Here is a 243,793-nt window from a genome sequence, read left to right as displayed (position 1 = left end):
CTGCGGGACATGTTCTGTGGATTCAATAAGGGCAGATAAATTATGCTGTTTCATCACTCTTATCATCAAGAGATAGGCCTTCATTTTCCTCCAGTGATGCTGTAGGAGTCTCTTAATCCTTTTCAGTATCCTCCATAAACCACAGTCCTCCATAAACCACAGGGAGAGTCAGAACAATGGTTCAAGAGAGGTCATGTGATCCAATCCAGACTCTTGGCTGCCCTTTGATTCCAGGTTACCAAGGTTTGTCAGGCCACTAAACTAAACTTTCAAGATGTATTCCAGTTCTCTCTGAAACCCAATCAGTTCCATCAGTCACTGGGGATGACCAAGCCTCCTTGCAGAGAGGATAACGTAAGATAAATTCACAGACACCGGTCCAGGGTGTGATCTGATCATGACAGGGATGATTATGTTAGAGCCTCCTACCAGAATATGTTGCGATTGTTCTATTGTTCCAACAAGAAAATCTTATCTGGTGAATGGCCACTGTTTCAAGTCAGGTCCAAGATTATTTAGGATAGGGTTATGGCTGCCGTGGAGGCCATGAACTCTGGGATTACTTCTGAGATCACACTTAGGGAGAGCAAGTTGAAGTCCCCCAAAACTATAAGTTTAGGGAACATTGCCGCCAGTCCCGAGATGGCGTCTAGCAGCTAAGGCAGAGAAACTGATGCAGTAGAAACATTCCCAATTAATCCCAGCTTCAGAAAGAAGATCTCATAACCAAATATTAAGTGAAAGATAATTTTATTTTACTAAAGAGTGACTGTGGCAATTTTTTTCATCTGCAATAGTTTACAAAACATTTCCTAGAAGACTCAAGCAAGATTTGATTCAGACTTGAAAAATATAAGGAGATTAAATGGAAACACACACGGTTTACTTTTTCCTTCAATTTGCTATCATAAAACATGAAAAATTCATGTTTTTAATCCAAAAAGATCAAATTATTTAAGATTTTTGCAACTCTTAAAAATATAGTGGTTTAGATATACAGTAATCCCTCACTACATCGCGGTTCATCTTTCGTGGATTCGCTACTTCACTTTTTTTTTCAAAGGAGGCTTAAACCCATAAAATTAAAAATTCATAAAATTCTTCTACAGTACTAAATTAAAGTATCTATTAAAGAAACTGGTAGGATATCCATGTAGTTCCAGCTGAGAAACATTATAGAATGACCATTAAATACATTAAAAAATATATTTCCTCTACTTCGGGAAATTTGTTTTTCACAGGTGGTCTTGGAACGCATCCCCCATGAAAAACGAGGGATCACTGTATACAAACATTCAACAAATTTAAGGAGGAAATGTGCTAAGCATAAAATACTAAAAATATTGACTGTATGAACACAGCTTTGAATGTCTGCTTAAGGATTTAAAACATTGAAAATTTACTAACAAAAAATTAATAATTCAATTACACATTTATTGATAGCTCTAAATGCACTAATTTTCATAGTTTTAGTAGTATATTGGACATTTTAAAATTGGAATAATAATGATAAAGGTGAATACTATTGTAAGGTTTTTCTGCAAACATTTAATCACAACACAACTATATTTTTGCAACAGATGAAAAAACCAAGTCGCAGAAAGATATACATAAAATTATTGAAAAACATCATTTTATTAAGAAATAAACTTTAATATGTTAGAAGTAGCAAGAGGAAAACTGTCATCCCACCACAAACTGAATTCTGGACGCAAGTCTGAAAATTTTCTATGTGTTTATGAATTGTTAGCCATGGAATAAATGTTGACAGATACAACATACTTGACTATATATTAGATTGAGGATTAGGCCAAAGATTTATTCTAATCAACTGCAATGCTGGTCATAATTTTCTAAGCTTACATCATTCATGAAGCATTCCATTGTCTGAGATACCTTAAACAACCTACACCTGTTATAATGCATAATGATACCTCAATCTAATCAAAATCTAAAACATTATGATCAAAGTGTGTTTGAACATGGTTTTCAAAGGTCTGCTGGTCATAATCAGGAGGAAATTGTTCACGGCACATTGGACACACCTTCCAGTGACTTTCAACATGCTCTTCAAATTTGCTTTGATCGTAGTTAGGAGGAAACATCACTTCACAGAGTGGACATTTCTTGATGTGCACAAAACTTGGAATAAAAAGAGAAACAAGTGAAGATAACAGTGAAATTGAGACTAGTATTTAATATCTAACGGCATTATTTTTGTCATTGCTATTATCTAGGGACCGCCTTCTGCAGCACGAATCCCAGCGGCCAGTTAGGTCCCACAGAGTGGGTCTTCTCCGGGTCCCGTCAACTAAACAATGCCGCTTGGCGGGACCCAGGAGAAGAGCCTTCTCTGTGGCGGCCCCGGCCCTCTGGAACCAACTCCCCCCAGAGATTAGAATTGCCCCCACCCTCCTTGCCTTTCGTAAGCTACTTAAAACCCACCTCTGCCGCCAGGCATGGGGGAATTAAGACTTTTTTCTCCCCCTAGACCGTTCAAATGTATACATGGTATGTTTGTATGTATGTTTGGTTTTTATATATTAAGGGGTTTTAATTTGCTTTTAGTATTGGATTTTATTGTATATTTTCATGATTGTTGTTAGCTGCCCCGAGTTTTCGGAGAGGGGCGGCATATAAATCCAATAAAACTAAACTAAACTAAACTAATCTAATACATAACCAGAAATAGCAACAGTTTAAGAATTATATACCACTCCATAGCAATTATTTACCACTAACTGCTGTAGAGTTACATACAGCAATCCCTGAGTAGTTTACAAATGTTAGCACATTGCCCTCAACAATCTGGGTCCTCATTTTACTGGCTGAGATAATCTTGAACCGATCAGGATTGAACTCCTGCTGTGGACAGAATCAGCCTGCAATACTGTATTGTTACCACTGCACTACCAAGATTAATTAATGTTTTTATGCCATTGGACACAAATGGGTTTTCCATTTAATTCCATAATACCTGTTCTTAATATTTATCCAGTGTGTAGCATAATCTTCCCTAACCTCAGGACCCTCCAATATAGACTTTAACCTCCATATTTCCTAAAAGAAGGACGGACATTACTAAGAATTTGGGAAATCATAGCTGGAAAACTACCCAAGTTGAAAAGCTAGTAAATCTTGTCATGCACCAATATCCTTTAAGTATTCTTATACACCAGCTATCCTAATCAACAAATATAAGGTATATGTGTTGTAATCTAAAAGTTTTTCAGGGTACCATGTTTCTACCTTGGTCTAATTTACTATTCCTTCATCTCCATGGAGAAAGTTTAGGGAGTCTAATTGAAGTATAATTCATTAATCATTTTAACTGATGAGAATTCTCTATCAAAATTTCACTCAGTGCATTCAGCATCTTTAAAGTATAGAGTTTTCAATCACTGATTAGAATGAAGTATATCTTATATAAGGTATACTTTAAATTATTGAAAACATTGGCATTATTCAGGCCACTTACATGTGTGAGCATGATAAAGAATGAGTGAACACAAGGACAAGGGGACACAATCTGAAGTTAGTTGGGGGAAAGATCAAAAGCAACATGAGAAAATATTATTTTACTGAAAGAGTAGTAGATCCTTGGAACAAACTTCCAGCAGACGTGGTAGATAAATCCACAGTAACTGAATTTAAACATGCCTGGAATAAACATATATCCATCCTAAGATAAAATACAGAAAATAGTATAAGGGCAGACTAGATGGACCATGAGGTCTTTTTCTGCCGTCAGACTTCTATGTTTCTATGTTTCTAAATAAAGTGATAGATGAAACATGAAATGACAACAATAGAGGGATACCAAAGTGAAATTTATTTTGTATAAAAAATTACAAAACAGATATTAAGAATAGGGAGATGCAGCAACATATATTCACAGGAAGGAAGTGATGGCTCAGCAGTTAAAGATGCTGAGCTTGCCAGCTGGAAAGCTTAGTCTAGTCCAGTCCAGATTCAAGATCCAAGCATTCCTCAATGGGGAGCAGATCCCATTATCTGCCACAGTTCCGACCAAATTAGTAATTTGAAAGATTGCAAATGTGAATAGATAAATAAGTACCACTTTTGTGGGAAGGTAAAAGTGTCCCAGCATATAGTCATGTCAAACAATTATGGAAAATGTCTTCAAACAAAAGTGGCTCTTCCAATTAAGAAAGGGAGATGAGCACCGCCCATAGAGCTGTAAACGACTGGAAACCTTTGTTTTTATATTCAAAGGACCCAATATTTTTATCATAATTCCAATTTGGGAACATGAATGGAAAATAATTTATTTTCCAATTGTGAAAATTGATATTCAATTCTTCTTAGAGTTCAAGACCTGAGACTTAAGTTACTCCAGTGAAATTTCACTAATTTTTGTCCACAGTAAATGATCACACAATCACATAAAGTATAACAGTGAAATCTTGTGTTAATTTGAAAACACACCTTTGGCATTAGTACCTTACCTGGAATCAAAACAAAAGCCTGTCCCACGTTCAGGTAAGTGCAGATCAGATGGCTCTGGAGCTGAAGGCGCACTTGCTTCCTCGACCTACAAAGGAAGTGTTTCATTTTATTGGATGTATTTTCATCACAGAATTTTTATTTTTACTATGACTTTTCCTAGTATAAGTATGACATTCACAAACCAACAAAATTCTAAATAATCCATAATATATTTGTGTGAAATGGTATTTATCTTAACAGATTCATATTGTTAAGAGTATGTCATTTTCTTTGTTGAAGCAAAGAGCAATAAAATACTGCGCTTAATCTTTTTCTTGCCTCATCACTGTTGACAGCAAATGCAGAAGAGCAAAAGTCTCTTAAAGGACCTTGCTGAGGAAGTTTTCTTACAATACCATTAAAACCTGACAACGGCTGCTGAGGAAGCTGTGATGGGAACCATTTACAAACCCATCCCTTCTCTTTTAGAAATGAAGAGAATACCCTGCATTGCAAAACACACCATTTCAATAGAAAGACTAATACTTTGATTAGCAACTTTAACACAAATGACTTGGGACTCCATTCCTGCATAGCCCCTCAAAATAAAATGCAGTTCATAATAATACAAAGCTGTTGTGATTCCGTCTGAGGCCCCTCAGGGAATGGCTGATCCTCTGCCGGCTTCCTGCTCAGAGGGGGAGGATGCGGAACAGGAGGTTCAGGCAGACGGGGAGGAGGAATCTCAGGCTGAGGGAGAGGGAGGACAGCCAGAGTCCCCCGAGAGGGAGCTCTCCCCAGCAAGCAGCCTGGATTCCTTAGATGAAAATGCACAAGCAATAATCGATCTCCGGCAGAGAAGAGCAACACAACGAAGGGGACAATTAGCCAGGTACTTTCAGCACTAAAGAGGCAACAGCTGGGTTTGGGTGTGGTGCTCTCTGGAAAGGCTGAAAAGGCAGACCCACCCTTCCTGGCTTGTGGAGTATTATCTTTGGGAGTCCTGGGACCTGGCTGTGATCTTTGGCGTCTTGGAATTCTGGTTTGTGACTTTGAATACTGAAACCTTGGGGGGGAAAGGTGTGGGTCTTATTCTCTACAGTGGTGTGTGTGCCAGCAAGAAGTCTGCTGTATTGTCTGGCCATCAGGACTCTGCTGTGAAGTCTCATAGCCTGCCTGTTGGGAAGAACAGGTTTTTCTCTGTGTTTATTTTTCAAACTATAAAATGCTTTTGCTTTTACCAGTGTGTCTGGCTGCTTTTTCCAGTTGGTGTTGAAGTCTGGGGGCACCCAGACAGAACTCAAAGCAAGCCTTCATTTTATGAACAACTATATTAAACAAGGAATACACTAGAGCAACATATGAAATAAATACAAAAGATATGGACAAGTTACTGATTATAAAGTTTCTTTACAAATTTGAGTGTTGTGAAACAGATGCAGTTTGCAATGATACAATTTACTATCATTCTGCAGTGAGAGATATTGCCCACACTACTTAATTTTAATAATTCCCCTTTTCATTTTTGTCACTGGTAATCATGCTAGCAGCATTAAAGACATCCAAGCAGTCAGATATAGAGTTGATTAGCATATTTAGCCCAATAGTGACTATTGGGAATTATAGTTTATTCCAAATAATTTTATACTGAATGTAAATGCATCCAGCAAAAGCAAAATGTGGGCACACATATCCAAACTGCCAACTGTTAGTGATTAGGCATTAGGCAGGTACCATTCTGAAATATTTTGTGATATGATTTTCAGACAATGAAAATGTGATATGATTTTCAGACAATGAAGATGATCGAAAGCATTCATGAATGAATAAATCAAAACTCCCTGCAGTTTCAAGTAGGATCACCAATGGTGATGAGTATTTGAAGTTACCATTCAATAACATCTGGAAAGATAATTTTTACAATCATTTATTTAACAAAATAATTTACTGAATTACAGTAGTAGCAAAAAGAATGAGAAAAATATACACCAAGAAAATTTGTATATGCTCTCAACTATTCATCTATTACAACAGGAACATGAATACAACATGTATTTATTAGTCCAAAGTTCCTTATGTTTTATTTAAAAGATTATAACTGTAGCCATGTTTCAGTCCATATAAGAAAGGTATATAGATGCACCTAATTTATTTTTTATCTCTAAAATAAATTCTGCTTGAAAATGCTCTTCAAATTTCTAAACAGCAACTATCATGGCCAAATTGTATGGATGTCATGTACGCATGTTGATGGGTTAGTTTATTATGGTTTTCAATTAAGGTTTTATAGTTTAGATTCTATATTTGATTTCTTTTAATTGTTTTTGTAATTTATACCGTTGTAAGCCACCTTGAATCTTTCCAGATTGGACGGCATAGAAGTTGAACTAATTAATTAATTAATCAATTGATCAATCAATAAACAAACAAACCGATTTATTGATATTTTAACCCTTCCACCAGGTGTCATACACATAAAAAGGTTTTTCTGCTTATTTTAAAGGAATATTACTTGATCAGTGGTTTTAGATTGATATTTGTCAGGTTCTATATGTTACTACAAAATAGTTACCGTATATACTCGAGTATAAGCCGAGTTTTTCAGCCCAAAAAATGGGCTGAAAAACACAGCCTCGGCTTATACTCGGGTCATTGACAAAGTCACCACACGAGGGCACCATTGCTTGAGCCAGAGCGAGGAGGCACCAGCTTTTGTCTCCTCTCGCACGCCGTAGTTCCTCTCCCTAGCTCAAGCAAAGGAGGCAGCCATTTGCTCCAACCGAGAGGGGAAAAAAGTAATGGTGAGTAACTATTCCTTGCTCTCTCTGCATTGCCTTTAGTCAGATTAAAAAGGCCCCCTGCTGTCAGACTCTCCTCCCCCTCCTTTGAAAGGATTTAAACTGTTTAAAAAATGGTATTTTGTGGTAGTTGCTGTCCTTGCTTGGATAGGATCTAATAATGTGTTATGAGGCAGAGCTAGACAGGAATTCTTTTTCTATCTGTCTATCTTTCTATCTATCTATCTATTTTTCTATCTATCTATTTTTCTATCTATCTATCTATCTATCTATCTATCTATCTGTATCTATTTCTTTCTATCTATCTATCTATCTATCTATCTATCTATTTTTCTATCTGTCTGTCTATCTTTATATCTATCTGTCTATCTATCTATCTATCATCTATCTATCTATCTATCTGTATCTATTTCTATCTATCTATCTATCTATCTATCTATCTATCTATTTTTCTATCTATCTGTCTGTCTGTCTATCTATCTTTCTATCTATATCTATCTATCTATCTATTTCTATCTATCTATCTATCTATCTATCTTTCTGTCTGTCTATCTTTCTATCTATCTATCTATCTATCTATCTATCTATCTATCTATCTATTTGGTTTTCTATGCTGATAACCTCACAGCAGCTAATGCTGAAGCTCTTCTTTGGATACACTTATTTGTTTGTTTGTTTGTTTGTTTATTTATTTAATTGGATTTGTATGCAATGCCTCTCCAAGGACTCAGGGTGGCTCACAGCATATATAAAAACAGAATAATGTAAATCCAATTAATGATGAGAAGGAATCCAGTTTTGAAGGATTTTAACTCTTAGGTTTTAGCTTTGTTCCTGATCGAGCTACTTTTTTTACTTTTTAATTTATTGTTAATATTGTTAATTTGTTTACCCTCTTTTAAATTTACAGAGCTAGTTTACTGGTTTTCTTTAAAATAAATATTCTAAAACATGTCTCAATTAATGTAATTTTATTGTTTTCCATTTTTATAAGTTACCAGTAGCCACTGCATTTTCTAACCTCGGCTTATACTCGGGTCAATACGTTTTCCCAGTTTTTGTGGCAAAAATTGGTGCCTCGGCTTATACTCGGGTCGGCTTATACTCGAGTATATACGGTAGCTTTTTTTTTTTTGCTAAATATTTTTGCCTAGCCAGTTAATTCCTTTTTCTGACAAGTTGAAAAGCCATATTATAATATGTTAAAACTTCCATTTGATGTAGGACAAGAACCATTTTTGAGAACAGATATACACTTGCTCAAAGTTAGCTCTCATTTGAGCACATTAGGATTCTTCTGCCTTGTTATAGAAACTAAGCTATGTCAGCAAATGAGCACAAGACTTAAGCTGTGTTCCTCTTGGGTTTGCAAAAGGGTAAAGCACATAGATTAGAAAGAACACTCTCCTAATTAAACTGCAGCAGATATCTAGAGAGAAGAAAAATCTGTCACAGTAAGTGCAATAGTATCTATGCCAAGAATAGTCACATTAAATATGCAAAATGTGAAATAAAGGTAGGCAGGCACACTATGCTTACATTCAAGGTGTTAAATAGGCCAAAAAAAGTTCTGAGAGCTTCCATAATTATTCCCAGTAATGGTCTCAGAGGGCAAAAGGCAAGAGGAGAGATAAGGTCTATTTCATTAATAATACTAAGCTTCAAGGCTAAAATTGTGCTGCGTGAACACTGATCAGTTTCTCAAAAGGTTAATAGCAATTAAATGTGGCAAACTGAGCGAACAGGTCATGATATCACAATATTTGCCACAGTAAAGGACTTTTTTTTTAAAAAAAAATCTTATTCAACGGATTCTAAAAGATCACAAAATAATAGTTAGCTATTAAGGCTTTATTCATTTTATTTGAACTAGCAACTGTCTTCATGTAAAATAGGCATTTTATGTTACTGGCAATTTATGTTACTGGCAATTTTCTTTGTTCAGAAATAATGAAATAAAATCCTGATCTGAATTTTGTTCATTTGTGGTGAATATTTGTTAAATATTACTCCATCAGAAACCTTTTCTTGATATATAAACTCCATTACATTATTTTGAATTCAAAATATAGATTTCTGTATAGTATTCCAATTAAGGAAATCCTTAACATAACCCCGCAGGCCAGCTAGAGTTTAAAAATTTCTAATTTTGAAACTGCATGTGGAAATTAGTACTTTGGCCATGTTTTTGATCATTTTAATCATTAAAACAACATAGTGATTAACAGCACTGGCTAGCAAAGATAAAACTAATTTTGATATCTTTGAATAAATGCTATAACTGACTTGTATAATAATAAATACCATAGATGCTACTGACTTTAATGAACCTTCTAAAGTGTGATATTTTCACTTCATTTAAACTGGAAACTTTAAGAGAAATATTCAGATATGCTTGAGCGGGAGATGGAGACATAACTTAAATATAAGAAACATAAATGTTGTTTTTACTTCGAACTTACATTATTATCCTCAATATCTTCTAAACCCTCAGGGCGACTGAGATTACGAGCAGGCTGACTGCATACCACATTATCTTCAAGGTCCCAAGGGGCTGTTTTCATAGGTGGCCTTTGGATGTCATCAGGATAAAAAGCATCGTCTGCTCCACCTGAAATCATAATTAAGGGATGAACACCTGTTTATATATAATGAAGCCTTTTCTGAAAGGTCATATTCCAAAATATCTTTATCTTTAGTTAAAATTATTGAAAGTAATAGCCATGTTTATGAATGACTACAAATTAATTAAGTTGCTTTGAGAACCTGTGATATGCTTCCAAAGGAATTTTTCCTAGTACAACTAATTGACAAAAACTGAATCCTCAAACCTCTAGTTTCCTGGCTTGTGTAGGGATTTCCATAGTGCAGAAGTGGTACACTAGGTAATATAGCAGGATTCTGCCCATTATCTTCAGAATTAAGATCTGGATTGAGAAAATGTAGTGCCTGCTGAGAAATCTGTCCTTCCTTGATCCTTTCTGTTTGATTTTCTGGTCTCCTTCCAGGTTTCTAAAGAATGGTTGAAAAATAATGCTGATACAAGGAACAAAACAGTCTTTTAAGGCTGCTTTATTTAGCTTTCTCTTTTTCCATTATCTATAAAGATATTTCTTTAAAAATCTTCATATTTGCAGTACTATAAATGTCTACCTTGATATTGTCGCTCGTTTCTTCTTCTTTACGTAATCTGAATTATGTTATTCTCTTTGGTATAACATAACTAAAAAGTAATAAAACTTAAATTTATGCAAAATTTGTTAGTTTAATATTGAATGTTTTAATTCTTAAAACTTTCTGAACTAAAACTTAAACTAATACCTTTTTTTCTAAATTTGATAAAATAAAATCTTTTCTAAAACTAACATGGCTAGTTAGGGTTATATTATAATACAATATAACTTCTATCTTAATTCCAGGGCGACTGAAGTATTTAGCTTTCAAATATATTTCCAAAGATGATATACCTGTACTTACATGTCTTGAGGCTGGGGGAAAGAGCTGTTTAATGACTGGTATGATAATGACATGGCAGGAAACTGTGCAAATTTTATTTTATTTTTTTGGTATTTGCTACCCTAAAATCATCATCATCACTGTCATCATGGCTGAATTTCTTTTGTTATCGCAATAGCAATAGTACTTCAACTATATACCACTTTACAGCCCTTTCCAAGCAGTTTACAGAGTCAGCCCCAACAATCCTCATTTTACAGACCTCAGAAGAATACGTCAATCTTGACTCTGGTGAGATTTGATCTACCAAACTGCTGGCAGTCGGTCATCAACAGTAGCCTACAGTATTGAACTCTAAGCAGTGCTCCATCACAGCTCACTGCAGTTATCACACAAATCTACTGCCTTATGTTCTTGTAAGCTTTACAAACAAGGTACCTAACAGTTTAAAGCTTCCATAATAGTGGTTCACCGGTACTTGTTAATTGGTTCCAGAAGGTGCAATGAATATTAAAAGCGATGAGTTCCACATTGACTTATCACATGGCTCTTTTTCCAGCCAGGGAGGACTTCATGTCTCTCCCTTTCCTAAGTCAGAGACCTTCCCAACATGGCTGACTTCCTGTCCTTCTTCCTTCCTGTCCTTTCCCCATGGTCAATACTCTTTTCTATTGCACTGTGTCAAGTCACATAAGTACTAGGACATTTTCACATCAAATTCATTATAAAATTTTATGTGTTCTGAAGCTGAGTGCCAAAGTTCCTTTTCACTATGTTACAAACTCACATTTAATTATATACCAAAATATTTTTTCTTCTTCTCACTACTACAGTATTCATATTCCGGTTTTTACACAACTTTTTGTACTAAAATAGTTCCAAGTGCCACATGACAGATATATATTATCAGTAGTTCACTGATACTAAATTCAGTACCTTCTCATTGCCGAGAGCTCCCATATGAAATGTCAATTCATCTATCTGTCTGTCTTTTTCAGCCAACTGCATCTATTTAAAACACAAATTAAAATATTAGTGACTAAAAGACAGTTCTCCATATATGTGTTCAGAGTCAGATACTTAACATAAGGAGCTTGTATTATTGTCATAATTTATAAGATATACTCTCATATAGGTGTGGGAAATATTACATAATTATTTGTTCAACCCAGTTCCTTATATTGATTGTACTTGGTTTTTGTATTTATGTTTTGATATGCATGTGGTATTACGTTAAGATGTAATACTAGTCTTTGAAGTACCATGTTGGGGTGAGGACATGAAGAACATGAAACAATGGGAGAAGGCAAAACCAAAAATTCCCAGTCAATTAAAAAATTTAATTTACTGAATTAAGTTGATAATATTAACTGTTTCCCATTTATGCATTTTTAATATAACAAAAACATAAACTAAGAATTTTAGGGTTGTAAATATTGTAGGAGACTGTTCTCTCCTACAATATTTACTTTTCTTTCATTACAAAACAAGAGTTTCTGCAGTCACTTAAGATGTGGAACACAATTAGTACTTTTCAAATCAGGCTACAAAAACAATGGTCATCCTTGTGTAATAAATGACATGCTTCCTTGTGTAATAAATGTCATGTTCACAAGAGCCAACTCTGTCATAATAGTCCCAAAGCCAGACAAATCATTCTGTATCACCGAAGACAGTAGAGAAACAAAGAGGTGACACATTCAGTGATAATAGTTCTATTGCAAAAATTTGACTTCAATGCTTGAATAAAGTAAGTATAGGTAGCCTTTGATTTTCAACCACAATAGGAACTGGAACTTCCATTACCAAGCAACATAGTTGTTGTGAATCATGTCTGATTCTTGTTGTGAATCTGGCTCTTCCCAATGACTTTGCTTGCTGGAAGTCCCCTGGGCAAATTGCAAATGGCAATCATATGACCTCAGGATCCTACAAATGTCATAAATACACTACCCCAAATTTGATCACATGATTGTGGAATGTTCATAAGTTCAACACATAAATCACTTTTTCCCAGCTGTAACTTAGTCATTAAATAAATGGTTATACTGTGTTTCCTTGAAAATAAGACCCTGTCTTCTATTTTTTTTTCCTATTTTTATGTACTCAAAAATCCGACTGGAGTTATTATCAGGGGAAACTGGGTACCTGTTAACACTTCCGTTAATCACCAACTCTAATTTCCCTTGCAAAGTGATTAATTATAAAATTGTGTAACCATATTAAATAATTGTTCAAATAAGGGTTAGGGCTTACTAAATACTGGTCTTTCACAACAGCTAGTTGTTGCTTCACACTCTCACTAATTTTCACTTGATCCTTCCATTTCAGTTCCAATTTGGCCAGTTCATCAGCATACATCGTACACTTCAATTTCTCATCCTAAGGAATAATCATAAATCATCAAGGTTTGAGAAACCCACAGATTATTTTGGTCAAGGTTTTTTTTAACTGAGCATCCAAAAATTGAGTTGTTTATTAATTGCCTCTAATCATACATAATTTGACATTTTAGCTAAAGAATAAAATAATGAACACTTCAAAGTGTTTAGTAGTCTTCTGCACAAACGCACAATTCTTTTTCTGCCAAATAGTTTCATTTTGAGTTTTGGATCACTGCAAACACACTCCACAAAGTTTTGCAACTATCAAGTGCACCCTATATCCAGAAACAAAAATCAATTGCCATTCATCTCAATAAACAGTGTAATCAGTTATGAAATATTATTAAGTGTTAGTAAAATCAAAGAAGACTATCATCTTCAGAATATTATTTGATATTAGCCATGTTCATTGAACTTGCAAAGAAATATAAACCTATTTCTTTGCAAATTATTTTTCATCCCTTTTGATATTGGCAAACTAATACATGGGAAAAAAGGTACACATTCAGAGCTTCCACAATTGTTTTAAAATTATTTTGATACAACTGAATAAAAGTAGCCTTAGGCAGGGCAATACTATGTAGTACTATCATATAAATGACCTAGAGAATGCAAATTTATGAATATTTAACAACATGCAAATAAAGCAGGACCTTTTTCAGAGTAACCGTAAATATGAAAGTACAGGCTTTCTTCAACAAAAGAATAAATGTCATAAATATGTCATAAATATATATTTTCTATCTGTAGCCTAGGTTTCAGATCTGACTGACTTTTAAATTAATTATAAAGAGACATTAACCTACAAGAATTTTTCAAATACATCAAGCCAAATGTGGACATAAACATATTAAAAAGACTGAGGTTTCCTATGATGACTCCCTATTTTCTTCTATTTTACTTACTGACATCGGCTTGCATTTCATAAATTTCACTGTTCTGTTAGAAATTTCCTTATTTTTTTCATGAACTTGTTCCTTTTCTGAAAACTCCAAAACTGTATCAGATGAAATGATGCTAACTGCACATATTGAGGAAAAATACAATTTTGAATGGATAGTTCTAATGAAAATGCAGTTTGTTTACACTCTAGTGACAACATATTCAAGGGTGCCAGATATTTATATTTACTGACTTTTTGTAAAGGCAGCAAAAGAATGCTTAAAGCTGAAGGCAAATCAACATTTTCTGGAAGACTGACCCCTTCCCTCTCCTCAGCCTCATGATTAGAAAATTATTAAAGCAGATTGAGCCAGATGGTGGTAATAGAATAATCCCCCCTTTCCCACCAAAAGGAACAGGGAATAAGGACACTTGATCTAAAAGGGAATTACAAAGCAGCTTGATTCTGCAAACATGATAAATCCCCAATCCACTCCCCATCCTTCCCTGGAAAGATAACTGAAATGGAAAACCTCCCCAGATAAGACTGGCAAAGGAGACCTGTAAGATTAAAAACAATAGGCAGTGTTTTCACTTGCCTTCTTGGTAACAATGAGTATTTTCAGTCATTAACAACAACAACAACAAAAAACACCCTCTAAAAAAAAGAGCAGTATAGCTCTGAAAAATAAAATGGTGATTCTTGCCAATTTTTGTTTTAAAAAATGTATGAGCAGAGATACAGTTTGTCACCATTCTCCAGGCTCATTGGCGGCAGTCAGGAACAGAATGATGTGGAAGATCCAATACTGAGCTCTGAATTGACTGCTTATATATTAATTGCAATCAATGAAGGAAAAATTCCCCTAATCTTGCTAGATTCTGTCCAGTCTGATGCCCAAAAGAGCAAGGAGGAATTCAATCATGGCTTAAAGAAAATGCCTGGCATTCTACCAGGTATAACTGGAGCCAGAGTCCCTAAAAAGACAGAAATAGTCCACCACAAATTATTCCACCTCATGATCCTCCAAAACTCCTTAGATCTGATTTTGTAGCAGCAGAGATAAAAAGATCTGAGCTCTCGTCATTTCCCAATTATAGCAAATGACTAGTAATCTTCTAAAAAAAGGAACCAGGGGAGCTTAGACTTCACTTGCAAATAGCTAAGTGCAATTTGAAACTGGGAAGTAATTGCCTCCTTGCAAGTGAAGATAAATTCTGATCCTGCCTATCAGAAAAGGGAAGCGGAGCATTCCATTACAATTTTCACCATTAATAGAAAATTATTGCTTTCTGTTATAAAAACGCTAAGAAATGCTAGTTTTAAACAGTATAAGGTTGATCGTGCATGCATGTATATATATGTGTATATGTCTGCATATACATATATATTTTCACGCTTAACTAAATCAAAGATCAGGAATAAGTATTTCCTTATCCTCTGGAATCTAATAGAGAGATGCTACACAGGTGAAATCTTTGCATTAAAAAAAATAACCTCTGGCTAAAACAAAACATGAAATTCCTAGGGCTGTTTCATGATGAAGACAGCCCTACGTGCATTTGACAAAGTTATTTCCATGCTTTAAAAAAGGCCTGTAATTAATTCATTTAGATTTGCATCCTATGCCAATATTAGCCCCAAGAACACTTTGATTTTAAGTTTTACAACAGCTACCAGTGGTAGAGAAATTCATGCTATATATGATTTGGGGGATTTTTAGATTTCAGCTTAATTTTTCTAAGGGAGCACAGAAGGAGCTGATACCTGGAGATGCGGGCAATGTTTTATCACCTGCTTCGACTGTAGAAGTTTCATTTTTTGAGCCATCTGTCATATTCAGCTGATCCCCTGAAGTTTTCTTTATATAAAAGATTTTATTTAAAATATTTCTTTCATTAAAATGATTCTATGGCAAATTCTTCAAACAAATATAATAAATATAATCCTTCAGATACAATACCAATTAAAATCAAAACTTTGTCCTAAGAATCTTTATCTAAATACCTCAGCAAGAAGGGAACTCTAAATACAATGCTATATAACTTGATATATTCTAGACATCTAACAATATCTGTGAGTCCACTTTTTTCTCTAACACATGTTTGTGATATTTATTTTATTTATTTATTTTATTTTATTTATTTTATTTTAATGCCGCCCTTCTTAGACTCAGATATAAAAGATTGTAGTGAATTCTTTGTAGAAGATCAAGGAATATGGATGCTAATAGGGAGAAGGATGCACCTTTAAATACTTTATTTTAAAAAATGGACTATAGATGATCCTTGACCTACCCTGTTTCCCCGATAGTAAGACACCCCCGATTGTAAGACGTATCGGGGGTTTCAGGGGGGTCGGCTAATATAAGCCGTACCCCGAAAGTAAGACATATGTCTTACTTTCGGGGAAACACGGGGGTATTGCCGCCTCCCTCTCATCTAGCTGCGCGCCGCCTCCTGCCCACGCCTGTGCCGTCCCCCTCTCCATACGTCGCTGCGTCTGACACCTCCCTCTGATCTTAATGAGCGCCGCCTCCTGCCCACGCCTGCGCCGTCCCCCTCTCCATACGTCGCCGCGTCTGCCACCTCCCTCTGATCTTAATGAGCGCCGCCTCCTGCCCACTTCCGCGCCGCCCCCCCTCCATACGTCACCGCGTCTGCCGCCTCCGTCTGTTCAGGTTGTTAATAAATGTTAATTTTATGGTTAAAACAAAAAATTCGACAATTTTTTTCCAATATAAGACATACCCCGAAAGTAAGACATAGTGGGGCTTTTGGGGATAAAAAGAAAGTAAGACACTGTCTTACTTTCGGGGAAACACGGTATGACTGTAATTGAGTTCTCAAGTGGTAATAATTATAAAATGGGTCACATATGACTGGAGCTGATTTTATGACTTTTTGTATAGTAGTTGTTAAGCAAATTTATTTGCTTTGAAGCAGTTTTTTCCAGAAAGCAAAAGAAAGGCAGATTCCAGCAAAAATATCCTAGTAAATTGTGATAATGTGAACACATGATACTGCAGGTGGTTCCAATCTTCGGACTATGATTGTAATATTCCAACACCTGTATAACCCACCATTTTATCACAACTCACCTCTCATTTTAGGCAAAATAATCTAAATGTGATACTTGTGTGTGGTAAGCATAACGATCTTAAATATTTTCTATCTATTATTTAAAAGTATTTGCCTACATCCTCCAAACACATACTTATTTGAAAATCAAAGCCAGATAGAAACGTATTTTGAAGTACTAAATGTTAACATCACAGAAAATAATACAGGTAGTCCTCAACCTAACAGTTCATTTAGTAACCATCCAAAGTTACAATGGCACTGAAAAATGTGGCTTATGACCATTTGCACAGTTATGACCTTTGCAGCCTCCCCATGATCATATGATCAAAATTCAGATGCTTGACAATTGATTCATATTATGACCACTGCGGTGTGTCAGGATCATGTGATCAATTTTTTCAACCCTTTGACAAGCAAAATCAATGGGATAGCCAGAGTCACTTAATGGTCGAGTTAGTAACTTATCAACTGCAGTGGTTCATTTCACAACTGAGGCAAGAAAAGTTGTAACAGAAACTTTGAGCTGAGTTGTGGTCGTAAGTTGAGAACTATCTATATTCACTCTGCATTGTATTGCTTTTTAATGATGGAAAGCGCACCACAAAGCGGATGCTTTATTTATCTGTAATATTTAATAATTAAATTTGAAGAAAAAAGATAAATTAAAAATTAAAATGTAATAGGACATTGCAGATTTGGAACAGATAAGTATTAAAATTCAGCAGCAGAGGTGTGATTTTCTTCCTATCAGTAAAACGAAATGGAAACACAAAGTCTAATTTCTTTCCCAAAATTCTTTTGTCCAAACCTAATCCTTCATCTTCCGTATATACTCGAGTATAAATTGACCAGATTATAAACTGGGGTACCTATTTTTGCCACAAAAATTGGGAAAACTTATTGACTCGAGTATAGGTCTAGGGTGGAAAATGTAGTGGCTATTGGTAACTTGTAAAAATGGAAACCAATAAAATTATATTAATTGAGGCATCGGTAGATTAGATAGATAGATAGATAGATAGATAGATAGATAGATAGATAGATAGATAGATAGATAGATAGATAGATAGATAGATAGATAGATAGATAGATAGATATAGATAGATAGATAGATAGATGACAGACAGAGCTAAAAATAAAATAAAATAAAATAAACTGGCCAGATCCCTTTCTTCCCATCGTGCCCAGCCAAAAAGAAGCCGCTGCAATCCCTGGCCAGGGATTGGGCAAAGTGGGAGAGAGATAGAGAAGCCAGGCTGCTGTTGCCGATTCTGCCGCTTAGCATTCCCCCCACCTGAGAGGCTCCAGGCAAAGCTGTGGGCTGAGTCCTTGAAGTCGCTCCGGGAGAACCTCTGCAGTTCTTTGGCCGGTTTCTCTTGTGGCTCCTACGCCACCTTTCTCGGGCACTTTGCCTGCCACTCGCCTGCTGCTCTCACGTTCCCTTCATTCCCTCCCGGGCTTTAAGCCTCCCCCTCCTCCCCCTTCTCCTCCTCCTCCACTGCTCTCCTTCACCCACATGCAACATGCAACCACAACACCGCACCCACAATATCCCACTCATGCCTTAGTCTTAAGAATACGGGATTCCCAGATAGACAGACACACACACGCATGCACATACAAAACCAGGAGGGAGGCTTGTATCTCTCTCCCTCACAGGAAGGGTCCTCAAAAACCACCCCCTTGCCAGCCCCCTGCAGGGAACCCCCAGAAATGCCACCAGCAGCTTCTTTCCTGGAGGGAAATCCTGGGTTGGAGGGAGGGGAGACAGTGGCCACCCACCCTTTGCTTGGCAATGCTAGGGGGGAATGCTAAGCAGCAGAATCAGCAACAGCAGCCGGGCTTCTCTATCTCTCTCCCCCTTTGCCCAGTCCCCAGCCAGGGATTGTCGCGGCTTGCTTTTTGGCTGGGCGCAATGGCAAAAAAGGGGTCTGTCTATCATCTGCAGTGAAGGGGGCTCCCTCTCCTCTTTGCCTCCCTCTTCCCACACTTGCTTTGGCGGGGAGAGGGGGGGGAAATGTCCCTTCAGTGAGAAATAATTTGTGTGCTTGCAAGATGCCAGAGGGGAGCGTCTGAAGAGTCACTGCCGGCGCTTGGGCCATTGCAGTGCCCAAGCGCCATCAGTGACTCAAGTATAAGTCGAGGTCAGATTTTTCAGCACCTTTTTGGTGCTGAAAAACTTGACTTATACTCGAGTAAATACTGTAATTTATATTTATCAGTCAGGTGCTTAAAATGATGTTTCCTCCTATTTTGCAGAAATTCTAAATCTATTTCTCAGAAGATTACCTTGGTAAATGACTAAAGGGAACGTTAAAGGAAACCAGGAGAAATAATATGCATTAAATTACAAATAACTGTTGAAATATTCAATAAAATATGCCATCTTAATGCATCATAAAAATTTAGCCTAGCAAGTTCAATTTGTTATTCTTAAGAACCATCTGTCATGTTACATTTATTATAAATTGATCAATTTGTTCTTTCAGATACATAGAATCAGATGAAATTATGATCAATAAAAGCTAGTGTAACAGTAAAAAAAAGCAGAAATACTACAGTTTTACTGCAGATTTCAGAGTTACACTATTTACCTTGGAGAATTAGGATCAGGAATTTAGCCTATATAAAAAGAAGTCACAAAAAGAGGAAATTCCTGTTGTAATGGAGAATATATGTGCTGTTTTCCCCTAATAATTGAGCCTTTCATTCTGCTATTGTATGATAGAGATCCTCTATCATAATTACTTTTGCTCAGTTGATGAGAATTTATTCTGACAAATCATAATGAACTGATTACAAAAATTATCCATTATTACCTTTCCTAATGCATAAATATTAATACACTTACTATTAATATACTAATGCATATTTTTCTTCTTCCTTTGTAAATAGCATTAGCATTTAGACTTATATACCACTTTACAGCCATCTCTATGCGGTTCACAGAGACTAAGCATATTGCCCCCAACAATCTGGGTCCTCGTTTTACTGACCTTGGAAGGATGGAAGGCTGAGTCAACCTTGAGCCTACTGAGATTCAATCTGCCAAAGTGCTGGCAGCCGGTGATCAGCAGAAGTAGCTTGCAGAACTGCACTCTAACCACTGCACCACCAAGGCTCTTATTTAATATATATATAAATATATATATATAAATATAAATTATATTATATAAATAATATATTGCACTTTAAGGCAATTACATTTTTTCAGGCATTATCAAACACTGCAGTAAGAATGTGAAACATTCAGATAAATTATAAACTATAATAGACAACTGTTAGCATTCTGGATAAGGATTAACAAGAAGTTGCAAATAAAAATGGAGTAGGTTACTACATTTTTGCATGTACAGTGGTACCTCTACTTAAGAACTTAATTCGTTCCATGACCAGGTTCTTAAGTAGAAGAAATCTGTCCCATAGGAATCAATGTAAAATCAAATAATGCGTGCAAACCCATTAAGAAAGAAATAAAAGCTCAGAATTTGGGTGGGAGGAGGAGGAGGAAGAAGAAGAGGAGGAGGAGGACAGCTGCTGCCGAAGGAAGAAGGTGAGGTGAGGGGAATCAAAAAAATCCAAAACTTTAAGTCTTTAAAAAAAAAAGGGACTCTGAGGCAGCGAGGATGAGCACTCGCCTCCAATACACCCGACGGCGAGGTTGCCTCCCATAGACTGTTGCTGTTGCTGCTGTTACCTGCTGCCTCTTCCTTCCCATGCTGAAGAGCTCCCCTCTCCTCTCGCTCGCTCGCTTTGTAGCCGGCGCCTTTCCTTCACTGTGGTGACTCCTCGGCTGCCCAGAGCGAAGGGAGCATTTCTTTTCTCTGGATACTGGCAGAGGTTTATTCCCTGTCCAAGCACCCAGAGAAAGGAAAATGCTTCATTTGCTCTGGACTGCCAAAACCTCCTTAAACGCCACCAAAAGGCTCCCCCGGCAGCCCAGATGGCTAGGATTAAAGGGGGAATGGCAGAAAACTGGCCAGGTCTTCGTGCCGCTCTCAAATTTCCTGGGGAATTTTTCCGGGTTCAGTTTCTTAAGTAGAAAATGGTTGTTAAGTAGAGACAAAAAATATCTTGAACACCCGGTTCTTATCTAGAAAAGTTCTTAAGTAGAGGCGTTCTCATGTCAAGGTACCACTGTATTATATATAGGTATGACACTCTGTCTACTGTACCTTAGTTCCAAATTGTCTGCCTTACTTCCAATAAATTTTAGAGGCTTGTTGTAAAACATTCATGAAACTTAGGTTACCCAACTTTGAATTACTTTGAATTTACGCTTTTCCAAAGATACACATTCTATTGTCTGCTTCATCCAAAAAAAAATATTAATTGTATAAAAATATAACTTACATTCTGGTTAATACATTTATTGACTTGTTTTTGCAGCTTCTGGCATTCTTTAAACTTTTCCTTGTAATGCTCAGCAGCCATCTGTAGACGAAGCTTTAAATCTTCAACTTCTCTGCGTAGTTCTCTCTCTGTAACATTTGATGTTCCCTTTCCCCAAACAAGAACATAAGTATTCTTTAAAAAGTGATTTTTCCACACTTAAGCTTTTAAGTCAACACATTGGATCCAGATTCAAAAAACAGACTAAAGATTCACCAAGATTCTTTCAAATTGCTAAAAAATTAAAAAGTGATTTCAAGAAAGCAGGATCTTGAGAAAAGTGACAGAGTTTGAAACAATTATAGAAAACAAAGGATGAGTTAAGAAAAATACATAAATATTGAAAGACATATTGAAATATGAGATAGAGTTGGAACAAATCAAAGATTGTATGATGATATATACGCAAATCTTTAAAGAATTAATATATAACGATAGGAAAAGCTTTGGGGGGGAAATCAAAGTTATTCCACAAGTAATCTATCATCTCAAGATGATAAAAAATCTACTCAAGATCTTGTCTAATAAAATTTCCTTATATACTACATATTTTATAAAAAAGCAAAAAAGGCAAATTTAGGTAGCAATAGCAATAGAACTTACCACTTCATAGTGCTTTACAGCCTTCTCTAAGTGGTTTACAGTGTCAACATATTGCCCTCAACAACCTGGGCCCTCATTTTACCCACCTCAAAATGATGGAAGGCTGAGTCAACCTTGAGCCTGGTAAGATTCGATCTGCCAAAATGCTGACACTGATGATCAGCAGAAATAACCTGCAGTACTGTACTGCTTTCTAACCATTGTGACATCACGGCTCATATATATTTGCAATATGGTTTTTACAGAGAAAAATGTGCTTAGTATTTTTTGTTTTATTACACTTATTTAATGTTTTTCTTTGTTTTAACTATAAAAAATATATAACAAAAACAGTTCATTTCCTATTGGCGCAATGTCTATAATTGACAAAACGTAAGAAAGAAAAATGTGTTATTGGCTTCAGCTAAATGATTTTATTATGATACAATACTTTTTATTTTGATGCAAAATAAGATAATTACCCTGATGTAAGTACGATAATTGATATGGAGTAATATAATTATCCTGATGTTTGTTTTAGAAATGTAAGTCAATTTCCAAAGAAATTCTCCCCCATCAAGACAAATGTTAGGTTACAATAAATTAGCTTTAATTATGCGGAAACATAAAATGAATTAATCCAGTTTAAAATAATGCAATGGAAGCTGTACCACTAATACTCTATTCAACATTTTGGCTATATCCTATTATAATTTCAGAGTGGAAATTTTAAAATACAGTATATGAATATATGAAAAGCATTTAAAGCTCCAAATTCAATCTAAACATACTTTACTATACTGTAAATGATGTCCATTATTAAGGTAAATATTAAATAGAATAGAAATCTAATCTCTAATAGAATCAAAAAGAACATGGCAAAAATGGCATGAATGGGTTCAAAAGAGAACATAAAACCAACATAATATGAAACAACAGTACAATTGAAATGACCTACAGTTACCGTGTAAAAATAATGAACGTAATAGATTTTATAATTTAAAAATATGAAATACAATGTATATAATGAAATGAAACCGGTCAAAACTTACTGTCAGAATGTTAACTGAGAACATGTATAATCTGTAATTCAAAATAATATGTGATGGGAATGATATAAGAAAAATTAATAGATTTTTTTAAAAAAAGAAATCTAATCTCTGAGGAAAGTTATCTAATTAATTTCATATGAACTGACACTACAGTGTTATAATGAAAATGTAAGAACAGAACATTCCTTTTTACCTGTTCATTGTTTTCTGAAGAGGTTTTTTTAAGTTCAGCTACTGCATCATTCAGTTGTTTCTTCAATTTTTCATTTTCAAGTCGAGCACTATGAAGATCTGCCATTGTTTTATCACGCACATTTACTGCATCACTTAGTTCTTTTGACATGAAAAGAACTTCCTGCCTGCTTGCCTGAATTTGATCCTCAGCTTTCCGAAGCTGTTCTTTTAAACCTGACTCTTCCTATAAAAAATAAAACATCACTTTTATATATTATTCTTAATTTATTGTCTGTTATCCTTAAGCAAAACAGAAAAACAAATTTCCAAGGAATAAATATTAGTAATGTATCAAATTCTTCAATTGTTGGAGATTATAGCCATCTGCTGTTGCCCACGGTTCCAAGCAGTCTGTTATGTATACAGTGATCCCCCGCTCGTTGCAAGGGTTCCATTCCAGGAGCCCCCGCAACGAGCGGGTTTTCGCGAAGTAGCGATGCGGAAGTAAAAACACCGTCTGCGCATGTGCAGACGGTGTTTTTACTCCCACAGCGCTAGCGAGGAGCCGAAGATTGGGGGCGGCGCGGCTGTTTGCCGCCGGCATGGGGGGCTTCCTAGCAGCCCCCCAAACCCGGGTTGGGGGTCCGGGGGGCGCTGTCTCTCGGGGCTTTCGTGCTGAGTCCGGGAGCGAACTCGCTCCCCGACTCAGCTGGAAAGCGCCGAGAGACAGCGTGGACAGGCCCGTTCCTTGGCGCTGTCTCTCGGCGCTTTCGAGCCGAGTCCGGGAGCGAACTCGCTCACGGACTCGGCTCGAAAGCGCCGAGAGAGAGCGTGGACAGGCCCGTTCCTTGGCGCTGTCTCTCGCCGCCTTCGAGCCGAGTCCGGGAGCGAACTCGCTCACGGACTCGGCTCGAAAGCGCCGAGAGAGAGCGTGGACATCGCCCGTATCTAGAAGAAGTTGCCACCCGAGCGCTCTTGCCCGGCGGGAGGCGAAGCATATGGGTGGGGGGGCTGTCAGGACACCCTCCCACCCCAGCACTTTGCATCCCGCCGGCAAAGAGCAATAAGGCAGCAGCTTCTGCCGGACACGGGCAATGGGCGGGACAGAGAAGCGGGAAGAATCAGGAGGTTCCTTTGGCGGCTGGAGACTGCCTGGCACCCGCTGCAGCCAAAACAACAAAGCCAGGCAGCCCCCAGCTGCCAAAGGAGCCTCCTGATTCTCCCCGCTTCTCTGTCCCGCCCATTGCCCATGTCCGGCAGAAGCTGCCTCCCGTGCCGATGTTCCCCGCCAAGCCCAGTTCGGCTTCCCTGGCTGCTTGGCCGGAGGGGGGGGGGCTCGGCCAAAAGGGGCTGGAGACGCAGCGATTTGCCTCCCGCCCCTCGCCCCTGTGCCACCGGCACGTCATCTTCCCTCCCAGACAAAAAGGCCGGCCTTTGGGGATGAAGGGGTGTGTTCAGCTCTGCGTCTCCAGCTCCTTTCGGCCGAGCCCCCCCCCCCCCGGCCAAGCAGCCAGGGAATCCGAGCCAGGCTTGGCAGGGAACATCGGCACGGGAGGCAGGAGACGATCGGGCGACCGGAGCAGCAGCCAGGGAAGCCGAGCCGCGGGCGGGACCAGGTGGGGGCTGGAATTTCTCCGCCAGGGCGAAGGGCGGGCGAGCGGGTGCTGGGGAGGGCTTCTCGCCCTCCCGACAGCAAGAGGGGGGAGCGAACGGCGTGGGCAGGCGAAGGGCGGGCGAGCGGCAGCGAGGAGTTTGCGTGGGCGGTGGGGAAACTCCTCGGCACGCATGCGTAGATGGTATTTTTGACTTCCGGGTTGAAAAATAGCGAAGTACCCTGTTCGCAATGGTTGGGGACGCAATAAACGGGGGATCACTGTATACTCAAACAAACAGCAGGGAACTGTTTTTAATTGGCAGCAGTATTCTGAGAATAAAATAGACAATAAATATTTCTTTTTAAATATATATATATATATAGACATGCATAGACATGCAAAACATTACACAGGGCAAAACCCGAACTCAGAACAATCTACATACATATACCCGTGAAAATTTACGAAAACAAATATATATATATATATATATATATATATATATATATATATATATATATATATATTATTTTTCAAAAACAAACATGACAAACACAACATATAACATTTAATGGCGCTAAAATAGAAGCTCCTCTTAAAATAGAAGTCTTCATTGTATAAAAAGAAGAAAGATCTTATTGTCGTTTAACACCATGTATAAAATATATAACAATATCTATTATAACACACTACATAAAAACACATATAAAATTATAAAATAATATATAAGAATTCTTAATTTGTAGAATAGATCAAACAAAAATAAAGAAGATAAGAGTAAAAAAGATTGCATTTATATTATAGATAATCACAATCTAATAATTTTTTTCTATTAAGTTCAGGGTTTTGAAGTAATATAACAACAAACTTATATCTTTTTTCTTTTTATCCCACCAAGTATATACCTTCTGCCAAATATCATAAAATTATGAATCTCCTTGATTGTTTAACTGCCTCGTCATCATATCGAGCTCAGCACATTCTAAAATTTTCTTAAGTATTTCTTCTTCTTTTGGAATCTCCATTTCTTTCCATTTTTTGAGCACAAACTATCCTAGCGGCTACTAATATATGAACTATTAAGTAATATATATTTTTATATATTTATTATTGGATATACCTACTAAGAAAAATTCTGGTGTTTTCTTAATTTCTTGCTGTGTTATTTCTCTTAACCATTTTTCTATTAAATTCCAGTACAGTGATACCTCGTCTTATGAACCCCTCTTCATACGAACCTTTCATCATACGAACCCAGTGTTTAAGATTTTTTTGCCTCTTATTCCGAACTATTTTCACCTTACGAAACCGAGCAGCCGTCGGGATTTTTTGCCAGCGATGCTTTGAATCCCAGCGACAAACTCCCCCCTTCCAAACTGCATGGGGAAAAGACTCATGGAGCTCAAGAGAGGAGAAAGGTGTGGGAGAAATGAGCAGAATGGGGTGGGCAAAAACGGGAGGGACCCATGGAGCTCAAGAGAGGAGAAAGGTGGGAAAATGAGCAGGACAGGGTGGGCAAAAACGGGAGGGACTCATGGAGCTCAAGAGGAGAAAAGTGTGGGGGAAATGAGCAGGACAGGGTGGGCAAAAACGGGAGGGACTCATGGAGCTCAAGAGGAGAGAGGTGTGGGGAAAATGAGCAGGACAGGGTGGGCAAAAACGGGAGGGACCCATGGAGCTCAAGAGGAGAAAGGTGTGGGGAAAATGAGCAGAACGGGGTGGGCAAAAACAGGAGGGACTCATGGAGCTCAAGAGGAGAAAGGTGTGGGGAAAATGAGCAGGACAGGGTGGGCAAAAATGGGAAGGACTCATGGAGCTCAAGAGGAGAAAGGTGTGGGGAAAATGAGCAGAACGGGGTGGGCAAAAACAGGAGGGAAAGACCCATGGAGCTCAAGAGAGGCTCTTTTCGCCTTGCTTCGTTGGGACTGCCACCTCTTGCTGTCCCTCCCCTCACTCCGTTGGCCTCAGCTTAGTCTGCCCCCCCCCCCACTTTTTTTTAAAAGCCTTAATGTTTTGGATTTTCCTAATGGGCTTACACGCATTATTGGCTTTTCCATTGATTCCTATGGGAAACATTGTTTCATCTTACAAACTTTTCACCTTACGAACCTCCTCCCGGAACCAATTAAGTTCATAAGATGAGGTATTACTGTATTCTTTTGCTTTTGAACATGTCCACCAAGTATGGTAATAAGTACCTATTTCTATTTTGCATTTCCAACAATTAGGTGACTTAGTTTGAAACATTTTTGAGATTCTATTTGGTGACAAGTGCCATAAAACATCTTAATTTGATTTTCTTTAAAAGAGGTTGACTTTGTTATTTTCCAGTTATATGTCCATACCCTTTCCCAAGTATTTAAATCTATCTCTTTGTTTAAGTTCGTGCACCAACTAATCATATTATCTTTTAATATCCATTCTATATTTTTACAGTTGATTAAAAATTTATAGATTTTCCCAATCAATTTTTCTTGGTTTGTTATTAATAGTTTACCTAAAATATTATTATCTTTTCTAAGTATATATGGGGTTTTTTTCTTTGTGGAACCTAGACTTAATCTGTGCGTATTGCCACCAGTCTATAACGATACCTATCTCTTCATTTTTAAGTTCCACTAGTTGTCTACTAGATCCCTATATTTCCATATTTTAGCTTCTTGTATTAAGTTTGGGGAACTTATAGCTTCAATTGGAGATATCCATTCTGGCATGACTAAAAAAATGATCTTTTTTTATGTCATTCCAGACTTCTATAAGTGCCTTTCTAATTGTGTGTCTCTTAAAATAGGAATGTGTTTTGCATTTTTCATACCATATAAAAGCGTGCCACCCTAACATTAAGTCGTGTCCTTCTAAATCTAATAATCTTCTATTTTGTAAAGTAAGCCACTCCTTAATCCAAGTTAAAGTTGCTGCTTGGTAGTACAACTTCCAATTTGGGAGGGCAAAACCTCCTCTTTCCTTTACATCTTCTAGTGCGTACAGTTTTATTCTGGATTTTTTATCTTGCCATATAATTTTTTTTGTTATCCTCGTTAATTCTTTAAAAAAGTCTCTTCCTGGGTTTATAGGAATTACTTGAAATAAAAACAAAACTTTAGGTAAGATGTTCATCTTAATCGTGGAGATCCTACCTAGTAATGATAGTTGCAAGTTATTCCAAATTGCTAAATCTTTTTAAATTTGCTTTAAAAGTTTCGTACAATTATCTTCTTTTAATAACATGGATTTTGCTGATATCCAAATACCTAGGTATTTTACTTTCTTAGTTATCTTCATATTTTATTCTAGTCGTTTGTCTGAAGATCTGTCATATTTTAGTTAATATTTGTGTCTTATTTTTGTTAATTTTCAGACCAGCTACTCTTCCATATTCTTCTATTGAGTCTATTAACTTTGATATTGAAATTAATGGATCGTCTAATATAAAGACAACATCATCTGCAAAGGCCTGTAATTTGGCAGCCAAGACTTCCAGATGGTAGCCGAGACGCGCTGGCAGGCTGGGGACAAAACTCCATCCCCAGTCCTCCGTTTTGCCCTAGCGGTCGCGCCTGCAGCGATCCAATTGGACCCAGAGAGTCCGATCCAGAAAAGAGGACTTCTGAGCATCTGGAGGGTATCTGCTGATGCCCCGAAGGTGTAAGATTGCCCTGCAGCGCCAGGGACAAAGGTCCGGGCTCCAAATGCCCGGCGCCTGGCCATAGTGGCATCTCCGTCAAAAGAGGAAGCAAAAAAAAAGACAAAGAAGTCCGACAGAGTGCTCAGACCGATAAAGAAGAAAAAGGTAAAGAGACCATTATATACACAATTAATTAAAAACAGAACAATTTATATGATTAATTAAGGCGGAGAAGCTAAAATAATTTGCCGGTTTGAATAGAAGAAGGGGGGGGAAACGGAACAGCTTTCGCTTTTATAATTACCGCGACTACACTAGAGCGTTTTAAAAACTTTTTCCCTTGTCTTTATTCCTGGAAAGTTCAATTAAATTTAGTAGAACTGAGGGGATAAAGACTGGATAGAAATTGAAGATTAAAACTGTAGCTCTCCTCCCTTCTGTGTGGATTTTTGAGTGGATTCATGTATCAACAGTAGCTACAGTAACAGGAAAATTGCTACACAAGATGGAGACTTAACATTCTAAGAAGACAAAGGACTAAAGGATTAAGGGCAGACAAAGGACTAGATACATTTCAACATAATTGGATCTTTACCTGGATTTATTTGGATTTACCTTGATTCAGTATAAGATTTTTCTCTCTTTTTCCCTATTTTCCTTTTCTGTTTTTGGATTTAGATTTATTGGATTTATATGCCGCCCTTCTCCGCAGACTCAGGGCGGCATATAAACTATAGGGAATAAAAAAAAATTGAGTTTATTTTAAGCCATTTGTAGTCTGAACTGAAGAAACTCTCCCTTACTTTCTACTAGCCTGATATTTTTGATATATAATTTGGATTACAACTAGACCATAACTGACTATAATTGGATTATATATGAACAGTAAGGACTGCTAATCCTAACAGAATTGGTTTTTGTTTTCTTTTTTAAGAAATCATCTAGATTTTGGACACTGGCACTGACTTGAGCTTGAACTATTAGCATAAAACTGAAGATTGCACTTAAGTTTTTCTCTTTTTTACAATTTTACTGGTGAAAATTTTTCTTGTATAAAAATATACATGGTTAAAATGAACTGTTAACTTGTTTTCTCTCCCCTCTTCCCTGGTAAACCCCTGCCCTCTCCTACCAGACCCAGTTTGATATTAACTATTTTCTTTTTTTCCTTACAGTATAAATAAGTGGTTGGTTAAAACAGATTTATAAACAATTGTATGGATTTAATTAATTTCTTTTTTTCTTATTTTTAAATGAGTCGAGTAAATGTTTAAGCATTGAATCTTTTTACTAATTTCTATTTTTATATTGTTCAATTAATTGATATATTTGGAAACTCCCTGTTTTTTTAAATTATTAATAATGATTACATTAACTGATCTAATGTTCTGATACTATATCTTTACATTTCTGTATTGAAAATTAAGTTGCACATTTTTGGAAAAATCTTTTTACTTATACAAGTTATTTTAAGCATTGATATATTTCCTTTTTTCCTTTAATTCCTTAACTACTTTCTTTCTTCCCTTCAGATATATAATACAATATATAATATAAAATTTTATTAGATCTTTTCTTAACTTTGAAAAATTGAAAAATTGATACCTTTTAATTTAACTCTTTCTCTTTAATTATAATTTGGAACTATATCTATTTTTTATTTCTATCCTAATTGTTGATACATATATTAAGTTATAAAGTTAAAATTAGAAATAATTGATTGTATATTATAAAATATTAACAATTTAGAAATAGAATTTGTCTTTCTTTCTCTTTTTCTCTTTATTTCTTTTCCTTTTTCTCTTTTCTCTCTTTTTGATTGATATATTCTACCCAAACAGCCAAAATTATTCTCAATAATGACCAAACCAAACAGAAAAGTTTAAAATACAAAGAGGTGTTAGACAAGGTTGCCCCATTTCACCACTATTATTTATTTTAACATTAGAAACTTTATTGACAAAAGTAAGAACAGATAAAAACATTAAAGGTTTAGACAATAAATATTTCTGATAGGCATTGTGTTTGTTGCAATCACAATGACTTCAAAATGAAAAGATCTCTAATAAAAAAAGAAAAGGGCAATAGAGACCTAAAGATTGGCAATTAAGATAGATCTAGATAGTGGTGGCGACTGGAAATACTTTTTTGATTTAAAAAAACCAAGGACAAACGTGAGAAAGACTGAGGAGTTTTAAGTTCCCAAAGCAGGACTGATCTAAGGTAGGTTGAAGTGTTCTAGGAGGAGACACCATGGAACATTTCCACTTGTAAAAAGTGGTCTTATCAGAAACTGAAGATTGAAATAGGAAAATCACATTTTACAAGCCAGGAAAAAACTGGCCACCTTAAGAGGGGGGAAAAAGCTAGCATAATTACTTTACACTTATACCTAGTTAGGTAGCAGGGATAAAAACAGCAGCACTAATATAGTAATTTAAACCAGACTGAGATCTAAATTATTAATTTTTACCCAGTTGTTGTTGTGTCATGGGGAATCGAGGACAGAAAGAATCTTGGCATTTTACCATTCAGGGGCCGAGACAAATCGAAGAGAAATGGGACGAGACTCGGCACTGGAAAAAGGGCCAAATACTGAGGGCAGGACACTGAGGATGCGGAGTCCAGCAAGAGCAACTAAAGAGCCAAGCTTCTCATTGTCTTGTCTGAATTGAGACTGGAAAACCAACTACCATCAGTTAATTTATGAGAGGTGTGGCAGCTGAGATGACGATTAGAGAGCCTGACCAAATGCCTGGAGGATGATCTAGAGCTGAAAAGGTTGGTAATGAAAATGTTTGGTTGCCAGGACCAACATGGAAACTAACCGTTTAAACTGCCAGCTCGCATGGAATGAAGATGTCTCCCTGGAAAAATATCTAGGCCAGAGAGTGCCGACCACCAGAAAAGAACTATTTATAACACCAGACTTAACATTCAAAAACTGAGATTATTTGAAACTATTAATACACTGATGGTCCTTTTCTTGGACCTGGAATCCCCACTTTTCACACTTCATCATGAGCAGACATCAAAGGGTTTAGTGGAAGGGGGTCAGATCTACTTCCTGGGACTATACAAGATCAAACTCCCCCCCCCCCTTGATGATATGGCTGGACCCCCTCTGAGAAGAAATTGTTCAGATCTTGAAAAAACTCTTCTTCCCCACAGTCGATATTTATTTCAAGGATACCAAAACAAATACCATCTGCTTTATAAAATCTTTATTTTTTTAAAAGTCAGTCCTGGGGAGGGAAGTGGTTACCCTTTAATTATTATATGCCTGACATTAACCAATTTTAACTGTCTTATTTATTTATTTATTAATTCTGCTATATTGGTGGGTTCTGAGATTGGTGGGGGGTGTACATACATAAGTATGTATGTGTGTATGTGTGCATGTATATATGTGTGTGTGCAGGGCCGCCATCAGGAATTTTGGGGCCCCATACAGCCTAAGTGTCTGGGGGGCCCCCTCCCCGCCATTTTAAAACTACTTTATTTTGCGACATACCAATTATGTATTAAATTTACCTTTCACACAAAAAAAATTAAACCCTGCCACTACAAAAAGGTACACTTGATTGACAGGTTAATAATATGAGTCATTTTGTTAAATCTTTTGGTCAAGTATGTTTATTACTATAGTGCAAATATGACATCATAAAGGAAAGCACCGTGAACTGTAAACATATACAAATATTCACTAGACAACACAACATATAACAAATGATACTCTTGCAAAGTAAAAGGTAGTAATGGCAGGTGCTTTTTGTTCTCCATACATATTTAAGCATGACGCCAGCAACTTCATGAGAGTTTAGGGATAACCCACTGTATTTTAATTCATTTATTAATTATTATTTAGCATATAGCAATAGCTTTGGGGGTGGTGTGATTATCCACTGACTGAGCTACTTTGTTAGGCAGGTATATGTATACACATTTATCACATGAATACAAATGCAAAACTTGACTACTTCCCAATTAGATCATTTTGGTTGAACAAATAAAGTCATCAACTTTTAATTAAAATCAATATGCCTCTGTCTTCTATTTTACACAAAGATTTCCACAAGCACATTGCAAAAAACCAGTAACAAGGCAACAAAACACCCAATCAGTAAGAGAAACATTCTTGGAAGTATTTAAAACTGGGTCACATATTCCAGCTATATATGATACATTTTTAAAAAATCCTTTTATAAAATACTGCAACCACATTATCAGAGTTGCCAGCCAGAGGGTATGGAATCTACGGAGAGGGGCGGCATACAAAATAAATAAATAAATAAATTTCCTTTAAATAGCTTGTTCCTTTCATCAGTTACACCTTGCTACAATATTTCAGCAACGAACAGTCTAGCATCATAATTTACTAGCAATACTTTACATTGCCATATTACATGACATAATGCACTACGCACCAGAACCAACTACGTCTAGTATTTTACATTGATTATTTATACCACTTTCAGTACTATTAAATAACAGCATAAACCCTATGTTGACGACTCAGCTACCTGACCAAATTCATTGTAATTGGCATGCAAAAAAAGAGGAGAGAAAACCCCTCAAGTTTAATCACCCATGTCTAGGTAAGACTTGAAAGCCTGAAACACTCGTGAAAGCTACAACCGGGCAGGCATCATGGAGCAGCCTTTTGACACCCGCTAGTTGATGCTCTCCCCCTATAATATGGCATTGCAAAGGGCGCCCGCTTCAACTTTTAAGGAGCTCAAGGAAGGAACAAAGAAAGGAAGGGAGGGAAGGAGGGAGGGAGAGAGGGAAAGAAGGAAGGAAGGGAAGGAGGGAGGGAGAGAGAAGGAAGGAAGAAGGGAGGGAGGGAGGGAAAGAAGGAAGGGAGGGAGGAGGGAGGGAAGGAGAGGGGGAAAAAGGAAGGAGGGAAGGAGGGAGGGAGAGAGAAGTAAGGAGGGAGGGAGGGAAAGAAGGAAGGAGGGAGGGAGAGGGAAAAAAGGAAGGAGGGAGGGAGGGAGGGAGAGAGAAGGAGGGAAAGAAGGAAGGGAGGGAGGGAGGGAGGGAAGGAGGGAGGGAGAGGAAAAGGAAGAAGGAAAGAAGGAAGGAAGGAAGGAGGGAAGGAAGGAAGGAAGGAGCCTCCCTTTCTTTCTTTCTTTCTCTCTCCCTCCCTTCCTCTCTTTTTTCCTCTCTCTGCAACTTTTCCACTACTTCCCCTTCTAGCTACTGCGAGGTTGGCGGCCCTGAAACTGCTACCTTTCAGCTTCGGCCTCCTTGCAAAAGAAACGTCCCGCACCGCCCGCCCATCCCCGCGCATGTCTTCAGCCTCGTCCTCCCACTGCCCCTCCCCCCCGCCATTTCCTTCCCTCACTGAAAATGAAATCTGGGGGAAGGGGGGGGGGGGGAGAGGCAAGCTACGAGAGACCGACCGTTGTAGAAAGTTCCCTCGAGCCACCCAAACGGCAAGCGCAGGGCAGGCGGGGGCGGGGGGAAGAGAGGCTCGAGGCAATGAAGGGGGACGGCTTCAAGACTTTCGAGAACAGCCGAGGCTGAGGTGGGAGGGGGGCGAGGTTGAGCAAAGGCCAAAGAGGAGCCAGATTTCCTCAGACTGGCCATCCATCCCCTTCCCTCCCCCGCCTTGAGAGGGTGGGAGGAAACGCAGGCAGACCAAAAGCCAAAGGAGAAAAACAATTGCCCTTTCCTGGTTACCTCAGGAAAACATACCGGTACCGGTCTTCTTCAATCGCCGGGCCCCTATCGGCGGCCCTGTGTGTGTGTATTTGTTGTGTAAAGTACACCAAAATCTACAGGTGCAGATTATTTTATGTTTGACACTAGTACAACTGAAAATAAAGTAGATGCATTTAAATCAAGTCCTGCTTTCATAATTTCTCTGGTACCTGTCTGCAGGTAATTTGATTTGAAATATTCTGAAAGTAAATGATCAAAAATTTAAAAATAAAGATGCTTTTTAATTGATATCAGTACCTTATTTGATGAAGTAAGCAGGGCAGCTTTCTTCAGTTTTTCTTTTTCAGTCACACACAGTTGTAATCTGCCAATCTCTTCTTTATAATATGCTATAAGGTTTTCTTTGTTTCCATCCAAATTCTTAAGTGTCTGGATTTCAGATGTTAATTTAGAGTTTTCAACTTCAGTGTTCTTCAAGTGTATCTGTAATGATATAATTAATTAATATTTCTAATCCTGGTATTTATTCTAAACAGGCTCATCCCAAGTAGCTGGAATGAGATAGAAGGCTAAAGCAAAAAAATAAAAATAAAAATATTTAGGTGCAGATTTGATAAGGAACAAATTTGAATGGCCCTAAGCATGCAAAGTGGGATTGGCATGAAGATATATTTTTGCTGGATATTGTTGTGTTTGGCTTCAGGCCATCTCTTTTGGCTGCTGATTTTGACGCAGAGGAGTGGGAATCGTCTGTTCACAGAAGACCCATCTGGCTGGAGAAGGAATCAGACAGTGAACCAGAAGGAGAGGCAGGGAGGGAAATGGAGCTGGAAGGGACTGGAGAGACAGAGAGAGTAATGGAGTCAGTCAGATCTCCAGCCAGAGTTTTATCTGACTCAGAAGGGGAAGAGTTAATGAACAATCCTGTTCTGAATGTTTGGGTCAGGAGAATGCTGGGAAGACAAGAGCAGCTGAGCAAATGCAGAAACAGATTATAGGTCATAGGTGATAAGAAATAATGAGGCTGCTGCAACCTTGAAAAAGAGGAGAGTTGCAGACGCCTGTGTGGGAGTCTAATGTTCAGTTTTGAAGAAAGTTTGTTGAATTGTGGTTTCGTGTTTGCTGTGGATTTCTGGACATTCTGACATTTAAGCTGTGAGTTATTTCTGGCTGACATAAGCCTGAAAGACTTCTGCATTGACTGGAATAATTAACTCTGACCTATTGAATTCTTAAACTAACACTGCTCTGAAACTCCGTGGTTTGCAGTTTTCTGAATATAAAGAACAACCCTCGTTTTATTTGTACAAGCCTGCGTGTGTGTGTTTGATTAATTACTTCGTTCCTGGCCTGTGTCCAGGCAGAACAGATATTAGTGTGTCTGGGCAGAAAAGGCGTAATATCTGACAAGGTTTCAATGCAATTTTTCAGGGAATCTAGCTTTGGACAGTATATTTGGCAATCTCTATCTTGGTACAGTGGAGGAATAGTGTTTTCCAAACTCTTGTTGTTGTTATTGCAAAGCTCTACTCATTATTTTCTTTTTGCTACATAGGTTTATATTTGATGACTGAATTCAGAGAAATTGCTTTTTTTTTTAATTTAGCGCTAAACCAGAGGTAAATCACTATTTTAGGTTAGGAGGTGCTCATATTGATTTATTATGGAGATAGATAATGAACACTGAAAATTTGAGTAAGCTACCTTCAGTAATGGAATTATCTCTACAGTTGAACAGCTACAAATATTTAATAGCTTGGAATTTACCTTGTAAAGTTCCTTTTCATCCTTTTCTGTTTTTAACAGGCATTCAAATTGTTCCTTTTCCAAGACTACTTTCTTGAGTTTATCTTTCAAACTACATGGGAGGGGGAAACAATTTTGATTATTTATTTATTTATTAAATTTATATGCCACCTGTCTTCTTCCTCAAAGCAACTCTGGGCTTACAATTAAATTTTATTTAGTTATCAGAAAATAATTTGCATTTGCATACCTATCTAATTCTGTTTCCTTTGTAATAGCTTTCTGAGTGACAATCATGAGATCTTCTTCAAGCTGAATAACTTTAGAAGTAGCTTCCTCATATTTTTTCTTGAATTTTTCATTTTCAGCTTTAAGGGTTTCTTCAGCTTTAAAACCATCCTTTAAAAAAATATAGAACAGATTTTAAAGGTGTACATGTTTGCATACATTTAATTCACTTCACTAAATCTACATTAACAACTTAACAACTACCTTCTCTTTAGAAAATGAAATCTCTATTGGATAAATGTATGATATTTAAGAGATTTTTATCCGGTGAAGTTAAACCATCAATACAGATACAAAGTTATCTCATATCACCAAATTGCCATTTATCACACTCAGGGGAAAGCAGGATGCAAGTGTTTTACTATGACACATTAATATGCAGATTCCATTTTCTTGTTTTCCTCCCCAAAAGCTAAGTGGGTCTTATAATCCAGAGCGTCCAATAGGCCGAAAAACACAGTATATCTCAAACAGTATAATTTGTCTACTACATAACTCTAGTTTTTAACAATAACCATAGGACTTTCATTAGGAAAATTTGATGAAAACTGTTTCAGTAGACTGTATTTTTCAGACTATAAGACGCTCGGGACTTTTAGATGCACCTAGCATTTTGAGAGGAAAATAATGGGAGGGGGGCCCTCTGCCTCTGCTCCAGCTTCCATCTGGTATTCATCTGGCTTCTTTAACACAGCCCATTTGCTGCCGTCCGAGCCTGTCTGTCACAGCCGTTTGTCACAACCCGTTTGCCGCCATGGCCCATTAATCGCCACAGCTTGTTCACCATGGCCTGTTTATCACTGCTGCTGTGGCCCCCAATAAACCTGCTGAGGGGTGAGTACAAACTTGGAAAATAAACTGATACTTATAGGAATCTTATAATTACAACGCACATGTTAGTTAAATGTAAAACATGTAAAGTTAGATGTTGGGAGACAAGGAACATATATTTTATTTTAATTAGCAATGTATAAAAAGTATATTGACAGAGTCAATACACTTTCCACAAAACATGTATGGTTATTAAAGGAAAATTACAAATAACACACACACACAAACACACATATATAATTATAAAACAAACCTTTTGCTCTGCTTCAAGCTTATCATATCTTTCTTTCTCATACATAAGTTCTTTTTCTAGTCTTTCAACTTGATCTCTGAGTTGCAGAGTTTCTTTTTCAAGCGATGCAGTTACTTTTAGTAATTCTTCTTTTTCTTTCAGAATTTTTTCAATTTTAAACTAAAAACAAAAAGTATTTGCTTCAAAAATGTACAGATGTTGCAAATTCATGTCTACAATTTTTTCCCCAGCCAATAGGTAAAGTGGACTAAAACAAGGAACTACAGTGATACCTCATCTTATGAATCCCTTGACATACGAACTTTCTGAGATACGAACCCGGGGTTTAAGATTTTTTTGCCTCTTCTTCCGAACTATTTTCACCTTATGAACCCGCTGCCGCTGCTGGGATACCCCACCTTCAGACTTCTATTGCCAGCCGAAGCTGGTGGGATTCCCCTGGGGCTTCCCTCCATGGAAAACCCCACCTCTGGATTTTGCGATACTGCAGGGGAATCCCACCAGTGCGAAGAGGAGCGCTTCGGCTGGCAACGGAAGTCTGGAGGTGGGGTTTCCCAGCGAGGGAACCCTCAGCGAAATCACAGCATTGCAAAAACACTGAAGTCCTTGAAACCCCACCTCCGAACTTTGGTGTTTCTGTGATGCTGCGATTTCGCTGAGGCTTCCCTCGCTGGGAAACCCTACCTCCGGGGACTTGGGTTGCCAGCTGAAGCGCCCATTTTCGCGCTGCTGGGATTCCCCTGCTGGGATTCCCCTGCAGCATCGCAAAAATGCGGAAGTCCGGAGGTGGGGTTTCTCATGGAGGGGAGCCTCAGGGAAATCCCACCAGCATGAAAACGGGCGCGTCGGCTGGCAAAAGGAGTGAATTTTGGGCTTGCATGCATTAAGTTCGTAAGACAAGGTATCACTGTATTTCATAACCCATCATATTCAAAGCCCCAGATGCTTATGAACTAAATGTTATAGTTGATAGCTGCACTTCATTATTTTTTAAAAACCATGTGAAATGTAAGATACAGATATTGCAATTCTCCATGGCATCTATCACGCACACATTTTGCTGATTAATTTTTAATTACATCTTACAAATTCTTTTTCACTAAAGATAGCCCAAATCTAATACAAATCATTCTGCTTGAAACCAGTCTGGGTTCAATTATATTTGATATAATTCCTACTTTCTTCATACCTCTGAGATATTAGTATAATATAGTAAACTATATTCTAAAAATTGTTTATTAATTCATACCTCAAGAAGTCCAGCTTTTGTAGTCACTACCAACATATCAGAATTGCCTTCATCTTCCATGGTTAACAATTCTTCAACTGGAGATGATGTTCGAAATTGGAAAGGGGTGCTCGCACCACGTATTTCTCCTTTATGTGTCACATAACAGAACTGGTAAAATTCTCCATCATCATTTGGAAGGTAGTACCCTGATAAAAAGAAAATTTGAAAGCACACACTTGTTCTTACCTAAATATAAAATCAATTTGGTGTAGAGCAGAGTTCTTCAAACTTGGCAACTTTAAGACTTGTAGATTTCAATTCCCAGAATTCTCCAGCCAGCTATGCTATGCTGGCTGGAGAATTCTGGGAGTTAAAATCCACAAGTCTTAAAGTTGCCATGTTTGGGGACCCCTGATCAAGAGGTTAAGGCACCAGATTAGAAACCAGGAATCTATTGAATTCTAGTTCTACCTTAAGTCAGGAAAGACAAACATGCTCTCTTAATCTAATTCCCCTCACAGGATTGTTGTGAGGAAAATAGCAGGAGGAAGGAGTAGTAGGTATGTTCCCATCTTGAGTTCTTTGAGAAAATAATAAAGGTGGAATATATTCACACCTAAAAGCACGTGTTATAAATAAAAGCAGCTATTTTAATTATACAATAAAAATGATGTGTGAATAGCATCACAGGATTTTCTACTTGCTATTTATTGCAATGTGCATCATTTTTATTTGAATTCCAAATGTTATATAGACAGTTAAATCTAATAAATGATAAATAATAAAAGTCTTCTAGCTCCCACCAATTTTTGATAATATATGCCTCCTAATACTGTTCCATCACATCTTGTAATAATCATTTTCTCGTTGATTTTCCCATCTTCTTATCCATTTTATTAATAAAGGATTACATTTCAAAGATGAGAGAGAAATAAGAGTACAAATACTACTACTACAAAAAGAAGATTGCTACCAGGCTTTTTTTTGTTCTCTCCGAGTGTGAATGACAAATTATCTGACAAGAAATCCAGTCAGACAGCAGACAACCACTGTTGTTCGAAATAGTTAAAGTTAAATTTAGTGTGGTTTAAACTGATTAAACTAGGTCAAGGTACATAGGATAGACACCAGCTCATTTAAAAAAGGATTTTAAAATATGGTTTAAAACCATCTGAATGTATTCAAATTTTACTTTAATTATAACATTTTCCATTTACCTTACTTATGCAGCCTTTGAAAAATTCTGTAATTGACCTTACATGTCATATGAAACCACCATCACCACCACCACCACCCCCAAAGGCTGAAAGCTTATGAACACATCTTCTATTTTCTGCAATGAAAGTCCTGGGAATACAGATTTTATAACTTAGGAGATTTCAAACTTTTTCAGCCCATGGTTTTGTTTTTTTAAAATCATAGTAGATCAGAAGGCCAAACTCTAACAATAAAAAAATGAATAAAATGAAACTTGTGCTTGTTCTAATGTATTCATCTACATTTATATAAAGTTATTTTACTATATAAAAGAGTCCAATTAATCCATAACATTCTTCCAGTGACTTTAAGTGCAAAAAATAAAGTCTATGATAAATCTATTGATAGATTGATTGATTGAATTTACATGCCACTCCTCTCGGAGGACTCGGGGCGGCTTACAACATATAAAAATGACAAATACAATAGCAAATCCAATTAAACTATACAAACAATCTAAAATCCCCAGTTGTGTTAAAAATCAGTCATACCCATTCAAACAACAGCCATACAAACATTTTGTCAACCAGGGGGCTGAGACCTAATCACCCCAAGACTGGTGGAATAAATGAATCTTAAGACTCTTGCGAAAGGCAAGGAGGGTGGGGGCAGTGTGAATCTCCAGGGGGAACTGATTCCAGAGGGCCAGGGCTCCCACAGAGGAGGCTCTTCTAGGCCCCGCCAAGCAACATTGTCTAGACCCTAACAGCCTCCAAACACTGGCACATTACTTCCACTGCTTCAAGATGCAAAATTAACCCTTCCAATCTATAAAAATTAAAACTTGAATTTGACAATTGCCTGGAAGGCTAATATTATAATCAATGCCTGTCACAGAACCTATTAATTTGGAACAGATATACATGTGTTATAGTGGCATTTACAAATCAAAATGCCATTCCAGAAGATTCATGCAAAATATGAATAGATTCTATCAGTGGAAATTAATTTAACAAACTTTGCCTATTTATCCTAATCCTTTGGGAAGGGGGGAGATTTTCTATTTAAAAGCAGTCCTTTTTAAACTGCTTCAATTAGTGGCAGAAAATAATTCATGTGCTTATATTTAGCCCTGGTTTGAATATGATCAAATTATAGTTGTGCAATTCCAATTTTATATTTTCAATCAGTTATTCAAAGCACCTAATTAAAACTATTATATAATTTTAGTTTTAGCCTAACAAGCATTGTATGCTTCAATTATTTATAAGAAAAATATCAGGTTTTTTTAATATTAAATAAGATACTTTGCATGTTTGCTCCTAAATATTTACCTTGGAAAGATAATACACAATTAACTGTTGAACCTTCCACATAACTTTCAGGCATAGGTGACCAAAGAAATGTGTAATAATCTCTTGCAGTACTCCAGCCAACCTAAAGAAAAAATTAAGGAAATAATACATTGTTACAAAACCATGGTTTAATAGGCAGCTATAACTTTCCATATAGATATCTATGCATCAAATAAACATACTATGTTTCTCCTATAAGAAGACATGTCTTGATAATAAACCCAACAGGTTTTGAAATAAGCCCCCCCTCCCCAAATAAGTCCGCTTCTCCAATATGTACACGCATCCCCTGCTCCATCTGCCATCCAAATTGTGCCTGAACATCTTAACAGAGTTTGGCACCTCACCACTTCTCACAATTGCAAACAATTAACAACTTTTTCTTTACATTTCAAGGAATTTCCCTGCAAAGACTAGCCAAGAAAGAGAAGCGCTGAAGCTGCCAGACACTGATGTTTGGGCACAATTTGGCGGTGGCAGGTGAGGCAGGGTATAGGGAGGGGCAGGCTGCGAGACACAAATCTTACTAGTACAGTATCTGGCTTCTCTCTGCCACTACTCTCCCTCAGCCAGTGTTTGCAGGGAAACTCCAATGTAAAGTAAAACTTCTGAATGAGCTGCCGCATCCTGGGAAAATAACATAAGTAAACAATTGGCTCTCTTGCAGCAGTGCCTCTTCTCACTCTTCTTCTCCCAAGTGGCGGCTGTGTCGAGATCAGCAGTCCAGTTTTGGTGAGATGCACCACTGCCACTCAGGAGAAGAAGAGAGAGAGGAGGCACTGCGAGAGAGCCTATTCCTCATGTTATTCTCTTCCTCAGCATTGGCAAGGTGTTCAGCTCCCCAAATCTGGCCTGCCGATCTCAGCCAACGAGAGGGGGAGGGCCACTCCCTCTTCTTATCCTGAGCCTCCCTGAGCTTCTTTTCTCTTCTTTTTTTTGGGGGGGGGGGGATAATTTTTTTCTTGTTTTTCACACCTTAGAGATTCCAATTGACATATCTCAAATTAAAATAAAATACAATATAATATCAGATGCCAATTTCTTAGTCAAATTAATCAAATTTTTCTATTTATCCAATTTATTCTGGTATATATCATTCATCCTGTGCTAGCTTCTTTCCATATACTATCATCCCGATTTTGGGTATTGTTCTTTGCCTACATTTGCATTTAAAGTGCTATAGCAATCTAGGTTTCTCTTGGCTATTTGCTGTTTTTCATAACTATGCCATCGTACTTCAGTCCATTTTTAGCCTTCTTACTAAACTCATCCTGCTTTTATTTTTTTAAAAACCCTCATTTTATCATAGCTGCCCTTAACAAAAGAAATATCCAAATTTCCTTCTCTTTAAAACCCAGGAAGGAAAGAAAAAGGGAAAAAAAGAAACACTATTCATATCGTATCTTAATCTAATTACAGTATAACAATGTCAATATACATTATACATAGGAGGATGGGTTGTTAGAAATTTTAAAATATATTTCCTACTCAATTCATTTCTTTCGTTATCAAAATCAATATAAATCATATTGTTCCATTATTTTTGCGAAAAGTATCTTCCATTAGAAAAGCCGGTGTATTAATATTCTTCCCTAATCTAGATATCTTCCACTGCCGTTCTTAGTGTGATAGTCTTCCCTAATCTATAAATTCCACTACCAATCCCAGTGTAATTATCTTCCCTAATCTATGTGTCACTGTCATATCAGTGCAAGTCTTCCCTATTCTAATTACTTTCACTGTTAAATACAGTGCAATAATCTTCCCTAATCTATATATTTCCCTAAACTATATATTTTCCCTAATTCTATATATCTTCCACTATTGAACTCAATGATAATCTTCCCTAATCTATTCAATTTAGCTCTTCCTTGTTTCATCTGCCTTTCCCTATGATACCTAACATAACATAATACTAATTATTATCCCATATTGATCATACTCATGATATTGTATCTCTCTTCCCCTTTCTTTTCCCCCTTCCTCCTATTTTAATTATCACCATAACTCAGATAATCAATTTATAATTCAATCAGAAGAAAAAGAAAAAATAACAAAAGAAAAAAAAATCCAAAATAATAATCATTCAGAAATAATCATAACCATTTTCAATTATCTCATCCATATTAAACACAATAATTATAACTATTTTCAATTTTCTCATTCGTAAACCATTAAATTTTCTCCCCTTGTAAAGTTCTTCCATTTTAACATTTATATCTCTTGCTTATATATTTGAATATTTGTATAAAATATATATATATTCCAATAATAAACTCCAATGAGATTAAAATATTAATAATTCCAATTCATTATGTATACTCATTTCTTTTTATAATTTGTAACTTTATAAACAAAAATTAAAAAGAAGGGAAAAAACTCTATCCTCTTCCTCTTCTTTAGGGTACTGGTAACTTTTAGTATCTTCTGGATTTTCTTAAAATTAATTTTGAATTATATTGTCCAATGTATTTTCAATCAAATCAAGCAGCCCAATCAAAGCAAATCAAGTCAAATCAATTCAGTTCAGTCATTTTCATCTTAAATATTTTCTTCCTTCTATGCAATAGCTGATCTACCTTCTCATAGCCAGTCAATGTGGAAGACAAATGCCAAAATCTTTAAAAAAATAGCAAGCTGCTATGTTTCCTCTGGCCACATGATGGCGCCGGATAACATATTTTCCAGCTCTTTACTAACTATTTCCGGTTTTGGTGTCTTCATCTTCCAGTATTTTACCCTCTTTGTTTACATAAAAAAATAAAAATATAGCTTCCACAACAAGAATTCAAGGTTCCAGATTCCAAAAGGCAAGTTTAAAATAAAACCAATTACATAGCTAATAAAAAATTCAATGATGAGCAATTCGCTACTTTTCAAAGCTTTCACTGAAATGCCACCTTGCACAGATAGCTACTTTCTTCAATCTCCAGCTGTTTTAGCTCCGTCCAGCAACCAATCCCTTTCAGACACTCTCAGCTTACCACCAGCGACAGGAAATCCCTCCATTTCTCTGTAAGCAACTCCTCCAGCTCTTTCCAGATGTAACCATTCGGCTTCCATCCTGGCGTCGCGTTGCCTCTGCAGCTGTGTCGGCTCAGGCATGGCTGCCTGTCCAGCTTCACCACAGCTGGACATCGCTGCTACGGCCATCAGACCCCGCCCCTTCCTCTCTTCTTCTCTTGAGTGGCAGCTCTGCGTTCCCACTCGCCAAGCTTGAAAGGGGCTCCCAGAATCTGCCCTGCCAGGGAGTGCCAGATTCGGGGGAAGGGGCGTCAGCGGAGAAATGAGACGCAAAAAACGTTTCTCTTCCAAACTCCACCAGAAATGAATCTTCATGAGACTCATTGCGCCTGCTCAGCTTCTTGGAGTGAAAAATTTCTTGCATGCAGCATGCAGCCAAAAGCTTCCTTGTCCTGATGCTGCTTCTTAGGTGCACTCCTCTCCTCCACCATCTGAAAACTTTGTGTGCTGGCTGCTTCTGCTGCTACACCCGGCTAGAAGTTTGGCTATCAGCTCGAGTTTGGTCACCGGCAACTTCTGCTTGGCAGAGATGGCTGAGGTGCTGTGGGTGCTGCTGTTGCCCTCACTGCCTCTGCCTCCAGAGATCCAGTCAGCCTCTTGCAAGGCAAGTTCAGCTGCGTGCAAGAAGCATTGGCCATGGCTGAACTAGCTGAGCTGTGTCTGTCAGGACTGCCCAATGTCTCGCTGCCGGGCGCCTGGGAAGAGTAAGTGAGATCTGCGGGAGGAAGGTAGTGCAGGAAAGGGTCCTGTGAGGCTCCCTCACCCAGGAAGAGTCAGGCTCAATCACCATTCCGTCTGATGATTCCCAAGGCGGAAGACTTTCCAGACATGCCAGCAGGTGCTCTGGTCAATCAGCATTCAGGTGGGGGGGCTGCAAGGAGACTGGAGTAGAGAGGAGCAGGGGGAGAAGGGGAGGCCTCACCATGACCATCACCATAGAGTGGGAAGCATACTCGCAAAGCAGCTGCTGCCTTGGATGACATTTGGACGCCGCAGAACCGGAGTTTGGGGGACAGAAAAACTTCTGTGCAGCAAAAAGCAGAAGCAGCAGAAGTCTTTCTTTCTCTCCCCCAAATGGCTTACATACCCCAGCCACGGCAGCGGCCACTCTGTGAGTCTGCTTCCTGCTCTATGGTGACAGCTGGAGATGGAACTAAACAGACCAGTCGAGAGATGCCATAGAGCTGCAGGACTCTAGTAAGATGCATGTCTCGTGGCCTGATTCGCCTTCTGCACTCCGAAAATAATAAGACAACCTGATAATAAGGTCAAAAAAATATAAGATTATATTTTGGGTCTTATTCTGGAGGAAATACGGTATAAGGGTGAAAAGAAAATAGAAACCTATGTTCTAGACATAAAGTAATTAATTTCAGCATGCATTCAGCTGCTACCAAGAAAAGCCTAAACTGCAAAGACAACGAAAGTTAATAGCTGCAGTCATACTTGATTGCTTAAAACAACTTAGGGTATATAAGCAAAACTTTAATGTAGTGTGTATCACTGAAAATAATTTATGAAATTAATAATATGTAATCATTGTATCTTATTCTAGTTCACCACAAACTGGAATTCCATTAAGGTATCATGTGTTCAATATTTACTAAAACCTAAAAAGGTTTTGTTTTGTTTTATTTAAAAAATCCAACAATTCTAAAAGGGGTTTTCAAAATAATTTGGGACAATATTACTATCATATGGAACTTCATTCTAATATGACTTTAAGACAAAAGACCTTAAGGTTTATTACTTTTGAAAAAAATATTCCTAGAAATGTTTCAGCTATAAAGATGATACTTGATGAGGCAATAAAATATTATAATAGTTTATATTATAATAAAGTAAAGCATTTGTGATGTAGGCAAATAAAATCATTTTCGTTAATGAACAATTTAAACAATTAATCTCCCACTAATAATAATAATAATAATAATAATAATAATAATAATAATAATAATAGTAATAGTAATAGTAATAATAAAAATGTGTATTTATAGTGCCCTTTTAACAAAGGGCATAACAGCATGTTAGCAAAAGCACTTTTTAACAGAGCCAGCATATTGCCCCCAAAATCTGGGTCCTCATTTTATCCACCTCGGAAGGATGGAAGGCTGAGTCATCCTTGAGCCAGTGATGAGATCTGAACCACTGACCTACAGATCTACAGTCAGCTTTAGTGGCATGCAGTACTGCACTCTACCCACTATGCCACCCTGGCTCTTGTCTAATGCACCAAGAAACATTGTATATACATGCTTATTAACAAGGAGAGAAAGAGAGTGGTCCATTTTATAAAATCATCTCTTTTAGGATCATATAACAGGAGTTGATTAAATTGATTGGATAATTAACTTCCAAGGAGTTATAATTGGATAACTCCTTGGAAGCCGCCCAGAGTCCTCTGGGAGTTGGGCAGCATACAAAAACAATAAATCAATCAATAAGTAGATAATCAAGTAATAAATGAAACGTAATGAAACATGGCCTCAAAAAGATATAATCAATAAAATTACTCTCTAAGAATCAATAGTTTAAGATAAAAGACATTTTACATTTTCACTTGACCATTACTCAGTCATTCCTTTAAAAAAAAAAGTATTATATACTAAAATATTTCAGAGACTGCTTACCTTGAAAATACCAACCCAATCTTTTTGGTGAGGACGTATATAGGGTGTCAGAGTGTAATGGCATTCAAGGTACACATTAGGAAGATAACTTTTTGCTACATTTTGAAAGATAACATGTGCAAAATTTGAAGTCTGGAGGGTACTGTTTGAAGATGGAGCCTCTTGAAAAGATGACATAATTGCTCTGTAAAAAAAATGAAACTCTTTAATTGATGCAACAACATTTGAATGACAACATATAGATTAAAATATTTACAGTAGTCTACCTGCTTCCATTTTAAGATCCAGGCAGGAGGGTCAAATAGGTATCTCATTTTATATATTTGCTAATTTGTTGGCATTACATGCATAGCATGCTGACACGTTGAATATGTTGTCAGATATTTATCCTACCTATCTATTATAAACACTACTTCTGAACTTGCCCTTCAGTTTTATTTGTCCTGAATTAAAGTTTTACGCATGTTGTACATGAAAGAGATTATAAGATCATGATGGCAAACCTATGGCAGATGGAGCCATATCTGCCGACACGTGAGCAGTTCCGCTAACTCAGCTCATGCATATGTGTGGCAGCCAATTGACTTTTGGTTCACGCAGAGGCTCTGGGAGAGTGTTTTGGGCCTCGATGGGAGCAGGGAGGTAGTTTTTGCCTTCTTCAGGCTATAGCAGTGATGGCGAACCTATGGCACAGGTGCCACAGGTGGCACATGGAGCCATATCTGCTGACACACGAGCCGTTGCCCTAGCTCAACTCCAACGTGCATATGTGTGCCGGCCGGCTGATTTTTGGTTCGTACAAGGCTCTGGGAGGGCATTTTTGACTTCCAGAGAGCCTCTGGGGGGGGAGGTGTTTTTACTCTCCCGCGGATCCAGGGAAGCCTTTGGAGCCTGGGGAGGGCAAAATATGAGCCTACTGGGAAATAGGCCATTTCCGGCCTCTAGAGGGTCTCTGGGGGCAGCTGATTCGCCCTCCCCAGGCATTGAATTGTGGGTGTGAGCACTCACGCATGCACAATAGCGTGCATCCATGCTCTTTCGGCACCCAAGGGAAAAAAGATTCGCCATCACTTGGGCTAAAGGGAAGCTTCTGGAGCCTGGGAAAGGCAAAAAACAGGCCTATCAGGCCCACTAAAAGTCAGGAAACAGGCAGTTTCTGGTATCCGTAGGGGCAGGGAAGGCTGTTTTTGCCCTCTCCAGGCTCCAATAAAGCCTCTGGGCCTACTGGAAGTTGGGAAATGGGGGGGCAGACAAGGTCATAAGCACATACACGGAGCCAGGGCACCATGTGAGGGTCCTGCAGGTATGTGCAGAGTGCATGAAGTATATTGAATTATGGGTGTGGGCACATGCACGTACGCTTTTGGCACTTGAGGAAAAAAGGGTCAGCATGATATTGGGGGGGGGGTTTTCCAGTTGCACTGTATCACATTTTAAATCCCCCTACCCAGGTGCCATCGCTTCCTCCAGGCCTTTCTTTCTTCGTTTACTCTTACTTGATTTCCAACTTCATCATGTTTCTCACTTTTGTGTACAGGAAAACAACTTTACTGTAAAAAAAGTTCAATAAATTCCAACTTTTTGCAATAAGTTTTTTTTAACAGTAGTCCCACAAACCTGTCTCCCTGTGCACAACAGCGAGAAACACAACAGAGCTGGAAATCAAGTACTGGTAGGCAAAGGCTTGAAGGAAGCAAGGGCACCTCGGTAGTGGTAGTTGGGGCAAGCTTTTCTGCCCAAAAAATCTTCATTTCTGATGGCCGATGCTGAAGGCTTCTTCCTAGAGCTGCTGGGAAGAAGCCAGTCAGTGGAGAAGCTGGGAATACCATTTCTCCCACACACTACTCCTCCACACCTGCCATCTCCCTCAATAAAGGGTACAGGTGGCTAAGCCAGAGGCAAGAAGATCTGCCATTCCTCAGAAAGGGAGGTGAAGATATGGCAAGAGGAACCTTACCTAGGTCCACGAGACTCGCTTCTCTCCCGCTACCCGCTACCCCTTGATAAAGGGGACGGATAGTTAAGTGAGGGGCGAATGCCAGCTGTGCCAGTAAGACAAAGCATACAGTGGTACTGACGTTCACTTGTGCAATGTCATAATAAACCTTGCAGAGTCCAGCTTCAAGCGGCGGTGACATAACAAGTCTCAGAAAGACTCATTTTTGACAAAGTCTAGAGGAGAGAGAAAAAGACTTGTTTGCCCGCACACAACAAAAGTAGCAGAAGCAGTAGAAATCCTTCTTTCTCGCCTTCAAACTCCACCAGAAATGAGTCTTTTTGAGACTTGTCTCACCGCTGCAGCCTCTTGGAGCAGGACTCTGCAAGGTGTGGTATGGCGGTGGCAGCAGCAGATGCTTTTCACAAAGACTCATTTCCGGCAGAGTTTGCGGGAGAGAAAGAAAGACGTGCAGCTAAAAGCAGAAACAGAGTCTTGCTCCAAGAGACGGTGGGACACATCAGGACAGGGCCGTCAGGACAGCGCCAGCCCACTGTTTGTCAGTATACCACTTTCCTGGCCAGGTCTGGGCATAAGTGGCAACATTAACAACACATCCAGTAGCAGTTGCATAGCTGCAGAGCCTGGGAAGCATGGCTGGAAGCACATGCACAGCTGCAGGAACGAACAACTGACAAGTGACTATGTTGTCCTGCTGCAGGAAGTCCCATCACCGCTGTCGCCTCTCTGTTCTTTGTGCCAGCCACACACCTCATTACCTGCCGATGCTGCTTGTGAGGGGGTTGTAGGAGGGCAACAACCTAGCAGCAAGACCATTACCTCCGCCTTTGTGCAAGGAGGAACAGGAGCACTGCCAGAGCCCTGCAAAATGACCTCTAGCAGGCCACAAATGTGCATGTGTCTGCACAAACAGTATGAAGGCCCGACATCCACAGGTGGGGGTTGTGCTCACAGCCCAACACCATGCAGGACTCTTGGCATTTGTCACAGAACACCAGGATTGGCAAATTCGCCACTGGCACCCTGTGTGCTTCACAGATGTTCACACTGAGTTCACACTGAGCACATGTGACAGACATGACAGAGTGTCAGAGTGTTTAACTTTATTAAAATTAAATAAAATAAAATTATAGTCCTCTATGATTGAGTTCTCCAACAATTAAAATATTAGCACAAAACCTGTAATTTTAATACAGGGGAGATGCCTTCGTAAATATTAATAGTTTCATAATGCATTTTTCAATTATTCAAAAATTATATAAGAGCTGGTTTCAGACTCCATTTTTCATTTTCAATCTCATTTTTTGCCTTTTAATTTCCTTTGCACGGAATTCATGCCCAATATTTGTGATCCCTTCTAATATTTCATGCCTTTGAGGAAATAAATTCCATAAAACATTTTGAAAGAAAGTGTTTGTTACATATTTGCATAAAATAATATTTGTAGGTTAGGATTGGAATAAGAGGTCCTTAATATCTTCTGAGCTCGGTTGTTTTCTTGAAAACATTTCAAAACTCAAACAAGGTAACATCATGAGTGCTAGCAGGGACTGGCGTCTGCTCTTATTTTATATTCTAGTAGCTTGCTTTTGTTAAATACTTGTTAAAAGAAAATACAGCACAGGATGTTACATGTATGGCTTGTGAGCATTATTTTTCTGATTATTAGAAGTTTAGCCACCCCAAATTTCAGGATGGAAAATCTTAGCCATTATTTTGCATTTGGGACTGAGTGAAATTTTTAATAATAAAATATTGCTACATTTCTACGGTTTAGCAACAATTTGAAACATGATAATATACTATTACATTTATTTAAAGCAACTAGAAAGTTATAATTTTGTCCCTGAGTCATTCTTTAGGAGAACACTATAAAGCAGGGGTGTCAAACTCAAAGCCCAGGGGCTACATCCAGCCCACAGGGTGCTTAGATCTGACCCACAAGACTGTCCTGGAAACAGCAAAGGACCAGCCATGGTGCCTCTGCAGCAAAAACAGAGTTCCAAAGGGCTATGTGCAGCACTCCCAGGCCCTGTTTTCAGCTGCAACGGCTTCTAGCAGCCCTCTGCCAGCAGGAGGGCTGCAAGAGGCCATTGTAGCTGAAAATGGAGGCCAGGGGGCAGGTGCAGCCCACAAAGTTGCTTTTGAATGGCAGAGGGCTGTAGGAGGCCATCTTGGCCAAAAATGGAGCTCAGGAGCCCATTTTCACTGGCAAAGTGCTTGGGTCACCACAGTGACCCCTGACAAAAGTGATTGCAAGCTGCCCATGTCCACTCTGGCTACATCCACGCCAGCATCCAAAGTCAAACACAACCCCGATGCAATGAAATCAAGTTTGACACCCCTACTATAAAGCAAAAGCATTTAGACTTACAGTATACAGTGATCCCTCGAGTTTCGCGATCTCGATCTTCGCGAAACGCTATATCGCGATTTTTAAAAAAATATTAATTAAAAAAAAAACCACTTCCGGGTTTGGCTTCGGGAGTCAGCTGGGAAGCGGCGCGGCTGTTTTAAAAGGTCGCAGCCGGCCTGGGGGGCTTCCCAGCACCCCCCCGAACCCCCAACCAGGGTTCGGGGGGTGCTGGGAAGCCCCCCAGGCTGGCTGCGACCTTTTAAAACAGCCACGCCGCTTCCCAGCTGAGTCCTGAAGCCAAACCCGGAAGTTCGGCGGCCGGACAAGCGGCGGGCGGACAAGCGGCGGGCGCGGCAGCAGCGAGGAGCCGAAGATCGGGGTTTCCCCTTTGTGGCGCTGCCGAGCAGATCAGCTGCTGGGCGGCGGAAGGAACCTTCCCTGGGCCAGTTGCGGAAGTAAAAACACCATCTGCGCATGCACGGCCATGGAAAAAAGGGCGCGCATGCGCAGATGGTGTTTTTACTTCCGCACCACTATATTGCGAAAAATCGAGTATCGCGAGGGGTCTTGGAACGTAACCCTCGCAATACTCGAGGGATCACTGTATACCACTTCACAGGGCTGTACAGCACTCTGTAAGCGGTCTACAGAGTCAGCATATTGCTCCCAACAATCTGGGTCCTTATTTTACGATCCTAGAAGGATGAAAGGCTGAGTCAGCCTTGAGCCTGGTGAGATTCGATCTGCCAAATTGCAGGCAGTCGGCAGTCAACAGAAATAGCTTGCAGTACTGCATTTTAACCACAGCACCACTGCAGCTCATAGAGGGTTAAATTATTAAAATTTTAAAATGTACAGAGAAAGGATCAATGTGTAGTTTAAGCAACATATCATTCTTTAAAAGTGCTAGTAAACATGACAGAATGATCAATACATATATGTGATTATGTTTTTGCACTCATTCCCAAACAAATAAAGTTAGCATTTACAGAATGACATTGAACATTATCACAAGACATTTGTTAAACAATAATTCAAAGCAAACAATGAAATAAAGCCAAGAATCTCAGTTGCTGTTACTGAGCTTTGCAGTGGGTTTGTTACAATTATATGAGTCCTTTTTAACCCTGCTGTTCTGTTCGAAAAAAGTTCCTAATGTTATGTTCCCGGGTCACCCTGACCCGGACCGAAAACTCTTCATTTGCAGTGCTTATGTTTGGTCTTTTTGAAAGCTTTTTTCACCTGGAAACATGTTTGAACATTTCTGCACACAATGGAATGAAAATTGAACTGAAAAAATTAATCCTTATTGGTTTATTTTGCACATAAATGTGCCTCCCCCCCCGTTTTTGTGAAAGTTTTTTCAATTTATGGATAGTTTTGCTTGCAAAATCCATTCTATTTTACTAAAGTTGGTGTGGGATTGGTAGCTTGAACATTTCTGCACACAATGATATGAAAATTGAACTGAGAAAATTAATCCTTATTGGTTTATTTTGCTCATAAATGGGCCCCCATGCTTATACTCAAATAGGCTTATACTCGAGTAGGCTTATACTCGAGTATAAAATGATATGGTCTTATATTCAAAAATAAACCAATAAGAATCATTTTTTTTCAGTTCATTTCTATTTTTCTTATGTTTAGGATTGTTCAATTTAGTATATCAAAACTTTTGAGTTTATTGATAATTTTGCCTGCAAAATGCATTCTATTTTACTATTCTATTTTGGTGTGGGATTGGTAGCTTGAACCTTTCTGAACATAATGATATGAAAATTAAACTGAAAAAATGATCCTTATTGGTTTATTTTGCTCATAAATGGGCCCCCATGCTTATACTCAAATAGGCTTATACTCGAGTAGGCTTATACTCGAGTATAAAACAATAAACCAATAAGAGTCATTTTTTTCAGTTCATTTATATTTTTCTTATGTTCAGGATTGTTCAATTTAGTATATCAAACCTTTTGGGGGAAAATTCCTTAGGGATTTGTAGCCTTAAAAAATATAAATTGACACGAAATTCAAAAAGGATGGGGGGAGGGGCTTTTTGATCAAAATAAAAATATAAGTCTCAATTTTTCCAGTTCAATTTTCATATCATTATGTTCATAAATGTTCAAACTAGTTTTCCAGTGGAAAAAGTTTTCAAAAAGACCAAATTCAAGTACCTAAAAAAAATCATTTTGATCCGGGTCTATATGACCCGAACAGAGTAAATGTGACTTTTTTTTTGCCAAGAAAAAATTTTTTCCCCCACCCCCACAAATATTTTTTTGATGATCAGCATTGTTAAATTGAGTAAATGAATGCGTAAGATTTTAAAGAATATTTCGGATTTGGAGCATAAAAAAATAAAAAGTGAAAATTGTTGCAAGCAGCCAGGGGGGGGGGGGGGAGGCCTTATTTCTGATGTTAAAAAAACAGTAAGAATCATTTTTTTCAGTTCCTTTATATTTTTCTTATATTCAGAAATGTTCAAGGTACCATTCCCACACCAACTCCAGTAAAATAGACTGCATTTTGCAAGCAAAACTATCCATAAATTGAAAAAACTTTCACAAAAATGGGGGGGGAGGCACATTTATGGGCAAAATAAACCAATAAGGATTAATTTTTTCAGTTCAATTTTCATTCCATTGTGTGAAGAAATGTTCAGACTACTTTCCAAGTGAAAAAAGCTTTCAAAAAGACCAAACATAAGCACTGCAAATGAAGAGTTTTCGGTCCGGGTCAGGGTGACCCGGGAACATAACATTAGGGAGGTTTTTTTTTTCAGCAAGAAAGAAACCTCCCACCCCCCAAAAAAAATTCTCATAGAGAGAACCCCTGAAATGATGAAAAGTCATGAAATTTCAAGTTTCAGATATGCAGGGAAAATTTTTTACAGGGTCTCAAACCTTGATTTCGGGTCTCACAGACCCGAACAGAACAGCAGGGTTAATCAAGATAGTAAACATTCAAATAAATTCTGAAGTGTTCAAAAGAACCAACTAAATAATTGATATAACTGGCTAACAGAATATGTGCTTGGGTAAATTAAATAGGCTTAAGAGGAAATTAAAAATTTATGGAATCTAGATTTATCAATAGATATAGTAGTTATGAATATTATGAGAACTCTGTTCAGAGACATGTTCTAAATACCAGTGATAGGGAGAAAGTACAACAGTGGAAGATAAGAATGTTATGAAATTGATATGAAATTGGTTTTTGGGACACAGTTTTAATATTTTTATAATTTTATATTATGTTACATATCATTCTCAGAGTCTTTTGACAAGAACATAAATCTCATGAGATAATGAACATTACATATAGCTTCAGCTGTGCAGAATATATATTCAGTTGTGCAGAATACATATACTGTATACTCTGCAAGTTAAAATCCCAGTGAGGGTATGGCTAGCTGATGAGAGCATAAGCTCGAAATAGATCTATACTAATCCCCCTTCCTTTTAATTATCATTATCATTAGGGAGTTTCCAATTTCGGGTGATGCCATTTGGCCTGACAATAAATATGACACAACCCACCCACACACATATATGTTTTCTGTCGAATTCTGTGTGATTTGGATGCAAGCCTGCAGCCTAGAAATTAATATTCTGCCCTGCCGGCAGAAGCCTACTGGTTCAAATCCCAGCAAGGGTATGTCTAGCTGAAGAAAGCAAAAGAGCTCTAAATAGATCTATACTAATCTCCCTACCTTTTCACATGAATAAAAATATGTTACACACACACATACACAAACACTCTCTAAAGTAATTATTAGTTAATAAATTAAAGACTTTTACTTCACCAAGTATATAAAAGACCTTGACAGAAAACCCTCTACCTCATTTTTAATGTGACACCTAACTATCAAAAACAGTTACAATTTTTTTCTGGAAATTTTGGATATACCATAGCAATCTCTTCTATTGATAAGATATGGAAAACTCAGACAAAATAGCTTCAATTATACTGTGTTCTGCACCAAAACTTTCATGGTAAGAATATCATTGCCTGCATTTTTGAAATATTGGCGTTACTAGTATCTCAGCTATTTAAGGGACATTAATAACTTCCAATAAAATTGTATGCACATTATTTTCAGATATACATTTTGGGAAATTCTGTAATGTTCTGTAATGTTTTTCTTCAGATCACACTAAGCCATTCTAAGGTACAGTGCACACCTTAGAAACCACAGGAGAGTTGCAGGGATCAACTTTCCACATTATCAACAACACATTAACACATTGCATAATATTTACTATTTTGTTCTCATCTGCAACTGTTCAACTCTGCCAACAGTTTGTACTTTTAAACTGTTGGCACTGAAACACATATCCACCAACCTATTCATAACTTACAATAATGTTTTTTCAGCTTCCAGCTTAAGGCCTTTCTTGTACCCAAGACATGTTCACCAATACAGAGAATGTACCAACAAGCAGGTCTTATAGACAATTATATAAATTTACAATAAATTATCCGATTGCTGCCATTTTTCTTCTAAATACTTTCTTATTCATTTTATGCATGACCTTTAAACATTTCTTTGCACCATAACATTTCCTCTGGAAACAAAAATAAAAAGTACTGTATTGTAATTGGTCTCAAGCCCGTTTTTTAAAACTATGCAATAGCCACATTAAACATACTTTACATGTAAAAGAAATCCTAACAAACTAGTACTATTGAATATTAGGTCTGTGCCACAAAAGGGACAAAGTGCACATGGGCATGACATAGCGTATGCCAGTCATTCCTTAAACAAGCTGTGCTTTCTCCATGGACTGAGAACCAAAATCCAGATTTTTACATATTTACAATACACACAATTGCTAAAAATGCCAAAATATGAGCAGAAATGCACATTTCTATTGACACAGATCTAATTTATCCATAACCACCACTTAAATATATGCTTCCATGAAAATATATCATTTCTGTTTCTCCTCCATACTTTGCATTCTATAAATGCAGCTTCTCGATAAATCACTCTTTTGTCTTTCAGATCATTTAATATTATGATGCCTCGTTTTCTAAATTTATCCAGCAGCAAGAGTTTTGTTGCACTGAAAAGCACTCAAAGTCTGGTCTTAATCTACTTATTCCTGGTATTATAGATCCTAGGATTAGACCAATGCAGCACATCAAGTCCCAATGTTCCTGAAAGAAGATTCGGCTAAGTTGAAAACTTGCTTGGCAGTATATTACAAGCCACCATCTATATAATGACAGTCCCCTTTTTATGCATATTAAATAAGCCAGTGTTTCAATAAAATAAGAAATTGGTCTCTCCATTGATATTGATACATTGAATTTAGTTGAAATATATTGTTGCTAATCTTTTAACTTTGTTTTCTACTCACCTTTATTATTTTTGCAATTAACTCATGGCATTGAACATACCCTAGAAATTCTAAGGACATACGGTAATATAAAAATTAAAATATCAAAATAAGTCACTAATGTTCTCTTTAACAATTATTGCTATTATGGTATTATGGCCTCTTAGATTATATTTCTGCATATTAACCTTAGCATTAAACCACTTACTTTGCATTCCGGTCCATTAATTACAATTGTCTTGTTTCTCTTGCATATCAAGTGAAAAAATAATTCGCATATTCTAAAGGAGGTTATGATGAAATCTTACATTCAAATTGTTTAATAAAGAGTTCCAAAATACCCATTAGAGTTTAATGGAAGGAAAAACAAACTAGATAAGTTTCTTACTTTCCTTTTATCAAGAGACTCTTTTATTATAAAGTGCATTATAACACTTCAAAGTATTTAACACAAAACCAATATCTATTTTTGTTTCTCTGTTCATATGCTTCAATTGCTTTCTTCTCATATAGCTCTCTAAAGTAAGTGCATAATAGAAGTAATTCTGCAATGTAATTAATTTTGCAAGGTCTTCTATTACCTTTAGACTGGAGGCTAACAATAGGCTTCAGCAAGAATCATACTTTATTTTTATTCTCTAGAGTGCTAACTTGGCATTCTGTCTCAAGATGATTTTGGCAATCATGCAAAAGTTGCAAATTAAATTAGAAACTATAATGGATTGAAATATTATTCAGATAAGGGCTATGTTTCTATTTCAAGATTTAATATGCAATGCTGGTTTAGAGGTTTAGCAATGTAATCTTATAATTCATTAAAAATACATTAAGATGTTATTTCCAGATAAGATTCAGAATTGCAATATAAATTATAAATGGTTTGAGTTCATAATATCTGAACATTGGATATTGAGAAATATTATTTCTAAAACTATATATATTCTGTATTGCTGTGATTGTTTCCTTAGTTTAATTTTTTTCCCCAAATATCTTTATCTTTCCTTTTAAACTCTATGATTAGCTGTCTTGCATTTATTCATCAATACTTTGCATTATTCTATCTTCCTTTAATCAGGCAAATAAAAGACATAATTAAGCAGCTCTTTTATCTAATGTTATAGATTTGGGGGGGTTTCATATTAAAATCACCATCATAAATTTGATTATGAGGTAATTTTTTAACACTATGTGTTTGGTTTATTGTTCAGTTACAAAATTTGTAATTCTATTCATCCATATTCAGAAAATCCATTACAATATGCTTAGTAAAACTGAGTTGATCATCTGTGGAGAACTCTGATATTTCACCAAACTCTGTCTTATGAAAGTTCTAATCTTATGTTCTTTGCTCATAATAAATTAAGTGGAAATAGCCTTTAATATTTTCATATAAAAGAACACTTTTGGTATTCAGAAATTTCAAAATAACTTGAGAAAATATTAAAGAATTGCATTCAACATTTTGCTGGAAACTATATCAAGGAAAAAAAGAATAAAACTAATAAACTAAAAATAATAGAGGTCATAGCTAGTAAAGATGAATTCAAGAGTATATATATATATATATGTATGTATGTATGTATGTATGTATGTATGTATGTATGTGAGAAATATTTTTAATAGGTGATACTCACCAAGAGTTGGTGATTAGTAAGTCCTTGTCTATATAACTGTTGGACATAAGTTACAATTCTACCTGTCTATTAAGAATTATGGTTTATTACAGCCATGGCCTTCAAAAAAGCAGCATGACCAGCAATAGAAACTACTTTTTATACATTCTATATCCAGAAACCATCATTCCATTAACTACAACTTTGAACTGTTTATGAAATGTATATATACACATGCTCAATCTTATATTTACATAAGAAAAAAAGAAAATTTTACACATGCTCAATCTAACTTTCTTTTTTATTATACACATGCTCAATCTTATTTTCTTTTTTCTTATGTAACTATAAGATTGAGCAAGATTGAGCATGAAATGTACAGTATACATTTCATACTAATATAACACCAAGTTTTGTTTTCCATTGAAAACTGCAATATTGAGCAGAAAATTTTCAGTCCCCTTGAAAATTAACAAGCTTTATATATTTTTACATTTATTAGTTAATAACTATATGAGAACTATAAAAGTGATTTAAATGAGAAATAATATATTTCCATGCAATAATCATTTACAAACCACGTGATTCTTGTTTGTGTGATTACCTTTTATCTGTTGTTTACAACTGAAGGCTTATGTTGATGTTGCCACCAGCTGCTTGCCAAAACAAGCTGCGGTGAAGAATAAAACCTATGTCTTTAGGGTATTATATACAATTAGCAGGTTTGAAAGGCGAAGCTGAACTTATCACTTTGCACTAGTTTTGTCATTGGTTGCTACAAACAAGTGGAAAGAATCACTTAATAAATCTACTTTGCCCTTTCTCCCACTCCCAAGTAAACTCAGCTGTGGTCACAATGCCACAATGCCCAAACAAATAAACAGGCTATGATTAAACAAGACGGAATGGCGATCGGGTTTGGCCGATTCTTCCCTCAACGCAACCGAAATACAAACCGTCTCGCTGTCAGGAACAGAATCTGGCGCGATTCCAAGCCAGGGGAAGAGTTGCCGAGTCCTTTCGCCACTCCACACAGCCTAAACTCCCATGTCGCTTAATCCGCAAATCGTTGCTTTCTACTGTACGTGACCTTTCTCCAATTTAACCTCTCCGAGCCAGCGCTCCGCTTCAAAACTCCCAAGTTACGCAGTTTACGTAATTCCTCACAAATCCAGATTAGCTTGATCACCCGCTTCCCTTTCGCCAGGTTTAGTTCGGGATCCGGTTTCCCTCCAACCTCGCGACCTTCTCCGCCCCCCTCAAGGCTACATACACGCGTACTGTCTGTTCCCTTCTCAGTTACCTAAGTTTCGCATCTAAAACCCCTCCGCGGGCCGAGTGTTTACGTTCACGCCCCCCCCTGCTTCTCTACACTGTGGTGGGGACCACTAGCGTATCACACGCGATCAAAATAGCACGCATAGCACCATTGAAAACCTCTACAACTTACCTTCCGATCAACACAGGTTTAAGAAAGAACCTCTCACCAAGGAGGATATCGGAGATTCTAGTACCCGTACAAGCCCTCAACCGCCATTACGCCTCACAGACCGACCTACACGAGTCACTTCCGCCCCCTCAGCCCGCCTCTTCTCCGCAGATTCAATGCGCGTAAAAGGCCTGCAGTGACTCCGCCTATCTGGGCATTCCGACTTTGACGTTTCTGGTGTGTGGAATCGAAATAGAATCTGCTCGTTGTGTATTTCTCGGAATTGAGCCTTCGGATCCCTTAGGCAAGATCTGTAGTTCCTGCTATGACGAACCCACTCAGAGATCACGAAACCCCGAACGAGCTTTGGAATATTTATTTTATTTATTTATTTATTCTTTGTCCAATATACAATACATATGGAAGAGAATAGACATTAAGTAATATATATGACGATAGAAAGTAAAAAGAAGAGAAGTAGATGAGACGGAGAGAGTATATATGATATAAGAGATAAGGAGAGAATAGATATAGATATAGATATAGATAAATAGATATAGATAAGGAGAGAATATATATGACATATGAGATAAGGACCGTATAAATAATAAAGTAAAACACCAAATAGACATACTCCGTTTAAGGGGGGTATTCCTTAAACGCTCATTCCTATCAAGGAAGCCCAATTCTTATTCAGTATTTTTTAAATTATTATTTGTGGACAAGAAAGCCCAGAGTTGCGTGAAAGGGGTTAATTAAGGATCTTATATTTTGAAACAAAGTAACGAAGTTTATTTGTTTCAAAACTATAATAGCCTTTTTAATAATTGAAGGTTGACTTAAACTGAGGGGGGAAATAGCTTACTTGCATTTTTTTCCAGTGCCTAGTGGATATTTGAAATATTTTATATTTTAGCGATGCAAACCTACATGTGTTCCATTATACAGTTTGGATAGAAACTGGGTGGCCATTATCTACCTTTTAATACAATTGAAACATTTTAGAGGCATATTTAATATGGCCCGGTTTTAAGGGTTATTATAGCTTCCAGGCTTATCTTGAAAAAAGAGAAAAGGTGTTTCTCAATTTCTCCCTTTGAGAAATGTAATAGTCTGTCTTTTTAAATATTTCTCACAATATTTTCATTCTTCTAGGAGAGGGGTGGGTGCTAATTTTCTACCGTACCTCACATAAGTTAGTTCCAAGCCATACAAGTGACAACCAATACCCAGAATTGCACCTAGAAATATTCTGGCAACAGTGGTGGGTCACTCCAGATCGCACTAGTTCCTCAAACTAGTAGCAGCGGCAATGGGAGGCTCCGTCCACCCACCTGGACGTAATCAAAAATGCTTTGCATGTGCACTCCCATTCCCAAACTGGTAGCAAAGGTAAGTGAAACCCACTAATGGCTCACAACCGATGCAGCTCACACAGTAGGGATGTTACATGTGCCCTATATCTACGGAAGAACTATTTATTATCCATGCATTCTGCATCAGTTGAAGTTTCAAAATACAGTACTCTTTAGAGGTAGTGCTGTGTAGCCACGTTGCAATAGTCTATTACAAGGCCATGACTCACTTTTAATAAAGCTTTATATTCCAGGAATGACCACAACTAGAGGTGTGCAAAAGCTCTCGCCATGGCTGCCACCTGCTCTTCAAGCAGGAACCATGAGTCTACGAAGACAGATTCTGCTGTGGCCTGTCTGGGGTAATGCAATTCCATGCAGAACTAAAGAAAGATATTGGATGACGTCTGCATATTGATGATATCTCAGCGCAAACTGATAGATCATCTCACCCAAGAGTCTCATTTAAAATGTTATATAGAAAGGGTGGAGGGACAAGGGAGGGGCGAGGGAAGTTGTTCACCCTCCCACTGTTTTTTTTAACCCACTGATGTATTCTGTTCTGTTTAGAAAAGGAAATCAAATCACCTTTCAAACAACTTAATTGGGCACAGGTTGTTTAGTATGAAAGCAAAAATAATTGATAACATGTTTCAGGAAATCATATAGGAATCTTAAACACTAGGTAGAGTAAATGTGTTTAATCTACAATACACATAAGAAATTACATTTTCTGAAAATAAAATATTCTTGTTTTTGGAACTGCTTTTTATTTTTCTGGGAATTCATATTTTAAGTTCTGCATTGCTACATTTTCTATAACAAATTATACCTTAGCAACTCTGTATTTGCATGAAAGCACTCATAAAGACGGGCTACAAGAATGGTGGAAGGTCTTAAGCATAAAACTTATCAGGAAAGACTTAATGAACTCAATCTGTATAGTCTGGAGGAGAGAAGGAAAAGGGGGGACATGATCGAAACATTTAAATATGTTAAAGGGTTAAATAAGGTTCAGGAGGGAAGTGTTTTTAATAGGAAAGTGAACACAAGAACAAGGGGACACAATCTGAAGTTAGTTGGGGGAAAGATCAAAAGCAATGTGAGAAAATATTATTTCACTGAAAGAGTAGTAGATCCTTGGAACAAACTTCCAGCAGACGTGGTTGGTAAATCCACAGTAACTGAATTTAAACATGCCTGGGATAAACATATATCCATCCTAAGATAAAACACAGGAAATAGTATAAGGGCAGACTAGATGGACCATGAGGTCTTTTTCTGCTGTCAGTCTTCTATGTTTCTATGTTTCTATAAATTGCTGCCCTGAGTTGGTTGAGAAGGGTGGCATAGAAGTCTAATTAATAAATAAATAAATACTCAAAAGAAAAAAATGCTGATTTTAGGTACATTTAATAACAACAGAGTTGGAAGGGACCTTGGAAGTCTTCTAGTCCAACTCTCTGCTTAGGCAAGAAACCCTACACTACGTCAGACAGATGGTTATCCAACATCTTTAAAACTTCCAGTGTTGGAGCATTCACAACTTCTGGAGGCAAGCTATTCCACTGATTAATTGTTCCATCAAGAAATTTCTCCTTTGTTCTGAATTACTTCTCTCCTTGTTTAGTTTCCACCAGCAGAGGGCAATGAGCCGGAATGCTAAATTGTGCTCGCCGCCGCGGCTCATAACTTCTTGCGGGGCCAGGGTGATTTTGCCGCTGCATCTGTGGAGGTAGCAAAATCGTGCACGGAGCCCCAGGTGCACCTGTGTTTCAGCAAGGTTTTACCTGCGGCTCTGTACATGATTTTGCTACCTCCACAGGTGCAGCAGCAAAATCGGCCTGGCCCCACAAGAACTTATGAGCTGTGGCAGCGAGCGCAATTTAGCGTTCCGGCTCGTAGCCCACTGCTGGTTTTCACCCATTGCTTCTTGTTCTACCTTCAGATGCTTTAGGGAATAGGTTAACTCCTCCTTCTTTGTGGCAACCCCTGAGTTATTGGAACACTGCTATCATGTCTCCCCTAGTCCTTCTTTTCAGCCATTTCCAGTTCCTGCAACCGTTCTTCATATGTTTTAGCCTCCAGTCCCCTAATCATCTTTGTTGCTCTTCTTTGTACACTTTCTAGAGTCTCAATATCCTTTTTGCATCGTGGCAACCAAAACTGAATGCAATATTCCAAGTGTGGCCTTACCAAGGCCTTATAAAGTGGTATTAATTCTTCATGTGATCTTGATTCTATCCTTTTGTTAATGCAGCCTAGAACTGTGTGGGTTTTTTGGCAGCTGTTGCACACTGCTGGCTCATATTTAAATGGTTGTCCACTAGGACTCCCAAGGTCCCGTTCACAGATGCTACTGTTGGGCAATGTACCTCATATATTTTACCTGTGCATTTTGTTTTTCTTGCCTAAATGTAGAACCTTACTTTTTTACCATTAAATTTCATTTTGTTAAGTAGCGCCCATTGGTCAAGTTTGTCAAGATCCTTCTTTATTTTGTGCCTATCTTCTAGAATGTTGGCTATTCCTGCTAGTTTGGTGTCATCTTCAAATTTGATGAGTTCCCCATCTATCCCCTCATCCAAGTCATTGATGAAGATGTTGATGAGTACTGGGCCTAAAACAGAGCCTTGGGGTACTCCACTGCATATATCCATCCATGCAGATGCAGTTACATTGAGCACTACAGGTTGAGTATGGTTGGTTAGCCAGTTTTGAATCCATTTGACGGTGTTGCTATCCATCCCACATTTTTCTACTTTATTCAGTAGTAGGTTATGGTATTTGATGGCTCATTTTTACAAACATGCACTTGCAATTTTATACACATCGATACTGAAGTAAGGCCTAGCAATTCTGAAGATTCATATACAGTATCTGAAAAATCATAACCTCAGCAATCAGGTTTTTAAGCCCTTGTTCTAGTGCATTTTGCAATAGCTCAAATGCAAACAATGCTTAGCATACTTTCATTTCTTAGTACACTTTCATTCCTTTCAAAGGAATGTTGTTAAGCAAGTTAGTAAATGCTTAGAGGAAGTATGTAAAGTCATACTACCCTAGGAGCAAATCTTATTAACCCTGAAAAAATATTGCAATTTATGTAATACAGGAAAAGTAGCACTATAATGTTATTATTTATTCATTATTATTATTAGATTTGTATGCTGCCCCTTTCCGAAGACCCGGAGTGGCTCACAACAACAAACAGTACAAATCCAATAGTTAAAAGCAATTTAAAATCTCTTAATATAAAAAACAGTCATACATCTCAGACAAACCATACATAAAACGGAAACAGCCCAGGGGAATTAACTTCCCCATGCCTGGTGGCAGAAGTGGGTTTTAAGGAGTTTGCGAAAGGCAAGGAGGGTGGAGGCAATCCTAATCTCTGGGGGGAGTTGATTCCAGAGGGTTGGGGCCGCCACAGAGAAGGCTCTTCCCCTGGGTCCCGCCAGACGACATTGTTTCGTCAACGGGACCCGGAGAAGGCCAACTCTGTGGGGCCTAATCGGTCGCTGGGATTCGTGTGGCAGAAGGCGGTCCCGGAGATAGTGTTCATCACTGTTTTCCATAAGAGGCTCATTATTTATACACAAAGATGCAGCTTTATAAATTGCAGTCTATACCAGGGGGGGATTCCTCCCGGTTTGGACCAGTTCGCCCGAACTGGTAGCGATCCACTGGTGACATTATGGACCCAGGTTGGTGCCTGTCCGTGAGCGCTGCCATCGTTGTTTTTTTTAATTAAAAACAATTTGAATTTTTTTAAAAAAAAAATTCTGAGCATGCACAGTTTCTGGTACTGTGCATGTGGTTGTCATCTTGTTTTCTCCTTTTCCCCCTGGATTTTTTTGTACTGAGTGTACACACCCAAGAGGCACAAGAGGAAGCGAATCAGCTTAGAACCCATTCGTGGTCTATGCTGATAAACAATAGGGATCATTCCATTAACTGGAAACTTCTGTTCATACTGTTGACAATGATCATGACTGGCCCCTCCTTGTCTTCGGGATTGGCCCTTCCTTCTTTTCATCTCTCAAAAGGTATTCCAGTTCCAAAAAGCAGTTATTGGAGCAGAGTGTAGAGTAACTGAAAACTGCCCTTCTCACCTTTTTTTCATATTTCATTTCACCAGAATGGAGGAGATAATGACTTCACTGCTTATCTACCTTGTTCTCCAGGGATTAGTGTGTTTAACAATGGGTGGACATAACCAATTTTTGGTATAGTCAATAAATCATAGTTTGTTATTGAGTCTTAGTATAGTAGACTAATCAGCCATAGTTTCAGATAAGAGTTATCTAAGACTTCATAATATCACTTACAAAACAGCTTAATACAGTGTTCCCTTGATTTTCGCGGGTTCAAACTTCACGAAAAGTCTATACCACGTTTTTTCAAAAATATTAATTAAAAAATACTTCACGGTTTTCCCCCCTATACCACGGTTTTTCCCACCCAATGACGCCATATGTCATTGCCAAACTTTCATCCGCCTTTAATAAATATTTTTTAAAATAAACTTTAATAAAAAAACATGGTGAGTATATAATCTAAATGGTTGCTAAGGGAATGGGAAATTGTAATTTAAGGGTTTAAAGTGTTAAGGGAAGGCTTGAGATACTGTTCATAGCCAAAAATAGTGTATTTACTTCCGCATCTCTACTTCGCGGAAATTCGACTTTCGAGGGAGGTCTCGGAACGCATCCCCCGCGAAAGTCGAGGGAACACTGTATTTGGATTGGGAAGCAAGTACGTATTGTACAATGCTTATGTCCTACCTAGTCCAATCCTCTTAAACAGTTCAGCTGTGAGGACATAACATGAGATTTTCCAATTGTTGTTAGATTATGGTTCCCTCCTTTTTTTTTCAACACAGGCCATGCTGACTAGATGATCTAATTTGGAGTTTAACATTTTCCAGACTATTTGAGATTTATATGTATACAAATGTATCCCCCCCAAAAAAATTTAATCAATATGTTTGAATATTAAATATTATTATTGAAGCAATGAGTAGTTATTCTTTTTCAAATCTAAATTGATGGTGCAGATTTAATACCTATTAATGGAAACATCCAATCTAGCAAAAGACAGAACTTGTGAATGAACTTCAGCCTTCCTTAACTCTACATATTGAGAGTAAAGTTTATATTTAAAACAAATAAACCTATCAGATAAAAGTGATCCCTTTACTTTTGATCCAAGACTTTCCTTCTCTAATGGATATAAAGTACAGATGTTTGAGCCAGGGGTGGATTGTGGCTTACCTTGCTGCCGGTGGTTCGAGCAACCCAAACTGCCAAGTTACTACTGGTTCCATGGAACCGGTCTGAACCGGGAGGAACCTGCCTCTGGTTAGAGCTCATGCTTCCTAGGACACTGTTCACTTCTTCAGGAGTAGCAGGGTCAAACTATTCCAGATAACTGGATAAGAATCTGCCCTGGGTGCCTCCATCAAACTAGCAACTATACTGGTATCTAACTGGGAATGAAGCTGAATGATTTTGTCTAAGGAAATCAGCAAATTCTTTGGCAAGCCCCTCTGTATCCTCCTTCCCTAGAAGAAAATGGCTCACATTGAACTAGGTCACTGGCTGATTATCTGCGGATACAATTAGTGCACAGAAATACTTGTACTCACCACGTGATTGCCACAAGGTCTTAATAACAGGTCTTGTCTATTGTCTTTCTCCAACAGTGTTCTATAAGTCTTTTTATTTATTTCAACCCTCTCAATTCCTCTGTTTACGAAAGGGGACAAAAAGATATACAGGTTATGTTGGGTGCAAGTCAATTAAGAGTCTCGGTTCTCTTCCTATTCCAAGCAGTTTAAACCCCAGTTCCTTCTGAATTTCATCTGGATCCAAGCTAACAAGCCTCCTTGGAGGGTGCTCTAAATAAACTACCATAGTTTTCAACTGTGATCTGATCATGATAGGGATATCAAATAATGTACATGTCTATAGAAATAACAAGTTAGAAGAGTTCTTGGAGGTCTTCTAGTCCAAACCCTTGTTTAGGCAAGAAAACCTACACCACTTCAGAAAAATGGTTATCCAACATCTTCTTAAAAACATTCAGTGTTGGAGCACCCACAACTTCTGGTTTTTTTTAAAATTATTTTATTAATTTTTAACAAATTTATATTACACACAACATAAAACAGTGCATAGTGAAATGTACCCATCACCCAGAAGCACACACATTCCCCACCACCAAATCGGGGGTGTTTCTTGTATAGTCCACTTGATCCAAGAGCAACATATCTATTTACATATTGTAGAGTGATTCCAATTTATTTCTTGTAGCTTGGTCTCGGATTCTGCTCGTCATTGCTTACCTTGTCCCACCGTCCCATCAATTGTCCCAACTCAGTTTCATTATCCGAATTTATCCTTTTATCCATAATTTCAAATTGAATATGGGACCACCCACAACTTCTGGAGGCAAGCTGTTCCATAGATTAATTGTTCTAACTGTCAGGAAATTTCTCCTTAGTTCTAAGCTGCTTCTCTCCTTGATTACCTTCCATCCATTGCTTCTTGTCTTACCCTCAGGAGCTTTGGAGAATAGCTTGACTCCCTCTTCTTTGTGGCAACCCTTGAGATATTGGAGCACTGCTATTCCTTCTTTTCATTAAACTAGATGTACCCAGTTCCTTCAATCTTCATGTTTTAGCCTCCATTCCTCTAACCATATTTGTTACAATATGGAAAAAAGTGTGAAGTTAATAGTTACTTCTTTTATTCTAATTTTAATATCCTACAATTTATGGAAAAAGATATGAACAAGTTTGTTAGAAAATTTATATTACAATACAAACTTACCAATATAGTACAATGATTCTCTTTACACTTTTTGGTTTTTTATTCATATTTTTAACATCAGCTTTAATCAGATACAGTGTTCTTAAAACAAAAGGCCAGAAAATATCCATGAATGAAAAAGTCAATGGATAATAAATGTTTTGACCCAATTTCCCACATAGCTTATTATATGTGAAGGCCAAATCTGTGACAATGCATATATGAAATCAAATTAAATCAATAACCTGGAAATAACAAGTCAGAAACCATAATTTTCAAGTTAGGAAACTCAAGTTCCAAAGATCAAATTCATAAGTCTCACTGAGAATAAAATTGAAACTTAAAAAGTAAAAAATGATAAATTTTGAGAGTTTATGCTGTAAGCTTTACTTCTGAGTCACTGGGTTGGCTATTAACTCAAATAAAACAAAACAAGGCAGCCAATATGAAAATGAACTGCTATTTATAACTTATAAGTTATGTTTTCAACATAACAAGTTTTTATTTCCTAGGAACAAAAGGGATATATCCAGGATTTTTAGTTTTTCATTCAGATTCAGTTTGGAAGGGAAAGTCCCAATCATTTAATTTTGCTAGAAAGTGTTAAACAATAGCATATGCCTCATAATCTCCTTGGACAATGATACGAAATATCATGGTATCATGTATGGCCTATTTTGCTCTTGTGTCCCCCCCTCCCCGCCTCTCACCCACCCAAACTTCCAAACATGGAGATATCTGCAAAAATATTGAGTGTTGTCTGATATTCAAATCTGCAAATGAGCTCTCAATAATATCAACAAAAAGCCATTATGTAAGAAAAACATCCTATAAACTTATCATATCTATAGGATGCTTTTTGATATCAAATCACAACACTTCCTTTTGCTCAAGTGTAGGCTTGATCTCAACAAAATGGAAATATTATGATTATGTAATTCCTGTGTGAATTAAGCAGACATCCTGTTTAGCCTGTAGAAGTGTTTCTAAGAAGTTTTAACTTTCTATTAAAGTAAAATGTTATCTAGCAAGATTTTTTTTCCTTGTTCCTGGATAGCATTAGCATGGCTTTAGTAAAAAAAATTACTGGCAATTTTAAGAATGGAAGCGGAACCGATTAGGCGGTTCTGCCCCAGATGCCTGATGGATCCAGTAGGTTTTCAAAGAGTGCTTGGGGTTTTGCCGGATTCACTTGTACACAGTTTGGCAGAGTCTCTTGCTGCAGACTGGAATACAGCTGCGACGGAGGCTCTAGACTGAATTGCGCCTTTGTGACCTCTCTCTGGCAACAGACCCTGGAGATCTCTTTGGTTTACCGAGGAGCTCCGGGGAATGAAACGCCAGAAGAGAAGTCTGGAGAAGCGTTGGAGAAAGACCAGATCCGAATCTGACTGAACACTTGTAAAAGCTCATATTAAGATTTACAAAGTGGTGATCAGGTCGACAAGACACGCTTACAATGTTGGCCTGATTGTGTCTGCTGAATCCCACCCAGCTGCCCTGTTTAGGGTGACTCGCTCCCTTCTTAATCAGGGGGAAGTTGAAGAACCCTTGCAGGGTAGTGCTGAAGCATTTAACAAGTTTTTTGCAGATAAAATCACTCAGATCTAGACTGATCTTGACTCCAATTGGAGTGCAGTCGGCCGACAACGAGTCAGTCAAGGTGACAGGGGCCCGTCTTAGTCTACCTCTTTGGAGTGAGTTTGACCTGGTGACACCTGATGAAGTGGACAAGACTATTAGAGCTGTGAGTTCCACCACCTGTTTGTTGGACCCGTGTCCCTCCTGGCTGGTTTCAGCCAGCAGGGAGGTGACATGGAACTGGGTCCAGGAGATTACAAACGCTTCTTTGAGGGAGGGGTCCTCCCCAGCTCCCTATAAGGAGGCACTTGTGTGCCCCCTCCTCAAGAAGCCTTCCCTGGACCCGGCCATATTTAACAACTATTGTCCTGTCTCCAACCTTCCCTTTTAAATTGTTTTTAATATTAGATTTGGACATTGTGTATTGTTGTTGTGAGCCGCTCTGAGTCCTCGGAGAGGGGCGGCATACAAATCTAATAAATAATAATAATAATAATAATAATAATAATTATTATTATTATTATTATTATTTATGGGGAAGGTTGTTGAGAAGGTGGTGTCGCTCCAGCTCCAGCAGTCCTTGGAAGAAGCCAATTATCTAGGCCCTCGGCAGTTAGGATTCATGAGTGAAAATGCGTCTGGAGGCTGCCAAGGTTCTGAATGGGTGCCAACAGGCTCAGACTCAATCCAGACAAGACGGAGTGGCTCTGGGTACTGTCTCCCAAGGACATGTCCATCTGTCCGTCCATCACACTGGGGGGGATTATTGATCCCCTCAGAGAGGGTTCGCAACTTCAGCATCCTCTTCAATCCACAGCTGACTTTAGAACACCATCTGTCAGCTGTGGCAAGGAGGGCGCTTGCCCAGGTCTGCCTGGTGCACCAGTTGTGGCCCTATTTGGACAGGGTGTCTTTGCTTACGGTCACTCATGCCCTTCTCACCTCGAAGTTCGACTACTGCAATGCTCTCTACATGGGGCTACCTCTGAACAGTGTTCGGAAATTTTAGAACGTCCAAAATGCAGCCGCGCAAGTGGTTTTGGGCCTGGCAAGGCATGCCCATATCTCATCATCACTCCGTGGATTGCATTGACTGCCAATCTGTTTCCGGACATAATTCAAAGTGTTGATTATCACCTATAAAGCCCTACATGGCATAGGACAAGACTATCTCTGAGACCGCCTTCTGCCACACAAATCCCAGGGAACGGTGAAGTCCCACAGAGTGGGTCTACTCAGGGTCCTGTCAACCAATGTTGGCTGGTGGGACGTAGGGGAAAAGCCTTCTCTGTGGGGGCCCCAGCCCTCTGAAATCAGCTCCCCCTGGAGATTCACACTGCCCCCACCCTCCTTGCCTTCCAAAAGAGCCTAAAAACACATCTTTGTCACCAGGCCTGTGGTCACCGTTCCCTGTAAGCTGCGCCCGTGAGCAGGCGCGCACCCCCAATTACCCCCCTGCGCCCTTTTCCATGGGCGCGCGCTCCCCATCCCCCTGCCAGCCCGCGGTGGGAGCGGGGAGGTGCGGCCGCCCCTGCCTCCCCACCGTGCCTCCAGCCCTTCGCGCCGCTGGCTTCTCGGCCCTGCCCCACGCTCGCCCGATCCGCCCCCTCTCCTCCTCCTCTGCCTCCTGCCTTGGCGTGCGACTTCTCCCGTGGTGGCGATGGCTGCGAGACGAAAGCGCTGCCAGCCAGGGGGCTGCGAGAGAGGGCTTTCTCCACGGGCTTCGGGAATGCCCGCCCCACCCCTCTCGCAGCCCCTTCGCTGGGAGCACTTTCATCCCAGACTTCCAGCAAGGGGGCTGCAGTAGAGGCAGGGCAGGCGTTCCCGAAGGGCAGGATGATCAGCTATGGGGTGGAGCTCCGGAACTGAGGCACCGATGGCGAGGGGGCTGGGAGAAAGCGCTCTCGTAGCCCCCTCGCCATCGGTGCCTCAGTTCCGGAGCTCCGCCTCACAGCTGATCACCCTGCCCTTCGGGAACGCCTGCCCTGCCTCTACTTATGCCGCTGCTAAGAGAGAGAGAGAAAGGGGGGGAGAGAGAGATAGCAAGAGAGAGAAGAGAAAGAAAGCAAGAGAGATAGGAAGAAAGAGTGTGAGAGAAAGAGAGAGATGAAAGGGGGGAGAGAGAGCTAGCAAGAGAGAGAAGAGAAAGAAAGCAAGAGAGATAGAAAGAAAGAAAGAGTGAGAGAGAAAGAAAGCAATAGAGAGAGAGAGAGAGAGAGAGAGAGAGACCAAGAGGAGGAGAGAGAAAGAGAGAGAAATGACTCTTGATTTAAAGCATATGGTAAAAAGCACCCAAAAAATAACAGAGAAAAAAACCCCCAGCCGTTTGTGTGTGTGTGTGTGTGTGTGAACTCTTGAACCATTTCCAATAGCTCACCTCTAATTTGAAATGGTTCAAGAGTTCACACACACACACACACACACAAGGGGGGAGGAGACAGGGATGGAAAAAGAGAAGATAATAATAGTAATAGATTTTGGTTTTGTTTTATTATTAATTTGTTTTAATAAAAAAAGGGAATTTTTTTCGTATGTATGTATGTATGTATGTATGTATGTATGTATGTATGTATTTATTTATTTATTTTTCTATGCCGCCCAGTCCCAAAGGGACTGTCGCTCAGACACTATACTTTTCTGCCCACACCGAAAAAAAATTAGAGGGAACATTGCCTGTGGTTATTAGATCTTCCCCGACCAACGAATGTTTTTAGCACGATTCTTGAATGACTGGTAATGGAAGTTTTTAAAGTAGATTTTTATGGATTGTTTTTATGTATTAATTGGATTGGTTTTATCATTGTCTCTTATATATGTTGTGAACTGCCCCGAGTCCTTGGAGAGGGGCAGCATACAAATCCAATTAAATAAATTACATAAATGGATTACAGCTATTAAATTGGAATACCTTCCTTATTCAGTTATGGATTTTGTTGTCCTTGGAACTTGTTTAAGACATTCTATTCACCTGGAATTTTGAATAAAGTATTGCTGGGGCACCTTGTATCCTTTTTCCTTCTGATCTATTACCATATGTTCACGGTTGAATTGGTTTGTATCGTTCTGTGATTTGGGGGTTGCTTTTTTACAATGAAGTCGATGATAAATTGTAAAAATAAGACATATTTCACCCTGTCAGTTTCACAGTTACATTTATTGGAGTTTTTATATAATATAATTAGTTACATTAATAGTTTATTATAACTGCATGTAAAATGGTCGTTTATACAAAAATATTTAATTCACTTTTTTCCCTTGCAGTGCCTTAGCTGCAGGAGATGAGTTTTTTTTAAAAAAATGGGGATGACAGAGAAATAGTTTAACCATTAAAAAAACCTCTTTCCTTGTTTTCTTGCCATTTAATTTAGCTATCCCCGAATAGCTACAATGAACTGTTTCTCCTATAATTCCTGCGGCTAGGACTGATAGGAATTGTAATACAAGCCTAGTTGCTGCGGGAAGTTTGCATTCCATCGACACAAATTTCGTAGCAAGGATTTTATGTTTTAGTTTCATATTTCTGGAGAAAACGACGCCTACCATGGGATAGGGAGGAGCCGCGGCAGGTCACCGTCTGGAGAACGTCTGGTTTGATTGGGCGATTTGCTGCCAATCAAAAACAGCGATTGGTGGTTTTGGATGTCACTCTTTTTCTCCGCCTCCTTCCGTGCTCCGCCACAGCCAGTGGAGCTCAAGCGAAGGGAGCGAAGAAGGTGGTGGCGTCTTACTAGAGGTCGCGGAACTGAGGCGGGCAAGCAGCATGGCAGCAACGTTAATGCTCCGAGCCTCCGTTAGTTTGCTGCACAGGCATGGGAAAGTCTGTGCAGACTGGCTCGCTCGGGGTAAGGCAATTTGAGGGCGCACCGCTGGGCGAGAGGATGTAAATTGGCTCGCGGCGTCTTGTAGGAAAATCCAAAAGGTGTTCGGCCCTCTAGAAAGGCAAACATGTTGCAGCTGTTAACCCTTTTCCTTGGGGTTCCTATCCCGTGGCCAAACTTACTAGCTACTCCTTCAATATGTAGTTGCACGTCTGGGCAGGAATTGAATGGCAGTAAGGCAAGAGGCATTCAGGAAATAAGAGGGCGAGGGGATGTTCTTTCTCCAAATCAGTCTGCTTTTAAATCTTTTCAAGTATGCCTTGGCACGGGAGGTAACGTTGAGTAATGCCTTCAGAGAAGTCTAGTTTTGCACTCTTAAAAGACTTCGCACAACTATTTAAGCCATGCCAATTGTAACAAGTTGAATCATACCTGAACTTTCTGAGTGCTAAATGGTGATTTATCTAAAACAACATAGGGAAGACTACAAAAGTTTGTGTAACATTTGTATCCTAAAGTATCAGCTTAACTTTAGCTGTTGTTTCTGTTCACATTTGCTTTTTTCCATAATATTTTTTTCTTTTCTGAAAAGAAAATGAAATTCTGCTTAATTGACACGAGTTGAAATATTTTGCCTATGTAAAAACCATTGTATGGGTTGAACTTATGCATGTTCATTGGGATAAATTATCAGTTTATAGATTTTTGCAATATAAATTAGTTTGAAGTAGAATCTTACATATATTCACAAAATAGTTACTACTACCGTAAGTTTAATGGATATTGCTCCCAGACAGTGAATTTAGAAGCAATGCTCTGGACTATATTTCTATATTTGTTCATTCAAAATGTGTGTGTCTCTTTGTATTTAATAGAATATATTTCTAATGAATACAACCTTATCGTAGAATGCTATACTTGACCATTCAAAATCCCATTTGAAGCATATTCTCAAAGGGAGATAAAAATTTCAGCTTTTGTCTTTCATTATTAAAGGAAGAATTATAATTCATCGTCCTATCTATGGCAGTCTTAAGTGGGTGATTATTGCAGCAGCAGCAGTATAAAACACTAAACAATACTGTCCATTCCTACATTGTTCTTACTGGACAATATAGTAACCAAATATTCTCTTGCTATTTAGAGATTTTAAAGTAAATAGATATATAAACTCTCTTCATGACAAGAATTCTAACTGTTATTTGATCATCAAAGACGCTATTAACATCTTTAATAGTGAGGATGCTATTATTTTTTCAAAACTTGATGACTATTAGTACTGTAGTCCAAATAATCTTATGTCTTTAAAACTAAAACAATTGATTTTATTTGGTTACAATAAAGTAAATTTGTTTTCCATAAAACTTTTTTAGATTGAAAAATATGATCTTTATTCAAATGCCATCTGTGATATAAATCACATGCTGTTTTGGGCGTCATACATAGTCTTTATCAAAATGAAGAATGTAAATAATAATTACATATTTTTGTAAGGGTTATCTGAAAATTTACAGGAAACATTGCAAAACTGATATATAAGTAAGTTTTCTATTTATTTACTTTTTGCTTTAAGTGTCCAAATGCATCAATGTATTTTTCTAGGTACTATATAGCATAGTTTAAGTGCTGAGGAAAAAGAATACTACATAATTATTAACTACTTAAGGTAAATTATAATATCTTATCTGCTTTAAGCCACTCATATCTTTTATAGAAATGGGATTACAGTACATCTACACCGGTTGACATAGTGTTTAGAATGTAGTATTGCAGCTAACTATGCCTACTGTCAGGAGTTTGGTTCTGATTGGCTCAACGTTGACTCAGACTTCCATTCTTCTGAGGATAGTGAAATGAGAACCTAGATAGATAATGGCAATATTCTGACTCTGTAAACTGCTTGGAGAGGGCTGTGAAGCACTATAGCACTCTTTTCATAAATAATAAGTTAATAAATAAATAAAAGATGAATAAAATTATTATGGCTCTATATATTGCAACCCCAAATACAGTGGTACCTCTACTTAAGAACACCTCTACTTACCATAAGAACTTTTCAAGATAACTGGGTGTTCAATATTTTTTTGCCTCTACTTAAGAACCATTTTCTACTTAAGAACCGGAGCCTAGAAAAATTTCCCAGGAAATTTGAGAGCGGCACGAAGGGCTGGCCAGTTTCCTGCCATTCCCCCTTTAATCCTGGCCATCTCTGGATTTTCTGGACTACCAGAGGAGCCTTTTGGTGGCGCTTAAGGAGGCTTTGGCAGTCCAGAGCGAACGAAGCATTTTCCTTTCTCTGGGCGCTTGGAGAGGGAATAAACCTCTGCCAGCGCCCAGAGAAAAGAAACACTCCCTTCGCTCTGGGCCACCTCAGAGTCCCTCTTTTTTTTAAAAAACCCTTAAAGTTTTGGATTTTTTAAATTCCCTCACTTCACTTTCTTCCTTTGGCAGTGACTGTCCTCTTCCTCCTCCCACCCAAATTCCGAGCTTTTATTTCTTTTCTAATGGGTTTGCACGCATTATTTGCTTTTACATTGATTCCTATGAGAAAAATTGATTCTACTTACCAACTTTTCTACTTAAGAACCTGGTCATGGAATGAATTAAGTTCTTAAGTAGAGGTACCATTTTATAATTGTTCCCAATAAGCAATCAGACTTTCCTCTGAGTAGTAAAAGAAAAAGAAAAAAAAGAATAGTGTGCTAAGATTCTGCAAATATTGCTCTTCATTGCAACATTTTGTTTCAGAATTCATTGGTCGGTAAATTCAGCTCTTTGCTGGATACTTTTACTTTTTTCTATTGTTAAATAATCCTGTAGTCATCAGTGAGGACACTGATTGTGGGGGCAATATGCTGGCTCTGTTAAAAAGTGCTATTGCTAACATGTTGTAAGCCGCCCTGATTCTAAGAAGAAGGGCGGCATAAAAATTGAATGAATGAATGAATGCCTTAAAAACAATCTAAAACAATTTAAAACTAACAGAAAAGCCAGGTCTTTACAGCTTTCTGGAAGGGCAGTAGGCTGGGGGTAATCTAGATCTCAGAAGGCAGCTGTTTCCACAGAGAAAGCCTTCCCCCACAGGCCCGCCAGCTGACACTGTTTAGTTGACGGGACCCGGAGAAGTCCGACTCTTTGGGCCCTTATCGGTCACTGGGAGCTATGTGGTAGATATTGCACAGTACAGCTGCTTTTTAATAACTCAAACCATCTACTGGGTAAATTATTACAAGTGTACCCACTCATGCAGACTGGTTTTTATTCATATTATATGAGGGTCGCCCAGAAAGGAATGCATCATATATTTTTTCTTCAACAATTATTTATTGAACACAATGAAACTTACACACAAGAAATAATGATGTTTCTTCTATACTCCCTATTTTTCCATGTAATCTCCATCCCGTTCTATGGTTTTTCTCCAGCAAGATACAAGGGTGGGTGTATGCCCTGTTGGTACCACTCCTTGTTCTGGTCTTGAAGCCATTTCTGCACTGTGCGAAATACCTCAAAATGTCTTCTGCGAATGGCATCCTTTAATGGCCAAACAAGTGGAAGTCTGGGAGCTAGGTCAGGGCTGTAGAGTGGATGGAATAACACTATCCAATCCTGTTTAGTGATGTGTTTGAAATCCTCAAACTTGTGTGAGGCCGAGTGTTATCATGTTGAAGTCACCTGGGTTGTTATGGTGCCGAAGTCGCTGGAAGCACTTCTTGAGTTTGGTTAATATTTTCACATAAGCTTTAGAATTAATGGTGCTGCCTCTTGGCATCGCATCAATGAGTATGACACCCTCGCAGTCCCAAGACACAGTGATCATGACCTTATCGGCCGAAACAGTTGCTTTGAATTTTTTTCTTCTGTGGAGATTGAGGATGACATTATTCCATCGACTGTCATTTTGTTTTGGGCTCAAAATGGTGATGACAGATTTCATCACCTGTCACAATCCTGGACAAGAACGCTTCCCCTTCAGCTTCAAAACATTGCAACTCAGAAGAAATGCTTTTTTCTGAGAGATTTGTGGTGCACCATAAGACAGCGTGGAACCCATTGTGCACACACTTTTGAGTAATTAAGAGCATGGATGATTGCATCCACACGTCCTTTGCTGATTGACAGCTTCAGTCCCAACTGCTGAGTTGTTATGTGTCGGTCCTCACGAATGAGCACGTCAGCAAGCTGCGTCTTGTCAGGTGTGACAGCCATGGCTGGCTGCCCCGAACGCTGCAAATCTTGGATCTCCCAAACCATCTTCTAATGACTTTAGCCTCTGTGCCCAGCGAGTAACCGTATTTCTATCGACTGCAGATTCTCCATAAGCTGTACACAAACATTTGTGAATGTTCCCAACAGTTTCTTTCTCCGCAGTGAGAAACTCAATGACGACAATTTGCTTGTAACGTACATCACTTACAGATGCCATTTTGAAACTGCTGCAGCTATGCTATCTGTCTGAAGAAATGCAAAATTCACACACGCACACATGACAATTCAAATAATGTACAGTATATATAAAGCTTCACATTTGTACTATTACTATAGGCTGAGAAAAAAATATGGTGCATTACTTTCTGGGCAACCCTCATATATATGTTTCTGGATTGGGACCTGACTGCAGACTTAAAGAATGTATTCAATTTTTTCACGCTGCCAACCACTGTAACATCATTTGGAACCATTAAAAATAGTATCTTAGATACCAAACTTAGAAATAGCAAATGAACAGGGTGGTACCTCTGAGCATGGCTTCACTCATAGTATTTATTTTAATGTCAGAACTTAACGGATAATCTTTTATCTTCAAAGGACTCTGAGTTTACATAAAGAATTTTTCATTTCAGTGGCGTAATTTATCACGATGATTTTTTTTTATTTGCATTACTTATGGCATTAACAATCCTATGTGAAAAGCAGATATATCTATGTTGACAAAAAGCGTAAAATCTTAGTTTCTATAAAAACATCAGATGCAACCAATTTGTTGAGGAATATTTCCTAAATGCTCTGTTGCTGCCATGTCTACAGTATTTTTATTTAGATTAGCTGCTGAATGTGAATAGCACAGTTAATACCTTTTCAGCGAACTTTATTGATTCTGGTTCCTAGTATTCATGTTTTAAACATATTTCTTACATTTGCCAGAAAACATTGCAGTGAAAACTGTCCAAACTCTTTGGTATCCATATAAAAAAAGCATATTATTGTTGCACAATGGTTCCAAATTTACTCAGTATTGATACAAGTAGTATTAGGATAGATGTTTTTTACAGGTAGTTCTTCATTTATGCATTGCTAAGCAGGGTAGTTTTTAAATGAAACCTACCCGATGTTTACTACCTTTTTTGCCATGGTTATGAAGTGATCACTAAGAGAACCTAGCTTCCACCATTGGCTTTGATTGTTGGAAACTGTCTGGGAAGTTCACAAATGGTAATCACATGACTTTTGGATACTAAAACTAATAAACCCACCTTTGCCATCAGGCATGGGGGAATTGAGACATCTCCCCCAGGCCTATATAGTTTATGCATGGTATGTTTGTGTGTATGTCTTGTTTTTTAAATAAGGGTTTTTTAGATATTTTTAAATATTAGATTTGTTGTACATTGTTTTTATTATTGTTGTGAGCTGCCCCGAGTCTACGGAGAGGGACGGCATACAAATCTAATTATTATTATTATTATTATTATTATTATTAATAATAATAATAATAATAATAATAATAATAATAATAATAATAATAAATACAATCGTACTTTTGCTGAAGAACTTAATTTGTTCCATGACCAGGTTCTTAAGTAGAAAAGTTTGTAAGTAGAAACAATTTTCCCCATAGGAATCAATGTAAAAGCAAATAATGCGTGCAAACCTATTAGGAAAGAAATAAAAGCTTGGAATTTGGGTGGGAGGAGGAAGAAGAAGAGGAGGACAGTTGCTGCTGAAGGAAGAAGGTGAGGTGAGGGGAATCAAAAAAGTCCAAAACTTTAAGGCTTAGGGAACAAAAAGAGGGACTCTGAGGTGTTGAGGAGGAGTACCTGCCTCCTATACATCCGACGCCAGGCTGCCTTCCATACACTGCAGCAGAGAGAGAAACCCAGGAGGAATGGCAGGAAACTGGCTGGGCCTTTGTGCCGCTCTCAAATTTCCTGGGAAATTTTTCCAGGCTCAGGTTCTTAAGTATAAAATGGTTCTTAAGAAGAGGCAAAAAAATCTTGAACACCCAGTTCTTATCTAGAAAAGTTCTTAATTAAGTAGAGGCGTTCTTAGGTAGAGGTACCACTGTACTTATTTATCTGAATCACAATCATGTGACCATAGGGATGCTGCTGTGGCCATAAGTGTGAGACTGGTTGCAAATTATTTTTTTCAGCCATTTTATACAGCATGAATGAATGAATAAAAGAAAAAGAAATAGATACATTGGCGTGAGACATGGCAAGGCCTATAAATCAGATGTATATAGGTAACCCTTGACTTTCAACTATTGGTATAGAAAATATTTTAAATTACAGCAGCACAAAAAAAAAATGACTTACAACCAATCTTTGCATTTAATAACCATTATGCACTCTTATGGTAACATGATCAAAATGTTGGCATTCGGCAATTGGGCATGTATTTATGGATGGTTGCGGTATCCTGGGGTCAAACGTTCACCATTTTTTCCTTTTCATTGTGTTCCCATCAAGCCAAATCAACAAAGAAAGCTGCATTTGCTCAACGACTGCATGATTAATTTTGCAACTACAGTGATTTTCTGAGGTGCTGCAACTGTAATAATTACATATTAGTTGCCAATATATACTTATTGTATTAATAGCCATGGCAAATGAGGTCCTAAAATTGCGAGTGACATACTGAATAGCTTAGCAATCAAATTTCTAGTTCCAATTGGGCAAAAGTTCATTAATGGTGAAAAACTAGAGCAAATTTAATATGAATTTGTTTATCTTGTAGAATGTTCACTAAAAAATGAAAGATTGGATAGAGAAATTTTAAGAGGGGCAAATGTGGACTGATGGGAGAAATGAACGGTTGTTAAAGAAGCAAGAATGCCTAATGTTACAAACTTTTTATTACAGTATCTCATATCTTTAATCTGTTTCATACTATTTTATATTCCTTTCCTGAGTTTCCTATAATGTTTCTAAAGGAACAGTTGATTATTGAAGCAGGACATGTGACAATGAAAACTTTTTCCCTCCTCCATGTCTTGTCTTTTCCCAAAGAAGGCAAGAGTTGGATTCCAAAATGCTATATGCTTCTCAACTCATAGGACAGCCATTCTTTCCCACACACAGATGGGATTATGTTAGTTTTGCTTCTCATGGATGTCTGCTTAAATAGGTAAATACCATAGGACAATTTTCAGACTAGGGATCAAAGGGATCAAATCACACTATGGTGAGGGTTTTCCATTATGTTCCCTAAATATCATCTTTAGATCCAGGAAATTTACCATGTGATAAGAGTTTGCAGTCATCCCAATTTCTGGTAGACAGCTGTTACTGCTTTGAATTACAGCTGTTGGCAGTTGGCTGATTCTACAGACAGGAAAAGAAGGAATCTGAATCTTTATTAACTTTCCTTTTTAGGAAAGTTAATTTTATAAATTTCCTTTGAGTAATATGCTCCTTGCTTTTGTAAGCAAAAACAATACGGTATATAAATGAGTACCGGTAAATCTGAAATTTTGTGAAACCAAGTCTCCTAAATTATCCCACCTTTATTATTTTTATAAACAACTCAAGATTGCTAACTTATATAACTTTCCTCCTATTTTCCCCAAAACAACAACAACAACAACAACAACTTTGTGAGGTGACATAGGCTGACAAACTGATTGGTGTATCATTACCCAAGTGGCTTTCATGTCTAAGTTTGGACTTGAACACATGATCTCTCGGTTTCTAGCCTGGTCTTAACTGCAAGATCAAACTGGTTCTCCTTAAAATGAAGAGGCAATAGCTTAATCATTCCATTTGTGATTATTATTATTATTATTATTATTATTATTATTATTAAAATCAAAATTTAAAAGAAATGCTACATTTTAAGCTGATTTTGAATTCATAAAGGTAAGGCACCTCAAAAAAGAGCGTAGAATTTTCACTAATTGATTTTTGTGGCTTTGTAAGTTGCAGTGAGAAAATGATGGGTTTTGGTAGTGCAGTTTTTGATAATTAAAAAAAAAGCAAAGAAAGTGTGTAAAAGCTTAGCACTTATTTTGCCCTAACTATTTCAAGTACAGAATAGGGAAATTTTTCACTGATAAAATTTTTACATTGTAGTATCCCATTCAAACTTGCAAATCCTTTCCATAATCTGTTATAGCCATGAAATTCTTTGTATTCAATTAAAACTGGTATATTGATATCGTAGGGGTTGAATGTTCCAATACTAGAAAGATGTTGGATAAGGGGCAGCATACACATCCAATTAATAATAAATAATCATTTGTCTGAAGTAGTAGACTTTAGAGTGCAGGGTTTCCTGCCCAAGCAGGGGATTGGACTAGAATGTCCCTTCCAACCTTCCAATTCTATGATGATGAAGATGCTGTGGGGCTTTGGAGTTCTGAGTAACCCTAAAAAATTATACAACTGCTTTAGAACATGGAGATTTATTATTTATTTATTTATTTAATTTCATTTTTATGCCGCCTTTCTCTGACTCAGAGCGGCTTACAACATCTTAGCAATAGCACTTTTTAACAGAGCCAGCATATTTCCCCCACAATCTGCATCCTCATTTTACCCACCTCGGAAGGATGGAAGGCTGAGTCAACCTTGAGCCAGTGATGAAATTTGAACCGCTGACCTACAGATCTACAGTCAGCTTCAGTGGCTTGCAGTACTGCACTCTACCTGCTGCGCCACTCCGGCTGTTGATATATGTTAGATTGGTTCCCCATGATTGTCCGAAGCATTTTTAAGGAAGTCTTAAATCATTGTGTAGTTGTATTATTTTTAATGTGGGAATCAGCAGGTAGAGTGCTCTACTGCAGGCTATTGAAGCTGACTGTAGATCTGTAGGTCAGGGGTTTAAATCTCATCACCGGCTAAAGGTTGACTCAGCCTTCCATCCGAGGTGGGTAAAATGAGGACCTGGATTGTGGAGGCAATATGCTGGCTCTGTTAAAAAGTAAGAAGGGCGGCATTAAAAAAATTGAATTAATTAAAAAAAATCTGTACATGGATTGTACATGGGAATCTTCATGCAGATGGATTACAGATACCAAGCAGTTATTTGAGCAGCGCACTGAAATTTAGTATTGGTGAATTCAATGTTGATGCCTCATTTTTACTATACATAATAAAACGAATAGTGAATGTTTCTGTTCTTATCTGTCTTAAAGTATAAGATGTTTTTAGCATAACTAAGATATGCAATTAGCAGAAAAGAAAATTAAGTTTGCATTCTGGTTGATGTAAGATTAGAAATCTTCTTTTACTGAAACATTTGCATTTCAATTAGTATCTTCCAGGGCATTGGCTTCCAAGACTCCAGTTGGATTCATTGGTTTGGGAAACATGGGAAATCCAATGGCAAAAAACCTTGTGAAACATGGTTACCCCATTATCGCGTGTGACGTATTTCCAGAAGCATGTAAGGAATTTCAAGAGCTGGGTACCCAGGTATAATAACATTTCATTGCTATTTTAGTTTTTAAAAGTGACTGAAATTGGAAAGAAATATGAAATGTGAAATTTCTTAATTCCCTGATCACGATCAGCAATATTGTTTTTTAAAAATCATCCTTTATTTAGAACATCAGATACAAGAAAAATCATACAGAGGCCACCAAAAAAAATCCATTAATGCTTTTGTCCAATTTCTTAAACAGCATATTGATAAAAGTGAAATGAAACACTTTTGTGTGCCTTGGTGATCCTCAGTTTGTTCTTTTGCTATAGACAATTTGATCTGATCCCTTCTCAGGCACAATTTCTTTCTGTAGCCATTGAGCCGGCCACCAGATGAATATCTATTAACAGTAGAATGCTATGAAAGTTACAGCTACAGTACTGGTTCAAATAATAGTAGGAAACATTGGTGTATGGTGTCTGTGCAGGGGAAATATTTATTTCTTAAATTGTTTAACTTTTATTTTAGGGTTTATATGACAGTTTCTGTGAGCTCTCCATTTCAAAATAATCTGGAAGCCAGAGATTCCCCATCCTTAAGATGATAAACTATAAATATTTAATCCACATGAAAGTCTTATTTGAAATTGTTTCGGATATGTACTGGGATGAAAATATGGAATGAAAAACTATAAACATAAAAATACAATAATGTAAAGTATGATGATATAGGTAGCCCTTTACTTACTACCACAATTGCCACAACAGTTTCTGTCACTAAATGATAATATTAAGTAGGTTGTCATGTGACCTGATCCAATTTTACGACCATTTTGCCATGTGGTTGTTTACTGAAGCTTGTTGTTAAGTGAATGACATGTTTAAGAAAAGTCATTTCCCAATTGGCTTTGTCATGTGATCACAAGATGTGCAACCATCACAAATGTAAGCTGGTGCCAGCTGTCCAGATTGTTATCACTTCACCATCATGAGATGCTATAAGACAGTGATAGCGAACATTTTTCTGGTTGTGTGCCAAAAGTGTGTGCACGCACAATAGAGTGCTTGCGTGCCAACAACCACAGTGCAGTATACCCCCATGTGCATGCACGCACACTCCCCCATGCTCCCCGTGCATGCACCCTGCATTGCCATGCGCACGTCCCTGTGCATGCGCCATCTACATATGCTCCCCTGGCCCATTTTGGGCCTGAAAAGCCTCCTACAGTGGCAGGAAATGGCAGGATTCGCTCTCTGCCCTGAGAAAGAGAGAGTTGCCAGGGATAAGTGGGGCAGGGAATGGGCTCCAGGAGGTGAGCAGACTCAGTCTCCCTATTGTAAAGCGTGCCTTCACTGAAGGCCATGGAGGGGGTATTTGGGGTCTTCCCATACCCCATAATAATAATAATAATAATAATAATAATAATAATAATAATAATAATTTATTAGATTTGTATGCCGCCCCTCTCCGAAGATTTCAGGCGGCTCGCAACAGTAATAAAAACAGTATAGCAATGGGACAAATCTAATAATAAAAAATATATATAAAAACCCCCAACAATTAAAAACCATACAGCACATACATACCAAACATAAAATATAAAAAAACCTGGGGAGAGGTCTTAGTTCCCCCACGCCTGGCGATATAGGTGGGTCTTGAGTAACTTGCGAAAGGAAAACCAGCTGGGCTTCCCCTTTCCTTCTCTCTTCCCCCTGCTCCCTGCTCAGTCCTATCTCAGGACATGGGGTTACCTTTAAAAAGTGTTTGGAAACTTCAGATCGTGCAGAATGCGGCAGCGAGAGCCATTGTGGGGCTTCCTAGATTCGCCCACGTTTCTACAACACTCCGTGGCCTGCACTGGCTGCCGATCAGTTTCCAATCACAATTCAAAGTGTTGGTTATGACCTTTAAAGCCCTACATGGCAATGGGCCAGAGTACCTCCAGAACTGCCTGCTACCACACGAATCCCAGCGACAGATAAGGTCCCACAGAGTTGGCCTTCTCCGGGTCCCGTCAACTAAACAATGTCATTTGGCAGGCCCCAGGGGAAGAGCCTTCTCTGTGGTGGCCCCGGCCCTCTGGAATCAACTCCCCCCGGAGATTAGAACAGCCCCCACCCTCCTTGTCTTTCGCAAATTACTGCTATGACAGGATGATAGGGATCCACGGCCCACCTGTCCTTGCAGCCCCCACCCCCTCACCCCTGGCGACAGCACTTCCTTGACAGTGGCAGGAGCGGTTGGTGGGGCAGAGAGGGGAACGGCAGCTGTGGAAGCATGTTGTGGGGTGGCCAGAATGTGGTCGGATGTCTTCGTGACGTCAAAGCTCCGCCCATGAAATTCCCTATTTGGATTCCCCACCTCCTTTCCAGCCTCCAGATCGGCCAAAAACGCTGCCGTCGATCGCAAAAACGGCGCTCCACCGCTCGGCGCCGCTCGGCGATAACCTTCTGAAACAGCCGGGCACTTCTCGGCAGCCTCCGGAACCTGAACCTAAACCCGAACTTTCAGAAGGTGACAGCGGGGCGGCGGCGCATCTCGGCGGCCTCCCGAACCCGAAAAGTTTGGGTTCAGGTTCGGGTTCGGGAGAACGCCGAGAAGCCCCCAGGCTGTTTTAAAAGGTGACAGCCAGGCAGCGGCGCCCAGCGGAGCGTCATTTTGTGATTTTTTTTCTTTTTGCACATATTAATCGCTTTTACATTGTTTCCTATGGGAAACAATGTTTCATCTTACGAACTTTTTGCCTTACGAACCTACTTCTGGGACCAATTAAGTTCATAAGACGAGGTACAGTATTACTGTATTCATAATACTTCATCCCATGGTATTGGATGATCTTATCCAGCAACTTCATGTAAATGCTGAAAATGAGCGGACAGAGAACAGAGCCATATAGCACATCATAAAAGAGTAGCCATTGACTTGGTCTCTCCCTTCTACAAATCCCAGTAGGAACCAGTGCAAAACTGCATCACTTAGTCCCAAATTATGTAGTTAACCCAATAAGGATACCATGGTATCCTATAAAAAAGGATAGCATAGTATGTGAAAGCTGAGAGGACAAGGACAGCAAAGATGGATGCATTAGTCCCATCCTATTCTTGCCAGAGATTATTAATAGGTGCAACCAATGTTGTTTTATCCAATAATCAAACCTGAAACCTTACTGGAAGGAGTCCAGTTAGTATTATAATTAAAAATTAAGTATAATCTTGGTGACAAATTACTTATCATAATTTTATCTTGTCAACTTTAATAGTCCTAAAACATATTTTTTGAGTACAGCTCTTTTTTTTAAATAAGATTTCAAATAAATTTATTCTTATTGGAAAACTTTTCATTGAAATCTATGTCAGTATTACTTTACCATGTAACTTGTGTGAAACTTAAATCCACTTGTATTTTAGGTGTCTTCTTTTTTACCTTTTCAGAGCTTTTGGTTGTGAATTGCTCATTTTTCTTTTCAAATCTCTCTTAAAAAATATCATTTCCTTGTATTTTTTTTAAAGGTGGGTGATTCTCCAGCAGACGTAGCAGATAAAGCAGATAGGATTATTACAATGCTTCCATCTAATCCTAATGCAATAGAAGTTTACATAGGCACCAATGGAATTCTCAAGTAAGAGTCCTCTTTTCTCTCTATATTAATGTTCTGCTTATATTTTTATTGAATGTTATCAAATGCATGTAGCAGTTCAGTGATTTCTTTTAAACAGTAATTTCTCTAACTACGTTGTTGTGTTTGTACCCAGCTATCATGGAGAAATGTGCATGTTTCATTGCACGTAGTTAATTATCGTTACAATTTTCTAGAGCAGTGGTTCTCAACCTGGAGGTCGGGACCCTGGGAAAAGACAAATTTCTCATGGTATTAGGAACTAAAGCTTCTATTCTGGCATCTTGGAACATATTTTTACAATCCGACCAATCCAGCGTTTACAGTGGGGGTGTCTCTCTGCCCTTCCTGCCAATCAGCTCAAAGCTCTGTTGGGAGAATTGGCGCTAGACTTATGGATGGGGGTCACCACAACACGAGGAACTGTATTAAGGGGTCGTGGCCTTAGAAAGGTTGAGAACCACTGTTCTAGAGCAACTTGATGTCTTACAAGTGCCAGCATACCTTATTAATGACTATGCTGGTTGGGACTCTTGGGGTTGTAGCTAACATTATCTACAGGTGTTATATTGCTTCCTATTGCATTTATATCCTACTTTTCATCTGTAGGAGTCATGCTTAATTTTACAGATAGTCCTCAACTTACAACCATTTATTTTGTGATTGTTTGAAGTTACAGTGGCACTGAAAAAAAGTGATTTGTGACCATTTTTCACACTTAATAACTATTGCAATATTCCCATGGTCACTTGATCAGAATTTTGATGCCTGGCAGCTGATTCATATTTAGGATGGTTGCAATGTCCTGGTCACCTTTTCCAACCTTCTCACAAGCAGAGTAAATGAGGAAACCAGATTCACTTAACAACCATGTTACTAATTCAACCACTGCAGTGATTCTCTTAACACCTGTGGCAAGAGCAACAGAAACATTGGACTCAATTGTGATAATTTGAGGACTACCTGTATCTGCAGTATAACAATTTTGTGAAAAAATTGGAGCTGAGAAATTGGCTGAAAATGGTTGCCTGGAATCTCTCATCAGAGAGATGAATGACATATTTAATTAATTAATCAATCAATTAATTCTATGAATCTGCAGCATTTTCATCCCTGGAAATATAGTCCTCAAAGCATCTTTTCTGCTCAAAGAAAGAAGTCTTAATAATTGTGAAAATAACTAAAGTACCGTATATGTTTTTGCAAGCCACAGATAATTCATTATGAATTTATGAAATCAGTATCAAAAATCTTACTCATTAAAAAGTTTTACAAGTTGGCTTGAATGTTGTGATTTCTGGAGTTATTGCAAATTGTAGCAGCATTTAAAGAGGTAATGTTAATTCTCTGCATTTTACCTACTTGTTTCTATACCTCAGGGTTTTGTGTTTTTTTGTCTTCATTTGCTTCAGGAAAGTGAAGAAAGGTTCTCTATTAATAGATTCCAGTACCATTGATCCTGAAGTTTCAAAAGAACTAGCTAAAGAAGCTGAAAAAATGGGAGCTGTTTTTATGGATGCCCCTGTTTCTGGTGGTAAGTCTTTCTAATTTTTTTCATAGTTGATTCCTTTGGCTATTTGAACACTATTCTGGACAAAAACGTTCTTTGTAAAGAGGTGTCCAGCTTGCCGAGTATGAAAACAAAAATCTTTCTAGTCTTAAAATCTTTTTTTCAACTCCATCTACAAATTCATATTCATATGAATTCACAAGGCAGTCCTTGTGTCACAACCATTTGTGTTCAGTATTTAAAAGTTGTAATGGTAGAAACATAGAAGACTGACGGCAGAAAAAGACCTCATGGTCCATCTAGTCTGCCCTTATACTATTTCCTGTATTTTATCTTAGGATGGATATATGTTTATCCCAGGCATGTTTAAATTCAGTTACTGTGGATTTACCAACCACATCTGCTGGAAATTTGTTCCAAGCATCTACTACTCTTTCAGTAAAATAATATTTTCTCACGTTTCTTCTAATCTTTCCCCCAACTAACCTCAGATTGTGCCCCCCTTGTTCTTGTGTTCACTTTCCTATTAAAAACACTTCCCTCCTGAACCTTATTTAACTCTTTAACATATTTAAATGTTTCGATCACGTCTCCACTTTCCCTTCTGTCCTCCAGACTATACAGATTGAGTTCATTAAGTCTTTCCTGATACGTTTTATGCTTAAGACCTTCCACCATTTTTGTAGCCCGTCTTTGGACCCGTTCAATTTTATCAATATCTTTTTGTAGGTGAGGTCTCCAGAACTGAACACAGTATCCCAAATGTGGTCTCACCAACACTCTATACAGCGGGATCACAATCTCCCTCTTCCTGCTTGTTATACCTCTAGCTATGCAACCAAGCATTCTACTCGCTTTCCCTACCCATTGACTGCACTGTTCACCCATTTTGAGACTGTCAGAAATCACTGACAGTGGTGCTAAATGAATCAATTATATGAACCCTACTTCTAATTTTTTAAATAGATACTTCTTGTATGTTGTTGCTTTACTAAAATACTTTACCCATCGACCAGACTTAGTAACTACTCAAAGTTATGATAGACAATCTCATAAACTAAGACACAGTTATGGTTTAAGAAGAGTCATTATGACTTTTGTTTCATTTTTAATCCACATCCTGTACTTAATCTCTTTTGATGGAGGCAGTGTTTCTCAACCTTGTCAAGTTCAAGATGTGTGGATCTCAATTCCCAGAATTTCCCCAACCAGCCATAAAGTCCACACAAGATTGCCATGATTGAAAAACATTGAATAAAAATTAAATTATCAGTACCTTCCAATAGGTATTTTTGAGTAAGCAGAAAATATATGCCTGTCTAGGTAATTTGAATTCCTTCACCTTGCCTGGATTCATTTGCCTTCTTATTACAATTCTGTGAAAAGAGAATCTGGCATGTATTGTATTCTAAGGGTAGACTTAAGGGGAGGAAAGCCATCTTTGAGCACCTGTATTGCTTTGTACGAACTTTGTTACTCAAGTGGCATTTGCAACACTAAAACATTCCTTTTGAAATACAGAGGGATTGTGAGTGGATTTGTATGTAATTTTTTCCCACAATGGAGAAACTAATGGGCTGAATGGACCCATTTTTACTAACCTACTTAAACGATTCTTAGAAGATTTGAAACAGACACTATAACTTGTAAAGGATGCTTATTTTTATAAGCTTAAAAATTCATGACTTGCCTATAGTACAGTAGTTTTTAAAAAGAACTCAAACCTGTTTACAGACTTTATTTCAGACTCACCATCAAGTCAGTGCCTGTCTTCTAAAAATGCAAACAAATGTGCTCCTGGTCTTTTTATTTACTGAATCAGCACTCTACTGTTTCTACTTGTGCTGAATCTAATTTATGATGTGACTATAAAAGCTAAAATTATTTATATGTTGGCATAAAAAGGCACCACTGTAGTAAGAGTCTGTTGCCATTTCCATTATAAACCTTTCCTTGGAGAAATTTATAAGTTGGCATGTTTTTTTCTTTGCTTCAACTTCTAGGCGTGCTGTTTCCAAGTATAGCTGTGGGTTTTGTTTTGTTTCAAAATTTAATTTCAGTAAGATTGGGTCACTTCTATGTTTGTCACAAATCTTGCTGGTTTAATTTGTACTGGTTGTAAGCATTTGATTAACTCTTGAAGTTAACTAAAGTAATTGGAACTTTTGCCCTTCCTTGAGTTTCAAAATGGCATTTTGTAGGAAAAAATTTTAATTTAACATTTTGGATTTTAAGCTAGGAAATCATATTTAATAAATATTCACAGATGAAAGTGAATACATGCATCCCGGGATAATGTTGTAGCATCTAATCTGGGTAGGTAATCAGAACCAGAGAATTTTGTCTTCTTTTTTGGATGGTGCTAGGGCCCATCTTGAAGGAACTTCTCTCTAATAGCGTGTGTATTGTTCTCTGTGTGGTATTTATAGTGCCTTTGCAAGTGGCTTTTTAGATGTTGTTTTGGGTGTGTTGTTGCATTAAGTTATCGTTGGCTTCTGTTGTCCAGTCCTTGCTTTCTAGGTATTTGATAGGCTGGTAGTAAATGAGCACTCTTGTAGTTTGATGAGGGTCCTGTTTCCCAGACTTCAATCACTTCACTGGCTGTTTTTGTGCCTGCCCATCCATTAATCTTAGTAACTGCGAAATTGAATGTGTGTGCTTGTTCATTGCAGTTTGAGGATATCAATGAGTCTGGGTCTCCTCATCTGACCACTCGTGTTCTTGCAATTTGGTGGTTAGCTTCCTCCCCAACTATTCTCTTTAGTAACAGGGGAAGTCCAGCCCGTGAATTCGGTAGATTACATTGGAAGTGTAGTGAAAGTATCTCTCACCTCCAAGCGATCTTTACACTGTGTTGTGGTTAGCTCTGGCCCAGCTCCTGCCCCAAGGAATGTGGAGGTGGATGCGGGGGAGACATCCATATGCCGCAGGCCTGTTTTGCTCCCAGCAGAATCTGCCGACGAAGTCTCCTCTGACCAAGGAAGCGTGAGTGACAGGGAAGAGGGGAGTTTGGCAGACAGCCCAGGAGGAGATCAGTCATCTGTATCATCCCTGGATTCTGAACAAGAATTAATGACATATCCATGCACGCGTAGAGTGATGCATAGGAGACAACAACTGAAGGATTATTACAAGAGAAAATGAGGCCACCTGTGGTTGGGTGGGGCTGCTGTAATTAGCGGTACAGATAAAAGTGCAGCCTGGTGTTTTAGCCTCATGGCAGTTTATCTGATTCATTGTTTCATCAAGATCGTGGTTTTTGCTGTTTAGGATTGTGTGTGTGGACTCTCTGGACTTTAGAATTGGACTCAACTTCCCAGTTATTGGGTGAGCAATTGGACTGCATTTAACCTGTGCCTTGTGTGTACTAGAAAATCCCTTTGACATTTAAAAAGAGAGCTGTTTCTGTTTTTCTGTTTATAAAAACTTTTGGGTTTTCCTTTTATGGTGTGGTGTGTGTCTTCCTGGACTAATTACCCTATAATTACAGGCGGTTGAGTCATGCCGGCAGAACACACTGCATAATTTTTCCTCATATGGTAGCCTCTGGGTGGTTTGTGATGTTCAGTTGCAGATCTCAGAAGCTGGATTCTACAGCTGCTGAAATGTTTTTGATGTATGGCATGTGTGCCATGTGGTTTGCCTTGTACTTTAATAAATATTAAATTTAAAATTAATTGATTTTTTAAAAATATATCAGATATACCCATGGGTCCAGATAAATTTATTGGTTAGACAGTATTGCTTATCAGTGGTTTTCAAAGTGTGGCCTAAGGAAAAGTTTGCAAAGTTAAATAAACAAGTATTTTAGAATTCCTCAGTTTTAATTTCTAATACTGAACAATAAATATTGTAAGATGTGATCCAAATGAACCAAATCTCTTTGGAATCATCAGTCATTTTTAAGAATGTAAAAGGGAGGTTAGAATTTATTAGAATTACAGTTTACTTGTCCCTAGTTTAATAACCTACTAATGTTTTTGAATATAATTTGTGTCCACCCTTTTCTGTAAAGACTTGGCAGCAAGTATAGAATTCTTCAACCATCGGTTAACAAAGTAAGGCTCTATATCTTTAGAGAAAAAAGAGCTTCTAGGCCTCTTTTCCAAATTCCTTCAGATGCATTTTGCCTATTTCAGTAAGTTGACTTTTTAACTAATTATCATTTTTCATATAATGTAGTAGAAGTTAACACACTCACATTCATTCATTCACTCTTTAATTAAAGACCTGGCTGAATTACTTAATTGACTATATATCTGCTTAACCAAGGAAAGTATAGAGTGTTGGCTCATGTTAGGACATGGAAACATCAGTAGCCAAATGTCCTAATTTTGATCATGTGGCCATGGGATTTCTGCAGGGGTTGTAAGTGTGGAAAATGGTCATAACTTAACACACATAACATACAGAAGTGTTGTAACTTCAAATAGTCGCTAAATGAACTGTTGTAAGTTGAGGACTACTGGTAAACATACTATACATACTATACATACCGCGGTGTAAGGGAATGCAGTGATAGCCTTCATAAAAGTATGCAAGAATGGTTAGATAAACTGCTGAGGATGAGAAAATGACCAGTCAGTTTTGCAAAAAGAAGGGGCATGAGAAACAGACACAACATGCTCTCCCCTTCCCTTGATCCTGTTTGGTATAAGAGGTTTGATGGAAGCCCTGACAGACTTCAAGATTCTGTTGTTATACCCATCGTAATAGTCATTCCCGTAGTCCTTACGCAGCCTGCCTCTTGATCTTCTAATTCGAAGGGTTGACAAGTGGTGATTGTGCTTTTAAACAATGGCTTAAATCTTTTCCATACAAAGATTTGTTGACAGAGGGCCAATTCAAAAGCTGAAAGCAACTGCAAACCTTCAGTCTAGAATTGTAAATCAGGACTATTTTCCCCCAAGAAAATAAAACCATCTGTTTGGCTATATTTCAAGTATCCGTTCTTCCCTGATACATTCCCAAGTTTTCAGTATGCTTTTCAATACTGTATATTTTATCTTTAAATTGTGTTCTCTTTGCACATTCATATTAACAATGGTTTAGATATCATCCAAAATAATATTTTAATGTCCCATTGGAATTTGCTAAAATGAATATTTTATTCTACACTTTGCATTTTGCAAAGTTAAAAACATATTTTACCTTTTTCCTGCAAAGTCCTTTCAGATATCTTAATGAATTCAAGTAAGGAATAAGGCCTTCACTTTTTCTTCACAGGACTTATTTTCAAAATTCTTGTCATCTTAGCCATCTGCTTAAGCCATTCCAGTTTATATGAACTCTCTTTAAATTATTGGTTTTCAGAACTGGACACGAATTACAAATTGGAATCTGATTAGTGCAGAGTTTTCTTTGTCTTGAAATCTGTTATTCTCTCTCTCTCTCTTTTTTTTAGCCAAATGCCACTGATTCATAATGCAGTTTGAACTATTACTTTAAGATTTTTTAAATACCAATTACAAACTATTTCTTATAATTGTGCATTTGATGTCCTACAGCAGAGTTCCCCAACCTTTCCACCTTTGTGGACTAGAGAGGGGGCAGAAGGGATGGTTCTGTTCTAGCAGTGGGCAAGCATGTGTGAGTGCACACTGCTCCATTGTATGAGTGGCTGGCATGAGCCGTCCCGGGTCTCCGGAGTGGGGCAGCATACAAGTCAAATAACAAACAAACAAACAAACAAACAAACAAATAGATTTGTATGCCGCCCCTCTCCGGAAACTCGGGGTGGCTCACAACAATAATAATAACAATGTGACATTGTAAACAAATCTAATATTAAAAAGTATCTAAAAACCCATGATTTAAAACCATGCAACACAAGCATACCATACATAAAACTATATAAGCCTGGGGGAGATGTCTCAATTCCCCCTGCCTGGCGATACAGGTGGGTCTTAAGTAATTTGCGAAACACAAGGAGGGTGGGGGCAGTTCTAATCTCTGGGGGAAGTTCATTCCAGAGGGCTGGAATCGCCACAGAGAAGGCTTTTTCCCTGGGGCCCACCAGACGACATTGTTTAGTTGACGAGACCTGGAGAAGGCCAACTCTGTGGGACCTTATCGGCCGCGGCAGAAGACGGTTTTGGAGGTATTCTGGTCCAATGCCATGTAGGGCTTTAAAGGTCATTACCAATACTTTGAACTGCAACCGGAAATTGATCGGCAGCCAGTGCAAGCCACGGAGTATTGGAGAGACGTGGGCGAATCTAGGTAACCCCACGATAGTTCTCGTGGCCGCATTCTGCACGATCTGAAGTTTCCGAACACTTTTCAAAGGTAGCCCCATGTAGAGTGCGTTGCAGTAGTCGCACCTCGAGGTGGTGAGGACATGAGCGACTGTGAGCAATGACTACCTGTCCAAATAGGGCCGCAACTGGTGCACCAGGCGAACCTGGGCAAATGCCCTCCTCGCCACAGCCGAAAGATGATGTTCCAATGTTAGCTGTGGATCAAGGAGGTTGCCCAAGTAATAACAATAACAATAATATACACCCACCATTTGCTCAAATTGAGTACATGCTTGTCTACTGCTCGCACAAGAGGGGATGTATTCACACATGCACTCACTCACCGCTTCCCCAGCCCGGTTCTGATTGGCTCAAGCCCCTGAAATAGGCCACAGTCGGGGGTTGGGGATCCTGTCTTACAATAAAACTTATTTTTAAACCTCGGTAGATTGCATTCCATTATTATCAGTCCCTTTGTCTAATCTGTTAATATTATTTCCAATTTTATTATTATCTTCTGGAGATCGTCATGTTGCAAATGGTGATAAATTCGAGCCTGTTACCAAGTGCCAAAATGCAGTCATATGGGTTCAAGGGGGCGGTCATGGGAATTTAGAAACTGGCTCATAAGTACCTTTTGGGAGTACCTCTGTCATAATTTCAAATGATCGTTGTAAATTGAGCACTATTTGTAGTTCAGTTCCTCAAATTCATCAACAAGGACATATCTCAGCATTCTGAAATTCAAATCTGCCCTTCTGGATTTCTCAGGTCAAAGTAAGATGATTTGTATAACTCTTGCTTTCTTCCTGTCCTGCCTTTTTTCATGACCTTACTTACACCAATGTTTCCCACCCTTGGCCACTTGAAGATATTTGGACTTCAACTCCCAGAATTCCCCAGCTAGCAAATGCTGGCTAAGGAATTCTGGGAGTTGAAGTCCAGATATCTTCAAGTGGCCAAGGTTGGGAAACACTGCCTTACACAATCTATTCACCCTGAAAATCAATGCTATATCTTTGTCTTCATATTTAGAAAGTAGAGATACTACCAACTCATAAACTTGGGCCTGGATTTTACATAATATTTTAGAACAAGATGATTCAAAATATTCAAAATATGGTGTTAGGGTTGAATGTTAAGTCCAATAACTATTTCTAATATTCCCAGTTATAAGTGAAGGGGAAAATTGAACCTTTTCCCTATAGGAACAAATGAGCTGAAACCAATAGTAATATTTTTAAACGTGTTTGTCACCTAGCTATAATGGCAATAAGATGTTATTTGTATCTTCCATCCATGCTCCAAAGAGTTTTGCTTTTAGATACCAAGTACAAAGATATGTTCAGAGAATTTTTTTTCTACTATATGTTCTATTTGTAAACTGACATAACAGCTGTTAAATTGGTTTAGATTTACAGCATCCAATGAGAGGATACATTTCCTAGGGTGGTCTCAGATGTCACTCTTTAATTTACCTAATTGCCCAGTGTAGTTAATTTTTTAAAGTAACAATTATGAAATGTGTGTGTTTGGGGGGGGGGGTATTTGAAGATACTTTTTAGTGGACTATTTATTCCACCCATTTTTTACACTTAAGGTATTTCTACTGTTTCATGTGGTATATAGTATGCATTGTTGCCATCTTAAACTTAAAAAAAATGAAGTAATATCATTATTTTACACTTTCTTCACAAAAGAGAAAATATAATTTATGATTATCATTTTATTGTCTTTCAAATATCTAGCATAGCCATAGCAGTAAAATTGTGGTTGAGTTGATACAATTTATATTTGTACAAGAAGATCCAATCTATAATCAGATTTGGTTTTTTTAAAAATATTTTATTTACAAATATACAATGCATAAATATAGCTGCAATTGACAATAAAAACATTCCAAGTTACAAAAGATAATAATCATGTCAAATTATAGTCTGAAATACAGTAAAATTTTACTACCAGCTCTAAGCTCGTAGCCTTTCTCCATCGTGGGGAGGTATTAATCAGGATAGGGTGTGTTCATCTGCTCAGAATAAGAACCAAATCTGTTACTTTTTGCTGGATCCGCCCTCCTAGGACCCAGCTTCAACTTGGTCCTCAGGCTGGACAGACGTGGCTACCATTCCTCCCTTCCTGAACTTACATTCTTGGACTTCTAGCAGAATTACTGTTGTGAGTGATCTTTTTCCCACTTGGTTGTTTGAACTTCTAAGAGAAACCTGTTTTCATTATAGCGTTTTGCTGTCAAGCCTTGTCTCCTGCTGCGGCGTGTCTTCATGCTTGGGGCAACAGGCATTGACCATCAGGGCTTGCCCTGGTCTGCCTTTGGGATGATTCACTCTCTCCACTGCTGGAATCATCAGGCATTGACTGTCTGGCCTTGCCCTGTTCTACTTTAGCGGATGTTTATTCCCTGAGCTCCAGATGGTCTTAATCATTTAGGGAGGCCAGATGACTACATAGGATATCTGAACACTAAGGAAGCCCTTTAGGAGCACACTTCTCATTATTGCCCCAAGTACGCCACTCCGCATTAGCTCTTTTGGCAGTACCGATTCTATTGCCCCTCCCTGCCACTTTCCTTATTAACAATCATTGGCAGTGACTACCATCTGGAAAGCTTTTCAGGCCTTGGAGTGGTGTTTGATCGAAGCTGGAGATTAGATTCTCGTCTTCCGCCCAATATTTCTATGCTTCCCCCCCCCCCCCCCCAGTCAATCCATAAAACAGCCTGAGCTTGAAACTACTTGTGCAGAGCCTGGACCTTTAAGGATTTGCCCTCATCAGCACTTGCAGCTCCATAATCTCTTGCCAGCCGCCATTTTCTCTGCACTCCTTTCCGGTGGCCATTTTTAAAGGAACCTCCAGGCCACAAAATGGCAGATGGAGCTGGGCCTAGGGAGAAACTGTAGGGTAAGCGGCATCACAAATCACCTCAAGGGCTTCATTGGCTCCTTGGGGATCCAAGACCTCTGAGAAGGCTGAGCATCGGAGAGACATGTGCCTCCAGAAAAATAGTGACCAGGTGTCTCAAGGAGTTCTCCATCAGCCTAGCGTGCCAGCAGAGACTAACAATACTGCAGAGATTTCTTCCAACCTACCTCCATCAGAACAGTTGGCATTAGATAATCTTGCTCTTGTTACAGGCACTGCAGATGTCTTGGTCCATCTGAGTTTACTCAGCCTCCCCCCATGCCAGTTCAAGAGTCTGCTCAACAGATTGGGATTCTACAAGACCCGCCCCTTTGGCTTCTGCATCATCTGGGGCTCTTATTACATTAAATCAAGTTACACTGCAGATGTTGGCTGTCCTTTGCAGTTCAACAGGGGTCTCTCAGCATGCCTACAATCCCTGGCAGGCCCTTTACAGCACATCCTGAATGGCCTCTTCCCCACTTCTAACTCACATTCCAGGCTTCGCAGCAATGACTACTATTTTGAGGTCTCTGATTAGGAAATGGCAGAACCTCTGTTAGACTTGGAACATGATGACTACAGCTGTCAGAAGATGAGGGGAATTCCCATGACCAACATGTTTCCAATGCTCTTTTTCCTCTGGGACCATTCAGGCCCCTACTTTATAAGGCTCACACAGTAGTGGGGTTGGAGCCTACTCCTGCTCCCAGGCCTTTGGGCTCTCAATCTCTGGACAATATAAATTTGCAGAATTTATATTGGAGGTGGACATGGTCCCGGTTCCACAGATATTCCTCAACAACGTCCAATGCCAATGTCTCTGGCCTCAGGACCAATGCCATCCTCCCTGGATCACAAACACTTCAATGTGGGGCTGGAATTATCCTCCCTCCTCTCTGTTCCTACAATGAATGCTCCAATAGCGGCGCTGTACTCTCCAACCACTATGCTGAGTAACTCAGAAGAGCTGTTGTGTCCCTGTCTGACTCTTGGTGGCTCTTGTTAGCACTCTCCAGGGGCTGCCTTTACCAGGACCTTCCCAGGGTAGTCATCACGACAGCTACAAGCCTGTTCAGCTGGGACGCTCATTCACAGGATCAGTTAACATGGGTCAGTGGTCGCAGCAGGAATTCACAGCCTTGATCAACTGGCTGGAACTTTGGACAGTGTTTTTGGCCTTCAAATACTTTGAGAGAGTCTTAAGTGGCTGCCATGCCCTAGTCCTTATGGACAATATCACCACCAAGGCCCATGTCAATTGCCAGGTGGCACCCACTCATGGACCCTAATGCAGAAGGCGCTGAAACTGGGACTGGGCAGAGAGTCATTTTCTCTCCCTTACAGTGGACCGTATCTTTTCGGGATTTCCAATACCCAAGCAGACTTACTCACTCGGACAGAGGTGGACTGGCAGAGTAGCACCTGCACCTGTCCCTCTTCCGTGACATTTTAGACACATAGAAACATAGAAGACTGACGGCAGAAAAAGACCTCATGGTCAATCTAGTCTGCCCTTATACTATTTCCTGTGTTTTATCTTAGGATGGATATATGTTTATCCCAGGCATGTTTAAATTCAGTTACTGTGGATTTACCAACCATGTCTGCTGGACGTTTGTTCCAAGGATCTACTACTCTTTCAGTGAAATAATATTTTCTCACGTTGCTTTTGATCTTTCCCCCAACTAACTTCAGATTGTGTCCCCTTGTTCTTGTGTTCATTTTCCTATTAAAAACACTTCCCTCCTGAACCTTATTTAACCCTTTAACATATTTAAATGTTTCGTTCATGTCCCCCCTTTTCCTTCTGTCCTCCAGACTATACAGATTGAGTTCATGAAGTCTTTCCTGATACGTTTTATGCTTAAGACCTTCCCCCATTCTTGTAGCCCGTCTTTGGACCCGTTCAATTTTGTCAATATCTTTTTGTAGGTGAGGTCTCCAGAACTGAACACAGTACAGTAGAACCCCGACTTACGAGACTAATTGGTTCCGGAAGGAGGCTCGTAAGTCGGAACGCTCGTATGACGAAACATTGTTTCCCATAGGAAACAATGTAAAGTCAATTAATCCGTGCAACAACAAAAAAAACCGCTGCCGCGAACACCGGAAGTTAGCGTTCGGCTTCAGGAGACAGCTGCCAAGCGGCGCGGGTGTTTTAAAACGTCGCAGCTGGCCTGGGGGGCTCGGGGGCTTCCCCCGAGCCCCCCAGGCCGGCTGCGACATTTTAAAACACGCGCGCCGCTTCGCAGCTGTCTCCTGAAGCCGAAAGCTAACTTCCGCGTTCGGCTTCAGGAGACAGCTGCGAAGCGGCGCGGGTGTTTTAAAATGTCACAGCCGGCCTGGGGGGTTCGGGGGTGTCCCCCCGAGCCCCCCAGGCCGGCTGCCACGTTTTTAAAACACGCGCGCCGCTTCGCAGCTGTCTCCTGAAGCCGAACGCGGAAGTTAGCGTTCGGCTTCAGGAGACAGCTCCTTGGCACTCGTATCCCGAATGTGAGCTCGGGAGGCGAACAAAAATGTCGCTCCCCTCCCAGCTCTTATCTCGAGTAGCTCGTAAGTAGAGCTGCTCGTATGTCGAGGTTCCACTGTATTCCAAATGTGGTCTCACCAGCGCTCTATATAAGGGGATCACAATCTCCCTCTTCCTGCTTGTTATACCTCTAGCTATGCAGCCAAGCATCCTACTTGCTTTTCCACTTCTGCTTCCTGCAGGTGGACTTATTTGCAACCTCAGAAAACTCCCAGCTCCTGATATTTTTCTCTTGATTTCCATCCCAGGGAGCAGAGGGGACGAATGCTTTCCAAGAGCAGTGGAGGCCGGGTCTACCCTATACCTTCCCTCCCTTGCTGATCCTATCCCAGATCATCCATAAAGTGTTGGAATAGAAGGCAGAAGTAATCCTGTGGGTGCCTCATTGGCATTGGAGGGAAGAGTTCACAGGCCTGAAGGCCCTTGTTGGTGTCTCCACCATTGTGGATGCCAGTTCACAAGTCATCACTCAGCCAGTGGCAGGAGACAAGGGTTACTTTGGTGCCCCCAGCTGGCGCAAATATACCACAACGAAAGTGGAATGCTGATGCCACGCAAATGCAAGTAGCGATTCATTCCCACACCTTCCGCCACTTCAGCCCCTCTCACCCCCGGACAAACACCATTACCTTGTTCCGGCTGGCAAGGGGTTGCACTTCTTTTTGCATGTTGCTCTACCTGCAAAGTTGCACATTGCATGTGCCAACCCTTACGATGGACATTTCTAGTCCCACATGGGCTGTTCCCATATTCCAGATCTGTAGTAGTCACAGGACAGTCCCTTTCATCTTATGGGACTGACTTTCCCACCAGCATCAGTAAACCACCATCAGTCTGTCCATCTTTGTTTTTCTTCATTTAGATTGACCAAGATTCTTGAGAGAAGGAACACAAAAAAGGTTTTCAAGATGTGTGCCTGAACCAGGCACTTTCTCTCTGGCCTCTCACCCAGAGATCTTGCAGAAGCAAACTGGTAGGCCTGAAAGGCAGATGAGCCACCTCCCCCAGTGGTCCACGGGATTTATAATTACGAATTTGGTGGTCCCTGAGGTGCAAACGTTTGGGGACCCCTGGCTTTAAATCATCAGACTTTTTTCCTAAAGCAACATTCATCATATTTATTGAAAGAATTTCCTACTTGTAGAACTTGGTACACAACTGCAGTTGCAACTTCTTTTTTGCCTAGACTTGTCAAGCTCAGAAGACTGTTTTAATCTGAAAGCTAATGCCAAAACTCATTGCCTAACATGGGTCTCCTAAAATATTGTGTCATTTGTATATTGATTTATTGTGAAACTTGCAGCTCCAAATAAAGGGAATGTGGAATCTACATGGCAGTGCCACCCTTACTAAGTAACTGAGCTTTATGTATGGCTCTTCAACTTATAATGCCGTTGCATAGAAGAAAATTAAGTTGCCACAGGATTGAAGTATTGCAAACATAAAGAGTTTTAGAAAGATCAAACTGAAAGAGAAAAATCTTGAAGGTAGATTCTTTTTTAAAAAAAACCTAAAAGGATAGGGTGCATTTTAAATATTGAATGAGGAGATTTTTGAATATGTAGATATTACGGTAATTTAATTTTAACTTGGAAGGCACTTCCAGAAAGCATACAATGCCATTACTTAGTGGCTCTGGGAAGGAAAAATGCTAAATCTTACTTCTTTTTTGGAGTACCCAATTGGAGTTCAGTTTCTTTAAAAAGATTTGACCTTCCGCTTGTGGTCAAAGGACGGCTTTTGGCAGACTTAATTGGCAATGATAGAGACTGGATGAGGGGGTATTGCCACTGTAATTTTCCATAATGCCTCAGAGTAGTATTATATTACTCACATGGTGCACAAGTAAAATGAAAGTCAACTGATACCTTAAATATTTCTTGGATGTTAGGTTGGGGAAATTATCAATAGATGTCTATGCAAATTCATCCTTATTTGCTTATTTCCATCACTGTCAAGCCATTGGATAAGAAGAAAATTGCATGTAATAGTTTTATCTGACAAATTTAAAATATTCAGATGGAATCATATTTCCTATTATCACTAAGTCAGATTAATATTCTGGAAGATATTTAGGGGGGGGGTTGTAAGAAATGCAATATTGTAGTCTAAAGAAACTTACTGTATATTTGCATGTCTCTCTGTGTGTATGCATAGATATATAAATATATATTTCTATTAGAATAAATGATATGTTTAGAGATATTACTACATGAAAGATCAATTGGATTAATCTAAAATCAGTTCTGCTTTTTCCAGGAAAACTGAAAATGATATTTGTGTATGCAACTATTTTTCCCATAATATATAAAATCATTGTTTTTGTATGTTTTGCCACAATTAAAAGTGTAAAGTATTATTTTGCCAATGGTGAGCATCTTTAATTGAAATTCAGGTCCTAAGTTTTAAATTAGTTTCTTAAGTTATTGTCACTCAAGTGGATCGATCTTCAGGTTGCAACCCATTTAGAATTAGTTTCCAAACTACATGTCACAAGGCCTTTCAGCAAACTCACAGAGGCACTGCATAATATTTTATTTATACTTACATGAAACTGTTAGTAGGTTATCTATGGTGCCCAAGGATATCACCAAACCTTGTTTGCAGAGCATTGGAGTCCTGTGACAAAAGTTATTGACATGCTAAGGGTGTTATGAACTGAGAAGGTTTGGGCACCTCTGCCTCAGAGCAAAGTCTGTTGAACTCTATGGACTCTAATTTTGAGTTTGTGTGCATAATTGTGTTGTAAATAGTGGAAACTTCTGAGAAAAGAAGTGAAGCTGCTTAGTATTGAAAACACTATATTGCTGAAAAATCTGTATGATATTTATAAACCCTGTAATGGTTGCTTGGACAAATAAAAAACAGGTTATCAAGGCTTGAATGTGAGAGTAATTTAAAATGGATAATTTATTTCATTATGAAAAAGTACTGGTACATGTAACGTACTGCAATAATAGTTGTCAAATATAGAAAAATATTAAACTTGAATTGCGTGATTCCTCAATTTGATAAATAATATTACATGAATTATCTACTTACTGCCTGAATTCAAAATCTTTTATATCATAGCAGGGCCTCCACAATATTTGTTATTTTAAATGGTCTGTTTTTAGAATTTTTATTCTGTTCACCAGGCAGAATTCCTTCAGGTAGAAGGCAGTTATATTTTTGATGAATGGATGGATGGATATTCAGAACGTTGTAATAATTACAAAAAACTTCAAAATAATTACAAAAGTATTGGTAAAGGACAGCACAATCTACATGCAATCCTTGAGCTCACTGATTCCACAACTATTTCAAATAACAAGGAACCTGAATGAAGGGGTTCATAATCTTGCCTGAAATTACAGCCATTCTATGCAATCAAAATGCACTTCATGCAAGGATTCTAAATGGCTGATTGACTTCGGTACTTTATCTATCTATCTATCTATCTATCTATCTATCTATCTATCTATCTATCTATCTATCTATCTATCTATCTATATCTCTATCTATCTATCTATCTATCTATCTATCTATCTATCTATCTATCTATCTATCTATCTTTTATGCCACTGCTCTCTGGGGACTTGGGGTGGCTCACAACATATAATAAAACAATGCATAATATCCCAAATCCAATTAATTAAATATGAAATCTAAAAAGTCTAAAAAAAACCCAAAACCATAAAAAAAAAATCCCAATCATTCCCATTTGATCAACTTTCTCTCACACATTCCTTGGCCAGGGGGCAAGGATCTAATGGCCTCAAACTGGTGGCATAAATGAATCTTAAGACTCTTGCAGAAGGCGAGGATGGTGGGGGCAGTATGAATCTCCAGGGGAGTTGATTCCAGAGGGCTGGCCCCCCCACAGAGAAGGCTCTACCCCTAGGACCCGCCAACCAACATTGTCTAGTTCAGCGTTTCCCAACCGGTGTGCCGCGGCACAGTAGTGTGCCGCGAGACATGGCCAGGTGTGCCGCGAGAAGTTCCAGCTGGGCGGGGCGCTGCTGGCGCCCCTGCCTGAGTGTCGTCCTGTGGATGGTCTTGGGCTTCACAGTCGCTTCCTGGTTCCCTCTCCTCCCACCGCCTGTGTCTCCCGCCGTCGCCTCCCACCAAGCCGTCTCCCGTTGCCGTGGGTTCCTCGAGTGGGAGCTGCCGCTTCCCTCCGTCCAGCTCAGCCACGCTGCCGTAGAAAGCACAGAGGTTATTGCCACCGCTTCTGCCTCCACTCAGGGAGCCACCGTGGTCACCGCGCCTTTTCCTCTCGCTCAGCTCAACCACGGTGGCTCCCTGAGTGGAGGCAGAGGTGGCGGCAATAACCTCTGCACTTTCTACGGCAGCGTGGCTGGGCTGCCTGGAAGGAAGCGGCAGCTCCGAGGAATGAGGCGCTGGCGGTAGACACAGGCGGAGGGAGGAGAGGGAACCAGAAAGCAACCGTAAAGCCAAAGACCAGCCACAGGACGACCTTCAGCCAGGGGCACCGGAACCGCACGCAGCCATGGTGGGAGCAGCATGAGGTAGCAACGAGGCGTGAGGACAAGCAGGCAGCTTGGCGGAGGGGAAGCGCTGAGGGGGCTCTCCTCCTTCCCCACCCCCGCGCTTCTCTCCCGCCCTGGCTTTCGCTTCGCCCCATGATTTCCCCGCAATTTCATCCAGGCCACCTCTTGCCTCCTTTTGAACTGCGGGGAAATCTGCGGGCGAAGCAAAAGCCAGGGCGGGAGAGAAGCGCGGGGGTGGGGAAGGAGGAGAGCCCGTCAGCGCTTCCCCTCCGCCAAGCTGCCTGCTTGTCCTCGCGCCTCGTTGCTACCTCCTGCCTTTTTCCAGGGGCCTTTGGAAGGCACCCAGGGAAGGGGGGGATTGGGGGTGGCTTCTCGTCCTCCTCATCCGGCTGCTAACGCCCGCCCGGTCCCTCTTGCAGTTCCTTCACCGAGCGCTTTTGTCCCAGGCTGTCAGCGAAAGGGCTGCAGGACAGGCGGGGCAGGCGTTCTTCTCACAGCTGAGGCAGGATTTGGAATGTCGGGTGTGTGTGTGTGCCCCTGCCACCCGGAACATTTAAAATAAGAAAAACCTTTGCCGGCCTCCGCAGAGAAGAAAGGAAGAGAGAGAAAGAGAGAGAGAGCAAGAGAGGCACAGAGAGAGAGAGAGCAAGAGAGACATAGCAAGAGAGGCAGAGAGAGAGAGACAGAGAAAGAGAAAGAAAGAGAGCTAGCAAGAGAGAGAGAGAGACAGAGAAAGAGAGACAGAGAGAGAGAGAAAGAGATAGCAAGAGAGAGAGAAAGAGAGAGAATGAAAGAGATAGCAAGAGAGGCAGAGAGCAAGGGAGAGAGAAAGACATAGGGAGGGAAGGAGGGAGAGAGAAAGAGAGCAAAAAAGAGAGGAAGAAAGAAAGAGGGATGGAGAGAGAGAAAGAATGGAAGGAAGGAAGAGAGAGAAAGAGTGAGGGAGAAATAGAGCGAAATGGAGGAAGATTTTTTTTTGTCAAAACTTTTCTTTAGCCGCCACCCCACACCCCCCCGTTCAGTGTTCCCCAGGATTTTGAAAATATGAATAATGTGCCGCGGCTCAAAAAAGGTTGGGAAACACTGGTCTAGTTGACGGGATCTGGAGAAGGCCAACTCTGTGGGACCTGACCAGTCACTGGGATTCATGCAGCAGAAGGTGGTCCCGTAGATATTCTGGCCCGATGCCATAAAGGGATTCATAGGTCATAACCAACACTTTGAATTGCATCTGGAAATCAATTGGCAGCCAATGCAGTCGGCAGAGTGTTGGAGAAATATGTGCATGTCTGGGCAAGTCTGTGACTGCTCGTGTGACTGCATTCTGCACAATTTGCAGCTTCCGAATGCTCTTCAAAGGTAGCCCCATGTAGAGAGCATTGCAGTAGTCGAACCTCGAGGTGGTAAGAGCATGACTGATTATGAGTAAAGACTCCCTGTCCAAATAGGGCCGCAACTGGTGCACCAGGTGAACCTTGGCAAATAACCCCTCACCACAGCCTAAAGATGGGGTTCTAAAGTCAGCTGTGGATGGAGGAGGACACCCAAGTTGCAGACCCTCTCTGAGGGGGTCAAAAGTTCCTCCCCAGGGGAATGGATGGACAGATGGAAGTGTCCTTGCGAGGTAGCACCCATAGCCGCTCAGTCTTGTTGGGATTGAGATTGAACCTGTTAGCACCCATCCCGATCCTAACAGCCTCCAGACACCGGCATATCACTTCCATTGCTTTACTGAGTGGACACAGGATGGAGATGTATAGCTGAGTATCATCAGCATACTAATGGTAACTCACCCCGTGGCCCTGGATGATCTCACCCAGTTGTTTTATATAGATATTAAACAGCAGGGGGGAAAGGACCAACCCCTGAGGAATCCCACAAGGGAGGGACCTAGGAGCCGACCTCTGACCCCCCACTAACACCAACTGCGACCAACCAGAGAGGTAGGAGAAGAAACACCGTAAAACGGTGCCACCCACTCCCAACCCCTCCAGTCAGTCTAGAAGGATACCATGGTCAATGGTATCGAAAGCCGCTGAGGTCGAGCACCAGTATAGAGGATAAACCCATATCCTGGCCTGCCAGAGATCATCCATCAGTGTGACCAAAACAGTTTCTGTGCTGTAGCCGGGTCTGAATCCTGACCGTTGAGGGCCCAGATAATCGGCTTCCTCCAAGGACGGTTGGAGCTGGAGTGACATCACCTTCACAACAATCTTCCCCATAAATGGAAGTTTGGAGCCCGGATGATAGTTGTTGAATACAGCTGGGTCCAGGCTTCTTGAGGAGCGGGCACAAAAGTGCCTCCTTGAAGGGAGCCAGAAAGGAACCCTCCCTCAATGAAGTGTTAACAATCTCCTGGACCCAGCTCCGTGTCACCTCCCTACTGGCCGAAACCAGCCAGGAAGGACATAGGTGCAATAAATAGGGGGTGAAACTCACAGCTCCAATGGCGTGGTCCACTTCATCAGGTGTTACCAGGTCAAACTCCCCCTAAACAGATGGACTAGGACGGTCCCCTGTCATGTTGACTGACTCGTTGTCAACCAACACTGCATTCCTACTGGAATCAAGGAGAATAAATCACTGCATTTTTTTAGATAGTACAGTGGTACCTCCACTTAAGAATGCCTCTACTTAAGAACTTTTCTAGATAAGAACCAGGTGTTCAAGATTTTTTTGCCTCTTCTTAAGAATCATTTTCTACTTAAGAACCCGAGCCCAGAAAAATTTCCCAGGAAATTTGAGAGCGGCACGAAAGCCCGGCCACTTTCCTGCCATTCCCCCTTTAATCCCGGCGTCTTGGGCTTTTCTGGGCTACCAGAGGAGCCTTTTGGTGCTGCTTAAGGAGGCTTTGGCAGTCCAGAGCGAATAAAGCATTTTCCTTTCTCTGGGCACTTGGAGAGGGAATAAACCTCTGCCAACGCCTAGAGAAAAGAAATGCTCCTTTTGCTCTGGGCAGCGACTGTCCTCCTCCTCTTCGTCTTCCTCCTCCTCCCGCCCAAATTCCGAGCTTTTATTTCTTTCCTAATGGGTTTGCATGCATTATTTGCTTTTATATTGATTCCTATGGGAAAAATTGCTCCTTCTTACAAACCTTTCCACTTAAGAACCTGATCACGGAACTAATTAAGTTCTTAAGTAGAGGCACCACTGCATTAGTATATATCTTAGAAAATCCTATCCTTTTCAATGCTTAATGGCCAAAATTTTAAACTAGAATGCCATATATCATTCCTTTTTTGTCAACAGCAGCATTCCTTTATGGTAGACTACAATCTTGAGAACCAGACATAGAGTGCATTAACTAAAGCAGTGATGGCAAAGCTTTTTTGGTTCAGGTGCCAAAAGGGTGCACACACCAGAACATGCCCGCACATGGCCACATCCATAATGCAGTATTCTCCCACGCATGCACACAATCCCTGCGCTGCCCTTGTCCATGCACACAACTCCATCCCAAACATGCGCATAGGCATCACTGAAGCCTCTCCATCCCCCACATGCGCATAGGCATCACTGAAGTTCTGGTAGGCCCGTTGGACTATTTTTCACTCTCTGCAGAATTCAGGAAAGCCTCCTGAATCCTGGGGACAGCGAAAAACATCGACAACGGGCAGACTGGAAATTTGTTCCTGAACTTTCTGTTGGCTCATTGGGCCATTTTTTGCCATGCCCAGGGTTCAGGAGGTTTTCCTGAAGCCTAGGGAGAGAAAAAAGGGCTGAAAAGTCAGATAAAAATCAGCTGGCCAATGTGCGCATGTGCCCTGAAGCGAACACGGGACAACACCTTGCGTGCCCTCAGATACGGCTCTGAGTGCCACCTGTGACACATGTGCCATAGATTCACCATCACTGAAGTAAAGAATGTGAAGAATACATATATTCTTTAATTTATATTTTGTATCTTTAAGGTTAAAGCTACTTCCTTACAGGCAGATTCCGCAGGTTCAAATCCCGGTAAGGATATAGCTAGCTGATGAGAGGCAAATAGTTTGAAATAGATCTATACTAGTCTCTCTTCCTTTTCATTATCAGCAAAAACGTTACATATATAGAATATAGTTTGTTGGCTATAAAAATTTAACTGCCTGGGATATGGTTCCTGGAGGGGGTGAGACCTAAAAGGGAAGCAGTATTCTCCCTCCCATATTTGGGTATACTCAAGGGTGGGCTGCTGCCCGGAGGGTGGGGAACGCAGTGGGGTAGCAAAAATGGAGCTCCACCCCAGAGCACCCAATTTGCACTGAAACAAGTTGAAAGAAAATGCAGGGCGTCCTGCATAAGCCACGCCCACAGTGTGGTAGTAAAAGTTTTGGTATCCCTTCACTGGGTATACTAGAGTGATTTGACAGAAAGAAACATTTAACTTTTCCTTTGTACAAGCTGAGAGGAATAAGACCTGTGATATAGAGGTTAAAGCTACTGCCTTACAGGCAGACTTCCCAGGTTCAAATCCCGGTAAGGGTATGGCGAGCTGATGAGAGCAAAATAGCTTGAAACAAATGTATACTAGTCTCCCTTCCTTTTCATTATCAGCAAAAATATGTTACACACCCATACTCCCCCCCACACACATTTGCTTTGGTAGGGTTTTTTTTGGGGGGGGGGGGAAAGTATCAGTATTAACAACTTATGCACATTTTACAATAAACAACTTATGCACATTTTACAATAAATGTCCACTTATCTCCAGACCAAGCAACTGTAAGCCTGCCAAATAATGTTTAACAATGGATGACAATTTGCCATCATGAATTGATATTGGTTCAATTCTGGATTATTAGTCATATTGCTGGAAGTTGATGAAGGCAAGCATTATCTTTATGGCCATATTTAGAACATAGAATAATAGGATTTGAAGGGACTTAGAGGTCTTCTAGACCAACCCATTTCTGGGACAGGAGACAATATATCATTCCAGATAAATGGTTTAAACAGCCCCTGCTGCTAGTCATTGTGGCAAGTTATAGTTATTAGAATATGCATAGCTGCAAATCAATTCAATTCATTCACTGTTTCCAGTCAATCCAGAATGATATGGGTAATACAATCCCAAACCAAAATCAGAAGTATTTATCATTTCATTTTAAAAGATCAAAAAGCTTGGAATCAGGTAACTGAAGGTTACCTTTATGCATTATATCTATCTCTTTTTACTATCGTTTTGTTTTGTATGAATTTGGTGGTTTCAATAGTTGCAAAATGACTTGAACACTGTTGTATATAAAAGAAAGGTAAAGTGTCAATATTTTCAGTCAGTGTATAGTGAACATTAACACACAATAAAGAAGTAATTGTGATTTAGATACAAGATTTCACACCCAACATACAAAGATAGTACTTTTTTAAGGAGTTTAAATTTTTTTTTTGTCATAATAAGCTTTTTGACATAGACTGGGTTGAAAGCAGAAAATTTACACAAAGGCACTCATGAATTTTATGGTGAGAAAGGTCTTTGAACCCAGTTATCTCCAGACCAAGTCTTATGAGTCTACTACTAGAATTTACTCAAGCCTAGAAAGCTAGGTTGAAAAGCTAGATAAAGCTCCATTCTTCAGTAATAATATTGTCCCAAAGAGATGTTAAACCATTTTGAAGAAAATATATTTAACTAATTTAAAAAAACCTGCAGTTAATTAGCTCACTTTAACTGAGGACTAAAAGTTACTTGGTAAAAGGCACAATATCAGGTGAATTGACCATTTCCCATATGGAATTTTAAGATGATGAGTTTAAATTTCCTCTTAGAGCTAAGTGAGAATAAAACTAAAGGTAATAAATACTGTTGGTCAAAGCCATTAAACCCAAAAGCTGGGAATTCTCCAGTTCTTAACTTAAATTGTTTGTTTATCAGCTGGCGCCTAGTCTGGAGTCAAAGCTAGAGATTTCTATCTGTGACAGAACTTTGAAACTCTTGCAGGACACTTTCATTTTAAGTTAAGGTAACTTGAGTTTATAGCTTTGGCTTTAAAGATTACTAATGATTTACTCGTTTCCTTACCATTTAACCAGAATGGACTTTTTTTCCCCAGGAAGGGATCTGTGTTTATTTAGGGTCTTTGTCTGCAAAAGGATTAAAAGGCAGCCCACCAGCATTGTGAACTTGATGGTAATAAGGGGTCACCAAAACACACCATAAAAACATTCTTACTATGGAATTAATTATCCAATGTAATTTTACAAAGTCATTCAGGAACCCTTCTTTAAGCTTCAGCATTTTAATTTTTTTCTCTTTGAATGAAAGATTTTTTTTCTCATTTGATTCAACTTATGAAGGCTTGAACTAATTGGGAATTCCTGGTACTAGTGTATATATATAAATGTTAAACATTTTTCTGGATTGTAGGTACTGGACATGAATGTGCTTTTTTCTTTTATTTCCAATCTTGGACTTTTCAAAAGAAATGCATTCATGTTTTGCACCGCCAGGTGGCATTGTAACCAAACCAGATGTAACCAGAGCAGATTTAGAAGCTGCTGCTGATTTGTAGAAACATTTGAAGCAGAAAAGTATAAATTGAAAAAAAAATGACAAAAATAATAAATTAAATATTCTTTTAAAATAAAATCCTTACTGCAGATTCTGATAACATCTTTTGAAGTATCATCTGTACATGTTCATATATGAGCAGTGTACAATTACTTGATTGTTGTTTAGATAAAATGTGAAATAAAAATATATTGGTATAGGAAATGAATCCTTGGTGTGTAAAAATAAGATTTCTCTTTAAACTTACTTTCAATGAAGAAATGCTGTAATTATCCAACATAAGGTAGTTCCTCTCTGTTTTGCCAAATCAGACACTTAAAGGCATATGTAATGTGATGTGTGTTTCTGAGACAGAATGCAAAAGTTCCATTTCTCAGATTGTACAGAAATTATAAGTGAAAAAAGTAATGCACTGAGTTTTGAATACAATGCAAGATGTTATTGTGGATAAGTAAATAATATATGAAAATTAGTACTACTGACCATATCTGAGTGATTAGATAGATTATGTGCACCTACATTAATTAATCAATTGTCCATTAAAAATGCAGAGGACAGATTCAACTCCCCCCGGAGATTAGAACTGCCCCTACTCTCCTTGCCTTTCGTAAACTTCTTAAGACCCACCTGTGTCGTCAGGCATGGGGGAACTGAGACATCTCCCCTGGGCATATACAATTTATGAATGGTATGTGTGTATGTATGCGTGTTTAGAAAATGGGTTTTTTTAAATGTTTTAGTAGAAATTTAGATTTGTTATATACTGTTATATACTAGATTTGTTATATACTTTGTTGTGAGCCGCCCCGAGTCTGCGGAGAGGGGCGGCATACAAATCTAAATAAACATAAACAAACATAAACATAAACATTTGAATGTAACTTTTATTATGGCTATATTGGCCTGTCATCCCAAAGATGTTGAATTTCATCTCTTGTAATTGAAATAAACAGTCTAATCCAGGGATTCCCCAGCCTGCAGTTTGTGGACCGGCACCAGGCCATTGCATGCCAGAAACCAGACCCACGCAAACAAGTAAAGTGCCATCCACAGGATGCAGGAAGCATGTAAAACCACACCCCTTATGGTCTGCTGAAAAACTTCTCTCTACAGACCCGGTCCCTGGTGGCCAAAAGGTTGAGGGCTGCTGGTCTAATCTATATCCAGTTAGAAAAGAAATACATTTATTTTTTCTGTTGAGTACTATTTTTTTAATGCCCTAATTGTAATATAGAATAAGATAGATTCATTGTTTCACAAATTCCATATCACTTTAAAAAAAGCAACACATATAATTTGATAAATTGTATTATATTAATTTGTATGGAAAATGAGTAAAAAGAAAGTGTTTTCTGGTTACATATTATTACCCTGTTCAGGTTTTATCCTTGCTTAATTCATGGTGGTGATAATTTTCTCAACAGGTTTATGAAGTGCTATTCGTCTTACACCATTACTCTTTCTCTTCAAGTATTTAATGTGTGTAATAGATTGCAAAATGTATACACTTTCAAAGTAAGTGTCTCTGACCTCCAACCTTGTCCTCTACCAAGGATCATCTTCTGGTCATCCGTTTTTTTAAAAAAAAATATTTTATATCTCAAAATACTAAAACTCTAAATTTGTTGAAGTTATTATAATTAAATACTTGTTTTGTTAATGCTTTTCACTTAAAGTGGACATATACACTGGTAGACATCAACAATATAAGGCAACTGTGACTTTTGACCCTGGGTGTTAAACTTCTAAATATCATACAATCATCTGTTCCTAAGCTTTGGTACATGTGAAATAGTTGTTAGTTGTTTAACATCAAAAAGCTTTGGTGGTTTCTTTTATAGATTCTGCCTGTGTGCTGAATATGTGCTGTGTCATGTCATATTTTCTTAGAAATTTTTTTCTTAGAAAGATTTTAGGTAGCATATTTGTCTTCATTCCATCTGATGCAAAAGGGAGGGTACCTATGAAACTGTTCAGTTCGTCAAAATATTGAACTTTTGGGTCTTGGAAGCTTTAGTGATGTTGCGAGCTAATGAAACATACAGTGGTGCCTCTACTTAAGAGTGCCTCTACTTAAGAACTTTTCTATATAAGAACCAAGTGTTTAAGATTTTTTGCCTCTTCTTAATAACCATTTTCTACTTAAGAACCCAAGCCTGGAAAAAATTCCCAGGAAATTTGAGAGCGGCACGAAGGCCCGGCCAGTTTCCTGCCATTCCCTCTTTAACCCCGGCCATCTTGGGCTTTTCTGGGCTGCCAGAGGAGCCTTTCGGTGGCTCTTAAGAAGGCTTTGGCAGGCTAGAGTGAACAAAGCATTTTGTTGCCTCCCAGAGCGTCTGGGCATGGAAAGGCAAAAGGGGGCGCTTTGCCCCAGCTGAATCAACTTGGTTTCAGCCAAACCGAGGAGTGACCACAGTGAAGGAAAAGCACCGGCTACAAAGCGAGGGAGAGGAGCCCTTCAGCATGGGAAGGAAGAGGAAGCAGGTAGCAGCCGCCGCCGCTGCCTTTTGGTCAAAGGAGCGGGAGGTTCCCCCCTCTTGCTCACCTGGTTTTCTCTCTCTGGCGCAGTGTGTGGGAGGCATCCTCGCGCATCCTCGTCGCCTCAGAGTCCCTCCTTTTTTTTTTGATGCCTTAAAGTTTTTGATTTTTTTGATTTACCCTCACATCACCTTCTTCCTTTGGCAGCGACTGTCCTCCTCCTCTTCTTTCTCCTCCTCCCACCCAAATTCCAAGCTTTTGTTTCTTTCCTAATGGGTTTGCATGCATTATTTGCTTTTACATTAATTCCTATGGGAAAATTGCTTCTACTTACAAACCTTTCTACTTAAAAACCTGGTCATGGAACAAATTAAGTTCTTAAGTAGAGGTACCACTGTATATAAATTTTAGGGAGGAAAATAGTGCATCTTATACTCTGAAAAATATGGTACATTAGACAATTAAATAATGTAATCATGATTTTTAATAGAACATTTAATATCAAGAAATGTTCTTTTAAAGGAATACTATTGCTTCATGTTTCCAGATTTTAAACAATATTAATATCATCAGGCCTGTTTATTGATTTCAGTAACATGGCATGGAGCCTTGTAATTTATAGAACTGTGTTTGTGCCATTACATCAACCCACCCCACAGGATCAGGCAAGAAAAGCATGTTTCTGTTCCCATCATCTAAGATTCCAACTGGCAGGATCTAGAAAAACAGCCTTCTTTACTGTTGCCCCTGCCTTAGGAACATTTTGCCCCTGGAAGTGAAGTTGGCCCCTACCCTCCTCTCTTTGCTTAAGGCTCGCATATGAACATGCAGATATGGGGCTGACTAGTAACCCCGTGTTTTTATTAAATTTTATATTGATTTTTAACTTATCCTTTCCCAATACATTTTATAGATTATTTTTATGGTTTGATGTTTTATTTGTACACCACCATGGGGACGGGCAATTTTAAAATATGATAAATAAATAAAATAAAATTCTGAAAAATAGCTCTTTATATACAAAAAATCTTAAAATAGAACATTGTCTTTGTAGTGTGATACCATGTTTCCCCAAAATAAAACCTATCCCCAAAATAAGGCCTAGCTTGATTTTACATGTGTGCCCAATATAAGCCCTACCTCCAAAATAAGCCCTAATTAAAATCCTGCCCACTCCATTGCACCAGGTTGCATGAGGTGGGGCAAGTTGCACCAGTAAAAATCAAGGGGGTGGAGCTGCCCCACATGTGTAGGACATCCCACTGTGTAAGATAAGTAAGGTACAACTGGGAGAAAACAGGAATGAATTGGCAAATGAAACTGTAGTCTATGACTATTCGGAATATATGTATATTGGATGGAGTTTTAACATGAGCATAAAGAATATCAGAATAATTTAGAAGTAGACAGAATATTTTCACTTTTTCATATTTTAATTAACAGCAGAATTCTGTATTTATCAGATTCAGTGTGGTTAATACTATTTTCATATGACACAAACTAACTTTGTAATTTAAGTTTGAGATTTCCTTACTTCCACAAAGCAAAACTGACATTTTGATTAATCCATTATGGTCTGTTACACAATCAAATACAATGTTGGGTAAAAATCGGTAATGTTGCTTCAAACAAGAATTACTTTTCCATCCATAATCTGTTTCAGGCTTTGGTATCCTTAAGCCTGTTTCTGAAGATTTGACACATACTCTCTGTCAGCGTTCCAAATAGCACCTGAGAAATAAATCAAATCCCAGTCCAATTCTCTCAATTAGAACTCGATTTATTAACAGAACCATGTTGGCTACGCCATAGTCATTCCAAGTCTGAATACTTCCCAGAATCCCACCTAGGTTAAGGTTCATCTTATATCCCCACACCCACAAGTTCATCACGAAAGCCAGTCTGTGTGCAGGGGTTTATCAACTTCTTCTTCTCTTCAGTTGAGGCAGAACAAATGGTGACCTTGGTTCGGAGAAAGGAATATTTGGTTGTGTCTGGTAATTTTCCCACTAGCTACTCACTACCCCTCTCATCCCCCCTTATGCTGTGACAGGCTGAAATCTCTAACTCTACATGATGGCTTCGGCCTGACACTCCTCTCTCCCTCCCCCTCTCTCTCACCTCTGTTTTCTCTCTCTCTCTCTCTCTCTCTCTCACACACACACACACACACAAAATATATATATATGCACATGCACACTTAATTTGGCTAGATTTTTAATAATAAAAGGTCTAGCTAGCCATTTAAACAAATAAATTGGAAACAAATAATAGAGCAAATGTTTTGTCTTCTGATATATTGCTGGTATTAATGGTGTACTTTGTTTTCCAAATCAGAAGGAACATACTGGTTAAATACCATTAGTCAATATGTCCGAATTGCATACAACCCTGTTTCAAATTTATAATGGCTGCAATGTCCCTGTGGTCTTTCATTCTTATAACTGGCCATAGGGACACTGCAGCACCCCTTCACGTCTTCTCCCCCCCTCCCAGGATCCCACAGCAGCTTTGCCTATTCCTAAATACACATCATCCACCACACTTAACTATGAAGGTCTACCGATCTGTGGGGAAAGAAGTCAGGCAAGGATCCCCGGGCTACCCAACACAACTCAAACCTGGCTGCCTTTTTGCCCCATCTGCTTGTGGGTTAGGGTGAGATAAAGAGGTGGCTGCTTAGTTTTGCTGATTTAATGAGATTGCTGCAGAAGCTTCTACACAGTGCAATTCCAGGTGCCAAAAATTCAATTTGGCCTCTGAAAACATGATGGCAACTTGCATAATCACGTTGAACCAATGTATTCCAACCCTCTGGAAGGTCTTGAAGCCTTTCGAAAGTTAGTAAAGAGAAGGGTATTTGCCCTGGTGGTGGTGGGAAAGTAGGCCTAAACAGGGACCCACTGGAGTGGGTAATTGCTTGTGGTGATCCAAGGGGCAGGAAATGGGTCATGGAGCATCTTGGAGGAGGGGGGGACTTGGAGGGGCAAAGGCAAGCGAGTCTGGGCCTATGCTAGACCCTCTGCCACCCTGAGGCATCCTGTACTCCAGTGTTTTTCAACCAGAGATATGGTCAGGTGTGCCGCGAAGAAGGAAGCTCAGGTTCCGGTCTTGCAACTTTTTGCTGAGGGCGCGAAGAGCAAAAAGTTGTGAGACCGGAAGCTAAGCTTCCTTCTTCGCACCTTCCAAGTTTTCTGGCAGCTGCAGCACCCCACCCAGCTGGAGTTTCTCTGGCGGCGGCAGCAGGTGAGCTTTGGGGCCCAGTGGGAGGGCGCCGGCAGTGGGAGCGGGAGGGCGCCGGCAGCCGTGGCACTGGGCAGGAGCTGCAGGGTGGCAGCTGTGAGCAGTCAGCAACAGCATACATCACGCTGGCAACAATGGAATCGGGCAGGAGCCACGGGGCGGTGGCGGATGGTCGGCTGCGAGTGGGAGCTCCAGGGCAGAGACACCGAGGGCGGCGGCCCAGCAACACATCCAGCCGCTGCCGTCAGGGCTCCTGCTCGCAGTCGACTGCCCTGCCACCACCCCGCGGCTACAGCCCGATGCCGCTGTTGCTGGCATGGTGTATGAGAGAGAAAGAGAGAGATAGCAAGAGAGAGAGAGAGCAAGAGAGGGAAAGATAGCAAGACACACAGAGAAAGAGCAAGAGAGAGAGGAAAAGAGAGGGGGAGAAAGAGAGAGAGAAAGAAAGCAAGAGAGAGGAAGAAAGCAAGTGAGAGAGTGTGTGAGAGAGAGAGAGAGAGAAAGAGAAAGAGAAAGCAAGAGAGAGAGAAAAGGAGAGAGAGAGAGAAATGAGAGCAAAATTGGGAGAAAAAAGAGAAATGAAAAAATGATTGAGGCAGAGATTGAGAGGAAAGAGAGAAAAACAAAAGAGAGAAGTGACTCTTGATTTAAAGCATATGATAAAAAGCACCTAAAGAATAAGAGAGAAAAAAACGCCAGCCCTCACCTGTTTTTGGAAAGAATAAGAGAGAAACCCCCCCCAGATCTCACCTGTTTTTGGAAATGGTTCAAATGTGTACACACACACAAGGGGGAGGGGAGAGACAGGGATGGAAAAAGAGAGAAGAGTGTCTTAGAGTGTCATTTTGTGTCCTTTTGGTTGGTGGTATGCCCCAGGATTTTGTAAATGTAAAAAATGTGCTGTGGCTCAAAAAAGGTTGAAAATCACTGCTGTACTCCACTTAACAGCCTGCACATTTGTTTAATTCATTGGAGAGAGCAGGGATGAAGGAGTCTCTGGTTAAGCTGCCTCCTTTAATGACTACTGAAATATACAACTTTTGGGCAGGCTTCATTACTGTCCCATTATCAAAGACTATCTGTAATGGTAAATAAATAGATTCAGGGAGGACTTCGTTAATATTTTTAGTCTACAGTGTCGTTTTGGAAGGTTTTATTTCTGAGCAGATGATTTGAAATTGAATTTGTTTGTTTGTTTGTTTATCGGATTTATATGCCACCCTTCTCCCCCTCTAATTAATACACCATCTTAATTGTTTTAGGCTTTTTAAAATTAAATACACCAATGTTACATTCTAAGGTCAGTAAAATGAGGATCCAGATTGTTGGGGGCATTACCCGACTGTAAACTGCTTAGAGAGGGCTGTAAAGCACTGTGCTTTATAAGTCTAACTCTATTCTTGTCAGCAATGTGTTTATATCTAAGTCCACATATACAATAAACCGACTCTGGGGCTTAGCAGCTCTAGTAAGATCATATATCACTTTGGGAAGATAGTATCATATTTTCTTTTTATATTTTTGTCTTCCAAGCACTCATTATAGAGACGTTACATTATTGTGGACTTTGACACTTCCATTCTGCTTTACCGATAAAGCTCACTGTTAAGCAGAAATAAATGAGATATTTTGATGAGTTAAAAAGTGAGTGCCACTGTCAGTGTGAGATTGGCTGAAGGAGCATTAATGGGGTACACTTGAGTAGTTGAATTTGCATAACAAGGCTCACTGAGCAGATTTGACAGGCATAGAGATTTGTCTCGCTAGAGATCTCCAGATGGACATGACCACAAAGCAGCTGGGTGGCATGTAGCTCAGCATGGTCAGTAACACCCAAGTTGTCAGCTGCCCCATTTAGTTGCAGAGCCTTGGCAGACCAGCTGGTGGCTTTTGACAGCCGATATCCCTGTTACTGCTGTTTGTACACTGCTTGTTGGTTACAGAACCTGCAGGGGAAACCAACAGAAGCCATAACACATTGCCTCTGAGGTTTGCTCAAGTACTTCAGAAATCTGTTTTGGTTCTGTTTTTACAGTGGAGATGACCTTCCAAAAATGCTTTTAATGCTTGAACAAAGATGAAGAAAACTTTTGTGCATGCTAAATATCACTTCTAATTTATTATAAATCTCTCATACTTTTAAAGAAATTCTGTCATTCTTGAAAGGGATTTCATTTGCTATTTAATTTTGAAAAACTGGACTATTTGCTTTTCTCATTTTTATGATGATGATATTTTCATGATTATAATGTTAAAGGCTTGGATATTTCTGCAGCTTGTAAATATAGGAGTAAAATTTTAATGAACATTGGACAAAATTATTTTTAAAATGCTATTTCTCTTCCTCCTCTTCTACCTCCTCCTCTTAGAAGCAATCATTTCCTCCTTTTTATTATGCAGAAGCAAACTGTACCAACAAATGTAAGACTAATTTAAGTGACTGAGTTTCCAGGTATATTTGAGATACTAAGATCCAGGAATCAAATGTATGTATTAAAATGGCAGAATTATATAGTAATATATACTATATATAGTATAGTAGTAGCTTTCTTCAATATCGTATTCTCAGATGTGTTGGGTGGACATTTGAGAGTCACAGTCCCAACAAATGTAAAGATCCATAATTTGTAGAATACTGTTTTGCCTTTCATCAATAGTGAAGATGTTTTTAAAATTTCTTTTGATAATTCTGCATGCTGATCTTATAAAACACTCGAATAAATGAGTAATAGAAGAGGAGGCATTAAGGTAGAAACTGTGGGTAACTATAAAAGTAGGAAGCTAAAGTAGGAGATTTCCATGAGAACAATGAATATATGAGTTTAAATATGTGAATCAACGCATAGAGATAATCACATATTAGTCCCCATTTTTACTTTGGAGTGCTTGAATTATAATCTGAGATTAGACTGAATTATTTGGTATAGGTCACTTCCTGGACCAGATACCAGTTATGGCTACTCAAGATCTCTGCAGAATCCATTAAGATGGTTTATCCCAGGCCAGTTTATCTAAGAGATCCAGGCAACTTCTGCAAGCGATTTGGCAGTTTCCCAACAATCTGCTAATATTTTTAATGGGCTGGAATTTCTGTTGGCTACTGTCACACCTCTTCTCCAGTACCCAACTTTAGATGGGTTAACCTGGTAAACAGTTGAGTGAGATAAATTATTCTCCTTCCTTAGCCAGATCTCTGTGATAGCAATAGCACTTAGATTTATATCCCGTTTTAGAGTCCTCTCTAAGTGGTTTACAGAGTCATCATATTACTCTCAATAATCTGGGTCTTCATTTTACCGACCTCGGAAGAATCAAGTCAACTTTGAGCCTGGGAGAATCGAAGGAATTGAACATTTAATATTGATACATATTTAATGTAAGTTGTCCAGAATTGTCTTGTGGCAAGACCAAGTGGAAACAAATTTAATAAATAAATAAATAAATAAAAATAACTAAATAAATGGGATATTTTGACCCATGAATTAATCCAGGATGATCACTTATTTCCTAGAGACTTAGAAAAAGTAATATTTTAAATTAGAAATTTATCATTTCTGCCACCTTGAAGGAAGGAAAATGCAACCTATTATATTTTTGTTATAACAACTGAGCTAGACTATCTCCCCATTTCCTTTCTTGCCATTAATTTCTTCAGTATTTGGTCCTGAACAATTATCTCCTTTTCTCTGTGATGCATCTTTAAAAGCCTCAGTGAAACAGTATTGAAGTCATTCCTGAAATGCACTGCAACTAATTAGCCAGTATAAGAAGGAAGATGTGAACCTAAAAAGCCTTATAACCCTGAACAAATTTCAATTCCAAATGTGGCATCTAAATTCAGAGAATTCAGAGAACTTCGTGTATTTAGCTTCTAATCGCTTTAGCTATATAAAAATTTCCATTCCTGTGGTATGATAATTAGGAAACATTTATGCCCTTTCTGGCAACAAGCACACCTATTGCTGGTATTTGCATAGCCTTGTTTTCTGACCAAATACATATTTTGTATTACTAACATAGTATGGACTTCTACTATATCTCTTGGGGGCCATGATGTCACATTCAGAATTGTGACATTTCATATGTAAATTAAGGTACCTATTTTGTATGTACAATTTAATGTCTTCTCAGCTTAAATTTTCACAGTAAACCAAAGGTATGTAATCAATGCTGCTTGGTCTAAGGGGCAGCTATTGCTGCATCGTTCTTTAATAGAACTTTCATAAGGTGGATCAGGGAGTTGTAGACCAAATAGGACTGGAGGACACTCGCCTATGACAGCACTTAAATAAACTCTTAGCAGCAGTGGAATGAATAGAGTAGAGTAGAATAGAATAGAATCAGGTGGAAGGGACCTTGGAGGTCTTCTAGTTCAATTCCCCACTTAGGCAAAAAACCCTACACCACTTCAGACAAATGGTTATCCAACATTTTAAAAACTTCCAGTGTTGGGGAATTCACAATTTCTGGAGGCAAGCTGTTCCACTGATTAATTGTTCTGACTGTCAGGAAGTTTCTCCTTAGTTCTAAGTTGCTTCTCTCCTTGATTAGTTTCCACCTGTAGCTGCTTGTCCTACCCTCAGGAGCTTTGGAGAATAGCTTGACTCCCTCTTCCTTATGGCAATCCCTAAGATCTTTGAATACTGCTGTCATGTCTCCCCTAATCCTTCTTTTCACTAAACTAGACATATCTAATTCTGCAACCGTCTTCATATATGCAGAAAAGAGCAACCAAAATGATTAGAGGACTAGAAACCAAGACTTATGAAGAGAGATTGCTGGAACTGGACATAGATAGCTTAGAGAAAAGAAGGGCCAGGGGGGACATGATAACAGTCTACAGGTACTCGAGGGGTTGCCACAGAGATGAGGGGGTCACGCTGTTTTCCAGGGCACCAGAGGGCCAGACGAGGAACACCGTAGCATCTAATATATAATTTCCATTGTTGATTTTTGTGTGATTTTGTGTTATTTCAACTTTGTACAGAAAAAAGTATTCAATGAGAATATTGTATTCATTCAAATCTAGGATAAGGTCCCTTTATTTTCTTGAGCAGTGTATTTTTCTAAGGTTTTTCTTGGCTTCTCTCTTGATTCTTTAACTCAGCCTTAGAGGCATGGGTTTCCTTGGGCTTGGAGAACTTTGTGCCCCTCTTACTGCCCTTCTCTGATCCAGACTTTATGACCTGGCAGGGTAATCAGCCATTTTGACAGCCTCGATTAACTAGCAACCAGGCAGAGTCAGATTAAGACCTGGGGTTATGCTTAGCAGGACTAAGCAGGGACCCCAAAATTCTGAGGCTTTACAGTTACAGTCTGTGCCGGGAATCCCACAGATTAGCTAGCTCACTCTCCAGCTATCTCCTCAGAATCGTTAATTAGGGGTGGCTAGATAGGACGGACCCAGAACAGCCATCTCCAAATTACTTCTGTGCGATGCACTACTTATGGGCGGCTAGCTGGGGCAGAACCAGGACAGCCAGCTCCGATAACAGGAGGAAGCAGGCTCCTTTGCAACCCGACTTAAGTAAGTGCCCAAATCTTCGCTCCTATATGAGCAGATCAGTGGCACTTTAAAAAGCACACTCAAAATGGTGGCAGTTGAGGCGCACTCTGTCAAAGGGTCTCCAATAGCTTGGAAAACAGTTAAAGCTCAAACAGTCTCGAACCTCTGTGCCAGAGCTGCTGTTATCAAAAGGGGCAAGAAAGTGAAAAATCCACTCTTAGGAAGTCAGGTATAAGCGCAACCTGTGAGGCAGTCTCCTATGACAGGAGAAGCTGTCAGTGCAGGAAATCCAATGTCAACGGTCAGCGGCCAGCCCGGTAGGTTGGAACTGCCATCCCCACCTTTCAAGTACAGTGATCCCTCGATTTTCGCGATCTCGATCTTCGCGAAACGCTATATCGCGATTTTTCCCACCCGATGACGTCACTCCCTTCCTTTCTCATCTTTCTTTCTCTCTTTCTCTCTCTTTCTTCTTCCTCTCTCACACTCTCTTCCTCCCTCTCTCATCTCTTTCTTTCCTTCTCTCTCTTTCTCTATCTCTCCCCCTCTTGCTGGCGGGCGAGCGGGGGCATCAGCGAGGAGCCGGGGTTTTCCCTTTGCGTGGGCGGCGGGGAAACCCCGATCTTTGTCTGCTCGCTGCTGTTGCCGCCGAGCAGATCAGCTGCTGGGCGGCCGCAGCAGCAGCGAGCAGACGAAGATCGGGGTTTCCCCGCCGCCCACGCAAAGGGGAAAGCCCGATTTGGCTCCTTGCTGCTGCCGCCGAGCAGATCAGCTGCTGGGCGGCCGCAGCAGCAGTGAGCAGACGAAGATCGGGGTTTCCCCGCCGCCCACGCAAACTCCACCATCTGCGCATGCGCGGCCATGGAAAAAGGGCGCGCATGCGCAGATGGTGTTTTTACTTCCGCAACCCTACATCGCGAAAAATCGATTATCGCGAGGGGTCTTGGAACGGAACCCTCGCGATAATCGAGGGATCACTGTAATTGCTGTTACTGAGCACTTGTCAAACCTGCATTTTTGAGAAATTGTCCACAGAAAACTTCAAGATCAAGAAATCGTAATCTTTAAGACCTTTTGCCACAGACTGACAGCTATCCCCAAAAGCATCTCTTTCAGGCTGGACTGAGTCAATAACTGGAGGCTGAAGGAGAGGCAAGGAGCCGTGGCTATAAAAATGATGACTCAGTCTCTACACATAAGAATAAGCTTGACACCCATTCCTGGCCTATTCTGCGATCCCGTTGGAGAACAGCAAGGTTCAGAGAGCACCAAGGACCCTTCACTTTGGGTTTTGCACAGCAGCTAACCAGGCTATTCATTGTCATGATAGCATCCATTTAACTATAGTTAGTGCAAAATAACTTACAGTGCTACATATTGAGATCACTTCAGCTGAAAAAATGTGTGGCACTTTTAATTTTAACTACAGTTAAAAAATAATCACTTTATCATACACTTTGTATTAGTGAGTAAGAATTCACAAACTATTATGTTCAAACAAATTAATTTGCAGTACCTACAATATATTGTGTTATTACTTAATTAAAATGCCATGTATCTATTTTTAGAGTTTGCCTTTACACATGTCATAATTTTAGATAAGAGAGATCAGCAGAAATGATCAGCAGAAGTGATAATTAATACAATATTCTGCTGGCAAGCTTTTGTTCTCTCTCCTGAGGTCAGTCATGTTGAGCTGAGATTAATAAGGTTGCTGTTTCATGCTGGTGGGTCATGGATTTAGCTTATGACTTATTTGTATAAGTATTCTATCAGAACCGTGACAAAGGATTAGCTTGGTTTTTAAAAATTCAATTCTTTAGTTTTTAATGGAAAAAGTTAGAAATCAATTGCTACTTTAGTTGACACTTGTTACTCCGGAGGGTGTGCAAAACAGATGGGTAAAAGTTCCAGTTTTTCATGATTTAATATACTGGCTGAATAATGAGTGCTGCTTCCCATAGCAATCAAATTGCCATTTAATACTGTTATCCTAAATCCATGACCCACCAGCATGAAACAGCAACCTTATTAATCTCAGCTCAACATGACTGACCTCAGGAGAGAGAACAAAAGGCATTATCACTCATGTTTAAGTGCCCACACCCATAATTCAATGCCTGGGGAGGGCAAAAACAGCTCCTTCTGCCCCTCCCCTTCCTGGGTGGCCCTCTGGAGTCCAGAAACGGCCTGTTTCCCAACATCTGGTGGGCCCAGTAGGCTCGTGTTTCACCCTCCCCAGGTTCCAAAGGCTTCCCTGGAGCTGGGGGAGGGTAAAAACACCCTTCTCCATCCCCCTGGAGGTCTCTGGAAGCAAAAAATGCCCTTCCAGAGCCTCTGTGTGAGCCAAAAATCAGGGGGCTGGCACACACATGCACGTTGGAGCTGAGCTAGGGCAATGACTCGCATGCTAGCAGATATGGCTCCGAGTGCCACCTGTGGCACCCGTGCCATAGGTTCGCCATCACTGCACTATACAATACAATAGGACCCATTGTAATAGCATTATGGAGATAAAATCTTTGAGAGTTAGGGAGATTTTGAAATTACCATATATCATATTGGATGGCACAAAGACTGTTCTGTGTTTACCTGATATAAAGTATTAAGATATTTAAGGAGCTGTAACATATATCTGTAATTTCAAAAGCTATAGGTGAACATGGAACTTTAGCTTTAGCCATTAATCCCTGTACTGAATTATCCCATTAACTTTGTATATCATAATGGAATGCTAATTTCATGCCTCTGGAAAATAAATAATCAGAATTGACACCTGCCTGATCTTATGGATTGTCTATTTATACAGGTTGTCCTCGACCTACAACCATTTCCTAAGTGACCATCTTTCACACTTACAGCCATTGCAGCAGCCCTATGATCATGTAATCAAAATTTAGACATTTGGCAGCTGGTGTGTATCTATGATAGTTGTAGTGTGCTTGGATCAAATAATCACCTTTTGCAACTTTTGCAACTTCAGACAAGCAAAGTCAGTAGAAAAGTCAGTGTAACTTAACAGGTTAGCGATGAAAATTGTGGTTCCTCGTTGCTGAATGAGGACTGCTTTTATAGAATAGAATTGATTGGACACACAAGGAATTTGTCTTGGTGCATATGCTCTCAGTGTACATAAAAGAAAAGATGCATTTGTCAAGAATCATGAGGTACAACACTTAATGATTATAGGGGGTCAAATAAGCAATGAGGAAACAATCAACATGAATAAAAACCTTATAAGGATACAAGCAACAAGTTACAGTGATACAGTCATAAGTGGGAGGAGATGGGTGATAGGAATGATGAGAAAAAATTAGTACTGTAGTAGTAGTAGTAGTAGTGCAAACTTAGTAAATAGTTTTGTCAGTGTTGGGGGAATTATTTGTTTAGAAGAATGATGACGTTCAGGAAAAATTAGTAAATATAATCCAAATTGGAGCTCGATATTATTACAATTTAGGGTGCTATTTTTGCATTAAAAACCTGTATTGCTGCAGAAACAAATCTCCTTTTGAATAAAAAATATTGAAGCAAGTGCATCATAGTAGATGTTGCTTCCAGAAGTGTTGCATTGCAATTATGTTACCAGGATAGCCATGATTTATTTAATGCCCAAATAACTAATATGTTCCAGGTTTTCACATAATTTTGAATTTTTATGCTCTATTTTTTAACTTCTTTTTTCAAAAACCAGAATTTTAGTTTTGACATACTGCAGTTGATTTGTAATAATTTCTTGGTAATATTTAACTAGTGGATCAAGTAGGCATTTGAAGCTCAGTCCAATAGGTGAAAGAAAAATAGTACCACCCACTTATAGCAAGGGGCACAGTTTATGTGATTTATATACATGTGGCTTCATACTGAAGTTACTTCTAATGACAACAATAAATTAACAGTCTTAATTGGGTGGGTTTTTTTTATATAGATGGACGGATTTTGGAAAACGTTTATTTTTTTGGAAGTCAAATAATATGACTAAATTTTATAGAGGTTTTTAGTTATTTGAAATATGCCTTCATTGTATGATTCAGTATCAAAAATTATCTGAAGAAAAGTTACAGATTTAAAATTTGTATTTACTCCTTCTAGAGATAAATTACTAACTCCATATGCAACTGTTTCTCCATAAGGAAATGCAAACTACCATCAGATATTACTTTGCCACTAGAGGTCAGTCTTTAGTAATCAACCTTTAAAGAACCAGAACTGTCAAAAAAAAGCTAATAAATTACACAGTGGACTTTCCTAATTATGAATTCCTACTTAATCACTCAGTGACAAGTTAAGTGAGGCAGTTGTCCCATGTACTTTGCATATATAGTTATGCTCATATATTATTATATTTCTTTAGAGGTGGGTCTTCAATCATAGAGTAGGTCATTACCAAAGACTTTCTTATCTAGTCATAATTACTTATTATGGGAAATAATTAACTTTGTTACCCTCTTAATTCTGTTCCCAGGAAGTGCAGCATCTACCCTGATCAACAAACTAGATTTTTCATAATGAAACATTTTATATAAAAGAGACTTTTTGACTATGTAATAATCTATATATAAACTAAAAACATCGGTATTTTTTAAAAAAAACCTGCAATGTGATACATTGAAATGATAGATTGGATTTCAAATGGGGAATCCTAACTTGAATTTTTCAATATTGTGATTAAAATTAACGTGTAAAGATACAAGCTTACATATTTTGGGGCATAAAAACTGTTTTCTTTGTAAAATAAAATAGAGCTTAAGCATTTCCATTTAGAAAAATACAATTTTAATTTGACAAGTAATCTTATGTAAGCATCTGTGAATAAATTTTTTTACAACCCTTTGGTAATACACATAATGTTAAGGTTGTTCAATGTTAAGGCTGCTTAATTGGATTCAGAGCCATGCAAAATAGTGTAAAAGTCAATTAAAAAAAACAATTAGTGAACAGTTACAGTACATTGACCACTGCAGTTGCTTACAAGGTAGATGTTAAGGCCGCTCCCTAAACTAATGAAAGCTTTGGATAAACAAGTACTTACAATTTTTGCATATTTTAAGTGAATAACATCACCTCTGAATTCATTGGAAAACCATGCTACTGATCATGTTCACAAGTTGAAGAACAAGCTATTTGATGAAATACAGCTCTCAAAAGCCTTTCTTCAATAGACAACAAACCATTCCTCCTCTGTAATTCATTGGCTAAGGAGGAAAGAGTAAGGCATGTCAGAATGAGTATCAGAAATGGGAAAGGTCTTCAAAACTTGTGAAAAGCAGTATAAGGCCAGGCTATTCCTATTTGCATGAGTTGTACCATGAATGTTGTTTTGCCTGGTCCTCAAAGTTGCAGTTCTCCTATAGTCAGAATGTTCCAAACGTGGGCTCTTGGCAGCCTGCCCACATGCACTTCAATTCCCCCACCTGCCTATATCCTACCTACCTTTGAAGAGTGTTTGGAGACTTCATATTGCCCAGAATACAGCCGTGTGAGCTGTCATGGGTGTACCTCAGTACACCAATATAACATCTACGCTCCGCAAGCTACACTGGCTTCCTATTAATCTCTGAGCACAATTCAAGGTGTTAAAACCCTATATGGCTCAGGGCCAGACTGTTTATGGACCGTCTTCTGCCACATACCTCCCAGAGACCTATAAAAACACACAGAGTTGACCTCCTCCAGGTCCCATCGACGAAGCAATGCAGGTTGGCGGGGCCATGGCGGAGGGCCTTCTCTGTTGTTGCCCCAGCTCTATGGAACCAACTCCCCCCCAAGGTCCATATTGCTCCCACCCTATTGGCTTTTGTAAGGCCACGAAGACCTGGCTTTGCCCGCAGGCCTGGGACCCATAAATTTAACAATTATCATGGCTGTACTGTATGAATGTTATGTATGCATGTTGATAAATTAGTTATTATATTTTTAATTAAGATTTTATAGTTTAGTTTATATATTTTGTCAGCTGGAGCAACAGAGTAGGTTAGGTGGCTGAAAAAGCAGAGATTGAGTGAATTGATGAGTGGGGGAATTGAAGTTTAAGTAAGATGATAGGGCAAGAGAAGCATGAGGCCCTTGCTAATAATAGCCAGGTCCAGGCCTAACAGTCACAACCAAGATAGAAACATAGAAGATTGACGGCAGAAAAAAACCTCATGGTCCATTTAGTTTGCCCTTATACTATTTTCTGTATTTTATCTTAGGATGGATATATGTTTATCCCAGGCATGTTTTAATTCAGTTACTGTGGATTTACCAACCACGTTTGCTGTATTACCTAACCTTCCATTGCTTAGTGTTGAAGTCATGTGATGTTTTACCTCATCACTTTGCAATAGTCCCAATTAGAGGTGTTAGGTAAGGACAACCTGGATTTAAATTGTAACTTTTTTTCCTATCAGTTTCACTTTCAGAAACTGTTACTAAATCCTTGAAGTATTTTGTAGAGCTAAAGTAATTTGTACGTAAAGTAAGTGCTACTGAAAACAAATATTAAAGCTAATGACATGCATATATATCTAGTCATTGGATATTTCTAGATGACTGCATATGTTTGTTAAATATTTTTGTATAGCCAGCATTATTTTCTAATGTTTAGCTTGAGAATTAAAAAAGAAATTCTGCTAATCTTGGAAAATATTTGGTTTATTACATGTTTTTGGAACTCTGAAATATAGTCCAGTTCCATGATTTGTAATTTGAGTATTAAAACAATAAGTGTCAGAATTCAGTTTTTATTGTAGGATCAACTTCCAACATTGGGCAATACAAAGGAGTACAGTTCTAAAATAGCATATCATTCTAGTCCAGACAGTTTTTCCTTTACTAGTCAAAATAATATATCCAGTTCTTTTGGCTTTCCTTACTGTATCTAGTAAGTTTTCAAGTGCTACAATTTTTTCCCCATTATCTGACATGGCAAGGATAGAGTATGTTACCTTATAAATTAGCCTTTTATTAATGTGGTGATGAGTAATATATATTATACTTTTGCCAGTTTTCTTTTGTACTAATCTGGATTTTAGAACAAAGGTGAGGAGTTGATTCTTCTGCTGAATTATTATTTTTGGCTGATATTAATTTTAGAATTTTTCATCCCCTAGATGTTTTCTGTCTACAGAGATTAAGATGCAACTAACTTCCTGTGCAGCTTTATTGGCTTCCCTTTCTACACCCCCCCACACTTATGTTCATAGCCAAGTTCAAATACTTAAACTCTTACAACCACTCATCACCTTATTTTGAAACATAAATCCTTACATTCTTGTTTCTCATGCATCAGGCAGCTTTCTCCCATGAGTACTACATGAATGACAAGTTTTATGTTTTATTAAGGCTTACAATATGGTGTGATGATTGCAAGGCAAATTCCCCAATTCTTTGAAGTGTCTCATAATAATCCTAGATTCTTCCCCTCCCCCTGAGAGTAGAAAAATATACTGGAAAAGTATAAAATAGGATTTTACATTTATGCAGCTTCTAGGGATTCTGCAGAACTGTTTTTGTAATTTCCTATTTGAGCTACCTATTGTAAAATGGTAATCCAAATCTTATATAAATTATTCTTGGAAAATACAATACAGCGAATGGTGGACTTAAAGTAATACAGTATATCCCAGAATTTTTACTTAGAAAATCAGCAATGAAATTTGGCTATGCTTTACCTGGTAGGCTTTTTACATCTGGACACAAAACCTTTGTGACATAGAAGCCTATCATCATTGAAAAGCTGGTGTTTTACGGTGGTAATTATATAATGGAATAGAATAGATATTGACCAGAATTTCAAGAGGAGCACCCATATTGCTAATACAGTGGAACCCCGACATAAGAGCTGCTCTACTTAAGAGCAACTCGAGATAAGAGCTGGGAGGGGAGAGATATTTTTGTTCTACTTACAAGCCCAAATTCGAGATACAAGCGCCAAGGAGCTGTCTCCTGAAGCCAAACGCTAACTTCCGCGTTCGGCTTCAGGAGACAGCTGCGAAGCGTCGCGCGTGTTTTAAAAGGTTGCAGCCGGCCTGGGGGGCTCGGGGGGGTGCTTGCAGCTTTCTTTCTTGCTCTTTTTCTTTCTCTCTTTTACCTTCCATTCCTCTATTGCTTCTTTTCTTTCTCCTTCCCACCTTCTTCCCTCCCTCCCTCCCTTCACTCATTCCTCTCTTACTCTCCCCTTTCATAAGTTTCCTTGCTTCCTTCCTCTGTTCCTGTCCCTTCCCTCTTTCCTTCCTTCCTTCCCACCCTCCGTCCATTCATTCACCCATTCCTCTCTTGATCGCTTAAAGCCGGTCCCTGGTGCAAAAAGGGTTGGGGACCTCTGTCCTACAGGATTGGGTGGCAGAGAAGTTGAACATATGTAAATTTAAAAGTTTAAGAAAGTTTACAAGTTAAGTGAAAGAAACTTCATTATTCATTTATATGTACATGTACATTTCTTCATTAAAAACATGTCTTTCTGCATAATTTAGACTAACTTTGTGAGTTTTTTGAGGGCTGGAACCAATTAAAATTATTTACATTAATTCCTATGGGGAAAAGTCGTTCGAGATAAGAGCTGCTCGACTTAAGAGCCCAGGTCCGGAACGAATTAAACTCGTATCTCGAGGTACCACTGTACAGTAGAACTCCGACTTACGAGACTAATTGGTTCCGGAAGGAGGCTCGTAAGTCGGGACGCTCGTATGACGAAACATTGTTTCCCATAGGAAACAATGTAAAGTCAATTAATCCGTGCAACAACAAAAAAAACCCGCTGCCGCCGAATGCGGAAGTTAGCGTTCAGCACGCGGGTGTTTTAAAACGTCGCAGCCGGCCTGGGGGGCTCGGGGGCTTGCCCCCGAGCCCCCCAGGCCAGCTGTGACGTTTTAAAACACGCGCGCCGCTTCGCAGCTGTCTCCTGAAGCCGAACGCTAACTTCCGCGTTCGGCTTCAGGAGACAGCTACGAAGCGGCGCGGGTGTTTTAAAAGGTTGCAGCTGGCCTGGGGGGTTCGGGGGGAAGCCCCCGAGCCCCCCAGGCCGGCTGCAACGTTTTAAAACACGCGCGCCGCTTCGCAGCTGTCTCCTGAAGCCGAACAATAACTTCCGCGTTCGGCTTCAGGAGACAGCTGCGAAGCGGGGCGCGTGTTTTAAAAGGTCACAGCCGGCCTGGGGGGCTTGCCAGCACCCCCCCGAGCCCCCCAGGCCGGCTGCAACCTTTTAAAACACGCGGGATACGAGCGCCAAGGAGCTGTCTCCTGAAGCCGAACGCGGAAGTTAGCGTTCGGCTTCAGGAGACAGCTCCTTGGCGCTCGTATCCCGAATGTGAGCTCGGGAGGCGAACAAAAATGTCGCTCCCCTCCCAGCTCTTATCTCGAGTAGCTCGTAAGTAGAGCTGCTCGTATGTCGAGGTTCCACTGTAGTAGGAGTTTTTAAAATAGAAAATACACTGCTCAAAAAAATAAAGGGAACACTTAATAAACAGAATATAACTTCAAGTAAATCAAACTTCTGTGAAATCAAACTGTCCATTTAGGAAGCAACACTGATTGACAGTCAATTTCACATGCTGTTGTGCAAATGGAATAGTTGTGCAAATGAAATATTCAATAAGAATATTTCAATCATTAAATCTAGGATGTGTTATTTGAGTGTTCCCTTTATTTTTTGAGCAGTATATATTGATGCTATTATTACAGCAAAGAATTTATATGTCTACATTATCATGCTTCAGCACCTGTCAGGGGATTTATGCATAATATATGTCATATGCACAAACTTACATATAACATTCTCTCTCTTTTTTTGCATTTGATACTTTTATGCAAATGTTTATTTTCCATAGATCTTAGTGGTGACACAGTCTTAATTTGATTCAGGTCATTATTGGTAAGGAAATCATTCCGAAGGTATGAGCACAAAGAAAGAATTGATCATATAATAGAAGATTTTATGATCTCTAAGGAGGAAATCTATTTCATTTCTTGATTAATTTTGATAATTATCCCTTTTAATGGAGAATGTTATGAATATTTTAATTTAAATATATCATATTGTACTTATAGGGGGAAATAATCAATATATTATCTTTTAAAAATGCCTGAATTGAAAGGAGATTGAGACACAAGTACTTTTGAAAATTAGGAACCATTTTGGAAGTCTGATGTTCGCTGTTCTTATATGAGATTTAATTAAATTTGCTTGCACAGCATAGCTCCTTAGACATCTTCTCCATATGGATAGATCTGAAGCCAGAATAGCTCAGTGTTTACAGTGCTCTGTTGCTCTTTCAGCAAAAGTTGGGCCATTGTGATACTTATCTGAATTCAAACAAGGCTAATTAAAAGAGCTGCTGACAGTTGTTGTGATCTGACGTTGACTGGAGCTTGATGGTCATTATGGGTAAATAATGAACCAAGCCTGCAAATGTAGCAGCTGCCAACGTGGGATGGAACAGTTATTGCTACCCAATTTAAAGATCTATTGACTGCTTCTCTTTTTTCTCTATAGATCTGCAGAAATCTAATACTGTCTAATGTTGCGTTTTGTCACTGCAGGTCTTGTATACTACAATTTTCTTCTTTGAATATTTAACTTACTCAATTGTAAGCTTTCAGAATTTATTTTTTATGATTGGAAACATACTTATTTTTCCTATGAGAAAGATTTGATCAACAGTTATATCAAAATCATCAATTTTGATATAATGGAAATATTCAAATGGCTACTTTTTTCTCTATATATAATTCCAGCACTGTTTTAGAGGAATATAAATATGTCCCACTGATAACTAATTGCAATAACTAGTGACTTTTTTTAATGATATGACCACATATTTCCATTTTTTTCCTTTACAGTTTTGGGCATAATAGTGAAGTGAAAAATGTTATAATCTGCAAGCCTGCTTGTCAGTACTGAGAAACTTCTGTGATGTTCACTAAAAATACATAATCACTTTGTCATGTTTTCCGATGTCCCATTAGCAAGCAAGCAGCAAGGCTACAGTAAAGAAAATAGGAAGAAAGCGACTATAATCATTGATGAATCTACATTTGTTAAAAGAACTCTAGATTTAAAAAGTTATCCTAGAAATGTAAAAGTCTCACTGTACCGTCATATTTATGCCTGCAGGGCTTAGTGAGGGTATGCAACATTTATTTCAGCTGTCATTATTAATAGTAACACACATTATATGTAATGTAAAAAGCACAGTACATAAAACAGCAAAATTAGAATTCTTGCTGAGAAGAAGTGATCTCAAATATGTCCCCAAAACCCAAACTTTTTCCTCAGAAATAACGATGAAAAATTATTCATTTAAGAGACTTTCTTTTTCTGAGGAAAATTAACTTCGATTTTATTGTTGGGAGAACCATCATTTTTGTATATGTGGGAAAAAATAAATTTGCATATACCCAGAGGAGAATGAGCATAAGCTGCTGGTTCTCTTTCTGTGTGAAACCACCATACATTAACAAGAGGTTATGTTGTGCTACTTTACATTAAACTAAATCACCTCTGAAACATGTGTAGCGCCATTCATCTGTGTCACCAAAACCCGAGAGAGTAGCTGGAATCGACTTTGAAACCGAAACAGTGATTACTTACAAATCCAACATGGCATGCTCTAAACCGATTGTGCACGGCAATCTTTTCTGAGAAAAGACAACTAATTGAACATGATAAAGTGTAAAGTTAATTAACACTCTTAAATTTGTTGATTACTTTTCACAGGATTATATTGTTCTTTTGGGTAGCAGCTTTCTGTCCCAGCTGTCACCTTTTAAGCTGAATGTCTTTGGTGAACAATAGAGACACCATAACAAGTCGCAAATGGTCCCTTTGACAGCAGACCCTATGAGTCTGCATCTGTAGAAAATGATTAAAACAATTGCATTTTAAAGGTAGTTCACACAGCAGCCTGGTCCCCTTAGCTCTTTATCTCATTTTAGAATAGACTGTTTAAATCATTTAACCATATATTAGTACATGTTAGTGCATTTAATGATTTAATGGAAGAATGAAAAAATGTTTCCATCATGTTTTGCAGCATGCTTCTTTTCAGCAGAAAATGTATAGCATCACACATTTAAATCTAATCTAAAAAACCCTTTATGAATATATGTTACAGTTTAATTATGTATAATGAAGGATCAGACCTGGACTACATTACATATTAATTTGTCAAGCATAATACTAAATATTTTATTTCAGTGTTTATGATTCATTTTATTTCCTTGTGCAAAATATTTGTATAAGTAATGACATAATTGCAATTTCACTTAGAAAGGAGCATTTTAATAAACTGTTTGCAAAAATGTTACAACTATAATACTTTGTCTTGATTCCACAAGCATAGCAAAGAGAACTTACACAATCCTTTTTGTAATATTGGAAAGAATTGAAATTGAAATCCAATTTTTGATTTCCCCCCCCCCCCCCATAACAAATGTATGGTCAAAACTAGATTAAAACATTAAGTTTGTAGTCCAATTCAAAAGAGGCCAATGGATATTGCCTTCCCAAGAAAAGCATTTAGGTAGAATTTAATGTATGCAACTCCTTTTTTAAAAAATTAAAATTAATATAGATCTCAATATGACTTAAGATTGGATCAGGAAGTCATTTCAGTTTATTTTTAATGTGGACTTTTGTTTAAAAAATATCTAAGCAATTTGCCATTATTAATTTTGGCAAGTTCACTTGTTTCTAAAACTAGCTAAAAACTTGACACGTTAATTTTAAATACAATTTAATAGTTCTTTAAAAATTTCTGCTTTATGTTCCTGAGAATTTTTCAAAGTCCACATATCATTTGTTGGAGATATTTATTATTATTTATTTATTTATTCGATTTTTATGCCGCCCCTCTCGACTCAGGGCGGCTTACAACATGTTAGCAACAGCACTTTTTAACAGAGCCAGCATATTGCCCCCACAATCCGGGTCCTCATTTTACCCACCTCGGAAGGATGGAAGGCTGAGTAAACCTTGAGCCGGTGATAAGATTTGAACCACTGACCTACAGATCTACAGCCTGCTACTGAGGTTGGCTGAAGAGAGAGCAAAACTTATCCTCAGGAGAGTGTTTTCCATAAGAAAAATGGAAGACTTCCTATCTTATATTGTATACAAGAATTGTCTTTGGGTTCTACTTGGCTTGCTGTAAGACTGTCCCTTTCCATTCAGTTTCTGTGATTTTTGTGCTATTTTTTCTCTGACTGCTAGATAGACAAACGAGCAGTCTTTTGGAGGAGGTGAAATAGGGGGGAAGGGGAGTAGAATTACCAACTTAACGAAAGACCAGTATATTAGTGTTTTTACAGTTAAGTAGAGACTTAGAAACCAATAACATTTACTCTACAGTTTGATTAATTACTCTCTCTATATATTCTATCATGATATGCCTAGAATTTTATTTATTTCTTCCTGTCTGTGTCACGTATATTAAAAAGTAAATGTTTCCCATTATCTTTAAAATGAATTCAAGAATTTTATTATGGCAGCATCTTCATAAAGCAAATACAATTACCAGATAACATGGAAGAGGGTGAATAATCTGATATCAGATTATTATATCAAGGGCTAGGCAAAACGAGCTTAGATATGGGCATGGAAAATCACTGATTGTATTTGATAGCTCCATCTCTTATGATCAGTATTTGATAGCTCCATCTCTTATGATCAGTATTTGATAGCTCCATCTCTTATGATCAGAAAATGATCAGTGTCTATAGAGAAAATGTACTGTATGGAGAATTGGAAAAGTCTGCATTCTGATGAGCAGAGCTGAATGATGTGGGTTTTTTTTTTTATGTTTGATTGCTTGGGAAGAGGAAAGATTAAGATTGCAGATTTCCAAATTTCCTCCATTTCCAGTCCCACTCAGGGTATTCATTTCCCTCTTGATAGCATGCCATAACTAAAAATACTGCAGCCACTGAACTTGAGATAAGTTTGTAGCAAGATCTATAATACAGAATCAGTATATAGATGTGCAGTATAAAGATAAATTTGAAGTTTAAATGCTGCATCTTCATCAAATAGCAGACCCTGTGATGGGCTTCCTTTAAAATTCTAGAAATTGCAGACTACTGTATTACTGGTATCAGGCTTCATTCACCCAGATGATTACTTGAATGTGAAGATAAGCAAGAGGAGATTCAAGTATACAGTTCTTTGATAAACTAGTTTTATTACTGATAACTAGGAATGCCTTAATTAGAGCCGGAAATTGCCAACTATAAGACTCAAGCCATATCTGATTGTCTATCTCCAGGTTCCTATCATAGATGGATTCTGTGTGCCCCAGCAGACTGAGAGCTGTTCAGTTGACAATTGTGCACTGTTATGGTAGCAGACCTATCTCCCCTTTTCATCTGACCGTATTTCTTCTCACACTCCGTTGTCAGGTTAAGGATTGCTTGAAAGAGGTTGGCCAACACTTTGAAGTAGAACAATGCCTTTGGCAGTAAGTAATTAAATAACATCTAGATTCAGAATGATTAGAGAAGTTCCATGCAGATTTGTGAATTTTGGTGATTTAATAATACTGTGGATACATCAAAAACCTTATTTTCTATCCTTATTTAAGTTGCTAGGACCCAGGGAATTTGTGGGAAAGCAATCATTTGATGAGTACAAAGACATTTATTTCATTTCTGAGACTAAAAAACTATTTCCTAATCTATAGATATTCTAATACTTTTTTTTGTGCTGACTATTGAAAATTTAAGGGATGCGGTGGCTCAGTGGCTAAGATGCTGAGCTTGTCGATCAGAAGGTTGGCAGTTTATTGGTTCATATCCCTAGCGCCATGTAACAAAATGAGCTCCCATTATTTTTCCCAGCTTCTGCCAACCTAGCAGGTCAAAAGCACGTTAAAAATGCAAGTAGGGATCACTTTCATCGAAAGGTAACACCACTCCATGCACCTTCAGCATTTAGTCATGCTGGCCACATGACCACGGACACATCTTTGTACAGTGCTTATTCTTCAGCTTAGGAGATGAGCACCGCCCCTAGAGGTGGAAGTGACTAGCACACATCTGCAGGGGAACCTTTACCTTTATAGAAAATGTGTTCTTCATCTTGGATCCAGTTTATAAACATTATTCTTTTTATCTTATTAGTATTTTCCTTCTCTTCTAAAAAGCTCAACAAATAATGCACAACTTTGCTCTATTTCCAAATAACTTTTCAGATAGGTAGAATGAGCATCAGATTAACTAATGAATTATATTTCTTAGTGGAATTTGAAGTTAGATTTCCTCACTTCATTTATATTTCTGTTACTATGCAGCCTGGCAATTGGGAAACATTTCTTGTAAAAATACTGTAGGACAGACCAGTGTAATATCTTACTATCTCTGCCTGACATTGCCTAAATTGGATAGAAGGGCTTTTTCCTGGCTTAGTAGCAAATGAGATGAACTGAGCTGAGAGAATTAAACCCGTTGCATAGCAGCAGCAAGAGCATCTTTCCACTTGGCATAGAAGTGGGGTAGTCAAGAAACTACTTCAGCAATTCTAAACGGATGGGGCAGAACCTTCCTAATCCTAAGCATTTATACCTCTGGTTATTTTTCTTTTTCACCATGACATGCAATCAAACACTAATTGTAGTTTGAATACATTCTTTTCATTGTGAAAATTTGCCTTGAGTTTATTTGAGGCCTCCAATTTGGTAAGGAAAAAGGTAAAACTTGGAAATTCCTATAAAACAAGATACTTTTTAAAAAATGCTGTATTTGTGCCAACTTGAAAGATAAAGTATGCTAGACAGATGGGAAAGTAACTTGTCAATATTTTTTCTTCTTCCATTCAATCATGTCCAAATCTCAGAGACTGCCTGGACCAGTCCTTGAGGTTTTTTTGGCAATATTTTTCAGAAGTGGTTTACCTTGTCCCCTTCCTAGGGCTGAGAGAAAGTGACTGGCCCAAGATCACCCAGCTGGCTTTGTCCCTAGGTGGTATTTGAACTCATGAATACTAACCTGGCCCTTTTCAAAATATTAACCAGCTGAAAACTATTGTCACATCTGTTTTGTCTTTATAGATATATAATGACTCTCTGGGAAAAAAAATTAAAAATGTAATTGGAAATGCCATTTATAATATTTAATATTAGAGAGCTTCTGTTACCTTCTAACTCATATTGGTAAAAAAGTTCAGGGTACAACATTAGTAGCAAATGCCATTTAACAATGTCTTATAAAAAAGAGAATATGTGAATAAACTCTTCTGTTAAACAGTGGCATTAAGTGCTGTTAAATGACTGTCAGTGGACTACTGTTACCTGCTATTAGATGACAGTCTACTGTGACAGTCATCTAATTTTAAGTTAGTCACAAATAACTCACTAGTGCATTTTTTTCATCTGAAATGGAAATTCTGAAGTCTTTGACTATTTTCAATATCTGCAGTAATGTGCATATATGTGTGTGTATGCATATATACATATGTATACATGTATTTGTGTGTGTGTGTGTGTGTGTGTGTGTGTGTGTATATATATATATATATATATATATATATATATATATATATAGAGAGAGAGAGAGAGAGAGAGAGAGAGAGAGAGAGAGAGAGAGAGAGAACATTATACTACTAAAAGAAATATATATATATATAGTTGTGAGCCTCAGAGAACTCAAAAGATTAATATCTAAGTAAATACATACAGGACAGGACTGGAAAAGGTAGTGGGAAGAAATGTTTAATTTCATTCCTATACAGATGATAAGCACAAAGGAAGTTTCAAATGGAAGTGATGTGAAAAGAAGCTTAAAAATCATTAATGACTATGTTATTCTTAATTTAATGGTAGGTGTTGGAGCTGCTCGTGCAGGAAATCTTACCTTCATGGTCGGGGGAGTAGAGCAGGAATTTGATGCTGCAAAAGAGCTGCTCACATGTATGGGTTCCAATGTGGTCTATTGTGGAGAAGTTGGAACTGGACAGGTAAATGCAGATAATTCCTAGGCATGTTATAAGCTTTAGTGTCTCCTCCCTTTCATGTTGCATTAATGTGCTTCATAAGCCAAAGATACCTTCCAAACTTATTGAAATTTACTTTCATAGTGAAATTCTTCATTAAACTGGTAATTAATTGACATTTGTTCTATCCTCTCTCCACTTCCAGTAAGATATACTACTGTAGCCCTGTTTAAAATGCCATCTTATCTGAAGCATAGGTAAGAAAACTGAAACTTTCCTTGTGAGTTTGTAGGGCTCACATGCAAATTTCATATACAAAATGCAGTTTTGCATTTTCTTGCAGACATTTTTGTCTTTTTCAGTGTGCTGCAGGCAAGTATCATATTGTTTTTCTTTCAGTTGTACAGTATTTGTGATTTAGTTGTTTAGAAGGTAGGTATGTAGACGTGGTATTCTAGAAGTTTGATTGTAACTATTCAAATCAACTACTCAAACCCATCAAATTGTTTGTGTTAAAATTAGTGTGCAGCAACCTTTGCATATCACCCATCTGTATTCTGAATGTTAACGTATCAATTATTTTGTTTAGATTTATTGAAAAGCATCTTTACACTATTTCTAAATGAATAAGAAAACACAGGAAAGTCCTAAAGTACCTCTTAAATCAAATCAAAGTGATTTGTCTTCATAGAAAGTCTCCATCTTCTTTGGCAACCTGAAAAAATATAAAATGAAAAATAAACCAAGTTACCAAAACATATCTAAAATGCACACTTTCTGCCTTTCTTAGTCTCTTTTATTATATACAATTGAACTCATTTCATCAAATCTCTTGATGTTCTCAACTCCTTGGGTTTTCAATAGGAAGGAAATTTGTAGCCCAAGGCCACATGCAGCATCAAATTGTGTGAGGGTGAGGGGTGGGGTGGGGTGTCTGCCTGTTTTCTCCTAGAATACTATTCTATTGTTTAAAATCTGGTAGAAAATAAGTTTGAAATCTTGTGTATGTATCTGCTTTGCATTATCATGCTGCTGCTCTGATGTCTTTGTCCCCCCCAAAACATTTTAAACATAGTCATAATAACCAAAAAATATCTACCCCAACTTAGTTTATGAATACAGTGATCCCTCGAGTTTCGCGATCTCGAGTTTCGCGAAACGCTATATCGCGAGTTTTCTACCCGGAAGTAACACCACCATCTGCACGCATGCGTAGATGGTGGAGTTTGCATTACCGCCGGGCAGATCAGCTGCTAGGCGGCCAAAGGAACCTTCCCTGGGTCTTCCCGCCGGCATGGGGGGCTTCCTAGCACCCCCCGAACCCCCAACCCGGGTTTGGGGGGGTGCTAGGAAGCCCCCCATGCCGGGGGAGACCTTTTAAAACACCCGTGCCGCTTCCCAGCTGAGTCCTGAAGCCAAGCGCAGAAGTTCGCCTTTGGCGCTTGGCTTCAGGACTCAGCTGGGAAGGGCGCGGCTGTTTGAAAAGGTGGCAGTCGGCCTGGGGGGCTTCCCAGTACCCCCCCCCAACCCTGTCTCCTGCCGCCGGTTTAGCCAGGAGAGGAGCGGCAAAGTGACTTGGAGGAATGGGAAACTCAAACCGCCCAGTTTCAGCTTTCCATTCCTCCACGTCACTTCGCCGCTCCTTCTGGCTGGTGGGGGGGGGGAGTTAGGAAGGTTCTACTTCTCCCCCCCAGCCAAAAACTCAAAGCCTGTCTCCTGCCACACAGTTTAGCCAGGAGAGCAGCGGCGAAGTGACTTGAAGGAATGGGAAACTCAAACCGCCCGGTTTCAGCTTTCCATTCCTCCACGTCACTTTGCCGGGGGAATCTGGGAGGGAAGATGACGCGCCGGCAGCACAGGGGCGAGGGGTGGGAGGCAAAGCTCTGCGGGTACAGCCCCTTTCGGCCAAGCCTCCCCCCCCCCCGCCAAGCAGCCAGGGAAGCCGAGCCGGGCGTGGAACATCGGCGCGGGAGGCAGGAGACGATCGGGCGACCGGAGCAGCAGCGCCGCCGCCGCCACGCCCGGCTCGGCTTCCCTGGCTGCGTGGCCGGGGAGGCTTGGCTGAAAGTGGCTGGAGCCGCAGAGCTTTGCCTCCCCCCCCCCTGTGCCGCCCGCGCGTCATCTTCCCTCCCAGACAAAAAGGCCACCCTTCGGCTCTGCAGTTTCAGTGGGGTTTCCCCGTTGCCCAGGGATTCCTGAACACACCACAGCCACCTCCGTTCGGGCGAAGGAATCCCTGGGCAACGGGGAAACCCCACTGAAACCGGGCGGGTTAAGCCTCCTTCGGCGACTGCGGAACTGCTTGCTGTCAACTTTGCACTGGGCAAAGAACTCTTCACCTCCCGCCAGGCACGGACGAAAGGCGTGGAAGTCTATTGTAGCAGCTGCTACAGCGGAGACATTTTGGGGGGGAGGCAGGAGGCAGGAGATCTGGCCCTTCACTTGCCCTCCCAGCAAAAGGCAAAGCCGCGCAGCTCCCCAGCCGCCAAAGGAGGCTTAACCCCACCCCTCTGTCCCACCCATCGCCCGTGGCCGGCAGAAAAGCGGGGATAGGCAGGAGGAGGTTATGCCGACCACGGGCGATGAGTGGGACAGAGGGGTGGGGTAAAGCCTCCTTTGGCGGCTGGGGAGCTGCGCGGCTTTGCCTTTTGCTGGGAGGGCAAGTGAAGGGCCAGATCTCCTGCCTCCTGCCTCCCCCCCCCCAATGTCTCCGCTGTAGCAGCTGCTACAATAGACTTCCACGCCTTTCGTCCGTGCCTGGCGGGAGGTGAAGAGTTCTTTGCCCAGTGCAAAGTTGACAGCAAGCAGTTCCGCAGTCGCCGAAGGAGGCTTAACCCGCCCGGTTTCAGTGGGGTTTCCCCGTTGCCCAGGGATTCCTGAACACACCACAGCCACCTCCGTTCGGGCGAAGGAATCCCTGGGCAACGGGGAAACCCCACTGAAACCGGGCGGGGTTAAGCCTCCTTCGGCGACTGCGGAACTGCTTGCTGTCAACTTTGCACTGGGCAAAGAACTCTTCACCTCCCGCCAGGCACGGACGAAAGGCGTGGAAGTCTATTGTAGCAGCTGCTACAGCGGAGACATTTTGGGGGGGAGGCAGGAGGCAGGAGATCTGGCCCTTCACTTGCCCTCCCAGCAAAAGGCAAAGCCGCGCAGCTCCCCAGCCGCCAAAGGAGGCTTAACCCCACCCCTCTGTCCCACCCATCGCCCGTGGCCGGCAGAAAAGCGGGGATAGGCAGGAGGAGGTTATGCCGACCACGGGCGATGAGTGGGACAGAGGGGTGGGGTAAAGCCTCCTTTGGCGGCTGGGGAGCTGCGCGGCTTTGCCTTTTGCTGGGAGGGCAAGTGAAGGGCCAGATCTCCTGCCTCCTGCCTCCCCCCCCCAATGTCTCCGCTGTAGCAGCTGCTACAATAGACTTCCACGCCTTTCGTCCGTGCCTGGCGGGAGGTGAAGAGTTCTTTGCCCAGTGCAAAGTTGACAGCAAGCAGTTCCGCAGTCGCCGAAGGAGGCTTAACCCGCCCGGTTTCAGTGGGGTTTCCCCGTTGCCCAGGGATTCCTGAACACACCACAGCCACCTCCGTTCGGGCGAAAGAATCCCTGGGCAACGGGGAAACCCCACTGAAACCGGGCGGGTTAAGCCTCCTTCGGCGACTGCGGAACTGCTTGCTGTCAACTTTGCACTGGGCAAAGAACTCTTCACCTCCCGCCAGGCACGGACGAAAGGCGTGGAAGTCTATTGTAGCAGCTGCTACAGCGGAGACATTTTGGGGGGGAGGCAGGAGGCAGGAGATCTGGCCCTTCACTTGCCCTCCCAGCAAAAGGCAAAGCCGCGCAGCTCCCCAGCCGCCAAAGGAGGCTTAACCCCACCCCTCTGTCCCACCCATCGCCCGTGGCCGGCAGAAAAGCGGGGATAGGCAGGAGGAGGTTATGCCGACCACGGGCGATGAGTGGGACAGAGGGGTGGGGTTAAGCCTCCTTTGGCGGCTGGGGAGCTGCGCGGCTTTGCCTTTTGCTGGGAGGGCAAGTGAAGGGCCGGATCTCCTGCCTCCTGCCTCCCCCCCCCCCCCAAATGTCTCCGCTGTAGCAGCTGCTACAATAGACTTCCACGCCTTTCGTCCGTGCCTGGCGGGAGGTGAAGAGTTCTTTGCCCAGTGCAAAGTTGACAGCAAGCAGTTCCGCAGTCGCCGAAGGAGGCTTAACCCGCCCGGTTTCAGTGGGGTTTCCCCGTTGCCCAGGGATTCCTGAACACACCACAGCCACCTCCGTTCGGGCGAAGGAATCCCTGGGCAACGGGGAAACCCCACTGAAACCGGGCGGTTTGGACTTTCCATTCCTCCAAGTCACTTCGCCGCTCGTGTCCTGGGTAAACCGGGCGGCAGGATACAGGCTTTGAGTTTTTGGCTGCAGGGGGAGGGAGTTAGGAAAATCCTACTTCTCCCCCCGCAGCCAAAAACTCGCAAGGTAAGGTTCGGGGCGGGGCGGGCGGGGCCCTTTTGTGCCAGTCGGGGAGGCGGCGGCGGCTGCAGCAGAGGCGGGCGGGGGAGGCCGGCCCGCCGGAGGGGCGATGCTGGCGGCGGAGACAGGCGAAGTCCCGCCCGCCCCCCCGCCCGCTTGGCCCCGGGGGGCTGAAGGGAGCCAGGCGGGGGGAGGGCGGGGGCTACTCGGTTCTTCCTCAGCCGGGGGTAGCCGGAGCGCCGGCCAGGCGGGGGCGGGCGAGGCGAGGGCTGCGGGGCGTGCCGGGCTCCAAGTTGCCGCGCTGCCTTTGTAAACCTGCCCGAGGGAGGCGAGGGAGCCCCTTTGTTGGCCGGCGGCCTGGCCGGCCCTTGGCGCGCGGTGCCCGCGGGGACTGCTGCGGCGGGGACTGCCCACTGCCTTCGCCCAGACCAGAGGCATTGCTCGGCTGGGTTTGCAGATCCGCGGAGGCATCGCCGAGGGCGGGCTGAGCGGCGCTGTGTTGGGAGCCCGTGCCGTGGGAGCGGGCGGCTTGGCCTCGCTGCGGCGGCGGCGGCTTTGCGGGTCCTCGCTGGCGGCCTCGCCGGGCGGAGGAGGCTGCGGGGCTTTCTAAAGGGAGGAAGAACTTGCTATCGAGCCTGCTAATGAAATCCAACCGGCGGAGGGTCTGAAATTCCACCCGAGGGGAAATGGGGGAAAAAAGCCCAGCCGGGAGCGCGGCGCCAGGCATTGTTCTCCGGACCCCTCCCGCAGCCTGGAGAGGGAAAGGGCCGCTGCGGGTTGGATTTCATTAGCAGGCTCGATAGCAAGTTCGATAGCGGCGGGCGAACGAGGCGAGCGGCGGGCGAACGAGGGGAGTGGGGGGCGAACGAGGGGAGCGGCGGGCGAACGAGGGGAATGGGGGGAGAACGAGGGGAGCGGCGGGCGAACGGGGCGAGCGGCGGGCGAACGGGGCGAGCGGCGGGCGAACGGGATGTGCGGCCGCCGAACGGGGCGAGCGGCAAACGGCGGGCGGGCATCAGCGAGGATCCGAGGCGGCGGGGAAGACCCAGGGAACGTTCCTTCGGCCGCCCAACAGCTGATCTGCTCGGTAGCGCGGCAGCAGCGAGGAGCCGAAGATGAGGTTTCCCCGTTGCCCAGGCAAAGGGGAAACCCCATCTTCGGCTCCTCGCTGCTGCCGCGCTACCGAGCAGATCAGCTGTTGGGCGGCTGAAGTAACCTTCCCTTGGTCTTCCCCACCGCCCACACGCAAACTTCACCATCTGCGCATGTGCGGCCATGAAAAAATGGCCGCACATGCGCAGATGGTGTTTTTACTTCCGCACCGCTATATCGCGAAAAATCGAGTTTCGCGAGGGGTCTTGGAACGGAACCCTCGCGAAACTCGAGGGATCACTGTACTGTTTTGTTATGACTTGCCAACAGGAGAATGCAAACATTGGGATTCAATTACGGTTGCAGCTTCAATCTATGACGACTCCCAAAAAACAAAAGTCACTTTAACCTGACTCCAAATAGAAAAAAGAAAAAAAAAATGTTGCATTCTCTACCTTTCCCAATTCCTGGTATTTTCAATATCTGATATGTGTGCATTTAACGCTTTACAAAACATTTAGAGCTGTTCTATGAAGATAAAGGCATATCTCTTCCTTGATAGAAATTCCCACTGAAAATTATGACATGCAGCAAGCTGATTTATTCAATAATGGCAATGATGTTGTAGGTTGCAACATACTTTGGAAATATAATGGACAGCTGAGAACTAGGGGAGGGGGGCAGAAGTTGGTAGATGTAGTTATATATTGTTAATAGGAAAAACCAACTAGGGCAGATTTTTTTCAATCAGAAAGAAAGAGTGGAACTGACAATACATATTAAGATTGCCTATATGGACAAAATGTTTTGCATTTTAAGTCTTTCAAATATGAAATATCCTGTTCCAAGTTTGAAACAACTTTTTTTTCAACCTTATGACACTTCCAAACCATTTTGAATGCAGAACAGATGTTTTTAGTTGAAACTGGTGCAATATTTAATTATTTGTATATCTCCGGTTGCTTATGAAATATACTAGTAAAATCTAAAATCAAACACAAGATTTAAGAATTCAAGAAGCACAGAAAAAAGAAAGATTGGTTGCTTAATAAGACGTGGTGAAACACAACATGACACAAGTGCCTGATCTGCACAAATGATATAAATATTAGTGGCTAACTCTGCTGAAGACATACAGTATGTAGAAGACTCTAAATGAAGATGTTTGGTAGAGATGATCCATGGAAATCTCTTTCACTGGGCAACCTCTATTGAAAAATGATAATTGTGGTTTTAAGAGCTTTCCATGACTATTATTGGTTAATTTAAGTGACATTGAATTTTGCTAAACTATTTTGCTTTGCAAACCAGATCACATACTCTCCAAACCTAGGAAAAGTGGCAATTGAGTGCAGGTGAACATTTATGTGACACCCAAAAGATTGCCAAACTATGTTCTATAGCAGGGGTCCCCAAACTTTGTACCTTGGGGACCACCAAGGTCAAATTTTAAATCCCACAAACCAAATTCATAATTTTAAATTTCACGGACCCTAATTCATAATTTTAAGTCCCAGAGACCACTAATATGAATTTTTAAAAAAGATAAATACATTTGTAAAATAATGATCAGAGAACTGCCATTTTATTAATATGAAATGTGCCTATTTAATATAACAAAATTATAAATGCTTATTTAATTATAACAAAATCATAAGTGCTTATTTAATCATACCAAAATCTTTAAAACCTGTTTATTGTAACAAAAGTATTAAAGTTAATGTAATTATTACAAAATAATTCAAGCTTATTAGATGGTGGCTTGCTGATGTTATTGAGAAAGTCCCACAGTCCCATATTCCAGAGCGTTAGCTGTAGTACCTTCCCTCTCCTCTCCTCCCCTTCCTTTCCCCTTTTCCTTTTCACCTTTCCTTTCCTCTTCTTCCTTCTCTTTCCTTCTTTCTTTCCTTTCTTCATTCTCTCCTCTCCTTTTTTCCTTTCCTCTTCTTCATTTCCTTTCCTCTTCTTTCCTCTCCTTTCCTTTCTTCTCTTTCCTTCTCTTTCTTCTTTCCTTTCCTTCTTTCCTTTATTTTCCTTTTCTCTTTCCTGCACCCGGGTCGAAAAACTGCTCTAGGACTACTACAGCTTTGGAATATGGGACCAGCCTATGGTGGGACAGGAAATCTCCATCATAGGCTGTGCAATGTGTAACTTTGTGGGTGGTGAAATGTGCAAAAAGAACACAGCCTTTGCCGGCCAGAACGAAATAATGGTGCTCTTGTGGCGGGGTGAGGGAGCAGGCCAAAACAGATGTTGCAATAGCTGAAAGCTGCAGAAGCAAAGCACAACTTGCATCAGCATGGTATATTTGTGCCAGCCGGTGGCACAAGGCAACCCTTCTCTCCTGTCATTTGGGACTCAGAGAGATAAATGGTGTCCAGCCCTGGGGCCAACCGAAGTTTGCTGTCCATTGCAGATGCTAGCTCGGCCCCTTGAAAACTCTCATCTCTCAAGGAGCACTCGCTGAGGCAGCACAGGAAATTTCAGCCGGTTTGCAGGTGGCTGAGTTAGTGTCTGTAATGGACAGCAAACTCCGGCTGCTCCCCAGACTGGACGCCATTTATTATCCAAGTCCCAAGGCAACAGGAGACGAGGGCTGTCTTCAACCACAGGCTGGTGCAAATATACCGAGGTGAACTGCTCATACTACACTACAGCAGAGGAAAGCAGCCAGACAGAATCTAGCAGGTACTTTCTCTTGGGCCTCCTATACCCCCCCCCCCAGTCAGCCATTCAGCTTTGTTCCAGTTTGTGTAGCTTGCACTGCTATACTCAAAGTGAGGTTTGCACTCAACCTTAAGAGTGGGGGCTGGCATGTGGGCTGGATGATGTTGGGTGGTGCAGCCTTGCGTTCCTGCACATGGGCTGGATTAATTGCTCTTGGCCACATCTGGCCCAGGGGCCAAGATTTCTCCACAGACCACCAAAATGTTCTCATAGACCACCAATGGTCCTCAAAACCACTGGTTCATGACCTATGCTGTCTAGAGTGGTTATGGAACAAAAAAATCTATATATTTATTAAAATTCTTGCTGTTATTAGCATTAACTGGGCAAAATGGTCCTTTATAGAGAAATAATTAGTGTATCTAAGTGCCTCGAATGGGATGACATAGACCAGTGATGGCAAACCTTTTTTTCCTCAGGTGTCGAAAGAGCAAGCGCGTATGCTATCGCGCATGCATGAGTGGCCACAACCATAATTCAGTGCATTGGGAGGGCAAAAACAGCTTCTCCTGCCCCCCCCCCCCCGAGGCCCTCTGGAGGCTGTAAACAGGCCCAACTTCTGGTGGTCACAGTAGGCTCGTGTTTCATCCTCCCCAGGCTCTTTGGAACTGAAGGAGGGTAAAAATGTCCTCATCCATCCCCCTGGAGGCTCTCTGGAAGCCAAAAACACCCTCCCAGAGCCTCTCTGGAAGCCAAAAATCAGCTGGCTGGCACATACATGCACGTAAGAGCTGAACTAGGGCAATGGCTCGTATGCCAGCAGATATGGCTCCACGTGCCACCTGTGGCACTTGTGCCATAGGTTTGCCATCACTGACATAGACAGTTGATCCTAAAAATGGGACCCAGGACTTCTGAAGGAATGAAATTTGAAAAGTTTGTGGCTACTTCAGGCTGCTCCTATAGTTGGGCTGATGGTAAAATTATCTTCACCTTGGTGACATTGTCTTCATTTTGAATGTAATGGTTTCCTAGCCACTCTTGCAACCCCTCACTCCTTCCCCCACTAACAGAAAGGAATTGATGCATCATGTGTCTCTTAAGAAGCAACAACTTTAAGGTGCCTATAGGAAAGCTTGTATATTTTTATTCCTTTATTTCCACTGGTACACAAACATGTACATATTTGTTCAGGAACTCACGCATGAATAATACAGTAGTACCTCATGATACGAACCCCTCGTGATACGAACCCCTCGTGATACGAACCCGGGGTTCAGAAATTGTTTGCCGCTTCTTACGAACTTTTTTTGGTTTACGAACCCACCGCAGATCGCAAAATGGCACTCCGCTGGGCGCTGCCGCCTGGCTGTCACCTTTTAAAACAGCCGGGGGGGCTTCTTGGCGTTCTCCTGAACCCGAACTTTTCGGGTTCGGGAGGCCGCCGAGAAGCGCCCGGCTGTTTCAGAAGGTTACAGCCAGGCGGCGGCGCTTGGCGGAGCACCATTTTTGCAATCGGCGGCAGCGTTTTCGGCCGATCTGGAGGCTGGAAAGGAGGTGGGGAATCCCAATAGGGAATTCCATGGGCAGAGCTTTGACATCACGAAGACATCCGGGTTCGGGTGAACGCTGAGAAGCCCCCCAGCTGTTTTAAAAGGTGATAGCTGGGCGTCGGCGCCCAGCAGGGTGCCATTTTGCGATTTTTTTCCTTTTTGCATGCATTAATCGCTTTTACATTGTTTCCTATGGGAAACAATGTTTCGTCTTACGGACTTTTCGCCTTACGAACCTACTTCCGGAACCAATTAGGTTCGTAAGACGAGGTATTACTGTACTTCAAATACTTACATTTTTTCACAACAAAGGTTGAGCAGAAAGTCACCAAGTAAGGTGATGTGACCTCAGACAAAGTAAAAACTGGATCTCTCTGATGTCAGGCAAATATAGTAGTGACTATACTTTAGTTTTTGCCCATCCTGTTTTATTTTTCAACTGTTTTCTACTCTGAAATTAAATGTGGATCAGCCCTTCTTTCAGGTGCTAGTGATCAGGTTCCATAGACTGATCAAGTCTAGAATCACAAAGGAAGGGTACAGAGTGAGGAGACAAAAATTGGAGAAGGAAAGAAAAATCAGCTGAAGAATACGTGGCAAAGTAATTTCCAAAAGTTCCTTAATGCTACCACGTTGTGGATATTACAATATCCACAATGAGCACTGCAGAATTCATGGCTTTCTGCTGATGTTGGTGCCATGGCCAAAATCTGTCCTCATTTTCATGTGTTCCTAGTCCCAGGACAAAATTGCCAATTTTTGTGTATTAAAGGGAAGGTGAGGACAGACAATTTGCAATTGTTAGCTAATGAACTCCTCACTTTACCTGTTACAAACTAGTTCAAGAAAAATGTCAGACAATAAAACTACATCTTCCAAGTGGTATCCTTTGAGACCAGCAAGGAATTAATAGAATCCTTCTATGACTATGCAAGGACAAATCTTCTTTATATTGGACATTTAATGCCAGACCTTAACCAACAATCCAAATTTGTTCAGATTTATATCATGGATTCTTAAGACAGGGTAAAATTGAAAATGAGAATAGTCTTTAATGATGAAATTCAACATGGAATTCTTAAATTATAGGAAGGAGAGGGGGGCAGGGGAAGGAAAGAGAAGAGGAGGGAGGGAGGGAAGGAAGATTTCCAATGCTCCCTATCAACTTCCCATAAGTAAGCTCAATAGGGAAGTCAGTAGAATATTGGAAGTCGCTTTCCTACTATTTTGCCTATTCTTGGTCCTTACGTTTCTCTATTTAGCTAAGAAGATATTCCTAAAACAATCATGCAGTGGAGCATAGATTGACTAGTTTCTAGTAAAATTAGATTCCTGGTGGGTTATTATTTATAAAATAGAGAAATTTATAAGTTATTGCATTTATTTTCAGGCTGCAAAAATCTGCAATAATATGCTGTTAGCCATCAGTATGATTGGAACTGCTGAGACAATGAATCTTGGAATCAGGTGTGTTGAATTTTATATTTGCTTTATCTTGATTACATTTAAATGACTGGCCCTATTACAGGGAAAGAATAATGTTTCAAAAATTTAAAGTAGCAAATATAGCCCAAGTTCAGTATTTCATGTTTTTAAAAACCATTGTTAACTTAGAAATTTTAATGAACAGGGACATTCTTTGCAGGGCTACAAAATAAAAGTGCATTTTCAGTTCAACAGAATATATGTAGTAACCCCTTTTTCTTATTATTAGATGAAACATGTAGCTCTGATTAGGTCCCATACTGTTCATGCATGTATTATAATCCAGGAACTGATCTTTTGATTGCAAGATCAGGGTTTAGTAGGTATCCAATTGAGCCAAAAAAAAAAGTAGCTCACAGGCCATGTAGAGTCTGAACCAAAGTCTTTAAGAGACTATACCAAAAGAAATAATCACTTCTCACGCTTAAGTGCATCCTTTCAGCCTTTAATCTCTAGCGAGATTAAACACATTACTACTACCATTCTTAAGTTTGATACTAAAGGATAAATGTCTGGTTTGGCTTTATTATTTTTTTAAAAAAGATACATGAATGTTATAAATACATGGAAACAGACATGCATCCAAAAGACAGGATAATGGATTCACATTTCTTCTTAATTACCATATCAAGATGCAGTTGTTTTATTGAATTGCCCTTGTCTCAGATGTTAGACTATCTTGACCTATTAAGTTGTCATGTTGTAATTGAGATAAAAGAGGAATTTGCTTTGCATCAGTGCTAATTGGTTTATCAATATCCTGTACCATTTACATTTTAAAATTGAGCATCTGTAAGATAGGAAACCGTATCTTTAACAAGCCATAACAAAACCCATAAGGTGGTTTACTGCTGCTGTAATTGAGAATTGTAAAACTGTATCATAGTCAGTTTTAAGTCATAGTTTGCTTAATAAAAAAATATCAATCACCTATGACTTCAATGTATTCATCTGAAGTAAAAACTCATTGTCAGCTATAAAAAAATGTTCAGCTAGCACAGAATACTAAAAGATCTGGCAATCTCATATGCAATCTTAATTTATGTTTACAGCTACTGCGACATGCAGGATCTTTTTTGGTTTTCATTTTCTAACTTGAGGAGTATTTTTACCTCCCCATTATCTTTATTAATGCTTTGAATTCAACAGTCTATTAAAATTCTAAATGATTCTGAATGAATTAAATGATTAATGATTCATCCAATGTTAGGTGATGCACATATCTTGTAGGAGCTATCTATATCATAAGGAATCTTTTCTGAAATCTAATTCTGCCTTTCCTCAGTTTTTTCACATTTAGAGTTCACTCGTGTTGAAATTGTTGCAATGCCAATGATATATTTCTATATTTATTTTTATTACATAAGATCTCTAATCTATGTTTCCCAGTCTACAAAACTGAGTTATAGTTCTTCCCATATGGGCATTTTCCATGCAGTTTGTCATTGTAAAATACCGAATACATACTCTCCTTGATAGTAATGTCGACTGAGGAGGCATGGATGAATTAAAGTGCAGCATTCAACAGTAGGCCTTAATGAGGAGGAAGAACCCTACTTGTCCACAAATGATCCATGTTGGAAAATTAGCTACCTTGATTCTGCACCTTGGTCTAAGAAAGCACTGTAGAACTTTGAGATAATGTTCTTTGCTAGAAAAACAGTGCAAACTATTTTCATGTGCATTTGTGCACATGTTGTGAGCCGCCCCAAGTCTTCGGAGAGGAGCGGCATACAAATCTAATAAATTATTAATTATTATTATTATTATGAATGCCAGTAAGTTAAGCACTTGCCCACTTTCTCCAAGTACTGTAGTTTAAAGCCCACTGAGAAATGAAGCCTTTTGCTATCAATTTCTTTTCAGTCTGACAAGTATGTTTCTGAAGTGACAGAATTCTCCTCTAATAAAATTCATGTAGCAGATACAATTTATAGAGCTTTCACAAGATTGAAAAAAGAAAATTGTATTTGCAAGTATGAATTTCTCTGTAGTAAATTTTCTCTGGAATGAATAAATTATCATGATATGACTATATTCATGTTCAGTTCTGTTTATATCAGTAGACTGTTTAATTAAAGTAGTCTATTTTTAGGATCATTTTTGTTTCTTCATCTGTGGGTTTTTTTATTTTAAAATTTTAAGAGTAATTACTATTTTGTCAATTATATGCATAACATGGCATATACAGTGATCTCTCGGTTAGCGCGGGGGTTACGTTCCAAGACCTCCCGCGCTAACCGATTTCCGCGTTATACTGGATGCGGAAGTAAAAACCACCATCTGCGCATGTGCGCCATTTTTTTCATGGCCGCACATGCGCAGATGGTGGAGTTTGCGTGTGGGCGGCGGGGAAGACCAAGGGAAAGTTCCTTCAGCCGCCCAACAGCTGATCTGCTCCGCAGCGCGGAAGCAGCGAGGAGCCGAAGATGGGGTAAAGGCAAAGGGGAAACCCCATCTTCGGCTCCTCGCTGCTGCCGCGCTGCGGAGCAGATCAGGTGTTGGGCGGCTGAAGGAACCTTCCCTTGGTCTTCCCGCCGCCCAGGCAAAGGGGAATCCCCAAGATCGCTTGCCGCTTGCCGCTTTGCAGCTTGGAGCCTTGCTTCGCCTCCTTCGCTGCAATAGGCAAGCGGCAAGCGATCTTGAGAAAGAGAGAGAAAGGAGGGCGACTTGCCAGTCCACGCCCCCCTGGATGAACAGCCTTGCATGGCCCCAGCGCCAGGCTCCGCTGTTGCCTCCGCCCCCATTCGGCTCTGCAGCTGAGAGGCCTTCCCGGCAGAGCCCTCCCCAACAGCTCCCGCCGCCAGCGCAAAAAAGAAAAGAAAAAAAAATCCCCAAAAGAGGCAGGCACAAAGCGGGGGCACAAGGGGAGCTGCCCGGCAGAGGTTGCTTTTTTTCTTCTCGTGGGCAAGTGGAGGGGGGGAGAGAGAAGGGAGGAAGAGAGTGTGAGAGAGGAAGAAAGAGAGAGAGAAATGATAGAAAAAAGGGGAGAAAAAAGAGAAATGAGAAAATGATTGAAGCATAGTGACAGGAAAGAAAGAGAAAGAGACAGAGAAGTGACTCTTGGTGATGACGTATGATGTCATCGGGTGGGAAAAACCGTGGTATAGCAAAAAAAACGCGGACTTATTTTTTAATTAATATTTTTTGAAAAACCGCGTTGCAGCGTTTCGCGCTAATCGAGAACGCGCAAATCGAGGGATCACTGTATACCTTTTATGGATATTTAGGCTCATATTTAATACATAGTTTTAATGCATTCTGTTTTTAAAAGAAGGAAGGGATTTAGTTGCCCACATAAGATTTGTTGATACATATAATAAATTATGGCAGAATGCAATAGCTAGTACATCCTTGTAGCCTAGGCAAGTTGAAAGTTATTTCATGCAACTATGGCATGATGAAATTTCTGTCCAATGACAGATCCTTACAAGTCTTATATGGGAATAAGAACAGGAGTGCTGGGAAGTGGGATTAGAAGTGGAGCCCGGAGAATATTTATATTGAAGTCTTAAGATAGAAACATAGAAACATAGAAGACTGACGGCAGAAAAAGACCTCATGGTCCATCTAGTCTGCCCTTATATTATTTCCTGTATTTTATCTTACAATGGAGATATGTTTATTCCAGGCATGTTTAAATTCAGTTACTGTGGATTTATTAACCACGTCTGCTGGAAGTTTGTTCCAAGGATCTACTACTCTTTCAGTGAAATAATATTTTCTCACGTTGCTTTTGATCTTTCCCCCAACTAACTTCAGATTGTGTCCCCTTGTTCTTGTGTTCACTTTCCTATTAAAAACACTTCCCTCCTAAACCTTATTTAACCCTTTAACATATTTAAATGTTTCGATCATGTCCCCACTTTTCCTTCTTTCCTCCAGACACTATCCAAGATTATATCCTGCAGTGCTTGTTCACTGATAGAATGACACCTATTAAAAGAAAGTCTTATGAATATGTTCCATCATGCAATTTTTAGCTTGGGACATCTTTCAGGCAATTTTAGGATGCCCTGAGAGACAGAATGAAGGAAAGCAGAAGTTACATATTTATTTCTAAATTGTTTTTTAATTTCAAAAATTAAGTTATATACACATCTTAAGGTTCAATTATGTAAATACATTATTTGGTTTATCTGTATTATCAGAATAATACAATTTGAGGAAAAATAATAGTGAAAGATCATTATCACCTGCTGCACACTTTTCATTTCACTGTTCATTTTGTTGCTACAAAAAGATTGGGAAATGATTATAAATTTGAAATTGGGCACTCTTGCAGAAGGCGAGGAGGGGGGCACAGTATGAATCTCCAGGGGAGCTGATTCCAGAAAGCCAGGGCCCCCACAGATAAGGCTCTTCCCTTAGGCCCCACCAACCAACGTTGTCTAATTGACAGGTCCTGGAGAAAGCCAACTCTGTGGGACCTGACCGGTCACTGGGATTTGTGCGGCAGAAGGCGATTGCGCAGGTATTCTGGCCATGTAGGGCATTATAGGTCATAACCAACACTTTGAATTGCGTCTGGAAACCAATTGGCAGCCAATGCAGTCCACATAGTGTTAGAGAGATATGTACATGTCCGGACAAACCCATGATTGCTTGCACGGCTGCGTTCAGCACAATTTGCAGTTTCCGAACGCTCTTCGGAGGTAGCCCCGTGTAGAGAACATTGCAGTAGTCAAACCTTGAGGTGATAAGGGCATGAGTGACTGTGAGTAAAGACTCACTGTCCAATTAGGGCCACTACTGGTGCACCAGGTGAACTTTGGCGTTTGCCCAGGTTCGCCTGGTGCACCAGTTGCGGCCCTATCTGGATCGGGAGCCAGTGCTCACAGTCACTCATGCCCTCATCACCTCAAGGCTCGACTACTGTAATGCTCTCTACATGGGGCTACCTTTGAAAAGGGTTCGGAAACTTCAGATCATGCAGAATGCAGCTGCGAGAACAATCATGGGCTTCCCTAAATATGCCCATGTCACACCAACACTCTGCAGTCTGCATTGGTTGCCGATCAGTTTCCAGTCACAATTCAAAGTGTTGGTTATGACCTAAAACAATAATAATCTATAATAATAATCTCTGTGGTGGCCCCGGCCCTCTGGAACCAACTTCCCCCAGAGATTAGAATTGCCCCCACCCTCCTTGCCTTTTGTAAGCTCCTTAAAACCCACCTCTGCCGTCAGGCATGGGGGAACTGAGATATTCTTTCCCCCTAGGCCTCTACAATTTATGTATGGTATGTTTGTATGTATGTTTGGTTTTAGAATAAGGGTTTTTTAATTGTTTTAGTATTGGATTGTTACATGCTGTTTTTATCACTGTTGTTAGTCGCCCCGAGTCCACGGAGAGGGGCGGCATACAAATCCAATAAATAAATAAATAAAAAAATAATAATAAATAAATAAATAAATAAATAAATGCATGCATGCATAAACGCCCCCCTCGCCAAACCTGAAAGATGATGTTCTAAAGTCAGCTGTGGATCAAGGAGGACGTTGCGGACCCTCTCTCAGGGGGGGTCAAAAGTTTCCCCCAGGTGATGGATGGATAGATGGAAGTGTCCTTGGGAGGCAGCACCCACAGCCACTCCATCTTGTCAGGATTGAGTTTGAACCTGTTAGCACCCATCCAGACCCTAACAGCCTCCAGACACCAGCACATCACTTCCACTGCTTCACTGAGTGGACATGGGGTGGAGATATTTAGCTGAGTATCATCAGCATACTGATGATAACTCACGCCGTGCCCTCGGATGATCTCACCCAGCAGTTTCATGTAGATATTAAACAGCAGGGGGGAGAGGACTGATCCCTGAGGAACCCCACAAGGGAGGGACCTAGGAGTCGACCTCTGACCCTAATACTGACTGCCACCGACCAGAGAGGTAGGAGGAGTACCACTGTAAAATGCTGCCTCCCACTCCCAACCCCTCCAGTCGGTGCAGAAGGATATCATGGTCAATGGTATTGAAAGCCGCTGAGAGGTCAAGGAGTCCCTATCCCGGGCTTGCCAGAGATCATCCATCAGCACGACCAAAGCAGTTTCCATGCTGTAGCCAGGTCAGAATCCTAACTTTTGAGGGCCCAGATAATCGACTTCATCCAAGGACTATTGGAGCTGGAGTGATACCACCTTCTCAACAACCTTCCCCCTAAAGGGAAGATTGGAGACAGGATGATGGTTGTTAAATACAGCTGGGTCCAGGGAGGAGGGGGCATACAAGTGCCTCCTTGTAGGGAGCCAGAAAGTACCCCTCTCTCAATGAAGCATTGGTAATCTCTTGGATCCAGCTCTATGTCACCTCCCTACTGGCTGAAATCAGCCAGGAGGAACACGAGTCCAACAAACAGGTGGCAGAACTCACAGCTCCATTGGCCTTGTCCATTTCATCAGGTGTTACCAGGTCAAACTCCTCCCACACAGATGGACTAGGACGGGCCCCTGTTGCTGTGTTTGCTTAGTAACAGCCGGCCGGTTAGAGCCGTGCGATTGGCGTCCCTATCCATGGTAATGATAGGTCGCGTATCCCCAGTTACATTGTAAGCGGGAAAGTTACTGTGTATTGATTGGTTCCTGCCTCAGCCTGTGTGTAGTATATTAGACCGTGTATGTTGCTATTGCTTTTAAGCCTGTACCTGCCAGCCTGGCACGAGTTCTGTATTAAACATGATGATTAATTAAGGCCTCACTTGTTATACCTGTCATCTCAACTGACTCATTGTCAGCTGAGACTGCATCCCAATTGGAGTCGAGGTCTGTCCAGATCTGAGCGATTTTATCTGCGAAAAACATGTTAAAATCCTCAGCACTATCCTGCCAAGGTTCGTCAACTCCCCCTGATTAAGGAGGGAATGAGTCACCCTAAACAGGACGGCTGGGCGGGATTCTGCAAATACAATCAGGGCAATATTATACAGTATGTGCATCTTGTCATCCTGTTCGCCACATTGTAAATCTCCATATGAGCTTTAACAAGTGTTCAGTCAGATTCAGATTTATTTCTTCTCCAACGCTTCTCTAGACATCTCTTCTGGCGTTTTATCTCCTGGAGTTCCACTTTAAACCAAGGAGATCTCCAGAGTCTACTACTACAGGGAAGTCGCAAAGGCACAATTTGGTCTAGAGCTCCTGCTGCCACCATGTTCCAGCAAGTGACTCTGATGAACTGCGTACAAGAGAGTCTGATAAAACCCCAAGCACCTTCTGAAAGCTCTCTAGGTCCATCGGGTGCCTGTGGCGGAAACACCTAATCGATTCCACCTCCCTGTGGGGAAGGATTGGAGCCTTAAAACCAAGCTGCAGTAGGAAATGATCTGACCATGACAAAGGCAAAATATCTAGACCCTTAATTTCAGATCATTACTCAATTGCCCCAGAGGAATACCATGTTGAGAGTGCCCCCCCCCCTCATGAGTCAGATCCTGAATTACTTGGGTCAGGTCCATGGTTGCCATGGTGGCCATGAACTCCTGTGCTAGCCCAGAGGATTTGCCAAGCAACAGTAGGTTAAAGTCCCCAATAAGTCTGGGGGACTCCACCACCAGCCTGGCTACCTCCTCAAGTAGCGCAGGCAGGGCTGTTGACACACAGCTGGGAGGCAGGTAGGTGAGCAACAAGCCCATCTGAGCCCCTAGGTCCAGGTTCACAAGGAGGGACTCACAACCTTCTATCTCAGGAGTAGTGAGCCTACATAGGCTGATGGTCTTCCTGGCTATATTAGCCACTCCTCCCCCACTTCTCTGGGGTTGCAGCTGGTGCCACACCTGAACCCGGCTGAGCACATTTCAGAGAGAGGAACTCCTCCCTGGCCCAGCCAGGTCTCAGTCACAAATGCCAGGTCAGCTTTCTCATCCAGGAGCAAATCCTGGATGAGGGGAACTTTATTGACAACTGACCTGGCATTAAGTAGCAACAGCCTGAGCCCAGTACCCCGGGCTGAGTTCACGGGGCCAGAACAAGGGATTGCTTTCAAGCAGTGATTTCTAGTTCCCCAAGAGCGGCCCACCCCATGTCCTCTCCAGCAAAACCAGAATATTCTGGCCCTTTGCCATCCTAGAAATAGGATCCTCCATTCCTCCAATCTCCAGTCCATCAGGCAAACTGGCCCTTCTATTTATTTCATTCAGTCATATCCATTCATCCATCACTAAAAATTAAGTTAATTAAAATGTAACAATAAAATACATATTAAATCTACCATAACAACACCCGCCCATTCACTCTATTAACACCATTCACATTCCTTCCTTATCATACGCCATATATCCTGAAATCCCCCCCATTAAAACTAGATTAAAAAACCACCAAATAATTTACTCCAATATTAGCATATACAAAGACTAGTTCCCCAACATCCATCCCCCAATTATATACAGTGATCTCTCGGTTAGCGCGGGGGTTACGTTCCAAGACCTCCCGCGCTAACCGATTTCCGCGTTATACTGGATGCGGAAGTAAAAACCACCATCTGCGCATGTGCGCCATTTTTTTCATGGCCGCACATGCGCAGATGGTGGAGTTTGCGTGTGGGCTGCGGGGAAGACCAAGGGAAAGTTCCTTCAGCCGCCCAACAGCTGATCTGCTCCGCAGCGCGGAAGCAGCGAGGAGCCGAAGATGGGGTAAAGGCAAAGGGGAAACCCCATCTTCGGCTCCTCGCTTCTGCCGCGCTGCGGAGCGGATCAGGTGTTGGGCGGCTGAAGGAACCTTCCCTTGGTCTTCCCGCCGCCCAGGCAAAGGGGAATCCCCAAGATCGCTTGCCGCTTGCCGCTTTGCAGCTTGGAGCCTTGCTTCGCCTCCTTCGCTGCAATAGGCAAGCGGCAAGCGATCTTGAGAAAGAGAGAGAAAGGAGGGCGACTTGCCAGTCCACGCCCCCCTGGATGAACAGCCTCGCATGGCCCCAGCGCCGGGCTCCGCTGTTGCCTCCGCCCCCATTTGGCTCTGCAGCTGAGAGGCCTTCCCGGCAGAGCCCTCCCCAACAGCTCCCGCCGCCAGCGCAAAAAAGAAAAGAAAAAAAAATCCCCAAAAGAGGCAGGCACAAAGCGGGGGCACAAGGGGAGCTGCCCGGCAGAGGTTGCTTTTTTTCTTCTCGTGGGCAAGTGGAGGGGGGGAGAGAGAAGGGAGGAAGAGAGTGTGAGAGAGGAAGAAAGAGAGAGAGAAATGATAGAAAAAAGGGGAGAAAAAAGAGAAATGAGAAAATGATTGAAGCATTGAAGCAGTGACAGGAAAGAAAGAGAAAGAGACAGAGAAGTGACTCTTGGTGATGACGTATGACGTCATCGGGTGGGAAAAACCGTGGTATAGCAAAAAAAACGCGGACTTATTTTTTAATTAATATTTTTTGAAAAACCGCGTTGCAGCGTTTCGCACTAATCGAGACCGTGCTAATCGAGGGATCACTGTATATATAAAGTATTGCCCCCCCCCAGTAGATCGCCTCTCTCCTTACTTATTTACAACTTAATAATACCATTCTGCTCTTCTACTCTGCACAGCAGCTCAGGTTATTTTTGATATGCTGTGCTCTGGTAGTGCAAGGAGTCCCTGAGCTGCAGTGTAAAATAGCATGTGACCTAAAAGCGGCAATGGTCTCACTGGTTTGATAGTCCAGCTGAGGTGCAAATCTACTGCCCACCAGGAAGCATTAAAGGCTTGGGAAGTGCCAACACTTTCTCCAAATAATGCACAGCCTTGTTGTAATTGTATGTGACTTTCTCATGAAGCTTTGTTACATTGCATTCAATTCTGGCATGTCGCCTCTTAAAAACCAAGTGTGACCAATAACTGCATCATCCAGGCCAGGTATGCTTGATCACTAGTTAGAGCAAGAAGGCAGTGAAAGTCAGCTGGGATAGCAGGGGACACAGAGTGCAGAAGGTTAAAAGGGTATCGATAGGGATTGAAGCTCTTCTGTGTTCAGTAAATGCAGATGGCTTCCAACATCCAGACTTTTATCACATGACCATGGAACCACTGAAACAATTATAACTTTCAGGACCCGTTGTAGGTCTGTGTTTTTAGCATTTTGAATGGTCATTGAACAAATAATTGTAAACAGAATACCTGTATCTCACTTATGACTCATGACTATTTTTCCTACTCACAACCGTTGCAGCATTTCCATCTTTACATGATCAAAATTTGGGGACTCAACAACTGGCATTGTTCCTGACAATTGTACTGCCCTGGGACTTTGTGATCATCTTTTATAATCTTTCCAGCCAGCTTCTGACAAGTCAAGTTAGTGCGGAAAGCTAGATTTCCTCACAACTGATCCTCTCAACAACTGCAGTGATTTTACAATTATGGCAAAAGGTCATAAAATGAGGCACAATTCATTTAACAACTGTCTTACTTAGCAACAAATATTGAGGATTACCTGTATATAGGGCACAAGTTGCATCTTTGTTCCCATATTTTCCCTAGTTTCCCTTTAGAGCATTTTCTGATGCTTTTGAAATCTCAACTGTTGCAAAATAAGTCCAGCCAACATCTTTGGCAAATGACAAATAGCTAGTCCTCTGTGAAACTAGTGTAATCTCATGATTTCCTGGTTTCCTGGTTCAGAAGTTGCTTTAAACAAAAGAAGTTCTAATATTATATTGCATTGTTGGCTTCTTCTGTCAGATAACTTTTAGGTTAAAAAAATCAAAATAATAATAATTACATTCTACGACATAACACATACCTTTAGAATTTTGAGAATATGCTGGAGATGTGTCCAAAAAAAATGGTTATTTGTGGGACTAGGGATGCACCAACTACTAATGTAGCATTTTATCAGAATACTTCAAGCTGCCACTTATGAGATTTTTCTGGGCAAGTTAATATACTTCCAAACAATTCATTGAGCTGTAACCATCCTCCATATTTATTTTCTCAGGATGTTGCTCTGGCCCATTGGGTCTCAGAAGCATTCTTTCAAATAAAAATTATTCTAGGGATTTGTATTTAACTATGCAATATAGCAACTTTCCTTTCATATTTGTTTTCAAAATAACAGAATAGTGGAAAGTAATTAGGGAAAGAGTTTAGAAGTGTATGTTAACTGGGTAACTCTAAAAATAAAACTAACGCCAAATTAAATTTTGAAACTAACAAAATTAATATCAAGTTTAAAAAAATGGCTTAGGGCTCAAAATGGAAACATTCCAGAAAAATATCTCCTAATTTATCTTTTTTCTGGTTGTATGACTTCACCATATGCAATTAATCTTGTGTTTTCCAATTGCACATACACATGAGACATAGAATATAAGGAAAACGTAGTCATACCTTCCTATAGATATAGCACATTGCTATACAGTGATACGAACCCCTCTTCATACGAACTTTTCGTGACACAAACCCAGTGTTTAAGATTTTTTTGCCTCTTCTTCCAAACTATTTTCATCTTATGAACCCGAGCCACCACCGCTGGGATGCCCCAAAGTGCTAGGAATCCCCGCCTCCGAACTTCCATTGCCAGCCAAAGCGCTCGTTCTTGCATTGCTGGGATTTCCCTGAGGCTCCCCTCCCTGGGATTCCCTTCATTTTTGCCAGCGTTGCTTTGAATCCAGAGACAAACTCCCCCCTTCCAAACTGCATGGGGAAAATGAGCACAGTGGGGTGCACAAAAATGGGAGGTAAAGACTTATTATTATTATTATTATTATTATTATTGTTGTTGTTGTTATTAATTAGATTTGTATGCCATCCCTCTTCGTAGACTCGGGGCGGCTCAAGGGAGCAGAAAGGTGTGGGGGAGATGAGCAGGGGGGGGGGACAAAAACGGGAGACAAAGACTCATGGAGCTCAAGAGAGGAGAAAGGTGTGGGGGAGATGAGCATAGTGGGGGGGACAAAAATGGGAGGCAAAGACTCATGGAGCTCAAGAGAGGAGAAAGGTGTGGGGGAGATGAGCACAGTGGGGGAGACAAAAATGGGAGGCAAAGACTCATGGAGCTCAAGAGAGGAGAAAGCTGTGGGGGAGATGAGCAGAGTGGGGGGGACAAAAACAGGAGGCCGGGACTCACGGAGCTCAAGAAAGGCTCTTTTCGCCTTGCTTCATTGGGACTGTGGCCTCTTGCCACCTCTCGCTGTCCCTCCACCCACTCCATTCGCCTCAGCTTGGTCTGCCCACCGCTTTTTTTTTTTTAAAGCCTTAATGTTTTGGATTTTCCTAATGGGCTTGCACGCATTCTCTTTTCCATTGATACCTATGGGAAACATTGTTTCATCTTACGAACTTTTCACCTTACGAACCTCGTCCCGGAACCAATTAAGTTTGTAAGATAAGGTATTACTGTATCTGGTAATGTCCTCCTTCCATAGGAAGGATTGTAAGTATTGTATAGCAAAGCTCACCAGCCAAGCCCTCTATCCGCCCATCCAACAACACAATTTTTTGCTGATTCACTTCTTTTTCCCGAAGCCACTCCTAATCAGTGTTTATAGGAAGGACAAGTCCAGCTTGTGGGCCTGATTTGAGAGGTGTCACAGGCCTCCAAGCGGAGGAGCAACTCCCGACACTGACCAGCTCAAACCGTTGGCCCCCTTTGCTGCTCTAGGCAGGTAGCCACCCATCTGTCGGGCTGTCTTCTGCCTCTGGATCCGGAGGCATGCCCATGGCCTCTGAGGGCTCCTCCCCAAGCGGCGCCGGCACAAAAAAAAGATGGGTCCAGCGAGGGGGCTGAGTCCTGGCCGCTGCTGCCCAGATTGCACCTCCTGCCCCCGCGGCGGCCAACAGAAGACACGTGGGCCGCCAAACAGCTGAGGGACCCAGCGGCAGCGAAATCGGCAGCAGCAAAATTGGCGCCAGCTGGGGCAGTAAGGCTCTTCAAGTGGAGCGTACCAATGCTCCAAGAATTAAAGGGGAAGGATCGGAATATAAGGCACTCCCCGAAAATAAGACGTAGCACAACGTTTGGAGCAAAAATTAATATAAGACAGTGTCTTATTTTCGGGGAAACACAGTAGAAGAAATCAAGGTGTATAAGATATAAATAGTTTGAATAGTGATCTGTCTTATTTTAAATAAAAAATTGGGTAAAAGAAGTGAACAACTTTATAAGACCATTTCCTATGATAGGGGTTTTTTTTATTTTCACTTTAAGTATATTAGCATATATTAATCTTATTCCTGTTAATGTAATTTTTACTGCTGTTTTATTCTTTATTGTGGCTGGACTGCACCTCAAGTAGGCGGCACTGTAAATCTCTGTTTATCTATTATCTGTATCTGTCTATCCATCCATCCACATTTCTATACCACTTGTCTTATCTAAGTGATTCTGGGCAGTGTACAATGAAATTTTTGGTTCTTTGTTTGATATCACTTCTATCATTTTGTAATAGAAAACGTCTAAAGTAGAAACTTTGAACAAATACAGAAAGTTTAATTAACATCTCCCTGAAATATATTGCATATAAATGAGCAGTCTAAAATTTTATACATACATATACAGTGATCTCTCGATTAGCGCGGGGGTTACGTTCCAAGACCTCCCGCGCTAATCGATTTCCGCGTTATAGTGGTGCGGAAGTAAAAAACACCATCTACGCATGCGCGCCATTTTTTTCATGGCCGCACATGCGCAGATGGTGGAGTTTGCGTGTGGGCGGCGGGGAAGACCAAGGGAAGGTTCCTTCAGCCGCCCAACAGCTGATCTGCTCCGCAGCGCGGAAGCAGCAAGGAGCCGAAGATGGGGTAAAGGCAAAGGGGAAACCCCATCTTCGGCTCCTCGCTGCTGCCGCGCTGCGGAGCGGATCAGGTGTTGGGCGGCTGAAGGAACCTTCCCTTGGTCTTCCCGCCGCCCAGGCAAAGGGGAAACCCCAAGATCGCTTGCCGCTTGCCGTATTGCAGCTTGGAGCCTTGCTTCGCCTCCTTCGCTGCAATACGGCAAGCGGCAAGCGATCTTGGGGTTTCCCCTTTGCCTGGGCGGCGCTGGGGCCATGCGGAGCCGCTCATCTAGGGGGGCGTGGACCGGCAAGGTGCCCTCCGCTCTCTCTCTTTCTCTCCCTGTTACCGGTGTGGTATAAGAGAGAGAAAGAAAGAGAAAGGAGGGCGACTTGCCAGTCCACGCCCCCCTGGATGAGCGGCCCCGCATGGCCCCAGCGCCGGACTCCGCCGTTGCCTCCGCCCTTGTTCGGCTCTGCAGCTGAGAGGCCACGTCCACCCCCTCCTCGGTGTCCCCGGCACCCAGCGTCCCCACGCCGCCTCCACCTCCCGGTAATGCGCCCGACCTCTGCCTCTCTCTTTCTCTCTCATATACCACGCCGGCAACAGGGAGAGAAAGAGAGAGAGAACTAGCGCGGACTTATTTTTTAATTAATATTTTTTGAAAAACCGCATTGCAGCGTTTCGCGCTAATCGAGACCGTGCTAATCGAGGGATCACTGTATACATACATACATACATACTGCTCATTTATATGCGATATGTCTCTATTCAGTTTTCACTACATTATGGTTCTTCATTGTGGTTCTTCCCCCCGAAATGTATGACCTATGTCTTTTAATCATCAAATGTTCACCATGAAATAACTATCATAAATACATAAACACAGTCAAATTCTGCTGAATAATCTGTTGAATAATCCATATAGTATTCTAAATCATAAATCATAGTATGAGGACCCAGATTGTGGGGGTAATATGCTGGCTCTGTTAAAAAGTGCTATTGCTAACATGTTGTAAGCCGCCCTGAGTCTAAGGAGAAGAGCGACATAAAAAATATGAATGAATGTATAAATAAATAATATTTAAATTCCTGCATCATGCTAACAACCTATTATAAGATTCTGCTGAAATACTGCATGAGTCAATGTAACTCTTTTCAAAACCATTTATGCCTTAGCAGAAGGTGTGAACTTTCACCCAGTTGTTTATTAAACCACCCATGATTAAAATAAGCCTTATCCTAACACAAGTGTCTGAACCTGGTCACTTCTGGATTTATCTGGGGTCTCATTCTTTTTTGACACTTTACAACTAAAACATGAAATTTGAGGAAGGGGAAAGGGAAGGGAAAATTGTTCCATGAAGCATTTAAAAGCTGAGTGTTGATTTTGTGCCCCAATTCCTACTTTCTCTCCAGACTCCTTCTCCTCACTCCAAAATGTGGAACACCTTGGCAGTTGTAAAATGTATGTGTGCATGCTCATTCTTTTGCCATGTTCCATGGCAAGTTATTATGTGGATTGACAGACTGTCATTGTTTTGATAGTTGGAGCAGTATATCTCTTGAACAGCAATAGAGCTCTTATGCAGAAAGTATTCTATGTTCTGAACCAATTTACAGGGAAACAGCAATAACATTTTATCATGGTTGAGAGCCCCGTAGCTGCTTCCTATTAAGCTTGCCCTTTCAGATACCTGTCTTGGATTAATTTGTTTATTTCAAATGGAAACTCAGTCTTCTCCACTGAAGCATGAATTTTGAGGATAGACTCTTACTGAATGACAATTACGGTATATTCTATCTGCTTTCAAACCATTACCAGCTATATGGGCACAGTGGAAGACACAGAACTTCTGCAGTAACAGATTTTTTATGTGTGTGTAATTTTAGCTGTCAGTTATCTATGCACCAGTAGATGAATCCTCAAAAAGATAAAATGCAAAACACCTCCAACTTGCTCCTTTTAATGATATACTTGCTACAAGAGATAAAAGGCAGAGGGTGGGGTGGAGTGTAGAAGAAAGATCTTGAGTATCTTGAAGGAAACTGCATCAGGTGATTTTATTTTTGATCTTTTCTTGTAGAAACCAGTATTAGAAACATGTTGACTATATCTAGATCGTCTTGTGATTTTCAAGTGTATATTAAATTAAGCACACTTATCATTGTTTGGCTGAGGGCTTCATGTTTCTAATGAGGGCTTCACTATGCCGTAAACTTTAGACCATGGATAGAATGTATTGGTACACTGAATGATTTCACATATGGCTTAGGCATATTTTGTCCCTCTTCCCTCCAATTATGAAATCTCGCCCAAGATTTCAATCTTGTACAGAATCTCAGAAAAATCAATGTAAATATAACATATGATCTGGTCATGTCATAAAACTATATCCTTCTCTTAAAAGCATTAAAATATGGATGTTCACAAGCATTATTGACAGACTATTACATTTTTTTTTGTTGATCATGGATATCATGCTGCTAAGTCCTGCAATTCAGTATGTCTTTGGTGTCTAAATTCTTTGTACTATAGAATTTGGTTTTTGAAAAAAATAATGATGTCCAAATAATTAAATTCTGAATTTGCAAACTTGAGTGAAAGCATCCTGGTATCTCCAAGTACTTTTTAGTATTCAGGTTATGCTAAATTAACATTCCAATCCACTAATCTAACTATGGGTACCTACATATTTCTAATTTTGTGAGGTTCTTGAACTGTGTGGATATGGAGTCATTAAGAGTCTGATGCCTGGCAAGTTTAATAAATTATTATTAAGTACAAAGCATTTTGGAGCCAGGCAGTCAATAAATTGAATAAATAAATAAAATGTAAACAGGAAGCCATTTACAAGCATTGAGGTGTTATATACATTTAAGATAAGGGTCCTTTTGTGAGATCCATCCTTAACTTGGCATCTGTTTTCTGTTACTGTGTTACTGAGCTGAACATTTAAGACTGCATTTCACATTCACTAGTCCATTTCAATGGGCTCTTGAAAGGTATATCCATCAAGACTACCATAAGTTTCCTATTCATTTAGATAATCTTCACAAAGACTCCTCTCAGATTTCTATTTATCAGAATGAAGAAGGTGCAAACTTTGCCAAATCTAATGCTTCATTAATTGAATATTTTTACACAAGGAGGATTTCCTAGAATATTTCTGATATTTGATAAAGAGCTTTTTATATCTGTCTTGCAATTTCTGAAAAAAAATTCTACACCTGAAAAAATACTTCTATTTTATTCTCTGATTTTTTAAAATGAAGTATGGAATTTCATTTAGTAGATGGATAGTAATAGTGAAGAACACTACTGTTAATGTTTTCTGTTATGGATCTTTCCGCCATACTGCAATCTCTCTGGCTTTCCCATATGAAAAAGACCAATGAAAGAAATTACCGGTATCTGAAAATATTTTCTTTGGGGATTTAATTGAAGAATGACCAGCAAGGGAAGCTCCAGACTGTTTAGATTATAATGAACAGTGATATACAAGCACACTCTTTGACTACATTATAATTTTATAAGCATGAGAATATTATCTTCTACTCAATTCCTTGAAATTCTCTCTCTTGAAATAAATTCCAGAAGTAATTTTTTTTTCAGAATGTTTTTCAGAACTGGTAAGAACAATGATTGAAATTTTCTGCATAGTGTTTATTTTTTCTTATGGATCATGACTTTTTTCCTATTTTATATTGAAAATTGTTGTGAAGCACCCTCATACAGTATCATTGATTATAAAAAATAGCAACAAGGTATAAATATTCTTTCTATTGGAAAGAATAATTGAAAATCAAGCCACAATATAATTTATCGCTCTAGTATTTCAACTTTGCTTGTTCTTAAATGGCATGCTATGAAAAATCCATCTTTTTTTAAATGAAGAAGGCATTATTTTGTTGCAAGCTGTATAATAAAGGAAGACGTTTTCATTGTAATTTTACTTCCATTCATAACTATATCACATTAATGATTTGGGTGAATACATTGCTTTTTTGTGAAGTAAATTATAAAGGTGTACGTTTAGAAGTAAGCACCTAATTCATTTACTTTCCTCTGAGTTTGTGTGATGGATTGCATCCTATACAGAGGTGGGTTCAGACCAGTTCCTCTGAACTGGTAGCAAACTGCTGGTGATGTCACAAAGACATCAAGGAACTAAATCGATCGGTGCCAGTCCATGGGTGTCGCCATATCTCTCTCTTTTAAAAATATATATATATTTATTTAGTTTTTATTTCCCCCCCGGATTTTTTCTTCTTCTGCGCATGTGCAGAAGCCCAGTTTCTGGCCTGCGCATGTGTAACCATCTTGTTTTCAGCCTTAAAAAAAATTATATTTGAATTATTTTGCACTGCGCAAACGCACGTGCGACCACAAGGCGCAGCCACACGGCGCAGGAGGAAGTGAACCGGCAGCGAGGTAAGTTAGAACCCACCCCTGATCCTATAACATTTTCTTTCTATAATCATTTTTATATCCATATTTAAAAATGCTTACATTTGGATAGTTGGTTATATTTCAATTAAAATGTTCTTGCTTTTCATTATAAGGAGTATAATTCTTATGAAATTGCACACAGTTAAGCTGATAGCTACCGTCATGCCTGATTATTAAAAAAAAGAAAAGCCTAATCTACTGAAATATTTTTCAGTCTGTCTCAACTGCTCTGGGGTTTGTGCCATCAGTTGATGAGAGCAATAGAACAAATGATATTTCTGCTTGGACAAGCTTTGTTTTATCAGGATCTGTAACCTTCTCAGCTGTTGACCCAGAACTGTAATACATGTCTCTGAATAGATAGGGAACATATGTCACAGTAGACTTATTTCTTGAACATCTGAATATAATAACTGCTTGATAAAAAGGAAGCTTACTGTAGGAGAATTTCTCTTTGTCTTAATATAGTAGCTTATGCTTCTGGCAATATTTGAATCATATTTCCTTATATAGATTGACTAAAGGGAGCTATTAATTCTGAAGAATCTTTATTTTTTGTCTGACAATTCATCTAATAATTAGCATGCATGACCAGTGTGAAGGATTGATAACCTTTAATTTAAAGAAGAGTCTTCCTCTCAATATTATCCCTCTAGATCATTTTTCAAGTCTCCCAATGAATATAGAGAAATGACAACATGGTGTCAACATATAAAAAGAAGTCATCCATGACATGTGCATTTTGACATGAACACTTCTCTTCTTTTGACCTTTGACAGGTTAGGGCTTGACCCAAAGCTTCTGGCCAAAATCTTAAATATGAGTTCAGGCCGTTGTTGGTCAAGTGATACATACAATCCTGTGCCAGGAGTAATGGAAGGCGTACCTTCTGCTAATAATTATCAAGGTGGCTTTGGAACAACCCTTATGGCTAAGGTATGTATTTATATGTATACAAGAATAACATATATTGGTATAATAAACTGAATTATTTTGTTTCAAACAAATGCTTCCTTTGAGTATTTCCTTTGAACTTCAAATTGATATGTAGAATTTTCTACACTACACTGATATACCTAAGATGAATTAATGTCTATTTCTTTATATTTTGTGGCCCATCATTAGTATATCACATATACACAAAAACATCCAGTTTTGAATGCAATTCATTCTCATTATAAAATATTGAAAATGAAATAAAATATCATGGTAATAGATCTTATTTAGATTTTAAATTTTTTTTGAGGGAACATGTCTCCTTTTACATTTGTCTGTGATAGACAAAACTCTTATATTGACAGATCTACCTTTTTATATAATTTGATGATTTCATGCTGAATGTTTCATAGATTTTGCTATTTTTCTTTTATCTAAATTTAATATACGTATGTTTATATATGTGTGTATATGTTTGTGTTTATTTCACATTATTTGAAATTTTTTGGGCAATGCAAGAAATGTTAATTAATTAAAATATTTTTTAAAACCTGTAATAATATTAGAGTCAAGGGTCCACATTGTAATGTTTTAGAATGCCAGTGAGCCCACAGATACAGTAATACCTCGTCTTATGAATTTAATTGGTTCCTGGAGGAGGTTCATAAGGCGAAAAGTTCGTAAGACGAACCATTGTTTCCCATAGGAAACAATGTAAAATGAATTAATGCATGCAAGAAAACCCCCCACAAAAAAACGCCGCCACCCGGCTGTCACCTTTTGAAACAGCCAGGCGCTTCTCAGCGTTCTCCCAATGCCGAACCTGGAAGTTCGGCAAAAGTTCAGGTTCGGGTGGCCGCCGAGAAGCCCCGTTGCCCGGTTGTCGCTTTTTGAAACAGCCGGAGGGCTTCTCGGCGTCCTCCCGAAGCCGAACGCCAACCCCAAACTTTTGCCGAACTTCTGGTTTCGGCATTCGGGAGGCCGCCGAGAAGCCCTGCCACCCGGCTGTCAGCTTTTGAAACAGCCGGGGGGCTTCTCGGCGTTCTCCTGAACGCCGACCCCAAACTTTTGCCGAACTTCTGGGTTCGGCATTCAGGAGAATGCTGAGAAGCCCCCCGGCTGTTTCAAAAGGTGACAGCCGGGCGGCAAGACTTCTCGGCGTCCTCCTGAACGCCAAACCCGCAGGCAAGATCTGGCCCTGGCCCTTGATTTTGACACTCCTGTATTAGGGAATTATTATTATTATTATTATTATTATTATTATTATTATTATTATTATTATTATTTAGATTTGTATGCCGCCTCTCTCCGCAGACTCGGATACAAGGCAGGTGCCATTGTATAAGAGTGTCCACAACAGTTTATCTAAGATCCAGGTCTAAAACAGTGGGAATTCATGCTAAAACTCTTAGTTAATAAAAATATATATTATTCAAATCCTAATCCATATGTTTCTTTCTGTATAGCTTCCTATATCACTCAGCTTTTCAAATTTTACCATATTTTTTAAAAAGCCTCATATTGAAGCAACCTAATTTCTGAACCCATTCAACATGAGAACATTTATATTCCATTTTGATATTTCAGGTCTTAACTTAAATTCCATGGGAAGATAAAGTTTGTCATGCTAGTCTTCTGCCAATTTTCTGTTGGTTTTCTTAAGAGCTTCTATAAAACAATAGTTAGGTAAAAGAGAATTGGATTCAGGGTAGGAATGCAACCTGAATAAATACCTCAGACAAACCTTTACCTAGTTCTTCCAACAATAAAGAGAAGCAGGGAGACTTGCAAGATTCTGTTATGGTAGCTTTACAATAAAAGTTGTACTGGCCTATATGACATTGGATTCCTAGTCTGATTTACCTTGAAGCAGAAAATCGCATTGCTTTCCTTCAGAGATATGTCCATTATTCCAATTTTCTCCAGAAATGATTGTGCTACATAAAATGGCATGGTTAGAGTTAGCATATTCATGTCTCCATTGCCTTCTGGAAAACTAAATTCCTCATATCTTTGTTTGCAAGCTATTCTAAATTGGGGTTGCTACAAAGAAGGCACATATCTACTAACATTTAAGAGAAAAGGCATGGAGTGTATCCACTCTATCTGACATAATGTGCCAATATTCTGAAGACAAGGTAATGTAGCAAATAATGCCACATAGAGCTTTAAATGTGATAAGCAGCACCTTGGAATTCAATGCATAAAGCAATTGGGGGCCACTGCAACTCACATGAAAATAATTAACTTGGACAAACCCCAAGGTACCAAGAACTGTTTCGACAACTGCATTCTGGATCAGTTGCATATCTGGTGGTCTTCAGAAAGATGTCACATAGAATTCATTGCAGTAATCCAACTAATCTAATTTCATTTTATAAATTCATTTTATTTCATCTAATGCATGAGTGGCCATGAGCAAACGTCAATTTTCAAAAGGATTTTTTCTAGGCTATCTACATGTTGAACCTAAGTCCTTTTAAATCATTAAGGAATAGTGGACCTCAATATTACTATCATATTTGATTATAGATATTACCCTGTAATAAATACAGTGATCCCCCGATTATCGCGAGGGTTCCGTTCCAAGACCCCTCGCAATAATCAATATTTCGGGATGTAGTGGTGCGGAAGTAAAAACACCATCTGCGCATGCGCGCCCCTTTTTCCATGGCCGTACATGCGCAGATGGTGGAGTTTGCGTGTGGGCGGCGGGGAAGACCCTTCGGCTGCCCAACAGCTGATCTGCTCCGCAGCGCGGCAGCAGCGAGGAGCCGAAGATGGGGTTTCCCCGTTGCCCAGGCTCCCCGCTGCTGCCGTGCTGCGGAGCAGATCAGCTGTTGGGCGGCTGAAGGAACCTTCCCTGGGTCTTCCCGCCGCCCAGGCAAAGGGGAAACCCCAAGATCGCTTGCCGCTTGCCCGTCACCCGCTTGCCCGGCCGCTCGCTTGCCGCTTGCCCGGCTGCTCGCCGCTTGCCCGTTCGCCCGCCCGCCCGGCTGCTCGCTTGCCCGTTCGCCCGCTTGCCCGTTTGCCCGCCCACCCGGCTGCTCGCTTGCCCGTTCGCCCGCCCGCCCGGCTGCTTGCTTGCCGCTTGCCCATTCGCCCACCCGCCCGGCTGCTCACTTGCTGCTCCAGAGCAAGAGGGGGAGAGATAGAGAAAGAGAGAGAAGGAAAGAAAGAGATGAGAGAGGGAGGAAGAGAGTGTGAGAGAGGAAGAAGCAAGATAGAGAAAGAGAGAGAGAAAGAAAGATGAGAAAGGAAGGGAGTGACGTCATCGGGTGGAAAAATCGCGATATAGCGTTTCGCAATGATCGAGATCGCGAAACTCGGGGGATCACTGTACATGTATTTCTCTTCTCCCACTCAAAATATTTTCCTTATTTTTAGGATCTTGGCTTGGCCCAGATTTCTGCCACCAACACCAAGTCTCCAGTCCCACTTGGATCCTTAGCCCATCAGATTTACAGGATCATGTGTGCCAAGGGCTATGCCCAAAAAGACTTCTCATCTGTATTCCAGTTTTTACGGGAAGAAGAAAACTTGTGAACTCTCTATTAACTTTTAACTAGTGACATTGAACATGTATTTAGAGCCTCTTTCAGATTAATCAATAAATACATGAGTTTAATCAAAGATCATAAATCATGATCTCACCCACTTCTCTATTCTAAAGTCACAGCTAACTCAAAGATTTCCTATTTTATCATTTCAAATACTGTGGAATTTTTTTAAAAAAAAAAATTTATATATAACTTACTTTTTTTTTAAAGTACAGTAGTAGAGTTTAAAGAAAATTCAGTATATCTGTATTTACATTCATACTTCCAAAAGACGGTTTTCCAAGCTTGTTATCTCCAGATGAGATGGATATTAAGTTGGATTGCAAAATGGACATGAGGTGCTAGGTTGGAAAAAGATTTTCTGTACAACAGTTTACAGTGATCCTGAACTTCCTATGTGATGTTCTAATTTACCTTTAAAACAAAATTATTATAATGAAGAATTAATGATTAAAAATTAGTATTAATGATTGCAATTTATTTGAAATCTGATGCTTATGGTTTAGAAAGTCATAGTAAAAATAACAGTGTGCTGCATGTTTAACATTTTTTCCTCAGTAGCCTAATTTTATATATTTTTAATTTTCTCATCATTTCAACATTCATGCCTACTTCCTTTACTGACATGCAGATATCTTAGTATTGTTATAAGTCTAAATAAATAAATCGTTTGAAATCTAAGATAATGATCATAAAAAGAAATATATGGGCTTATTGTGAGGTCACACCAATAAAAATGCATTTTGAAAAATACATGAGAATTAAAGACCTGTCTTGCATAAACAAGAGGACATAGTGTAAAGGTCTGTAGATTGGTATGTTCATTAAATTTCCATTCTTGTTTGATAAGAATGCAGTCTACAACTATTAAAATGGATAACCATAATACAGAATAAATAAAACCATTAATCTCTTAGTATCATCAACAGAGCTAGCAGCCATTGTTCTTTATTGTTACAGTAATTCTGGAAACTGCATGAAGAGAAATAATAAACATTAATCAGAATTGCCTGATCAACATAGCTTTTAACAGGGCAGTTGTCCAACCTACAAATTATGAACACTCCTATAAAAAGATAATGAATTATCTACCAAATTGGTTCACTTTGGAAAATGTTCCTCTTTTTTGTTACGGTCACCATGATCCTATTCAGTCCTATAACTGAAACAATAGATTTTTTTATATATAATGTTATATTGGTGACTGATTTCAGATTACTCTTGTGAGGCGATCAAAATGAACAATATGACAGCAAAAAAAGTTCTGGATGATTTAAAATATAGACTCAAAAAGATTGAAGAAAGTTCTCTGCTGGTTCTGCAGATCTGGTGATAGCTTCCTTTTTCAATTTGATAGACAAGGTTATTGGGGAAAAATACAGCTGGTTAATTAGGATAGGAATAGAAAACTTCTTTTTCATGGAGTTGCTTCCATTTCACATTTCCAGCTGGGAGTTGAGGTTGAGAGTACTATATTGTGGTTGCTAAGCACTATGTGTGATTGTTTCTGTTTTGTTTTACAATTAGGTATTCTACACAATCAGCTTGAATATGAAGTAAATTTTAAGCGCTTGACTTTGAAGTAAACTTTAAGCGCTTTATTTTCTACAGTGGTACAATTAGAGGGGGAGGGGGGTGCCCACAAATTTCCATAGTAGATTAAGAGTCTGCCGTCTTCCAGTTAACATTTTCCAACTCTTCCGGAGTTTCAAAAAAATCCCAAAGATTCCAATAGAGCCAAATAAAAATCCTATAGTATTACTGTTTCGTTAAAAAGAATGGCTATGAAACCTTGTTGGGATAATTGTAGTTAGTTACATTGGGTAGATTTTGTTGCTAAACAGTTTAACATGAAAAAAAATTAGTCTTATGATGTCCCCTAATAAGTAAATTGAGATGTTGATTCACCTAAATTCCTTTGAGTTCCATTTCATGTTTCCATCCCAGATCAATACAAACATTGCATGATTTAGTAACTGAGACATCATCAGTTTTGTGGCAATAGGTTCTACTGAAAGAAAAAGAAGGTGGACAAAAACTGAAAATACCCAAATATTGGAGTTGATATATGAACATTAACTAATGCTAGGAGAAAAATGGCATTTTAGTGCTTTGCTTCGTTTAACATCATACAATGTATTCTATGGTTCTACAGGCAGAATTATAGGAGAGTGGTTATGCCAGTTTCTCCCCCTTGCTAATACTTTAATGATGAAAGCACTTTTTGTAAATGAAATGAATCAGAAGATAAAATTCACAAAATATTCTGTTGGCTGGCAGTCACTTTCAGAAAAATGGGACTCTAATCCATAATTTAAAGCAACATTTATTTTCAGCAGGATAGTGGTTTCAGGTTATGTAAATTAAATATCTAGAGATGCCACCTTGTTTATCCCAATCTAGAGAATATGGTTTTATTTCTGTCGGTGAAGCGTTATAAATTTTGTTAACAATAAATTTCTGAAGCGGTTTGCTTTTTTAAAGCATGTTATATTATAAAAAATGTGGATTGGATGACTTTCATCTCTTAACAGTTAGCTCCTTGAAACCCAAACTAAATTGTGAAATTAGTACTGCTGAATGGCTACCATTCAGAAAATAGATCATTTCTGTATTAGATTTATCACTCCTGTATCTGATTTTATAATTTATCATAAATTGTATCGTAACAACAGAAGCACATGATTTATTAAATACATAAAAAGATATTGAAGTTTTCAAATCTCAATGCTTGTTTCTGCAATTTCTTTAAATATGGTGCTTATTTTTTGATATATGAGTAAAAAGTATTTTTTTGACCGCTGAACTTTGCAGATTGAGTTAAAGTAAAGATTTTGCATTTCTATTCATTTTGTTTATGTTATGTTTATACAAATTTAATAATAATAATAATAATAATAATAATAATAATAATAATAACAATATTTGTATGCTGCCCCTCTCCGAAGACTCGGGGTGGCCTTTTCTCTTTGCTAATAATGTAGCATAAATGGATTTATTTATTTATTTATTTATTTATTTATTTATTTATTTATTTATTTTGTCCAATGCAAATCAAAAGTTAAAGAGAATAAAAACATGTAGTAGTAAATATCAGGGAAAGGATAGAAGATATTATGTTTGCTTGTTGGGTATTAAGTTCCTAGAAAAAGAGGGGCTTTTGTGAGTAACTATATAGTCTTAGTAATCAGAAAATGTACCCAGTCTTACAGAAAATAAAGATGAACTTATCAATTGCTGAATTACAGCAACCATTCCACTGGAGATTAGAATGTGCCTCTGCAAATATTTTTTCTCCTTTTTCAACATGAACGTATTGGGAACATGGAAGGATTTTGGATTTACTTCTCTGAACCTTTCAATTCTAGCCATTAAGATCAAAGAGGTTCCATTCAAATTCAAACACAGGACTTTGGCCAGTCACTCTCGGCCTACCTCACATGGTTGTTGAACATCTGAAAAAAGAGCAAATTTAAATGAAGATAGGAATGTGGTCTGTATCCTGCAGGAAGGTTAAGAGCACAGATTAATAAACTCAAATCTGCACATGAATTACATTTAGATTTCAGGTGGAGAAGAGAGATAATTTGGAACAAACTAATCTGATACCAAGAGATATCAATGGAATGGTCTTAAATATCTTTGATCCAGCGTTCATTGTGATTTGTTCTTAATTTCTTCTGAGGCATCAACAACTAACAGCTTCAGCATTTCAAACTATTAAAGATATTGATAACCATCGGCTACTTTATTTTTACAATGAGAGCATAACTCTATTCAGTAGATAGATAATAGTTTAGATTGCAATATTTGATTGCTAATAAGATTCAATAATTTGAAACTTAATAGTTTAGTTCACCTGACTGGTTTCATTATTTTCAATAAATAGCAGAGTACTAAAAGTACTAAATTTGAAAATCTTGTAACATGTAACTTGGAACATCTGGGTCTTATTTATAAATTGTTGATAATGTATGATTCGGAAACCAAAAAGTTAAAAATCGTGTGATTGCATGGATTAAGAATTTAGATGAAATAATAGATGTGCAACAACTGGAATTTCAGTTGAAGAATAATAGTTCAAATGTTACATTTAAAGTAAATTGATATAAGATCTCTTTTTTGTTATATTAATTAATTCCTTACTGCTAAAACAAATAATTCATTGTCTAAATATTACTAGAAATTTAATTAGCAGGTTGGATCATTACTTCACACTTAGAAGCAATACAGTGGAACCCCGACATAAGAGCTGCTCTACTTAAGAGCAACTCGAGATAAGAGCTGGGAGGGGAGAGATATTTTTGTTCTACTTACAAGCCCAAATTCGAGATACAAGCGCCAAGGAGCTGTCTCCTGAAGCCAAACGCTAACTTCCGCGTTCGGCTTCAGGAGACAGCTGCGAAGCGGCGCACGTGTTTTAAAAGGTTGCAGCCAGCCTGGGGGGCTCGGGGGGGTGCTTGCAGCTTTCTTTCTTGCTCTTTTTCTTTCTCTCTTTTACCTTCCCTTCCTCTATTTCTTCTTTTCTTTCTCCTTCCCACCTTCTTCCCTCCCTCCCTCCCTTCACTCATTCCTCTCTTACTCTCCCCTTTCATAAGTTTCCTTGCTTCCTTCCTCTGTTCCTGTCCCTTCCCCCTTTCTTTCTTTCTTTCTTTCTTTCTTTCTTTCTTGCTCTTTTTCTTTCTCTCTTTTACCTTCCCTTCCTCTATTTCTTCTTTTCTTTCTCCTTCCCACCTTCTTCCCTCCCTCCCTCCCTTCACTCATTCCTCTCTTACTCTCCCCTTTCATAAGTTTCCTTGCTTCCTTCCTCTGTTCCTGTCCCTTCCCTCTTTCCTTCCTTCCTTCCCACCCTCCGTCCATTCATTCACCCATTCCTCTCTTGATCGCTTAAAGCCGGTCCCTGGTGCAAAAAGGGTTGGGGACCTCTGTCCTACAGGATTGGGTGGCAGAGAAGTTGAACATATGTAAATTTAAAAGTTTAAGAAAGTTTACAAGTTAAGTGAAAGAAACTTCATTATTCATTTATATGTACATGTACATTTCTTCATTAAAAACATGTCTTTCTGCATAATTTAGACTAACTTTGTGAGTTTTTTGAGGGCTGGAACCAATTAAAATTATTTACATTAATTCCTATGGGGAAAAGTCGTTCGAGATAAGAGCTGCTCGACTTAAGAGCCCAGGTCCGGAACGAATTAAACTCGTATCTCGAGGTACCACTGTATTGTAAAGCTCATTGTTTTGGAAAATGATTCATGCCAGTATGAATCAATTTCAGGTTCCATTTCAACTTGTGTTATTTTAATTAAACTTTTATTAAACATCAAATTGGTATATAGTAACTGTTGCATTAATACTATATATCTCTTATTGGAAAGAATGTTTCGTGGCCTCTATGGAAGAATTGATAACCAAGATATCAAAATATACTTTGCTGTTCAGAATAACTTCATATCTAAAAGTAAACTTTCCCAGATTCTAATTCAATATATCTAATTCAAAATATGTGTTTCTCTGTGCATAAAGTCTATATTTTAATTTTATTTAATTTCTAACCTAGAACAGTTTATTATAATTCATAATTTTATTTTGTTGTTTATACTTCTCTGAGCATGGTTTCTGATAATTATACTTTATACAGCTTTAGTAGTGATTTTCATTGGTTCAACATGAATGGTTATTCATTAACAATTGATGATATACAGGTAGTCCTCAACTTACAACCCTAATTGAACCCAATTTCTGTTGCTAAGTTGTTAATTGACCTTTGTCTCATTTTACGGGCTTTATTGCCACAGTTGTTAAATGTATCACTGCAGTTGTTCAATTATTAACATGATTGATAATGGCTTCCCCATTGACTTTGCTTGTCAGAAGATTGGAAAAGAGGATCACATGATCCCAGGACACTGGTACTGTGATAAATATGAGCCAATTGCTCAAGTCTGAATTTTGATCACCTAACTATGGGGATGCTGCAATTTTGTAAACGTGAAAAATGCTCATGACTCACTTTTTTTCAGTGCTTCTTGTAACTTCAACAGTCACTAAATGAATAGTTATAAGTCAAGGATTATGTGTATTGGGAAATAATATATTCTGGAACTTTTATAAAATAAGACTACAATTTTGTTTCTGCTTATCTAGGAGTGATTTCTTTAAAATCAGTATTAAGATTTAAAGCATATATAGAAGGGTATTTAAAAAACCCACACTTTTTAAGGACTACGTGGCTTCAAAATGTTTACAGCTTTTGCTCTACTGAAAAAAAGAACGGAGTGATCCTTATTTTTTTCTTCATTGCAAGAGAACACGTGGGCTATTCTATGAATCAAACTGATTAAAAAGTATTTCCAAACAGAAGTACAATCTGAGATACCAAATCCTTGTGCCAATATGTCCAGATTTGACAGAAGCCCCCTGAGGCTCTGGTTTTTGGCAGCATAGTGTGGTTTTTGTAGTTTTATTGCCAGGGCCCTGGTGCTTGGTTAAATTCTGCTTTTATGACCTAATATAGCTCTCCAGGTTTCCACTTGGGCTGACATTTGTTTATCTGACTGTTTTGCATATTACACGACTAAGCAGACAATGGGGCATTTATACCATGTGGCCTTGACAGGCAGGGAAATGGCTGATGCTCAATCTGCTGTGAGCCAAAAGAATGAAAAAATCAATGAAGAGTTCTTAAGAAATCATGTTTAATCCCTCAAATGAAAAAAAGATACAGGGGAAATCTTGTTGGATTTGAGCAAGAGCAGGTTTTTCTTTTTCTTTTACTTTCAGTAGAGATTTCATTGATGAGTAATGCATCATCAAGCAAAGTAAACTTCCCACAATGATTGCATGATAGTTATGTTTGCACACGTTTCAGCAATATTCTGAATTTTTTCATAATTATGTAAAACCAGAATTGTGCTCCTTTACATACAGTGCAATGGAATTTAGTGTGGGGAGGGGGAAAATATGCAGTGTCTGCAGGACTTGGCATTGTTTTCCTTTGTTCTTTAATCATACCTGGAAAATCTGGATAGCACATCAGTATAAAATGTGCAAATATACACACAAATTTGTATACATATATTTCTGCTATATTTCATGCTAAGTGTCATATTAAGCATTATTGGATCTGTGAAAATTTGAGTTTAATAGCTTTTTAAAAAATCAGACAGTATCCATAGAATTCATAGCAGTTGTAAGTGCCTTGAGTAATGGTGACTATTCAGATTGTTATAGTGGTAGTGCTTTTTCCATTTCAAACCAATTTCATATATGTTTCAATCAGGAAGGACATCATATTCAAGTTGGTATGAATCTGAGTTAAATTGAACTTCAACCTAAAGATGAAATGAAATGGTTGAAATGAGCTGTTTATAAAATCATTAATAATATTTATTTTGTAAAAATATTATATAAATAAATTTCTTTATTAACAAAGTAAATAAGTAAATGAGCTGCTTAAACTAGATATTGGAGAACTTCACAGCATTATAGTGTAATTTGCTTTATGATAGTCTGGCTATTTGCCAATTTAGCCCAATATTGTCAAGTGTGAATCATAATTACTTTCAGGTTACTTGCCTTTGATCAATTAAATTGAGTTCCTGTCATTTGCAGAATCTCAAGACATCATACAACTTAGATTCTGGTGCAATTTATTGAAAGAGAAAGCAGAAAAAACATATCACGAAACAAAGGGCACCCCAGATTCCATCCACATTATTACATAGAGATAAAGATCTTGGACCAAGCAATACACATGAAGGAAGTTTTTAGCTTCTAAAATAATCTAAAAGATTCTTAAATACTAGATGAGAGATGAGATATTTATAAAATAAATATGCATAAAGCCAAGATACTTTGGGCCATTAAAATGCTAAAATCTCATTTATTAATCTGATATGGAGATGAAAGATAACTTAGTTTAGGTCAATTTTTAAACAATTTAACTTCCTGGCAAAGGTTTCTAACAATTTAGATTGCACGCTTTAAATTTATATAGCAGTCTTTACCTTAAAAATTACACACATAATTGAACGTACAGAAAAACTGCATACAAACATGATACCGAAAAGATTTAATATATTGGTCATTTGGTTCTAAAAAGAAGTAATAAATGCTTTTGATCTTTCTTTGAAGCAGCAGTACAAGGTTAAACTGCCCTTTCAGAAACAACCAGATGCCCATAAAAGCGGATTCTTTTCTTTAATAGGAAGTTGCCAAGGCCTGTCCAGCTGTGCTGGTTTGTAAACAGATTAGTTTTAAATACTCAGTAGCCCTGATTTACTTTGTTTAAAGCAGTATGTTTTAGCCTATAGGCCAGCCTCAACAAGCTGTGCAATGTCCTGCAGATTTCCGTCAGCTAAAAATGGCTATTAGGTAATTATACTCAAAGTTAAATAGACATATTTAAGACTGGAGTTGTTTACTTTCCATTTTACTCACATGTTTTAAAAGAAAGCCTGATAGAATATTTATATTTGGTCTTTTTGATGTACAGGCATTCTGTGCTTGTGCTGGAACTTGGAAATAGAAGCTAACATGTTTTGGTTTGGGGGTTTTGTTTTGTTTTTTAGCAGAACGACATGTTCTTTTGATGCAAAGAATAACAGCTGTATGAAACCATACCTAGCTAAGGAGACCCAAGAAAGTGTTTCATTCTATCCCCTCATATTGATCAGTGACCATAATAAAGAACCAAGCTGAGCAATTTCTTTATCTTCCCCAGTTGAAATGCCATGAGGTCTGCACATTTTATATTCTTCATTGAAAAACAGAAGCAAAGGAAATACACCTTTTATAGGAAAACATGCCCCCAATTTTACTCTTTCAGCATTTTTTTAAAAGCTATTGTCTCAATTCGGTAAGATTGAACTTTTAAAAATAACAGTTATCTTGCCATGATATAGAAAAGCGATAATGCTATAGGATACTTTACATCTTATTTACAATGCATCATTAAATTAGTTTTATTATTTCTGCTGTTCATCACTTAAGAATTTAAATGAGTGTGTTGGTGTGGTTAAATATATTTTGTTAATCATTGATTGGACTGGATTTTTTTTTAAGTGAAACATCTTAAATGTTCTGTTTCTAATTATTATAATACCGGTACTTCATTATTCCTACCAAGATCTATATTCCCTGCCCATGAACGAGAAATCACTTGTATATGACATCATTGCCAGTTTGATCTGTGATTAAGTGACCAGACTAAAAACCAGAAGACTAAATTCTACACCCAATTTAGGCATGAAAAGTCAAGTGGTTAGCTGGATTGATCACTCTCTTTCAGCATAATCTATCTAACAACGTTGTTGTGGAAAAAATAGGAGGTGGGCAGTGTATTAGATATGCTTACTGCCTCAAATTATTTATAAAAGTGATAAAAGTTAGGAAAGTAAACATTCCCCTATGTCGGAAAGCCATGTCCCAGGTTAGGTTCTCCAATACTGTGGTCTCGGGAACAGGCTAAGCAAGAAAACCTGCCTGCAGAGGTTGTGAACTCCCCAACTCTGGATACTTTCAAGAGGAGATTGGCCTGCCACTTGGCTGGGGTGCTTTAAGATGCCTGCTCAGGCACGGGGTTGGACTTGAGGACCTGCATGGTCCCTTTCAACTCTTAACAATAAATAAATAAACAACGTTATTCAAAGGTGACTTTATTATTCTGCCTTCATTAAGCTTCCTTTAGGAAAACTTACAAAATCTGTACTTTCACTAAATATATATTGTATGATATAAAACTTGGACTTCATTTTGTTTGTTCCTAATCTTTCCCCAGGCCTCTACATGTGAATACATTTATATCGCATGATGTGCTAAGAATGAATGTCATGTCTTCTCTGAGAAGATTACAGAATAGCAACACTTTTGAAAAGTCTATTTTATTTTAACTCCTTCTGTCTTACATTATCTGGAACATAAACCACTGGTGATTGATTTATCGATGATTAATTCACACTTGTCTAGTTCAATGTTTCTGAATCTCAGCAATATATGTGGGATTCAACTTCAGTTGGCTGAGAAATAATGGGAGTTAAAATTCACAAATCTTAAAATTGTTGAGATTAGAAACACTGGTTCTACAGTGGTTTATTAATTAGAACCATTCCAAATATGGAAGTTTCTATCATTAACTCCAGTGATATAGTATCTTTAAATAAAAATGTCTACCTTCTGAGCTGAGATTAATAGATGGGACACAAAAGCTGCTCAAATAATCCTAGGAAACTATTTACTAAATTTGTCATTCAGACATTTCAGACTGCTGTTGCTCACCCACATGGTGATTTTAAAAAAAATTATGCTTCACTCATTAGATCAAACCAAGGAAAACAGAATACCAACAATATAATTAAAATAAACTCATAAATATTAAAAATGTCAGAATATATAAAATATGAATATTAAAATCATATAGTTACTTATATTCTTTGTTCCATACAATAGAAAAACCAGCGGATATTAATGGCAACTTGCCACATTCCTTTAATTTTCTTAGCATTCTAAAAGAATGATTCCAGTATTTTAAATCAATAATACAACAGGGCTTGTATTCACTTTTGTACGCTGTAGTAGAACAATGACAGTCTAGATTAAAAACCCTCTATATCTGAATTACGGACGTCAGTGGCAGAATCTTTCAATTAATCAGTCTAAAATTTACAACAATAAACACACACACACATACATACATATTTGTTTTCGTAGATTTTCATGGGTACAGGTATGAAGGTCTTGGCATATTCGGGTTTCTTCCCGTGTAAGTTTCAGAGGTCCCACTCGTCATGTTCAGGCTGGTGCTTTTGGTTTGTACTAGGATGAACATAGAGTGGCCTGAGCTGTCTTCAGTGGAGTAACACCTAGGGTCATTGATGTATGCTGATTAGTTGATGTTTGTGGATTGGGGGTGATATCCTGAGTAGTTTGAGTCTGCAGACTACTCAGCTGTTTTGTAATGTGTGTCTGTGGTCTAACATCTTGGGTTTTGGTTTGGCTGCGAGTTTGTGGTCTAGCCATGTGTTTATGGTGTTTGTCAGTTTGCTTTGTGTGCATGTCAGAGGGAGGGGTGCAGCAGTTGGGGGCGCTGCTGTGGTTTGACTTCTGGGTAGGGGTTGTATTTTGTCTGTAGGGTAGGTGTGAGTTTGGGTCTGGTGGAGGTGATTGGTGGTGATGTCCAATCCTCATCAACAAACGTATTCCAGCCACAGAAACTGAAACCAGACCCAAAACACCACCAATCACCACCACCAAACCCAAACCCACATTGCCCTCAGGTGTTACCCCACTAACTCACCAGGAAGTCTCAAAACAGCTTGCAGCTGCTAGCCAGCACTCCACACCCACCCATCAGTATTTATAGAAGGAAGGCAGCTCAGGTCACTCTATGTTCACCCTAGTACAAGGCCAAAAGCACCAGCCTGAATATAACAAGTGGGACCTCGTCGAAATATCTCCAGGAATCTCTGAAACTTACATGGGAAGAAACCCGAATATGCCAAGACCTTCATACATGCACATACATATACATATACATATACAGTAATACCTTGTCTTACAAACTTAATTGATTCCGGGACGAGGTTCCTAAGGTGAAAGGTTCGTAAGATGAAACAATGTTTCCCATAGGAATCAATGGAAAAGCCAATAATGCGTGCAAGCCCATTAGGAGAATCCAAAATATTAAGGCTTTAAAAAAAAAGTGGCGGCCAGACAAAGTTGAGGCGAAGACCTTTCTTCTCCCTTGAGCTCCATGAGCCTTTCCCTTAAAACTGTTATGTCTTAATATCAATATCCAAAAATGAAAACTCCAAAGCCAATATCAAGTATAATGTTTATAAAATCCAAATTAGAATAAAAATAAATCTATTTCTTCTTATTGTCTTTAAAAAAAAGAGAAAAGAGATACTTGCGCCTCTGATGTCTAGTTGGAAAAATAGTCCCTTATATATTTCCTAAACACAAATTCCAAATGAAAATAAAGGATGAAGTAAAAATTCCAAAATTTATTCCAGGTAATTAAAGATTCATTCAAATAAAACGATTTGTAAATCAGTCCATTTAATTCAGTTCAATATTCATTTCTTCAATTCATTTTAAATAATCCAATCTCAATGTTCTTCCAATTTGTCTAATTACCGATCCAGTCGTTTATTGTGGTTTAAAAAATAAAAATAATTATAAAAATGTAAATATCAAAAAACACAATATAGTATTTAAATTTGATAAAAAAATAAAAAATACAAGTTCGTTATACTGTCAAATTTAACAAAGACAAGTAGTTCCGGGCGTTTTTCTTCTTAGCGTATGGATATCACTTGCAGTTTATTTGCTTTGTTTATATTTCGCCTTTTGCTCTGAGATCTTCTCTTTTCAAGTTATAGACGTTAGAATACCAAAGGATTACCTTGAGGTGCTGTTGTTCCTCTTTTTCTGCTGATCCAATTCTCTGTAGACTTCTTAATACTGATTTTTAACTTCCTTCTTGTGGCAGCCGCTATGGCCGCGCCTGGGCAGCCGCCTGGGCACAGTTCTCCACGATCATAGCTGCTGGTCTTTCCCTACCCTCCGGGGCAGTGGTGATCTGTCCCGGGGGATCTGGGAGACCCCCTGTCCTGGGTTGACCCCTCCGGATGCCAACGAAGTGCAAATCGCGCCCTAGGATCGTGAAAAGGGTGTTGCGAAGACAGAGCTGTGCCTTCGCACACCCGACGTGGTCGAGCTCAGCCGGAAGTCCCCCTCAGCCGGAAGTCAATTTCCTTTAAAGAAAACCAAATTAAGATGTTTTACAGATGGCATCTCCCACCACATAGGATTTCTAAAATGTTTCTTAACGTTTCTCCCGTCTGCTGGAAATGCAAGAAAGAAATTGGCACATATTTCCACGCATGGTGGACATGTTATGAAGCCAAGAAATATTGGAATAAAGTAGAGAAATGGTTAAAAGAAATAACAAATGAGAAGATTAAAAAGTCTCCTGAATTCTTCCTATTGGGTATTTCAGATATGAAGTATAAAAAAGAAGTTTATTACTTAATAATACATATTTTAGTTGCGGCAAGAATTACATTTGCACAGAAATGGAAAGAAAAAGAAATACCAAAAGATGTAGAAGTATTTAAAAAAATTATGGAATGTGCAGAATTAGATAAGATGACAAAACTTTTGAACAACCAAGCTGAAACAGAATTTTATAAAACATGGGATAAAGTATATAAATGGTGGAACCTTAAAAATGGTGGTAAAATTAAATAAGTAAGAATTTATAAACTATTTGAACATATTAATTTGAATGTTAACTGCATGCATATATGAGAGAACATTTAGAAATAAATATGACAGGGTTTTCTTTTTAAAGTTATACCAAATAAGTGAATTTCAAAAAATGTATAACATGATAATGATATATAGAATGTAATAGTATAAAAACAACATAAATATAGAGTATTTTTGCAATATTATAAATTTTAAAGTGTTATTTTTTTATATTTTAATATTAGTTTAAGTACTTGATATTTTTATAGATAAGAAAATTAATTAACATAAAGAATACAGAGTTAAATCTAAAAAGAACATAGTATATGTGTGTTATATTTCTGCATTGATCTGACTATAGTTAGCTTTTTTTTTGTATTAGTTAGACTTCTGCAATAAGCGGAGCAATGGTAGCTCCTTAAATGTTAAATGTTGTTTGTTTTTGTTTGTCTAATGAAAAATAATAAAAAATATTCAAAAAAAAGATACATTATCTACTTTATATATACTATATGTGTATGTGTACACAGACAGACAGACAGACAGACAAAACTACTCTAAAACTACTGATTCAACCTCACTTACTTCATTTGGAAAAACAACCCAGAGTCTACTTTCTGCCACACATTGAACCTTAACTTCATTAGAACACTACACATGTCATCAGATGTTTTTCTCTAGCTTGAACATCACCTTTAGAACCAGGAAATGTTATGGACTGAATAAAATGTGAAACTCACTAAACAATGCTCTTGCTTAGCAACGAAAATTTTGGGCTCAATTATTGTCATAAGTCAAGGATTGTCTCTACCTTCCTCTGCATGGCAGCTCTTATCCTAGTAAACTACTTCTCTCTTCTGGCAATTTTCCTCTCTGTTAGAGGCACCAAAATAATCCAGACAATGTAAAGTTTCCTGCTGCAGCAGGAGGTTGGACTAGATGACCTCCGAGATGTCTTCCAGTTGCAGCCCTAAATTGCTGTGCTGTTTCAAAGTGTCCTTTGAAGCCACATCTAATGGAAAGGTTTGTGGTGTTTCCTTCCTCTTCACTCTCTCTCCCTTCCTCTTTCTTTCTTTCTTTCTTTCTTTCTTTCTTCTCTTTTCTTTCTTTCTATCATTCTCTTTCTTTTTTCTTGTCTGTCAGTCTGTCTGTGTCTATCTGTCTGTCTCTCTCTCCTTAACTCCCTCTCTTACTCCGTCCCTGTGAAGAACCCCAGAAGATCTTTGATGGCAGGAAAAAACCCCTATGTTTTGAAACTGAAAACATGCCCATTGATCATCTGTCATTATTAGAGTTCCACTGTCGATTAGCTTAGTCTGAGGATAACTTAACATTCACTTACAATAAGCTCTCAACTCAAATTCTGTGCACGTGAAGATCTCCAAACAGTGAGGGTTTCTTTCTTTCTCTACTGAAGGCCCCCCACACGCACTTTGGGCCTTGCAAGCCTCTCTACAGTCCCTGGGAGCCAAAAGAGTTTCAGGGGTGACCCTGGAAATAGGAATGGGTTCTAACATACCTCATTGCTGATTCACTTCCTCCCACGCCATGTGGCAAATAAATAAAACTGAAAAGCAGATGGCAAATGTATGCATAGTGCTGGAACCTGGCTTCTATGCATGCTCAGTAGGAAAAAATAATTTAAAATTAAAAAAAGATGGCACCCATAGACTAGCACTGACCAATCCAATTTGGTGATGTCCTCATGACATCACCAGAGGATCGCAAACCGGTCTGAGCCAGGAGGAACCCACCCACGGAGTAACATCCATGCTGAAAGATAAATAAGTTTTATTCTGCACATGCTCACAGGAATTTTTTTTTTTTTAAAAAAAATCATTTTTAAAAAAGGATGGTGGCACTCACCAACCGGCACTGACCAAACTGGATCGGTTATGTCATCGTGATATCACCAGCAGGTCGCTACCAATTCACCTGAACCGATCTGAACCAAGAGGATCCTCCCCCTCCCCCAGACAGGGCAAGAAAATAAGGTGCCCCTGAGTCCACAATCAGTGCTTGAAATTGTTTCCACAAACTGAATTATCATTGGAACAAAGATGTCCATGCATATTTATTATATCTTTTATTTTATTGATTGATTTTGTCCAATACACAATGAGGGTTTTAGTGGGTATACATATAGTAAAATACGTAATGAAGGTTATAGAGGATATACTCATAGTAAAATATATCTAAGAATAGAAGAGAAGATATAGGACTAAAACATATCAATGAAAGAATAGAAGAAGAGATATAGGAATAGAAGAAAGGTATAGGAGATATAGGAGAGCAATAGGACAGGGGACGGAAGGCACTCTAGTGCACTTGTACTTGCCCCTTACTGACCTCTTAGGAATCTGCATAGGTCAACAATGGATAATCCAAGGGTAAAGTGTTGGGGGTTTGGGGATGACATTATGGAGTCTGGTAATGAGTTTGACGCTTCGACAACTTGGTTACTGAAGTCATATTTTTTACAGTCAAGTTTGGAGCGGTTAATATTAAGTTTAAATCTGTTATGTGCTCTTGTGTTGTGGTTGAAGCTGAAGTCATCTCCGACAGGCAGGATGTTGCAGCATATTGATCTTAGTCACTTCGTTTCAGGATGAAAAAAGATCTGTTAAAGCAAGTGGGAAATCCTTGTTAACTTATGCAAAATCCTCAGAAACTATCTAATGTGTTCCAATGTAAATGTTATACACTACTACAGCAACAATGGCTTCTAACTGTTCTGAAATAAGCTAAACTAATCTTTGTAATCCAGGTGTTAAATAATCTCTGTGGGAAAATATGGTTTACTGATAGAGAAGAAAGATTTGCCAAACCCTTTTCAGAAGATAGTGGCAATTACATATAAGCTGCCATCATACTTACACAGAAGGGGCTAATTAGCCTTAGAGCTGCATAAAGATATAAGACTCTCCACTCCTCCCTTTTCCCCCTCCTTCATTTGAACAGATCTCTAAAGCAAAGCAAGGAAACTGGTGCTGGACGATAGAAGAAAGGCACATGGGTCATAAATTGGAGTCAATTCTTTGGCAGACATCCTCTTTCTTGTAATTGGCAGAGACCTGTAAGATGAAGCATTTTGCCTTTATTTACCATAACAGGTCTTTTCACTGCTGCATATGGCTTGTTGATTCTTAAATACAGGAATTTTCACACAGAATTTTTAGGAAGGCTCTAAAGCATATTCATTCAGTTTAATTATCCTTTTTTTAAAGTATGCTGTACAAATTCTTTCTCTTACACACTAACTACTGTGGCATTATCCTATGATACATTGGGAAGCTAAAGTATAATTTTAAAGTAGATAGGTGTCTGCTTTCCTGCCAAAAAAGTTTTAAACCTTTTATATACTGTAACATTTTGATTATTTCAAGAGTATTTGTTGATGGCAATTAACTGGGGTGAATTGGGCACATAGATGGGTAGTTTAGAAGGTTTTGTTTTGTTTTATGTATGATCTGTACTTGGATAATTGAAAAGTTTTAAAGGTCACACACCAACTAACCAGATAATAAATCTATTGTAATCCTATAGTAACAAAACAAATGAAGTAGCAAGTACTTCAGTGAACACGTTATCTCATTCACTACATTTTTCACAATGTTTGAGTCTAGACTAAATGAGAAATAATGTCTTCACCTGTAAGAGAAATTTCACTTACCATCTCTAATGGAATTACAGTCCCTTTTTGAACTACTCATTAATTTTCAAGCTTTAAGTGTCAATTTATCAAGCCCCATCACAATTTGTAGCAAAGCATGGGTATTTAGCTTGCTTATCTATATATTTGAAATTGACTATATAATACTTTTCCTTGCCAACGTTCTGCTCTTGTCTTCATTATATTATTTCAATATTCATGTTTTCTTTCCTGTACATTTAATGAATTCCTATATTTAATTTGCATCAGTGCTTAACCAGGGGTTAACTTCAGCATTTTATCCCAATACTAATGGGGCTGTCAAAAAAGCCAACACAATGATAGAACATTATCTGAGATACTACAATACGGTCCATAGGAGTACTGGGTTTCTCCTTTTAGAGTAGTGAATGGAATCAGGTTTTTGATGATAGCCAAGTGGGCTCCTGATCGCCAGATTACCAGAACCCCAAGGAATGGACAGAAATGATACAGGAAGTCTGGAGGCATTACAACATGCAGCTGAAACCTATAAGGTTCAGGTGGATAAAAAGCGAGCAGTATCCAAGCCCCTTAAATTTGGAGATCTAGGGAAAGGGTAGCATAAAAATTGAATGAATGAATGAATGAATGAATAAATAAATAAATAAATAACTTAAGTTGAAAATGCCATGCACAAACTGAGCCCAAAATATCTAGGCCCATTTCCTATCATCCAGTAATTAATACAGTAACTGTGGAACCGAGGCTCCTATTCCTTCTCCACTGCATCTGGAAGGAGAGTCCAACATGGGTATTTAACCAATCCTATTGGTAGAGACTGAGTAAAAAATTAACATAATAAATAGGCACCGCCCCAACAGTCTCCCATGAGCCTCAGTTTTAAAAACTCAGTCCCAGAGTAGAGTCATACTGAGTTTGCTTAGAGTAAAATTGTTGTTTTTTACCATGTTTAATGTGTTGTTTTTGTCTCCTCTCCAGATGGAACTGCGTTGGAGGAAGGGGTCTCTGTCCTCCGAGGACAACACCCCCACCGATCTCCTTAGGGGCTGTTTCCCTCTGCGAGTCTTCGGAGAGGGGCGGCATACAAATCCAAATAATAAATAAATAAATAAATAAATCTGCCCCCAAGAGGAGCACCTCAGCCCGGAGTCACTGGCCCCCGCGGTCAAACGAGGGCTGCGGGCCGAAGGTGGGGGGGTCCGCCCCCCCCCACTGGGAGGTCCGAGGCGAAGAGGCGCCCCAGGGGACTCCGCTGGGAAGAGCGGTAGCCCCGATCAGCTGCGAAGCGGCGAGAGCTCCTTTACAGCCGCCGCAGCCGCCGCCGAAAGCGCCACGGAGCCTCGGAAGAGGCAGGAGCCAGGAGATCCCCAGGAGGTCCGAGGACACAGGGGAAGCGGCAGCAGGCGCGTTTTTCGGACGGCGAGCGTTGGGAAGCGCGGAAAACCCGCGAAAACGCTGGGCGCCGCCATCTTGGGTAGCCCCCAAGAGAGCGAGGAGAGCGCCGACCGGAAGGGCTTCCGGCAGCTGGAAGGCGCCAAGAGAGCTTCGGGCTCCAGAGCGCAGGCGCAGTAACAACAGGGTGGCCGGTCGCCATTTTTTCGAAGTGACGAGGTGATAAGGAGAGGTTTCGAGCTCGGTGATTAAAGCAAAGTGATAATAGTGAGTAAAATGGAAAAACAAGCCGGAGAAAGCAAAGCTGGGTCACCGGCGGGCCCTAAAGAGAAGGAAAAGGGGAAGGCTAAGGAGAAGTCCAAGGCTTCTCAATCTCCAGCCTCAGCAGCCTCACTTAAAGAGGCAGAGAAGCGCATAAAAGCGCTAGAGAAGAAGTTAGAGGCAGCCTTACAGCCTTCCCCTTCAGTGGTGCCCCTAACTCAGAGGCAGGTAACCACTCCTGACCCCATGACCCCACAATCAGCCTATGGGCCTACAGGGGCCTTCCAGGAAGGTGATTGGTCGCCAGATGGACAGTTTTTCTCAATGCCTCAGGTGGCACCATCACCATCTCCATCTTGGACACGACCTGAGTCGGTGGGGCCAGCAAGAAGAGGCTCACAACCCCCTTCAGCCACCTTCACCCCCACGGCGGCCGGACTGCGGTCTCAGCAGGGGTCTTGGCAACATATGCCCCCGGATATGCAGGAGTTAATGGCTGAGATCTACTCTCAGGGGGTGACCGCAGGGTCCAGCCAGTATGCACGCCGAGCTGCACCGGCCCAGACAAGGAACCTTTGGCCAGCACCGCCCCCCTCGGGGCTGGGGTCCCTATCAGAGGAACCGGCCTTTGGCGAGGACAGTGACAAGGAGTACGAGTTCTCGGAGGATGAGAACCCACCGGAGCAACAGCCTGTAGCAGGTCTTTTCAAACCAGCACTGTTTAGGACCTTGCTTTTTAAGGCGAAGCAGGTGATGAACCTCCAGGGAACCAAGACAACTGAGGAAGACACCGGTAAGACTTCAGCTTCTCTGCTTAGGGAACCCCAACCCGAGACTGATTCTATTCCGGCTTCACATATTTTCATTGAAGGAGTCAAAAAACCGTGGCAATATCCCGCAGCGGCCCAAGGGCCGTCAAACCTGGAGAGAAAATTTTATACGTTTGATGAGGAGGTGGAGAAACTTTTGGAGTTCCCTCCCATCGATCAACCAGTAGTGACACTGGTTTCCAGTGCCCTAGTGCCCTCCGAGACGGGAGAGAGCCTGAAACCTGAGGACAGGAAGGCGGAAACCCTATTGCGGAAAACCCACCAGATGGCCGGCTGGGGGTTCAGAGCAGCGGCCGTGGCCTCCTTCTTCAACAGAGCCTCAATAATGTGGCTCCAAGAAATGCAGTCACGGATTGGACCGGAGGAGGGTAGATTACGCCAGGATTTGAGTAAGTTACTGGCGGCAGCTGAATTTTCAGCCGATGCAACCCTCCATGCGGCTAAGTTCGCCAGCAGAGGCATGGCTACCACACTCTCTTCTCATAGACTTCTGTGGCTACATAATTGGCCAGCAGATTTGAAGTCGAAGTGGCGCCTGGCTTCAGCCCCATTACAAGGTTCGATGCTCTTTGGGGAGATCCTGGATAAGGTCTTAATTGAAGACAAGGACAAGAAAAAGGTCCTGCCTAGATCCAACAGGCGCCAGGATAGGAGGTTTACTCCTTACACGCGACGCCAGAACCCTCGCTGGGAGGCACCTACTGGTTCAGGGCAGACACAACGGCCCTTCAGCCAGAACCAATATACACAGCAATCCTTTCGGAGCGACCGTGGATCCTCCCAGGACAGACAGAGGGGCTACCAGTCGACCAGACGGCCCTTTCGGGGGTATAATCAGAGAGGCTTTCGTCGTTCAAAATGACTCAGCCGGGAGTCTGCCGCTGGGAGGGAAGTTGCAGCACTTCAGTCCCTCTTGGCGGAGGACTTCCTCGGACAGGTGGGTGCTAACCACCGTGTCAGACGGACTACGGTTGGAATTCATAGGTAAGCCCCCTTACCGATTTGTGCATTGCCCGCTAATCCGGGACCCTCTAAAGCGACAACAAATCCACAAAGAAGTGGCTCATTTGCTAGAGATTCAAGCCATCGAGCAGGTGCCGCCACTGGAGGAGGGGAAGGGATTTTATTCCCGAATTTTCCTCGTGTCCAAAACATCAGGAGGATATCGAATGATACTACATGCACTCCTTACAGACCATACTCCCCTCAATCAGGACTCGAGATCTACTAACCTCGATAGACCTGAAAGAAGCCTATCTACATGTACCGGTACACCCGGCTCATCGGAAATTCCTCAGGTTTTGTTCAGAGGGCGTCCATTATCAGTACAAGGCCATGCCCTTTGGCCTATCTTCAGCCCCGCGAACCTTTACCAAGTTGCTGGACGCTTTGACGGCGCATCTTCGGTCGCACTCCATCAGACTGATGGCCTACCTGGACGACATAATTATCTTGTCCAGGTCCCCCAGTCAGGCCAGGGAGGACTTGTCCAGGACGGTGCATACTCTAGAAGCTCACGGCTTCACCATCAACTTAGAAAAGAGCCAGATGGTTCCAGCTACCAGACTTCAGCATCTAGGAGCCATCATAGACACCATATCAGGTACTGTGTCTCTTTCTCCCGAGCGGCAGGAGAATATCCGCCGCCTCGTTACCGACCTGTCTCGCCGCAGTCGGGTCCCGTTAGCACTGTTGTCAAAAGTGTTAGGGACACTGGTGTCCGCTATCGGGATCGTACCCTGGGCCAGGCACCATATCAGAGGCCTGCAGTGGTTCCTGCTACCGGCCCAGAGGGCCAGGATCAGCCACTCCCACAGATCAATCAAATTGCCCAGGGCAGTCACAAAGTCCCTACAGTGGTGGACCACCGGAGCGATCCAGGGAGGTTCTCCCTTCCGGACACAAGATCGACTCATACTTACCACAGACGCCAGCTTATACGGATGGGGAGCTCACCTGGGCCGTCACATGGCTCAGGGCCTCTGGACATTGGAAGACCTGTCCCCGGTCAATATAAATTTTCTGGAGCTGAGGGCAGTATTTTTAGCCCTCTTAGCCTTTGCCCCCATAGTAAAGAACAGACATATGCTCATATTAAGAGACAATGTGGCGACCAGGGCCCACCTGAACCACCAGGGGGGCACGAGGTCGCATCGCCTTATGGAAGAGACTACACGGCTTTTCAATTGGGCCGAGACTCACCTAGCGTCCCTCACTGCGGAACACATTGCCGGGGTCAGCAACACCAAAGCGGATTGGCTCAGCAGGGCGACTTTGGATCCGTCCGAGTGGAGGCTCGACCCAGAACTCTTCAGGCAGTTGACCCAGAGGTTTGGAGTACCCCTGGTAGACCTGTTTGCCACCAGTCAGAACGCTCAACTCGAGAGGTTCTTCACAAGGTTTCCAGATCCGAGAGCAGAGGGGACGAACGCCTTGTGGGCTCCTTGGCCCAAAGGTCTTCTGTATGCCTTCCCACCGGTGAACCTGGTCCCAAGGGTGGTGGAGAAGATCCTCCAGGAAAAAGTGGAAGTACTCTTGATAGCCCCTTACTGGCCAAGACGTCCATGGTTCGCCGACTTGGTGGCGCTCTCAGTGTCGCCTCCGTGGAGGATTCCGGACCAGTCTGTCTCTCTCAGCCAGGGGAACCTTCATCATCCGGACCCCATTTGACAGGCTGGCACTTGAAAGGAACAGACTAAGACAATTTAATTTACCGGAGAAGGTCATAGCTACCATGCAGGCCGCTAGGCGTCCATCGAGCTCACGAATTTATCAGGCGACTTGGACAGCCTTTTGTAAATTTTGCACTAAACACTCTATCGACCCTGGGGTAGCTTCTGTACTAGATGTTCTGGGATTTTTACAGGCAGGGGTAGAGCAAGGTCTGGCCCCTAATACCTTGAGGAGGCAGGTAGCTGCCCTATCTACCATGATCCAGACATCAGAGTCTCGAACGTTAGCACAGCATACTTGGATTCGAGAATTTATTAAGGGAGCCACAAATAAACATTCCCCTCCAGTTAGGAGATTCCCATCCTGGGATCTTACACTGGTACTGCAAGCATTGACTAAGCCTCCCTTTGAGCCGTTGAGGACTATACCAGTCAGGTTACTTTCCTTGAAGATGGCTTTTCTTGTAGCTATTACATCCGCTCGCAGGGTGTCAGAGCTGTCAGCATTATCTGTAAGAGCAGACCTCTGCCAGTTCTATCCGGACAGAGTAGTGCTTAGGTTGGATCCTTCATTTGTACCGAAGGTAAATTCGGTCTTCCATAGGAAACAGGAGTTGATCCTCCCTGACTTCTGCACTCATGGAACTCATCCCTCTGAGTTACTGTGGCATAAGATAGATGTCATGAGGGCTCTGAAGATTTATATTAGGAGAACAGAGCCGTTCAGGAAGTCAGAAAACCTGTTTATCTCATTTTCTGAGGCTAGATTGGGACTTGGACTATCGGCAAAGTCTATTAGTAGGTGGCTTAAGGACTGTATCTCTGAAGCCTATAAGGCGGGAGGGCATACCCCTCCAGACGGGATACTAGCTCATTCAACCAGGAGCTCAGCTGTGTCAGCGGCCTGGGCAACTCAGGCGTCCATCGAAGACATTTGTAGAGCAGCAACCTGGGCAGCACCTACCACGTTTATTAAGCATTATAAGGTGGACTCCTTTGCTTCTGCGGAAGCGGCCTTTGGTAGGCGAGTCCTTCAGAAAGTTTGTGTTTCTCCTAAGTCCCTAATTAGACCTTCTCCCTCCCATGGGCCTTGAGAGCTTTGGTATATCCCATGTTGGACTCTCCTTCCAGATGCAGTGGAGAAGACCCGTTGTACCTACCTGAACGGTCTTCTCGATGCACTGGAAGGAGAGTCCAAACCCACCCGGTAGTTGAAGGTTCGGGACTCCGGAGGTTGGGTTGTTGTTGTTTGGGTTGTTGGATTGTTAAATAAATTTGGTTATCCTCTTTCATTGGTGATTCGTTTTTAAAACTGAGGCTCATGGGAGACTGTTGGGGCGGTGCCTATTTATTATGTTAATTTTTTACTCAGTCTCTACCAATAGGATTGGTTAAATACCCATGTTGGACTCTCCTTCCAGTGCATCGAGAAGACCGTTCAGGTAGGTACAACGGGTCTTCTAGCTGGGTGCATTCTGTCTTAGCCTATTAGATGCTTCTACTATTAGACCCATGCCCGCCCACCCACCTCAACCTTTAGCAGCAGATTGTTACAAAATAGATAAGATCTTAGATTCTCGATTTTATAAGGGTAAGCCACAGTATTTAATCCAGTGAAGGGGTTACCCCTAAGGTTGGGCTGCTGCCCGGACAGGGGGGGACGCAGTGGGGTAGCGAAAATGGAGCTCCATCCCAGAACACCCAATTTGCACTGAAAGGTGTTGAAAGAAAATGCAGAAGCCATGCCCACAGTGTGGTAGTAAAAATTTTGGTAGCCCTTCACTGGTTGCCCCGCATCTGAAATGTCGATGTCAAGTGAGATATGAATGCTGAATGCCTATTGTGCCAGTTCCATCACCAGTGTCTGGGTAAACTGGGGGAAGGGTTAGGTATGTGCCAGGATATGGTCAGTAACACCTCTCTATTGTGTCTGCCAGGTGGGCCCTTGGTAGAGGGGAGCCGCCTGTCAAGCCCTGTCCATGGGCTCACCATACCTGGGGTGAGGGTGGGGGACTGCTGGAATGTGACTCACACCTTCTGCACCTCCCAGCCGAATACCCAACTCCCAGCTGATTTCTCCAGCCACTGTGCCCAACCCCTTGCTGAGTTCTCTGCCTGTTGACTGCTTGTTGAAAGTGTGGAGAGGAGAGCCAAGAGGAATGGCGTGGAGAGCTGAGAGGAAACCAGATATTCAGCCACCGGAGCTCTGCTTGCTGGACCAGATAGTGACTGAGGAGGATGGAGTTATCAGGTGATTGGGAGATGGAGACCACATTTGAAAAGCAGCGCTGAAAGGCAGTGCTGGCTTTATATGGTCGTCTTTGATGCCAACTCGCTTTGTTCCGAGGTCAGGTCTGTTTGATGGAATTTAACATTTGATTTGCTGCATTTGAGGTCGCATTTGTTATTCTTGCCAGATTTGCCCTGACAGGTTGAGAGCTTCTTCTTGACTGTCTTTTATGTAATCAACCCATGTATGCTTTTCTTCTTTAACATTTCATTTAATTTTCAATAAACCTCTGCCACTATTTCTAAGGGGGAGGCATAATCTATCAATATCAGCATTGGGATGCAAGGTATGGTGCAGGGGTCCCCAACCTCATGGCTTACTGCCAGGCCTTGAACTTTTTAGTACTACTGAACCACAGAAGAATAGAATAGAATAGAATTTTTATTGGCCAAATGTGATTGGACACACAAGGAATTTGTCTTGGTGCATATGCTCTCAGCGTACATAAAATAAAATATACATTTGTCAAGAATCATGTGGTACAACACTTAATGATTGTCATAGGGGTCAAATAAGCAATGAAGAAGCAATATTAATAAAAATCTTAGGATATAAGCAACTAGTTACAGTCATACAGTCAACATGGGAGGAAATGGGTGAAAGGAATGATGAGAAAAACTAGTAGAATAGAAGTGCAGATTTAGTAGAAAGTCTGACAGTGTTGAGGGAATTATTTGTTTAGTAGAGTGATGGCGTTCGGAAAAAAAACTGTCTTGTGTCTAGTTGTCTTGGTGTGCAGTGCTCTGTAGTGACGTTTTGAGGGTAGGATTTGAAACAATTTGTGTCCAGGATGTGAGGGGTCAGTAAATATTTTCCCCGCCCTCTTTTTGACTTGTGCAGTATACAGTTCCTCAATGGAAGGCAGGTTGGCAGCAATTGCTTTTTCTTTAGTTCTGATTATCCTCTGAAGTCTGTGTCGATCCTGTTGGGTTGCAGCACCAAACCAGACAGTTATAGACGTGCAGATGACAGACTCAATGAAGCGATAGATGACTGCGTGCACGCACGCTGGAACTAAATTTCCAGTCTGAAACGGAGACTAATTCTAGGAGGAAATGAAAATCATTTTATAATTAATCTATTAATTATGCAGATCATAATTAATCCGTGCTTTAGAACAAGGTGAGCTAGCTGTAGGATTTTTGTAGCAATGTAAGTACCATTTCTTACATCCTAACCAACTTGCTTCTGTGGCTATTATTTGCCTGCTGGAGACCTTTCAGCGTAGTAGTTCTGTTTGTTGGAGTGACACTTATCTGCTTTGGATTAACCCTCTATTGGTAACACTGCATGAATTATTAAGATTAGAGACAGCATATTTTGGGGCTTCAGCCACACTAAGAGCAGGAAAAGTGATGCGCCATATGAAGAGAGGAAAATCAGTTGTAGTTCCTTCTCATTGTGCACTCTCTTTCCACACACGCTTTCCACACACTTTAGTCACTGCTTACCAATTCAGTTGTCAGCTAAACATAGGATGCCACTTCAGAGAATTGGTGTAGATTTACAAGGCAATTGCTTCAGATATATAAGGCGACGGCCCTATCTGGTGGGTCAGAGGACACTTAGTAAATGCTTGGCTTAGTTTTCCATCTGACGGGGTCCAAACATACAAAGCTGCTAATTTGGTTTCTTAATGAATTCCATCTACTCCCTTCTTTACTTTTTCTTTTACAACCTATAAAAAATTTGGAAAGCTTGCTTTCCATTCGGAGTCCATGTAATTGGTTCTAATAAGACACTTTCTTACCGTGGCTTTGGGAGTTTCAGAATGAGTAATTCTCTTGTCTCTTCCCTATAATTTAGTTATCATTTGAAATCCATACTTTGCCTTGTAGTTTATGTTATGAATTCTGCTTAAAGAAATTAAGCAGAGGATAAGAACAATAAAATTGTTAATGGGATTTATTGATCCCCAGTTTATGTGTTAATGATTTTAATTTCATGCTACAGCAATGCTCTTATGTTTATCTTGCACCAAAGAAATTAAAAGGAGCTAGAAAAAAATAAACAATTTGTTGTGTCTGATGAAGGAAAATATACTCAAAGCAAAAACAAAAGATACAAATCATTTCAATCTCCCCAATCTGCTGTAATAATTGGTAAAATTAAATTGAAGTAAAGATAGATTTCCCCTTAATCACAAAGTTTCTATCTAAAACAAATCAGAACATTCAGCTGTAAGTCTTTTTTTGGTTCCCAAATTAGATGGACTGTGATAAATAAGATATGCTATCTTGAAGCATAGACTTTTCATTCCTAACCATTGCATGAAATATTGAATAAAATTAAGGAGTCTTATATCATAGCCCACATTTATCATGTGTTCTTCCCCATTTCCCTGATTTCCTTTAGATGGCTATAGTTTGAAATAATTACATGGAGGCTCATTCAAAGATCATGCAAACTACAGATTAACCACAGTTTAACTTTACAAGAATGATCTGCAAAGTAGCTTGACCTCACATGCTTCCCTTTTTCTTACAGATTGTCACTTTCTGTGAAATGTGGTTTGTTCTGGAATTTAGGATTACATATAGTCCTTAATTTATGACCACAATTGGCTCAAAATTTATGTTGCTAAGTGTGGCATTTTTAAAGTGAATATTGCCCCATTTTATGACATTTCTTGCCACAGTTGTAATGTGAATGACTGCAGTTGTCGAGTTTGTAACAATGAATCTGGCTTTCCAGATCTTGACTTTGCTTATCAGAAGAGGTGGCAATTACATGAATCTAGGATACTGTGACTGTCATAAGTATGAGTCAATTGCCAAGCATCTGAATATTGATCACATGACCATGGCAATGCTATAGTGGTTTTAACAAGTGATGGCCCCCTACTGAAACGATAAGGTATTACATTCCGGTAGCGATTTTCAGGATGTGCATGCAACTGCGTGTCCCCGATGCATGATATTTGGCTTCTTCGCATGTGCAGCAAGAAAAATGTCAAGTGAAGATGCTTGCGCAAGCGAGATTTTGGTGATTTTTGCAGTTTTTTTGCTTATGCACATGCACGGAAGCAAAAATATCAGTGGAAATTACCGAAATCTCGTTTGCACATGTGTCCTCATGCGATATTTCACGTGCACATGTGCAAAAGCCAAATCTCATGCCAACAGGCATGCATTCACCCGTGATGGCCTTGGGGGGAGGACTCCAGTACCGCCAAAGGCTACAGTCCTTCACTGATTATAAGTCTGAAAAATATTTATAAGTCATAAACTGAGGATTACCTATATAGTACCTGTACAGTGATACCTTGTCTTACGAACTTCATTGGTCCTGGAAGGAGGTTTGTAAGCTGAAAAGTTTGTAAGACGAAACAATGTTTCCCATAGGAAACAATGTAAAACCGATTAATGTGTGCAAGCCGAAAAAAAAATATTGCAAAAACGGCGCTCCGCTGGGCGCCGCTGCCTGGCTGTCACCTTCTGAAACAGCCGGGTACTTCTCGGCATTCTCCGAACACCGAACCTGGAAATTCGCCAAAAGTTTGGGTTCGAGAGGCTGCCGAGAAGCGCTGCTGCCCAGCTGTCACCTTCCGAAACAGCCAGGGAGCTTCTCGGCACTCTCCCAAACGCCGAACCCGGAAGTTCGGCAAAAGTTCAGGTTCAGGGTTCAGGTTTGGGTTCGGGAGAATGCCGAGAAGTGCCGCTGCCCGGCTGTCACTTTCGCAGAAGAGCCGTGGAGCTGTCGGCTGGTCGGGAGGCTGAAACAGAGGTGGGGAATCCCAATAGGGAATTCCAGGGGTGGAGCTTTGAGGTCACGGAGACATCCTTCCTGGCCGGCCAAAATGTGGACTCCAGGAAGGACGTCTCCGTAACGTCAAAGCTCCACCCCTGGAATTCCCTATTGGGATTCCCCACCTCCGTTTGAGCCTCCCAACCGGCAGACAGCTCCACGGCTTTTCTGCTAAGGTAACAGTCGGGTGGCGGCGCTTCTTGGTGTTCTCCTGAACCCGAACGCCAAACCCGAACTTTTGCCAAACTTCCAGGTTCGGCGTTTGGGAGAAAGCCGAGAAGCCTCCCCGGCTGTTTCAGAAGGTGACAGCTGGGCAGCAGCGCTTCTCGGCGGCCTCCTGAACCCAAACCCGAACTTTTGGAGAACTTCCAGGTTCGGTGTTTGGAGAACGCTGAGAAGTGCCTGGCTGTTATGCAGGATATAACAGCCCTATTTATTGTGGCTACTGCTACTCCCAAAATAGTATAATTGATATTTCTACTATTCATTTGGCAGCAAGATTTTTCACTTTTAATAAAAGAACATTTAATATTAAAAATCAATATTAAAAACAATTAAAGACTAAGATACATGTCAGTAAACTATTGCATCTTACAATAAGTCTATAAAATGAAATCTACAAAATTAAGCTGAAATGTACATTTATAGTGATGTCATAGAGGTTCAAAAATGGGAGTGTAAGATGTACCTTTTTATCCCAAAAAAAAGAGGGCAAAAACTTGAGTGTGTCTTATACACCAAAAGTAACCCCACTCAGCCATCCCTACTCTTTAGCCTCTGCCTCCCAGCAATTTACTTCCTTGCAGCAAACAGCACAGAGCCTGATTAGCACAAGACACTCATTATCAGCTTCCTGATTCTCAGTTGATTTGAGGCTACAGGCGGGCCAGCCATGTGCTAAACTGAAAGTGAAACTAGCTGCAAGGAGGTAAATAGCTGGGAGGTGGATTCCTGGCAATGTTGGACTGATGAAAGTGGATGCAAGGAGGTAAGTCGGTAACTATACATATCTATAGAATGTTGAAATTATTAGACTTATTTTTTAAAGACTTCTTTATTATTGTTCTAGGCAACTTAACAAAATGAAGAATCTTTTTAAAATAAATGTTTGATCTGAAGAGGCCCAATGCTATTATATCTTATTTTAAATAGCAGAGAATAATGTATGCTTCCAGAAAGCCAAATCCCTTTTAAAGATCTATAAAAGTATAACCTGTTTTAGTATTAAGATAAGGCAGCTTAGTTAAACTCTGACCCAGTCATGTTTGCAGTAGATCTAGTTAAATCATTGGGAGGAGTTAGTGTGATTACATATAAGAAAACTTTCTGGCATTAATATACTGCTACAATGTTCATTTTCCCAATTCTTTGCTATTTCTATGGGTCAGGCACACAAACACAGAAATACACAGCAAACAGTATATAACATCTGTAATTAGCAGGGAACAAATTTTCTCAAAGCTCAGAAAGCATGTAAAGCTGTCCAGAAGCCAACATCCAGATAAATAGCGATTAACATCAGGCAAACAAACAAGCAGAAAACAATATCCTAATCAAGGAACTACCATGGAGAAATCCACAGAGTTAATAACATTAACAGGACAAGCTATTATATATAAACAGGGAGTAAACACCACATTCATCAGCATTAATGATGTTACCAAGTTGGGTAATGAAACTTCTGCAAGCAAAGCATCAACTCAGAAAGCATCCAGGATATTACACTATATCAAGAGTTTCCTCAAATATGAAATATCCACTTTTGCTAACAGCACCAAATGATTCAGTTTGATTGTTTGATTGGATCAATTCCAGAAAAGGAAAAGGAAAAATTGGGAAGTAAATTAATCATGCAGTTTGATTTTGCTATCTCTTGCCTGGCAAAGAGCAGTTCAGATATAAATAAGTAGATCAACATGATGCTAGAACAGAGATAGTCATCAGTGGGGTTATGTAGTATGAACAGTTACCCTGACATTTGGATCTGTTCCTGGGTTGTAAATATTGCTCATGTTTGCATTAAAGAAATCCAAAACATGCAAACTGTAACTTCTTCTGAGGATAAAATGAGATATTTAGTTATATTTGTGAAGAACATCACGAGTATTTGCCAAGAGTGCAAATTGGTGTTCATATTGGGGTTCTATGAGAGATGCTAGCCCTCATGCCATCAATCAAGTCTGCAAAGCCATGCAGTGCATTTCTGTTGACATCAGGGTGTCATGACAGTTGCAGGGTTTAATGCATTCCTCCTTAATCGAATACCATAAATCTGGATACAGGGCTGCCAAAGTGAAAACAGCCATTCTTGTAGATGAAACAGCTTTTCTTGAATTCCCAGAGGCCAATTGGGTTGTTGTAAAACCAATCATTTAGATCAGTCCAAAATTGCCCTAATGAAATTTGCACATGTCACTGACAATGACTTTGCCCACCCAAAAGGTAGAACAATTTGTGCAAACTACAATTATTATAGCTCATCAGTTCCATAAGTTTATATTTCCAGAACATTTTCCCTTCTAAAAACCACCCATTTTAATACACTGAATTTCTACGTTATGAATGCCCACCATTCAAAACTCTTTCTAATTTAGACACTACATTTGCGAATAAACCTAACATTCTTATACAAATAAAAATATGTTTAGTGTTAGCTAAACATGATCTCATGAACAATTAAAAGTAGCAAGTAAGGAGAATGACATAGACTTCTGTATATTTTCCTTCATTATTCTTTGCTTGTAAATATATTTGAAAATACTAAATATAGTCATGAATAATAGAAAAAACAAACAAAAGATGAACATTTATAAATTTTACTGCTCCTTTATTCCATAGACTGGAAAGAAAAAACAGAAATGTATCAAGCATCTAAGGTGCATACTTGCTAATTGGGACTGTCCCAATAAAACTAGTAACTTTTTATGTATAATTAAATAAAATTACTTTATAATTTATTTGGTTGGGGAGGAACTAGGATAAAACAAAAACTCTTACAGGACTCTAAAACTAAAGGATTGGGAACTCTATTATCAGGCAGCAGCAGTAACATGACTCAAAGAGTGAATATCATTTAAAAATAAAATAATATTAATGATAGAAGGACATGACCTACAGCAGAGTTGGCACGCCTGTATCTGGGAGGAAAAGAACAAAGCTCATAAATATTTTCAGATACACCAGGTGAGGGACACATTAGGGACACATTATGAGAGATTTGGCTGAAAATCAAGCGAAATTATTATACAAAAATCCCTAGGTGGGTATCAACTATGGAGGCAATGATTTACTTTAAGGCTGTGATGGTGAAGTGGCACATGGAACCATATTGGTGGGCATGCAAGCTCAGGTCCTGCACTCATGCGCTCACCGGCCAGCTGATTTTTGGGCCTTGTGGGTCCACTGGCTGTTGGGAAAGAAGCCTGTTTTCAGCCTCTGGAGATGGTGGGGGAGGCCCATTTTTTGCTCTCCCCAAACTCAAGAGCCTTTCTAGGAGCCTGGGAGGATGAAAACTCCCCGCACTGAGGTCCTCCAACTTGAAATGGGCTATTTCTGACCTTCAAAGGCCCTTTGTGGGGTAGGGAAGGCCATTTTCACCTTCCCCAGGCACCTAGAAAGGCTTTGAAGCTTGGGGAGACAGAAAAATGGGCATGTCAACACGTGCCAAAAGTAGTGTCATGTGTGCATGCATTGGCCCTTTTGGTCTGTTTTTTGCCACCCATAGGCATCGTAGGCTTTCCTGAACCCCGGGGAGGGTGAAAAAATAGCCCAATGGGGGGGGCAGTGCAGGGACTGTTTGTGCATGCATACACAGAGTTAGGGCATTGGGTTATGGGTATAGATAGGGCAGTGATGGCGAATCTTTTTGCTCAGGTGCCAAAAGGGTATGCATATGCATGCCCTCACCCATAATGCAATGCCCTTCCTACATGCATGTGCACACAACCTCTTCACTCTCCCTTCCCGCACATGTGCACAAGCATCATTGAATCCTCCTGATTTCTGGTAAGCTCACTGGGCCCGTTTTGCCCATGTGCAATGCTGAAAAATCAAGGGAGGGAAGCAAAAACAAGATCATGACCACATGCAGAATCCAGAAACTCAGCTTCTGCGCAGAAGATTTAAAAAATAAAAATAAATGCAAGAAAAGATGGCAGCTCCCATGGACCGGAATTGACTAAACTGGGTCCGTGACATCATCATGATGTCACCAGCGGGTCATTACCGCTTCTGGTGAACTTGTCCAAACTGGGAGGAACCCACCCTTGGAGGAGTATGTCAGAAGAAATATAGATATACAGTGGTACCTCAAGATACGAACCCCTCGTCTTACGAACAACTCGTGATACGAACCCGGGGTTCAGAAAAATTTTGCCTCTTCTTACAAACTTTTTTCGAGTTATGAACCGGCGTTCGGAGACTGCTGGGAAGCCGCGCGGCTGTTTTAAAAGGTGACAGCCGGGCGGCGGGGCTTCCCAGAAGCCTCCCGAATGCCGGTTCGTAACTCGAACAAAGTTCGTAAGAAGAGGCAAAATTTTTCTGAACCCCGGGTTCGGTTCGGGAGGTTGCTGGGAAGCCCCCCAGCCCGGCTGTCACCTTTTAAAACAGCCGCGCGGCTTCCCAGCTGTCTCCCGAAGTCGAACGCGGAAGTTCGTATCATGAGGTATTACTGTATAAGATGAATGCAATGGAACACACAAAATGTATCTGGTGAAAGAGATTCAGGAAGAGTAGAGTAATTCCTGAATGAGTGGGGTAGCAAAGTGGATAGAATATTTATTTTTTATTTATTTATTTATTTATTTATTTAGTTAGTTAGTTAGTTAGCTAGTTAGCTAGTTAGTTAGTTCAAAAACACAATATTACACAATAAAGGTTAGAGAGGATACACTCAAAGTAAAATATATAATGATAATTAATAATAATAATACCACCTGAATACTGCCATTTGGATTATTTTACCCTCTGTGCATGGACAGAAGGCTTTGTGCATGCACAAAGTGTAAAAACCCAAATGGCAGTGTCTGGGCAGGTGGGCGGAGTCTTGCACTCCCTTCACGACCAGCTCTCCTATGACGGACAGGCATAAGCGAACTGGGAGCATTTCACCCATGGTTTAAAGAAACAAAAGGAAACCTGTGCCTTTTATTTTTGAAAGATTTAAAGACTTATTTTTTAAAGTAGTTTTAAAATAAGTGTTGTTAGTATCTGTCCAAAATTAAGGCTAACAGGCCTGAGAATCAATGGAACAACATTACTTAGAAATGCTGAATTCAGGCCCTTCTGATTAATCCATATTTCAAAAATGAGATTGAAGTCATCAGTGAAGTTTTTTAAGATTTAATCTGATCCCAGCAGTTTTGAGAATGCTAAAAAATCTGAACTGTTGCAGTAATGTGAGAGTTATTTTATTTCTTCAAGCCTTCTGATTATTTTCAATAAAAGTGGACAGCTATTCTCTTAAAACCCATTATTGGATACTAGACATGAGACAGAACTTAGAGCAGCATATTTTAACAGTGTGTATACGATACTATTGACAGACACTTACAGGTTGATTAATTGGAACGCAAACCTTCTCCCTAAACAAGTTTTTTCCAGCACACAATTTATCACAAAGGAAGTCTTTTTGCCCTTTCAGTCTCTGTGTGATTTAAATGTTAGATGTCAATTAAGATCCATCTGATTAATAAAAAAGGATGGGGATATTTTCAATTTACTTGATAAAACTTTTCAGAGAACTGGAAAGTTTCCACATCATTTTGCGGTTTTTAAATTTTAATCCTAATAATGGTATTCTCCCTTTTTAAAATTTTAAATCTAAAATCAAAAGCCTCCGATGGACTAATATGGCTATCACTGCTTTTTGAAATATCAAGATTCTATTAGCTGAGATATGGATCTGTTTTTGTTGGTGTCACATATTCTACTAAATTTACTTAACTGGATTGAGCCAACATTGTGCCAGTTCACATAACAAACCTATCTGTAAATAATGGTTAAAAAACAAAAATAGGCAAAGTAAGGCAAGTACAAATAAACCACTGCCATGATGTGAGAGAACTAGAGACCAGTGGCTCAACACACCAGAATTTTTAATTCCTGAAAACCATCCTAGGAGATGCTAAGTTGACCTCTGAAGCTCCACCATTTAACTGCCCTGCTACAGTTGCTGACTATTTATTAATTAACATTTTGATTGAAAAGATATTCGCCAAGACTTAGAAAGATCTGCTAGGTGCAGAACTCAAGTAGCGACGTGCGTACAATGTCGGCCTGATTGCGTCTGCGGAATCTCGCCTGGCCGCTCTGTTCAGAGTGACTCACTCCCTTCTTAATCAGGGTGGAGTTGGGGAGCCCTTGTGGGGTAGCGCCGAGGCTTTTAATAAGTTTTTCGCAGATAAAATCACTCAGATCCGGACTGACCTCGACTCCAATTGGAGTGCAGAGTCAGCTGGCAACGAGTCAATTGAGGTGACAGGGGCCCATCTTAGTCCACCTGTTTTGAGACAGTTTGACCTGGTGACACCTGATGAAGTGGACAATGCCATTGGAGTTCCGCCACCTGTTTGCTGGACCCGTGTCCTTCCTGGCTGGTCTCAGCCAGCAGGGAGGTGACAAGGAGCTGGGTCCAGGAGATTACCAATGCTTCTTTGAGGGAGGGGTCCTTTCCAACTCCGTACAAGGAGGCACTTGTGCACCCCATCTTCAAGAAGCCTTCCTTGGACCTGGCTGTATTTAACAACTATGGTCCTTCTCTTCAACCTTCCCTTTATGGGGAAGGTTGTTGAGAAGGTGGTGTCACTCTAGCTCCAGCGGTCCTTGGAAGAAGCCGATTAGGCCATCAGCAGTCAGGATTCAGACCCAGCTACAGCACGGAAACTGCTTTATTTATTTATTTTATTTATTTATTCAATTTTTATGCCGCCCTTCTCCTTAGACTCAGGGTGGCTTACAACATGTTAGCAATAGCACTTTTTAACAGAGCCAGCATATTGCCCCCACAATCCGGGTCCTCATTTTACCCACCTTGGAAGGATGGAAGGCTAAGTCAACCTTGAGCTGGTGATGAGATTTGAACCGCTGACCTTCAGATCTACAGTCAGCTTCAGTGGCCTTCAGTATAGCACTCTACCTGCTGTGCCATCCTGGCTCTGCTTTGGTCATGCTGATGGATGATCTCTGGCGGGCCCGAGACAGGGGTTTATCCTCTGTCCTGGTGCTTCTTGACCTCTCAGCGGCTTTCGATACCATCGATCATGGTATCCTTTTGTGCTGACTAGAGGAGTTGGGAGTGGGAGGCACCATTTTATGGTGGTTCTCCTCCTACCTCTCTAGTTGGTCGCAGGTGGTGTTAGTGGGGGGTCCGAGGTCAACTCCTAGGTCCCTACCTTGTGGGGTTCCTCAGGGGTCGGTCCTCTCCCCTCTGCTGTTTAATATCTACATGAGATCATCCAAGGGAATGGGGTGAGTTACCATCAGTATGCTGATGACACTCAGCTGTATATCTCCACCCCATGTCTACACAGCAAAGCAGTGGAAGTAATGTGCCTGTGTCTGGAGGCTCTCAGGGTCTGGATGGGTGCCAATAGGCTCAGACTCAATCCAGACAAGAAGGAGTGGCTGTGGGTACTGCCTCCCAAGGAAACATCCATCTGTCTGTCCATCACCCTGGGGGGGGGGGTAATTATTGACCCCCTCAGAGAGGGTTTGCAACTTGGGAACCTCCTTGATCCACAGCTAACATTAAAACACCATCTTTCGGCTGTGACAAAGGGGCCTTTGCCTGGGTCCGCCTGGTGCACCAGTTGCGGCCCTATTTGGAGAGGGAGTCTTTGCTCATGGTCACTCATGCCCTTATCACCTTGAGATTTGACTGCTGCAAAGCTCTCTACATGGGGCTACCTTTGAAGAGTGTTCGGAAACGTCAACTCGTCCAAAATGCAGCCGCATAAGCAGTTTTGGGCTTCCGAGACATGCCCATATTTCGTCATCACTTCGCAGACTGCGTTGACTACCAATCTGTTTCCGGACACAATTCAAAGTGTTGGTTATGACCTATAAAGCCCTACATGGCATAGGACCAGACTATCTCCGAAACCGCCTTCTGCTGCACGAATCCCAGCGACCGGTGAGGTCCCACAGAGTTGGTCTCCTTAGGGTCCCGTCAACCAAGCAATGTCCACTGGTGGAACCTAGGGGAACAGCCTTCTATGTGGTGGCCCCGGCCCTCTGGAATCAGCTCCCCCTGGAGATTCGTGCTGCCCCCACCCTTCTTGTTTTCTGTCATCTTTGCCGCCAGGCCTGGGGTTCCTTAGATCTTCTCCCCTGACCAATGGATGCTTTAGTTTGATTGTTGAATGAATGATATTGTTAGTTTTTTAATTAGAATTTTAAATATTGTTTTTTAATGTATTAATTGTTTATGTTTATGTTTATTTAGATTTGTATGCCGCCCCTCTCCGCAGACTCGGGGCGGCTCACAACAAAGTGAAAAAACAATTTACAACAAATCTAAATTTCTACTAAAAACATTTTAAAAAAACCCCATTTTCTAAAAACACATACATACACACATACCATTCATAAATTGTATATGTCCGGGGGAGATGTCTCAGTTCCCCCATGCCTGACGACACAGGTGGGTCTTAAGGAGCTTACGAAAGGCAAGGAGAGTAGTGGCAGTTCTAATCTCCGGGGGGAGTTGGATCCAGAGGGCCGGGGCCATCACAGAGAAGGCTCTTCCCCTGGGGCCCGCCAACCGACATTGTTTAGTTGACGGGACCCGGAGAAGGCCCACTCTGTGGGACCTAATCGGTCGCTGGGATTCGTGCGGCAGCAGGCGGTCTCGGAGATATTCTGGTCCGGTGCCATGAAGGGCTTTAAAGGTCATAACCAACACTTTGAATTGTGATCGGAAGTTGATCGGCAACCAATGCAGACTGCGGAGTGTTGGTGAAACATGGGCATACCTAGGTAGGCCCATGACTGCTCTCGCAGCTGCATTCTGCACGATCTGAAGTTTCTGAACACTTTTCAAAGGTAGCCCCATGTAGAGAGCATTACAGTAGTCGAACCTCGAGGTGATGAGGGCATGAGTGACTGTGAGCAGTGAGCCCCGGTCCAGATAGGGCCACAACTGGTGCACCAGGCGAACCTGGGCAAACGCTTCCCTCGCCACAGCTGAAAGATGGTTCTCTAATGTGATCTGTGGATCGAGGAGGACGCCCAAGTTGAGGACCCTCTCTGAGGGGGTCATTAGTTTCCCCCCCCAGGGTAATGGATGGACAGATGGGATTGTCCTTGGGAGGCAAAACCCACAGCCACTCCGTCTTATCCGGGTTGAGTTTGAGTCTGTTGACACCCATCCAGGCCCCAACAGCCTCCAGACACTGGCACATCACTTCCACTGCTTCGTTGACTGGACATGGGGTGGAGATGTAGAGCTGGGTATCATCAGCGTACTGATGATACCTCACCCCATGCCCTTGGATGATCTCACCCAGCGGTTTCATGTAGATATTAAATAGCAGGGGGGAGAGGACCGACCCCTGAGGCACCCCACAAGGGAGAGACCTCGGAGTCGACCTCTGACCCCCCACTGACACCGACTGCGACCGACCGGAGAGGTAGGAGGAGAACCACTGAAGAACAGTGCCTCCCAACCCCTCCAGCCGGTGCAGAAGGATACCATGGATACCATTGGATTGTTAGTATTGTTTCCTGTTTTCTGTACATGCTGTGAGCCGCCCCGAGTCTTCGGAGAGGGGCGGCATACAAATCCAATTAAATCTAAATCTAAATCAAGAGATACCATGCAATGGAAAGATCAGGTAGCTTTTCTTACTCATGCCCTACAAAGCATTTCTGTACTCTGACAAAACAACTCTGCTAAATCTAGGATATAAACTTTTTAAAGGACTTTTTTGTAGTTCTGCTACTGATTAGAAGTTATTTACACTAGGAAGGTTTCACTTTTGTCCCCGATACTTTGATTTCTCCACATCTTCTCTTCTGATTGGTTCTTTGTCCTATTGTGAAACTTGTCAGTATCTTGTTTTGTTTTTTGTTTGTTTAACAAATTCTGTGCATGACACTGAAAGAGAGATGTCAAATGCGGTCACCAGATGTTTGATTTTTCCCTACCAAAGCTATTTGCTCTGCTGTTTCTTCTGATCACAAGAGGGCAGCATCACAATCACATCACAGCCTACTATAACATGTGATGGAACACTTGACAAGTCCTATCAGTATTTAGGAAACTGCAATATGTTACTCATGATCCCATTGCATGTCCCCCCCCCCCAAAGGCACTAAAAAAAGGCTTACTAGCAATTCAATTCATTAAATATAGCCCAAGGGATAGTATAAATGTTGTAAGCAACCACAACAACAAAAAGAGACATTGGAGTTCATTGGACCCACAGACTTTCTTTGCATAACCAATTACCAGGTGCCCAGTTTCAGGCCTTTCTGTTACATTTTATTACAGTATTGAAAATGTCAAATATGAAAATAGGTGGGAAATCATAAGGGATAGCTTTTGTCCTAGGCTTAGAGGAAGAGGACACACAATTTCTGTGGCCCCAAGATTTGAGTTGAGGCTTTAACCCAATGTTTGATTCCTCCTATTTTAAATGAATATAAAGGGATATGGTCCCAGCTTCTTATTTCCATTTTCATTTAAAACCTATGAACTTTTTCCCCACCTCCACAGAACCAGTCTTAGGGACCGCCTTCTGCCGTATGAATCCCAGCGACCAGTTAGGTCCCACAGAGTGGGCCTTCTCTGGGTCCCGTCAACTAAACAATGTTGGTTGGCGGGGCCCAGGGGAAGAGCCTTCTCTGTGGCGGCCCCGGCCCTCTGGAACCAACTCCCCCCAGAGATTAGAATAGCCCTCACCCTCTTTGCCTTTTGTAAGCTCCTCAAAACCCACCTCTGCCGTCAGGCATGGGGGAACTAAGATAATATTTCCCCCTAGGCTTCTACAATTTATGCATGGTATGTTTGTATGTATGATTGGTTTTATAACAAGGGTTTTTAGCTGTTTTAGTATTGGATTTTTACATTCTGTTTTTGTCACTGTTGTTAGACGCCCCGAGTCCACGGAGAGGGGCGGCATACAAATCCAATAAATAAATAAATAAATACAGACACCATTAAACTGATTTTAGTTTTCCACAAGCCCATTTAAATAGTATCATAATGGAGATCAGTCAGTTCACATTAGCATATTCACTGAATTGAAATAAGTTCACCTCCAGAAAATTTCCATAAATTTTCTTACTCCAAAAGCTATAGTGGGAGTTGGGTTTGATATATCCAAACCCTTAGCTTTGCCTCAAATGTGCTGTCCAGATAGAAAGGTGATGTGTTTGTGAAATCAAGGCAAAATATTAAAATGAAATTGATGAAATAAATAAAAATAATCACTGTACCTACATGCAATAAGCATTAGTCCTAGAACAATGTGATGTCACTTATACACTGCTCAAAAAAAATAAAGGGAGCACTTAAACAACACAGTATAACTCCAAGTAAATCAAACTTCTGTGAAATCAAACTATCCACTTAGGAAGCGACATTGACTGACAATCAATTTCACATGATTTTGTGCACAGTCAACTTTGTACAGAACAAAGTATTCAATGAGAATAGTTTATTCATTCAAATTTAGGATGTGTTATTTGAGTGTTCTCTTTATTTTTTTGAGCAGTATAATATAAATTAATTAATTCAATTTAAATAGTAAATATTCAGTTCCTACATTGTGATTATTTAAACACTGATTAAATTACCTCTAGTAAATAATTACAGGAAGCTTTTCTGTAATTTATGAAAAATCATTTTGGTTTTGTTAAAAAACCAATTCTGGATTCAGTTTATCCATATTGTACACCTTATAAGAGTATTTTCTGTACTCTTAAAATGGGTAACAAATCTTAGGATGGCTTTCTGACCCAGTGATTGTATGCACTGATTATATATTTATTTTATAAATAACAATTTGGCCACAAATCAATGTCTAACATACGGTATATTGTGCCTCTGATTTGCTAAATTATGTAAGCATAAACATGATTGATAGTGCATGCTAACTAAATTCATACAAGCTTATGCTTGTATACAAGCATATAAAGTACACTTCTGGGTCAAGAATATGAGCAGTAAATTTTATACTATCAAACAGAATAAAATATGGTCTTAATCTTATTTTTATTTATTTTCAGAGAAGTGATTTCTATAATTCATTATTTCAAGAAGTATAGATTGCTAAAGTAAGAAAGAGATGGACCGACATGAGTGTTTCAAATCTTTTTGGACTCAACTCCCATCATTTATCAATATTTGGCCATATTCACTAGGGATGATAGGTAGAGGTATAGCTGCACATAGCCAGTGTAATGACCATGTGAACTACCCACTAAATATGGTTCTAATTCTCTTAAATAGAGAACCATCTTTCAGCTGTGGCGAGGGGGACGTTTGCCCAGGTTTGCCTGGTGCACCAGTTGCGGCCCTATCTGGACCGGGACTCACTGCTCACAGTCACTCATGCCCTCATCACCTCGAGATTCGACTACTGTAATGCTCTCTACATGGGGCTACCTTTGAAAAGTGTTCGGAAACTTCAGATCGTGCAGAATGGAGCTGTGAGAGCAATCCTGCAGTCTGCATTGGTTGCCGATCAATTTCTGGTCACAATTCAAAGTGTTGGTTATGACCTATAAAGCCCTTCATGGCACCGAACCAGAATATCTCCGGGACCGCCCTCTGCCGCACGAATCCCAGCAACCGATTAGGTCCCACAGAGTTGGCCTTCTCCGGGTCCCGTCGACTAAACAATGTCGTTTGGCGGGTCCCAGGGGAAGAGCCTTCTCTGTGGCAGCCCTGACTCTCTGGAACCAGCTCCCCCCAGAGATTAGAACTGACCCCACCCTCCTTGCCTTTCGTAAACTCCTTAAAACCCAACTTTGCCACCAGGCAGGGGGGAATTGAGATATCTCCCCCGGGTCTATACAATTTATGTAAGGTATGTCTATGTGTATGTCTGCTTAATAACAGAGTTTTTTAAAAATGTTTTTAAATTATTAGATTTGTCATGAATTGTTTTATTGCTGTTGTGAGCCGCCCCGAGTCTATGGAGAGGGGCGGCATACAAATCTAATTAATAATAATAATAATAATAATAATAATAAGAAGAAGAAGAACAACAACAACAACAACAACAATAATAAATTGACTAACAATCCTGGATTTATTCATGACTTTGTTTAGGTTGCCATCTTTATTGGTTAGGATGGACAATGGGACACCGGTAAATGCAGAAGCATTTCTCTACAGCAAAGATTGTCTAGAACTCACTTCAGTTTGAAACATTCCTCAATGACCAGAACAAAGAAGCAATCAATCTGTATGGCAAGAGGAAATGGCAGTGGGGTAACCAAATTATCCAACATATATCTCCTATACCATTCTTCTTTCCTATATTTATTCTATTCTTTCACTGATATTTTATTCCTATTTCTTCTCCTCTATTCTTTCTTAGATATATTTTACTATGAGTATATCCTTTATAACCTTCATTATATATTTACTATATGTATACCCAATATAACTCTCATTGTGCAATGGACAAGGACCAGAGCTCACTGTAACAACTTTGCTAAAAAGGAATTAAGAGTTGTCAACCAATTTTGTGAAGATTTCTCTCTGGTAACATTATACTTCTAACTAGGGCATATCTAACTAGGGCATGCCCGACCTATTCTTGAATGCTACTCACCTGCCTGGAACCCACACTATGCTTTTGACATTAATACATAGAGAGGGTCCAGAGGTATTTACAGAAAGAGTGCTCAATTCCTCTGCTCGCAAGACTCTACAGAGAGGGGCGGCATACAAATTTAATTAAATAATAATAATAATAATAATAATAATAATAATAATAATAAATAATAATAATAAAATTCTTTATTCCAGTAGACTTGAAATTATAGGCCTGGATAACCTTGTGCTATGCCATCTATATTACAACCTAAGCTTAGTACGTAAGATCATTTAACTTAACAACCTACCTGTTAATCACTGATATTTTATTCCTATTTCTTCTCCTCTATTCTTTCTTAGATATATTTTACTATGAGTATATCCTCTATAACCTTCATTATATATTTACTATATGTATACCCAATATAACTCTCATTGTGCAATGGACAAAATCAATCAATAAAATAAAAAATAAAAATAAAACATAGCAATTGGAAGAAGTAGATTAACTGCCAAGTTCCTAGGTGAGGGAAGAAAGCCATCAAAAACTATACTAACATGCACATTGCTACAGAAAGTGATTATATGGGTTAGTTGGACTATGAGGCAAACCAACATGTGGCACAGTGATTAGAGTGCAGTACTGCAGGCTACTTCTGCTGATCACAGCTGCCAGCAGTTTGGCAGGTCGAATCTCACCAGGCAGAAGGTTGACTCAGTCTTCCATCCTTCCAAGGTGGGTAAAATGAGGACCCAGATTGTTGGGAATAATATATGCTGACTCCGTAAACCGCTTAGAGAAGGCTGTAAAGCACTGTGAAGTGGTATATATACTGTATGTCTAAATGCTATTGCTATGTGAGAGTATCTGTCTCTATTATATATGCATACTTGCAATAGTTGTGTGTGTGTTTGTGTGGGTGTGTATGTGAAAAAGAAATAACTAAGAGATATACCTAGCACCAGCTAGTAGTGGTGCTCTCCAGGGCAGTGTTCTAGGACCAACATTCTTTCTGCTACCTAGATTATGTATCTAAGTGAACAAACAAATTGGCAACTCCAAATCTCTGTTAACAAATGTTCAGTCCTGCACAGAGCATCAAATTATTATTATTATTATTATTATTATTATTATTATTATTATTATTAATTAGATTTGTATGCCGCCCCTCTCTGCAGACTCAGGGCGGCTCACAACAAAGCTGGATGGGAACGATCTAAAAGATGACCCACACTCCGTCAAGGACCAGAGCTCACTGTAACAACTTTGCTAAAAAGGAATTAAGAGTTGTCAACCAATTTTGTGAAGATTTCTCTCTGGTAACATTATACTTCTAACTAGGGCGTATCTAACTAGGGCATGCCCGACCTATCCTTGAATGCTACTCACCTGCCTGGAACCCACACTATGTTTTCGACATTAATACATAGAGAGGGTCCAGAGGTTTACAGAAAGAGTACTCAATTCCTCTGCTCGCAAGAGTCTACAGAGAGGGGCGGCATAGAAATTTAATTTAATAATAATAATAATAATAATAATAATAATAATAATAATAATAATTGAAAACATTTGAAAACCATCGGAATTGATAAAATCTTCATCTGTCAATTGCAAAAGGACACTTTACTGGGATCGGCAAACATAATTCGCCGCTACGCAGTCCTAGGTGCTTGGGAAGTGCCCGACTGGTGATGAAATACGAAATCCAGCATAGTGATCTCGTTTGCTGTGTTGTACTGACATAACAACAACAACAACAATAATAATAATAAAATTCCTTATTCCAGTAGACTTGAAATTATAGGCCTGGATAACCTTGTGCTATGCCATCTATATTCCAACCTAAGCTTAGTACGTAAGATCATTTAACTTAACAACCTACCTGTTAATCACTACTTCAACTGCAATAACACTAGGGCTATCAATAGATACAAACTAAATGCAATCTGCTTTATCTGTTGTTAGTTTCTTTAATGGCCATAACTTTTACCTTAAACTGTCTACCATAGAACTTACATGTTTCTTAAGAGGTCCCTAAGGGTGTGTGCATAAGCACTCCAGTGTGCCTACCATCCCTGCCCTACTATACCCATTTGTATGTACAGTACTCATTTTATGTGTTTATGGATGTTTGTTTTCTTTATATCCATTTATTTGTGCCATTTTTTTCATATGTTCTGTTTCCTTTCACTTATTGATAAAATAGGTAAGTAAGTGGTAAATATAGTAGTGATTCACCTCCATAAGGTAATTTATGCAAACTAACATAATTTTCTTCTTCCAACCACTTTAACTTCCAAGTAAATGTCCTACTGAGTTGCAAAGAAGTGCATTGCAGAGCAATTCTGAAGTAGTTTTACGTAGGGTTTTTTTTTTTGCAAACGTCCAATAAGTGGATTTTTATGTGTGTGTTCAGACATTAATGAGAGACAAAAGTGTTGAAGAAGTGGGTTGATATTTGTAACTTACCCATATCTATAAATGAATAGTTATCTTAACCATAATTTTTTATGGATGTTCTTATCCACAATTACAGCGGTTTTTTAGACAAATATGCCATCACCACACCACAGTGGTATTTCCACAGGAGGGGAACATAGGAATGAGATAGTGACCACGAATGCATGAGAAAGGCTGCCATATTTGGCAGCGGAGGTGGGTGGGTTGAACATATCCACATTAAAATGTCACCCCAACACTGATTGGATATTCCAAATAAGCCCATTCTGAAAAATCTGGGGATCCCTGTATTAACATAATTAGCTTCATGTTTACTTTGGACTTGAGGAACCAGGTATCTGCCATTTCTGTGTACTTTTGGCAACCAATGCATGTTGGCTATTCAAAGTACTGTAAAGCAGTTTTCACTAAATCTGCTTTTTAAAATGCCACCCCAGAAACTCTTCAGAAAACTTGCTGACTGTCATTAGTTCACAGCAAACCACAAGTACTCGTACGCTTTGTTGTGTTAAGATTAATATTGATGTAGTTCTCTAGTTATGCATTTCTTAGCAATTATGTTTACATGTATGCATATGGGGAATGGATGGAAAGAACCTGCAGCACCTTATTGGCTTCTCCCTTTTGTCAGCTTTAAAATATGAGCACTTCCTGAGCTTGTGACTTCCTTGCTCTGTTGTATACATTATCCTGACTGAGCACCAACCAAGTTACATGAAAGAGTACTTCATTATTTTAATTAAGCTTATTGTAAGAGTAATCATTATTGCCATCAGTATCAATCATTGGCAATATTTCCAATGATGGCTGTAAATGATGACAGAGTTAGCTGACAATAAATGATCACACTGCCATCTTAAACTGACATTTCATTGGATGTTGCAAGGTTGCTCTAAATACTCCTGGGCTTGCTACATAAAGCCCTATTTATCTATGACAAAATTTGGGTCTACAGCATATTTGCTTATTGCTTTCCAAATGGATACATTCAGAAGGTTTGCAAAATTTATTATTTTGCTTATGGCAGTCACTGGGTCTGAAACACAGCTTTAAGTAAATGAGATAGTACGGAGCTTGGGGGCTGCAAAATCATTATCATCATCATAATCCTGCTTAGTACATATTATAGACTATAACTTTTATTTAGAAAAAAGGAGAGGGTGATTAGATTGTGAAGCTGAGATTTCAGATCACTAATTATAAAAACAGATGAATGAGGATAATTTGGTTACATATTTAAATTAATTGTTGCTCATCTAAAAATGGTATTTCCTATAAATTTTACTAACTTGTACAGTTGATTATTTCCATTGTTACATTTCCAGAATTGTTCTGCTGTTATTTCTAATTAAACAATATAGCCTATGGCACTTTAGACACTATATTTCACTTCTAAAATTTTGGAATCATATTTGCTTTTTGTATGTACTGTGGCATCTGCAAATTGCATACTTTAATTTGTATTTCATGGTTTATTTCTCCAAAGAAAACGTTGGCCATCCAAATGGAAGGGAGAGCAATTGGGGAGCTGCAGTCATAAAAAGGGCTATTCATTTATGAGAAGTCTAACCTGCTTTTTCATCATTAAAAGTAATCCCAAAGCAGAGACCAATTTATTAAAACCAAAACCCCAACCAACTTACAAGATAAATGCCAAATACTTCAATCCATGTATTTTTTTAAAGGTTGAAATAACTTTGAAGTAATATAACTCTAAAATCTTTATTACACAGATTAATGATAAAACAACTGCACTATAGTGTAAGTACTCAATAATTAATTGAACATTAATAAACTCTTTTTACAATATATTAAAAAAAAGATTCAGATGACTGATCTATTAATTAGCATTACCTTTTGAAAAATTGTAATTTGAATAGTTTATCAACTAAACTATCAAAAAATGCCTAGAAAATCAACAGAACCCCTTCTTAATGTCCTATATAACTGCTGAGAATATGCTATGGTACACTCTGCATGTTATTTACAGACAGAGCCAGTTCCATATTTGATGGTCGGATCGAAACATTTTCTGCTGGTTTACATCCTTGAATAGACCCATTTCTTGCCATTCTTTTCCCTCCTCCCATATTTGCTAATGCTCTCGCTCTGATCTCAATCTGTATCAGTTCCTAGAAGAAAGGAAAGAAGCAAACAGAGACTGCTGCCCTTTTTCCTCACTATTATCATTGTCATAAGTAGAGAGGAGAGATGAAGAGGCAACAGCATCAACAACCAAGACCAAGAAGTTAGTGGAAGGGATTGGAGGTAGGCTCCTCCAATCACAATTCCTGATGCTAAACTAGATTTGAGTATTAACTTACAAAAAATAGAATAATAGAGTTGGAATATCTGTTCCAATATCTGTTCAAGCAGGAGATCCTGTCTAATCTCTTCTTTAAAACTTCCAAGAATGAAATATCCAACACTTTTTGAATCAAGCCATTCCACTGATTGTTCCCAATGACAGAAAATTTATGTTTAATTCTTATGTTTACTTGTTAAGCTTCCATGCCTTATTTCTTGTCTGGCCTTCGGATGCTATGGAAAACAGGTTCCAAATTCCTGTGAGCCAATTTGGGGCTGATGCAAATAGAGAATGAGATATACTGGGTTTTATTCCTATCCAAAAGACAGGATGGAGTTTTTTAATTGTTAGATTGGTTAGATTTATTTTCTTCACTTCAACTATTCTAGTAGGTATATACTTTGAGAAGATATTCTCTGACATATTCAATTCCTAAGCCTATAGTGTCCACTGTCTTATTGCTAATTATCTCTGAAGACTCTATTGGTTCAGAAATAAGAACAAGTAATTTGAGATGTGGTTTTCTTATAAATATGACATTGTTTAAAAGGAATTTTCATGAATTTCAATGCAAGACCAGCATGCAGACAAGTTTGCATTTTAAATTCTGAAAGCAAGGCTGAATATAGTATCTGCCCCTAATTTTGCATATTTGCAAGTAAAAATAATACATTTGAAAAGGAAAGACAATATTTTACGTTTACATTAATTTTTTTTAATGGCAGTTGCAACTGGTCAGATTAAAAGGCAGGAAATTAGTTAACATTAAGTAATTAGATTAATCATAAAATTAGTTAAAGACCTTGTTAATTAGATTATAAATGTGTCTTGAAGATAAAAGAACAAAACTGCCTCTGGGGATAAAGCAATAAATAAGAAATATAATTTACCTTTAGAATTACAAAGACATGATGGGGAGATCTGTTATCTCTAATACCATTTCAGGCTCATAAAGTGTTGATGCAAGAAATGCCATTGTGCAATGCACAATGGCGCAATTTCACTGCTGAAGATTTAATTCTTGCTTAAATTATTTCATTCATTGAATCTTAGTAATCATTACTTTAAGTAATACAGATGATTCAATTTAATTTATTATATTTGTGAAGACTCACATTTTTACTGTTTTGGGAACAAAAAGACAGGTCTGATCTAGTAGATACTTTTATTCAACTTGGTAATGGAAGATTCTGAAATGATTGTTTAAAGTCTAATGTGTCTTGTACATTGGCTGGGAGTCAGCCAAAAAATCTCTAACACCTACTGAAAGCCAGAATATTTTGTTTTTACTTTTTTATTGCCTTATCAAAATATAAAGCACAAAGAGACATTTTTAAAAGCCAGAAGATTTTGAAATTGGGTTAAGACCTTGGACTTATTTCCCCAAGATGGTGCTTGATCAGATTAATAAATTATTACATTTATTTCCCCAAGATGGCCCATGATCAAGCTAATGCATTATATCAATCTGCTAATGTTTTATTGATAAATTAGATTTACCTTTTGGTTGCTTCAACATTTAATTCCCCTGCAAAATAGACCTTTTTTTGGCCTCATTGTAGGAGTGTTTTCAGTGCTTTTTTCTGGTTTCCTTTTTGAGTCTTTCCCATTGCTGCAAAATGTCACTGGACATTTTCTTGTCCATTAAAATAATAATAATAATAATAATAATAATAATAATAATAATAATAATAATAATTTATTGTTGTTATTGTTATTATTATTGTTGTTGTTGTTGTTATTATTATTATCATTATTATTATTCATTAGATTTGTATGCCGCCCCTCTCCGAAGACTCGGAGCAGCTCACAACAAGAAACAGTACAAAAATTGATGAATGGGTGGAAAAAATGCTAAATAAAGTATTAATGTAGGGCAAGTTGTACTTTTTTTTCTATAGGCCTCTGTGGGGAAAAAAAAGTTATAATAAAGATGTGCTACAAATAAATAAATAAATTGTCCAGAGCGTAGAAGTATCAAAATTTGATAGATAAACAGACAGACAGACAGACAGACAGACAGACAGACAGACAGACAGACAGAAACACACACACACATACATACAATCTGGGCATTGTTTCTTCACTCTACAGCTCCCCTTGGTAGACAGCTCTTTCAGTTAATCCCTGGCAGACCGCAGCAGCGAGCAACCTTTCCTTCTGGGTTCTTTAATTCCCCAGAAATTTACTTTCTGTGAAGCCATTAGAGAGAATTACAAATGAATATCACATGATCACATTGTGCTTTGTAACCAGTCGTAAGAATGAGCATGTTACAAGTATCCAGATCATGCCGACATAATTACAGGGTGCATGGTCTGATGTTTTACAATAGCTGGAAGTGCTTTACAGGCTGTAAAGCATATTTTCCAAGCTTTCATAAATTCAAATGGACATTAAACCACCGGTCATAAGTTGAGGATTAGCTGTACTGCTCATAAACTACATATTCTTGAAGCTGAGACATATCGGTGGGTTCCTCCCAGTTCTGACTGGTAGAGACCCGTTGGTGATGTCACAATGACATCATCAAAACAAATTGGTCAGAGCTGGTCCATGGGCACCGCCCATCTTATTTTTTTAAAAAAAATTCTTTTTTCAATTTTTTTTTTCTTCTGAGCATGTGCAAAAGCTGAGTTTGCATGCAATCGCCATCTTGAGGAAGTGAATTGGCAGTGAGGTCAGTTTAAACCTATCCCTGCTTGGGTCCCCTCAACTTTTCAGTCCCAGAATTCAGCTGAAAAATGCCCTCCACCTGTTTTGCAAACATGTCCCATTCCTTCCTATTTTTATTTGGTTTTCCCTCCCATCCTGAAAGCAAAAGGAAGTGATTGCGGGATGGGGAAAGAAGGATCCGGGAGTGGGAAGGGAAGGGATTGGGAAGAATGAGAGCATGGAGGGCTTCCTGGTTCCAGGAAGGCTTGGAGAATTCAGATCGTGCCTTTTCCCTTCTCTTTTGCAGTGCTTTTATTTCCAAAGGCCCATGCCCACTCCCCTCTCTTTCCCTAAAAAATGGAACTCTTGGTACGAAGCAACTGTGTGAAAGGAAAGCTAGATTTAAAGCAAAGTTAAGCCAGTTTGTAAGGAAAATAAATACTGTCAAGTTCAGTGCAAGCCATTCTAATATTCCAAACTAATGAGTCTTTATGTCTGGTTAAAATGGGTAGTGCTTCCATTTAAAGAAAAAAAGTATACCTCAGATTATTGCTATGTTTTTGCTCCTATATTCTGTTATTTACTTTTAAATTTTGTTAACGTAGAAATTTTACTTAGAGCCTATTAAACAACAGAATTAGCTGCCTGCCTGCAATCATGTATATCTATTATGAGTTAATCCCTCTGAAAGAGAGTAGCCTTACTGTCAAATAAATATGCCTAGGCTTTACGTAGTTGAGAGATAGGGTATTGATTACTATCAGGTGTATTGTAGAGAGAAAACTTCTGTAACAACAGATACTTTGTGCCCAGACCAGGTAGGGGTGTGTGGTTGGGTGTGGGTGTGGGTATGTGCAAGAAAGAGATGGAGGGAGGGAGGGAGGAAGAGAGAGAGAGAAATAAAGAGGAAGGGAAAAAAGAAAGGAAGAGAGAGAAGGTGTGGGTGTGTGCAAGAGAGAGAGAGGAAAGAAAGAAAGAGAAAGAAAGAGGTGAAAGAGAGAGAGAAAAAGAGGAAGGAAGGGAAGGAGAGAGAGAGAAAGAGAGAGAGAGAGAGGGGAAGAAGAGAAAGGAAGCACCACAAACCCTGGCACTAGATATGGCTTCAGAAGACACTTTGAAATAGCACATTAATTTAGGAAGACATTTAGAAAGACATCTTGGAGATCATCTAGCCCAACTTCCGCTGCAGCTGGAAACCTTACATTGTCTGAATTATTTTGATGCCAGGGAAGGCAGAGATAATCATTGACTTATGACAATTGAGCCCAAAATTTTGGTTGCTACGCAAGATTTTTGGTTGCTAAGAAAGTTAAGTGAGTTTCACCACCTTTTACTCAATCAATGACATCTCCTGGCTCAGTCATGTGCAAACTAGGGGAGTACATCTGAAGGCATATGTAATGTTCTGGTTAAATGTGTAGCAGAAAGTGGAGTCTGTGTGTTTTTCCAAATGCAGTAAGTGTGGTTGAATTTATATAGGTTTAGAAGAGGTGTGTGTGTGTGTACACATACATGTAGTACATATAGTAGATAATGTCTTCCTAAATTAACGTGCTATTTCAAAGTGTCTTCTCAAGCCATGTCTAGTGCCAGGGTTTGTGGTGCTTCCTTTCTCTTCTTCCTTTTTCTCTCTCTCTCTTTCTCTCTCTCTCTCTCCTTCCCTTCCTTCCTCTTTTTCTCTCTCTCTTTCATTTCTTTCTTTCTTTCTTTTTGTGTGCATGTATATAATATGTATATACACATATGTTATATATGCATGGGATTAAATAGCATATTTTGGATGTCTAATAGTAGTAAATAGTTAGGGAAATTGCATCCCATTTAAGTCTTTGAGGTGAGGAGAGGCCAGGCATCCTAACCCTAACCCTTGATGTGAATGACACCAAGTTGGCCATGCCCACCAGTCACATGGCCACTCAGTCCCATGATTACCAAGCCACCCCACCCCACATGGCCGCAAAGCCACTCCGATCCAGTCACATGGCTGCCAAACCATTCCCACCCAGTCAATCACCAAGCCACTCCCACAAAATTAAGCCACTCCCACAAAATTAAGTCTCACCCACAGAGTGGCAGTAAAAATACTGCTGAGACAGTATCTTTGGCATATTCTGATTCTTTTAAATTAGTGCCATGCATAACATCAACTCACATGCCCAATTCCCCTAATATGGTGAGACTGAAGCCTCAGTGCCATAGTTTTAATTTATGTTTGGTTCTAAAAAAATATAAACATTTCCATCAGCTAATGAAGTTGCTAACTAAAATAAGCATCCATGCAGTTGTGTCTCTCCATACAGTTTTACCCACCATGCTAAAATATCTCTACAGAGATGTCTCACTTTCCCATGTTCTTCTTCTCACAGGTGGTAAATATGCTATAGGTCTCCTCCTATATATCAGATTGCAATGTGTCATGCTTCTGGAGCTTTGGGCTCTTTTTAAAATTACATTTTACACATCAGTAAACTTGTAATGCAGAAACTGCTTTCTTAGAGTTATTTATATCCCTGTGTTGCAAAAGAATTTGTCAGGGAATAATATGAATGTTATTTATCTGACGGCTCTGCTTTATAGACTGCTACATTTCACATCCTTCAGTACTTCTTGGCAGAGAAGTAAATAACAGTGCTATTAACCTCTAGCACCAGTATAAAAATAGACAGTTATTAAGGGGTAAATATTACTTTGATGATTATTGCCCTAGTCTGCTTTCACTGTAATAAATAAGATTTCTTTGTGGGTCTGTAAAATCCTACATTTTTAAAAGTTACATACAGCAATCTTGGCTACTTGCTTCAAATATTTTTTTGGTTGGCATTTCATACTGTTCAACTTAACTCAAAGCGTGTTCTTCTGGTACTGACCCGCTCACTGGGATTTCCTGGGATGATCTGATAATGATAGCTTAGATCAGTAGTTCTCAATTCCCCAGCCAGCATGGTAATTCTGGGAGTTGAAATGTATACCTCTGAAGGTTGCTAAGGTATCATAAGATAGACCTAAGTCCTAACTGCAATAACTGCATGAATTGAATAATATATTATTATTCAAGTTAGTGTAAAAATATTGTGGGCACAGCTTCAGATTCTTTAAAAAATATTTTGTCTAGAAAGATAGTAGACAGTTCAAAAAAGAGGAGAATATAACAATGTCACATCTATCATTATTACAATATTTGATAGAAAGTTGGTAGACTGTTGCAACTGAGCCTTCAAATGTAAAAACATAAATCTGTATGTTGAATATAAACATATATCCATCTCAAAGAGATTTTTCTGTATTCTGTTGCTTTCTAGTGCTGGAACTGTTGATTCTGGAAGTCTTAATTATCTATTTCTGAGAATTTAATGGAATCTACTGTCAGGTCACTAGAAATTTCTAGTGAAATTCTGAATTAAAATTCACACATCCTCAGGTTGCCTAGGTTGGGGAATACTGCTTTTAGAGACTGGTTTACTTGATAGCAACTGGATATGTGTGACCTTTGTTTAAGAAATTACTAAAAGCCATAAGAAGAAACTGTGAATAAAACTATATAAATTTACACCACTGAAAATAACCCAGCAAAAATATCTGTTGAGGTACAGAATGGAAAGCAGCTATCAGGTCCTGCTTTTACTGCTTTTAACAGTATTTTGCATGAATAAAAGTGATTAAATTATTAAATTAAATATTTTTGACACTGGAAAGAATCTATATTTTCCAATAAATGTATCAGAATGAGAAACAAATTTAACTGGTATTTCTATTCATATGGAGACTAGTAACTAAAACCAGTACTTCGTCCTCCTGATATTTCAGCAAGTCTATTTTTCTTTCTTTATCCAACCTATTGCATTCCAAGAAAAGAATTACACAAACAATAGCATACAGCACGCTCAAATACATCCAGCAAACAGAGACTCTTATCTCTCCACAGATGTGCTCATCACATGTTTTAGAATTCAGGGCACATTTTCTAGTGTTCTTTCCACAATACTCAATTCCCTGCCTTGACCATTGACTCTGGGTACACACAAGATCAATGCGAGGTCAATCCATTACAGCTTCTGGAATGCATTTTTTGTTAGTTTCCTTCCTGGCATTTGTTACATTTTGTAAAATTTTATGTTATCTAAAGATAGTAGGCCTTAAATGATAGAGGAGCCTGCAAGAGAAATGCATTTGTTCCTCTTCTTGCTAGCTTTGCAACAAATCTTTATAGAGGACCTCTTTCATTTCAGGCTATAATAAGTTTTTTTTAACCACTTATTAATTTGCTAGTGTTTTAAAAATTATTCATTTGATGGTTTTGAATTGCAATTTGTTTTATTGCTTCATTAAGATCTTCTTTAATTTTGTGGATTACCTTTTTGTGAACGTGCTACCTTAATGTTCTTTTGTTTTTGAAATATTTTTTAAAATAAAATGTCAGTGGGTCCATTTGTATCTGTTCACTTTCTGGAACATTTCTGAAAAGTTGATCCAAATTCTTGGCCAGATATTTTCACCAACAGCAATAAAAAGCAAAAAAGAGAAATTGTGTATATAACCTGATCCTCCTAGGCATTGACAAAAATGGCAATTTGTATTTAAATCTAGATAATTAGATATAACTTTCTTCTTTTTCAATATCGTCTTCCAGCTGAGAAATACTTTATCTTACTATAAACCTGACACATTCTTTCTGTTATAATTATTATAAATACAAAATATTTCTAAGTATTCAAGCTGGAATTGAGTGTTATCATTAGTTCCTTTCTTCTAAAATCTCCTAATACCACTCCATAATCCACTCCTTTAAAAAAAAATATCCAATGCTCTGTTAACTAACTCATGGAGCTGAAACAGAAAGCAGTAAGGGACAGAAAGGGACAATGGAATAAACATTGTCCTTTCAATTTCAATATTTTTTCAAGATAGCTTTTATATATTCCAAACAAAATCCCAAGCCACGGTCTTGTCAACTTTTCCTACACAATCATTTTTCAATGTATTGATTACTTGCAGGAAAGACTCTGTGTCTACCTAATCTTGATCTTTTTCTCTGAATGTAAAAGCAGAACTAATGCCTGAATTGAAAATTCAATAAACTGTCTCTCACACATATACTACAATCAGTTTTAATAGTTATAACACTGTACATGTATTAAACATTGACTTCCTAAGTGGATTCAGATAACAGTAGACTTTATACACTTATAATTAATCAGTTAAGACTATGAATCTTCAAAATAACCTCTCTGGAGAAAGCATATGAAGTACATATGTTCTTATTAGTCAGGAGTAATAAAATAGATTTATAGCAATATAGATAATAATAGCCTAAGCTAAGCTTATTATATAGGCTTGTGTGGAAAAAATGAGGAAAATTTAGCTTCTTTTTGCTCTTGGAGACACCATTTAATGCTACCATATTTACATATCCAAAGATGAGGAAAAGCTTGGGTTTCCCAAACCTCTGCTTTCAAATTATTGTTTTTTAAATGTGCAAAAAAAAACCCTTTATTTTATATTACCAGGTGCACTTTGATAGTCCTATATATGGAGTTCTGAAAATGTAATTCAAGATACTCAGATCATACTAACTTGGGATATCAAATACTGAGTTGCATTTTATTTGGCCTGTTTGAGACACAAAAGCCTAGAAATTATGTGGACCAAGAACTATTAGATTCATGGAGTCATAAGGACCAATTGTCTACTTCTGAAGGCCAGCAGTAGAGAAATTAGTGGGTGTCCTGGTGCAGTTGGTTGGGCATAATGAAAACAGACTGGTAGATTAGATGGGGCAAGAGACTGATCTAGCAGGTATGGCTTATGTTTTTATGTTGTTCATAATAAAGATAATGTGGTCATCAACACCTTCTGCCGTGGAAGCAACAAAATGCCGAGCGACTGGACAGTGGCAGCCGACCTGAACTCCGGCTGTGCAGCTATACTTTCCTGCGCTGCAACATGCATCTCTTTACCAATGGGCCTGTAGGAGGGTTGGCATTTTCATTTTCCAAAGACGGTTGCCTGTTTCTTGGGGCGGCGATGGGACGACTTGCATTTGCATTCTTCTGCAGTAGAAGCAACAAAATGCCAAGCGATGCTCCAGCAACAGCGGCAGCCAGCCTGAGCTCCGATGCGCGGCTGTGCTCTCCCACACTTCAGCACACATCTGGACAAGGCGATAGGGTGGCCGAGCAAGTCATCCCATCGCCATGCCAAGAGATGTCAAGAGCCTTGCTGCGCTGCTGGAACTTGGAGCCGCCCACCACTGTTCAGTCACTCAACATTTCCTTGTTTCCGCGCATGCACAAAAGCAAGGAAATATCGGGATTGCCAAAATTGTGTACATATATGCTTCGGCCTCTGCACATGCACAGGAAGCTGAAAGGGCACGTGTGCATGCTCCCTGCCCAGCGTTCCAGTAGGGCTGTGGATGGCTGCCCTTAACTGACCTAAGCATGGACCATAAATCATCTATTACAATGTTCTTCCTGTCAACAACTACATCAGCTTCAACCACAACAATACATGGGCACACAACAGATACACACTCAAAAGGAAACCGCTCCAAACTTGACTGTAGGAAAGATGACTTTAGCAACCTGGAACTCACTTCCTGACTTTGTAGTATCATCACCAAACCCCCAAAACTTTACCCTTAGTCTGTCCACTGTTGACCTCACCTGATTTCTAAGAAGTCAGTAAGGGGTGTGAGTAAGTGCACTGCATGCCTGTCCTAATGTACCTCTATTATTAGTACCAATATCATGTATATAAACATTGTTATATCTTTGTATACTACCAATACATATTTGACAAAATAAAATAAATAAATAGAACAATTATAAAGGATGCTTGAAATGCAGAAATGAGTAATTGGTTCCACAGACTTGAATTAATCTTGTAGGCTTGCTTGACTATGAAGTTAATTTAAATATGATATTAACTAATTTCAAAGCACAAAAAGAAGGAAAAATAGTTTGGAAAAGTATGGAATAAGTGAACCACAAATTTATCTGACACAAATACAACTCTGTTGCTTCCATTCCGATTTAACAATAGTTCATAAAATTATATACCATATATCCTTCCAGTTAGTGACTACTTCATCTTCAGCTGCAACAACACACAAGCATGTAAGAGATTTAAATGAAATGTCAACCATTCTAAACTAGACTGCAAAAAATACAACTTCAGCAACAGAGTAATCAGTGCCAGGAATGCTCTACCTGACTCGGTGGTTTCTATTCCTAACTCTGAAACATTTAACCATAGATTATCTACAATTGACCTCTCCCCCTTTCTAAGAGGTCTGTAAGGGGTGTGCATAAGCGCACCATTGTGCCTACCGTTCCTGCCCTACTGTTCTATTTTCTTCTATCATTACTTTTCATCATTACTGTTCTAATATTTTATTTATACAAATTACCATACTATAATTGTTTGACAATTATAAATAAATATAATAATTAATAATAATAATTTATTAGATTTGTATGCCGCCCCTCTCTGAAGACTCGGGACAGCTCACAACAATAAGTAAGTAAGTAAGTAAGTAAGTAAGTAAGTAAGTAAGTAAGTAAGTAAGTAAGTAAGTAAATGTAGTGACTGCTTGGTGAGAAAGATCAGTAGTATAGACAATTAATACTGGTGGACAAGCAGCTGGTACCAGAGGGGTGGTGGTGGGCTACTTGCACAGATGGGCTCCACCTTGGTGGGAGCCACTGTTCCCTGGTTAGTGGCGGTGCTTTCTGCCCTCCCCAACTCAAAAGCACCATGTGCAGCTGGAGTAACTCCAACCATGCAGCCTTGTCTGGGCTTCTCCCAATTGGAAGCTGCTGTTCCCCAGCCTGTGGCAGTGCTTTTTGTCCCTTCCACCTCAAAAGTGCTATGCACCAGCCAGAGAAGTTCTGAATGTGCAGTTTTACCTGGGTTCCTCCCTACTGGGAGCCAGCATGCATGAGCGCAACAGCACTTGCACACTTCAACTTTTGGCACACAATGCTGAAAAGATTCACTATCACTATGATATAATAATTGCTTTATCTATAGAATACAACATCAAGTTAATGATATGGTGTACTTAATCTTACATCTTTAAAAAATAATATTTTGTTCCAATTAGTAATATGCCAAGAACATCTTTGAAATCTTTGCACATTGTTAAAGTTTGTATTTATCAGAATCAATGGAGAACGATATAAAAACATGCAATAAAATATATTATATATATATATATGATATTTACACGAGATGGCTTTCTTGCATATAAATAAACTAACCAAACAAAAATGAGACATTTATTAATATCCACATATTTATTTCACGCATGATTTTAAAAGACTTTATCAACATTGTGCAAATAAACAATTTTTGCCATTTTTATATGGTGTAATAAATTCAATAGAGTATAAACTCAAGATTTAAATGTTGCTATTCGGAATTTTTTTCTTCATGCATTGGATTGCATCAGCCCTGTTATGCTAATGGTAATTGACTAAAACCCCAATGTCTTCAGTTGGATTAAAGTATTACTAAATTTACAAATCTGTATAGGCTTTTTGAAATGAACTATTTCCTGCAACAGTGTGCATAGCATTTTTAGCCTAGATATAGCAATAGTGCAGTAATTTACTGTATTATTACTGAACAGTATTGTAATTTATTGAATTCAGAAAAATTCAGTAATCCATTCCAAACTTTAAAGAAGTATAGAATTAAGCAGGAAAATATAGTCTTTGTTCTTTTCCTGCTTAAGAAAAATCTAGTGAAATGGAAAACAAATCTTTTCTTTTCAGATACACTTAATTTATAATGGTGTGCTTTGTATAATGTGGATAAACTTAATCTCTACCTATGTAAACAATGTTTATCACTTGAATGTTTTGTCTGCTGTTCCCATATTATTTATACATTTGATTTTTCTCACAGTAACTTTCCAGACCTGGTGTTGATTTAGAGTGAAAAAAGGCATATTTTAAAAAGCCTACTTCTTAAAGAAAATGAATGTCATCATTCAAGAAAACTTTTTTCAGCATTGCTTTAATTTTATTTATTTATTTTTGTCAAGATTAAATAAGATTACAGTAAAAGTATAAACATGTATACATGAGATGTTTATGAATATTTGGGAATATTAGGACAGGGACTGCAGGCATGTTGGTGCACTTATGCATGTCCCTTACAGACCTCTTAGGAATGGGGTAAGGTACATAGTATATAGTTTAAGGTTAAAGCTAAGGGAGTTTGATGATGTAACAAGAGAGTCAGGTAGTGCATTCCAGGCATTGACTGTTGCTGAAGTCATATTTTCTGCAATTGAGTTTAAGTTTCTGTCTATTGTGTGCTCATCTATTGTTGTGATTGAAGCTGAAGTAGTCACTGACGGGTAGGACATACTTTTCCTATAAAAAGATACAGTACTTCTTTTGCTGGATATTCTTTAGTTTTCTTAGTCACTGTTTCTTTCCCTGGTTGCTTTAATACAATAATGTCACATTTTCTTCTTTTGTATGATATAATCCAAATTGAGTATATTCCTCGTGCAATCAATCCAGGAAATAAGATTCTTAATATTTCTGCCTTATGCAACCTGTGTAATGTCACTCAACTAGTAACTCAGTAACTCCCACCTGACATTTGAAGCTATGGTTCAGCCAAAAATGTCATTTTCAATGTTCAAGATTCCCTGTCTTTGCTTGGAACACTTCAGAACATGTGGTTGATGTGTTACCTGAAGGCTGCTTAATGCTGTTCTAAGCAATCAGTAATCAGGCTAACAACTTCAGACTTTGTTCATACAACATATTTACTCAATTGAATTATATGCTTCTGCAATTCAGTAATTAAAAATTAGCTAAAAAGTTACATGCTATCTCACAAAAAAACTAACTAAATTGACATGTTGTGAGGGTTATAACCAACTGACCTTTAACTGACTTGGTTCAGCATGTTATGTGCACACAGCCTATTAATATTGTTCACATATATTTCTATGAATGTGGAGTTCTATCCAATTGGTTAATTAATTAATTGCCTTGGTGTTACTCAGATAAATGTTGACCTATTGTGAATGATTTGTTAGGGTATGTTAGGGTATAGAATAAATATAACAGCATAGAGTTATCTTAAGATAAAAAGGGCAGGCTTTAATTTTATAAACATGTGAATAAATATGAATCCAATAAAAGAAATATGCAGGTATGATAGTCATTTTGTAATACTTAACTCCTGTTTAATAAGGGAAGTATAGTCTTTAAATTTATTTCTATTCATGTTTTTGTTCTCTTGCAAAAGAAATCTTGTTTAGCAAAACATCAAAACAATGTTTACTGAAGAGTACAATCTTTGCTCCCAGCAGCCTTGCTATACATATTCTTTTTCGTAACAACATTTGTTTTTTTAATGGCATAAGCAAATATCCTACATGGCCTTTTGTTTGCCTCAACACATTTTAAGAGTAATATGAAAGCTTAAAAGTCTCTTCTGCCCTTCTGTCTGGTCCCGGCAAAATAGTGTAAAAACGGGCGTTGTTACCTGAACGCCCGTTCCCATGTAGGAAAGTTGGCCTCCAAGGATGGGTTTGACCTTATCCGATAGCCATTCAGGACTGAGTCTTAGAAAAGTATAAATAGCACCCTCCATCTTATATTCCCCCTCTTCAATGAAGGACGAAAGAACAGCCTCTACATGCAGCTTCCAATTCAGTCAGAACAAATCTTATGTAACAATTAGAACTATACATTCTGTGTAATAAACAGAACCAATACTCACAATAAGAAATGAATGATAACATGTACACAAACTCACAGCCAGCCCAAGCTCAAGCAAGGGTGGGTCTTGGAGGCTAACTCTCCTACATGAGAATGGGCGTTCAGGTAAGTATAACAACTCCCGTTTTCCATGGTAGGAGGAGTTAGCCTCCAAGGATGGGACATGCCAAAGCAGCCCATTTAGGGAGGGTAAATTAAGGCTGGCTGGGATGAACTTGACACATGGTTGCGAGAGGCAAGACCAGAAGGTTAAATTCCACCATACCTGTGACAAAGGAATCAACCTATGGTGACAGAGAGAGGGCATAGGAGATGCCCAAGACAAACTTATGGTGATGGATAGAAGGCATAGGAGATGCCCAGGTGACCTCCATGCAACCTCTTTGATCAATGATCGAACAAACTGAACAGTAATGTTAGCTGTGCTACGTGTCAAATGGGCGGTAACTCCCCCAGGCTGAGATAGCCCCAGCAGTTCAGAATACAGGGAGATCACTGCAGAAATCCCTTGCCTAGCCCTAGGAGAATATACTGTTTCTCCAAGGAAGGCAGATTGAAGGAAATGAAGGATGTTTCTGATTGACGAAGTCCATCATATAAAGACTGGGTGGCAGAAACCTGTAATGTTAGATACACAACAAGCGCATTCCACTGGTGTTCCCAGTCAGAAAACATGGAGGGAAGGAGACAAGGTGGAACAACCTCTGCAGCCCAATGGAAATTGGAAGTTACCTTACATGTGATAGTGAACATAACCTAAAATCAACCCTGAAGGTGAAATACACCGAAGACACTTCCTATTGACAGGGCTGTCAGGCCAGGATCTGACCAGTTGAGGTTACTGTCAGGAAGAATACTACTGTATAGGTGAGGTGACAAAAGGAGACGAAGGCCAAGGGTACGAGCAGCCCTCCGGTCGATGAGTTCAGTACTGTAGAGAAATCCCATGTAGAGGACCTGTGCATAACTGGGAAAAAACAGAAGTTAGTAACACTTAAAAAAAATTATTGAACCAAAGGGTGGACCCTAAGGAAGCTTAGTAATGTGCATGACAGTACAGTAGATAGAACTGCTAGTTGTCAGTGAAGGGTATCAATAGCAAGGCCTTCAGTCAGACTCTGGTGCAAGGATTGAATAGCCTTAACAATGGACAGCCCAGGGAGTGAATGCCCCACTCCCATATGCCCAGCAGGAAAAAGGGGAGTCCTCTAAGGTGCTGAATGTGTTTGGCAAACGGTCATTTGGCGATCAACATCACCCTTACGAGGACTACAGGGATCTGACGGCGTGTGAAAGTGAGCCACCCAAAGAGCAAGTGGTCAGTTGCATTCAAACTGGGATGGGATATGGCGCTGATCCGAGGAAAAATGGCCATTCCATCTGAGGGGGTCAACAGTATAGTGACATGGGAAAGACTTAAGATCCGTGATCCAAGCTCTCCTGCCTCAGTTTGGGGTGAGAGAAGGAATCCGATGGCCCCTTGCTGAGTTTATCTTGTTGTTTCACTGGTACACGATACTGAAAGGAGCATGTAAGTCAGACCTCACAGCCTTGTGCAGAAGTTAATACCAGTTACCCCTGCCCCAAGGACAAAGCTAAGAGAGAGGGCTGAAGAAGCCAAACTTGTGGCATCTGAGTTAGTCTGCCCCATGTCGTTCGCTTTCGGAAAGGAACTATGCAGGGAGAGATAGAACATAATAGTGGAAATGAAACTTGAAGTCCCTGGGACAACAGAAAACGGACCATGATGTTCCCCTGGTGAGTAATGTATGCCATCACTGGTATCAGCGTCGGCATGGAAGAATGTAAGAAGTTGCTGATGGCTGCCGACAATCACACTATAGGATATCTAGAAAACCACATGGAAGGTGGGCCTTGACTAATAAAAGAAACTCTCAGAGTCCAGTGGAATGGAGCCAAGCCCCTGGAGAACATTTGGATACAATACAGAGCCAGGTGATATGTGGTAGGGGAACACTGAATGGTAGCTCAAAGCGTTAGCTCAAAGGCTAAGCCATACTGGAACAGGAACAGCTTATGCTCCAGGAAATCTAACATGATCCTCAATGGAGATGTTCAGGATGGAAATCTTTCTGGTCTGGAGTAAAGGGTAGTTTGCATTCTGAAGAGTCTAACAGTATTCTTGAAGGAGTGATTCAGGTGAATGGAAAAACTTCCTCCCTTTTCCAACACTTCATAACTACAGGACATGAAATTGATTTTGACAGAACTAAATTAATTTCTAAAACAGAACACTACAACAAAAGAGTAATCATGGAAGCCATTGAGATAGAAAAACATCCCCACAATATGAACAAGTGGGATGATACCTCCCGCCTACCAGACATCTGGAAACCAGCCCTCATTAACAAACGTATCCTAGCCATACAAACTGAAACCAGACTCAGAACAACACAGGACACTACCACCAATCACCTCCACCAGACCCAAACCCACACTCACCCTACAGACCAAATACAACCACCACCCAGAGGCCAAACTACAGCAGGGCTCCCAACTGTTGCAGCCCCCTCTGACTTCCACACAAAGCAAACCGACAAACACCATAAACATATGACCAGACCACAAACTCGCAGCCAAACAAAAATTGTTACACCCCAGACACACATTACAAAACAGCTAAGTAGTCTGCAAACTCCAACTACTCAGGATATCACCCCCAATCCACAAACATCAACTAATCAGCATACATTAATTACATCAATGACCCCAGGTGTTACCCCACTGACTCACCAGGAAGTTTCAACAGTTTGCAGCTGCTGAGCCATCAAACCACACCCACCCACCAGAAGGCAGCTCAGGTCTCACTGTGTTCGCCCTAGAACAAGGACAGAAGCACCAGCCTGAAGATGACGAGTGGGACCTCGTCGAAACGTCACCAGAAATCTCTGAATCCTACACGGGAAGAAACCTGAATATGCCAAGACCTTCATACACACACACACACACACATACACACAGTGTATATAGTGTGTGTGTGTGCATGTGTGTGCTCGCGCTGGTATATATTCCCACATATTGTATATGGTCCCCAGTAAATCTGGCAGGTCATCATTTTCACTGAATCATCTTCACTGTTGAATTTTTTAAAGATATGTCAGAGTTTTTTTCCTATTTAACCTTCTTGTTAGGGTGTCTTTAAATTTGGGAAATGTGTTTAATTTGTAATTGTTTGCTATTTTGGATTTCTTCCAAATAATTTAAATAAGGTAATAAAGTAACACCATTTATTGTACTCATTTATGCAATTTATGCTTGAATTGTATCCATTGCTCTATCCTGAATTCTAGGCAGCTCAGAGATATTAAAATCTCAGTAATAAATAATGCACTATATGAAATCATTAAAACTATCTTTATAATGCTAAAAAAACAAAAAATGTGCAGTTAGGATACCACAGGCCATGGACTGTGGCTTTAGTAATGAAGTCTAATGTTTCCTGGAATATGTTTAGGTATAGCAATAATAGAGAATACAGTAAACTGTAAACAAGTAATGTCAGACCAATTTAAGGAGCTGTTACTGGACCATAGCTGGACCTTAAGGAGCTGTTACATGGACCATAGCTGTAAAAAGCAAAGAAAAACACAATCAAAAAGTGGATGGAATGAGAGCACATTCCATATACATTATCTTTGGAGCATTTTAGTTCAGAAAACTGGAGAGAGACACAAATAAATACTTTTCCACATTTTTTTTCAAAACGGATCTTTCTACAATTGATGGTATGTTATTTTGACTCAATGTTTTTATTATAAGTGAACACAATTACTCTATGGATTTCTTTGATTGAAAAAACATTGTTCTTAATCATTAGTTAGATCAGAGATAGGCAAACAAGATGTGACTGAAATATCTTTCTTGGTAATCTCCCAGTTTGCCCTATGAATCTGACATGGTCCTATCAGGCCCTGTTTTTCCTGAATCAGGCTAATAGCAGCTCAGAGAGCAGGGTCACCTATATTGGTGAGACAGTGAGACAAAGGACTTCTTTGACTATTACTCATCATCATTTGTCTACTTCGTTTGAGGTTCACAAGGGAGACAAATGATATCATGATACCAGATTGCAAGTCGCTTCGAGAAGGGCAGCATAGAAGTCTAACAAATAAACAAACAAACAAATAAATGAAGTACATAATGTAGCATCACATGATGATATCACTACACATCACTCATCATTTTGTACCCATCTTAATTTTGCTGAAAATAATCTTATTGTTATGGCTGTTCTAGTGCTGTCCCAAAACTTGTAGCATTTTAAAATAATGCTATTTCTGTTGAATTATCTGGTGGCAGTGGTGAAATAAAAGCACTAGCAGCAAATGTAATAATACTTTTGAATTAAACTTGGGTGACTACTTGAATGCAAGTATGGAAGTATGGTGCTATTATTTTTTTCCAGGAGGAAAAGTTTACCATATTTTTCACTCTATAAGATGCACCTTTTCCCCCTAAAAGAGGGTGAAAACTTGGGTGTGTCTTATAGAGTTAATGTAACCCTACCCAGCCACCCTCAACCTTTGGCTTCTGTTTCCCAGCAGTTTGCTCCTTGCAGCAAACAGCACAGAGCCTGATTAGCACAAGCAACTGATATCGGCCTCTTGGCCATCAGCTAAATCAGGCTGCAGGCAGGCGGCAATAGACTATAGCAATCCCTGCAGCCTAAAACTATTAGCTGCTTGAACTGAAAGTGAAACTAAAACTGCAAGGAGGCAAACTGCTGGGAGATAGAGCCGAGGCAGATTTTTATTTTCTGGTGCTAATTAGGTTGTGCTGAAACTGGCTGTTTGTTGCAAGAAGATAAGTCAATAACTATAAATGCCTATAGAATGTTTAAATTAGACTTATTTTTTAAAGACTGCTTTATTATTATTCTAAGCAACTTAACAAAATGAAGAAGATTTTTAAAATAAATGCTTGATCTGAAGAAGCCCAGTGCTATTGCATCTTCTTTTAAATAGCAGAGAATAACTACACTTTCAGAAAGCCCCATCAATTTTAACAGCATCTGTACAAGTATGGTCTGAAATGTAGCAGTGTCCTGTTTTAGTATTAAGATAAGGCAGCTGAGTTAATCTCTGACATAGTCATGTTTGGAGTAGATCTATTTAAATAATTGGAAGGCGTTAGTGTGACTACATTTAAGAAAATTTTCTGACATTAATATATTGCCAAAATGTACATTTCTCAAATTCTTTACTATTTCTATGGGTCAGGCACACATGCACAGAAATACACAGCAAACAGTGTATATCATTTGTGCTGTTTGCTGGGAGACAGGGCAATTCCCCAACCCCTTGTTTTCCTCCCCCAAAACTAAGATGCATCTTATACTCTGGTCATCTTATACTCTGAAAAATATGGTAATTTTTTCTACAGCAGCATTCTCTATCTTTGTAAGTTTAAGAGTTCAAATCTCAAAATTATTCAGATAGCATTCAGGTATTATATACACCTAACTTTTTTATTTATTTATTTATTTATTTATTTGTTTGTTTATTTGTTTATTTGTTTATTTGTTTATTTGTTTATTTGTTTATTTGTTTATTTGTTTATTGTTTATTTGTTTATTGTTTATTGTTTATTGTTTAAACATGTACAAGATAATAAGTATAGGTATGAACATAAACATGAACAAAGAAGTAAATACAAATAAATGGGGACAGTAAAACAGAGATGGTAGGCATGCTGGTGCGCTTATGCACGTTCCATTTATGGACCTCTTAAGAATGGGGTAAGTGCCATGTTAGAGAATTTGAGATTGAAACATTGATCACTCTGTTGTTGAGAGCCCAAAATTTCAAGCCTGGTGGCATAGGAAATTATATTGTGGGTAGAGGAGTGGAGTACTCTTCTCATGAACCTATGCAATCATGTTAATGCCTTATATACAATGTGGGTTCCAGAATTGGTCTAGCAAAGGTTTTGTATGCTCTGGTTACTGGAGAGGAAGCTTTGCAAAATTAGGTTAACAACTCTTAATGCCTTTTTGGCAGTGCTGTTACAATGAGCTCTGGGCCTTAGATCCTTTGGGATGAGTACTCCTAGGTCCTGGACAGAGTGAGGATCATCTACAAAATCGTTTCTGCCCAATTTGTATTTGGTGTTCTGATTTATTTATTTATTTTGCCAATGTGTAGGACAGAACATTTGTTGGTTGAGATTTGAAGTAGCTAATTATTCAGCCATTGTGACACAAAGTCACTTTGTAGGGCAGCAGCATTGTTAATTATATTAAATAATTTTACATCATCATTGAAGAGGATGCAGTTGCTTTTAATGTGGTTGCATAGGTTGTTGATGTAAACAGAAAGAGTGTGGGTCCTAAAACCCTGCCTTGGGAGACACTGCTATTAACTGATGCCAGATTTGATAGGACCTTCTCCTATTTAGAATATTTGTTACCTGTTTGACAGGAACATAGCTATCCACCTGTGCAGGGATTTGGAGATGCAGTAAGAACTTAGTTTCAACAGTAGTTTGTCATTCACCCCTCTCTCCTTATTCTCTAATTTCAATGAAGCCAGATAAATATTGTCATTTACTGGAATGTAGTCATAAATAGATTCTATTTATTGAAATATAGTTTGATATTATATGACAATGAAATTTGTTTAAAGTAAGCAAACCTTTTAAAAGCGGTATATATTTCAAAAAACAAGCACTTGGTTCATGACAATGTGTTAGGATCAAAAAATAAATAAAAGTGGGAACATGATTTTGAATTGCAGTTCATGGGATTCTACTTTTAAACCTTAAAAGTAAAAAAAAAGAACAATGCTATGTAACAGATTCACATCTTTAAGATTGATGTCTTACACAATTGGATTAAAGTAGTAAACTGAGCAACTTTAAATTGTATGAATTTCAAATCCCAGAAATCCCTAGCCAACATGTTTGCAAATACTGGAGTAAAACAATTTACCATATTTTTCAGTGTATAAGACGCAACCTTTACCTCAAAAATGTTCATCAAAAACTGGGTGCATCTTATATACTGAATGTTGCATTGTGGGGAGTTGGGTGATGGGGGCAACGGCTACAACGGGTGGAATTAGAGAGCTGATTCTGCCTGAGAAAGAGCTGCAGCCGCCATTCCTTCACACAGCGGTCAGCAGTGGCTTTCTTGTAGTCCAATGGCGGTGGTGGCATTACGGCTTCTCATGTGGTTTGGTGGTGGTGGCCAGCAGCGGCGGCTGGCTTCCACCACATCCACCAAAACATGGTAAAGCTGCTGCTGCCGTCGTACCACAGGAAAGCCATGCTGCCGCTGCTGACAAGTTCTGTGTCCAGGAGCCTCAGCCAGCGCCGGCTGCTGCACTGCCCCTGGCTTTGAGGCCTACTGGCATTTTTTCCCTGTTACTGAAGCCCGGCAGCTGCAGCTGCAAACTTGACTTCCTCCTTGCCTCGTCCCTTCCTCTGTTGCAAACGTTTCATCTGTTTGGGGAGGGGGTGAATGCTCGAGGCCGGCTCCCAGTTGCCATTCCGAGTTTGTGGTTTTAATTGAAAATCTATTCAAAATACCAAATCAATTCATAGATTTAAGAGTTTAATAAAACTATGCTTGTATGCAAAAATCCATTGAATAACCAAATCCATTTGAGCATATCTGACCTAGTGCACTGAATCATATTTCAATCAAATAGTCATCTCTGCTTTCTTGCACTTACAGTTACAAAGCTCTGCAAATTAAATGGCGAAGATGTTCGTGTTGTTGTAAAATGGAATGTTTGCAACTGTCATTTCTTCCTAGTATATAGTGTGGGGGTGGAGATTTGGTTTGAATGTAGCAAATAGATTGGGTGATTATGTTTTAGTGATCTGATTGGTTGGTGTAATCATAATTATTAGAAGGATTGACATGGTGATTTTTATGAAGTGTTTTTTGTTTAAGGCTGGTTTTCAAATTTCAAAATTCCAAAATCATAATTATTAGAAGGATTGACATGGTGATTTTTATGAAGTGTTTTTTTTGTTCAAGGCTGGTTTCCAAATTTCTGGTAGGCGGGACATGCCCAAATCTCCACCCCCACACTATATACTAGGAAGAAATGACAGTTGCAAACATTCCATTTTACAACAACACGAAGCTTGGAACTTCAGCCTGATGATGGTGAATGTGATTTCACCGAAACGTCGCATAGACATGCAAAATATTACACAGGGCAAAACCCGAACTCAGAACAATCTACATACATATACCCGTGAAAATTTACGAAAACAAATATATATATATATATATTTTCATTTGACATATATATATATATATATCAAGAATAGTCCTAAAAATGCGAGTTCCAGGTACATACGTGAATGATGAGGCAGCAGCCATCTCGATCACCGGAACATAGAAACTTTAATAAAACCACTTAGCTTTCGTTAGCGTGCTGCTAACTTCGTCAGAGTTTTAAAATGCCGTGGGAGACAAACATCTTTATAAAGCATTACTCAGTCTGCTCATTGCCCGCGTCACGGGGCCACACCCTTCCCTCCCCCCTGCGGTAAGCCTAATTGTGGGCTTAATCATGCTGGCTGAAGGGAGATCTACCTCTTTTGCTCGTGTTTGTTGCCTTTTTCCCTCCCCAAGGGAGGGGGTGGAATTGTGAGGCTTAATCCTGCTGGCTGTAGGGAGACCTGCCGCTTTTACTCGTGTCTGTTGCCTTTTTCCCTCCCCAAGGGAGGGGGTGGAGTTGTGAGGCAATGCTTCGGAGGTATTTGGTATTCCTTTCTTCCCCCCATTGTCGTTGTTACTTTTTATAATGGTACGTGTCTGCTCTTGCAATTTTTTTACCCATGTCCTCGTCCTAGGTCTACACTGTTCTAATCCCCCCTTGTCCTCTATGTTAGACACCCCACCCTCATTTGGCTGGTTTCTATGTCTGGCCTGGGGAATTCTGCTGGGGGCTGTGTCCAATCTTAATGACCCATCTCCTTTAAGTCGTTGTTGGTGCCTTAAAGCCTGGTATCGATATGCCATCGGCATACCAGGCTTTAAGGCACCAACAACGACTTAAAGGAGATGGGTCATTAAGATTGGACACAGCCCCCAGCAGAATTCCCCAGGCCAGACATAGAAACCAGCCAAATGAGGGTGGGGTGTCTAACATAGAGGACAAGGGGGGATTAGAACAGTGTAGACCTAGGACGAGGACATGGGTAAAAAAATTGCAAGAGCAGACACGTACCATTATAAAAAGTAACAACGACAATGGGGGGAAGAAAGGAATACCAAATACCTCCGAAGCATTGCCTCACAACTCCACCCCCTCCCTTGGGGAGGGAAAAAGGCAACAGACACGAGTAAAAGCGGCAGGTCTCCCTACAGCCAGCAGGATTAAGCCTCACAATTCCACCCCCTCCCTTGGGGAGGGAAAAAGGCAACAAACACGAGCAAAAGAGGTAGATCTCCCTTCAGCCAGCATGATTAAGCCCACAATTAGGCTTACCGCAGGGGGGAGGGAAGGGTGTGGCCCCGTGACGCGGGCAATGAGCAGACTGAGTAATGCTTTTATTTTGCTGATAATGAAAGGAAGGGAGGTTTTTCAACAGGAAAAAAAGTCTGTGTGTTTGTGTGTATACATACTGTACTTTCTGACAAAACATCTTTAAATCAAATATCTGTAGGGCCCTAAAAGGTCAGTTTGTAATTCAGCAAGCATATCATTCTGTTAAACAAAAAATTCCCTCAACATTATCAAACTATTCACTACAGCTACATTACTATTACTGTTAGTCTTCTCATCGTTCCTATCATATATCTTGTCCCATTTATGACTGTATGAATTGCTACATGGCTTAGGGCCTGTCAATTTATGGAACCGTCTCCTGCCACATACCTCCCAGAGGCCTATTAGATCGCAGAGAATCGGCCTCCTCCAGGTCCCGTCAACTAAACAATGTAGGTTGGCAGGACCGCATGGGAGGGCCTTTTCTGTTGCCGCCTCTGGCTCTATGGAACCAACTCCCTGCCGATGTTCGCACTGCTCCCACTCTACTGGCTTTTCAAAAAGTTGTTAAAACCTGGCTTTGTCGACGGGCCTGGGGGCCATGAAGTTAACATCAGACGTGCCCAAATTATGTTTGTTTGGTATGTATGCTGTTAGATTGATTTGGGATTTTTAATGGGTTGTTAGGTTTATGGGGTTTTATTTACTATTGTTTTTTGACTTCTTTTTTATTATTGTACTACAGTGTTCCCTCGATTTTTGCGTGGGATGTGTTCCAAGACCGCCCGCGAAAGTCGAATTTCCGCGAAGTAGAGATGCGGAAGTAAATACACTATTTTTGGCTATGAACAGTATCACAAGCCTTCCCTTAACACTTTAAACCCCTAAATTGGTATTTCCCATTCCCTTAGCAACCATTTAGATTATTACTCACCATGTTTATTTATTAAAGTTTATTTTAAAAAAATATTTACTAAAGGTGGATGAAAGTTTGGTGATGACATATGACGTTATTGGGCGGGGAAAACCGTGGTATAGGGGGGGAAACCGCAAAGTATTTTTTAATTAATATTTTTGAAAAACCGTGGTATAGACTTTTTGCAAAGTTTGAACCCACAAAAATCGAGGGAACACTGTATTGTATTATTTTTAATTATTGTAAGCTGCCTGGAGTCCTACAGGATTGAGTGGCACAGAAGTCGAATAAATTAAATTATGATTGTTGCTTGGATCCTTACCATTTATATTAATATTAATTGTTTCCTGATTGCTTATTTGTACCCTATGACAATCATTAAGTGTTGTACTTCATGATTTTTGACAAAGGTATCTTTTCTTTTGTGTACACTGAGAGCATATTTCTTGTGTGTCCAATCACACTTGGCCAATAGAATATTCTATTCTATATTCAAAGGAACAGCAAATAAAAAACACAATGCCTATATTTCTTATCAAGCCTGAGGTTTGAATCTGAGGACCTAGAATCTGATTGCAATCCTTTAGAACAGGGGTCTCCAACCTTGGCGGTTTTAAGACTTGTGGACTTCAACTCCCAGGATTCCTCAGCCAGCAAAGCTTTGGAATTCTGGGAGTTGAAGTCCACAAGTCTTAAAACCGCCAAGGCTGGAGACCCCTGCTTTAGAACCACCACTGCAAGGCAGAAAAGGACAAAAGTTTCAAATCCATGGAGTCCCTCTTATTTCTCCCACTCTGGTGAGCTGGATAAAATCCCTCAAAAGGCTCTCTGCCTATGAAATATCAAAAGGGCTCAAATGTGGAAGTAGGCATGAATTTTGCAAGTCAAGCCATCCCTAACATATGGGCATGATTCATATGTACATTGATGCATCCCTGGCCTGATCCACATCAGTAGCATCACATAGCTAACTGGCAATTTAATGAGGCATTTTGAATTTTACCTAAGATATC

General features: G+C 39.8%; 2 protein-coding genes across 8 annotated transcripts; one reads left to right on the top strand and one right to left on the bottom strand.

The window, feature by feature from the left end:
• Positions 1-733: 733 nt before the first annotated feature.
• TAX1BP1 (Tax1 binding protein 1) lies at positions 734-59,570 on the bottom strand. 7 transcript variants are annotated; one of them, XM_070729313.1, is made up of 18 exons: positions 59,417-59,562; positions 46,696-46,879; positions 41,021-41,123; positions 38,508-38,695; positions 37,259-37,417; positions 36,137-36,285; positions 35,908-35,998; positions 34,438-34,623; positions 23,273-23,497; positions 21,407-21,553; positions 15,738-15,831; positions 13,993-14,108; positions 12,960-13,085; positions 11,640-11,711; positions 10,079-10,259; positions 9,710-9,858; positions 4,470-4,555; positions 734-2,142 (listed from the first exon to the last, which is right to left on the bottom strand). In XM_070729313.1, exons 2-18 carry the CDS (start codon positions 46,870-46,872, stop codon positions 1,941-1,943), a joined length of 2,451 nt encoding a protein of 816 aa, XP_070585414.1. In that variant the 5' UTR covers positions 46,873-46,879; positions 59,417-59,562; the 3' UTR covers positions 734-1,940. The 7 variants fall into 7 exon arrangements, with proteins under 7 accessions (XP_070585414.1, XP_070585407.1, XP_070585408.1 ...); XM_070729306.1 differs by lacking the exons at positions 13,993-14,108; positions 15,738-15,831 and having other exon boundaries at positions 59,417-59,570; XM_070729307.1 differs by lacking the exons at positions 13,993-14,108; positions 15,738-15,831; positions 59,417-59,562 and adding an exon at positions 58,923-59,283.
• Positions 59,571-72,817: 13,247 nt separating this feature from the next.
• Positions 72,818-175,075, top strand: HIBADH (3-hydroxyisobutyrate dehydrogenase). Its single transcript, XM_070729401.1, has 8 exons — positions 72,818-72,988; positions 82,445-82,605; positions 86,065-86,174; positions 87,584-87,705; positions 138,376-138,509; positions 149,644-149,720; positions 168,631-168,787; positions 172,175-175,075. The coding sequence occupies exons 1-8, from the start codon at positions 72,907-72,909 to the stop codon at positions 172,331-172,333; spliced, it is 1,002 nt and encodes a 333-aa protein (XP_070585502.1). The 5' UTR covers positions 72,818-72,906; the 3' UTR covers positions 172,334-175,075.
• Positions 175,076-243,793: the final 68,718 nt, after the last annotated feature.

This window comes from Erythrolamprus reginae, chromosome Z (assembly GCF_031021105.1).
Source record: "Erythrolamprus reginae isolate rEryReg1 chromosome Z, rEryReg1.hap1, whole genome shotgun sequence".
NCBI classification, from domain to species: Eukaryota; Metazoa; Chordata; class Lepidosauria; order Squamata; family Dipsadidae; genus Erythrolamprus; species Erythrolamprus reginae.
This window is presented reverse-complemented; position numbering and strand designations above follow the sequence as displayed.

What these genes read in the sequence shown, in the direction of transcription:
- HIBADH (XM_070729401.1), top strand. Translation starts at nt 72,907, where the DNA reads ATGGCAGCAACGTTAATGCTCCGAGCCTCCGTTAGTTTGCTGCACAGG. An exon ending in TTCAAGAGCTGGGTACCCAG is followed by an intron (nt 82,606 to 86,064) that starts GTATAATAACAT and finishes TTTTTTTTAAAG; the next exon opens with GTGGGTGATTCTCCAGCAGA. An exon ending in GAACAACCCTTATGGCTAAG is followed by an intron (nt 168,788 to 172,174) that starts GTATGTATTTAT and finishes CCTTATTTTTAG; the next exon opens with GATCTTGGCTTGGCCCAGAT.
- TAX1BP1 (XM_070729313.1), bottom strand. Translation starts at nt 46,872, where the DNA reads ATGTCATCTTTTCAAGAGGCTCCATCTTCAAACAGTACCCTCCAGACT. An exon ending in CTTCAGAAAACAATGAACAG is followed by an intron (nt 21,554 to 23,272) that starts GTAAAAAGGAAT and finishes GTTTGGGGAAAG; the next exon opens with GGAACATCAAATGTTACAGA. An exon ending in TGAAATGCAAGCCGATGTCA is followed by an intron (nt 13,086 to 13,992) that starts GTAAGTAAAATA and finishes ATTATTCCTTAG; the next exon opens with GATGAGAAATTGAAGTGTAC.